This window comes from Balaenoptera physalus, assembly GCF_965194825.1.
Source record: "Balaenoptera physalus genome assembly, chromosome: 14".
NCBI lineage: Eukaryota > Metazoa > Chordata > Mammalia > Artiodactyla > Balaenopteridae > Balaenoptera > Balaenoptera physalus.
In genome coordinates, this window is record NC_138893.1 from 20954832 (window position 1) to 21243189 (window position 288358).

General features: G+C 45.8%; 2 protein-coding genes, 5 long non-coding RNA genes and 2 pseudogenes across 10 annotated transcripts; 4 read left to right on the forward strand and 5 right to left on the reverse strand.

Moving 5' to 3' along the window:
* Window positions 1-35525: 35525 nt before the first annotated feature.
* Window positions 35526-36234, forward strand: LOC309642452. The gene is made up of 3 exons (XR_014253218.1): window positions 35526-35602; window positions 35744-35863; window positions 35942-36234. It is a non-coding gene; the product is annotated as an uncharacterized lncRNA (long non-coding RNA).
* A 12272-nt stretch (window positions 36235-48506) lies between these two features.
* On the forward strand, window positions 48507-208247 carry LOC309642227. 2 transcript variants are annotated; one of them, XR_014253057.1, is made up of 6 exons: window positions 48507-48633; window positions 184343-184547; window positions 186810-186913; window positions 202677-202747; window positions 204670-205392; window positions 208133-208247. It is a non-coding gene; the product is annotated as an uncharacterized lncRNA (long non-coding RNA). The 2 variants fall into 2 exon arrangements; XR_014253058.1 differs by lacking the exons at window positions 202677-202747; window positions 208133-208247 and having other exon boundaries at window positions 204670-205206.
* Window positions 54467-61634, reverse strand: LOC309642226 (myosin-13-like). The gene is made up of 4 exons (XM_082423442.1): window positions 61544-61634; window positions 56926-57069; window positions 56684-56840; window positions 54467-54859 (listed from the first exon to the last, which is right to left on the reverse strand). Exons 1-4 carry the CDS (start codon window positions 61595-61597, stop codon window positions 54828-54830), a joined length of 387 nt encoding a protein of 128 aa, XP_082279568.1. The 5' UTR covers window positions 61598-61634; the 3' UTR covers window positions 54467-54827.
* LOC309642223 (UBX domain-containing protein 4 pseudogene) lies at window positions 58257-60403 on the forward strand (annotated as a pseudogene). Its single transcript has one exon. The product of its transcript is annotated as a UBX domain-containing protein 4 pseudogene (transcript).
* LOC309642884 (myosin-13-like) lies at window positions 100313-106671 on the reverse strand. Its single transcript, XM_082424957.1, has 9 exons — window positions 106468-106671; window positions 106170-106294; window positions 105084-105392; window positions 104800-105003; window positions 102988-103193; window positions 102585-102801; window positions 102296-102400; window positions 101640-101735; window positions 100313-100638 (listed from the first exon to the last, which is right to left on the reverse strand). Exons 2-9 carry the CDS (start codon window positions 106272-106274, stop codon window positions 100489-100491), a joined length of 1392 nt encoding a protein of 463 aa, XP_082281083.1. The 5' UTR covers window positions 106275-106294; window positions 106468-106671; the 3' UTR covers window positions 100313-100488.
* LOC309642236 lies at window positions 146667-147871 on the reverse strand. Its single transcript, XR_014253068.1, has 3 exons — window positions 147573-147871; window positions 147290-147363; window positions 146667-147194 (listed from the first exon to the last, which is right to left on the reverse strand). It is a non-coding gene; the product is annotated as an uncharacterized lncRNA (long non-coding RNA).
* On the reverse strand, window positions 153954-165332 carry LOC309642234. The gene is made up of 3 exons (XR_014253066.1): window positions 165206-165332; window positions 161314-161435; window positions 153954-154929 (listed from the first exon to the last, which is right to left on the reverse strand). It is a non-coding gene; the product is annotated as an uncharacterized lncRNA (long non-coding RNA).
* On the reverse strand, window positions 172423-199593 carry LOC309642224 (myosin-8-like; annotated as a pseudogene). The gene is made up of 38 exons (XR_014268601.1): window positions 199380-199593; window positions 198553-198690; window positions 198309-198465; window positions 195922-195949; window positions 195713-195821; window positions 195537-195629; window positions 195339-195402; window positions 193944-194042; window positions 193749-193852; window positions 193455-193593; window positions 192245-192363; window positions 192018-192167; window positions 190727-190897; window positions 189515-189824; window positions 189339-189406; window positions 187617-187703; window positions 187414-187531; window positions 186931-187054; window positions 186703-186839; window positions 184994-185249; window positions 182728-182974; window positions 182459-182635; window positions 182236-182381; window positions 182061-182151; window positions 181585-181974; window positions 181025-181151; window positions 180572-180690; window positions 180248-180444; window positions 178928-179111; window positions 178678-178843; window positions 178458-178582; window positions 177213-177521; window positions 176046-176249; window positions 174945-175070; window positions 174691-174861; window positions 174402-174506; window positions 173750-173845; window positions 172423-172748 (listed from the first exon to the last, which is right to left on the reverse strand). The product of XR_014268601.1 is annotated as a myosin-8-like (transcript).
* A 2888-nt stretch (window positions 208248-211135) lies between the features above and the next one.
* On the forward strand, window positions 211136-217741 carry LOC309642171. Its single transcript, XR_014253024.1, has 3 exons — window positions 211136-211179; window positions 211746-211888; window positions 217654-217741. It is a non-coding gene; the product is annotated as an uncharacterized lncRNA (long non-coding RNA).
* Window positions 217742-288358: the final 70617 nt, after the last annotated feature.

The following is a 288358-nucleotide window of genomic DNA, read 5'->3' on the forward strand; positions in this document are numbered from 1 at the left end:
ACGGTCAAGGATCATTGCGATAACAAGAATTCTGGAGCATTGTGATTAAAGGGCATGGAGCATTGTGATTAAAGGTGACAAGGAGCATTGTGATGATATGGGCAGAGAACTTTGTGATGACAGGGGTCATGGAGCATTGTGATGACAGCGGCCATGGAACATTGTGATGACAAAGGCCATGGAGCATTGTGATGACAAGTGTCATGGGGAATTTTGATGACATTGGCATGGAGCATTATGATGACAAGAGTTCTGGAGCATTTTAATGACAAGGGCATGGAGCATTGTGATGACAGGGCCCATGGAGCATTGTGATGAAAAGGGCAGGGAACATTGTGATTACTGGGTTCATGGAGCATTGTGATGAAAGGGGCTATGGAGCATTGAGATGACAGGCGTCATGAGGCATGGTGATGACAGTGGTCATGGAGTATTGTGATGAAAGAGATCATGGAGCAATATGATAACAGGGGCCATGGAGCATTGTGATAACAAGTGACTTGGAGAAGAGTGATGACAGGTGACAGAGAGCATTGTGATGACAAGTGCCATTCAGCATTTTGATGACAGGTGTCATCAGGCATTGTGTTGACAGGGGTCATGGAGCATTGTGATGACAAAGGCCATAGAGCATTGTGAAGACAAGATTCATGGAGCATTGTGATGACACGGGGCATGAAGCATGGTGATGACAACATACCTGGAGCATTGTGATGACATGGGCATGGAGCATTGTGATTACAGGAGACATGGAACATTGTGATGACATTGGCAGGGATCATTTTGATTACAGGGATCATGGAGCATTGTGATGACAAGTGTCATGAAATATTGTGCTGACACAGATCATGGAGCAATGCGATTATCGGGACAATGGAGCATTGTGAATACAAAGGCCATGGAACATTGAGATAAGAGAGTTCATGGAGCATTGTGATGACAAGGGTCCTGGAACCTAGTGATGACACGGTTCATACAGCATTGAGATGACAAGGGCCAAGGCGAATTGTGATGACACGTGTCATGGGGCATTGTGATGAGATTGGTCATCTTGCATTGTGATGACAGTGGTCATGTAGAATTTTGATTAAATGTATCATGGAGCACTGTGATGACAAAGGCCAAGGAACATTTTGATGACAAGTGTAATTGAGCAATGGGATGACACGGGAATCGAGCATTATGATGCCAAGAGTTCTGGAGCATTGTGATGACGAGGGCATGGAGCATTGTGATTACAGGGGCCATGGAGCATTGTGATGACCACGGCATGGAGCATTGTGATGAGAGGTGTCATTGAGCATTATGATTAAAAAGACCATGAGGCATTGTGATGACACGGGCCTTGGAGCATTGTGATGACAGTGGTCATCAAGCATTGTGATGACAGGGGTCATAGAGCATTGTGATGAGAAAGACCATGCATCATGGTGATGACAGAGGCCATGGAGCATTGTAATGACAAGGCCTTGTACCATTGTGATTACAAGCGTCATGGAGCATTGTGATGACAAGGGCAGGGAACCTTGTGGTGACCGGGGTCATGGAGCATTTTGATGACAATTTTCATGGAACGTTGTGATGAGAGGGGTCATGAACCATTGTGTTGAAAGGGAACAAGCAGCAGTGTGATTATAGCGTCCATGGTGCCTTTTGAATACATAGGCCATGGAAAAATGTGATGACAGGAGTCATGCAGCATTGTGATGACAGGGTCATGGAGCATTGTGATTACAGCGGTTATGGGGCACTGTGATGACAGGGGCCATGGAGCATTGTGATGAAAATTGTCCAGGAGCATTGTGATGACAGCGGTCACAGAGAATTGGGATGAAAGGTATCATCAAAATACTCCACGATTTGTTTCATCACAATGCTCCATGGCCCTTGTCATTACAAATCCACATGATCCCTTTCATGACAATTCTCCATGGCAACTTACATAAAAATGCTCCATGCCCCTGTCATCACAATACCCAATGATACCTGTTTTTACAATGAACCATGTCCCTTGTCATCACAAGGCTCCATGTCCCTTGTATTCACAATGCCCCATGACCCCTGTCATCACAATGCTCCATGGCCCTTGTCATCACAATGCTCCATAAAACATTTCCTCACAATGCTCCAGTACGCCTTTCATCCCAATTCCCCATGGCCACTGTCATCACCAATCTCCATGACCCCTTTCATCGTAATGGTCCATGACCCGCTTCATCTCAATGCTCCATGACACCTGTCATCACAAAGCTCCATGCCCTTGTCATCACAAGGCTCCAGAACTCTTGTCATTATAATGCTCCATGTCCGTTTCATCACCATGCTCCATGACACTTGTCATCACAATGCTCCATGGCCCCTCTCATTACTGTGCTCCATAATAACTTTAATCACATTTCTAGATGACCACTGCCATCACAATGCCCCATGACATTGTCATCACAATTCGCCAGGACCACTGTCATCACAATGCTCCATGAACCATGTCATCAGAGGGTCCCAGGACACTTATCATCACGATGATCCATTACCATTTTCATCACAATGCTCCATGACCACTGTCATCTCAATGCTCCAAGGCCTTTGTATTCAAAATGCTCCATGGCCCCTGTAATCACAGTGCTCCATAACACATTTCATCATAATGCTCCATGACCACTGCCATCTCAATGCCTCATGATGCCTGTCATCACAATACTCCAAGGCCCCTTTCATCACAATGCTCCATGACACTTGTCATCACATTGCTCCATAACACCTGTCATCACAGAGCTCCCGGCCCATATCATCACAATGCTCCATGTCCCCTATAATCACAATGCTCCATGCCTTTTTCGTCACAATGCTCCAGAATTCTAGTCATCACAATGTTCCATGACCGTGTCATCACAATGCTACATGACCCTGGTCTTCACAGTTCTCCATGACTTTTGTCATCACAATGCTCTATGTCGCTTTTCATGACAATTCTCAATGACCACTTTAATCACTATGATCGCTGATCATTTTCATGACATTTCTCTATTGTCATTACAATTCTCCACGGCCCCTTTCTTCACAATTCTCCATGATGCCTGTCATAAAAATGCTCCATGGCTTTTGTTATCACAATGCTCCAGGAGCAGTTTCATCACAATACTCCATCCCCCTTGTCATCACAGTGCACAATGAAACCTTTCATTACAATGTTCCATGACACTTGTCATCACAATGCTCCATGGCCTTTATCGTCACAATGCTCCCAGGCACTTTTCATCACGATGAACCATGAAAACTTTCATCACATGACTCCATGACAATTGTCAACAAAATAGTCCATACCCTTGTCAACACAATGCTGCATAATCCCTGTCATCACAATTCTCCATGACTGCTGTCATCACAATAATCCAGGACAAGTTTCATAACAATGCTTCATGCCCCCAGTCATCACAGTGCTCAATGATACCTTTCATCACAATTCCTAGATGATCAAGGTCATCACATTGCCCCATGACACCTGTCATCACAATTCGCTATGACCCTTGTCATCACAATACTCGATGAACCGTGTCATCACAGTGTTCCAGGACACATGTCATCACAATGATCCATGACTACTTTCATCACAATGCTCCAATACACCTGTCATCACAATGCTCCATGGCCCCTGTTATCATATTGCTCCATGATCTCTTTCATCACAATGCTCCATGACCACTGTCATCACCATGCCTCATGACGCCTGTCATCTCAATGCTCCATGGCCCCTTTCATCACAATGCTCCATGAACCCAGTCATCACAATGTTCCCTGCCCTTTTCATCACAATGCTCCATGGGCCCTGTCATCACAATGCTCCATGCCCTTGTCATCAAAATGCACCAGAACTCTTGTCATCATAATGCTCCATGCCAATGTCATCAAAATGCCCCATGACACTTGTCATCACAATGCTCCATGGCCTTTGTCATCACAATGTTCCATGGCCCCTGTCATCACAGTGCTCCCTGATACCTTTCATCACAATTCTAGATGACCACTGTCATCACAATGCCCCATGACGCCTGCCATCACAAATCTCCAAGGCCTCTCTTACCAGAAAGCTCCATGATCCCTGTCAGCACAATGTTCCATGACACTTTTCATCACAATGCTCCATGACCCCTGTCATCACAAAGTTCTCTGCCCATATCATCACAATGCTCCTTGTCACCTTTAATCACAATGCTCCATGCCCTTTCATCACAATGCTCCAGAATTCTTGTTATCGCAATGATCCTTGACCGTGTCATTACAATGCTCCATGACCCTTGTCATCACAAAGCTCCATGACCCCTGTCATCACAATGATCCATGACTCCTTTCCTCACAGTGCTCCAGTACCCTTTTCATCATAATGCTCCATGCCATTGTCAGCACAATGCTCCTTGGACCCTGTCATCAAAATGCTGCATCCCCTTTTCATCACAATGCTCCAGATGTCCTATCATTACAATGCTCCATGCCCGTGTCAACACAATGCTCCATGACCCCTGTCATCAAAATGCTTTATGAACCTTGTTATCAGAATATTCCATGACCCCTGTCATCAAAATGCTTTATGAACCTTGTTATCAGAATATTCCATGACCCCTGTCATCAAAATGATCCATGACCCTTGTCCCAGGTATTTTGTTCTTTTTGATGCAGTTGTAAATAGGGTTGCTTTCTTTCTCTTTCTGATGGTTCATGATTAGTGTTTAGAAATGCAACTGATTTCTGTGTATTGATTTTGCAACTTTACTGAATTTATTTATTAGTTCTAATAGTGTTTTTGTGGCATGAAGTGGAAAATTGGAATTCAAAAATCCCACTGTTTCTACCATATCCAGGTCGTCCACAACACGGAGGACAACGGCTCCTAATATAACCTTCCCACGGTGCCTCTAAATGACATGTGGACTTTGGGTGAACTGGATCTGGGAAAGGCTTGGCTTCTATCTGGAAGTTTGATGTTTTCTCTGCTTTTCTGGCATGCTGTTGACATACATGATGTTTTGAAAAGTAATTGACTTTCCAGTAATTTCAAACATACAACTTTACATACATAAAAACAAGTCTTGTACCTTGATTAAATATACTCCTAAATATTGATGTTGACATTATTACAAATGGAATTGTTCTCATAAATTCTTTTTCAGATGATTTTTTGTCAGCCTATGCATATAAGATAGATTTTCATGAATTGATATTTTGTTCTATAACTTTGCTTATTAATTAGTTGATTAGCTCAAATAATTTCTTTGCTGATTATAGGTAGTTTCATATATAAGATGATGTGACCTATGTTCTGTGAAGAGACACGGTTTTCATTTTTCCATTCACCCATGGATACCTTTTATTTCTTTCCTCAAGATTCTGGGTAGAACTTCCAGTACACTATTGAGTAACGGTGATGAAGGCCAGCTTCCTGGCCTTGTTCCTGATTTCAGGAGTAAATCTTTCAGTCTTTAACATTGAGCATGATGTTTGCTGTGGCTCTTTGTACTACTCTTTTCCATATTGAACCAATTTCCTTTTATTCCTGCTTTCTTGAGTGTTTTTCATGAAATAACACTGGATTTTCATTGTAGATTTTTTGCATGAATTGATATGGTTATCTGTTTTTGCTTCACACCATTATTGTGGTTGAATACATTGCTTACTTTTAATATGTTGAGCAACCTGAAATTCCTGGTGTAGAGATACTTGCTTATGGCATTATCCATTTAAAGTTCTGTTGGTTTCATGTTGCTATTATTGTGTGATAGATTTTTACATTCATATTTGTAAGTTGTACTGGGGTAGTTTTCTTGTTTTTTTCCTTTATTTTTAAAATCTTTTTTAAAATAGTGGTTTTATTTCATTCTAATTATTTATTTATTTTGGCCACGTCCCATGGCTTGTGGGATCTTAGTTCCCCAGTCAGGGATCGAACCCGAGCCCTTGGCAGTGAAAGCACAGAGTCCTAACCACTGGGCCACCAGAGAATTCCCCAGTTTTCTTTGTCAAGATGTATTTGTATAATCTGATTAGACTTGGCTTTGTGTAAGTGGTTTGGAGGGTTAGCATTAGGGCTGGGGCTGGTGTTAGGGTTGGGGCTGTGTATGGTTTATGGTTGCTGTGATGGTTTAAGTTTTATGGTTAATGAGTTATTTATGGGTATGGTTAATGAATATATTTTATGGTTTTCTTATGGTTATGGTTTGGCTTATTGGTTAAGGTTTATGGTTTTGGTCTCAGGGTGTTAGGGTTCTGTGTTAGAGTGGGTGTTAGGGTATGGGTGAGAATTGGGGTACAGGTAGGATGCGGGTAGAGCATGGGTTAGGGTAAGGTACAGGTTTAGCGTACGGGTTAGGCTAAGGTTAGGTCAGGGCTTAGGGTCAGGATCAGAGTTTAGGGTTAGGGTCCATGTCAGGATTAGCGTCAAGGTTGAGCGAGGCCATTGTTTTCTCCTCCTCCAGTGCTGGATTCTCATTGATAGATGAATGAAATGTCTGCTCTGGTCACCCACTGTTTCAAATTGAGCTCAGCCCTAGTCAAGGGTTCTTAGGGCCTCAGAGGTCATGCAGGGTTTCCCTCCACCCTCCCTCCTGGGAAGGGTGATGCAGGCCCCACTCTGTGTGGGCAGCCCCAGGTCCAGCATGTCCCTGACATGCAGGATACTAAGTAGACGTGCTGTAAGACTTGGTGCATCAGTGTGCCAGCCCCCAGGTGCTGCCATTTTTTTTTCTTAATTAATTAATTAATTAATTTGGGGCTGTGTTGGGTCTGCATTGCTGCACGGAGGCTTTCTCTAGTTGCGGCGAGTGGGGGCTTCTCATGGCGGTGGCTTCTCTTGTTGCAGAGCACAGGCTCTAAGCGCGTGGGCTTCAGCAGTTGTGGCTCGCGGGTTCTAGAGCGCAGGCTCAGTAGTTGTGGTGCACGGGCTTAGTTGCTCCACAGCATGTGGGATCTTCCCGGACCATGTCTCAAACCCGTGTCCCCTGCATTGGCAGGTGGATTCTTAACCACTGCACCACCAGGGAAGTCTGGTGTTGCGTTCGTGAGGGCTGGTGGGGCCCTCTTGGGACTGGACGGATCCTTTGTTCCATCTGCACGGGTGTCCAAGCAGGTCTCAGAACAGCCCTTGGCCTCTGAGCATCCAGGCAGGCACCCACGTTCCTCCAGCTCAGGTTAGCCTTGGCCCCTCCATCCCCGTGGCCAATTACTGAGCTGACTGTGTCTTTACTCTTTAAAATTAAATCACTCTCTCCAGGTGTTCGAGAAGTTTACTTGTGAACTTGGTTAGGGTTAGGGGTTAGGGATTAAGGGTTAGGGGTTAGGGTCAGGGTTAGGGCTAGGGCTAGGGGTTAGGGTTAGGCTTAGGGTTGGGTTAGGGTTAGGGGTTAGGGTTAGGGTTTAGGTTTAGGGTTAGGGATACTGTTGGGTTAGGGTTAGGGTTAAGGAAGGGTTAGGGTTGGGTTAGGATTAGGGTGTAGGGTTAGGGTGTCCAGCCTTACGTCCCATTCAGCTGTGAGTGTAGATGTGGTCAGTCCAGTTGCATCACAGCCCCTGATTGAATTTTGTAAGAATTCCTCTCTCTCTCACTGTCTTTCTTTTTTTATAATTAATTTTTATAGTGGGGTGTAGCTGATTTGCAATGTTGTGTTTCTTGGTGCTGTACATCCACCTGAGTCACTTACAGAGAGACATCAATAAATTCTTTTCTAGTTTCTAGTAGTCAGATAGATGTTTTTTTCTGTGAATAGAGTGTGCTGAGTCCAGTTCCTTGAACAATGAGTATGTCTTGGCGATTACATTATTGGCGTATGGAACGGTATCTGTGCCAATTTCAACCTCCTGGTTTTTGCATCACCGCACCACACTTTTCCCCTTAAGCAGCCATAAGTGTGTTTTGTAAATGTGTGATGGTGTTCGGTTTGTAATTCAGTTCATGGTTGGCGATTTTTAGATTCCCTTTATAAGTGATATCTTATGATAAGTTTCTCTTGCTGTCTAACTTATTTCACTCTCAATGACCATATATAAGTCCCCCTGAGTTGCTGCAACTGGCCTCATTTCATTGATTTCAGGGCTGAGTAATATTCCGTTGTGCTTAAGTACCAAATTTTCTTTCACCATTTTTTCCTTCCAAGGACTATTAAGTTGTACCCAAGTCGAGGCTGTTGTAAACATAGCAGCAGTAAACGGGCTGCCTGCGTCCTGTGGATTTTTGGTTTTTCCAACATATAAGCCCATGAGTGGAAGCGCCCTATGCTTTGTAGCTCTGTTTTTTAGATGTTTTAGGAAACACAGCACACTTCTCCAGAGTGGCCGTTGGCAATTTACATTCCCCCCTTCAGCTTAACAAGGCTCCCTTTTCTCCTCTCCTTGTCCTGCATATCTGGTTTTTACCCTTTGTGAGGATGGTCCTTTTTTCTGATTCGAAGTGATACCTCTTTGTAGTGTTGATTTGCATTGCCCGCTTCTTTGGTTGGCCAAAAAGGGCGTATGTGTTTTTCCTGAATATATTCTGGAAGTTAAATTTGAGAGACAGCTTTTTTTGTTTAATTGATTAATTAATTAATTTATTTTTGGCTGTGTTGGGTCTTCGTTTCTGTGTGAAGGCTTTCTCTAGTTGTGGCAAGCGGGGGCCACTCTTCATTGCGGTGCACGGGCCTCTCACTATCGCGACCTCTTTTGTTGCAGAGCACAGGCTCCAGACGTGCAGGCTCAATAGTTGTGGCTCACGGGCCTAGTTGCTCCGCGACATGTGGGATCTTCCCAGGTCAGGGCTCGAACCCGTGTCCCCTGCATTAGCAGGCAGATTCTCAACCACTGCGCCACCAGGGAAGCCCCTTGAATAGTTTTGTATTTAAAATTTGTCTGTGGGGACTTCCCTGGTGACGCAGTGGTTAAGAGTCCGCCTGCCAATGCAGGGGACACGGGCTCGAGCCCTGGTCCGGGAAGATCCCACATGCCGCAGAGCACCCAAGCCTGCGCGGCACAACTACTGAAGCCTGCGCGCCTAGAGCCCATGCTCGCCCACAAGAGAAGCCACCGCAATGAGAAGCCCGTGCACCACAACGAAGAGTAGCCCCGCTCGACGCAACTAGAGAAAGCCCACATGCAGCAACGAAGACCCAACGCAGCCAAACATAAATTAGAAACTACAATAAAATTTGCCTCTGAATAACTTTGAGTGAATTTGGTATAAGTTGTAAAGTTTGCATCTACATTCACTTCATTCCAATTGGTTTCCCATTAATTGTTCCTTAACTACTTTTAGAAACTTTTGGTATAGAGACTCCATTTTAGTTTGAATGTCCAGTTTAATGGATTCAGCAGTCCTGTCAGTAGGGCACGCTGCCTCCAGTGACCTGTGAGGGAGGCGCGGCCTGCACTTCCTGCACTGACCACAGGGTGGCGCCGAGTTCGCCTCTCTGACCCACAGCGCATGCTTGTTCCCTGGGAACTCGATTGTGAGGTCAGCAGAGAGGAGTTGAGCCTCCTCAGGCGCGGTGGCTGGGGCGGAGGCCTTTCGGTAGGACGCCCAGCTCAGTGTCTCTGCTGAGAGGAGCTCGGTCTCCGTCTCCTTAGGATTCGCTGGGGTTTCGGCTTCAGGACAAAGTGGGGCTGCATCCACGCTGACTAGGGAACTAGGTTTCCTGAGGACCCAGGTGATGCCTGAGGAAAAGGTGAAGAGAGCGTGAGGAAAAGTGGGGAGAAGCTTCCTGTGGGCGACTGACCGTTGAGGGGGTCCGTCTTCGTGTGAGCAAGGGAGGGCTTGGCGTGGAAAGCTGGGGTTTTGTTCAGGTTTGTGTGCAGGGCAGCCAGCATGAGTTATGGGGCGTCCAGTTTTCCCAGCACCATTTATCGTGGGGAGTGTCGTGCTCCTTGGTGTGTCCTTGGTCCCTGTGTCATAAATTCACTGACCCCGTCCGTGGGGGTTGAATTCTGGTCTCTCTGTCCTGTTCCTCTGGTCCCTTTGCCCGTTTTGAGCCAGTTCCACACTGTTTTGGTGACTGTAGCTTCTCAGCAGAGTGTGACGTCAGGGAGGGAGATGCCTCCAGCCCGTTCTCTTTTTTCAGGGTTTCTTTGGCTATTTGGGGTCCTTTGTGGTTCCCCACAGATATTAGGAGGATTTGCTCTATTTGGGGGGAAAATACCATGGAATTTTGGGAGGGATTGCATTCACTGTGTCCACTGCTTTGGGTAGCATGGATATTTTAACAACATTAATTGTTCCATTCCATGAGAACAGGATATCTTTCCATTTATTGGTGTGTTTTTCAATGTCTTCATCAATGTCTTAAAGTTTTCAGTGTGCAGGTCTTTCACCTCCTTTGTTGACTTTATTCCCAGGTATTTTGTTCTTTTTGATGCAGTTGTAAATAAGGTTGCTTTCTTTCTCTTTCTGATGGTTCATTATTAGTGTTTAGAAATGCAACTGATTTCTGTGTATTGATTTTGCAACTTTACTGAATTTATTTATTAGTTCTAATAGTGTTTTTGTGGCATGAAGTGGAAAATTGGAATTCAAAAATCCCACTGTTTCTACCATATCCAGGTCGTCCACAACACGGAGGACAGCGGCTCCTAATATAACCTTCCCACGGTGCCTCTAAATGACATGTGGACTTTGGGTGAACTGGATCTGGGAAAGGCTTGGCTTCTATCTGGAAGTTTGATGTTTTCTCTGCTTTTCTGGCATGCTATTGACATACATGATGTTTTGAAAAGTAATTGACTTTCCAGTAATTTCAAACATACAACTTTACATACATAAAAACAAGTCTTGTACCTTGATTAAATATACTCCTAAATATTGATGTTGACATTATTACAAATGGAATTGTTCTCATAAATTCTTTTTCAGATGATTTTTTGTCAGCGTATGCATATAAGATAGATTTTCATGAATTGATATTTTTTTCTATAACTTTGCTTATTAATTAGTTGATTAGCTCAAATAATTTCTTTGCTGATTATAGGTAGTTTCATATATAAGATGATGTGACCTATGTTCTGTGAAGAGACACGGTTTTCATTTTTCCATTCACCCATGGATGCCTTTTATTTCTTTCCTCAAGATTCTGGGTAGAACTTCCAGTACACTATTGAGTAACGGTGATGAAGGCCAGCTTCCTGGCCTTGTTCCTGATTTCAGGAGTAAATCTTTCAGTCTTTAACATTGAGCATGATGTTTGCTGTGGCTCTTTGTACTACTCTTTTCCATATTGAACCAATTTCCTTTTATTCCTGCTTTCTTGAGTGTTTTTCATGAAATAACACTGGATTTTCATTGTAGATTTTTTGCATGAATTGATATGGTTATGTGTTTATACTTCACACCATTATTGTGGTTGAATACATTGCTTAGTTTTAATATGTTGAGCAACCTGAAATTCCTGGTGTAGAGATACTTGCTTATGGCATTATCCATTTAAAGTTCTGTTGGTTTCATGTTGCTATTATTGTGTGATAGATTTTTACATTCATATTTGTAAGTTGTACTGGGGTAGTTTTCTTGTTTTTTTCCTTTATTTTTAAAATCTTTTTTAAAATAGTGGTTTTATTTCATTCTAATTATTTATTTATTTTGGCCACGTCCCATGGCTTGTGGGATCTTAGTTCCCCAGTCAGGGATCGAACCCGAGCCCTTGGCAGTGAAAGCACAGAGTCCTAACCACTGGGCCACCAGAGAATTCCCCAGTTTTCTTTGTCAAGATGTATTTGTATAATCTGATTAGACTTGGCTTTGTGTAAGTGGTTTGGAGGGTTAGCATTAGGGCTGGGGCTGGTGTGAGGGTTGGGGCTGTGTATGGTTTATGGTTGCTGTGATGGTTTAAGTTTTATGGTTAATGAGTTATTTATGGGTATGGTTAATGAATATATTTTATGGTTTTCTTATGGTTATGGTTTTGCTTATTGGTTAAGGTTTATGGTTTTGGTCTCAGGGTGTTAGGGTTCTGTGTTAGAGTGGGTGTTAGGGTATGGGTGAGAATTGGGGTACAGGTAGGATGCGGGTAGAGCATGGGTTAGGGTAAGGTACAGGTTTAGCGTACGGGTTAGGCTAAGGTTAGGTCAGGGCTTAGGGTCAGGATCAGAGTTTAGGGTTAGGGTCCATGTCAGGATTAGCGTCAAGGTTGAGCGAGGCCATTGTTTTCTGCTCCTCCAGTTCTGGATTCTCATTGATAGATGAATGAAATGTTTGCTCTGGTCACCCACTGTTTCAAATTGAGCTCAGCCTTAGTCAAGGGTTCTTAGGGCCTCAGAGGTCATGCAGGGTTTCCCTCCACCCTCCCTCCTGGGAAGGGTGATGCAGGCCCCACTCTGTGTGGGCAGCCCCAGGTCCAGCATGGCCCTGACATGCAGGATACTAAGTAGACGTGATGTAAGACTTGGTGCATCAGTCTGCCAGCCCCCAGGGGCTGCCTTTTTTTTTTTTTCTTAATTAATTAATTAATTAATTTGGGGCTGTGTTGGGTCTGCATTGCTGCACGGAGGCTTTCTCTAGTTGCGGCGAGTGGGGGCTTCTCATTGCGGTGGCTTCTCTTGTTGCAGAGCACAGGCTCTTAGCGCGTGGGCTTCAGCAGTTGTGGCTCGCGGGTTCTAGAGCGCAGGCTCAGTAGTTGTGGTGCACGGTCTTAGTTGCTCCACAGCATGTGGGATGTTCCCGGACCAGGGCTCAAACCCGTGTCCCCTGCATTGGCAGGTGGATTCTTAACCACTGCGCCACCAGGGAAGTCTGGTGTTGCGTTCGTGAAGGCTGGTGGGGCCCTCTTGGGACTGGACGGATCCTTTGTTCCATCTGCACGGGTGTCCAAGCAGGTCTCAGAACAGCCCTTGGCGTCTGAGCATCCAGGCAGGCACCCACGTTCCTCCAGCTCAGGTTAGCCTTGGCCCCTCCATCCCCGTGGCCAATTACTGAGCTGATTGTGTCTTTACTCTTTAAAATTAAATCACTCTCTCCAGGTGGGCGAGAAGTTTACTTGTGAACTTAGTTCCCTCTTCTCCATTATTTGGCCACTGAATAAAGCCTGTGCTCTGTCGGTCTCAGCTTTGGTTTCGTTATTCGCCTGTTTGAACCAGAATGGAAAAAGGAAACGTTCCCTGTCGAGACAGTGATTCTCAGCCAGGCTAGGGCCCGAGTAGGGTTCATATGACTTGATTTGGTAACAGTGTGTAAGGGGACGGTGGTCTCTGCCCGTGGGGTGGTGGAGGGCACACCTATAGCCCCAACACTGCTTCCGTGGACAGCATGGTCCCTTGTGGGCCTGGACCGTGTGCTCTCGTCCCCCCACGCCCGACACCACCTGACGGTCATGACGTGGTGACACTGTCTGCTGGGCGTCCGATCAGGAGGGAACCAGAGGCAGCTCCTGGTGCCAGACCAGACGTGTCTTTTCACGGGCCATGGACATACTGGGTCTGAGGACTTTGCTTTTTGTCTAGAGAACAGACTGAGCCGCTAGAAGCTGATCTGTGCTGTGGATTTGAAACTCATGGGCAGGGCAAGAGCTCCCACTGGACACTGGCTCGGAAGCTTCCGCACGGGTGATGACCACACCAGTGCTTCCTGCCTGAGCCCTCCAGGCTTCCCGCCTGCCTCCTGGGGCCCCAGATACTGGGCTGATAGGGCTCAGCGGCTGCTGGGACTTGAGGTCCAGATGCTCCCAGGTATGGGGTAAACATGCCACTACCCACTGGAGTCTCCCTTCTCTGAGGTTCAGGAAACAGGAGGACCCACCAAACTGAGCCCATCCCTGGGCTCTGCTGCAAGTCTGCTCAGATTTGCTCTCCTGATCCTGAAGACAGACCTGCGGGAAACAGGGTCTGCGATTCCCATTCTGATGGTGTTCTGTGGAATTTCCATGGGACCCCTTTCTACCCTGTTCTTAGCAAATTACTAGTCAATCCATGCTACTGTCACCCGATGAACAGACTGGGAAGTTGAGACTCCAAGAAGCCAAGTAACCTACGCAGAAGCACAGATGTGGGAGCAGGAAGTGGGGTCTGTGCCCATCGCCCGCCCAGGGTGAACGATTGTTCCCAGCAGGTTCCATGTCCCCCCTCTGAGGGGACTGGCTCACAGGGCCTCCTCTTAGGCGGATTCACTTTGTAAGCCTTCCCTTCAGCAAGATTCCTCTTACAAAACCTTCCTTTCATGGGATTCATCTCACAATGCTGTTTTTGGGGTCACCCAGGAAGTTTATATCACCCTGAAGCGTGTTCAGCCTCACGTCACCAGAGCAGCTTTCCTGGGTTACACTCACCACCTGCCCGTCCACTCCCAGCTGAGACCCAGAAGTGCCCCCTTGGGCCCCAAGCCCCACGGCTCTGCCTGGGTGCCCACTCCCCTCCTGCCTGGCCCGTCCCACTCACGTCCCCTGCAGGGTCACCAGGAGCTCCCACTCATCCTGTGCAGGCTGTCCGCTCTGTCCTGGGGAGGCCTCCGTGGTGTCAGGTAGAAGAAACAAGAGGTACTGGTGGGGCCTCCCTCACGCAGCACAGCAGCCAGCAACCGCCTACTGACCTCGTCACTGTGGCTGGACCTAGATGGGTGTTCAGGGGGCCCGCAGTAGCTCCTGGTTCTCATCTCACCCCAGCATTGCCCACAGGGAAGTGGCTAAGCAACTCTGTGCTGGCTGCATAGAGAGGACGCTCATTCACATGCTCCTCCCAGCCCCCGGGGCTCTCGTGGGCAGAACCCTCCCAGGATATGGAGCTCAGCTGGGCAGGCACCCAGCAGCCCCCGGGGCTCTCGTGGTCAGGACCCTCCCAGGATATGGAGCTCACCTGGGCAGGCACCCAGCAGCCCCCGGGGCTCTCGTGGTCAGGCCCCTCCCAGGATACGAAGCTCACCTGGGCAGGCACCCAGCAGCCCCCGGGGCTCTCGTGGTCAGGCCCCTCCCAGGATATGGAGCTCCCCTGGGCAGGCACCCGGCAGGGCTGGGCACACAGGAACTGTGCACGTGGCCCTCGTTGCAGAGCACCCCAGCCCACCTGTTGGTCAGAGCTGACCCTGAGCACCTCAGAGCAGGACCTGAACTAACGAACAGCAGCTCTGACAGGTCTGTGACCCTGGGCTTCACTCTGTGCGGCCTCCCTCCGCCTGGTCTTCCGGGGGCTTCCACTGCAGCCGGGGCACCAGGCCTCTGTCTCCACTCACCACCCCTCCTCTTCCTGACTCCTGGGTTCCTCTCGTGTGGAGAGGGTCTTCTTGAAGTTGTTTCCTACTCATGAGCCAGTTAAAATGATTAGAAAATCAGCCAGAGTTGTAGCCCCATGTCAATCCTGACCCTCAGGACCCTACACCTGTTCCTTGGGCCTGGCCGGCACAACAAGGCCCGTTTTCTGCAGTTATGAGCCCCTGAGGGGCGTGGATTGGCTGACCTGGGCAGCCTGACCCGGCCGGCCGGCCCTCCCCAGGTGTGCCTGGGCTGAGGTCAATATAAACACCCCTCCCAGCAGCAAGAGCCCCTGCAGCTGTGCCTGACGCCATATTCTCTGCCCCGTCAGCAGTCTCGGGGCCGGGCTGGTGGGAGGGAGGGAGAGGTCACGGCCGTGAGGGTGTCCCGGTCTGAGCAGGCCGCTGCTGGAACTTCTCCCTGGGCAGAGGTGAGGAAGCGAGAAAAGGGCAGTGGGGACCAGGACAGGAGGGGTAACTCGGGTAGGGAATGGAACGCTTCCAGAAGAGCAGCCGGGGCCAGGACCGTCCTGTGTGACATGCAGGAGCCCACGTAGCACGTGTGCTGTCGTGGGGTGGCTCCAAGCCCTTTCCTCCAGCCTGTGAGGTCCTTGCACATATTCAGGCGGCTTCCCTGGGAAGGGTGGGTAAAGTTTTTTTTGCCATTTTGAAAGCTCCATTCATGCTGCCTTGAAGCTACTTGAAATTGACTGCTGTTGACAGGCCACTAGCCACTGTAGGCATGGCCCTGGGTAGAAAATGAGTTTTCTCTAGCTATGCCGGCTGCTTCGATGGCCGGGGTGGAGCTCATCCTGCCACGCTCTAGAGCTAAAGGGAAACTCAAAGTGAGTACTGGCCTCGAGGTAAGTCCCTGAGTAGCCGCGCAGAAAGGGAGGCATGCAGCTGTTTCCATTAGGTCTTAGTCGCTGTTCTGCTTGATTGTATTTTATTTTTTTTATTTTTTATTTTTTTTTAAGATTTAGTTTTTGATTGATTGATTGCTATGTTGGGTCTTCGTTTCTGTGCTAGGGCTCTCTCCAGTTGCGGCAAATGGGGCCACTCTTAATCGCGGTGCGCGGGCCTCTCACTATCGCGGCCTCTCTTGTTGCGGAGCACAGGCTCCAGACGCGCAGTTTCAGTCATTGTGGCCCACGGGCCTAGTTTCTCCGCGGCATGTGTGATCGTCTCAGACCAGTGCTCGAACGCGTGTCCCCTGCATTGGCAGGCATATTCTCAACCACTGCCCCACCAGGGAAGCCCCTGTTCTGCTTTATTTTAAAGGAAGTACCCTTCTCAGGACTCGTAGGCCACTCGGGTGTGCATCATTTTCCCTCCAAGAAACCTGAGTACCTCCAGACTCCTGTGGGCCTGCTGAGCAACATCGAGGCCCAAAGGTCGGTCCCTCGGAGGCCCTCTGTGTATGCCGAGTGATGGGCAACACACTGCACGTTCCTTAAGGACAGCTACATTTCCAGAGCACTGGAACAACCTCAGGACCACATTTCTAGCCAGTGGGACGTGCCCTGGAAGTGTTCGTCACGGCCCCCGTCTGAGCTGCCATGAGAAAACACTCTGCTTAGAATTCTTCGAGGGCCTCGTACCTGAAGTCACTCTGCTCGAGGAGAAAGTCAGCATCCTACCATGCTGTGGCGCTAACGGGACACTCAGCGTGAGCACTTGCCACAAGGTAAGGCCCTGAATTGCCGTGCAGAAGCGGAGGCGTGCAGCAGTTTTCAGGAGGCCGTAGCCACTGCTCTGCATTAGTTTATTTATTTATTTATTTGTTTATCTATCTATCTATTTATTTATTTATTTAATATATCATTTTTCTTTTACTGTGTGGGGTCGTCGTTGCTGCATGTGAGGTTTCTCTAGTTGCAGCGAGCGGGGGCTACTCTTCGTTGCGGTGCGCGGGCTTCTCATTGCGGTGACTCCTCTTGTTGTGGAGCACAGGCTCTAAGCACGTGGACTTCATTAGTTCTGGCATGCGGGGTCAGTCGTTGTGGCTCCCGGGCTCTAGAGCGCAGGCTCAGTCATTGTGGTTCACGGGCTTAAGTACTCCGCAGCATGTGAGATATTGGTGGACCAGGGCTCGAACCCATGTCCGCTGCATCGGCAGGTGGATTCCCAAACATTGCACCACAAGGGAAGCCCCTGCTCTGCATTATTTTAATGTCAGTACGCTTTGCAGTTCATCTAGGAGCCTCGCGTGGGCACCCTATTTCCTGCAAGAACACTGAGTACCCCGAGGCCCCCATGGGCACGCTAAGCCACATCCAGGCCCATAGCCCTTCGGAGCCACTCTGTGTATGCCGAGTGTAGGGCAACACACTGCACTCCTTCTTGGGACAGCTTGAATTCCCCAGCACTCGAACAGGTCCACGAACACCGTTCTAGCAGGTCCAACGTGCCATGCAAGTCTGGCTCATTGCCCAAGTCTGAGCTGCACTGAGAAAAACCCTCGGCTTCGTATTCCATCTGGGTGTCCCTGCCTGAAGTCTCCCTGCCTCCATGAGAAAGTCGGCTTGCGTTCCGCCTGCAACTAAAGCCCAGTTCCTCTGGTAACACTGCAGGCTTTTGAAGAGCCACGGGCACGGAGGCCTAGCTGGGGCGTTCCTTCGTTGAGGCAGTTCGCTATCTGCAGAACACCCTGCTTCGAGGAGTTGATTCAGGGAAGGAACCACTGGGTAACCTGTGTCTCTTTGGACTTCTTAGAAAGCACCGGGATATATGCTGCGTGTGCCCTTGCAAATGGGGGCCTGATGGAACTCGCCTTGCTTTGCCATTTTGAAAGCTCCATTCATGCTGCCTTGAAGCTACTTGAAATTGACTGCTCTTGACAGACCACTAGCCACTGTAGGCATGGCTCTGGGTAGAAAATGAGTTCTCTCTAGCTATGCCGGCTGCTTCGATGGCCGGGGTGGAGCTCATCCTGCCACGCTCTAGAGCTAAAGGGAAACTCAACGTGAGTACTGGCCTCGAGGTAAGTCCCTGAGTAGCCGCGCAGAAAGGGAGGCATGCAGCTGTTTCCATGAGGTCTTAGTCGCTGTTCTGCTTGATTTTATTTTATTTTTTATTTTTTTTAAGATTTATTTTTTGATTGATTGATCGCTATGTTGGGTCTTCGTTTCTGTGCTAGGGCTCTCTCCAGTTGCGGCAAATGGGGCCACTCTTAATCGCGGTGCGCCGGCCTCTCACTATCGCGGCCTCTCTTGTTGCGGACCACAGGCCCCAGACGCGCAGTTTCAGTCACTGTGGCCCACGGGCCTAGTTTCTCCGCGGCATGTGTGATCGTCTCAGACCAGTGCTCGAACGCGTGTCCCCTGCATTGGCAGGAATATTCTCAAACACTGCGCCACCATGGAAGCCCCTGTTCTGCTTTATTTTAAAGGAAGTACCCTTCTCAGGACTCGTAGGCCCGTCGGGTGTGCATCATTTTCCCTCCAAGAACCCTGAGTACCTCCAGACTCCTGTGGGCCTGCTGAGCAACATCGAGGCCCAAAGGTCGGTCCCTCGGAGGCCCTCTGTGTATGCCGAGTGATGGGCAACACACTGCACGTTCCTTAAGGACAGCTACATTTCCAGAGCACTGGAACAACCTCAGGACCACATTTCTAGCCAGTGGGACGTGCCCTGGAAGTGTTCGTCACGGCCCCCGTCTGAGCTGCCATGAGAAAACACTCTGCTTAGAATTCTTCGAGGGCCTCGTACCTGAAGTCACTCTGCTCGAGGAGAAAGTCAGCATCCTACCATGCTGTGGCGCTAACGGGACACTCAGCGTGAGCACTTGCCACAAGGTAAGGCCCTGAATTGCCGTGCAGAAGCGGAGGCGTGCAGCAGTTTTCAGGAGGCCGTAGCCACTGCTCTGCATTAGTTTATTAATTTATTTATTTGTTTATCTATCTATCTATTTATTTATTTATTTAATATATCATTTTTCTTTTACTGTGTGGGGTCGTCGTTGCTGCATGTGAGGTTTCTCTAGTTGCAGCGAGCGGGGGCTACTCTTCGTTGCGGTGCGCGGGCTTCTCATTGCGGTGACTCCTCTTGTTGTGGAGCACAGGCTCTAGGCACGTGGACTTCATTAGTTCTGGCATGCGGGCTCAGTCGTTGTGGCTCCCGGGCTCTAGAGCGCAGGCTCAGTCGTTGTGGTTCACGGGCTTAAGTACTCCGCAGCATGTGAGATCTTGGTGGACCAGGGCTCGAACCCATGTCCGCTGCATCGGCAGGTGGATTCCCAAACATTGCACCACAAGGGAAGCCCCTGCTCTGCATTATTTTAATGTCAGTACGCTTTGCAGTTCATCTAGGAGCCTCGCGTGGGCACCCTATTTCCTGCAAGAACACTGAGTACCCCGAGGCCCCCATGGGCACGCTAAGCCACATCCAGGCCCATAGCCCTTCGGAGCCACTCTGTGTATGCCGAGTGTAGGGCAACACACTGCACTCCTTCTTGGGACAGCTTGAATTCCCCAGCACTCGAACAGGTCCACGAACACCGTTCTAGCAGGTCCAATGGGCCATGCAAGTCTGGCTCATTGCCCAAGTCTGACCTGCACTGAGAAAAACCCTCGGCTTCATATTCCATCTGGGTGTCCCTGCCTGAAGACTCCCTGCCTCCATGAGAAAGTCGGCTTGCGTTCCGCCTGCAACTAAAGCCCAGTTCCTCTGGTAACACTGCAGGCTTTTGAAGAGCCACGGGCACGGAGGCCTAGCTGGGGCGTTCCTTCGTTGAGGCAGTTCGCTATCTGCAGAACACCCTGCTTCGAGGAGTTGATTCACGGAAGGAACCACTGGGTAACCTGTGTCTCTTTGGACTTCTTAGAAAGCACCGGGATATATGCTGCGTGTGCCCTTGGAAATGGGGGCCTGATGGAACTATACTTGCTTTTCCATTTTGAAAGCTCCATTCATGCTGCCTTGAAGCTACTTGAAATTGACTGCTCTTGACAGACCACTAGCCACTGTAGGCATGGCTCTGGGTAGAAAATGAGTTCTCTCTAGCTATGCCGGCTGCTTCGATGGCCGGGGTGGAGCTCATCCTGCCACGCTCTAGAGCTAAAGGGAAACTCAACGTGAGTACTGTCCTCGAGGTAAGTCCCTGAGTAGCCGCGCAGAAAGGGAGGCATGCAGCTGTTTCCATGAGGTCGTAGTCGCTGTTCTGCTTGATTTTATTTTATTTTTTTATTTTTTATTTTTTTTTAAGATTTATTTTTTGATTGATTGATCGCAATGTTGGGTCTTCGTTTCTGTGCTAGGGCTCTCTCCAGTTGCGGCAAATGGGGCCACTCTTCATCGCGGTGCGCGGGCCTCTCACTATCGCGGCCTCTCTTGTTGCGGAGCACAGGCTCCAGACGCGCAGGTTCAGTCATTGTGGCCCACGGGCCCAGTTTCTCCGCGGCATGTGTGATCGTCTCAGACCAGGGCTCGATCCCGTGTCCCCTGCATTGGCAGGCATATTCTCAACCACTGCGCCACCAGGGAAGCCCCTGTTCTGCTTTATTTTAAAGAAAGTACCCTTTTCAGGACTCGTAGGCCCCTCGGGTGTGCATCATTTTCCATCCAAGAACCCTGAGTACCTCCAGACTCCTGTGGGCCTGCTGAGCAACATCGAGGCCCAAAGGTCGGTCCTTCGGAGGCCCTCTGTGTATGCCGAATGATGGGCAACACACTGCATAATCCTTAAGGAGAGCTACATTTCCAGAGCACTGGAACAGCCCCAGGACCACATTTGTAGCCAGTGCGACGTGCACTGGAAGTGTTCGTCATGGCCCCCGTCTGAGCTGCCATGAGAAAACACTCTGCGTAGAATTCTTCGAGGGCCTCGTACCTGAAGTCACTCTGCTCGAGGAGAAAGTCAGCATCCTACTATGCTGTGGCGCTAACGGGACACTCAACGTGAGCACTTGCCTCAAGGTAAGGCCCTGAATTGCCGTGCAGAAGCGGAGGCGTGCAGCAGTTTTCAGGAGGCCGTAGCCACTGCTCTGCATTAGTTTATTTATTTATTTATTTGTTTATCTATCTATTTATTTATTTATTTAATATATCATTTTTCTTTTACTGTGTGGGGTCGTCGTTGCTGCATGTGAGGTTTCTCTAGTTGCAGCGAGCGGGGGCTACTGTTCGTTGCGGTGCGCCGGCTTCTCATTGCGGTGACTCCTCTTGTTGTGGAGCACAGGCTCTAGGCACGTGGACTTCATTAGTTCTGGCATGCGGGCTCAGTCGTTGTGGCTCCCGGGCTCTAGAGCGCAGGCTCAGTCGTTGTGGTTCACGGGCTTAAGTACTCCGCAGCATGTGAGATCTTGGTGGACCAGGGCTCGAACCCATGTCCGCTGCATCGGCAGGTGGATTCCCAAACATTGCACCACAAGGGAAGCCCCTGCTCTGCATTATTTTAATGTCAGTACGCTTTGCAGTTCATCTAGGAGCCTCGCGTGGGCACCCTATTTCCTGCAAGAACACTGAGTACCCCGAGGCCCCCATGGGCACGCTAAGCCACATCCAGGCCCATAGCCCTTCGGAGCCACTCTGTGTATGCCGAGTGTAGGGCAACACACTGCACTCCTTCTTGGGACAGCTTGAATTCCCCAGCACTCGAACAGGTCCACGAACACCGTTCTAGCAGGTCCAATGGGCCATGCAAGTCTGGCTCATTGCCGAAGTCTGAGATGCACTGAGAAAAACCCTCGGCTTCGTATTCCATTTGGGTGTCCCTGCCTGAAGTCTCCCTGCCTCCATGAGAAAGTCGGCTTGCGTTCCGCCTGCAACTAAAGCCCAGTTCCTCTGGTAACACTGCAGGCTTTTGAAGAGCCACGGGCATGGAGGCCTAGCTGGGGCGTTCCTTCGTTGAGGCAGTTCGCTATCTGCAGAACACCCTGCTTCGAGGAGTTGATTCAGGGAAGGAACCACTGGGTAACCTGTGTCTCTTTGGACTTCTTAGAAAGCACCGGGATATATGCTGCGTGTGCCCTTGCAAATGGGGGCCTGATGGAACTAGACTTGCTTTGCCATTTTGAAAGCTCCATTCATGCTGCCTTGAAGCTACTTGAAATTGACTGCTGTTGACAGACCACTAGCCACTGTAGGCATGGCTCTGGGTAGAAAATGAGTTCTCTCTAGCTATGCCGGCTGCTTCGATGGCCGGGGTGGAGCTCATCCTGCCACGCTCTAGAGCTAAAGGGAAACTCAACGTGAGTACTGGCCTCGAGGTAAGTCCCTGAGTAGCCGCGCAGAAAGGGAGGCATGCAGCTGTTTCCATGAGGTCTTAGTCGCTGTTCTGCTTGATTTTATTTAATTTTTTTTATTTTTTATTTTTTTTAAGATTTATTTTTTGATTGATTGATCGCTATGTTGGGTCTTCGTTTCTGTGCTAGGGCTCTCTCCCGTTGCGGCAAATGGGGCCACTCTTAATCGCGGTGCGCGGGCCTCTCTCTATCGCGGCCTCTCTTGTTGCGGAGCACAGGATCCAGACGCGCAGGTTCACTCATTGTGGCCCACGGGCCTAGTTTCTCCGCGGCATGTGTGATCGTCTCAGACCAGTGCTCGAACCCGTGTCCCCTGCATTGGCAGGCATATTCTCAACCACTGCGCCACCAGGGAAGCCCCTGTTCTGCTTTATTTTAAAGGAAGTACCCTTTTCAGGACTCGTAGGCCCCTCGGGTGTGCATCATTTTCCCTCCAAGAACCCTGAGTACCTCCAGACTCCTGTGGGCCTGCTGAGCAACATCGAGGCCCAAAGGTCGGTCCCTCGGAGGCCCTCTGTGTATGCCGAGTGATGGGCAACACACTGCACGTTCCTTAAGGACAGCTACATTTCCAGAGCACTGGAACAACCTCAGGACCACATTTCTATCCAGTGCGACGTGCCCTGGAACTGTTCGTCATGGCCCCCGTCTGAGCTGCCATGAGAAAACACTCTGCGTAGAATTCTTCGAGGGCCTCGTACCTGAAGTCACTCTGCTCGAGGAGAAAGTCAGCATCCTACCATGCTGTGGCGCTAACGGGACACTCAGCGTGAGCACTTGCCTCAAGGTAAGGCCCTGAATTGCCGTGCAGAAGCGGAGGCGTGCAGCAGTTTTCAGGAGGCCGTAGCCACTGCTCTGCATTAGTTTATTTATTTATTTATTTGTTTATCTATCTATTTATTTATTTATTTAATATATCATTTTTTTTTACTGTGTTGGGTCGTCGTTGCTGCATGTGAGCTTTCTCTAGTTGCAGCGAGCGGGGGCTACTCTTCGTTGCGGTGCGCGGGCTTCTCATTGCGGTGACTCCTCTTGTTGTGGAGCATAGGCTCTAGGCACGTGGACTTCATTAGTTCTGGCATGCGAGCTCAGTCATTGTGGCTCCCGGGCTCTAGAGCGCAGGCTCAGTTGTTGTAGTTCACGGGCTTAAGTGCTCCACAGCATGTGAGATCTTGGTGGACCAGGGCTCGAACCCATGTCCGCTGCATCGGCAGGTGGATTCCCAAACATTGCACCACAAGGGAAGCGCTTGCTCTGCATTATTTTAATGTCAGTATGCTTTGCAGGACATCTAGGAGCCTCACGTGGGCACCCTATTTCCTGCAAGAACACTGAGTACCCCGAGGCCCCCATGGGCCCGCTAAGCCACATCCAGGCCCATAGCCCTTCGGAGCCACTCTGTGTATGCCAAGTGTAGGGCAACACACTGCACTCCTTCTTGGGACAGCTTGAATTCCCCAGCACTCGAACAGGTCCACGAACACCGTTCTAGCAGGTCCAAAGTGCCGTGCAAGTCTGGCTCATTGCCCAAGTCTGAGCTGCACTGAGAAAAACCCTCGGCTTCGTATTCCATCTGGAAGTCCCTGCCTGAAGTCTCCCTGCCTCCTAGAGAAAGTCGGCTTGCGTTCCGCCTGCAACTAAAGCCCAGTTCCTCTGGTAACACTGCAGGCTTTTGAAGAGCCACGGGCCCGGAGGCCTAGCTGGGGCGTTCCTTCGTTGAGGCAGTTCGCTATTTGCAGAACACCCTGCTTCGAGGAGTTGATTCAGGGAAGGAACCACTGGGTAACCTGTGTCCCTTTGCACTTCTTAGAATGCAACGGGATATATGCTGCGTTAGCCCTTGGAAATGGGGGCCTGATGGAACTAGCCTTGCTTTGCCATTTTGAAAGCTCCATTCATGCTGCCTTGAAGCTACTTGAAATTGACTGCTGTTGACAGGCCACTAACCACTGTAGGCATGGCTCTGGGTAGAAAATGAGTTTTCTCTAGCTATGCTGGCTGCTTCGATGGCCGGGGTGGAGCTCATCCTGCCACGCTCTAGAGCTAAAGGGAAACTCAACGTGAGTACTGTCCTCGAGGTAAGTCCCTGAGTAGCCGCGCAGAAAGGGAGGCATGCAGCTGTTTCCATGAGGTCTTAGTCGCTGTTCTGCTTGATTTGATTTTATTTTTTTTATTTTTTATTTTTTTTTAAGATTTATTTTTTGATTGATTGATCGCTATGTTGGGTCTTCGTTTCTGTGGTAGGGCTCTCTCCAGTTGCGGCAAATGGGGCCACTCTTCATCGCGGTGCGCGGGCCTCTCACTATCGCGGCCTCTCTTGTTGCGGAGCACAGGCTCCAGACGCGCAGGTTCAGTCATTGTGGCCCATGGGCCCAGTTTCTCCGCGGCATGTGTGATCCTCTCAGACCAGGGCTCGAACCCGTGTCCCTTGCATTGGCAGGCATATTCTCAACCACTGCGCCACCAGGGAAGCCCCTGTTCTGCTTTATTTTAAAGGAAGTACCCTTTTCAGGACTCGTAGGCCCCTCGGGTGTGCATCATTTTCCCTCCAAGAACCCTGAGTACCTCCAGACTCCTGTGGGCCTGCTGAGCAACATCGAGGCCCAAAGGTCGGTCCCTCGGAGGCCCGCTGTGTATGCCGAGTGATGGGCAACACACTGCCTGTTCCTTAAGGAGAGCTACATTTCCAGAGCACTGGAACAGCCCCAGGACCACATTTCTAGCCAGTGCGACGTGCCCTGGAACTTTTCGTCACAGCCCCCGTCTGAGCTGCCATGAGAAAACACTCTGCGTAGAATCCTTCGAGGGCCTCGTACCTGAAGTCACTCTGCTCGAGGAGAAAGTCAGCATCCTACCATACTGTGGCGCTAACGGGACACTCACCGTGAGCACTTGCCTCAAGGTAAGGCCCTGAATTGCCGTGCAGAAGCGGAGGCGTGCAGCAGTTTTCAGGAGGCCGTAACCACTGCTCTGCATTAGTTTATTTATTTATTTATTTGTTTATCTATCTATTTATTTATTTATTTATTTAATATATCATTTTTTTTTTACTGTGTTGGGTCGTCATTGCTGCATGTGAGCTTTCTCTACTTGCAGCGAGCGGGGGCTACTCTTCGTTGTGGTGCGCGGGCTTCTAATTGCGGTGACTCCTCTTGTTGTGGAGCACAGGCTCTAGGCACGTGGACTTCATTAGTTCTGGCATGCAGGCTCAGTCGTTGTGGCTCCCGGGCTCTACAGTGCAGGCTCAGTCGTTGTGGTTCACGGGCTTAAGTACTCCGCACCATGTGAGATCTTGGTGGACCAGGGCTCGAACCCATGTCCGCTTCATCGGCAGGTGGATTCCCAAACATTGCACCACAAGGGGAGCCCCTGCTCTGCATTATTTTAATGTCAGTATGCTTTGCAGGACATCTAGGAGCCTCGCGTGGGCACCCTATTTCCTGCAAGAACACTGAGTACCCCGAGGCCCCCATGGGCCCGCTAAGCCACATCCAGGCCCATAGCCCTTCGGAGCCACTCTGTGTATGCCGAGTGTAGGGCAACACACTGCACTTCTTCTTGGGACAGCTTGAATTCCCCAGCACTCGAACAGGTCCACGAACACCGTTCTAGCAGGTCCAACGTGCCGTGCAAGTCTGGCTCATTGCCCAAGTCTGAGCTGCACTGAGAAAAACCCTCGGCTTCGTATTCCATCTGGGAGTCCCTGCCTGAAGTCTCCCTGCCTCCATGAGAAAGTCGGCTTGCGTTCCGCCTGCAACTAAAGCCCAGTTCTTCTGGTAACACTGCAGGTTTTGAAAAGCCACGGGCCCGGAGGCCTAGCTGGGGCGTTCCTTCATTGAGGCAGTTCGCTATCTGCAGAACACCCTGCTTCGAGGAGTTGATTCAGGGAAGGAACCACTGGGTAACCTGTGTCTCTTTGGACTTCTTAGAAAGCACCGGGATATATGCTGCGTGTGCCCTTGCAAATGGGGGCCTGATGGAACTAGCCTTGCTTTGCCATTTTGAAAGCTCCATTCATGCTGCCTTGAAGCTACTTGAAATTGACTGCTGTTGACAGGCCACTAGCCACTGTAGGCATGGCTCTGGGTAGAAAATGAGTTTTCTCTAGCTATGCCGGCTGCTTCGATGGCCGGGGTGGAGCTCATCCTGCCACGCTCTAGAGCTAAAGGGAAACTCAACGTGAGTACTGGCCTCGAGGTAAGTCCCTGAGTAGCCGCGCAGAAAGGGAGGCATGCAGCTGTTTCCATGAGGTCTTAGTCGCTGTTCTGCTTGATTTTATTTTATTTTTTTATTTTTTATTTTTTTTTAAGATTTATTTTTTGATTGATTGATCGCTATGTTGGGTATTCGTTTCTGTGCTAGGGCTCTCTCCAGTTGTGGCAAATGGGGCCACTCTTCATCGCGGTGCGCGGGCCTCTCACTATCGCGGCCTCTCTTGTTGCGGAGCACAGGCTCCAGAAGCGCAGGTTCAATCATTGTGGCCCACGGGCCCAGTTTCTCCGCGGCATGTGTGATCCTCTCAGACCAAGGCTCGAACCCGTGTCCCTTGCATTGGCAGGCATATTCTCAACCACTGCGCCACCAGGGAAGCCCCTGTTCTGCTTTATTTTAAAGGAAGTACCCTTTTCAGGACTCGTAGGCCCCTCGGGTGTGCATCATTTTCCCTCCAAGAACCCTGAGTACCTCCAGACTCCTGTGGGCCTGCTGAGCAACATCGAGGCCCAAAGATCGGTCCCTCGGAGGCCCGCTGTGTATGCCGAGTGATGGGCAACACACTGCCTGTTCCTTAAGGAGAGCTACATTTCCAGAGCACTGGAACAGCCCCAGGACCACATTTCTAGCCAGTGCGACGTGCCCTGGAACTTTTCGTCACAGCCCCCGTCTGAGCTGCCATGAGAAAACACTCTGCGTAGAATCCTTCGAGGGCCTCGTACCTGAAGTCACTCTGCTCGAGGAGAAAGTCAGCATCCTACCATACTGTGGCGCTAACGGGACACTCAGCGTGAGCACTTGCCTCAAGGTAAGGCCCTGAATTGCCGTGCAGAAGCGGAGGCGTGCAGCAGTTTTCAGGAGGCCGTAACCACTGCTCTGCATTAGTTTATTTATTTATTTATTTGTTTATCTATCTATTTATTTATTTATTTATTTAATATATCATTTTTTTTTTACTGTGTTGGGTCGTCATTGCTGCATGTGAGCTTTTTCTACTTGCAGCGAGCGGGGGCTACTCTTCGTTGCGGTGCGCGGGCTTCTAATTGCGGTGACTCCTCTTGTTGTGGAGCACAGGCTCTAGGCACGTGGACTTCATTAGTTCTGGCATGCAGGCTCAGTCGTTGTGGCTCCCGGGCTCTACAGTGCAGGCTCAGTCGTTGTGGTTCACGGGCTTAAGTACTCCGCACCATGTGAGATCTTGGTGGACCAGGGCTCGAACCCATGTCCGCTTCATCGGCAGGTGGATTCCCAAACATTGCACCACAAGGGGAGCCCCTGCTCTGCATTATTTTAATGTCAGTATGCTTTGCAGGACATCTAGGAGCCTCGCGTGGGCACCCTATTTCCTGCAAGAACACTGAGTACCCCGAGGCCCCCATGGGCCCGCTAAGCCACATCCAGGCCCATAGCCCTTCGGAGCCACTCTGTGTATGCCGAGTGTAGGGCAACACACTGCACTTCTTCTTGGGACAGCTTGAATTCCCCAGCACTCGAACAGGTCCACGAACACCGTTCTAGCAGGTCCAAAGTGCCGTGCAAGTCTGGCTCATTGCCCAAGTCTGAGCTGCACTGAGAAAAACCCTCGGCTTCGTATTCCATCTGGGAGTCCCTGCCTGAAGTCACCCTGCCTCCAAGAGAAAGTTGGCTTGCGTTCCGACTGCAACTAAAGCCCAGTTCCTCGGGTAACACTTCCGGCTTTTGAAGAGCCACGGGCCCGGAGGCCTAGCTGGGGCGTTCCTTCGTTGAGGCAGTTCGCTATTTGCAGAACACCCTGCTTCGAGGAGTTGATTCAGGGAAGGAACCACTGGGTAACCTGTGTCTCTTTGGACTTGTTAGAAAGCACCGGGATATATGCTGCGTGTGCCCTTGGAAATGGTGGACTGATGGAACTCGCCTTGCTTTGCCATTTTGAAAGCTCCATTCATGCTGCCTTGAAGCTACTTGAAATTGACTGCTGTTGACAGGCCTCTAGCCACTGTAGGCATGGCTCTGGGTAGAAAATGAGTTTTCTCTAGCTATGCCGACTGCTTCGATGGCCGGGGTGGAGCTCATCCTGCCACGCTCTAGAGCTAAAGGGAAACTCAACGTGAGTACTGGCCTCGAGGTAAGTCCCTGAGTAGCCGCCCAGAAAGGGAGGCATGCAGCTGTTTCCATGAGGTCTTAGTCGCTGTTCTGCTTGATTGTATTTTATTTTTTTATTTTTTATTTTTTTTTAACATTTTTTTTTGATTGATTGATCGCTATGTTGGGTCTTCGTTTCTGTGCTAGGGCTCTCTCCAGTTGCGGCAAATGGGGCCACTCTTCATCGCGGTGCGCGGGCCTCTCACTATCGCGGTCTCTCTTGTTGCGGAGCACAGGCTCCAGATGCGCAGCTTCAGTCATTGTGGCCCACGGGCCCAGTTCCTCCGCGGCATGTGTGATCCTCTCAGACCAGGGCTCGAACCCGTGTCCCCTGCATTGGCAGGCATATTCTCAACCACTGCGCCACCAGGGAAGCCTCTGTTCTGCTTTATTTTAAAGGAAGTACCCTTTCCAGGACTCGTAGGCCCCTCGGGTGTGCATCATTTTCCCTCCAAGAACCCTGAGTACCTCCAGACTCCTGTGGGCCTGCTGAGCAACATCGAGGCCCAAAGGTCGGTCCCTCGGAGGCCCTCTGTGTATGCCGAGTGATGGGCAACACACTGCACGTTCCTTAAGGACAGCTACATTTCCAGAGCACTGGAACAGCCCCAGGACCACATTTCTAGCCAGTGCGATGTGCCCTGGAAGTGTTTGTCACGGCCCCCGTCTGAGCTGCCATGAGAAAACACTCTGCGTAGAATTCTTCGAGGGCCTCGTACCTGAAGTCACTCTGCTCGAGGAGAAAGTCAGCATCCTACCATGCTGTGTCACCAACGGGGCACTCAGCTTGAGCACTTGCCTCGAGGTAAGGCCCTGAATTGCCATGCAGAAGCGGAGGTGTGCAGCACTTTCCATGAGGTCGTAGCCAAAGCTCTGCATTATTTTAACGTCAGTAAGCTTTGCAGGACATCTAGGAGCCTCGCTTGGGCACCCAATCCCTGCAACAACACTGAGTACCCCCAGTCCCCCATGGGCCTGCTAATCCACATCCAGGACCGTAGCCCTGCGGAGCCACTCTGTGTATGCCGATTGTAGGGCAACATACTGCACTCTTTCTTGGGACAGCTTGATTTCCCCAGCACTCCCACAGGTCCATGAACACCGGTCTAGCAGGTCCAACGTGCCGAGCAATTTTGACTCATTGCCGTATTCTGAGCTGCACTGAGAAACACCCTCGGCTTCGCATTCCATCTAGGACCTCCTGCTTCCAGGAGAAAGTCGGCTTCCGTTCCGACTGCAACTAAAGCCCAGTTCCTCGGGTAACACTGCAGGCTTTGGAAGAGCCACGGTCCCGGAGGCCTAGCTGGGGCGTTCCTTCGTTGAGGCCGTTTGCTAGATGCAGAACACCCTGCCTCGTGCAGTTTATTCAGGGAAGGAACTACTGGGTATCCTCTGTCTCTTTGGACTTGTTAGAAGCCATAGGGATATATGCTGCGTGTGCCCATATTAATAGGGCCTGATGGAACTAGCCTTGCTTTCCCATTTTGAAAGCTCCATTCATGCTGCCTTGAAGCTACTTGAAATTGACTGCTGTTGACAGGCCACTAGCCACTGTAGGCATGGCTCTGGGAAGAAAATTAGTTTTCTGTAGCTAATCCGTGTGCTTCCATGGCCGGGGTGGAGCTCATCCTGCCACGCTCTAGAGCTCAAGGGAAACTCAACGTGAGTACTGGCCTCGAGGTAATGCCCTTAGTAGCCGTGCAGAAAGGAGTCGTGCAGCTGCTTCCATGATGTCTTCGTCACTCTTCTGCTTTATTTTCGAGGAAGTACCCTTTTCAGGACTCCTAAGCCCCCTCGTTGGCACCCTTTTCCCTACAGATCACTGAGTACCGCCAGACCCCTCTATGTTTGCTGAGCAACAGCTAGGTCAGTTCGCCCTTCAGATGCCCTCAGTGTATGCCGAGCAAAGGGCAATATGCTAAACTCTTCCTTGAGAGAACTAGATTTTCTCAGCACTCCAACAGCTTTAGGAAAACTTTTCTACCCCGTGTAATATGCCATGGAATTGTGCCTCATTGCCCTATTGTGAGCTGCACTGATAAAACACTCTGCTAAGCATTCCTTCTAGGACCTCCTGCCTGAAGTCACCCTGCCTCCAGGATAAAGTCAGCTGGCATTCCAACTGTGAGTAAAGCACATTTCTTCGTGTTACAGTGCAGGCTTTTGGAGGAAGCACAGGCCCGAAGGCCTACCTCAGGCATTCCTTAGTTGAGGCTGTTCACTACACACAGAACACCCCGTGTAGAAATGCTGATTCAGGGAAGTGCCCAGTGTGTAGCTCGTGTGTCTTTTCACTTGTTAGGAACCACGTGCAAGTGTGCTACGTGTCCGCCGGGAAATGGGGGCCTGATAGCAGAAGCCATCTCATCAGAGGTGTTGGGAGTGTGTAGAGGCCTTATATTCCTGTTGTGTGTCCTGCAGGCTTCCCATGAAAGACCAGAATCTAGGTCAACTTGTGCAAGCCACTTAAGTGAGCCTCAGCTTTCTTTATTTGTAAGGTGGGCACCACAGCGCTCCCTCCCATATTCATGGCGATAACCTGGCAACAAACGTACACCATGTGGCCCCACTTTGAAATCTTTAAAGAGGTCTGCCAATAAAAGTGTCTGTAGGTTGTACCTTCCCTGCAATGAGACACCTGGTCCAAGGTGGAGAGGTTCAGGAGTGAGCAGTTTGCCCTTCACATGAATGGACAGAGCTCAGCCAGCGGCGTCCCTTCACTGAGATCCTGGCTGCCGAGGTCCACACTTTCCATGTATCCAGGCTAGCTTCAGATGGAGACTGAGAGGGAAGATAGGCAGGTGTAAGGATGCAATCCTCAAATCTTTGGCTTCAAATAATCCATCCCAAACTGCTACCCGAGCCCCCCAGTATCAAAAAGGAAACATGTTATAGACCCAGAAAAATGTGTTTCCCAAAAGGCCTAGGTTTGCCCTCATAGTCATCAGTATCTAAAATAGAAGTAGCAGTACACTTAAAATCTTAAACGTCTATGTATTTAGGGACCAAAGGCATTTTCATCAGAAAGAAAAGGGATTTAATAATGAAACCACAGAGAGATGAATTGTTTTCAAGCCCCTGATAAGAGAGGGGAGAAATGTCAACCTCATGGGAGTTGCAGAATCAGCAGTTAGGATTTTCGGATGCCAACTCTGGGGGAGAAGAGACTCCAGCCTGTACCCTCCCCACCCCCCTCCGCGGTGTGCCTGGTTAGCAGGTGAGTCCTGCAGGCGCGGTGGCCCCTGGGCTGGCCGGAGCGGCAGGATGAGTGCAAGGGTCCCTGGACAGAACAGTTTACCCTCCCTCCCCAGAGACACCTAGCAACGTCTGGAGGGTGGGCTAGCGGCAGGTGGCCAGGGACGCTGCTAAACACACTGAAATGCCCAGGACAAAGCCCACCACAGGGAGCGATTCAGCCCAGAATGTCAGCAGTGCTGAGGATGAGAAACCTATGCATGTGGCAATGCTGGCCTCCAGGAGAAGCTCAGGAGACAGCCCAACCCCCTTCCTGCCCACAAGGGGGCGATGGTCCTCTCCTGTAGCTCGCTCCAATTTAAGGGCCTTTTGCTGTCCGCTGCTGGTGAGTGACCCGGCGCCCTGGCTTTAGGAGTCGGGGCCTGAGGGCCTCGTTAGCTCCCCGAATTCTGTGCACTCACAGTGCGCTTTACCCCCGCGCTCCCCGCTGTTGTAGAGCAGGGTCTGCAAAGCCAGGAGGGGGGATTGCTGGATTTGGCGCTAGCAGGCTTGGTCTTGGCGTCCCTGGTAATGCACAGGGTGGTATCTGGGGTAGAAAGAGACGAATCAGGCCGATTAGCAGCGAGGTGGCGGCTGCGGTGCGGAGCGCCCCTGAGTTGCGAGGCTCCGCACCCGCTGGTCAGCAGCAGAGGTGTGACGACGACGCAGCCTCACACCGTGCCCCGCGGCCTGGGCCTTTCGGAGCTGCCCTTTTCAGAGGGCTCTCCCAGGCGCAGACCACCCCATCCCCAAGCCCAGCACGCTGGCCACTCCGCACTGGACATCGAGGGGTCGTGCGGGGCGTGGTGTCCACGCCAGACTGACGTCCAGGTCAGAGGGGCTCAGCCTGAGGCTGAAAGGAGATGGATGGATCAGTAGGTTAGTGGCGGTATCTCTTGCGAGGGAATCACAGGGAATTTTTATTTCTCAGTTATCTTCTGCATTTTAAAAACTTCTGCCATGAGTATGCATTTCTGTAACCAAAACCTTTTTAGAGTGGAAGCTTAGTGAGGCAGCTTTGCAAAAGGACCCTGCCTGACTCTTGACCCGCCTGTGTGCCTAAATGCGCATGCAGCTGGGGCTTGGTCAGCAGTGGTGACCTCCTGAAGCTATTTACAACCTGTAAGCGGTGTGTGCTCCTCCATGGGATACCTCATTTCTCTGACTCTCAGGTTCTTCTTCTGTGGAGAAAAAGGGCAGATATGTTCCACAAATGTCCACAGTTCCCCATGAAGAATGTACCTCTGGGCATGAACATGTGCTGGAGTGGCATGATGCTAGGGTCTGCCCCTCGCAGCTCAATCTCAAAGACTCCAAGCAGAGCTACCTACTTTATATTTTTCTTCCCTTCTGAAGACATTGGCTGGCACTTGGCCTTGGTCCAAGGTGTACGCCTTCTTCAACCTGTCGACTGCAGGGTCCTCACATTGCTTTGGGCTCGGTCCAAGTCTGTGCTTGAGTGGAGGACGGGGCTTTGAGAGGGTCCACACGCCCCTCCTTCCCAGCCACGCACCTTCTTTTCCTTGCCAAGCTCTCCCTTCTCCTACTGTGCCAACGAAGCAGCTGCTTCAAGCTCTTCTGTAACCTGGGCTCTCCCATCTGTCTTCAGTTTTTCCCGTGCTCATAGCTGGTTAGAAACCTGCCGGGGGGTGTTTGTCAGACGATCTTGAGTAAATTGCCCTCGTAGATTAGTTAAGAGCCTGTAGGTGTTGAAGGGATTTGTGGAAAAGACCCAGCAGAGTCTGCGAGAACCCGAGGCGGCTGTGGCTGGAGCCAGGTGAGCCACAGGTTAGGGGCGCCTGGGCCTCATCCTGTGTGAGGGTGGATGCGCTACTGCTGTCCTCTGCCTCGGGCCCTCATCTGTGAAATGGGGGAACAGTGAGGACTGCCCTCCCGAGGTCGTCATGAGGCTTAATGTGTGAACGCACCGACCACTCAGAGCAGCCCTCACCGCATGGAGCTGTGTGTGTGTGTGTGTGTGTGTGTGTGTGTGTGTGTGTGTGTGTGTGTGTGTGTGTGTGTGTGTGTGTCATTGTAGCCGCCGGGCTTCGCTTTTCTCCACCAGCTCCTTCTTCACGGGGAAGCAAGGAGAGGCATGGGAGGGAGGGAGGGAGAAGACTAGGAAAAGGAGGCAGAGGGAGGTCCCTGGGGAAGGGTTTCTGCCACTCATGCATGGGTGGCCTGGGGTCCAAACTTGGGGTTTTACACCAGGGCGTGTGAACAAGGGGCGGCGGCCAGGGGCAGAGCATTTGCAGACCGCGCGTAGGTCTGGACAGAGCAGGAAGACGCCAAGGCTCTGCCTCCTCCCAGCTGTCAAGGCCCGAGGCAACAGGTCACCCCTTCTGAGTCCCTGAGAAATTGGGAGGTGCTAGTCCAAGGGCACAAAGTTTCAGTTATGCCAGATGAACAAGTTCTGGAGCTCTGCTGTATAATATGGTGCCTGTAGTTAACAATACTGTATTGTGTGCTTAAAATTTACTGAGGATGGCTCCTACCTTAAGTGTTCTTACCATACACACAAAGAATGATGATAATAGGAATAATAATAAATAAAGGAATGAATAGGTCGGGAGGACACCTTTGGAGCGACACATATGTTTACGGTGTAGATTGTGGTGATGGTTTCATGGGTGTAATCTGTCTCCATACTCACAAAGTTGCATGTATTAATCATGTACAGCTTTCTGTATGTCAATGATACCTTCATAAAGTGGTTTAAAACAATAAAATGAGGGGGAATATAGTCACTCCAAGTACTGAGCACGTTGCCTGTCACAGTAAATAAGTAAATAAATGTAATTATGGTTTAACCTTAGCTCAGGACTGAGAGTGGGTCCCACAGGTACTTGGCAGGTGGTGTCTGTGGCCAGCTCCTCTACCCTGGCTCAGCACTGCTTCTGTGAAGCACAAGGGCTCCCCAAACACAGAGACCAGCTCCAGGTGCACACTCGTGACAGAGAAGATGGGCTGGTCGCAGACACCTTGTTTTGGTTACTTGCTATTCCTTCCCCCACACGCCCTTTCATTGTCCTGGTCCTTAACCTTTTACTCCTGTAAGAAGCTGGGTTTGCAGATTTCTGAAGACATTTTGCAGTGTGCAGACCTGTTTCACCTTTGTTCCCCATCCTTGGGTCTGGAGATAAAGGCGGAAGACAGTACTCCATGAAAGCAACAATCACAAACCTCAGGTATGCTCACCCGCAGGTGCCTCAGACTTCAAAGAAGTGGCAAACTAGGCATCTCATTTTATACATGGCCCTCTTTAAGTACACTTGTATGTACATAAAATGAAATTGTACTGAAATAAATCTTATTGCTGAACGTTTGCTTTCCGGAAGACACTTTGGTGTAAAAGTTCCTAAGAAAATTTGTTTTTTTAAAGGACCAAAAGTGGGGTGAATGTTTCATGGGTAAAGACCTTTTTCGTAACAAGTGAAGGTGAAATGAGCAGACTGTGCGACTCAGATTCCAGCTGCGTCCCCATCACTACCCTCGGGAGTGTGCCGGAAGGACCCCAGAGAGCTGGCCTGCTGGGATGAGCTTACAGCCTTGGGGCCCCAAACTGCAAGGATGGTCAGCATTCCTGGTGCTCTGGGTTCAGCAAGACCTGACTGAGGTGGGTGGGAGGTGAGTGGGAACACAGCTTTGCCCAGAGCTATCTCGTTGGCCTGTGCTAGAGGGGGAACAGAAGGTCAGAGCAGGCCTGGGTGAACCCAAGGTGCTGGCTGAATGTAATTTTTTTTTTTTTTTAATAAAGGGACTCTCTTTTCTGGTTGTTGGCTGAGTATGTAATGTCCACTCTGGGTCATCTAAGGGCCGAGACCAAGTACTCTGTTCCTGCTGTGACCCGTGCTTCTGCTACCACGTGCTGCACAAGGTAAGTACCTCAGAGTCCTAGCTGAACAGCTCATAGAGAGACAGGTCTCACCCTTTCTTCTCCACCTGCATCTTACAGAGGTGGAAAGTAGGAACTGCAGCCCGGCAAGCCACGGACCCAGGCAATCCTAAAACTGCAGTCACCTGTGTTGATTCCAGCCAGCTTTTAGTAAGTAAATCCGTGACTCTTGTAAGAAGAGATTTCAGAAGATGTGTACCTTCTACAGAATTCACATTTAGTGAGGGGCGTGTGAAAATGTGTACACAATTTTAATCTTTTTATTTTACTAATAGTGTATCTTAATGATTGAAAAATAGTAATTCCTGTAAATATAAAGAAAACCAGAAAGTACTCATACTTTACACACCTAGTGTTCACGATCTTATGGGCCTGCTTCGCCTTCCCCTCTCTCTTCTATCTGAGCCTCCACGATGGACAGGACTCACCTGGTACAAGTGACGCGGGGTCGAGCTGGACTGTTGGTTTTCTGCTCCGCCTCTGCTTCCTCTCCGCATCCTGGACTCTAAAGAAGATGAATGAAATGTCTGCTCTGGTTGCTGGCTGTTTCATCTCCAACTTAACCTCAGTCTGTGGTTGTGGAGGGCCTCAGAAGTCAGGAAGGTCCCCCGCCGCCAACATGGGGAGGGTGGGGCTGGACCCAGGTTCCAGCCCAGCCCTGACACGCAGTGCGCTCAGTGGGACATGTTGGCATGCATGCAAGGCTGTAGTGCTGCCAGCCCCCATATGCTGCTTTCTTGAGGGCTGGCGGTGCCCTTCAGGACTGGCTGCATCCTTTGTCCCATTTGAGTGGGCAGTAGTAGATAATAAAATCTCAGAATATCCCTTGACCCCTGACCACCCAGGCAGGCATCTGTGGTCCTCCAGCTCAGACCTGCCTGGGCCCTGTCAAGCCCCTGTGGCCAATCACTAAGCTGACCTTGCTGCTGTGCAATTGAACAGCTACCTGGGCAGCGTAGACGGCCCCTTGGGATGTTTCAGTTCCCTACATCCATGTGATTGAGAAAAGGGCCTCCTCCCTCATAGCCTCTCAGCCTTCCGAGAGGACGTAACCCTCCAGACATTGAGTGTGGACCTGGCCACAACCAGCATACAGCAGACCTTGGCCCTGCAATCCTCTGGCCTTCGGGTTGTTGCAAACCTTTGACATTCATACTCATTAAAAATCAAAGGTATGGGAGCAAGTGGCTTCCCAGCTGGTGTTTTCACTCTGAGGCCACGTGGTCTCCAGGAGCCACGTGCATCCGGGCCCAGTCCCTGCGGCCTCTGGAAAGCCAGCCAACTGTGGATTCCACGGTATAGAATCATCCTTGAGACACTGCTCCGCTAAGTAACAGTTTCCTTACCACCTACCATTTGGTTTCTGTTCTCTGTAAAGGAGAGAGCAGAGACTGGGAAATGAGCAAATGTGTTCTGTGGAGATGGGTGATTAATATAGTCAGAGGGCAGGTGTGACTCCTGGGCTCCCACCTCCCAGGGACACAAATGAAGTCTGTGTGCCTTTTGAGGTACACTGGCAATCAGGGCCAGCCTCTGATGTGAGGCCCCGATGCCCAAAGCAAGAGTCTTGAGTTTACCACCAACAGCAAAGTTGCTATTTTAGCTAGTGGAAGAGCTTCCTGCCATCAAGGGAGGACAGCAAGAGCCCTGGATGGGTGACCACAGTCACTGACCTTAACTGAACCTCTTCTTTTCTGTTAAAATGGACATTGAGTGGGTGTCGCCTGCAGTTTCTGGAAGCCCTGGATGCAGTGAGAGAGAGTGTTCCTGTGCATGGGGCCACCCAAAGGCATTTAGCAGGACAAAGGATTGGAGGGAGACCAGATCACACTGCAAGAGAGTGAGCCACCAGAACTGCCAGGTCCAAATCCACTCTTAAACCTGTCTCTTGCAGTTATTAATTTATTTCTATCGTTTAAAAATAATGTTTTATTTTACTTTAGTAAGTGTGCCCAGTCCATTGGAATCAAAAAAGTCATAGCTGATACCTCAGAACGAATAATCCCTGAGACTCCCTTGGGTGCCCTACTGGATGGGGCATGGCTGGGAGAGATGAAGACACTGAGTAGGGTCCGAATTTAGGGGAACTGCCAGACTGCTGTGTCTCTGTTCCTTCCCTGTCCCAGGAGAGCGAAATCCCGGAACAATGAAAGGACAAGCAAAATGGGGAAGAGGTCTTTTGGTGGCTTAACTCTTGTGTTTGTATTTTCCTTTGTTATGTTCTGTTTTGTTAATGTGTGTTTTTACTAGGAAGTTACCCATTTCCTCTAGATTTCTAGTGTGATGCAATAGGTTTCTCATTCTAGTTTTCATCTGAATTGTCACTTATTAACTGACATCCATATTTCATTTGGGTTTCCTTCATTCTAAGTTTTTCTCTTCCAGGATGCCATCCAGTGTATCATGTGACATTTAGTCATCATGTCTGTTTAGGCTCTTCTGGGCTTTCACAGTTTCTCAGACTGTCCTTGTTTCTATGACCTTGACATTGGTGAGGAGTACTGGTCAGATACTTTGTTGACTGTCCCGCATTGGAATTTACTTGGTGTTTTTCTCAGGATTAGGCTTGAGTTATGCGTTTTGAGTAAGCAGATCACAGAGGTAAAGTGCTTTCTCATCACTTTATATCAAGGGAACAGGCTCTCAAGGCAACTTATCACTGTTACTATTAACTTTGGTCACCTGGCTGAGGTAGTTTGTCAGATTTCCCCACAATGAAGTTAAGTTTTTCCCATTTCCGTGCTGTGTGTCTTCTTCAGGAGGAAGCTACTTTGGGAAGCAGCACTTATGGAGACAGGAGTTATCTCCACCTCCACAATCCATGGATGGCTGAGTGTCCACATCAATTATTTGGACTTCCACATAGGAGATTTCTATTCAGCCTTATTGATTAAAACAAACCAACCAACAAAGAAAACCCTATGCAGTTACTTATTTTTACCAGCATGGACACCTGTGGACAGTTTTGTTTGTTTGTTTTTTTAACTTTTTGTTATAATCCAGCAGTCCAGATTTTGTTGCTAAGTTCATTCCTACTTTGGCTATTGAGAGCTCTTTCCATTGGCTCCTGTTTTCCTTTGACATCATTCCACTCTGTGGATTTTTTTTCTTGATACTTCCTTATTTTCTGATATAAGATTCAAGATTGTCCTGGCTCATATGTTTACTGTGTCAGTCCTAGTGCCAGCCATTATTTCAAAGAGCTCTGGTTCCTTTTACTAGAGAATGTTATGAAAAAGTTGCATATAGGAGCTGAAAGTGCTCAGCTGACAATGCAAGGAAATATATGCATGTATTCCCACCTCTGTGTATTGCTGGGTCTCAGGGAGGGGTGCTCCACAGTGGCATATCAATTATTTTGAATTACAGTTCCTTAATAAATGGCTGATGCAAGAGCGACACTCTGACTCTCTATCTCCTTGAAAGCAGGAAATAAGTCTCTCATGTGAAAGGTGCAGAAGCCTATATGAACAACCCTTGGTACTTCTTTAATTTACTACCCCAAACCCAAAGTCTGTTTAGATTCTTCACTAATTGAGTATCCCAAACCTAAGTTTCTTTGGCCTGTAAATTCCTCATAACTTTATTCTATGATGAAAGTAAGCCTCACTTTCTGTTACAGTTGGGGAAGGATCTGTAAAGCACCTTGGTTTTTAAAGTAAAGGTTTGTTACTGGAACAAAGTGTCCCCCCAAAATAGTCTGATGCTCAAGATGTCTGTGTTCCGTTCATGTGATAGTTCAGGGCAGGTGGGGGTCGGGGCCCAGGCTCTGTCCTCCTTGTTTCTCTTCCCTGCTTTCAGGTGGAGGGCTCCAACCAGCAGGGGATGGGGTGACCACATGGCACCGTGCCCTCCATCCTAGGACACAGGCTGGCCAAGGCCCTCACCACGTCCAGCACTTCCATTTGGAGCTGCAATGGGTGGGAAGGCTGGGAGGTGCAGGCTGGCTGTGAACAGGAGAAAGGGACGAGGGTTCTGGTGGACAGCTGGGCGGCTCTGCTGTGGCAGGGTCACCCGGAAGCTGGCGCACAGCCTCTGGTCCTGTGAAACATGATTACACAGCAGCATGCAGTCTCTGATGCTTTGTGGTTCTGGAAATCCTATAGGAGTTGGTTCAGAGCAGATTAAGGTAATGCTCTCAGTGGAGGTGGTGAAGACAAAGGTCTGCCCTTGAGACTGAAGGTGCTAATGTGGGTGTATATACAGGACAAAACCATCTCGTGTGAATGTAGATCAGGCTCGTTTAAGATCAGTGCAGTCATGGGGCTTCCCTGGTGGTGTAGTGGTTGATAATCTGCCTGCTGATGCAGGGGACACGGGTTCGAGACCTGGTCCGGGAAAATCCCACATGCCGCAGAGCAGCTATGCCCGTGTGCCACAACTACTGAGCCCCCAGGCCTAGAGCCCGTGCTCCGCAACAAGAGAAGCCACCGCAATGAGAAGCCCGCGCACCGCAGTGAAGAGAAGCCCCCCTCGCCGCAACTAGAGAAATCCCGTGTGCAACAATGAAGACCTAACGCACCCAAAGATAAATTAAATAAATAAAGATTTTAAAAATCTTTAAAAAAGGAAAAAAAAATATCAGTGCAGTCGCGTTATGCCTAAAATCTCATATCTTGTGCCTTTCCTCGGGCACACCTTCCTCAGTTCCTGAGGCCACTGTAACTCACATACGGGGGAATGGAGAGTGGGCTATCTAGTGTGAGACCTTCTTTACCCTGTGTGTGAGTCTGCTCGGGGCTGCCATAACAAACACCACAGACCGGGGAGCTTGAACAACAGACCTACCTCCTAGTCCTGGATGCTGTCTGAGATGAAGGTGTCTGCAGGCTGGTTTTTCCTTGAGGCTTCTCTTCTTGGTGTGTAGACAGCCATCTTCTCACATGATCTTCTGTGTCCTAATCTCTTCTGGTAGGACATCAGTCTTATTGGATTAGGATCCACCCTAGTGACCTCATTTTACCTTGATCACCTCTTTAAAAACCCCATCTCCAAATAACAGTCATATCCTGCGGTCCTGGGGGTTAGGGATTCAGCATGTGAATTTTGGGGGGCACAACTGAGCCCACAGCATCCTGCTTAGGAACTAACATGTGCCTGGGTCCTTCCTTCCCTCAAGTCCCATGGGGATCATGCGATAGCTAAGGGAGAGGCCACTCGTGCAGAGTTTGTGTCCCAGTTGGGGAACCCGTCTCTGCTCTCTTTGATCAGGCAGTGGCAGTGCCAGCCCCATCCTGAGGTGAGCAGTTCTGGGGTTTCCTGCCGTGTCTCCTGGCCTGCTGAGGTGCTCAGTATCAGGGAACCAAGAGCCACCAGCCTAGTAGGGATGCCGGGGACTCTCAGGGCCTTGGCAGATGTTTCTCCCAGCAGATACTCTAGCGAAAGTGGGGAAACATTTGGGGATTACATGTGGGAGAGAGTCACAGTCTCGTTTATGCTTCAGAAAGACCACGTTGGGGTGGGATGTGAGACGCACCGTGGGGGCAGGGAGCTTTGTCAGGGCCTGATGGAGGAACCAGGCAGTAGATCGGGCTTGGGCCAGGGCTGTGGGTGTAGAGGGGAATTAGTGTGAATTTGGAGGAGGGGGTCGCAGGGTATGAGATCAGCTGGTGCACAATTCTCTGGTTGGTTGATGGTGAGGTAACAGGGTGGTGAACAGTATCAATCCTTAGGTGCCAGTAGGTCTGGGGGCTCTTGATCATCAAGTACAGTAGTTAATGTCTTCCATCTGGTAGAAGTCTGTAAAACAACTCAGGAAGCGTGCATCAGATGCTGTTATCCAGGTACTTCAGAGAGGAGCTACAGCAGAGGATATGGGGGGGGGGTGGGTCTGTCCTGGGAAGGCCCCGTAGGGTCCTGTTCGGTTACACCCGGTGTCTGGGCTCAGCAACCAGGGAAGGTGGGGCTGCTCCTGGGTGTGGGGAGCTGCAGGATCCCGGTCCCCTGAGGGCCCTGTTAGCCCCCAAGGTGAGATGGGGGTTCAGTGACTGGACAGAGGCGTCTGGCCTGGGAGAGGGGTCCGGGCTGGAAATGTCACGGGACTCATCGCAGGGAGGGAGAGGAAAGACCAGGCTGGGGAAGGTGGGTTACAGCAGACTCCACGGATGTGTCTGTGGGCCTGACAGAAGCAACTCAGAGCCAGAAGAAGTGGCCGTCAGGAGCTCAGCTTCATTCTCCTGTTCCTTTGTAAAACTGCTGTGTCAGTTTGAAACACCACCAGGAGACTTCTGGGCCCATTGCTGCCATGGTTTCATCAAAGGGGCCCAGGGGGAGCACAGAACCACTGCAGACCCCGCCCATGTCCGCACTGGGAATGAATCCCATCGGGGCTCCTGGGCTCACAGACTTGAGGGAACCTCTGTCCTCAGGACTGGTCCTCCTCCTTCCTCTCACCTGCTGGTCAGGAGCCCAGGCACCCCCATCCTGGCTCCATCCCCAGGGCCTGGATTCTGGGACAGGTTAGAGGTAATGCAAGACCCTCACGCTCCTCTATGTGCCTGGGGGCAAGAATGTCTAAAAAGGTGCAACTGGCTGATTACAGAGGGCTGAGTGTTTGCAGCAGGTATGGGTGGAAAGATGGGGTGTGAGTTTCCAATGTCTTCACAGCCTTCCCAGTGTAAAGATCTGTGCATGTCCTATGGCCAGTGAACTCCCCACACCATCCTCCCAGGAAGTTCAGCCAAGTATTCTGAGGGCAGAGGCTCTCCCCTTGCTTATCTGTAACTTCCCACTCCCACAGTGAGGAGCTTGGTGCCCACTATCTGCCATTTACCTATGCGTTGCTCCTTTCCAGATTACATGTGCAGAGGTTTCAGAATTGTTAGCTGCTACACCCTGGAAAGAACTCCATAAAATAAAGTCCACTGTTTGTGTACATTTTGCATTTAGTTTAGAGATTGCGTTCATTTCCACAGTTAACTTAGGTCAGCACCTTTTATCCCATCCCCTACAGTGAGATTTTTCCATGCATTTCTAATACAGTTAGATTAGATTCGGTCACCTTGAGTATTCCATCCTGTAATACCCCTACACTGTAAATAACGAAATTTGAATAGAGTTTGACTGACCCCTTGGGCTATACACATCTGTGAGTTTAGACAAATGCATAGTGACAGGTATCCATCCTAGAGTGTCACATGGAATACTTCAAACCCCCACCCCATGATCTGCTTATCATCTGTGTAGCTTTGCCTTTCCCAGACTGTCACGAATGGGGTCATACTGTGTGCAGCCCCCTCAGCCTGGATGCTTTCACGTAGCAGTATATACTGAGGATTTATCCATGTCTTTCCATGGGTTGATGGTGCATTCCTTTCTGCTGCTCAGTAGTATTCCACTGCATGTGTATGGAAGGAAAAACAATTTTCACTCTGTCCTTCTAGGTTCTTGGTTGAGCCCCACCCCCGCCGTCTAATAAAAGCCAGATTAACAGTAGAAAAAAGAAGTTTAACAGCATGTATACCTCCTGTATACAGGGGAGCTACCCAGAAAAATTGAGTCAGTCCCTGAAATGGCCAAAGCCATCAGCTTAAATACCAAATACCATCTTCAGATAAAAACAACAGACCTTGGGGAAGGGGGGAAGCCAATAGTGGCAGGTTATCATGCAAAGCACAGTAAACAAAGGTATTGTATGCAGATTTAAGTCAGGACTTCTCCGTTGATAAGAGTAACTTGAGATTTAATCATCCTTCTATTTCTGGTGCAAAGAGGGACACTCCATTACAAGTGGAGATTTCCTTATAAATGTCCTTCATAAAAGGTCAGTCTCTACTCAGTTTTTTCTATCTTTCTTTTTTTGAATGAGACTGAAATAATCCTTATGCCAGAGAGACATATATTGGCGTGGTGTATTCTGCTCGCCTTGACATGGATGTCCTCCACTTTGCTTATGCAGTCATCTAGTGAAGGATATCCTGATTTCTTCAGGTTTTTAGCCATTATGAATAGTGCTGCTGTGCATAATTGCATCCTTGTCTGCTTTTGGACATAGATTTTCAAAGCAGTTGCCTATATACTGGACGCATAATTGTTGGACCCCGAGGGGATGCTTGATTAGTTGTGGAAAAAAGCTGCGGAACTGTCTTGCCAGGTGGCTGTGCCTGCACCCCAGCCATGAGGAGGGGTTGCTCCTCACCCTCCAGCAGTCGGTGTTGCCATGGTTTTGTTGGAGTTTAGCCATCCTAGTAGGTGTGCTGTGATGGCTCACGATTTTAATTTGGAAATCCCTAATAGTATATGATTTTTTGTATAATTTTTGTATGATTTTTATTAGCTGTATATCTTTTTTGGCCAGGTGTGTGTTCAAATCCTTACCCATTTTTAAAATGGGGCTGTTCTAGAGGTCTTTGTCCACTTTGAGTCCAAGTCGTTTACTGGATATGTGGTTTACAAGTATTTTTCTCCCAGTTTGTGGCTTGTCTTTTTTATCTTGGAGAGGCAGCAGTGAGTGGTGGCATGAAGCGAGATCTTCATTCCCTGCGCAGGAATTGAACCTGGGTAGCCTGGATGAAAACCAGGAATCCTAGCCACCACCCCCGCTAGCTCTTGCCCCCAGTGAAAAATGCATTTCTCATAGAGGTAAAAACTGTAAAAACAAGTACAAAGTTTATTATTAGAGACATAGCACAGCAACAAGTGGGAGAGCACACAGAGAAACAGTTTGTTTAGTTCAGACAGAAGCAAGGCAGAGATGCACACCCGGAGAGAAAGGGTGTGGACACCCTGCCTAATGAGGAGGAGTGCAGTAGAGAGGCGGTTAAGTCACTTATATAGGGCAGTTCTTCCGGGTCTCTGTTCACCTCTTGCCAATTATCTGCTTTCTTTTTCCACACCTGCCCTGCCCTGGGACCCTCCCCAACATGCGTGCGCAACTTTTTTTCAACATGGATTACCACCCAGAGGCCTGTGGGACGACCTTAGCATCACCTATTTTGGGGTGGTGCCCCTTCCTTTTTGACCCCCAAGGAACCTTTCTGCACATGTGCAATGTTTCCCTTGCCCCAAGGATGAGAAATGTATGACCTCTTGATCTTTTAACAGGGTTTAGTCCCACTCTGTCCCTCCCATAAAAATGTCCAATGTCTGGGTATTTACCCTATTTCTGTTGCTGGTTTTCATATCGAGGTGCAGACCCCGAAATATAGACAGGAGTCCGGTCATAAATATGTAGTCCTAGAGCTCGTTTGTCTCTTGCTTCGGGAAATGTAAACAGGGGGTTGGTAATGAATGTCCAGCCTGGAGCCCATTTTTTTCTCACCCCAGGAAGTGTGAACCCGAGGCCAGTTGTAAATGCGTAGGCTGGAGACCATTTATCTCCTGCCTCATTTTGACTTTGTGAATAAAGTCTTTGAGAGTAGAAATCGTTAATTTTATAAAGTCCACCATATTTTTTTCTTTTGTGATTGGCCTTGTATGTTAAAACTCAAAGCTCGTGATCTATAGAGGAAACCCAAGGTCATGTAGATTTTCTTCTATGTTTCTCTGTAATTTTCATAGCCTTGCATTTGAAATGTCTGTGAATAAATTTGTGTGAATTTGGCATAAGTTTTAAAGTTGGTGTCTAGGGACTTCCCTGGTTGTCCTGTGGCTAAGGCTCTGTGCTCCCAGTGCAGGGGGCCTGGGATCCATCCCTGGTCAGGGAACTAGATCCCACGTGCCTCAACTAAGAGTTCGCATGCTGCAACTTAAAAAAAAAAAAGGTCCCGTGTGACACAGCTAAGACCCAGCGAAGCTAAATAAATAAATATTAAAAAAGAATAAGTAAAGTCTGTGTCTATGATCATTTCATTTCTTACGGTTTCTAGTTAATTGCTCCTTAACTATTTTGGAGAATTCATGGGTTCATTTGGCTCTATTTCAATTTGAATTTCCACAGCAGAACGGATGTAGCAGAAGCCGGGTTTCCTCAGGACTCACTGGGGCTTTGGGACACTGTGGGGTCCAGTTCACGCTGACAGGAGCCAGGTGTCCTCTGGACCTGCTGGGAGGTGACGCTGCTAAAGGAAAAGGTGAGGAAAAGTGGGGGAGAAGCTTCTTGTGTCTAGTTGAGTGCTGAGGGTGTCTGTCCTCAGAGGACCCAGGAGAGGAAGGGCTTCATGTGGAACACTGGGTTTTTAGCCAGTTTTTGTGTGGTGTAGACAGACTGCAGTGTTCTTTGGTGTGTGGTGTCCAGTTTTGCCAGCACCATTTATTGAGGGGACTGTTGTTTCCCCAGTGTATGTTCTTGGCTCTTTTCTTGTGAATTAACTTACCGCATAACCGTAGGTTTATTTCTTGGGTCTCTGTCCTGTTCCTCTGGTCTGCGTGCCTGTTTTTGTGCCAATTGCACAAAACACTGTAGCTTCGTAATGTAGTGTGAAGTCAGGGAGGGAGATGCCTCCAACCTGTTCTCCTTTCTCAGACTCCCTTTGGCTATTCAGGGGCCTTTGTGTTTCCACACAAATGATAGGAACGATTGCTATATTTCTGTGAAGAATGCCATTGGAGTTCTGACCAGGCTTGCTTTGCATTTGAACATTGCTTTTGGTAGAATGGACATTTTAACAGTGTTCTTTGCATCCATGAACATGGGATAGCTTTCCATTCATTTGTGTCTGTTCAGTTTATTTTATCAGTGTTTTACAGTTTTCAGTGTGCTTTCACATCCTTGGTTCAATTTATTCCTAGGTATTTTTTAGATGCAATTGTAAATGGGATTGTTTTCTTCATTTCTCTTTCTGATGGCACATTATTAGTGTATAGAAAGACAAGTGATTTTTAGGGCTTCCTTTGTGGCTCAGTGGTTAAGAATCTGCCTGCCAATACAGGGAACACGGGTTCGAGCCCTGGCCTGGGAAGATCCCACATGCTTCGGAACAACTAAGCCCGTGCGCCACAACTACTGAGCCTGTGCTCTGGAGCCCGCGAGCGACAACTGCTGAGGTTGTGTGCCACAACTACTGAAGCCTGCTGTCTTACAGCCCGTGCTCCACAACAAGAGAAGCCACCACAATGAGAAGCCCGTGCACCGCAACGAAGAGTAGCCCCTGCTTGCCGCAGCTAGAGAAAGTCCGTGCACAGCAACAAAGACCAAATGCAGCCAAAGATAAATAAAGAAATAAATATTTTTTAAAAAATTTATTAAAAAAAAAAGAAAGAGAAGTGATTTTTGTGTACTGATTTTTTACACTGCAGCTTTACTGAATTCGTTTATTAGTTCTAACAGGGTTTTTGGTGGTTTGATGTGGGAAACTAGAATTCAGAAATCCCACTGTTTCTACTACAGCCAGGTCATCCACAGCACGCAAGACACAGTGGCTCCTAATATAACCTTCCCATGGTGCCTGTTAATAACGTGTGGACCCTACAAGAATGATGAGCGTCACCACTTTAGGTGAACCGCATCTGGTTAAGGCTTGGCCTCTATTATGAAGTTTGATGTCTTCTCTGCTTTTTTTGGGCATTGTTTTGACCCGGTTCTTTTGAAAAGTAATGTACTCCCCAGTAATTTCAAGTTTATAAAAAAACTACAGGTAGCAGTACAAAACACACCACCTCACATAAACTACTCCAGTGTGTTTTATGCAATACTGGGGTCCACTCCCAGGGAACCAGCACATAAAGACCCAAAGACGAAATTTTATGGTTCCACCTTATAATCCTATCCACGGGACCACTTCAACATTCACCATCTCCGCAACTCTATGGAAATGTCTTTTCCCATTCTGATCCAGTTTTCTATTTCTGAAACCATTATTGAGACTTTCCCTCATTTTCAAAACCTTTATGGATTTAAAACACACGAGCTAAGTATGATCTGGGTGACCTTTTCTGCATGAGCTCTTTGACTTAGAATGTTTTCAGTGTTCATCCGTGTTCTAACACGTATCATCAGTGCTTCATTCATTTTTTTCATTGTGATTAAAACTAACATTTAACATTTAAACCATTTTGAGTATACAGTTCTGTGGCATTAACTACATTCACATTGTTGTACAAATATTCTCACCATCCATCTCCTGGACCGATTCATTTTCTCCATGGGAAACTCTGTATCAATGTCTCTACATTTTTGCCAAAATTTGTTATTTTTAATTCTCTTGATTATAGGCCTTCTAGTGTTTGTGGAGGGGTATGGCGCTGTGGTTATTAATGTGCATTTCCATCGTGACTAACGATGTTTAACATCTTTTCAGGTGTTTGTTGACCATTTGTATGTCTTATCTGGAGAAGGGTCTTTTCAAGTCCTTTTTCCATTTAAAAAACTGGGTTGTTTGCGGGGGCCTGCAGCTCCGCCGCCCGAGCCGGGTCCCGGCAAGCGATCGTCCTGGCGGCCTTGGCCTCGCTGAGACCAGCCTGGAGCGGTCTCCGCGCCGCAGGGGCCCGCGCGCCGGGGCATCGCTAGCGGCCTCGCAGGGGCGCCGCTTCCTGCCTCGCGCTCGCAGGAGGGGGGACGCCCGGCCCCAGGCGCCCGTGCCCGGAGTGTCGAGACCGTGCTGTGCCGCGCGGACGCGGCGCCGGCGGGGCGGGTCTCGCTCGGCATTGGCTGCGGCTCACCTGAGCGCGCCGGCGGTCTGCGCGCCTCTCCCGGAAGTGGGCGTCCTGGCCGGAGCGCACCTGGCGCGGGGCGTCCTGGGGTTCCTCGCCGTCGGCCCCCGGCGACCCGGCGCGGGTCCGGGGAGCCAGCGCGCGGCGGCCGGGAACGACCCCTCCCGTGGGTCCCTGGCACCCCAGCGGCATCCGAGCGCGGAGCGGAGGGCCGCAGGCCGCAGGTAAGGGGACGGGGGCTCGTGGGGGTGGGTGGAGGAGGGAACCACAACTCACACCAGAGCTGTTCGGCACAGTCGCGGAGCCCCCTAACCTGGCGGCCGCAGGAAGGGCTCGCCTTTGAGTAGAGGCTTTGAGGACAGGCCCGAGCCTACCCCGTTCAATTTTACAAAACATCTGCTGGTGTAAAGCTCGCTCCCGCGCGGTTTTCCCAAGTAGCCAAGTGCCCCACGCGAGGTATCTGCAAGGAGAACCTGAGAGGGCCCGTAGCCCTGAGAGACTTGCCCTTGGCTTATGGCAAGGCCAAGGGATTTATCCTGCATGGTGATTTCTCCTGCTGAGAACCCCCAAACCCTACTCTGGCCAGCTGGCCCAGCTCTGCTTCCTGCATGTCTCCAGCCCGGGCCGGCCCTTGGCCACCTGCTGGGATGGGAAAGGGAAGGGTCTCAGAATTGCACCTTAGAAACTTGCCAGGGGGCATGGATTGAAAAACATGGGGGCCATCCAGGCAGCAGAGAAGGGAGAAGGGCACCTTGCTGCCCTTTCATTGTGGAATCGGTGGCGCTTCTGCTGAGAGGGGCCTTTCCATGGGGACCGCATGCAGTGTGTTTGGTGTCTTGGAACTGAAGAATTAGAACCTGTAAAATTTTCAATTTATGTGGTCCTTTAATTTAAAAACAAACCCCTAGAACCTTTGCTTTATAAATTGAGGTCTGAAAATTGGTCTGTTTTGCTTCCACTGTGACACTATATTAAGAAATGTGGATTTATTGAGAAAAGAGTCAGAATAGAGAAGGAAACAGAGAACTCAGAGGTACCAGTGTAGTTTGGCAAAGGCTGGGGGGAGTTCATTTGTCAATGCTGCTGGCTTTCAGTAGCCTGCAGCCATTCTCCTCCTGCGGCTGAGGGGGTATAAAGCTGTACTGGGTTGCTCTACTCTTCTTTTGTAGAATTCCAGCTCAGAGCCATCTCTTGATGTATAAGTATTTCATAGACTAGGTTCCCAGGCAACCCCTGGAGGGCCAGAGGGGTTCCTTCCTTCATTATACCTGTCTGTTTCAATGAAAACCAGCAATGACATATTTTTCTTTAAATCTGGTTTATGGTCTATCATCCAAAAACCAGATTAGCTATTTCCTCACTCTCTCAATAGGCTCGAGTTCCTGGAAACTGAAACCTAGAGAGGGTGGAAGAGTGGCCGAGGGAGAACGGGAGAGCCTGCCGGGAACCGTGACTCCTGGGTTTTTAATGCGCTTCCTAAACAGCATGGTCATTAATTGGCAAGTGATGACCTTAAGTAGAAACTACTGGTGAAAATGTAAAAGTCTTTTGTTAACAATGTGCCCACCAGGTGCGCATCTTATGGAGTATTTTCATTGCATTTCCAACACCTGGGAGGGTGTTGGGCAGAGGGCAGGTGTTTAATAGATTTATTGAATAAGTTCAATTACATACAATTATATCAATGGAAGGGTCAGCAACACTATGAGGTTAGGGTTAGGGTTAGGGTTAGGGCCAGGGCCAGGGTCAGGGTCAGGGTCAGGGTCTTAGGGTTAGGGTTAAAAATGTAAGTTCTGGGGTTGGGCAGATCTGGGTTCAGACCGTCGTTTACAAACTGTCTTCATGCAAATCGTGTGTTTTTTTCCTAAGACTCAGCTTCTACCTTTATGAAACGGGGGTAGCAGTGGTGCTGATCCCAGAGGTTTTGTTGAGGCAAAGCTCTTTTCTCAGTTCCTAGCATGCGTGAGTGCTCAATGCACTCAGTTAATTTTATGGTTATTGACCCTGGAGATACTCCCCAAAGCTAAAGGCCAGAGGCCTGACTGGTGTGTTGAGGAGGTGGGTGCCTACTGTGAGCCCCAGGTGGCAGGTAGCCAGAGGAATGGAACAGCTGCTGCAGAGCGGGACTGTTTTCTCCTGCTTTAGACTATTCTGTATTTTCTAGATTTTCTTAAAAGAACCATGTAGATGGTTTTGTACCCTGGAAACTTCCAACAAAAACTTTAAAGACCTTATCCATGCAAACATTTACTCTAAAAAGCTGGAGAATGGAACTGAAGGCCTTATTTGGAGAACTTTCTGTATTCCCATTTCCTGGAATCTTCTGAAATGGAACCAAGTGGGGGAGGGGTGTGATCTGTACTAATTCTCTGAGCTCTTGGGTCTAATCACTGAGCATCCCTGCATCCCAGCTTCCTCCTGAGATCATGGGTACCTCTCAGTTCATAAATTCAAAAATTCCTTACTTAAGTAAATAAACACACAAAATACTTACATCAGTGGCCAACAATTCCTCACTGTCATCAATACTGGCCACGGTGACCTCTCCTTGGCTCACAAAGGGGAAGTCAAAGGGGTTGGTTGAAATGAGAAGCAGGTCTGTGAAGCAGAAGGATCCCTTTAGCATCTTATGCACAACTGACTCTGAGTTTTTTTCCAATGTGATCGATTTGGAAGATGAGAATGATAACCAAGGAACTTACCCATAAGTTCCGGCTTCTTGTTTGACATGATTTGGTAAAAAATATGATAGCCTCTCTCACGGGATAACTGAAATGCCACCCTGGATTTTTCTAAGAGATCTAAGATAACAAAAAACGATGTGATTTTAGGGTCCCCAGGAGATGCCTCTGTGGCCAAAGCCAAGGTGCCAGATAGAGTGTTTGGACTCACAGGTTTCAATGTCCGCTGACACCAGCTTTCCTGTGGCTCCAAAGTGAATGCGAATGAACGTCCCCTGTCCAAAGACAGATTGAAAAACACAGTTATTTTCTTTCTATGGTACTGTAGCCAGCTTCTGTTAGGTACTACTGAGGATGGGTGGGCTGTGTAGGCTCACGGAGGAGGTGATGCCAGAAGCATGAGGACCTTCCTCCTCTCTGTTTGCTTGGCATCTGGTCCCCACGCTGGCTCAGCCAAGACTCAGGTAGCTCTGCCCAAAGCACCTGGCCCTGTTCCCACAGCTCTGGGGATGCCTGCAGGCTCCCTCTCAAGTCTCTGTTTGGGACCACCTCACATCTGACTGTCTCCTTGGTCTTTATCCTGCTCAAACTCTTTGTAACACCTTTGAACTGATAACCTGGTTGGACTACCTGACTTCTTTTTTGCCTCTGGATGTTACTTCTGAGATTTCTTGCCTCAGTTTTCCTTACTACTTACTACATGCAAACCTAGCTCCCAGGTCAGGCCTCCTGGCTCCCCAAAGACCCACCCAGCACTTGGGTTCCCCCAATCTTGGGGAGTGAGGGGTGAAATTATATATAGTATATATGTGTGTGTGTATACTCCCTTCTTACATCATCTGCTTAATTGGTCGCTACCACTCTGTGAGCCAATTGGAGGGCAAAAATATTGCCTTGCTTGTTCACCCACAGACCCTGGAATGTAGTACATCCTCAGTAGTATTCTCAGTATTCTCTGAATGAAGCCTAAGAAGAGTTAATGAAGGACCAGTGTAGGTTTATGTGAATTATGTGTTCGCTCTTCAGGAGTTCTAGCTGCTGAATGCAAGTGCCTCTGGGTACTTGCTCTACTGGCCAGTGAAATTAGATAGGAGACTGGATACTTGTTTATTTGCCAGTGTCAGAAGTAAATGCCTCTTTGGTTGAGCTAATCCTAAGTGAAACATTGAAGGATGGGACATATCCTTCAGTATCTTCAGTTTCAACTTCTTCCCAATTTTTGAGCTCTGCTGCCTCCAACAGGTTTTCCCTCCTCCCAGCACCTCCTGACTTGGAGAAGGTCAGATCTGCTAACTAACGTCACACTAAGGTTTTCATGGCTAATAAGTCAGTGGATACTGTTCAATGGACTTATGTATTTTAAAATGCTTCCACCTGAAGAGACCAATTTTAGCACAGAGAAGTCATTTTGTACTTGTGGAATTTGAATCTTGAATCCTTGTGACTTCAGGAGGCTCTGAGGTGATGCTGATTAGTTAGGGAAGGACAGCTAAATCTTCCTTCGGCTGGGAATAAGACAAAATGTTCTTTGAAGGGTTATCAGAATATCCCGGTTGGGCAGCTTGATCTGAAGCGCTTGGGGGTAGACTAAGGCCAGGTATATCCTAGTTTATGTGGCCAATTTTCATATTCAGCATTGGAGGAGAGGGTTTTCTTTCTGGGGGTCATTGACAATTGGACTGAGTCTTAACGAATCTCAAGGAGTTGTCATTCCTCACGGTCTTGGCATTTCCAAAGGCCTCCAGGAGGGGGTTGGCCTGGATGATCTGGTCTTCCAGGGTTCCCTAATAATATGTGAGAAGAGGAAAAGAGAGGACGTTGGACGTCTTCCAAAGTAACTTCCCAGTGACTCAAAAGTGTGGATGCTCTGGGAAGGTCCCAGGGAGAGATGTCGCCCAGCTCAGGCTGGTGGCAGGTACAGTTGTGCTGAGTACCCACAGGCCCATCTCCACCCCACCCAAGGAGGCTTCAAGGTCCCTCGTAGAAGGAGTCTTAGCACAGCATCAAAGTGGCTTCTGGCCACACCAGATTCCAGGTTGGAGCCCTACCCGCTACCTCTCAATCTCCCAGATGGCCTTTCTTCTCTGATAACATTTTATTATAAATTATGGATTTGTAAAATATAGACCTCTGTTCCTGCATGCACCAGGACCCATTTGTACAGATATTCGGGTTCAGAAGTAGAAACAGACTGAGCAATGAAAGTGACCCACATGACAGAAACAGTGGTTCTCAAAACAATGTTTAAGTTGCATAAAATATTTTGTGAGAATTATTACGTAGAAATCCACTTATAGAAAGCAGAGTTTTCACCTTTCCCCCTTCCCCACATGATTGCTTGCCTTTCTGACTTCAGAGCTGTTTGGAAACTACTGTCCAGCCCAGTGGTTCTCAAAGTGTGATCCCTGGACAGGGCATGAACAATGGGAACATGACAGAAATGCAACATGCCAGGATTTTGAATGTGAGACAGGAATTTCAGTCAGAAATTCTGGGCCTGGGGACCAGCAATCCGTTGTTAACAAACCCTCCTGGTGATTCTGACGTGCACTCCAGTTTGAGAACCACTGGCCTAAACCATTCCTTCGCCAAAGGAGGATGTGGAGTTGTTCAAGGTCACTCGGCTGTTGCTGATGGAGCTGGTGCTAGAGCCCGAGTCCACAAGGTGAAGCCATTTCCTGCCTTGCCCCGTAAACACCCCCTGGGGCAGGACCTCGTGCTGTGCATCTCTGCTGAGCACAAAGCCCTGCGGACACTTGGGGCTCACCTGGGGTTTCAGTTATACTCATTCCAGCAAGCCTTCCAGGTGCAGGAAGCTGCTCACCTGCATCTTGCCCGGCCACTGCGCCTTCCTCTTCTCCCCAGTGACCGCAATTGCTGCAAAGTACTGTATCACACGCTTGGTGTTCACTGTCTTCCCAGCCCCGGATTCTCCACTGTTGATTTAAAAGTAAGTGAGAGGGACTTCCCTGGTGGTCCAGTGGTAAAGAACCCACCTTGCAATGCAAGGGACGCGGGTTCAATCCCTGGTCAGGGAACTAAGATCCCACATGCCGTGGGGCAACCGAGCCTGCACACCATAACTACTGAGCTTGCGCGCCTCAATTAGAGCCCACGTGCCACAAACTACAGAGCCCACGTGCTCTGGTGCCCGCGTGCCACAACTACAGAGCCCACGCACTCTGGAGCCTGTGTGCCACAACTAGAGAAGAGAAAACCCGCCTGCCACAACTAGAGAGAAGCCTGTACACCACAGCGAAGAGCCCACACGCCCCAACAAAAGATCCCGAGTGCTGCAACTAAGACCCGACGCACCCAAAAATAAATAAAATATAATAAAGTAAAATAAAATAAAATAAAGTGAGATACACAGACATAGAGAACAGACTTGTAATTGCCAAGGGGACCAAGGAAAGGGGGAATGGAGGACAAATGGATTGAGAGTTTGGGATGAGTAGATGCAAACTATTAGATATAGAATGCATAACCAACAAGGTCCTACTGCATTGCACAGGGAACTATATTCAATACCTTGTGATAAAACAAAATGGAAAAGAATATGAAAAGGAATATATGTGTATAACTGAATCACTTTGCTGTACAGCAGACATTAATACAACATTGTAAATCAAGTATACTTCAATAAAATAATTTTTTTTTAAAAAGTAAGTGAGCTAAAGGAGAGCAGAAGGAATGGACAGCCCCTTCCAAGTCATCATGGCAACAACACAGGTTACTCACGCGATGAGGACGGACTGGTTTTCTCGATCTAGAAATGCAGAAGGAAGCAGGACAGAATAAATAAACAACATACAGGCAGGATATACAAATCAGGCAACATTGGGGGTAGACAGAGCCCATGAGTTCTAGTTCTGGCTTTGCCATTAACTAGTGGTGTGATGATTTGGGCATGTCGAATCTTCTTGGAGACAATTTGTGCAGATTTCCCAAATGCTGGATGTGTAACGTGGGCAGCATGGGAAGTGAACGGTGAGTCCCACAGTGTGGAAGTTATTCGTGTTCACAGATCTTTACCTCCTCAATAGCACTTTCTTATCTCCCTTTTCAACAAAGAAAGCAAGTCTCAGACTTAGAACTTGTAAGAAGCCACAGCTTCTAATTAGAATTTATGGACACTGATTTGTTGTCATTGCCTTTTTCTTTCACCTTTACTTTCTACTTGTGGACAGTGACCGTGATTTTCCATTTACAAGAGTGTTATAGGTTGAATTGTGTTCCCCCCAACAAACTAATATGTTGAGGCCCTAACTAACCCCCAGTACCTCAAAATGTGACCTTATTTGGAAATAGAGTCATTGCAGATGTAATTAGTGAAGATGAGGTCATACTGGAGTAGGTGGGCCCCTAATCCAATATGACTGGTGTCCTTATAAAAAGAGAAATTTGGAGACAGATGAGAACACAATGTGAAGATGAAAGTGCAGATCAAGGTGATGAGTCTATAAGCCAAGGGATGGCAAGGATGGCCAGCAAACCACCGGAAGCTGGGAGAGTGGCCTGGACCACATTCTCCCTCTCGGCCCTCAGAGGGAACCAACCCTGCTGACACCTTGATCTCAGACTTCCAGGCTCCAGAGCTGTGACACAAAGCATTTCTGTTGCTTAGGCCACCCAGTGTGTAGTACTTGGTTACGGCAGTCCTAAGAAACTAATACTAATAGTGATATTATTCTTCCTTTTTTTAAAAAATAGTTTTCCTCCAGATCAAAGGGCAGATTTGTTCGGTTCCTATTTTATTTTTATTTTTGGCCACGCCACGTGGCATGTGGGATCTTAGTTCCCTGACCAGGTATCGAATCCGTGTCCCCTGCAGTGGAAGCACAGAGTCTTAACCATTGGACCGCCAGGGAATTCCCTATTCTTCCTTTTTGAAATGCATGGAACTTCAGTCACTATAAGAAAAGATTTTAAATATGCAGAAATGGCCAGGATTGCGAATGTGACATTGGAATGGCTGAAGTTTGGGCAACATTGTCCTGGATGACTTTTAAGCATCTTCAGATCTCAGATGCTTGCTTCTACTTCTTCTCTCTGCACCAAGTCAAATCAAGTGAAAGTTGAACAGACCGAAGTGATGTTAGGCATGACAAGGGTGACAGTATTACCACATCTCTGCTATTTCATCTGCTATTCTGGAAATTTAAGGAGGAGAAAGAGGGAGCCTGAGAAAACAGGTGAAGGGAAGTTGCTGTGCCCATTTCTCCAACTTTGCATTCCTAAGTGGCTACTAATATAGTCTCTCTTCCAAGTGTGTTCCTGTTGAGGGTTTCTTTGGAGGTGGGGGCAGCGCATCTCCTTGTGCTTCACATCCACCCCCAGAGAAGCATGTACTTAGTGTGGCTTCAGTCCCAAGCTCTGGCTTAAGAACCGTGACTGGTAATGGAAGATACTGCGCCCTGGCTTTCCATCCTGACATCCTCTGAATCTACTGAGGTCACTTTGGTCACTGCACCGTTTGGATGACCAAAGCCTGTGAAGGGCTCGAGTAATTACCTAAGAACCAGTGCAGTTAAAGGACTTGAATACTTCACTAAAAATATTTTTTAAAATATGGATTAAAGAAATTACTCACCAGTCAACATGAACTGATAGGCGTTGTCAGAGATGGAGAAGATGTGGGGCGGGGCCTCCTGGTGCTTTTTGCCTCTGTAGGCCGTCACCACCTCAGGGTTGTACACCGGCAGCCACTGGTAGGTGTTGACGGTGACACAGAAGAGGCCTGAGTAGGTCTGAGAAAATCAGAAAATTCAACCTATGGATCTTGACTTTACTAAGAGAAGGAAATGGAATAAAGAGAGGTTGAAGGGTACTCACGTAGATCATCCAGGCTGTGTAACGCTCTTTGAGGTTGTACAGCACTCCTGGCTCGTGTAGGTGGGTCATCATGGCCATGTCCTCGATCTTGTCAAATTTGGGAGGGTTCATGGGGAAGACTTGGTCACTGTTCGGAGTGAGTGTCTGGATATTGAGAGGAAAAATCACATGATGAGTGGGATAGCCGATGTGGTGACCTACCAGTGGGGTGAAAATGGTGAGATACTGTGGTGAGATTACCCCATTACCGTGGTTAACTTTATGGATCATTTCTGTGCCCAGAGATGATCCGTAAATAACTGTTCTTGATAAATCTAAGACTGGTCAAACTGTATAACCAGTTCTGGTCTGATGCCCCCAAGTCAGCATGCCATTCTGTGTGCCAGAAGAGGGTTACAGGTGTGCAAAGTTATAGAGCCCTTCAGCCTCAGGGTGGCCAGGTGGAACTCAGGATGGCCAAGGCCACAGCAGCTTTCCTCTGTTTACCCCATTTGCTATGAGTGCTGAAATGAGATCAAGCTTGGAAGATTGGAAAAAAACTCTTCCAGTGTATTCTGTAAATCTCCACCTCAATACCTCTGCTCATGTGGGTCCCTTTGTCTGGAATATATCTACATTGAAATTACATCTAGCAACCTTCAAAGCTCTTCTGAAGTGTCACCTCTTCCATGACCTGTTTCTGCTCTCCCCTGTCTTTTCAAGGCTTCCAGAATTCCTTGCACCGCTGCCCTAATAGTTAAAACATTTGGACTTGAAGCATGGTCCATGCCTGAACAGTATTTTGAGACTATTACCTAATTTTCCCCTCTCTGTTTTCCCTCCCCTTTAAGCATACAACTGGCACTCCATTACTCAGGAAAGGTAGAAAATAGGGCATAAAAGCGAGAGAGCCTGTAAGCCTTTCTATCATTTGTTTTCCAAAAGCCCGAATCCTCAGAAGAGCTTTGAGGGTTTTACCGAAAAGATAAAAGGGAGGAGATTTGTTGATATAGACCAGATCTCTTGAGGAAAGGAAGCCCTTCTGCCCCACCACCCTAAACTAGAGATAGAGGGACATACAAAATAGCAAAAGGAAGATGGAAAAATCTGTGTGTCCTGAAGGTTCAGAAACTGGGGCGCTCCTTCCACTTCCGGGACTGCAGGGCCTGCAGTCCCCCGGGCTCCCGCACGCACCGACTTGCCAACGAGACAAAGGACGGGGGCGCGCTGGCAACGGCGACCCGTGGCGTCATGCGTCGCGGGGCGCGCCTCGGCCTGAGCATTTGCATGCGTCCTGGGAGCCGCTGACGGGCCTGCGCGCCGGTACGGAGCTGGAGGCAGTCCGCGGGGGCCCAAAGACGGAGAGGGCGGGGCCGGCTCCGGGACCGAGGCGGCAACACGCCGAGCGAGCGCCTGTGCCCGAGGGCAGCGATGCTGTGGTTCCAGGGCGCCATTCCGGCCGCCATCGCGTCGGCCAAGAGGAGCGGCGCGGTCTTCGTGGTGTTCGTGGCAGGTGATGATGAACAGGCTACACAGATGGCTGCAAGTTGGGAAGATGAGAAAGTGACAGAAGCATCTTCAAACAGTTTTGTTGCTGTGAAAATCGATACCAAAAGTGAAGCCTGCCTACAGTTTTCACAGATCTATCCTGTAGTGTGTGTTCCATCCAGTTTCTTTATTGGAGACAGTGGAATTCCCTTGGAAGTAATAGCAGGAAGTGTTCCTGCAGATGAACTTGTTACCAGAATCCACAAAGTCCGGCAGATGCACTCGTTAAAAGGTGAAATATCAGTGGCAAATAGTGGCCAGTGAGAAAGTTCAGTCTCTACTCCATCCACCTCATTTGATCAGAACAACACTTCTGAAAACTGTCAGTCCAGAAATGTAGAGCTCTGTGAGACACCACCCACTTCTGATACAAAGTCAGATTCTGCAACAGGAGGAGAAATTTCAGGCCAGGCCACTGTGTCTCCAGAGCCTGGTGGATGTTCAAATCAGAGACCTACAGAGGAGCTCACCGTCAGAGTGGAAAGACTAACCAAAAATCTTGAAGAAAAGAGAGAAGAGAAAAGGAAAGAGGAAGAACAGAGAGAGATTAAGGAGGAAATTGAGAGGAGGAAAACTGGAAAAGAAATGTTGGATTATAAAAGAAAGCAAGAAGAAGAATTAACAAAAAGAGTGTTAGAGGAAAGGAACAGAGAAAAGGCAGAAGATAGGGCAGCTCGAGAGCGTATAAAACAGAAGATTGCACTGGACCACGCAGAGAGAGCTGCTCGTTTTGCAAAGACAAAGGAAGAAGTAGAAGCTGCTAAAGTTGCTGCCCTGCTGGCCAAACAGGCAGAAATGGAAGTCAAGAGAGACTCTTCCACAACAGAAAGAAGCAGTGTTGAGAGAATTCAATTCCGTCTTCCTGATGGTTCTTCCTTCACAAATCAGTTCCCTTCTGATGCTCCTCTAGAAGAAGCAAGGCAGTTTGCTGCACAGACTGTTGGCAACACTTACGGTAATTTTTCATTAGCAACAATGTTTCCCAGGAGGGAATTTACCAAAGAAGATTATAAAAAGAAATTACTGGATTTGGAACTTGCCCCAAGTGCTTCAGTGGTACTGTTGCCAGCAGGAAGACCAACTACATCCATGGTACATTCTTCCAGTGGCGACTTTTGGACATTCTTGGGGACAGTACTTTACCCATTCCTTGCCATCTGGAGATTGATTAGCAACTTCTTATTTGGTAATCCTCCTCCTGCACAGACCTCGGTGAGAGCAGCATCATTGGAATCCTCAAACCTTGCATCCTCTAGCAACTCAGAAAAAAGGGAACCAGTCAGAAAAAGAGTGCTGGAGAAATGGGGGGAAGACTTTAAAAAGGAGGGCAAGATATACAGATTGAGGACTCAAGACGATGGTGAAGATGAAAACAACACTTGGAATGGAAATTCTACTCAACAGATGCAGTGTGACAAGGACAATATGTGCAGTAATCATTGTTTCTCTTATGATTTAATTCAACTGAAATTCTACTGGAGAAGTGGGACTGCTTTATGTTTTCCAACTCATCTACAAAGTGTCTCTTTATTCCTGCTTAGTGGGTTAAAGTTGTTTAACCTCAGATAAGTCAAGAGATAAAATAACTGGCTGCTAGGTCCTTGTATATGGTAACCAACTGCTAGAAGCCTAAAATAGCAAAAGGTCTGCGACAGCCTCCCTTTATCAGCTTTCTTGTTTAGTATTTCATATGCCCATTAGCCCTGTGCTCTCAGATGATATGTTTTGTTTAGGGCTGTTTTGCTCCAGAACTCCTCAGCCCACACAAAGTAACTGGTGTGTCACTGAATAATTTGATCTTGAGTCAGAGCGTTTTAACTAGCCAATCAGATGATAATTTGGGTTTAACTTTTCTCTTCTTGCTCATCAGCTGCAAGCAAAATCTTGTAGTTTTTAATCTTACTTAAACACTGGATAAAAAAATATTTTCCAAAAAAAAAAAAGAAAGAAACTGGGGCTTGTTTCTTAGCAATCCTTCAGGGGGGCAGTGACACCCCATGTGGTATTACTGAAAATGTGGCATGGCTCTGGGGAGGGGACCCCAATAGTAACTCCAGAAAATTTATTTCCTTCCCTGTGAAAAGAGGCTGACACCAGAGGTTAAGTTTAATAATAACAATCATCATCATCATCATCGTCATCATCATCTGTCTTGTATGCTTGAATTTGTGAACTGCGATTCATACCTACCATGTACTCTTTTATTAAAAAATTATTTTATTTATTTATTTTTGGCTGCGTTGGGTCTTCCTTACTGCACACGGGCTTTTCTCTAGTTGTGGCGAGTGGGGGCTACTCTTCGTTGCAGTGCACGGTCTTCTCATTGTCATGGCTTCTCTTGTTGCAGAGCACAGGCTCTAGGCACACGGGCTTCAGTAGTTGTGGCGCACGGGCTGAGTAGTTGTGGCTCGCGGGCTCTAGAGTGCAGGCTCAGTAGTTGTGGAACATGGGCTTAGTTGCTCCGCGGCATGTGGGATCTTCTGGGACCGGGGATTGACCCCGTGTCCCCTGCATCGGCAGGCGGATTCTTAACCTCTGTGCCACCAGGGAAGTCCCCATACCCACCATGTACTCTTGATTCCTACAATAGATGATAAACTTTGGGGAAGCGGGACTGAGATTTGCTCATATTTGCAGAGTGATAGACACTGTGACCTAGACATGGTGCGTGTCCAGTAAGGATTGAATTGAATGGTGCTCTGTAATTCTCTGCATTAAATTAGGCATTGCCTCTGGAGCTCCCTCTGTAAGTCACTCTGCAGCCTAGAGAGTTCTATTTGGTATATTCGCCCATCCAGCAGCAATCTGTATCAATCTCTCCCTTAAACAGTCCAAACTCTTCCACCACCACCTTCCCCTTTCTCCAAAGCAAACATCATAAAAACTCTCAAAGCACAAGTCCTCGAAGGAAAGAGCCAGAGGAAAGGTATGTGCCATGGCAGTTTTTACCTGTGACTTCACTCAGAGTAGATCAATGTGAGTCTTGTTCTATCTTCAGATTCCTATGGGCCAGCATGCAATTTCTACTATTCTACTCCAAAGGCAAAGGGGGATGCCCATGTTAGCAAGGACATCTGAGATCAACACTTACCCGGTTGTCGAGGGTCTCGACTGTGACTTTGTCATTTTCCTTGCTCTGGATCATACCTTTCACATAAAATTCCTTATCATCCACTGCAAAGCAAGCTTTATTAGAATCAAATGGGCGATTTTGAGCCTCGATTCTCTCCTTCTCTGATTTCCACAGGTAGGGAGCTGCTTCTCCAAAAATGGCCATCTCTGCATCAGAGCTCATGACTGCAGGGGCTGGGAAGACCAGGGCTGCTGAGTCTGGAGCTTTGGGGAGCCCCATCCTGTTATTTCCATTCAGACAGGGGGCCAGATTCAAAAGTTCCTGGGATTAACCTACGTTCTGAGGAATCCAGGACCTGGTATAGGGGCCTAGATTGGGCAAGTGGGGGTGAGCTAAAGGAGATATTTTACTCCAAGAAAAAAGTTTGAGGGGACATCTCTTAGTCCAGCTCCAGGTGTGGAAGTCTAAGCCAATTAGAGGAAACCAAGCTGAGCCTAATAAAGGAGGCCTCAGAAAATACTTCCTTAATTACACATCACATTTGAGCCTCATGATCTCGGTGTCATTCCCAAATCTTAAGGGTGTCTGAAAAGAATTACTGGAATGTTGATAATTCCTAGAAGAAAGTTCAGATAGCCCAGTGAAAAGTAATGACTTGAATATAAAGTACTGCCACACTTGTTTAGCCAATTACAGGCAACAAGGTGATAGGAGACATTATGGCCTAGTGCAATGGTTCCAAACTTTAATATGCACCAGAATTACCTGGAGAGCTTGTTAAAACACAGATTTCTGGGCCTCAGCCCCAGAGCCTCTGATTCAGTAGGTATGGGATGGGGCCTGAGAATATGCATTTCTAGCAAGTTCTTAGGCAATGCTGGTGGTGCATTCATCAGCTGATGGTGAATTCATCATTGTGGTCCAGGGACCACACTCTGAGAACTGCTGGTGTAGGGCCTTCTGACTCCAAGAGTGGTCCTTGAACACGTTGCATCAGCATCACCGAGGAGTTGTTAGACATTCAGAATCTCAGAACCACCCCGCATTACAAAACCAGAATCTGCACTTTAACAAGATCTCCAGGTGATTTCTAGGCATAGTAGAGTTGAGAAGTACTGGGCTTAAGGCAGGGGTCTCCAAACTTTAGTTATGTGTAGCAGTGTCGGGGTGTGACAAACAGTGTTTAATTAAATACCTGCTTTAGAACTCACTGCTTAGCGTGTGTGTGTGTGTGCATGTGCGTGTATGGTGTGTCTATGTATCTTTCTGCCTCTCTCTCTCTGTCCACCCTCCCGCTCATCCCTCCCGTCACTTCTTTCCAAACCATCCCCTTTCACAGACCTTCTCTTTATGTGTTTTCCTTGCTTAGAAGCTAGAAAAATTTGGCTTAAAGTCCTGGCACTGAACTTGGTCAAACCACTTAACTTCTTTGGGCCACTAATTTCACTTAAAATGAAGAAGCAAGCCTAGCTCATTTCTAAGGCCCCTGCAGGTTGTGTAACTTTTCTGGTTCCTTTTCCTCATCTGCATTTGCTTTTCCTGTTCCCTCTGGACCTCTTCCCGTATCCTTCCTGACCCTCTACTTCTTTTCCCCACAACTCTTCCCCTTCTCCCTTTCTTTCTCTGCTTTTTCCTTTCCATACATTCTTCTGTAAGTGACCATAAAATGGAGTTTAATTACACACATGTATCCCCATATCTCTCTTAAGAAATAGTTCATATGTTTTGAATAAAGCCTTTTATGTTTCCTATTAAAAGTGGGAAAATTGAACATTTTATGGTTGTCTCTTGGAACTTCCCCCGCCCTCAATCTTACACTTTATGAAATTACTCTTCATTGGTAACTGACTGTTGTTGCAATATCCCTCCTTGAGATTCTGGGGGGATCTAGTCCTACAGAAAGAGGAGCAACTGCTTCCCTCTGGATCTCATTCAGGATAAGTTGCATTTCGATGTTATTTTGGCCAGCGGCTCTGCTGAACCATCTGTGTGCTCGTGGTTAAGTTTTCATAGTTAAGAGATTGGAACTCAATATAGCACCGCAAAGAGGACCTCTGGCTTGCAGGCTTCATGCGGTTTAAATTTTCTCAGTTACTGCTTGGTGGAGAGGAAGAATTCATCCATATTGTTTCCTCATCTGTGAAGATAGTCCCTACTTTTGTGGCTTAAGTGAGTTTTACGACAGCAGCAGTTCTCAAGCTTTGTTTTCTCAGAACCCCTTCACACTTCTAAAAACCATTGAGAACCCAGTGAGTTTGGTTTATGCAGGTCATATCTACCAATATTTATGGTATTAGAAGTCAAAATTGAGAAAATCTAATTCATTTAAAGTTCCTATCAAATTCATTGCATGTTAACATTAATGACATATTTTTATGAAAATGACTATATTTTCCAAAACAAAAAAATTAGTGGCAAGAGTACCATTGTTTTTCATTTTTGCAACTCACTTTAATGTCTGCTGAGTAGAAGATGGATGGATTTTCATGCCTGCTTCTGTATTCTGTCTGTTGCTGTATGGTTTTTTTGTTTTTTTGTTTTTTATTTTTTGGTTAAAGTAGATATAGAAAATCTTTCACAGATATATAATTTGGAAAAGGAAAGAGTATTTTAATTGCCCTTTCACATAATTGTGGAAATTCTTTTTAGATACTATACCAAAACTTGACACGTGGTAGTTTCTGTGGTAGTTCCTTAAAGGCTAGTTGCAATGTGGAATCTGAAACCATATCAACAAACATTATGATCTGTTGGTCTGTGTTGAACTTTGAATGAAACTTTTACCCATGTGTAAACATCATACATTGATCATTTGGAAAATATTGTTCACTGAATTATACAGAACTTCCAAATATTGGCACGTTTCATTATACAGTATAAAAAATCACAATCATTAATATCAGTACTGATCTCATTAGAAAATTCAAATATTAGGACGTTGTCAAGCTAATGATAGTAGATACAAGTCTTCCAAAATTTTAATTTTTGCTTGAAAACTCAACTATATCATTAGTAAAAAATACTGTCAGTAGTTCTCCTTGAAAGTATAAACACACTTCACTGCTTTTTGAGAAACTGTGTGCCCGATATATAAGTCTGAGAAACAATAGTTTGTCCACTAGTCATTCTTTCAAGTAAAAATGGTGCTTCATGAATCAAGTGGCTGGTTCATCTTGCAACTCAGACAACTGCACATATGTTTTTCCTTGAGAAAAATGTCAAAGTCCAGTGTGCAAAAGGAGTGCTTTTCATGAACTTCCTGTTTGATCATGTAGAATATTATAAAGATGTGGATAAATTTGAGATGTAGTCAAATTAATACTTTCCATTGCTGCAAATTTTAGGTCATTTTTCAATTAAGCTGGCTTTTTAAAACATTTATTTATTTATTTATATTTATTTTTGGCTGCGTTGGGTCTTTGTTGCGCGTGCAGGCTTTCTCTAGTTGAGGCGAGTGCTACTCTTCGTTGCGGAGCGCGGGCTTCTAATTGCGGTGGCTTCTCTTGTTGCGGAGCATGGGCTCTAGGCACGCAGGCTTCGGTAGTTGTGGCACACGGGCTCAGTGGTTGTGGCTCACGGGCTTAGTTGCTCCGCAGCATGTGGGATCTTCCCAGACCAGGGCTCGAACCCGTGTCCCCTGCATTGGCAGGCAGATTCTTAGCCACTGTGCCGCCAGGGAAGTCCTGAAGCTGGCTTTTTAAATTAAAAAAAAATTCTTTTTCACTGTCAGTGTATGGCTGTGAAGAATACTATGACTATTAGTACAGCTTGGTTCCATGTCTTGATTTGTAATAAAGTGTCAGATCGTCTATCCATCCTTGCTTTTGCATCATTAAGTCAACACAGTGAAGAAAGCACATGGCATCTGGGTATTATGAAAATTGTTTTGACCTCATGTACCTCTTGAAAAGTTCTTAGGAATCTCCAAGGATCCATGGGCCACAGTTGGAGAATGGTTGCACTATAGTGTGAGGGAATCTCATCAGGCTACAAGTTTATGATCTGATGTCATTTAGCTTGACTTAGTGTTCAGCCTGCTACCCAAAGTGGTGAAAGTTGATCCACATCAAAATCATCTGCAACAGAATCTCTGTGGTTGGGACTGAGGAAACTGAATTGTTCTCAAGGGCCTCAAACACAGTGATGTTTGGGAGCATTATTTTGCTTTTATAAAGCCACTCTTTCCAAAACCATGGCATAGTCCCAATGGTCAAATACAAAATGATTTTAGGCAACTATTTCTTAATTTTAATAGTTATATTAAAGTCTATTACCTTATTTTAGCAAAATGTAAGATGCCATCGATTGTAAGATAACCTATTTTGTGTCCCACTAATAAAGGAAAACACCCTGCTAATTACAGTACTCCTTTCATTGATTATAAGATGAATCCCAAGTTTAGAGATAATATTTTGTGAAAATGTGAAGAAAGTTAGAATAAAGTAGAATAATATGTGCTAACGACTTAGAGACAGTGAAATATCTGTTTATAGTAGTGATATAAAGCAGTGTTTCTCAAACTTTGGTGGGCATAGGAATCCAACTGGGAATCTTGTTGAAATAGATATTCTGATTCAGCAGAGCTGGAGTAGAGTTTGAGATTCTGAATATCTAAATGTCTCAGCTGATGCTGAGATAGACGGTCCAGACTTTCATAGCAAGCATATAGGGTAACTTTGAAAAACACATCTAAGAAGAAAAAGGAATCAAGGTAAATCAAAATATTAAGTGAATTAGCAGTACTGGTCTTAAATGGGTATTGCAAAATTTGTGATAGTAGTATAAGAATGAAGTCTGAAGTTGGGGAAAGACTACAATGACTCATGGTCAAACTATACCTTTAGGTCTCTTAGAAAAACAAGACTTTCCGTCTGGGATTCAAGTCACTGCGTGTGTTGAGGTGAAGATTTTTCTTCTTCCACCCACAGCTCTAACCATGACTCAGAATCCACTATCTCCTACTTTTACTGCCTAGATGATGCATGAGTTGTCTCAGCGATATTCTTGCAAATGTGTTGTCCAGCCTACTCAAATGCCTTCAAGATGACTTTTTTCCCTTTTGAAAATTTTGGAAAATCATTTGGGGTAGTTTCTGCAGGCCAAAGATACTTCTTGCTTTAAACTGAAATCTGGCTCTCTTTGACTTCAGGATGTTTGATCCTCCTTTCGGCTCTTGGTAACAACAGAAAGAGTTCAAACCTTCTCCCCACAAGACAACTCTTCACCCACTTGATGGCTTCTCTGGGTTCTCCTTGGCTTTTTTTTTTTTTTTTTTTTTTAATGTGGACCATTTTTCAAGTGTTTATTGAATTTGTTACAGTATTGCTTCTGTTTTATGTTTTGGTTTTTTGGCTGCAAGGCATGTAGGATCTTAGCTCCCAGACCAGGGATTGAGCCTGGAAGGCGAAGTCTTAACCACTGGACCTCCAGGGAAGTCCCTCCTTAGCTTTCTCTTTTCCAGGCTAAGTAGCCCCAGTGCTGTCTTCATCTGTTTCTTCCGTGATGTGCTTCTAAATCTCCTTTACCATCACAGTGAGCTCACTCCTGTTAATCTCTTAAGTGTGACATCCAGACCACATGTTGTCCTCCATCAGCATGTGCCCTCACCTCTCCTGACCTAGGTGTCATGCCCTCTGGCAGCCTCCTCACACCGATGGCTCACCACTCACTGTCAAGCAAAGCCCCTCAACGCAAGCTGTGTGCGTCCGGTTGCTAAGTCAGATCTTGTCCCCATATTTATACAACTGTACTCTGGGACCCAGGGCTAAAACCATGTATTCTTGGCTGATAAAACTTTCCCTTGTTATGTCTCATCCAACTCTCTTGGCATGACTCATGGTGTCCCTGGAAACTCTACCCCCAGAAAGTCCCCTAATTATCTGCTTCTTGGTTTTGAGAGCTTGACCTGCTTCCAGCCCTACACAGCTGTGTCCCTCCAACCATCCCCTCTGTTCCTGTCTTTAGGGGTCTTCCAATGGGGATGGCCATCCCAGTCTCCCTGACCTCCAGCACCACCTTCTGAGTGCTCCCCAACCCCTCTTACTGATGTCAGTGTGCTATGACACTGCTCTCAACTTTCAGCCCTCTCCTGGGAACTTCTCAGCTACTGCATCTTGTCAGCAATGGTGTGGTCATGACTTAATTATACTTTGGTTTCCTTGGTCCTAATTCATCTAGAATTACTTCCAATAAACACAAATCTTGAGGTGGGGGAGTAATTTTTTTTTTATTACTACAGTGGACATAGGTTTGAATCCATTTCTCCTTATTCTCTCAGCATCATTTGTGAGTAAAGACACAGCTGAGGGGATTCATGGGTGCGGCCTCTGCTCAAAAAACAGCAAAGTTAGACTTGTGTGAAGACTGAATCTTGAGCCTACGAACATCATGTTTGGGGCCAACCTAAGTATATTGACCTGGAGCTTGTGTGTCAAAGTTCTGCAGTGTGTTTTATTCCTGTTAGTGTGATGAGCAAATTTGGGAAGACCTGCTTCCGTAGCTGCATATTTTGTAATCTGCCTTTAGAAATACTTAAGTAATGGATTTTAATTTCATCAGTTTCAGATTCCTGTGAGTGTGGCAAGAATGAGAATGTGTAAAACACTGTTTGCTAATTTCAATTATTGTATTCCCAATCAAGATGAAAGTGACTCTTACCTTCTTGGTTTCCAAAGCAATGGTTAGTGTCCTTCAGGAATGAAGTGGCTTCTGAGAGAGTGATTCCAGAAATCAAAACTAAACAAAACAAAGAACAAATGAACTATGAAGAGTTTAAATAAATCTAGAAATTGTACTTTTCTAAGTTTAGCTACATTTAAATAGTACACAGTGGATGGTGTGGGATGGAAATACATTTTCCATTTTTCCCTTCGGTTAGGTCATCATTCTTTAAATAATTGGGTAATTACAGCACTGATTAACAATTTTTTTGAGTATCTTCTGTGTGTGCAAAGTACCATGTCAGCTCCTTAAGGGGGTATAAAAAAGGATAAAGACAGTCTCTACCCTAAAGGAATGCAAAATTTAGGAACAGTTAAGAGAAATGCTCAAATAAATCTTTGAACAAGGAAGAATAATGCAAATTCTGTAAGCGTCTAAATGAAGTGTTATGGGGACTTAGAGAGATGATGCTTCTGGCTGAGGGTAAGGGGCCGTGAGGGGTCAAAAAAGAAAGGAAGGAGGGAGGGGAATGATCCGGATTGTAACTTGGATGCTTTTAGACCAGAAGTTGAATTCTTTGGCAATGAGAGAGAAGTTGTGAATTATGGGCAAGACTTCTTTAAGAGGTCTAGGAAGGGCACTCTCTTAAATATCCTATATTCTCTTGGAGAAGATGAAGGTAGGGTAGCTGATAACTTATTTGGGACTAAGGCATCTCAGTCCAGAAGTTTATAACCTACATGAAGATCTCAGGATACCATAAGAGTCTGAATAATTTTCAATATCAAATTTAACTTAAACTTCCCATCTACCACACAGTACTTTCATGGAACCTGGGGAACATGTCGTGAAATACCATTTAGGCAGGAAGAGACATTTCAACACTTGCTTTCCTACTTTGGTCACGTACTCTTGGTCTCTTCCTTTTATGAGTCTCTAATAATCTCCAGCTATATCCTAAAATTCTCACAACTTTCTCAGGAAAAGATTAAATGATTAAGTATCATATTCTGAATCCTTGGTTCAAACGAAATCACACTTGGAGGCAGAACCTCGGTTTTCTAATGCCAGCTCTGTAAAGTAGCTGGTGTAATTTCCTTGAGCTTTGGTTTCCTTCTGTAAATGAGACAGATGGACCAGAAAATCCCCAAGATTTCTCTTAACCCTGTGAATGTATGACAGAAGGTATTCTGGTGAAGATGGTGGCCAGAAATCAAAGCATCGCAAGCTCCTAAAGCTATAGAATCCCTCTGAGGGATGCTCCTGCAGTGTCAGACATGACCCAGCCCAAAGTCCACAAGGCATGCCATGCATGAGCAGTCTGGAAACTGGTCATTAATAAGCAAACTAGGATGCATTCTGAGATGGATAAAATGCATGGGAGAATTTCTTCCCGCAATCATCTCCCAGAAATCCTGACATAAGAAAAAAATTTACATAACCAACCACAAAAATTTCAAATAATACTTCAAGGCAATCACAGAAGAGATATCACAAATTAGCATGTTTATTTGTTAACTGCAATTATAATACTGACCTAAACAATTAGAGGGGTAAGTACGTATTATATTCAGCTTTATATCCTGCAGGTTAGTTTTTTTTTTGGTGTCATAATTGCTTATATTCTTGTCTTTTTACTCTTTGTAGAAGCTTCTTGAAAGGCCTCGCCATCTTGTCTCCCATATTGCCCTTAACACAGTTCCTTACGCTTAGTAGGCCCTCAGCAAAGGCTGCTGTGTTGCCTTCTCTCCTCTCCAGGTAACCTGATCAGGTATAATCACAGCTACATGGAGCAAAAAAGCGGGCACTTGTGAGCACTTACCTTGCGATGCTGTGGTCGAAGCAGTTTCGAAAGTGTGGCCCCCCAGCTCCCTTTATACTCCCAAATGCGCAAGCCCAGCACTCTAACGTGGCTGTATTGGGGGATCACCATTTACTGCTTAGATGTAAATGCATCGTAGCCCTGATCTTTCATTCTTGTTAAGTTACTTGGATAAATGACCAGCGGAGGCTGTATAATGCCAAGTCAGCTGCGTAGGGATTTTGACGTTGGACACAGATCTTTGAGACTTAGAGAGTCCTAGAGGCCGAGCAGAACTGGGGCAGAGTGTGCTAAGAAGGTCAGTGAAGGGCAGAGCCACAGGGTGAATTGTCAAGCGATGGATGATCAGTAGCATGGATACTAAGTACGTCTCCTTTACCCAGCATCGTAAACATGAGGTGGTGTGCGCCTCTTCTCAGAAATCTCCGGAAAACATAAGACTGGCCATTTAACACATCCATTCTTTTTTTTTTTTAACATTATTTTTTAATTGAAGTATATTTGATTTACAATGTTGTGTTAGTTTCAGGTGTACAGCAAAGAGATTCATGTATACACACACACACACACACACACACACACACACATATATCTATATATTCTTTTTCAGATTCATTTCCCTTATAGGTTATTACAAAATACTGAGTATATAGCTCCCTGTGCTATACAGTAGGTCCTTGTTGTTTTTCTATTTTATATATAGTAGTGTGTATGTGTTAATCCCAAACTCCTAATTTATCCCCCACCTCCCTTTCCCCTTAGGTAACCATAAATTTGTTTTCTATATGTGTAGGTCTACTTCTGTTATGTAAATAAGTTCATTTGTATCATTTTTTTTTTTAGATTCCACATATAAGCGATATCGTATATTTGTCTTTGTCTGGCTTACTTCACTTAGTGTGATAATCTCTAGGTCCATCTAACCCATCTATTCTTTTTTTTTTTTTTTTATTAAAGAGGTCTGGAGATCTTGTGAATCAATGATGTCTGAAAAGTAAGAAAGTGCTTGCGAGTGTATTTCTATCATTAATGTGTCGGAAATGATATAAGGCGTTGATTGGTTTAATGAGAATTAATGTGAATAAACTTGAAATATAGAACATGGCATTTTGAAGAGGCATGAAGAATGATCAAGAGCAGACACTCAAAAAAAAAAAAAAAAAAAAAAAAAAAGAGCAGACACTCAAAGAAGAAATGAATCTATAAAAAAACCAGAACAGTGACCCTAACCCAAGCTACAACTGGTCTATATGTTCATTAATTTCCCAGTATATAAAGCATGAAGTTAACATGGTTTTGATATGCTTTTCTTTAATGACTAATAATGTTGAGCATCTTTTCAGAGGCTTTTAACCATCTGTATATTTTCTTTGAATAGCTATCATTCAGATCTTCTGTCCACTTTTTTTTTTTCACACACACACCCTGTATTTTATTTTTACAAGACATAAATAGACTGACACCAAGCATTGTACATGGATGACCACAAGAAAAGCAACAATGATTGCAATTACCAAACATGAAACACACTCATACTATGTCATAATATTGACATTCAGTCCAGTAATCCTCCACTGCAACAGCTCCTTTACTTTGCAGTGAAAATTGATTTGTATATTCTTTGCCTCTGAGTCCTTGTGGGATTTTTTTTTTTAATTCAGACAGAAAGTCACAAAAATCATACTCATCCTCATCAGTTCACGCAGTCCCATGTAATTAATTTTTTTTTCATCTTGATCTTTTGTTAGCACTTTTATGAGTTCATCAGTTTTTCATTAGAGTTCTGAAAATGCTTATTCATTTAGTTCAGCAGTAGTCAGTTACCAGAAACCTGTACTTGTCAGAGTCTTTTCCATGACTTTCTTGAAGATGAAACCCTTGTATAGGAACATATTTGCAAAATCATCAGAGTACACCCAGTACTGTCTGTAAATGACAAAAGACTTAAAAATGACCATGGTTAAAGATTTGATGAAAGTTCATAATAATGCAGTTGACAAGAAAATTAGTTATTTCTGAGATATACATTTTAAAGTAATAACTAGGATTATTACTTATAACATTATACCAGAACATATAAGATTTTTAGAAATTTCATGTAATGTCTGAAACATTTATATTAACATATTTCCATACATATTTCCATACAATTATAAATATAAGATTTTTAGAAATTTCATGTAATGTCTGAAACATTTATATTAACATATTTCCATACAAATAACCCAATGAAAGTTTAGTATTAGTTGTTTTGTTTGTTTGTTTTTTTATACTGCAGCTTCTTATTAGGCATCAATTTTATACACATCAGTGTATACATGTCAATCCCAATCGCCCAATTCAGCACACCACCATCCCCACCCCACTGTAGTTTTCCCCCCTTGGTGTCCATATGTCCATTCTCTACATCTGTGTCTCAACTTCTGCCCTGCAAACTGGCTCATCTGTACCATTTTCCTAGGTTCCACATACATGCATTAATATACGATATTTGTTTTTCTCTTTCTGACTTACTTCACTCTGTATGACAGTCTCTAGATCCATCCACGTCTCAACCAATGACCCAATTTAGTTCCTTTTTATGGCTGAGTAATACTCCATTGTATATATGTACCACAACTTCTTTATCCATTCGTCTGTTGATGGGCATTTAGGTTGCTTCCATGACCTGGCTATTGTAAATAGTGCTGCAATGAACATTCAGGTGCATGTGTCTTTTTGAATTACAGTTTTCTCTGGGTATATGCCCAGTAGTGGGATTGCTGGGTCATATGGTAATTCTATTTTTAGTTTTTTAAGGAACCTCCATACTATCCTCCATAGTGGCTGTATCAATTTACATTCCCACCAACAGTGCAAGAGGGTTCCCTTTTCTCCACACCCTCTCCAGCATTTGTTGTTTGTAGATTTTCTGATGATGCCCATTCTAACAGGAGTGAGGTGATACCTCATTGTAGTTTTGATTTGCATTTCTCTAATAATTAGTGATGTTGAGCATCTTTTCATGTGCTTCATGGCCGTCTGTATGTCTTCTTTGGAGAAATGTCTATTTAGATCTTCTGCCCATTTTTGGATTGGGGTGTTTGTTTCTTTAATATTGAGCTGAATGAGCTGTTTATATATTTTGGAGATTAATCCTTTGTCCGTTGATTCATTTGCAAATATTTTCTCCCATTCTGAGGGTTGTCTTTTCGTCTTGTTTATGGTTTCCTTTGCTGTGCAAAAGCTTTGAAGTTTCATTAGGTCCCACTTGTTTATTTTTGTTTTTATTTCCATTACTCTAGGAGGTGGATCAAAAAAGATCTTGCTGTGATTTATGTCAAAGAGTGTTCTTCCTATGTTTTCCTCTAAGAGTTTTATAGTGTCCAGTCTTATATTTAGGTCTCTAATCCATTTTGAGTTTATTTTTGTGTATGGTGTTAGGGAGTATTCTAATTTCATTCTTTTACATGTAGCTGTCCAGTTTTCCCAGCACCACTTATTGAAGAGACTGTCTTTTCTCCATTGTATATGTTTGCCTCCTTTGTCATAGATTAGTTGACCATAGGTGCGTGGGTTAATCTCTGGGCTTTCTATCTTGTTCCATTGATCTATGTTTCGGTTTTTGTGCCAGTACCATATTGTCTTGATTACTATAGCTTTGCAGTATCGTCTGAAGTCAGGGAGTCTGATTCCTCCAGCTCCATTTTTTTGCCTCAAGACTGCTTTGGCTATTTGGGGTCTTTTGTGTCTCCATACAAATTTTAAGATGATTTGTTCTAGCTCCGTAAAAAATGCCATTGGTAATTTGATAGGGATTGCATTGAATCTGTAGATTGCTTTGGGTAGTATACTCATTTTCACAATGTTGATTCTTCCAATCCAAGAACATGGTATATCTCTCCATCTGTTGGTATCATCTTTAATTTCTTTCATCAGTGTCTTATAGTTTTCTGCATACAGGTCTTTTGTCTCCCTAGGTAGGTTTATTCCTAGGTATTTTATTCTTTTTGTTGCAATGGTAAATGGGAGTGTTTCCATAATTTCTCTTTCAGATTTTTCATCATTAGTGTATAGGAATGCAAGAGATTTCTGTGCATTAATTTTGTATCCTGCAACTTTACCATATTCATTAATTAGCTCTAGCAGTTTTCTGGTGGCAGTTTTAGGATTCTCTATGTATAGTATCATGTCATCCGCAAACAGTGACAGTTTTACTTCTTCTTTTCCAATTTGTATTCCTTTTATTTCTTTTTATTCTCTGATTGCCGTGGCTAGGACTTCCAGAACTATGTTGAATTATAGTGGTGAGAGTGGACATCCTTGTCTCATTCCTGATCTTAGAGGAAATGCTTTCACTTTTTCACCATTGAGAATGATGTTTGCTGTGGGTTTGTCATATATGGCCTTTATTATGTTGAGGTAGGTTCCCTCTATGCCCACTTTCTGGAGAGTTTTTATCAGAAATGGTGTTGAATTTTGTCAAAAGCTTTTTCTGCATCTATTGAGATGATCATATGGTTTTTATTCTTCAATTTGTTAATATGGTGTATCACATTGATTGATTTGCGTATATTGAAGAATCCTTGCATCCCTGGGATAAATCCCACTTGATCGTGGTGTATGATCCTTTTAATGTGTTGTTGGATTCTGTTTGCTAGTATTTTGTTGAGGATTTTTGCATCTATATTCATGAGTGATATTGGTCTGTAATTTTCTTTTTTTGTAGTGTCTTTGTCTGGTTTTGGTATCAGGGTGATGGTGGCCTCATAGAATAAGTTTGGGAGTGTTCCTTCCTCTGCAATTTTTTGGAAGACTTTGAGAAGGATGGGTGTTAGCTCTTCTCTAAATGTTTGATAGAATTCACCTGTGAAGCCATCTGGTCCTGGACTTTTGTTTGTTGGAAGATTTTTAATCACAGTTTCAATTTCATTACTTGTGATTGGTCTGTTCATATTTTCTGTTTCTTCCTGGTTCAGTCTTGGAAGGTTATACCTTTCTAAGAATTTGTCCATTTCTTCCAGGTTGTCCATTTTATTGGCATAAAGTTGCTTGTAGTAGTCTCTTAGGATGCTTGTATTTCTGCAGTGTCTGTTGTAACTTCTCCTTTTTCATTTCTGATTTTATTGATTTGAGTCCTCTCCCTCTTTTTCTTGATGAGTCTGGCTAATGGCTTATCAATTTTGTTTATCTTCTCAAAGAACCAACTTTTAGTTTTATTGATCTTTGCTATTGTTTTCTTTGTTTCTATTTCATTTATTTCTGCTCTGATCTTTATGATTTCTTTCCTTCTACTAACTTTGGGTTTTGTTTGTTCTTCTTTCTCTAGTTTCTTTAGGTGTAAGGTTAGATTGTTTACTTGAGATTTTTCTTGTTTCTTTAGGTAGGCTTGTATAGCTATAAACTTCCCTCTTAGAACTGCTTTTGCTGCATCCCATAGGTTTTGGGTTGTCGTGTTTTCATTGTCATTTGTCTCTAGGTATTTTTTTATTTCCTCTTTGATTTCTTCAGTGATCTCTTGGTTATTTAGTAACGTATTGTTTACCCTCCATGTGTTTGTCTTTTTTACGCTTTTTTCCCTGTAATTCATTTCTAATCTCATAGCGTTGTGGTCAGAAAAGATGCTTGATATGATTTCAATTTTCTTAAATTTAATGAGGCTTGATTTGTGACCCAAGATGTGATCTATCCTGGAGAATGTTCCGTGCGCACTTGAGAAGAACGTGTAATCTGCTGTTTTTGGATGGAATGTCCTATATATATCAATTAAATCTATCTGGTCTATTGTGTCATTTAAAGCTTCTGTTTCCTTATTTATTTTCATTTTGGATGATCTGTCCATTGGTGTAAGTGAGTTGTTAAAGTCCCCCACTATTATTGTGTTACTGTCGATTTCCTCTTTTACAGCTGTTAGCAGTTGCCTTATGTATTGAGGTGCTCCTATGTTGGGTGCATGTATATTTATATATGTTATATCTTCTTTATGGATTGATCCCTGGATCATTATGTAGTGTCCTTCCTTGTCTCTTGTAACATTCTTTATTTTAAAGTCTATTTTATCTGATATGAGTATAGCTACTCCAGCTTTCTTTTGATTTCCATTTGCATGGAATATCTTTTTCCATCCCCTCACTTTCAGTCTGTATGTGTCCCTAGGTCTAAAGTGGGTCTCTTGTAGACAGCATATATATGGGTCTTGTTTTTGTATCCATTCAGCCAGTCTATGTCTTTTGGTTGGGGCATTTAATCCATTCACGTTTAAGGTAATTATCGATATGTATGTTCCTATGACCATTTTCTTAATTGTTTTGGGTTTGTTTTTGTAGGTCCTTTTCTTCTCTTGTGTTTCCCACTTAGAGAAGTTCCTTTAGCATTTGTTGTAGAGCTGGTTTGGTGGTGCTGAATTCTCTTAGCTTTTGCTTGTCTGTAAAGCTTTTGATTTCTCCATCAAATCTAAATGAGATCCTTGCCGGGTAGAGTAATCTTGGTTGTAGGTTCTTCCCTTTCATCACTTTAAGTATATCATGCCACTCCCTTCTGGCTTGCAGAGTTGCTGCTGAGAAATCAGCTGTTAACCTTATGGGAGTTCCCTTGTATGTTATTTGTCGTTTTTCCCTTGCTGCTTTCAATAATTTTTCTTTGTCTTTAATTTTTGCCACTTTGATTACTATGTGTCTCGGCATGTTTCTCCTTGGGTTTAATCTGTATGGGACTCTCTGCGCTTCCTGGACTTGGGTGGCTATTTCCTTTCCCATGTTAGGGAAGTTTTCGACTATAATCTCTTCAAATATTTTCTCTGGTCCTTTCTCTCTCTCTTCTCCTTCTGGGACCCCTATAATGAGAATGTTGTTGCGTTTAATGTTGTCCCAGAGGTCTCTTAGGCTGTCTTCATTTCTTTTCATTCTTTTTTCTTTAGTCTGTTCCGCAGCAGTGAATTCCACCATTCTGTCTTCCAGGTCACTTATCCGTTCTTCTGCCTCAGTTATTCTGCTATTGATTCCTTATAGTGTAGTTTTCATTTCAGTTATTGTATTGGTCATCTCTGTTTGTTTGTTCTTTAATTCTTCTAGGTCTTTGTTAATCATTTCTTGCATCTTCTCAATCTTTGCCTCCATTCTTATTCCGAGGTCCTGGATCATCTTCACTATCTTCACTATCATTATTCTGAATTCTTTTTCTGGAAGGTTGCCTATCTCCACTTCATTTAGTTGTTTTTCTGGGGTTTTTTCTTGTTCCTTCATCTGGTACATAACCCTCTGCCTTTTCATCTTCTCTATCTTTCTGTAACTGTGGTTTTTTTTTCTAACCCATCTATTCATATCCATTAATTTATTTTGTTAAAAAATCCATTGTAGGTGGAAAACTTTCTAAAATGTATTATCTTGATTTATTTAATCTAGTATCTTGAATAGACTTCAACTTTTCCTTGATCACTCAGGGGCCTGGGAGGTGATGTAATAAAGTCGTCAGGGATATTATAGTTTCTTCGCGGATTTTACCCTGCACTAATTGTTCCTAGGTTGCAATGAAATTTTGTGTCACCTTTCTAGTTTTTATATCTACACCTTCATGGCAAGGTACTCAGCTGTATTCTGTCTGCGGTTAGTGTGTTTGCCTCTGTGAGCCCGATCTTCCTTTTTCTAATCTGCTATAGAATGGGAAACAGATGAGCAAGCTAAAGGAAAAAACAAACAAACAAATGGAGTCATAAGTTCCATGGGAAGTTCTAGAAGTCCTAATGAAAATACATGGTCTTTGTGACAACTCTTATGGTTGCTCGGGGTTGTTTTTTGGCTGAAACATAAGTAATGTTTGACTATGTAGGAATTACCATACATTTTAGAAGTTAGAGCCATTTACAGCAATACAGTCTGACTTGTTTATGTTGTATATGATCAATGTGTACTGAATTATACTCAATAATTTGTAATAACCTATAATGGAATATAATCTGAAAACAATAAAACTGAGTCACTTTTCCGTACACCTGAAACTAACACAATATTGTAAATCAACTATACTTCAATTAAAAAGAAAAAAAGATTCTCCAGTCTTCCAGTGGATAGTCTCATATAGGTAAGGCATTTCCAAGGACAGTTTGCATTAGTCAAAATGAAATTGTGGACAAAGGAGAAACAGATAGGAATAGGACTTCCACGTAGCATTTTCCAAAGTAGATTTGACAGAATGCTGATTCTGAGAGAAACTGTGAAATAAAAGGTCCCGTGGCTAAATGAGTTCAGGAAATGTGGCCAACTCTATTCCCTGTTGTTGGAGATTCACCATAAATACTAGCATGTTAAGGGGCCTGAGAAGCCTTTCAGTAAAAAAATATGAAGAACTTTTTTGTACCAGGTGATCTGATGTTGGAACACCATCTTACTCCCTGCTTGAGAAAACAAGAGGAGAAGGCTGAAGGCTGCAATCCACAGAGAACTCGTCTCATTCTTAGTACCATTTGGCCCAGGAGAAAGCAACAGAGAGTGATCAGGCATAAACACAGCTGCTTTTATCCAAGGGACAGTCTTTTGTATGTAACAGATGCTCAGTAGATTTTGTTCCTGTGTATAAATGAATAAGGACGATTCATGGGGAATCTGTATTGAAAGAGGGCTGAAGTGATAAGGCAGAAAAGAATGGAATCAGACTCAGTCTCACTTAATAGTAATAGTTTATATTTATTAAGAACTCACTACGTGCCAGGCTTTATCCATATTGGCTCACTTAAGCATCATAATAGTTTTGTGGGGTAGGTGCTAACATCATTCCCATTTTATGGCTGAAGAAATTTGGGCCACTGAGAGTTTAAATAAACTGCCTAAGGCCACACAACTAGTAAGTGGCAGAAATTGGATTAAAATCCTCTCTGGCTCTAGAGCCAATGCCTATAACCTTTCACTTTTGCAAGCCCATCACTTTTGAGTGCTGGCAATGGGGAAAGGAGATATGAAATAGGGACATTGCTCCAAAGGAGGTGATAATGGACATGGGAAGAGAGTACATAGACACGGAAAGAAAAATTACTTTTCCAAGGTTAAGTGCCAAGATGAGTGAGATGCACAGTGGACTAGATGTATGGACAAGGTATTTAAAACCCGTAAGGTATGTTGTTTATGTAAAATATTCACAGAATTGTTATTAATGATAATGATACTGCTTTGGAGGAGAGAAGAGATCTGAAGGGGATGGTGACTGTGGAGATAATAATAATAATAAAAAAAATAATGCTTTTTGTAGTTCTTTCCAGTTTACATAGCACTTTTGTATATTTTATTATGTTTATTTTTCTCTGCAAGCCTTAGGGGGTTATACTGTTTATATTCTTATTATTCCCATTGTCCATATGGGGAACTGAGGCCTAACGGAATTAAGTGATTGACCAAAAGGCCCCACAGCTAGTAGGCAATGGAGCCAGAATTGGAATCCCAGGTTGCTGATTCCAAAGCCTCGCCTTTTCCTCTATCCTCTACTCTCTCTTAAAGGAGGCAGATTTTAAGAGTACAGGGAGGAGGTTCCAGGCTTAGGGAACATAGGGATTGTGGTTAGAAACAAGACTTCCCAGGGTGTGTTTCAGGAAGGTGGAATGGGCAAGCCTGGATGGAAGGGTTGGGGGTAACACGGAGGTGAGGCTGGAGAAGTGGGCTGGGCTTGTCTGTGATGGGCTCCCAGTGCCCATGGAAGGAGTCAGGACATTATTCCGAGATCATTGGGGAACCTTTCAAGGTTTTAAGCAGAAAAGTGAATGTGTGTGTGTGTGTGTGTGTAGACACACACATATATCTGAAGATTAGTATAGAACTGATGGTGGGATATAATGGAGAGCGAGAACCTGAGGTCCTAGAACCACTTAGCAACTATTTAGAAAATCTTGGTGTACAACTTGCCAAGATGATTATACAGGCTCTGATATGATTTATGGGAGTAGGTGGGCAGTTAGAATTAACCCCTGGATGACCCTATAAATTCAGATGTGTGTTAAAATTCTCCATAGCACCAGAGGGCTGGCTTTCCCAGTGATTGTCCCCTGGTATCTCCGGGTCCATCCCGTAGGTTCAAGAAGAGTATTGTGTGGGCTTGAAGTTGTCTGCCTCACTGTCCCATTTAGGCCTGGCAAAAAGAGAACCCCAGGAGGTGAAAGGAATATGTTTCTCTCATTTAAGGCCTCTCTGATCTCTAGACTTATTATTATTATTTTTAACATTTATTTATTTATTTAGGCTGCTCCAGGTCTTAGTTGCGGCATGTGAGATCCACTTTGTGGCATGCGGGATCTTTAGTTGTGGCATGCACGTGGGATCTAGTTCCCCGACCAGGGATCGACCCCGGGCCCCCTGCATTGGGAGCGTGGAGTCTTACCCACTGGACCACTGGGAAGTCCTCTAGACTTATTTTTCGAGGCCCTATCCCACATTAATATATTACAATCCTATCAACATAATATTAAACATGCAAGTGATATCTATTTGCATTGAATATAAAAATAATCATGGTGTAAAATGAAGAGGGCCTTGATTAAGCAGTACAGAAATGAGATGTAAAAGGAAAGAGAAAACCCAAGGGATACCCTGAAGGCAGGATCCACAAGACTTTGATGATGCCGAGTTTGAGGAGGAAAAAGGAATCAGAGGATCCTACCTTTCATCCAGCCCTCATTGCAGCCTAGAAATCTAGGGGCATGATACCTGCCCAGGAGAAATAGTGAAGGGGGTGGAATAGGAATTTCGATTTTGGACAGATCGAGATTGAGGTGATGGTGATATCCAGCTATGTAGGTAGAGATAAGGATTCAAAGTTTACATACAGGAGACATTAAGACTGAAGATGTAGGTCTGTGAGTATGAGGGTGTCACCTGTATGCAGTTGACAGTTGAACTTATTAAGGAAGCTGGATTCACAGAGAAAGGCTGCATGTTGAGGAGGTGAGATGCGGAAATGAAGACAAAAAGAGTGGGAAAAAAAAGGTTACTCTTCAGGTAAACAAATACCTGAGTGAGATCTTGCTGGAGTCAAAAGAGCCACGTGGATCCATATTTTACTTCTGTCATTTACTGCCATAAATGGCAAGTGCCATCACCTCTCTTTGCAGCTGTGATGTTTCCTCCTTCCGCTGCAAAATCAGAAACATAATTCTGTTTCTGTCCAAGTCATGAGGATAGTGTGGGGATCAAAGGAGATACTGTCAAGATGTGTCTGTCTCCGCAGGCAGTCTCTTTCCAGCCAGTGCCTAACAGTATGCTTCAATCTGTATCAACCTTGACACAGACCTTGGCTAATAATCCACTAGCACAAAAAACATAAGTGAGCAATGCAGGCTTTACTGAAGATTTTGTAGAGCAGACTAGAAGAGGATTATATTACATCCCCTAAAGTATTCAATTTCCATCAGCAATGACTTCCACGAAGTCCATTTTCCGTCACACTGATGCAGGTGGTTGATTTCCTTTCTTCCCCTGAGTTGTCTGCCCGACCCCTACGGGTACTCAGTTGTTCCTGTGTTACATGGGGCTGTTTAGCTCTGCCATTGACCTGCATGCCTACTCATCTGGTTACTCAACAAAATAAAAGTCCTCAAGTAAAGAACACCACTTTTATCCTTAGCAAGTTTGGTGATCACCTATTTTTACTCACATATTCCCTTTGGGAGTTTCATCTTTATCCCACCACTATGCCCTGTAGTCCCCAGGTCACACCCCACACCATCATTCCATCTCTCCCAACCCTGAGAGGAGTTCTGTCAATGAGGGTTTTCTCCAGTCTTGTTACAAAATCATTTTGTCAACTCTAAAGTGATGGGAACTTCATTATTAGTGTCAGAAGAAGTCAAGGGAGGTGGTATCTTCGAGAGGGTGGTATTTTCAAGAGAGAGGATATAGTAAACAGCTCTACAGAGAAGATGGAGAAAAGGAGGACCATGAAAAGGGCATTGGGTCAGTCAGAGAGGTGATCCTGACATTAATGTCAGCAGGATGGTGGGGGTGGAAGCTTTGAAGGCAAGGATTAAGGAGTGAGCAGGTGTTAAGGAGGAGGAAAAAGGTTTCCTGATTTCCCTGGGAGCAAATCTCTCCACCAATCACTATATAAGGCGCATTCAGAGGAAATGCAGATTTGGATGGAGAAAGCAGCAGCAGGGCCAAATAGAGAGGCCCAGGAAACAAGTGTAATCAAGTTCATTCCGCAGAGGGCTACTTGAGAAGAAAGGGCAGTTAATTGTGCTGATAGGAGGATCATCCCTTACCCGTTACAACTATCTAAGAGCTATGTAACAGATGAAATTTCCAAAAGCAGCAAGAAGTTCCCCAGCCAGAAACAGAAATTTCTGGGCAAAAGTCACAGGACAGATATATTAGTGAATGATACAAATTTATATTTAATCGCCTAATTAAAAATATTGAGTGAGAATATTAGATCCAGAACTAGAGGGGAACCTTGAATATTACCTAATCTAACCCTGATGTTACAGAATCAGAAACTGAGGTTCTGGACAGGTTACCTAATTAATGCTAATTAATTAGACAGACCCCCTTCCCATTCTACTCTCAGATCCAAGAGCGCTAGTTCAGAACTCTTTCAAGTGCAATACATAAACTTCCATACTGCTGGCATTTCTACACTACAGTTTTGCAAAGCAAAAAGTTGATGGGGGATTATCCAGAGAAGTATTTAAACTGATTTTCCTTCAATCAGTGAGGACATAGATTTATCAGTTTCACAGGTTGGAAAACTGAGGCTTGGCAAGATTAAGTGACTAGTCATACAGCTAGTAAGTGGTAGAATGGGAGCTAGAACAAGTCTGGTTTGAATCCAAGTCCAGTTTGTGTTTTCACTACAAGACAGCTGTTTCTGGCTTTGCAAGATCCTGTTAAGACACTAACGCTCTCAGAATTATACATGCTTCTCAGAATTACACGCAAACGAGGCATCCTTCTCTGAAAATATCATGGAGAGAGTGTGTGCATGGCCTGGGAACATTGTGTTCAGAGAAGAACTTCTACCAGTTAGGTCTGTCCAGTAAACTGGAGACTTTCTTATCTGGCCTCATAATCTTGACTGATGCCTGTGAGACTTAGGGTCCATGTCATTTGCCCTTTTTTGTCTAGTAGTTGTATTTTTTTTGTTCGTTTCTTCAGTGCTTAAAGCCTCATTAGAACTAAGAGACGAGTGATCAATTACTTTTTTTTTTTAACATCTTTATTGAAGTATAATTGCCTTACAATGTTGTGTTAGCTTCTGCTTTATAACAAAGTGAATCAGTTATACACATACCATATGTTCCCATATCTCTTCCCTATTGCATCTCCCTCCCTCCCACCCTCCCCATCCCACCCCTCTAGGTGGTCACAAAGCACCGAGCTGATCTCCCTGTGCTATGTGGCTGCTTCCCACTAGCTATCTATTTTACATTTGGTAGTGTATATATGTCCATGACACTCTCTTACCCTGTCACATCTCACCCCACCCCCTCCCCATATCCTCAAGTCCATTCTCTAGTAGGTCTGTGTCTTTATTCCCGTCTTGCCACAAGGTTCTTCATGGCTTTTTTTTTTTTTTTCCTTAGATTCCGTATATATGTGTTAGCATACTGTATTCGCTTTTCTCTTTCTGACTTCACTCTGTATGACAGACTCTAACTCCATCCACCTCATTACAAATACCTCCATTTCATTTCTTTTTATGGCTGAGTAATATTCCATTGTATATATGTGCCACATCTTCTTTATCCATTCATCTGTCGATGGACATTTAGGTTGCTTCCATGTCCTGGCTATTGTAAATAGAGCTGCAATGAACATTTTGGTAAATGACTCTTTTTGAACTATGGTTTTCTCAGGGTATATGCCCAGTAGTGGGATTGCTGGGTCGTATGGTAGTTCTATTTGTAGTTTTTTAAGGAACCTCCATACTGTTCTCCATAGTGGCTGTATCAATTTACATTCCCACCAACAGTGCAAGAGTGTTCCCTTTCCTCCACACCCTCTCCAGCATTTATTGTTTCTAGATATTTTGATGATGGCCATTCTGATCGGTGTGAGATGATATCTCATTGTAGTTTTGATTTGCATTTCTCTAATGATTAATGATGTTGAGCATTCTCTCATGTGTCTGTTGGCAATCTGTATATCTTCTGTGGAGAAATGTCTATTTAGGTCTTCTGCCCATTTTTGGATTGGGTTGTTCTTTTTTTGTTATTGAGCTGCATGAGCTGCTTGTAAATCTTGGAGAGTAATCCTTTGTCAGTTCCTTCATTTGCAAATATTTTCTCCCATTCTGAGGGTTGTCTTTTGGTCTTGTTTGTGGTTTCCTTTGCTGTGCAAAAGCTTTGAAGTTTCATTAGGTCCCATTTGTTTATTTGTGTTATTTCCATTTCTCTGGGAGCTGGGTCAAAAAGAATCTTGCTGTGATGTATGTCATAGAGTGTTCTGCCTATGTTTTCCTCTAAGAGTTTGATAGTGTCTGGCCTTACACTTAGGTCTTTAATCAATTTTGAGTTTATTTTTGTGTGTGGTGTCAGGGAGTGTTCTAATTGCATACTTTTACATGTATCTGTCCAATTTTCCCAGCACCATTTATTGAAGAGGCTGTCTTTTCTCCACTGTATATTCTTGCCTCCTTTATCAAAGATAAGGTGACCATATGTGTGTGGGTTTATCTCTGGGCTTTCTATCCTGTTCCATTGATCTATATTTCTGTTTTTGTGCCAGTACCAAACTGTCTTGATTACTGAAGCTTTGTAATATAGTCTGAAGTCAGGGAGCCTGATACTCCCAGCTCCATTTTTCGTTCTCAAGATTGCTTTGGCTATTCGGGGTCTTTTGTGTTTCCATACAAATTGTGAAATTTTTTGTTCTAGTTCTGTGAAAAATGCCAGTGGTAGTTTGATAGGGATTGCATTGAATCTGTAGATTGCTTTGGGTAGTAGAGTCATTTTCACAATGTTGATTCTTCCAATCCAGGAACATGGTATATCTCTCCATCTATTTGTATCATCTTTAATTTCTTTCATCAGTGTCTTATAATTTTCTGCATACAGGTCTTTTGTCTCCTTAGGTAGGTTTATTCCTAGATATTTTATTCTTTTTGTTGCAATGGTAAATGGGAGTGTTTTCTTAATTTCACTTTCAGATTTTTCGTCATTAGTGTATAGAAATGCAAGAGATTTCTGTGCATTAATTTTGTATCCTGCTACTTTACCAAATTCATTGATTAGCTCTAGGAGTTTTCTGGTAGCATCTTTAGGATTCTCTATGTATAGTATCATGTCATCTGCAAATAGTGACAGCTTTACTTCTTTTCCGATTTGGATTCCGTTTATTTCTTTGTCTTCTCTGATTGCTGTGGCTAACACTTCCAAAACTATATTGAATAACAGGGGTGAGAGTGGGCAACCTTGTCTTGTTCCTGATTTTAGTGGAAATGGTTTCAGTTTTTCACCATTGAGGACAATGTTGGCTGTGGGTTTGTCATATATGGCCTTTATTATGTTGAGGAAAGTTTCCTCTATTCCTACTTTCTGCAGGGCTTTTATCAAAAATGGGTGTTGAATTTTGTCGAAAGCTTTGTCTGCATCTATTGAGATGATCATATGGTTTTTCTCCTTCAATTTGTTAATATGGTGTATTACATTGATTGATTTGCGTATATTGAAGAATCCTTGCATTCCTGGGATAAACCCCACTTGATCATGGTGTATGATCCTTTTAATGTGCTGTTGGATTCTGTTTGCTAGTATTCTGTTGAGGATTTTTGCATCTATGTTCATCAGTGATATTGGCCTGTAGTTTTCTTTCTTTGTGACATCTTTGTCTGGTTTGGTATCAGGGTTATGGTGGCCTCGTAGAATGAGTTTGGGAGTGTTCCTCCCTCTGCAATATTTTGGAAGAGTTTGAGAAGGATAGGTGTTAGCTCTTCTCTAAATGTTTGATAGAATTCACCTGTGAAACCATCTGGTCCTGGGCTTTTGTTTGTTGGAAGGTTTTTAATCACAGTTTCAATTTCAGTGCTTGTGATTGGTCTGTTCATATTTTCTATTTCTTCCTGGTTCAGTCTTGGCAGTTTGTGCATTTCTAAGAATCTGTCCATTTCTTCCAGGTTGTCCATTTTATTGGCATAGAGTTGCTTGTAGTAATCTCTCATGATCTTTTGTATTTCTGCAGTGTCAGTGGTTACTTCTCCTTTTTCATTTCTAATTCTATTGATTTGAGTCTTCTCCCTTTTTCTCTTGATGAGTCTGGCTAATGGTTTATCAATTTTGTTTATCTTCTCAAAGAACCAGCTTTTAGTGTCATTGATTTTTGCTATTGTTTCCTTCATTTCTTTTTCATTTATTTCTGACCTGATCTTTATAATTTCTTTCCTTCTGCTGGCTTTGGGGTTTTTTTGTTCTTCTTTCTCTAATTGCTTTAGGTGCAAGTTTAGGTTGTTTATTCGAGATGTTTCCTGTTTCTTGAGGTAGGCTTGTATTGCTATAAACTTCCCTCTTAGCACTGCTTTTGCTGCGTCCCATAGGTTTTGGGTCGTCGTATCTCCATTGTCATTTGTTTCTAGGTATTTTTTGATTTCCCCTTTGATTTCTTCAGTGATCACTTCGTTATTAAGCAGTGTATTGTGTAGCCTCCATGTGTTTGTATTTTTTACAGATCTTTTCCTGTAATTGATATCTAGTCTCATAGTGTTGTGGTCGGAAAAGATACTTGATACGATTTCAATTTTCTTAAATTTACCAAGGCTTGATTTGTGACCCAAGATATGATCTATCCTGGAGAATGTTCCATGAGCACTTGAGAAAAATGTGTATTCTGTTGTTTTTGGGTGGAATGTCCTATAAATATCAATTAAGTCCATCTTGTTTAATGTATCATTTAAAGCTTGTGTTTCCTTATTTATTTTCATTTTGGATGATCTGTCCATTGGTGAAAGTGGGGTGTTAAAGTCCCCTACTATGATTGTGTTGCTGTCGATTTCCCCTTTTATGGCTGTTAGTATTTGCCTTATGTATTGAGGTGCTCCTATGTTGGGTGCATAAATATTTACAATTGTTATACCTTCCTCTTGGATCGATGCCTTGATCATTATATAGTGTCCTTCTTTGTCTCTTGTAATAGTCTTTATTTTAAAGTCTATTTTGTCTGATATGAGAATTGCTACTTCAGCTTTCTTTTGATTTCCATTTGCATGGAATATCTTTTTCCATCCCCTCACTTTCAGTCTATATGTGTCTCTAGGTCTGAAGTGGGTCTCTTGTAGACAGCATATATATGGGTCTTGTTTTTGTATCCATTCAGCCAGCCTATGTCTTTCGGTGGGAGCATTTAATCCATTTACATTCAAGGTAATTATTGATATGTATGTTCCTATTCCCATTTTCTTAAATGTTTTGGGTTTGTTATTGTAGGTGTTTTCCTTCTCTTGTGTTTCTTGCCTAGAGAAGTTCCTTTAGCATTTGTTGTAAAGCTGGTTTGGTGGTGCTGAACTCTCTCAGCTTTTGCTTGTCTGTAAAGGTTTTAATTTCTCCATCAAATCTGAATGAGATCCTTGCTGGGTAGAGTAATCTTGGTTGTAGGTTTTTCTCCTTCATCACTTTAAGTATATCCTGCCACTCCCTTCTGGCTTGCAGAGTTTCTGCTGAAAGATCAGATGTTAACCTTATGGGGATTCCCTTGTGTGTTATTTGCTGTTTTTCCCTTGCTGCCTTTAATATGTTTTCCTTATATTTAATTCTTGACAGTTCGATTAATATGTGTCTTGGTGTGTTTCTCCTTGGGTTTGTCCTGTATGGGACTCTCTGTGCTTCCAGGACTTGATTAACTATTTCCTTTCCCATATTAGGGAAGTTTTCAACTATAATCTCTTCAAATATTTTCTCAGTCCCTTTCTTTTTCTCTTCTTCTTCTGGGACCCCTATAATTCGAATGTTGTTGCGTTTAATGTTGTCCCAGAGGTCTCTGAGACTGTCCTCAGTTCTTTTCATTCTTTTTTCTTTATCCTGCTCTGCAGTAGTTATTTCCACCATTTTATCTTCCAGGTCACTTATCCTTTCTTCTGCCTCAGTTATTCTGCTATTGATCCCATCTAGAGTATTTTTAATTTCATTTATTGTGTTTTTCATCATTGCTTGGTTCCTCTTTAGTTCTTCTACGTCCTTGTTAAATGTTTCTTGCATTTTGTCTATTCTATTTCCAAGATTTTGGATCATCCTTACTATCATTATTCTGAATTCTTTTTCAGGTAGACTACCTATTTCCTCTTCATTTGTTAAGTCTGGTGTGTTTTGACCCTGCTCCTTCATCTGCTGTGTGTTTTTCTGTCATCTCATTTTGCTTTTCTTACTGTGTTTGGGGTCTCCTTTTCACAGGCTGCAGGTTCGTAGTTCCCGTTGTTTTTGATATCTGTCCCCAGTGGCTAAGGTTGGTTCAGTGGGTTGTGTAGGCTTCCTGGTGGAGGGAACTAGTGCCTGAGTTCTGGTGGATGAGGCTGGATCTTGTCTTCTGGTGGGCACGTCCACGTCTGGTGGTGTATTTTGGGGTGTCTGTGGCCTTATTATGATTTTAGGCAGCCTCTCTGCTAATGGATGGGGCTGTGTTCCTGTCTTGCTAGTTGTTTGGCATAGGGTGTCCAGCACTGTAGCTTGCTGGTCATTGAGTGAAGCTGGGTCTTGATGTTGAGATGGAGATCTCTGAGAGATTTTCGCCGTTTGGTATTACGTGGAGCTGGGAGGTCTCTTGTGGACCAGTGTCCTGAAGTTGGCTCTCCCACCTCAGAGGCACGGCCCTGATGCCTGGCTGGAGCACCAAGAGCCTTTCGTCCACATGGCTCATAGTAAAAGGGAGAAAAAATAGAAAGAAAGAAAGAAAGAGGCTATAATATAGTGAAGTAAAATAAAGCTATTATAAAGCAGAGCTATACAGACAAAATCTCACCCAGAAGCATATACATATACACTCACAAAAAAAAGGAAAAGGGGAAAAATTAATATATCCTGCTCCGAAAGTCCACCTCCTGAATTTGGGATGATTCGTTGTCTATTCAGGTATTCAACAGATGCAGGCACATCAAGTTGATTGTGGAGCTTTAATCCGCTGCTTCTGAGGCTGCTGGGAGAGATTTCCCCTTCTCTTCTCTGTTCGCACAGCTCCTGGGGATCAGCTTTGGATTTGGACCCGCCTCTGCGTGTAGGTCACCTGAGGGCGTCTGTTCCCCGCCCAGACAGGACGGGGTTAAAGGAGCAGCTGCTTCGGGGGCTCTGGCTCACCCAGGCCGGGGGGAGGGAGGGGTACAGAGGAGGCGGGGCGAGCCTGCGGCGTCAGAGGCGTCGTGACGTTGCAGCAGCCCGAGGCGCGCCGTGCGTTCTCCCGGGGAAGTTGTCCCCGGATCACGGGAGCCTGGCAGTGGCGGGCTGCACCTGCTCCCGGGAGGGGCGGTGTGGAGAGTGACCTGTGCTCACACACAGGATTTTTGGAGGCGGCAGCAGCAGCCCCAGCGTCTCACGCCCGTCTCTGGGGCCCACGCTGATCGCTGCGGCTCGCGCCCGTCTGTGGAGCTTGTTTAGGCGGCGCTCTGAATCCCCTCTCCTTGCGCGCCGTGAAACAAAGAGGCAAGAAAAAGTCTCTTGCCTCTTCGGCAGCTGCAGACTTTTTCCTGGACTCCCTACCAGCCAGCTGTGGTGCGCTAACCCCTTCAGGCTGTGTTCACGCCGCCAGCCCCAGTCCTCTCCCTGCGATCTGACCGAAGCTGAGCCTCAGCTCCCAGCCCCGCCCACCCCGGCGGGGGAGCAGACAAGCCTCTCAGGCTGGTGAGTGCTGCTCGGCGCCGAGCCTCTGTGCGGGAGTCTCTCCGTTTTTCCCTCTGCACCCCTGTTGCTGTGGGATCCGCGCTGTTAGCCGCGGCTCGCGCCCGTCTGTGGAGCTTGTTTAGGCGGCGCTCTGAATCCCCTCTCCTTGCGCGCCGTGAAACAAAGAGGCAAGAAAAAGTCTCTTGCCTCTTCGGCAGCTGCAGACTTTTTCCTGGACTCCCTACCAGCCAGCTGTGGTGCGCTAACCCCTTCAGGCTGTGTTCACGCTGCCAGCCCCAGTCCTCTCCCTGCGATCCGACCGAAGCTGAGCCTCAGCTCCCAGCCCCGCCCGCCCCGGCGGGGGAGCAGACAAGCCTCTCGGGCTGGTGAGTGCTGCTCGGCGCCGAGCCTCTGTGCGGGAGTCTCTCCGTTTTTCCCTCTGCACCCCTGTTGCTGTGGGATCCGCGCTGTTAGCCGCGGCTCGCGCCCGTCTCTGGAGTTCGTTTAGGCGGCGCTCTGAATCCCCTCTCCGCGCACACCAGGAAACAAAGAGGGAAGAAAAAGTCTCTTGCCTCTTCGGCAGCTGCAGACTTTTCCCCAGACTCCCTCCCGGCTAGCTGTGGTGCACTAACGCCTTCAGGCTGTGTTCACGCCCCCAACCCCAGTCCTCTCCCTGCGATCCGACCGAAGCCCGAGCCTCAGTTCCCAGCCCCGCCCACCCCGGCGGGGGAGCAGACGAGCCTCTCGGGCTGGTGAGTGCTGCTCGACGCCGCTCCTCCGTGCGGGAATCTCTCCGCTTTGCCCTCCGCACCCCTGTGGCTGCGCTCTCCTCCGTGGCTCCGAAGCTTCCCCCCTCTGCCACCCGCAGTCTCTGCCCACGAAGGGGCTTCCTAGTGCGTGGAAATCTTTCCTCCTTCACAGCTCCCTCCCACTGGTGCAGGTGCCGTCCCTATTCTTTTGTCTCTGTTATTTCTTTTTTCTTTTGCCCTACCCAAGTACGGGGGGAGTTTCTTGCCTGTTTGGAGGTCAGACGTTTTCTGTCAGCGCTCAGTGGGTGTTCTGTAGGAGCAGTTCCACGTGTAGATGTATTTCTACTGTATCTGTGGGAAGGAAGGTGATCTCCACGTCTTACTCTTCCGCCATCTTCTCCGGTGTCCCCAATTACTTTTAATTTCAACTGTTGGGGTATGAAACAACATAGCCTAAAAAAAAAAAAAAAGATTTTATGCCCTTGGCTAGGCATAGCCCAAATGCATATTTACATTGTTAAGAGCTGCATGATAATGTAGTGACTAAGAGTGGACTTTGAGAGTCAGAATACTGAGGTTCAAATCCTGACTTCACTATTTAAACTATTTGAATTTGCGCAACTTATTCTACTTTTCTGAGCCTCAGTTTCTTCATCTGTAAAATGTAAAAAAAAAATAAAAAATAAAAATAACAATAAAAGTTAGTGCCTAATAACAATACCTAACTCATGGGGTTCTTGTGACAACTGAGTTAATAAATGCATGATAGGCTACTTTTTGAAAGTGACATGGAGTGGGTAAGGCCATGTCAACAGCAGAGCCTGAGACTTAGAAGCCAGGACCTTTCTCTAGAGAATGTACCAACCATTGCCTGTGCCAGAGGGCTCTGGAAACCAGGACAGCATCTTCTATGTTGTTCTTTCATCTCTTTTTTGTGGCTGTTTGGTAAGGCCCATCAGCTGACCACAGCCTAACTACTGGCCATCCAGCCCTCCCATTCTACCCACTACATATAGCCAATTTCCTCTCCAGATGGCCCAGAACACTCTTAAGTCACCGCCACCCCGCACCCCCTCATTCCACACACTCACAACAATAAAACAAGACGAAGAAGATGGAGCCTAGATACCTCAAAGCAGGGTGACCAACCTTCCTAATTTGCTTGGAATTGAAGAGATTCCTGAGACTTCAGTTTTAAAATCAGGACAGTCCTGGGCAAACCCAGATAAATTTATCACCCTACCCAAAAGGTGGTTGGGGGTATGATGGCAAAATCCTCAAACTTGACCAAGATGGGGCTAGATGCAACCAGCTTGAGATCTCTCACAAAACCAGGATGGTGATGAAATTCACATATGGGATTGCTAATTTTGAAGCTGTAATGCACAGAGCCGGTAACAGGGAGCATGCACGTATTCAATTGTTTATTCATCAAACATTCATTGAGGGCTTACTACAAGCTGGGAAGATTTTAAGCACTAGGGAACAGAACAGGCAAAGTCTCTGCCCTCATGGAAACTCTATTCTAGTGTGTGTGTATGTGGGGACAGACAACAAACAAACAGATATCAAATGTCAATGAGTGATAAATTCTCTGAAGGAAAGGAAAATTAGGATAAGGAAACAGTGGCTGTGTGGGTTTGAAATGGATCAATCAGGATAAGTTTCTCTAAAGAGATGGTATTTGAGCACTTAGAGGAAGAGCAAGCCAGGGGAATATCAACGGGGCACAGTATTCCAGGCAGAGGAAACAAATGCAAAGGCTCTGGGAGGGGAACTTGCCTGCACAGGAACATAATAAAGGCCAGTAGGGCAGGGATGAAAGGAGCCAGGGAAACAGTAGCAAGGAATGAAGTGGCAGAAGCGGCTAGGGGCCAGATGCTTAGAGCCTTGCAAACAAAGGTAAGGATTTAGGGTTTTAAATGCCAGCTGTTATTATAAAGGTAACACTATTCTTCCATATTCTCTGCTGAGCGTTGGCTCTGTTATCTGCTGTTTTTCTACTCAGCTTTGCTTCACTCTGTCAAACAAAACGTTTAGCTGCTCTTCATTTAGCAAATGGCTTATAAAGACACCGTTCCAGGCATTGGGGATTAGAAGTTGGTTCTGTCCAACAGCTTACCATCTAGTTCGGGGAGGGTGGGTGGATCACAGTATTGAAAACACGTGAAAAAAATCAGCAGCTGTGGATTTCCAAGGAAACAGCCGGTAACTACCGAGAAGAAAGGCGGTTTCAATTTCCCAGATAGGTGAGGAGTTGCTTCCGGTGCGCCCCGGGGCATCATGGGAGGGGTGCGCCCCGGGGCATCATGGGAGGAGTGCGCCACCGGGGAAGGAAAGGCTGGAAGTGATTCCGCCAGGGTTGGGACCAGCCTGGAGACGCTGAGGGGCCCTGGCCAGTGAGTGTATGTTTGGAGTTTGTGAGAGAGGCAGGCGTTTCTCGTCAGCTCCGTGATTCCAGAGCTTAACTGTGCGTGTGGTGGGAGGGTGTGAAGCCGGAAGTGGCGAGGGAATTCGAACCCCCGGCTCTTGACGTGACTGGGCCGCAAGGAAATTTCTGAAAAGTCTCAAGTCGCCAAATTCCATTTGAAGTTTTTCAGTACGTTTGTAGGCGTTTTATTACTTTGCATATACATGTACTTATGTAATATATAGGGCTAAATCCATTTTTGGGTACTAAAAACTGTGGATATCAATAGAATTATTTTTCAGAATATACCGGAAAAAAATATGATTCTGTTGCTCCAAAGATACCACCTTTCCCATCCATCCTCTTAACAACATTTTTCATAATTTGAGGGCTCCGCCTGTGTTGTACCTCAGTTTCCCCGAGAGAGAGCCATAAGCCGTTGTTTCTGTGAGGAGCTGAGAATATAGCCCGCCCTCTTGGGAAGGTCAGGCTACTATAATATAAGAAAAGCCCTGTTTTGGATGTGTTCCCCAAGGGGAATATTTTTCTCCTTCATCAGCGAAGAGGCTTTCTTTTTCTCTCGTGGGCTCCGGAAGCAGCATCTTGGTGGCGCTTGGAGCCAGGAGGGAGGAATCGGGCTGGTAAATTCCATCCTTAAGGAAGCAAGGTTCTTTGCATCTGCCCACAGCTGATTCTTCAGCTTCCCACTTAGGAAAATGGGACCCACTAAGTCTGCAGTGAAGGTGCCTGGGGACACTGGTGTCAATGTAACATGTGCCCAAACCTCTGTCACAGCCAGGAGGCAGAATTTAAGTTTGCTCACCGACAGCTGCTGTGTTAGCCCTGGAATGGTAATGCTTACGTAAAACTTGGCTGAAAGGCAATAGCTTTTAGTAGTTGTGCTAATGGTCTTGTCCATCAAATGACCCTCTCCTCTGCACCTTTCTCTTGTCAGTTATACCCATGTCTTTGATGAGAATTGGATATGAAGTCCTCTTAAGAAGCACGTTCCTTTTAGTTATTGTATTTAAAAAATACGAGCCTTTAAAAAAATTCCCAAAGTGAGGTACACATTGTAGAAAGATTGAAAAACATAATCAAACATACTGAAGGAAAAATTTAAATCACTCCTAATATTTTAGCGTAGAAGTAATCTCTACCGGAATTTGGATTAAGTCCTTTTACACTTTTTTATGTTTGTAAACACACACACAGTTTTGTTTTTTTTTTTAAACACATGCTTTAAACAAATACACAATTAGGGTATCAGCCTGTAAGCATGGTTTTGTATTCTGCCTTTGCAATTTAACAGATTATGGGAAATTTTACCATGATATTAACTCTTCTTCTACATCATGATTTTTAATAGTTACATATCGTTCCATCCTATGACTGTACTCAGTTTTCTATTTTGGGGCACTTAGCGTGCGCTAATTTTTTTTTTCTTTTAAATATTCCTGTAAACATATGTGTGCATATGTTTATGCATATCTTGATGATATTTATAGAATAGACTTTCTGGGCAAAGAGTATGACTGTTTTAAGGTTTGCAGTAGTACAATGCCTGTTATTAGAGTCTCCACAGTAGTGATGTGGCATAAGAAAACAATAAGTATTCTCTAATGATCGTTACGGAGCCCAAGCTCATATTGCTTGCCGCACAACAGGTCAACAAATCGAGAGACGAGTGGTTGGGGCAAGGAATAGTGACTTTATTCGGAAAGCCAGCAGACCGAGAAGATGGTGGGCTAGGGTCCTCAGGTAAGATGGGCTAGAACTATCTTCCCCGAGGTAGAATTCAGGCTTTTTTTATACTAAAAGGGGAGGGAGTGTTGTTAGCTGTTGCAAACTTGGTGTCGGAATCCTCTGTTCTTGTAGCTGTCCACTTAGGTCAGGTCATGGTGTTCCTGTAAACCTCCAACAAGACAAACGTTATTCTCTGTTCTGCAACTTTTTATCTCTCTATGAATGGAAAAGTGTTACACCTGTAAAGGCCAGAGCCTTGAGAATTGGCTATCCTGTATATTTCAGGCTATAGGCAACATTAAGTTGTGGCAAAAACAAAGTACAAAGGTTAAAGTAAAAGAAACAGATCTGATATGGAGTCAGTTTTGTTATTCCCTAGTACATGAGCATACTGATTATCAGGTGTTGTAAATATGCAATAGTCAGTGCAACATGACTGCAAAATAAAATGACAAATACTGCAAAATTTTCAGAATTTAATGAAGTTGATGAAAGTGGTATTAGAAACCTGCTTGAATTTTGCAAAGCCACTGGCCAGGGTGATGCAGCAGCACTGAACTAGTTAATAATTATAAAATTCTGAACATGGACAATGATGATCCAATAAGTGCTTCAAGGGGGTGAGTTTAGGATTAAAGGATTAGGAAGACCATTAAAATATCAATGAAGACATCATACAGTTTTTGCAAAAAAGGACATTCTTTATGATTGCATTGCAAAAGTTAAACATAAAGGGTGCCACATCATACAAGATTGTGAGAAGGATGTTCCTTTCCTCCCAACTCCAACATTGATTCATTCTTTGTTCTAAGAATTAACAGAGATGCAGTTATAACGTAAATCTTGTGAAGTATAAGAGAAAATAAATTTATTTCAGTAGTTCTGGCTTGATTTTTATGATAAAATCCCAATCAGACTTTTTCCCCACAATTTACTGTGTAATTTTGGACTTCATTTTAATTAATTTAGATTCACCTTAAGTGGTTGTTTTCTGAGGTACATGATTGTTGATGTAGAAAATCCCAAAGAATTTCCCCCCAAACTCAGAACTATGAAGTGAGTTCAGTAGGGTTTCAGGGTATAACATAAACATACAAAAATCAGTTGTATTTCTTTAGGCTGTATGCTAGCAGTGAACATGTGGACACCAAAATTAGAAATACAGGGACTTCCCTGGTGGCGCAGTGGTTAAAAATCTGCCGGCCAGTGCAGGGGACACAGGTTTGATCCCTGGTCCGGGAAGATCCCACATGCCATGGAGCAACTCAGGTCATGCACCACAACAACTGAGCCTATGCTCTAGAGCCCGAGAGCCACAAGTACTGAAGCCCGTGTGCCTAGAGCCCGTGTTCCACAACAAGAGAAGCCACCGCAGTGAGAAGCCTGCGCATCGCAATGAAGAGTAGCCCCCACTCGCTGCAACTAGAGAAAGCCTGCATGCAGCAACAAAGGCCCAATGCAGCCAAAAAAACAAAAACAAAAACAAGAAGTACAATACAATTTACAATTACTTAAAAACAAAAAGAAAGAAAAAGAAGAATTTAGGTGTAAATCTAACAAAACATGTACAGGACTTGTATGCTGGAAACTGTAAAACAAGGAAGACAGAATTTGAAGAGGATCTGAATAAATGGAAAAACATACTTTATTCACGAATTGGAAGAATCAACATAGTAAGTAAGCTAATTTTCCCCAAACTGGTAAATAGATTTAATGTAATTCCTATCAAAAATTATAACTCTGGCTTTAAAGTTGAACATACAGTATCCTAATTATTATTTTCCCAAAGCACTGTAATTGTAGTATTTCCCCCAATGAAAAATTTTAACAGCTTTATGGGGATATAATTGATGTATAACGAACTGTACATATTTAAAGAGTCTCGACATATGTAGACACTGTGACACCATCATCTGAATCAAGATAATGAACATGTCCATCACCCTCAAAGTTTCCTCCTGGTCCTTTGTAATACATCCTACTGTCCTTCTGTGCCTCCCATAAATCCTGCCTCTCTGTCCCTAGGCAACCACTAGTCAGCTTTCAGTCACTATAGATTCATTTTTTTCCCCTAGAATTTTATATAAATGGAATAATAGAGTCTACACTTTTTTGGTCTGGCTACATTCCATCAGCATTATTATTTTGAGATCCATCTATGTTTTTGTGTGTGTTAATAGTTTATTTTCATCACTTTTGAAAAAAAAATTATTTTATTATTTTATTTATTTATTGTTTCTGGCTGCGTTGGGTCTTCGTTGCCGCGGGAGGGCTTTTCTCTGGTTGTGGCGAGCGGAGGCTACTCTTCGTTGCGGTGTGCGGGCTTCTCATTGCGGTGGCTTCTCTTGTTGTGGAGCACGGGCTCTAGGTGCGTGTGCTTCAGTAGTTGTGGCTCTCGGGCTCTAGAGCACAGGGTCAGTAGTTGTGGTGCATGGATTTAGTTGCTCCACGGCATGTGGGATCTTCCTGGACCAGGGCTCGAACCCGTGTCCACTACATTGGCAGGCGGATTCTTTTTTTTTGTTTTTGTGTTTTTAAATGTAGATTTGTCAGATTCTTCTGGCAGGTCTAACAATTTTTTTTTTTTTTAAAGACTGTTTTTTTTTTTTTAATTAACCCATTAACTTTAATTAATTAATTAATTAATTTTATTTTTGGCTCTGTTGGGTCTTCGTTTTTTCTGTGTGAGGGCTTTCTCCAGTTGTGGCAAGCGGGGGCCACTCTTCATCGCGGTGCGCGGGCCTCCCACTGTCGCGGCCTCTCTTGTTGCGGAGCAGAAGCTCCAGACGCGCAGGCTCAGTAATTGTGGCTCACGGGCCCAGTTGCTCCGCGGCATGTGGGATCTTCCCAGACCAGGGGTCGAACCCGTGTCCCCTGCATTAGCAGGCAGACTCTCAACCACTGCGCCACCAGGGAAGCCCTGCAGGCGGATTCTTAACCACTGCGCCACCAGGGAAGCCAAATAGTTTATTTTTTATCATTTTGTAGTATTACATTATATGGATTTACCACAATGTGTTTATCCATTCACCTGTTAATGGCCATTTGGGTGGTTTTCAGTTTGGGGCTATTACAGATAAATATGCTGTGAATATTTGTGTGGACATACGTTTTCATTTCTCTTGAGTAAATACCTAGAAGTGGAACGACTGGAACAAATGGGTAATTTCTTAACTTTTTAAGAGGCTGCCAAACTATTTTCCAAAATGGTTATGCTGTTTTACATGACCACTAGCTGGTGTGAGAGGTCCAGTACCTCCACCTCTTGGCCAACACTTGGACTTTTAGTCATTGTAATAGGTGTGTTGTGATATCTCATTATGTTTTAATTATTAGTCCCCTAATGATTCATGATGAGCATTTTTCATGTGCTCTGTGTATATCTTCTTTGGTGAAATGTTTGTTTAAATCTTTTGGCTCTTTAAAAATTGGGTGATTTGTTTTCTTTTTAGTGAAGATATAGATTCCTGTATGTATTCTAGACACAAGTCCTTTATCAGGGGTATAATTTGCAAATACTTTTTCTCAGTCGGTGGCTTGTCCTTTCATTCTGTTTAACAGTGTTTTTCAAAGTGCAGAAACTGAATTTTGATGAAATCCAGTTTATCAATTTTTTCTCTCATGGCTTGTGCTTTAGGTGTTGGCATCTAAGAAATCTTTGTGTAAACCAAGGTCACAAAGATTTACTCTTATGTTTACTTCTAGAAATTTTTGTGATTCTACTTTTGGTTTCCTCTTTGATCTAAACTTTAATTTAGGAGAGTATTTTGAATTTTTTTGTTTAAAACTGTTATTAATTTTAGACATTTTTGCGATTGAGGCCTGTGCAGTTTATACTGTAAAGGAGTGAGGCTGATAGGGGTTGGGAGGCAAGGGAGTGTGGATGATAGAAAGTGGAAGAGGGACAGGAGTGCATAAAGTACAATTTTTGTCTAGATTGCATTTTTGTTCTACTGCTTCCTCTCTTTCTAGATACCAAACTCCTCATGTTTATACTGCACTAAATCTTTCTTGTTTTATTCTTCCTCTTTTCATAAGTCCTTTCTCTCTCTCGCTCTCTCTCTCTCTCTCTCTCTCTCTCACACACTCATCCATCCAATCTGTCAGAAAACCCTATGTGCGCTACCTTCACAGTACATCTGGAATCCATCTGCTTCTCGTCATCTCCCAGTGCCTATCTCTCTGGTCTAAGCCACTGTCATTTTTTATCTTTTATTTTGCAGTAGGCTCCTAACTGGTCTCACAGTTTCTACCTCTGCCTTCTTCAGTGTATTCTCAATGCAGCAGAGTGATTCTTTTTTTTTATTTTAAAGACTTATTTATTTATTCATTTTGGCTATGTTGGGTCTTCTTTGCTGCGCATGGGCTTTCTCTAGTTGCGGCAAGAGGGGGCTACTCTCCCTTGCGGTGCAGAGGCTTCTCATTGCGGTGGCTTCTCTTGTTGCGGAGCACGGGCTCTAGGTGTGAGGGCTTCAGTAGTTGCAGCATGCGGGCTCAGTAGTTGTGGCTTGCGGGCTCTAGAGCACAGGCTTAGTAGTTGTGGTGCATGGGCTTAGTTGCTCGACGGCGTGTGGGATCTTCCAGGACCAGGGCTCGAACCCGTGTCCCCTGCATTGGCAGGCAGATTCTCAACCACTGCGCCACCAGGGAAGTCCCCAGAGTGATTCTTTTAAAATGTGTGTTAATATCACTCCTCTGCTCAAAACACTCCAAAGATTTCCCATCTCACTCTGAGTGAAGAAAGAAGTCCTCAGGTGGCCCTGAAGCCCTACATGATCCCTGGGGTCCCAGGTTCCTCTCTTATGCCGTAACTATCTTGCTCATTCTCCTCTAGCCCTGCTGGCCTCCTTCCTGTCCCTGGGACATGCCAAACTGCCCCTGCCTCAGAGCCTTTGCATTTTCTTTTGTTCCCTTTGCCTGGAATACTCTTGCCTCCTTCAGGTCTCAGCTCAAATGTGTTTTTCTTAGAGAGGCCTTGCTTGACTCCTCTCTACATAGTACTAACTGCCTCCCTCTTCCTTTTTTTTATTTCTCATGAGCACTTACCTGACGCAATACACAGCTTCTTATTTTTTTTGTAGATCTTTTTACAAAAATTTTATGTTGGAGTGTAGTTGATTAACAATGATGTGTTAGTTACAGGTGAACAGCAGAGTGATTCACTTATACCCATACAAGTATCCATTCTTCTTCAAATTCTTTTCCCGTTTAGGTTATTACAGAATACTGAGCCGAGTTCCCTGTGCTATACACTAGGTTCTTGTTGATTATGTATTTTAAATATAGTAGACACAGCTTCTTATTTGTTGACTGCCTTTCTTTCCTTGCAGAATATAAGTTCCCAGAGGGAGGGAACTATGCTTTGTTCACTGCTATTCCCATAGTACTGAGAGCAGTGCCCGGCGCATAGTAGATGCTCAGTAACCACCTGTGGAGTGGGTGCATGAGTGTGTCCTGTCTGAAGGGGTAACCTCAGTGAGTGGTTTCCTTAGTAATTTGTAACAATCTAGAGAGACTTAATAAAATTAAGTCCAGTAAAAGATAATTGTGTGTGTGTGTGTGGTGGAGCTGGAGATGGGAAAGGGGATGCGGGGTGGTGAGGGAGGTACAGATATTGAATGTTCCACAAAGCCATGTTAGAATAATAATAGCTAGGTGAGAACTGTGTTTGAGAGTAAATAATTTTGGAAGTAAATGAGTCTGGTTCAGTTTATCAGTTCACTGTAGTTTTTATTTATTCAACATGAAGAGAAAAACATTACAAAGCAAGTGACCCAAAATAGCACATGTTGTGCATTTCTTCAGCCCCTTGGCAGCATCAGGCAGATGTGTTCACTCTGCACTGACTTGTGTGTGAATCTCCCGGCTCTTCACCCGCAGCTTGTTGACCTGGGACTCGGCAATGTCAGCCCGTTCCTCGGCCTCCTCCAGCTCGTGCTGGAGCTTGCGGAATTTGGCAAGATTAGCATTGGATTGTTCCTCCTAAGAATAAAGATGTGAGAGTTAGACTTGGTGGTTCTCATTGCACTTGTCACAAACAGGATTATTTCCTCAACTCAGATATTTCCTTCTTACGGTTTGTCATATCTGATTTCAAATCCAGACAGAACTTGTAACTTCAATTACATTTTTTACTCTAAAGAATGAAAGAAGAAATAGTTTTGAAATGGAAGAGACGAGCTCATTATGTCAAACCCATGTATACGTGAAGTCTATTTACGATGTATGGACTGAGTGGAAAGGAGGAAGAGACCCATGTGCGCTCGCTCACAGAGGTTAGACAGTAAATGTAAGGTCAAATTCTAACTTCGGGAAAATCCCAGTTGAAGTGTTTTTGCCATATATTTTGACTCTGGTATACAGAGACGCTGCGGGTGGGGGGATGGGGATAGGAAGAAAGTATGCCCTTTGTTGGTTGCACTTACTACCATTCTTGCCTCTCCCTTTCGTGTTCCCTTTTCTTACCTCTTACCCACTACATTGTGTCTGGAAGAGTGGGGAACAACCAGGAAAAGTGAAGCTGGAGAATCTTCCAACACATCCTAATTTGCTACAGCGAATGTGCAGGGATAAGTCCCTGCTGATGACAGTGGTAGTGAGGGAAGGAGTCAGCTGGGGTAAAAGATTTCTGTTTGGCTTTTGGGAACAATTGATTTTGTGCATTTCTAGAGGGAGAGGAATATTTATCATGGTGTTAGATTTTCTGCTGCATATTCTTTGCAGCTATCAAGTAAGGTGGGTTATTTGGAATTTTCTTTTTTTCCCCCAACCCCTACAAATTGCTTAATAATAAAAATATCTCATCTTGAGGTCTTATTCTATAATTAGGATTTGGGGGTAAATTCATATTTATATCATCCCTCTTAAAATAAGAATGACATATTCTTACTTGGTCTCTTTCTTTCTCATTAACACATTCTCTTAATATATTTTCTACCCCCAAAGAAGTTTTCTTCTTCCCTCAAGGGCTTAAAGATACTTACAGCCTCCTCAGCTTGTCTCTTGTATGATTTCACCTTTGCCTGTAATTTATCTACCAGGTCTTGAAGCCTGAGAACATTCTTGCGGTCTTCCTCAGTCTGGAAGTTTGAAAAAAATGGTCTGCATTGAATCCAACAAAATCAACCCACTACAGGTGGTGAAGTAAATCACTTTGATATGATGGCAGGTGGGCCTGGGGTAAATGTGGTCAACTCTGAGGCTTCCTTCATCGTATTAACAGTAGCCACTCTTGTTAAATGTCCACTGTGTGCAGGCACTATATTGGAGAGTTATACACGTCTCTAATCCTTACCTCCCTACTCTGGTGAGTAGATGTTTTTATTCTATTTTACAGGTGATGAATTAAGGTTGAGAGTGTTAGGTAACCTATCCGAGTTTAAAAAGTAAGAGGCCAAAGTAGGACTAATAACAGTTTATCTGTCTTTGAAACCTGTATTCTTTCCTCACTTACACGATTTTCTAAAGGCCTTCCTTATTTTCCTAGCTTAGGAAAGGGTCTGTGATAGGTGATTGTGTCATTTGCCCCTTATGTATATCGAGTTAACATGTAGCTATTTGTGAGTACCACATAGTCACCAGGTTTTCAATTTCCCTTTGTGCAGGAAGTCTGGATATTCTAGAAAGCTCTTCCCCTTACCTGGTAGGTGAGTTCCTTTACTCTTCTCTCGTGTTTCCGCAAACGTTTAACAGCCTCAGCATTACGTTTCTGCTCACTTTCAACCTCTCCTTCAAGCTCACGTACCTACAATCAAGAAAGATACTTATATAGTCAGTCTTGGGGGATGTTAATTAACTCAGGACCTACTGACGATATTGGGTGGCTGTCCCCAGCCACAGGATAAGGATGGGAGTCAATATACAAGAAGAGAGAAGGATCGGGGAGTGCCATTTTCACCTTCCGGATTCAGAGAGATTGAGAGACCCACCCTGGCCTCCAGCTTCTGGATGTGCTTCTTGCCACCCTTCAAGGCCAGCTGCTCAGCCTCGTCCAGGCGGTGCTGCAGGTCCTTCACCGTCTGCTCCATGTGCTTCCTCATCCATTCCAGGTGGGCGCTGGTGTCCTGCTCCTTCTCTGTCAGCTCCTCGGCCATCATGGCCGCCTGGTTAAGTTCACAAGAGGCATCAGTGGGCCACCCACCCCTCCTATGCGGGCACACAGAGGGTGCTGTGAGGCTGGTACTAGGCATGCTGATGCTTTCTTCCTTGCCGCAGCCACCGCTGATGCTGCATGGTTCCCCTCCCACTTTGCCTCTGCTGAGGCTCCGTCTCCTTCCGTCTCTCAGGGAAGCCACCACTGACTGAATGCAGGGGTGAGGAGAGGAAACCTACTTGCAGGTCCCAAAGGGGCCGCGTAGAAGCCCCTTTCTTATCCCCAGACAGCATCTCTGATAAGAAAGAATGGAGCGCACATCCGTGACATCCTTCTTGGCCTTCTCCTCTGCATTTTTGGACTCCTGGATAGACTTCTCCACCTCTGCCTGGCATTGGGCTATGTCAGCTTCCAGTTTTTTCTTGGTATTTATCAGGCACGTGTTCTACAAGAAAAATTAGATAAGAGGTTCGGGCTACATTTGGACACTTACAACGATTGGAAGGGAGAGGGTTGGGTGGGGAAAGAAGTCAAGCTCGAGAACGTTCCATTTCTTATTTTTCACACAGGTGAAAGAAAATTTAAAAGACTTTCATTTTTGATAGGACAGATATCCCAAAACAGGCCCGAGAATTGTACATAAAAGAATTGAGTAAATTATAAATGTGGACATTCAAATATTTGAGGAAGGATAAATTATTTAGTTAAAGGTGCTGGAACAAAGAAATGGTTGACATAACTATGTGAAATGAAAAATAATTCTCATGATCAAAACATTGTACAGAGTTGTTAGGATGATGACAAACGAGGAAACATTTGCAATGTGCATTACTGAAAAAATATTTCCTTCCTTAATATGTAAAAAAGACAAATCATTAAGAAAAAAGGGCAAAAGTACAAATAGCTAAGACACACCAGAAGAAATACAAATAGCCAACAAATACGACAAAATGTTCCACCTCATTAGTAATCAAAGAAATAAGAATTTTTAAAATGAGGCATTTTCAACCATAAAATCGGTGAAGATTAAAAAAAATAATAGCTAAGCACTCTCACTTATTTTCCCCATGGGAGTAAAAATTGGGACAACTTTGTAAAGACCAATTTACAACATATCATAAATGTCTTTGCTGTTTTGACCATGAATATATACTTCCAGGAATTTACTTACTTTTAGGAATATTAAGGAAATAGTAATCATGGATATATGTGAAAATTTAGTTATGAAGAAGTTAGTCATACAATCTTCTAATCCTAAAAATTTTTATTGGGAACAGTCTAAAAATATCCAACCGTAGAAGACTGATTAAATAAATGTGCCATAATACACAACTAAAATGGACTGCTTTTCTGCCATTAAAAAACTGTATCATAGAAAACTATTTTAAAATATAGAAATATGTTCAGAACACGTTAAATGAAAAAAAGGTGCAAAAGGATTGATCACGTTTACAAAAAATATCATATTTATGTATAGAAACAAGAGCCTAGAATAGGCGATCCCAAAATGCTAACAATATGGTTGGTATTTTTCTAGTTTTTTGGCTAATTCAAAAAATAGTTTTTAAAGCAAGGAATTTTGGGGGAATTCCCTGGCAGTCCAGTGATCAGGGCTTTGTGTTTCCACCACGCAGGGCGCGGGTTCGATCTCTGTTTGGGGAACTAAGATCCCGTATGCCATGTGGTGTGGTCCAAAAAAATAAGAAATGAAACAAGGAATTCTTTAACTTTCCTAAAAGTAATTATTTCAAAAGACAATCCTAATTTTCTAAGCTTGCAGCTTAAATGTTGCTGCCTCTGTGAAGCCTTTTCCAGCCCTTTTATGCAATAATTTGTCATGCCTTGCTCTGATTTCCCCATGATCTTTTATCTTCAGATAAAAGAAAGCTCAGCAATCTGTCCATCTAGAGACCAAGTTATTCCGAGAAGTAGGCCTAATGAAAGTTTGTCTTGACCACTAGCCTGGAAGGAGCGGTGGGAACTCCTCTCCGTCAAGCCTGGGTCCTGCCTGCCTCCAGGGTGGACCAAGAGTGGAGTGAGGACGGACACACGTGGGAGTGAAGGAGCTGCACGCGGTCGCTGGCCTCCAGCAGCTCGTGCGCCGCCAGCTTGCGGGTGTGCTCCGTCCGCGCCAGGGCCACCTCCCTCTCCTCCGGCTCCTCCAGCAAGAGGCCATTCCTGCGCTCCACGAGGGCCAGCTGCTCCTTGAGGTCCTCGCTGCTCCTCAGGGCGTCATCCAGATGCAGCTGGGAGTCCTTCACGAGAAACCAGGGGTGAGACCGGAGCCCAGGGCAGGCTGAGGTCCCGCCAGGTCCTCCAGGGGCCATGCACTCACCTTGAGCTGGCTCTGGACTGAGCACAGGTGTTTCTGGGTCTCTGCCACCTGGCGGTTGGAGTGGCCCAGCTGAATCTCCATCTCACTGAGGTCTCTCTCCATCTTCTTCTTCAGCCTCAGAGCAACATTCCGGCTCCAGATCTCAGCATCCAGCACGCTTTGCATGGCCTTTGCTGCCCGCTGGCTGTTTCTTTTCAGCTGCTCGATTTCTTCTTCCTTCTCAGTGATCTTGTGGTCAAGCTCAGATTTCAGCTGGTTCAACTCTAGCTGGACACGCAAAATCTTGCCCTCTTCATGCTTCAAGGAACCCTGATAAAAGTAAAGGAGTGATTGGTATTGCCGGGGGCAGCCACCTTCTTGAATGAGGTTTTTCATCCCCATTAGGATAAAAAGGGTATTATTAGGCTCATTTTACAAATAAATAGAACAGTACTCAAAAAGGTCAAACAGTTTGCTCCCAAATTGTTACTAGTAATGAAACTAGAACTGAAGCTTTGTTGTTAACAATCTTATGTCTTGAGAAGGACAGTGCATCGTTTTCAATTAGTAAAAATTTTGATTACTGTGTCTTTTTAAATAGTGACCATAAGTCAGGAGCCAACCTCTGCTCAAAAAAGACAGAGAAAGACAGAGGAATTGCTCTCCTGTTATCCTGCATAGTGCAAATTTCCCTAGACCCTCTTAAGCATCCGCCCCTCTCTGGCCACAGCTGGTGATAGCATCAGGATCCTGCACTCTTTGGACCACACAGAATTCCCAGCAGCCAAAGATGACCGTGTATAACTCTCTGTTAAAACTAAGGGATTCTGAGCTGGCTCTCAGGATGTTTGGTGATTGAGTTCTTGCTTTCTGAGAGGAAGACGTTGAGGACATAATGAACAAGTTTATTTATTCAATAGGAGAAATACGATGGACTAGAGAACAACCATGAGGCTAGGCAGCAGAGAGCAGCTGGTCCCCCCCAGGGCGGGGTTGGGGCTGGATTCTTCCCATTGGAGACACAGAGCCTACTGCAGGAAGGGCCACTGGGGGTGGTCTAGTCCCCTTCCTCAGCGCCCCACCCTCCTTCACATCTCAGACACGTGCCTCCACCTCTTCCAGGGCAGCCTGGAGGTCTGACTTTTCTTGCTGCACTTGCTTCCTGGTCTTCTCCAATTCCTGAAGATTCTTGCTCATTTCCTCAATCTGCATGGTTAAGTCGGAAATCTCTTCTGCAAAGCACAGGCTTGATTTAGGCTGTTTTCACAGGCTCTGTCTGATAGCACCGGCATTTGCCAGGGAATTTGGGGATTGGTGATTCATTCATGACCTTCATATAGGAGAGGAAAAAGACAGGGAAACCTTTCGGGGGAGGTGTCGACAAGACACAGGTGTGTGGCCTCACCTGAAGATGCAGAGGGAGGAACAACAGAACACCTGTATGATCCTGAACCTTCACACGGTACACAAAAGGGTCACAGAGAGGACCGGGGGAGACTACTGTGGAGAAAACACATAGAATCATGGTATCAGAAATAGAAGAGGCTTTAGAGGGCATTGGGTCTGGTCTAGTTTTGTAGGACAGCGGTCTGAGATCCTAAGGGATCTAGTGACAGAATCAAGGACACAAAGCCATGTAGAGACAGAATCCATGGAAGATATGTTCTGTAGAAGAGCACGGAGCTTAGCAGCCCAGCGAGCCCTCTGTTGGCGAGAACAAGGCTTGGCTGTGACTAGGCCTTACATTGGGGAAGTTTGGGTCCCAGGGTAAAGTGAATAGATGTGAGGATTTTGTGGGGCATCGGGAAGGAGGAGGCTGTGGACAAATGGGGGAGTGGTGGCCAGAAGAGAAGGGGGGCTGTCACACACCTGTGATAGGGAGAGAGCTGTGGGCGGTCACACCCCTGTGACGGGAAGACAGCTGGGGTCTGTCACATACCTGTGATGCGGAGACAGTTGGGGCAGTCACATACCTGTTATGTGGAGACGGCTGGGGGCTGACACATACCTGTGATGGGGAGATAGCTGGGGTCTGTGACTCACTGGTGATGGGGAGAGAGGTGGGGGCTGTGACTCACCTGTGATGGGGAGAGAGCTGGGGGCTGTCACGCACCTGTGATGTGGAGACAGCTTGGGGTTGTCACATACCAGTGATAGGTAGAGAGCTGAGGGCTGTCACCCAAATGAGAAGGGGAGAGGGCTGGGGGCTGTCACACACCTGTGATATGGAGACAACATGGGACGGTCACACACCTGTGATGGGGAGACAGCTGGGGGCTGTTACATACCTATAATGGGGAGACAGATGGGGGCTGTCACATACCTGTGATGTGGAGAGAGTTGGGGGTTGTCAGGCACCTGTAATGCGGAGAGAGCTGGAGGCTGTCAGATATCTGTGATGTGGAGACAGCTGGGGGCTGTAACATACCTGTGATGGGGAGAGAGCTGGGGGCTGTCACTCCCCTATCATGGGGAGAGACCTGGGGGATGTCACACACCTGTGATGGGGAGAGAGCAGGGGGCTGTCACTCACCTGTAATGGGGAGAGAGCTGCGGGCTGCCACACACCTGTGATAGGGAAAGAGATGGAGAATGTCAAACACCTGTGATGGGGAGAGACCTGGGGGCTATCACATACCTATGATGCAGAGACAGCTGGTGTCTTTCAGTTACCTGTGAAGTGGAGACAGTTGGGGGCTGACACATACCTGTGATGGGGAGAAAGGTAGGGGCTGTCAGGCACCTGTGACGAGGAGAGACCTGGGGGCTGTCAGATACCTGAGATGGGAGAGAGTTGGGGGCTGTCACTCACTTGTGATGTGGAGAGAGCTGGGGGCTGGCACACACCTGGGATGGGGAGAGAGATGGGGGCTCTCACTCACCTGGGATGGGGAGAGAGCTGGGTGCTGTCACCCACCTGTGAAGGGAAGAGAGCTGGGCGTTGTCACACACCTGTGATATGGAGACAGCTGGGGAAGGTCACACACCAGTGATGGGGAGATAGCTTGGGGTTGTCACCTATAATGGGGAGAGAGCTGGGGCCTGTCATATATCTGTGATGTGGAGACAGCTGGGGCCTGTCATATACCTGTGATGGGGAGAGAGTTGGGGGCTGTCACGCACCTGTGACGAGGAGAGACCTGGGGGCTGTCACATACCTGTGATGGGAAGAGAGCTGGGGGCTGTCACTCACCTGTGATGTGGAGAGAGCTGGGGGCTGTCACACACCTGTGATGGGGAGAGAGATGGGGACTTTCACATATCTGTGTCACAGAGACAGAAGGGGTTGTCACATACCTGTGATGGGGAGAGAGCTGGAGGCTGCCACTCACCTGTGATGGGGAGAGAGCTGGGGGCTGTCACTCACCTGTAATAGGGAGAGAGCTGGGTGCTGTCACTCACCTGGGATGGGGAGAGAGCTGGGTGCTGTCACCCACCTGTGAAGGCAAGAGAGCTGGGCGTTGTCACGCACCTGTGATATGGAGACAGCTGGGGAATGTCATACACCTGTGATGGGCAGAGAGCGTGGGGTTGTCACATAACTGTTATGTGGAGACAGCTGTGGGCTGTCACCTCTAATGGGGAGACAGCTGGGGGCTGTCATATACCTATTATGTGGAGACAGCTGTGGCCTGTCATATACCTGTGGTGGGGAGAGACCTTGGGCTTGTCACATACCTGTGATGTGGAGACAGCTGGGGTCTCTCACATACCTATAATGGGGAGACAGTTGGGGGCTGTCACATACCTGTGATGTGGAAAAAGCTGGGGGATGTCACATACCTGTGATGGGGAGAGAGCTGGTGGCTGTCAGTCACCTGTGATGGGCAGAGAGTTGAGGGCTGTCACACACCTCTGAAGGGGAGCCTGATGGGGCCTGTCAAACACCTGTGATGGGGAGTGAGCTGGGGCTCACACATATTTGTGATGCGGTGAAAAGTCGTGGCTGTCACATATCTGTGATGTGGAGATACTGGGGTCTGTCACATACCTGTGATGGGGAGAGAGTTGGGGGCTGTCAGGCACCTGTGATGCGGAGACAGCTGGGGGCTGTCACATACCTGTGATGCAGAGAGAGTTGGGGGCTGTCGGGCATCTATGATGTGGGGAAACCTTTGGGATGTCACATACCTGTGATGGGGAGAGATCTAGGGGCTTAAAATCACCTGTGATGGGGAGAGACCTGGGGGCTGTCACTCACCTGTAATGGCGAGAGAGCTGGGGGCTGTCACACACCTGTGATGGGGAAGGAGATGGGGATTGTCAAACACCTGTGATGGGGAGAGACCTGGGGGCTGTCACATACCTGTGATGTGGAGACAGGTGGGGGCTGTCACATACCTGTTATGGGGAGAAAGCTAGAAGTTGTCACATACCTGTGATGGGGAGAGAGTTGGGGGCTGTCAGGCTCCTGTGATGTGGAGACAGCTGGGGGCTGTCAGACACCTGTGATGGGGAGAGAGATAGGGGCTGTCTCACCTGTGAAGGGGAGAGAGTTGGGCGTTGTCACGCACCTGTGATACGGAGACAGCTGGGGACGGCACACACCTGTGATGGGGAGAGACCTTGGGCTTGTCACATACATGTGATGTGGAGACAGCTGGGGTCTATCACATACCTATAATGGGGAGACAGTTGGGGGCTGTCACATACCTGTAATGGGGAGAGAGTTGGGGGCTGTCACACACTTGTGAGGCGGAGAGAGATGGGGACTGTCAAAAACCTAAGATATGGAGAGAGCTGGGGGCTGTCACATACCTGTGATGGGAATAGAGCTGGGGGCTTTTACGCACCTGTGATGGGAGGAGAGATAGTGGCTGTCTATCACCTGTGATGGGGAGAGAGCTGGGGGCTGTCACATACCTGTGATGGGGAGAGAGCTGGGGGCTGTCACACACCTGTGATGTGGAGACAGCTGGGGGCTGTCACATACCTGTGATGGGGAGAGAGCTAGGGGCTGTCACTCACCTGTGATGGGGAGAGAGCTGGAGGCTGTGACTCACCTGTGATCGGGCGAGACATGGGGGCTGTCACACACCTTTGAGGGGACATAGCTGTGGGCTGTCACTCACCTGTGATGGGGAGAGCGATGGGGGCTGTTTAATACCTGTGATGGGGAGAGAGCTGGGTACTTTCACAAACCTGTGTTGGAGAGAGTGATGGGGACTGTCAAACACCTGTGATGGGGAGAGTGCTTGGGGCTTACACACAAAAGTGATGTGGAGAAGGCATGGGGCTGTAACTTACCTGTGATGGGGAGAGAGCTGGGTACTTTCACATACCTGTGATGGGGAGAGAGCTGGGGTGTGTCACCCACCTGTGAAGGGGAGAGAGCTGGGCATTGTCACGCACCTGTGATATGGAGACACCAGGGGACGGTCACTCACCTGTGATGGGGAGAGAGCTGGGGGCTGTTACACACCTGGGATGGGGAGAGAGATGGGAACTCTCACATATCTGTGTCGCTGAGACAGCTGGGGGTTGTCACATAACTGTGATGGGGAGAGAGCTGGGGGCTGTCACTCACCTGTAATGGGGAGAGAGATGGGGGCTCTCACTCACCTGGGATGGGGAGAGAGCTGGGTGCTGTCACCCACCTGTGAAGGGAAGAGAGCTCGGCGTTGTCAAGCACCTGTGATATGCAGACACCTGGGGAATGTCACACACCTGTGATGGGCTGAGAGCTTGGGTTTGTCATATGACTGTTATGTGGAGACAGGTGGGGGTTGTCACATACCTATAATGGGGAGACAGCTGGGGGCTGTCATATACCTGTGATGTGGCGACAGCTGTGGCCTGTCATATACCTGTGATGGGGAGAGACCTTGGGCTTGTCACATACCTGTGATGTGGAGACAGCTGGGGTCTCTCACATACCTATAATGGGGAGACAGTTGGGGGCTGTCACATACCTGTGACGGGGAGAGAGTTGGGGGCTGTCATGCACGTGTGATGCGGAAAAAGCTGGGGGCTGTCACATACCTGTGATGGGGAGAGAGCTGGGGGCTCTCAGTCACCTGTGATGGGCAGAGAGTTGGGGGCTGTCACACACCTGTGAAGGGGAGACGGATGGGGACTGTCAGGCACCTGTGATGGCGAGTGAGCTGGTGCTCACACATATTTGTGATGCGGAGACAAGTCGTGTCTGTCACATACCTGTGATGTGGAGATACTGGAGTCTGTTCACATACCTGTGATGGGGAGAGAGGTGGGGGCTGTCAGGCACCTGTGATGCGGAGACAGATCGGGGTTGTCACATACCTGTGATGGGGAGAGAGTTAGGAGCTGTCGGGCACCTATGATGTGGAGACACCTGGGGGCTGTCACATACCTGTGACGGGGAGAGAGCTGGGGGCTTAAAATCACCTGTGATGGGGAGAGACCTGGGGGCTGTTACTCACGTGTAATGGGGAGAAAGCTGGCGGCTGTCACTCACCTGTAATGGGGAGAGAGATGGGGGCTGTCTCTCACCTGTGATGGGGAGAGAGCTCGGGGCTCTCACCCACCTGTGAAGGGGAGAGACTTGGGTGTTGTCACGCACCTGTGATATGGAGACAGCTGGGGACGGCACACACCTGTGATGGGGAGAGACCTTGGGCTGGCCACAAACGTGTGATGTGGAGACAGCTGGGGTCTATAACATACCTATAATGGGGAGACAGTTCGGGGCTGTCACATACCTGTGATGGGGAGAGAGTTGGGGGCTGTCACGCACCAGTGAGGCGGAGAGAGATGGGGACTGTCAAACACCTATGATATGGAGAGAGCTGGGGGCTGTCACACACCTGTGATGGGGAGAGAGCTGGGGTCTGTCACCCACCTGTGAAGGGGAGAGAGCTGGGCATTGTCACGCACCTGTGATATGGAGACACCTGGGGACGGTCACACACCTGTGATGGGGAGAGAGCTTGGGGTTGTCACATACCTGTGATGTGGAGACTGCTGGGGGCTGTCACATAGCTGTAATGGGGAGACAGATGGGGGCTGTCACATACCTGTGATGTGGAGACACCAGGGGTCTATCATATTCCTGTGATGGGGAGAGAGTTGGGTGCTGTTGGGCACCTGAGATGGGGAGAGAGTTGGGGGCTGTCACTCACCTGTGATGGGGAGAGAGCTGGGGACTGTCAAACACCTATGATGGGGAGAGAGCTGGGGGCTGTCACTCACCTGTGATGAGGAGAGAGCTGGGGGCTGTCAAACACCTATGATGGGGAGAGAGCTGGGGTCTGTCACATACCTGTGATAGGGAGAGAGTTGGGGACTGTGAGGCACCTGTGATGCGGAGACAGCTGGCGGCTGTGACATACCTATGATGGGGAGAGAGCTGGGGGCTGTCACTCCCCTGTCATGGGGAGAGACCTGGGGGCTGTCATACACCTGTGATGGGGAGAGAGGTGGGGGCTGTCACTCACCTGTAATGGGGAGAGAGCTGGGGCCTGTCACACACCTGTGATGGGGAAAGAGATGGGGACTGTCAAACACCTGTGATGGGGAGAGACCTGGGGGCTGTCACATACCTGTGATGCGGAGACAGCTTGTGTCTTTCAGATCCCTGTGAAGTGGAGACAGTCGGGGGCTGACACATACGTGTGATGGGGAGATAGGTGGGTGCGGTCACATACCTGTGATGGGGAGAGAGCTGGGGGCTGTCACTCACCTGTGATGGTCAGAGAGCTGGGGGCTGTCACACAGCTGTGAAGGGGAGATGGATGGGGACTCTCAAACACCTGTGATGGGGAGTGAGCTGGGGCTCACACATATTTGTGATGCGGAGACAAGTCGTGGCTTCCACATACCTGTGATGTGGCGATACTGGGGTCTGTCACATACCTGTGATGGAGAGAGAGTTGGGTGCTGTCAGGCATCTGTGATGCGGAGACAGCTGGGGGCTGTCACATACCTGTGATGGGGAGAGAGCTGGGGGCTTAAAATCACCTGTGATGGGGAGAGACCTAGGGGCTGTTACTCACCTGTAACGGGGAGAGAGCTGGGGGCTGTCACACACCTGTGATGGGGAAGGAGATGGGGATTGTCAAACACCTGTGATGGGGAGAGACCTGGGGGCTGTCACATACCTGTGATGTGGAGACAGGTGGGGGCTGTCACATAACTGTTATGGGGAGAAAGCTAGGGGTTGTCACATACCTGTGATGTGGAGACAATGGGGGCTGTCACATACCTGTGATGGGGAGAGAGTTGGGGGCTGTCAGGCTCCTGTGATGCGGAGAGAGCGGGGGGGCTGTCAGATACCTGTGATGGGGAGAGAGCTGGAGGCTGCCACTCACCTGTGATGGGGAGAGAGCTTGGGGCTGACACTCACATGTAATGGGGAGAGAAATGGGGTCTCTCACTCACATGTGATGGGGAGAGAGCTGGGTTCTGTCACCCACCTGTAAAAGGAAGAGAGCTGGGCGTTGTCACGCACCTGTGATATGGAGACAGCTGGGGAAGGTCACACAGCTGTGATAGGGAGAGAGCTTGGTGTTGTCACATAACTGTTATTTGGAGACAGCTGGGTGCTGTCACCTATAATGGGGAGACAGCTGTGGGCTCTCACATACCTGTGATGTGGAGACAGCTGGGGCCTATCATATACCTGTGATGGGGAGAGAGTTGGGTCCTGTCGGGCACCTGTGATGGGGAGACAGCTGGGGGCTGTCACTCACCTGTGAAGGGGAGACAGCTGGAGGCTGTCACACAGCTCTGATGGGGAGAGAGCTGGGGACTGTCAAACACCTATGATGTTGAGAGAGCTGGGGGCTGTCACATACCTGTGATGCCGAGAGAGCTGGTGGCTCTTTCATACCAGTGATGTGGAGACAGCTGGGGGCTGTAACATACCTGTGATGGGGAGAGAGTTGGGGGATGTCAGGCACCTGTGATGCGGAGACAGCTGGCGGCTGTCACATACCTATGATGGGGAGAGAGCTGGGAGCTGTCATTCACCTGTGATGGGGAGAGCACTGGGGGCTGTCACACACCTGTGATGGGGAAAGAGATGGGGACTGTCAAACACCTGTGATGGGGATAGACCTGGGGGCTGTCACATACCAGTGATGCGGAGACAGCTGGTGTCTTTCAGATACCTGTGATGGGGAGAAAGGTGGGGATTGTCAGGCACCTGTGACGAGGAGACAGCTGGGGGCTGTCACATACCTGTGATGGGGAGAAAGCAGGGGGCTGTCACTCACTTTTGATAGGGAGAGAGCTGGCGGTAGTCACACACCTGCGATGGGAGAGAGGTGGGGGCTGTCACTCACCTGTAATGGGGAGAGAGCTGGGGGCTGTCACACACCTCTGATGGTGAGAGAGATGGGGACTGTCAAACACCTGTGATGGGAGGAGAGCTAGGGGCTGTCACATACCTGTGATGTGGAGACAATGGGAGCTGTCACATACCTGTGATGCGGAGGGAGTTGGGGGCTGTCAGGCTCCTGTGATGCGGAGACTGCTGGGGGCCGTCAGATACCTGAGATGGGGAGAGAGCTGGGGGATGTCACTCACCTGTTATGTGGAGAGAGCTGGGGGTTCTCCCACACGTGTGATGGGGTGAGAGATGGGGACTGTCACATACCTGTGTCGATGAGACAGCTGGGGGTTGTCACATAACTGTGATGGGGAGAGAGCTGGAGGCTGCCACTCACCTGTGATGGGGAGAGAGCTGGGGGCTGTCACTCACCTGTAATGGGGAGAGAGCTATGTGCTGTCACCCACCTGTGAAGGCAAGAGAGCTGGGCGTTGTCACGCACCTGTGATATGGATACAGCTGGGGAAGGTCACACACCTATGATGGGGAGAGTGCTTGGGGTTGTCACATAACTGTTATGTGCAGACAGCTGGGGGCTGTCACCTATAATGGGGAGACAGCTGGGGGCTGTCACATACCTGTGATGTGGAGACAGCTGGGGTCTGTCACATACCTGTGATGGGGAGAGAGCTGGGGGCTGTCACTCACCTGTGATGGGGAGAGAGATGGGGATTGTCACATACCTGTGATGGGGAGAGAGCTGGGGCTGTCACTCACCTGTGATGGGGAGAGAGATGGGGGCTGTCACTCCCCTGTCATGGGGAGAGACCTGGGGGCTGTCACACACCTGTGATGGGGAGAGAGGTGGGGGCTGTCACTCACCTGTAATGGGGAGAGAGCTGGGGGCTGTCACACACCTCTGATGGGGAAAGAGATGGGGACTGTCAAACACCTGTGATGGGGAGAGACCTGGGGGCTGTCACATACCTGTGATGCGGAGACAGCTTGTGTCTTTCACATCCCTGTGAAGTGGGGACAGTCGGGGGCTGACACATACGTGTGATGGGGAGATAGGTGGGGGCGGTCACATACCTGTGATGGGGAGAGAGCTGGGGGCTGTCACTCACCTGTGATGGTCAGAGAGCTGGGGGCTGTCACACACCTGTGAAGGGAGATGGATGGGGACTCTCAAACACCTGTGATGTGGAGTGAGCTGGGACTCACACATATTTGTGATGCGGAGACAAGTCGTGGCTGCCACATACCTGTGATGTGGCGATACTGGGGTCTGTCACATACCTGTGATGTAGAGAGAGTTGGGGGCTGTCAGGCACCTGTGATGCGGAGACAGCTAGGGGCTGTCACATACCTTTGATGGGGAGAGAGTTGGGAGCTGTCTGGCACCTATGATGTGGAGACACCTGGGGGCTGTCACATACCTGTGATGGGGAGAGAGCTGGGGGCTTAAAATCACCTGTGATGGGGAGAGACCTAGGGGCTGTTACTCACCTGTAACGGGGAGAGAGCTGGGGGCTGTCACACACCTGTGATGGGGAAGGAGATGGGGATTGTCAAACACCTGTGATGGGGAGAGACCTGGGGGCTGTCACATACCTGTGATGTGGAGACAGGTGGGGGCTGTCACATAACTGTTATGGGGAGAAAGCTAGGGGTTTTCACATACCTGTGATGTGGAGACAATGGGGGCTGTCACATACCTGTGATGGGGAGAGAGTTGGGGGCTCTCAGGCTCCTGTGATGTGGAGAGAGCGGGGGGGCTGTCAGATACCTGTGATGGGGAGAAAGCTGGAGGCTGCCACTCACCTGTGATGGGGAGAGAGCTTGGGGCTGTCACTCACCTGTAATGGGGAGAGAGATGGGGTCTCTCACTCACCAGTAGATGGGGAGAGAGCTGGGTTCTGTCACCCACCTGTGAAAGGAAGAGAGCTGGGCGTTGTCACGCACCTGTGATATGGAGACAGCTGGGGAAGGTCACACAGCTGTGATGGGGAGAGAGCTTGGGGTTGTCACATAACTGTTATTTGGAGACAGCTGGGTGCTGTCACCTATAATGGGGAGACAGCTGTGGGCTCTCACATACCTGTGATGTGGAGACAGCTGGGGCCTATCATATACCTGTGATGGGGAGAGAGTTGGGTCCTGTTGGGCACCTGTGATGGGGAGACAGCTGGGGGCTGTCACTCACCTGTGAAGGGGAGACAGCTGGAGGCTGTCACACAGCTCTGATGGGGAGAGAGCTGGGGACTGTCAAACACCTATGATGGGGAGAGAGCTGGGGGCTGTCACATACCTGTGATGCCGAGAGAGCTGGTGGCTCTTTCATACCAGTGATGTGGAGACAGCTGGGGGCTGTAACATACCTGTGATGGGGAGAGAGTTGGGGGCTGTCAGGCACCTGTGATGCGGAGACAGCTGGCGGCTGTCACATACCTATGATGGGGAGAGAGCTGGGAGCTGTCATTCACCTGTGATGGGGAGAGCACTGGGGGCTGTCACACACCTGTGATGGGGAAAGAGATGGGGCCTGTCAAACACCTGTGATGGGGATAGACCTGGGGGCTGTCACATACCAGTGATGCGGAGACAGCTGGTGACTTTCAGATACCTGTGATGGGGAGAAAGGTGGGGATTGTCAGGCACCTGTGATGAGGAGACAGCTGGGGGCTGTCACATACCTGTGATGGGGAGAAAGCAGGGGGCTGTCACTCACTTTTGATAGGGAGAGAGCTGGGGGTAGTCACACACCTGCGATGGGAGAGAGGTGCGGGCTGTCACTCACCTGTAATGGGGAGAGAGCTGGGGGCTGTCACACACCTCTGATGGTGAGAGAGATGGGGACTGTCAAACACCTGTGATGGGAGGAGAGCTAGTGGCTGTCACATACCTGTGATGTGGAGACAATGGGAGCTGTCACATACCTGTGATGCGGAGGGAGTTGGGGGCTGTCAGGCTCCTGTGATGCGGAGACAGCTGGGGGCCGTCAGATACCTGAGATGGGGAGAGAGCTGGGGGATGTCACTCACCTGTTATGTGGAGAGAGCTGGGGGTTCTCCCACACCTGTGATGGGGTGAGAGATGGGGACTGTCACATACCTGTGTCGATGAGACAGCTGGGGGTTGTCACATACCTGTGATTGGGAGAGAGCTGGAGGCTGCCACTCACCTGTGATGGGGAGAGAGCTAGGTGCTCTCACCCACCTGTGAAGGCAAGAGAGCTGGGCGTTCTCACGCACCTGTGATATGGAGACAGCTGGGGAAGGTCACACACCTGTGATGGGGAGAGAGCTTGGGGTTGTCACATAACTGTTATTTGGAGATAGCTGGGTGCTGTCACCTATAATGGGGAGACAGCTGTGGGCTCTCACATACCTGTGATGTGGAGACAGCTGGGGCCTATCATATACCTGTGATGGGGAGAGAGTTGGGTCCTGTCGGGCACCTGTAATGGGGAGACAGCTGGGGGCTGTCACTCACCTGTGAAGGGGAGACAGCTGGAGGCTGTCACACAGCTCTGATGGGGAGAGAGCTGGGGGCTGTCAAACACCTGTGATGGGGAGAGAGCTGGGGGCTGTCACATACCTGTAATGCGGAGACAGCTGGTGTTTGTCACATACCTGTTATGTGCAGACATCTGGAGGCTGTGACATAGTCATGATGGGGTCAGAGTTGGGGGCTGTCAGGCACCTGTGATGCGGAGACAGCTGGCGGCTGTCACATACCTATGATGGGGAGAGAGCTGGGAGCTGTCATTCACCTGTGATGGGGAGAGCACTGGGGGCTGTCACACACCTGTGATGGGGAAAGAGATGGGGACTGTCAAACACCTGTGATGGGGATAGACCTGGGGGCTGTCACATACCAGTGATGCGGAGACAGCTGGTGTCTTTCAGATACCTGTGATGGGGAGAAAGGTGGAGATTGTCAGGCACCTGTGACGAGGAGACAGCTGGGGGCTGTCACATACCTGTGATGGGGAGAAAGCAGGGAGCTGTCACTCACTTTTGATAGGGAGAGAGCTGGGGGTAGTCACACACCTGCGATGGGAGAGAGGTGGGGGCTGTCACTCACCTGTAATGGGGAGAGAGCTGGGGGCTGTCACACACCTCTGATGGTGAGAGAGATGGGGACTGTCAAACACCTGTGATGGGAGGAGAGCTAGTGGCTGTCACATACCTGTGATGTGGAGACAATGGGAGCTGTCACATACCTGTGATGCGGAGGGAGTTGGGGGCTGTCAGGCTCCTGTGATGTGGAGACAGCTGGGGGCCGTCAGATACCTGAGATGGGGAGAGAGCTGAGGGATGTCACTCACCTGTTATGTGGAGAGAGCTGGGGGTTCTCCCACACGTGTGATGGGGTGAGAGATGGGGACTGTCACATACCTGTGTCGATGAGACAGCTGGGGGTTGTCACATAACTGTGATGGGGAGAGAGCTGGAGGCTGCCACTCACCTGTGATGGGGAGAGAGCTGGGGGCTGTCACTCACCTGTAATGGGGAGAGAGCTAGGTGCTGTCACCCACCTGTGAAGGCAAGAGAGCTGGGCGTTGTCACGCACCTGTGATATGGATACAGCTGGGGAAGGTCACACACCTGTGATGGGGAGAGAGCTTGGGGTTGTCACATAACTGTTATGTGCAGACAGCTGGGGGCTGTCACCTATAATGGGGAGACAGCTGGGGGCTGTCACATACCTGTGATGTGGAGACAGCTGGGGTCTGTCACATACCTGTGATGGGGAGAGAGCTGGGGGCTGTCACTCACCTGTGATGGGGAGAGAGATGGGGGTTGTCACATACCTGTGATGGGGAGAGACCTGGGGCTGTCACTCACCTGTGATGGGGAGAGAGCTGGGGGCTGTCACACACCTGTGATGGGGAAAGAGATGGGGACTGTCAAACACCTGTGATGGGGAGAGACCTGGGGGCTGTCACATACCTGTGATGCGGAGACAGCTTGTGTCTTTCAGATCCCTGTGAAGTGGAGACAGTCGGGGGCTGACACATACGTGTGATGGGGAGATAGGTGGGGGCGGTCACATACCTGTGATGGGGAGAGAGCTGGGGGCTGTCACTCACCTGTCATGGTCAGAGAGCTGGGGGCTGTCACACACCTGTGAAGGGGAGATGGATGGGGACTCTCAAACACCTGTGATGGGGAGTGAGCTGGGGCTCACACATATTTGTGATGCGGAGACAAGTCGTGGTTGCCACATACCTGTGATGTGGCGATACTGGGGTCTGTCACATACCTGTGATGGAGAGAGAGTTGGGGGCTGTCAGGCACCTGTGATGCGGAGACAGCTGGGGGCTGTCACATACCTTTGATGGGGAGAGAGTTGGCAGCTGTCTGGCACCTATGATGTGGAGACACCTGGGGGCTGTCACATACCTGTGATGGGGAGAGAGCTGGGGGCTTAAAATCACCTGTGATGGGGAGAGACCTAGGGGCTGTTACTCACCTGTAACGGGGAGAGAGCTGGGGGCTGTCACACACCTGTGATGGGGAAGGAGATGGGGATTGTCAAACACCTGTGATGGGGAGAGACCTGGGGGCTGTCACATACCTGTGATGTGGAGACAGGTGGGGGCTGTCACATAACTGTTATGGGGAGAAAGCTAGGGGTTGTCACATACCTGTGATGTGGAGACAATGGGGGCTGTCACATACCTGTGATGGGGAGAGAGTTGGGGGCTGTCAGGCTCCTGTGATGCGGAGAGAGCGGGGGGGGCTGTCAGATACCTGTGATGGGGAGAGAGCTGGAGGCTGCCACTCACCTGTGATGGGGAGAGAGCTTGGGGCTGACACTCACCTGTAATGGGGAGAGAGATGGGGTCTCTCACTCACATGTGATGGGGAGAGAGCTGGGTTCTGTCAACCACCTGTGAAAGGAAGAGAGCTGGGCGTTGTCACGCACCTGTGATATGGAGACAGCTGTGGAAGGTCACAGAGCTGTGATGGGGAGAGAGCTGGGTTCTGTCAAACACCTGTGAAAGGACAGCTGGGCGTTGTCACGCACCTGTGATATGGAGACAGCTGGGGAAGGTCACACAGCTGTGATGGGGAGAGAGCTTGGGGTTGTCACATAACTGTTATTTGGAGACAGCTGGGTGCTGTCACCTATAATGGGGAGACAGCTGTGGGCTCTCACATACCTGTGATGTGGAGACAGCTGGGGCCTATCATATACCTGTGATGGGGAGCGAGTTGGGTCCTATCGGGCACCTGTGATGGGGAGACAGCTGGGGGCTGTCACTCACCTGTGAAGGGGAGACAGCTGGAGGCTGTCACACAGCTCTGATGGGGAGAGAGCTGGGGACTGTCAAACACCTATGATGGGGAGAGAGCTGGGGGCTGTCACATACCTGTGATGCCGGGAGAGCTGGTGGCTGTTTCATACCAGTGATGTGGAGACAGCTGGGGGCTGTAACATACCTGTGATGGGGAGAGAGTTGGGGGCTGTCAGGCACCTGTGATGCGGAGACAGCTGGCGGCTGTCACATACCTATGATGGGGAGAGAGCTAGGAGCTGTCATTCACCTGTGATGGGGAGAGCACTGGGGGCTGTCACACACCTGTGATGGGGAAAGAGATGGGGACTGTCAAACACCTGTGATGGGGATAGACCTGGGGGCTGTCACATACCAGTGATGCAGAGACAGCTGGTGTCTTTCAGATACCTGTGATGGGGAGAAAGGTGGGGATTGTCAGGCACCTGTGATGAGGAGACAGCTGGGGGCTGTCACATACCTGTGATGGGGAGAAAGCAGGGGGCTGTCACTCACTTTTGATAGGGAGAGAGCTGGCGGTAGTCACACACCTGCGATGGGAGAGAGGTGGGGGCTGTCACTCACCTGTAATGGGGAGAGAGCTGGGGGCTGTCACACACCTCTGATGGTGAGAGAGATGGGGACTGTCAAACACCTGTGATGGGAGGAGAGCTAGTGGCTGTCACATACCTGTGATGTGGAGACAATGGGAGCTGTCACATACCTGTGATGCGGAGGGAGTTGGGGGCTGTCAGGCTCCTGTGATGCGGAGACAGCTGGGGGCCGTCAGATACCTGAGATGGGGAGAGAGCTGGGGGATGTCACTCACCTGTTATGTGGAGAGAGCTGGGGTTTCTCCCACACCTGTGATGGGGTGAGAGATGGGGACTGTCACATACCTGTGTCGATGAGACAGCTGGGGGTTGTCACATACCTGTGATGGGGAGAGAGCTGGAGGCTGCCACTCACCTGTGATGGGGAGAGAGCTGGGGGCTGTCACTCACCTGTAATGGGGAGAGAGCTAGGTGCTGTCACCCACCTGTGAAGGCAAGCGAGCTGGGCGTTGTCACGCACCTGTGATATGGAGACAGCTGGGGAAGGTCACACACCTGTGATGGGGAGAGAGCTTGGGGTTGTCACATAACTGTTATGTGCAGACAGCTGGGGGCTGTCACCTATAATGGGGAGACAGCTGGGGGCTGTCACATACCTGTGATGTGGAGACAGCTGGGGTCTGTCACATACCTGTGATGGGGAGAGAGCTGGGGGCTGTCACTCACCTGTGATGGGGAGAGAGATGGGGGTTGTCACATACCTGTGATGGGGAGAGAGCTGGGGCTGTCACTCACCTGTGATGGGGAGAGAGATGGGGGCTGTCACTCACCTGTGATGGGGAGAGAGATGGGGGCTGTCACTCACCTGTGATGGGGAGAGAGCTGGGGGCTGTCAAACACCTATGATGGGGAGAGAGCTGGGGTCTGTCACATACCTGTTATGCGGAGAGAGCTGGTGTCTGTTTCATACCTGTGATGTGGAGACAGCTGGGGGCTGTAAGTTATCTGTAATGGGGAGAGAGTTGGGGGCTGTGAGGCACCTGTGATGCGGAGACAGCTGGGGGCTGTCACATACCTGTGATGGGGAGATCGCAGGGGGTTATTACTCACCTGTAATGGGAAGAGAGTTGGGGGCTGTCAATCACCTGTGATGCGGAGAGAGCTGGGGGCGGTCACTCACCTGTAATGGGGAGAGAGCTGGGGGCTGTCACACACCTGTTATGAGTAAAGAGATGGGGTCTGTCAAACATCTGTGATGGGGAGAGACCTTGGGTTTGTCACATACCTGTGAGGCAGAGACAGCTGGTGTCTTTCAGATTCCTGTGATGTGGAGACAGTTGGGCTCGGACACATACCTGTGATGGGGAGAAAGCAGGGTGCTGTCACTCACTTGTGATAGGGAGAGAGCTGGGGGCAGTCTTACGCCTGTGATGGGAGAGAGCTGGGGGCTGTCACACACCTCTGATGGTGAGAGAGATGGGAACTGTTAAACTCCCGTGATGCGAAAAGAGGTAGTGGTTGTCACATACATGTGATATGGAGACAATGGGGGCTCTCACCTACCTGTGATGCGGAGACAGCTGGGGGCTGTCACACACTTGTGGTCGTGAGAGAGATGGGGACTGTTAAACACCTGTGATGGGGACAGAGCTGGGGCTGTCACACACCTGTGATGGGCACAGTTTTGGGAAATGTCAAACACCTGTGATGGGGAGAGTGCTGGGGCTGTCACATACCTGTGATGTGGAGAAAGCTGGAGGCTGTCACATACCTGTGATAGGGAGAGAGTTGTGGGCTGCCAGGAACCTGTGATGCGGAGACAGCTGTGGCCTGTCACATACCTGTGATGGGGAGAGTGCTGGGGGCTGTCACTCACCTGTGATGGGGAGAGAGCTGGTGGCTATCTCACACCTGTGATGGGGAGAGAAATGGGGACTGTCAAACACCAGTGGTGGGGAGAGTCATGGGGGCTGTCACATACTTGTGATGCGAAGACAGTTGGTGTCTTTCACATAACTGTGATGTGGTGAAAGCAGAGGGCTGACACATACATATGATGCAGAGAAAGTTGGGGGCTGTCAGGCACCTGTGACACGGAGACAAATGCGGGCTGTCACATACATGTGATGGGGAAACAGCTGGGGGCCGTCACTCACCTGTGATGGGGAGAGAGCTGGGGGCTGTCAGACACCTGTGAAGGGCAGAGAGCTGGGCATTGTCACGCACCTGTGATATGGAGATACCTGGTGATGGTCACACACCTGTGATGCGTAGAGAGCTTGGGGTTGTCACAAACCTGTGATGTGGAGACTTATGGGGGCTGTCACATACCTATAATGGGGAGACAGCTGGGGGCTGTCACATACCTGTGATGTGGAGACAGCTGGGGACTGTCAAATACCTGTGATGGGGAGAGACCTGGGGCTGTCACATACCTGTGATGCGGAGACAGCTGGTGTATTTCAGATACCTGTGATGTGGAGACAGTTGGGGCCTGACACCTACCTGTGATGGGAAGAAAGGTGGGGGCTGTCAGGCACCTGTGACGAGGAGATAGCTGGCGGCTGGCACATACCTGTGATGGGGAGAAAGCAGGGGGCTGTCACTCACTTGTGATAGGGAGAGAGCTGGGGGCAGTCACACACCTGTGATATGGAGATACCTGGGGATGGTCACACACCTGTGATGGGTAGAGAGCTTGGGGTTGTCACAAACCTGTGATGTGGAGATTTCTGGGGGCTGTCACATACCTATAATGGGGAGACAGCTGGGGACTGTCACATACCTGTGACGTGGAGACAGCTGGGGCGTATAATATACCTGTGATGGGGAGAGAGTTGGGGGATGTCGGGCACCTGTGATGGGGAGAGAGCTTGGGGCTGTCACTCACCCGTGATGGGCAGAGCGATGGGGGATGTCACACAGCTGTGATGGGGAGAGAGCTGGGGACTGTCAAACACCTATGATGTGGAGAGAGCTGGGGGCTGTCACATACCTGTGAAATATAGACAGCCGGGGGCTATAACATACTTGTGATGGGGTGAGAGTTGGAGGCTCTCAGGCACCTGTAATCCGGAGACAGCTGGCGACTGTCACATACCTATGATGGGGACAGAGCTGGGTGCTGTCACTCCCCTGACATGGGGAGAGACCTGGGGGTGTCACACACCTGTGATGGGGAGAGGGCTGGGGGCTGTCACACACCTGTGATGGGGAAAGAGATGGGGACTGTCAAACACCTGTGATGGGGAGAGACCTGCGGCTGTCACATACCTGTGATGCGGAGACAGCTGGTGTCTTTCAGATACCTGTGATGTGGAGACAGTTGGGGCTTGACACCTACCTGTGATGGGAAGAAAGGTGGGGGCTCTCAGGCACCTGTGACGAGGAGATAGCTGGCGGCTGGCACATACCTGTGATGGGGAGAAAGCAGGCGACTGTCAGTCACTTGTGATAGGGAGAGAGCTGGGGGCAGTCACACACCTGTGACGGGAGAGAGCTGGGGGCTGTCACACACCACTGATGGTGAGAGAGATGGGGACTGTGAAACACCTGTGATGGGAAGAGAGCTAGTGGTTGTCACATACCTGTGATGTCGAGGCAATGGGGGCTGTCACATAACTGTGATGTGGAGAGAGCTGGGGGCTGTCACACACATGTGATGGGGGAAGAGATCGGGACTGTCACATATCTGCGTCGCTGAGACACCTGGGGGTTGTCACATACCTGTGATGGGGAGAGAGCTGGAGGATGTCACTCACCTGGGATGGGGAGAGAGCTTGGGGTTGTCACATAGCTGTTATGTGGAGAGAGCTGGCTGCTGTCACCTATAATGGGGAGACAGCTGGCGGCTGTCATATACCTGTGATGTGGAGACAGTTGGGACCTGTCTTATACCTGAGATGGGGAGAGCGTTGGGGGCTCTCACGCACCTGTGAGACGGAGACAGCTGGGGGTTGTCACATACCTGTGATGGGGAGAGTGCTGCGGGTTGTTACACACCTGTAATGAGAAGAGAGATGGGGGCTGTCAATCACCTGTGATGGGGAGAGAGCTGGTGGCTGTCACTCACCTGTGATGGGGAGAGAGATGTCGGCTGTCACATACCTGTGATGGGGAGGGAGCTTGGGCTGTCACGCACCTGTGATATGGAGACAGTTGGGGACGGTCACACACCTGTGATGGGGAGATAGCTGTGGGCTGTCACGTACCTGTGATGGGGAGAGAGATGGGGGCTGTCTCTCACCTGTGAAGGGGAGAGAGTTGGGCGTTGTCACGCACCTGTGATATGGAGACAGCGGGGGACAGCACACACCTGTGATGTGGAGAGACTTTGAGCTTGTCACTTACATGTGATGTGGAGGCAGCTGTGGTCTATCACATTCCTATAATGGGGAGACAGTTGGGGGCTGTCACATACCTGTGATGGGGAGAGAGTTGGGGGCTGTCACGCACCTGTGAGGCGGAGAGAGATGGGGACTGTCAAACACCTGTGATGGGGAGAGACCTGGGGGCTGTCACATACCTATGGTGCGGAGACAGCTGGTGTCTTTCAGTTACCTGTGAAGTGGAGACAGTTGGGGGCTGACACATACCTGTGATGGGGAGAAAGGTAGGGGCTGTCAGGCACCTGTGACGAGGAGAGACCTGGGGGCTGTCAGATACCTGAGATGGGGAGAGAGATGGGGACTGTCACATACCTGTGTCGCTGAGACTGCTGGGGGTTGTCACATACCTGTGATGGGGAGAGAGCTGGAGGCTGCCACTCACATGTGATGGGGAGAGAGCTGGGGGCTGTCACTCACCTGTGATGGGGAGAGAGCTGGGGGCTGTCACATACCTGTGATGGGGAGAGAGCTGGGGGCTGTCACACACCTGTCATGAGGAGACAGCTGGGGGCTGTCACATACCAGTGATGGGGAGAGAGATAGGGGCTGTCACTCACCTCTGATGGGGAGAGAGCTGGGGGCTGTGACTCACCTGTGATCAGGCGAGAGATGGGGGCACTCACACACCTGTGATGGGAAGATAGCTGTGGGCTGTCACTCACCTGTGATGGGGAGAGAGATGGGGGCTGTTTAATACCTGTCGTGGGGAGAGAGCTGGGTACTTTCACAAACCTGTGTTGGGGAGAGTGATGGGGACTGTCAAACACCTCTGATGGGGAGAGTGCTTGGGACTGTCACACAAAAGTCATGTGGAGAGAGCTTGGGGTTGTCACTTACCTGTGATGGGGAGAGAGCTGGGTACTTTCACATACCTGTGATGGGGAGAGAGTTGGGGTCTGTCACCCACCTGTGAAGGGGAGAGAACTGGGCATTGTCACGCACCTATGATATGGAGACACCAGGGGAAGGTCACTCACCTGTGATGGGGAGAGAGCTGAGGGCTGTGACTCACCTGTGATGGGGCGAGAGATGGGGCTGTCCCTCACCTGTGATGGAGAGAGAAATGGGGTCTGTTAAATACCTGTGATGGGGAGAGAGTTGGGTACTTTCACATACCTGTGTTGGGGAGAGAGATGGGGACTGTCAAACACCTGTGATGGGGAGAGTGCTGGAGGCTGTCACACAAAAGTGATGTGGAGAGAGCTTGGGGCTGTCACTCACCTGTGAAGGGGAGAGAGCTCGGCATTGTCACGCACCTGTGATATGGAGACACCAGGGGACGGTCACACACCTGTGATTGGGAGAGAGCTTGGGGTTGTCACATACCTGTGGTGTGGAGACTGCTGGGGGATGTCACATACCTATAAAGGCGAGACAGTTGGGGGCTGTCACATACCTGTGATGTGGAGACAGCTGGGGCCTATCATATATCTGTGATGGGGAGAGAGTTGGGGGCTGTCACACAGCTGTGATGGGGAGAGAGCTGGGGACTGTCAAACACCTTTGATGGGGAGAGAGCTGGGGGCTGTCACATACCTGTGATGCGGAGAGAGCTGGTGGCAATTTCATACCTGTGATGTGGAGACAGCTGGGGGCTCTAACATACCTGTGATGGGGAGAGAGTTGGGGGCTGTCAGGCACCTGTCATGCGGAGACAGCTGGCGGCTGTCACATACATATGATGGGGAGAGAGCTGGGGGCTGTCCCTCCCCTGTCATGGAGGGAGACCTGGGGGCTGTCACACAACTGTGATGGGGAGAGAGCTGAGGGCTGTCACTCACCTGTAATGGGGAGAGAGCTGGGGGCTGTCACACACTTGTGATAGGGAAAGAGATGGGGAATGTCAAACACCTGTGATGGCGAGAGACCTGGGGCTGTCACATACCTATGATTGGGAGACAGCTGGTGTCTTTCAGTTACCTGTGAAGTGGAGACAGTTGGGGGCTGACACATACCTGTGATGGGGAGAAAGGTAGGGGCTGTCAGGCACCTGTGACGAGGAGAGACCTGGGGGCTGTCAGATACATGAGATGGGGAGAGAGTTGGGGGCTGTCACTCACCTGTGATGTGGAGAGAGCTGGGGGCTCTCACACACCTGGGATGGGGAGAGAGATGGGGACTCTCACATACCTGTGTCGCTGAGACAGCTGGGGGTTGTCACATACCTGTGATGGGGAGAGAGCTGGAGGCTGCCACTCACATGTGATGGGGAGAGAGCTGGGGGCTGTCACTCACCTGTAATGGGGAGATAGATGGGGGCTCTCACTCACCTGGGATGGGGAGAGAGCTGGGTGCTGTCACCCACCTGTGAAGGGAAGAGAGCTGGGCGTTGTCACGCACCTGTGATATGGAGAGAGCTGGGGAATGTCACACACCTGTGATGGGCAGAGAGCTTGGGGTTGTCACATAACTGTTATGTGGAGACAGCTGGGGTCTGTCACCTCTAATGGGGAGACAGCTGGGGGCTGTCATATACCTGTGATGTGGAGACAGCTGTGGCCTGTCATATACCTGTGATGGGGAGAGACCTTGGGCTTTTCACATACCTGTGATGTGGAGACAGCTGGGGTCTCTCACATACCTATAATGGGGAGACAGTTGGGGGCTGTCACATACCTGTGACGGGGAGATAGTTGGGGGCTGTCACACACCTGTGATGCGGAAAAAGCTGGGGGCTGTCACATACCTGTGATGGTGAGAGAGCTGGGTGCTGTCAGTCACCTGTGATGGGCAGAGAGTTGAGGGCTGTCACACACCTGTGAAGGGGAGACGGATGGGGCCTGTCAAACACCTGTGATGGGGAGTGAGCTGGGGCTCACACATATTTGTGATGCGGTGACAAGTCGTGGCTGTCACATACCTGTGATGTGGAGATACTGGGGTCTGTCACATACCTGTGATGGGGAGAAAGTTGGGGGCTGTCAGGCACCTGTGATGCGGAGACAGATGGGGGCTGTCACATACTTGTGATGGGGAGAGAGTTGGGGGCTGTCGGGCATCTATGATGTGGAGAAACCTGGGGGCTGTCACATACCTGTGATGGGGATAGATCTAGGGGCTAAAAATCACCTGTGATGGGGAGAGACCAGGGGCTGTCACTCACCTGTAATGTGGAGAGAGCTGGGGGCTGTCACACACCTGTGATGGGGAAGGAAATGGGGATTGTCAAGCACCTGTGATGGGGAGAGACCTGAGGGCTGTCACATACCTGTGATGTGGAGACAGGTGGGGGCTGTCACATACCTGTTATGGGGACAAAGCTAGGGGTTGTCACATAGCTGTGATGGGGAGAGAGTTGGGGGCTGTCAGGCTCTTGTAATGCGGAGACAGCTGGGTGCTGTCAGATACCTGTGATGGGGAGAGAGATGGGGGCTGTCTCTCACCTGTGAAGGGGAGAGAGTTGGGCGTTGTCACGCACCTGTGATATGGAGACAGCTGGGGTCTATCACATACCTATAATGGGGAGACAGTTGGGGGCTGTCACGCACCTGTGAGGCGGAGAGAGATGGGGACTGTCAAACACCTATGATATGGAGAGAGCTGGGGGCTGTCACATACCTGTGATGGAGAGAGAGCTGGGGGCTGTCACACACCTGTGATGCGGAGACACCTGGGGGCTGTCACATACCAGTGATGGGGAGAGAGCTAGGGGCTGTCACTCACCTGTGATGGGGAGAGAGCTGGGGGCTGTGACTCACCTGTGATCGGGCCAGAGATGGGGGCTGTCACACACCTGTGATGGGGAGATAGCTGTGGGCTGTCACTCACCTGTGATGGGAAGAGAGATGGGGGCTGTTTAATACCTGTGATGGGGAGAGAGCTGGGTAGTTTTACAAACCTGTGTTGCGGAGAGAGCTGGGGGCTGTCACACACCTGTGATGGGGAGAGAGCTGGGGGCGGTCACACACCTGTGATGTGGAGACAGCTGGGGCCTGTCATATACCTGAGATGGGGAGGGAGTTGGGGGCTGTCACACACTTGTGATGCGGAGAGAGCTGGGGGCTGTCACACACCTGTGATGGTGAGAGAGATGGGGAATGTTAAACTCCTGTGAAGGGTACAGAGCTGGGGGCTGTCACACACCTGTGATGTGCAGAGATTTGGGAACTGTCAAACACCTGTGATGTCGAGAGTGCTGGGGCTGTCACATACCTGTGATGTGGAGAAAGCTGGAGGCTGTCACATACCTGTGATGGGGAGAGAGTTGGGGGCTGACAGCCACCTGTGATGCGGAGAGAGCTGGGGGCTGTCACATACCTGTGATGGGGAGAGTGCTGGTGGCTGTCATTCTCCTGTGATTGGGAGAGAGCTGGGGAGTGTCACACACCTCTAATGGTGAGAGAGATGGGAATTTTCAAACACCTGTGATGCGAAAAGTGCTAGTGGTTGTCACATACCTGTAATGTGGAGACAATGGGGGCTGTCACATACCTGTGATGGGGAGAGAGTTAGTGGCTGTCAGGCACCTGTGATGTGGTGACAGCTGGGGGCTGTCAAATACCTCTGATGGGGAGAGAGCTGGTGGCTGTCACTCACCTGTAATGGCGAGAGAGCTGGGGGCTCTCACATACATGTGATGTGGAGATAGATGGGTATTCTCAAACACCTGTGATGGGGAGAGAGCTGGGAGCTGTCACATACCTTTGATGGGGAGAGTGCTGTTGGTTATCACACAAATGTGATGCGGAGAGATATTGGGGTTGTCACATACCTGTGATGGGGAGAGAGATGGGGCCTGTCAATCATCTGTGATGGGGAGAGAGCTGGGGGCTGTCACATACATGTGATTGGGTAGGGTGCTGGGGGTGTCACTCTCCTGTGATGCGGACAAAGCTGGTGGCTGTCACATACCTGTGATGGGGAGCGAGTTGGGGGCTGTCAAGCACTTGTGATGTGGACACACCAGGGGGCTGTCACATACCTGTGATGGGGAGAGAGCTTTGGTCTCTCATCCACCTGTGAAGGGGAGAGAGCTGGGCACTGTCACGCACCTGTGATATGGAGACACCTGGGGATGGTCACACACCTGTGATGGGGAGAGAGTTTGGGGTTTTCACATACCTGTGATGTGGAGACTGCTGGGAGCTGTCACATATTTATAATGGGGAGACAGCTGGGGTCTGTCACATACCTGTGATGTGGAGACACCTGGGGCCTATCATATACCTGTGACGGGGAGAGAGTTGGGGGCTGTCGGGCACCTGTGATGGGGAGACAGCTGGGGGCTGTCACTCTCCTGTGATGCGGAGAGCGTTGGGGGCTGTCACACAGCTGTGATGGGGAGAGAGCTGGGGACTGTTAAACACCTATGATGGGGAGAGAGCTGGGGTCTGTCACAAACCTGTGATGCAGAGAGAGCTGGTGGCTGTTTCATATCTGTGGTATGGAGATAGCTGGGGGCTGTACCATACCTGTGATGGGGAGAGAGTTGGGGGTTGTCAGGCAGCTGTGATGCAGAGACAGCTGGTGGCTGTCACATACCTATGATGGGGAGAGAGCTGAGGGCTGTCACTCCCTTGTCATGGGGAGAAAGCTGGGGGCTGTCACACACCTGTGGTGGGGAAAGAGATGGGGAATGTCAAACACCTGTGATGGGGAGAGACCTGGGGACTGTCACATACCTTCTATGAGGAGACAGCATGTGTCTTTCAGATAACTGTGATGTGGAGACTGTTGGGGGCTGACACCTACCTGTGATGAAGAGAAAGGTGGGGTCCGTCAGTCACCTGTGACGAGGAGACAGCTGGGGGCTGTCACATACCTGTGATGGGAGAGAGCTGGGGGCTATCACTCACCTGTGATGGGGAGAGAGCTCGGGGCTGTCTCACACCTCTGATGGTGAGAGAGATGGGAACTGTCAAACACCTGTGATGTGAAAAGGGCTAGTGGTTGTCACATACCTGTGATGAGGAGACAATGGGGGCTGTCACATACCTGTGATGGGGAGAGAGTTAAGGTCTGTCAGGCTCCTGTGATGCGGAGAGAGCGGGGGTTGTCAGGTATCTGTGATGGGGAGAGAGCTGGGGGCTGTCACTCACCTGTGATGTGTAGAGAGCTGGGGGCTGTCACACACCTGTGATGGGGATAGAGAAGAGGACTGTCACATACCTGTGTCGCTGCTACAGCTGGGGTCTGTCACATACCAGTGGTGGGGAGAGAGCTGGAGGCTGCCACTCACCTGTGATGGGGAGAGACCTGGGTTCTGTCACCCACCTGTGAAGGGAAGAGAGGTGGGCGTTGTCACGCACCTGTCGTATGGAGACAGCTGGGGAAGGTTACACACCGATGATGGGGAGAGAGCTTGGGGTTGTCACATAACCGTTATGTGTAGACAGCTGGGGGCTGTCGTCTATAATGGGGAGACAGCTGTGGGCTGTCACCTACCTGTGATGTGGAGACAGCTAGGGCCTGTCATATACCTGTGATGGGGAGAGAGTTGGGGGCTGTCACGCACCTGTGATGCGGAGACACCTGGGGGCTGTCACACACCTGTGATGGTGAGAGAGATGGGGACTGTTAAACACCTGTGAAGGGGACAGAGCTGGGGGCTGTCACACACGTGTGATGGGCAGAGATTTGGGAACTGTCAAACACCTGTGATGGCGAGAGTGCTGGGGCTGTCACATACCTGTGATGTGGAGAAAGCTGGAGGCTGTCACATACCTGTGATGGGGAGAGAGTTGGGGGCTGCCAGGCACCTGTGATGCGGAGACAGCTGGGGGCTGTCACATACCTGTGATGGGAGAGAGCTGGGGGTTGTCAATCACCTGTGATGTGGAGAGAGCTGGGGGCTGCCACTCACCTGTGATGGGGAGAGAGTTGGGTGCTGTCAGGCAAATGTGATGTGACAGCTGGGTGCTGTCAAATACCTCTGATGGGGAGAGACCTGGGGTCTGTCACTCACCTGTAATGGGGAGAGGGCTGGGGGCTCTCACATACGTGTGATGGGGAGATATATGGGGACTCTCAAACACCTGTGATGGGGAGAGAGCTGGGTGCTGTCACATACCTGTGATGGGGAGAGTGCTGTTGGTTATCACACAAAAGTGATGTGGAGAGATATTGGGGTTGTCACATACCTGTGATGGGGAGAGAGATGGGGAATGTCAAACACCTGTGATGGGAAGAGACCTTGGGACTGTCACATACCTGTGATGAGGAGACAGCTGGTGTCTTTCAGATACCTGTGATGTGGAGACAGTTGGGGGCTGACACCTACCTGTGATGGGGAGAGAGTTGGGGGCTGTCAGGCACCTGTGACGGGGAGACAGCTGGGGTCTGTCCCATACCTGTGATGGGACAGATCTGGGGGCTGTCACTCACCTGTGATGGGGACAGAGCTCGCGGCAGTCGCACACCTCTGATGGTGAGAGAGATGGGAACTGTCAAACACCTGTGATGCGAAAAGAGCTAATGGTTGTCACACACCTGTGATGTGTTGACAATGGGGGCTGTCACTTACCTGTGATGAGGAGAGAGTTAGGGGCTGTCAGGCTCCTGTGATGCGGAGAGAGAGGGGGGCTGTCAGATATCTGTGATGGGGAGAGAGCTGGGGGCTGTCACTCACCTGTGATGTGGAGAGAGCTGGAGTGTGTCACACACCTGTGACGGGGAGAGAGATGGGGACTGTCACATACCTGTGTCGCTGCTACACCTGGGGTCTGTCACATACCTGTGGTGGAGAGAGAGCTGGAGGCTGCCACTCACCTGTGATGGGGAGAGAGCTGGGTTCTGTCACCCACCTGTGAAGGGAAGAGAGGTGGGCGTTGTCACGCACCTGTGATATGGAGACAGCTGGGGAAGGTTACACACTGGTGATGGGGAGAGAGCTTGGGGTTGTCACATAACAGTTATGTGTAGACAGCTGGGGGCTGTCACCTATAATGGGGAGACAGCTGTGGGCTGTCACATACCTGTGATGTAGATACAGCTGGGGCCTGTCATATACCTGTGATGGGGAGAGAGTTGGGGGCTGTCACACACCTGTGTTGCGGAGACAGCTGGGGGCTGTCACACACCTGGGGTTGGGAGAGAGATGGGGACTGTTAAACACCTGTGAAGGGGACAGAGCTGGGGGTGTCACACACCTGTGATGGGCAGAGATTTGGGAACTGTCAAACACCTGTGATGGGGAGAGAGATGGGGGCTGTCACTCACCTGTGATGTGGAGAAAGCTGGAGGCTGTCACATACCTGTGATAGGGAGAGTGCTGGTGGCTGTCACTCACCTGTGATTGGGACAGAGCTGGGGACTGTCACTCACCTGTGATTGCAAGAGAGCTGGTGGCTATCTCACAGCTGTGATGGGGAGAGAGAGGGGAATGTCAAATACCTGTGATGGGGAGAGACCTGGGTGCTGTCACATACCTGAGATGCGGAGACAGCTGGTGTCTTCCAGATACCTGTGAATTGGAGACAGTTGGGGGCTGACACATACCTATGATGGGGAGAAAGTTGGGGGCTGTCAGGCACTTGTGACGAGGAGACAGCTGGGGGCTGACACATACCTGTGATCGAGAGAAAGCAGGTGGCTGTCACTCACTTGTGATAGGAAGAGAGCTGGGGGCTGTCACACACCTGTGATGGGGAGAGAGATGGGGTATGTGAAACACCTGTGATGGGAAGAGAGCTAGTGGTTGTCACATACCTGTGGTGTGGAGACAGTGGGGGCTGTCACATACCTGTGATGGGGAGAGAGTTGGGGGCTGTCAGGCTTCTGTGATGCGGAGACCGCTGTGGGCTGTTAGATACCTGTGATGTGGAGAGAGCTGGGGGCTGTCACACACCTGTGATGGGGTGAGAGCTGGAGGCTGCCACTCACCTGTGATGGGGAGAAAGCTGGGGGCGGTCCCTCACCTATAATGGGGAGAGAGATGGTGGCTCTCACTCACCTGGGATGGGGAGAGAGCTGGGTACTGTCACCCACCTGTGAAGGGAAGAGAGCTGGGCGGTGTCACGCACTTGTGATATGGAGAGAGCTGGGGAAGGTCACACACCTGTGATGGGGATAGAGCTTGGGGTTGTCACATAGCTCTCATGTGGAGACAGCTGGGTGCTGTCACCTATAATGGAGAGAGAGCTGGGGGCTGTCATATACCTGTGATGTGGAGACAGCTGGGACCTGTCTTATACCTGTGATGGGGAGAGAGTTAGGGGCTCTCACGCACCTGTGTGGCGGAGACAGCTGGGGGTTGTCACATACCTGTGATGGGGAGAGCGCTGGGGGTTGTTACTCACCTGTAATGGGAAGAGAGATGGGGGCTGTCAATCACCTGTGATGGGGAGAGAGATGGGGGCTGTCACATACCTGTGATGGGGAGACAGCTGGGGGCTGTCTCTCACCTGTAATGGGGAGAGAGCTCGGGGCTCTCACATACGTGTGATGGGGAGATAGATGGGGACTCTCAAACACCTGTGATGGGGAGAGAGCTGGGTGCTGTCACATACCTGTGATGGGGAGAGTGCTGTTGGTTATCACACAAAAGTGATGTGGAGAGATTTTGGGGTTGTCACATACCTGTGATGGGGAGAGAGATGGGGGCTATCACTCACCTGTGATGCGGAGAAAGCTGGTGGCTGTCACATACCTGTAATGGGGAGCGAGTTGGGGGCTGTCAAGCACTTGTGATGCGGAGACACCAGGGGGCTGTCACATACCTGTGATGGGGAGAGAGCTGGGGTCTGTCATCCACCTGTGAAGGGGAGAGAGCTGGGCACTGTCACGCACCTGTGATATGGAGACACCTGGGGACGGTCACACACCTGTGATGGGGAGAGAGTTTGGGGTTGTCACATACCTGTGATGTGGAGACTGCTGGGGGCTGTCACACACCTATAATGGGGAGACAGCTGGGGTCTGTCACATACCTGTGATGTGGAGACAGCTGAGGCCTATCATATACCTGTGATGGGGAGACAGCTGGGGGCTGTCACTCTCCTGTGATGCAGAGAGCGTTGGGGGCTGTCACACAGCTGTGATGGGGAGAGAGCTGGGGACTGTTAAACACCTATGATGGGGAGAGAGCTGGGGTCTGTCACAAACCTGTGATGCAGAGAGAGCTGGTGGCTGTTTCATATCTGTGGTATGGAGATAGCTGGGGGCTGTACCATACCTGTGATGGGGAGAGAGTTGGGGGTTGTCAGGCAGCTGTGATGCAGAGACAGCTGGTGGCTGTCACATACCTATGATGGGGAGAGAGCTGAGGGCTGTCACTCCCTTGTCATGGGGAGAAAGCTGCGGGCTGTCACACACCTGTGGTGGGGAAAGAGATGGGGAATGTCAAACACCTGTGATGGGGAGAGACCTGGGGACTGTCACATACCTTCTATGAGGAGACAGCATGTGTCTTTCAGATAACTGTGATGTGGAGACTGTTGGGGGCTGACACCTACCTGTGATGAAGAGAAAGGTGGGGTCCGTCAGTCACCTGTGACGAGGAGACAGCTGGGGGCTGTCACATACCTGTGATGGGAGAGAGCTGGGGGCTATCACTCACCTGTGATGGGGAGAGAGCTCGGGGCTGTCTCACACCTCTGATGGTGAGAGAGATGGGAACTGTCAAACACCTGTGATGTGAAAAGGGCTAGTGGTTGTCACATACCTGTGATGAGGAGACAATGGGGGCTGTCACATACCTGTGATGGGGAGAGAGTTAAGGTCTGTCAGGCTCCTGTGATGCGGAGAGAGCGGGGGGTTGTCAGGTATCTGTGATGGGGAGAGAGCTGGGGGCTGTCACTCACCTGTGATGTGTAGAGAGCTGGGGGCTGTCACACACCTGTGATGGGGATAGAGAAGAGGACTGTCACATACCTGTGTCGCTGCTACAGCTGGGGTCTGTCACATACCAGTGGTGGGGAGAGAGCTGGAGGCTGCCACTCACCTGTGATGGGGAGAGACCTGGGTTCTGTCACCCACCTGTGAAGGGAAGAGAGGTGGGCGTTGTCACGCACCTGTCGTATGGAGATAGCTGGGGAAGGTTACACACCGATGATGGGGAGAGAGCTTGGGGTTGTCAAATAACCGTTATGTGTAGACAGCTGGGGGCTGTCGTCTATAATGGGGAGACAGCTGTGGGCTGTCACCTACCTGTGATGTGGAGACAGCTAGGGCCTGTCATATACCTGTGATGGGGAGAGAGTTGGGGGCTGTCACGCACCTGTGATGCGGAGACACCTGGGGGCTGTCACACACCTGTGATGGTGAGAGAGATGGGGACTGTTAAACACCTGTGAAGGGGACAGAGCTGGGGGCTGTCACACACGTGTGATGGGCAGAGATTTGGGAACTGTCAAACACCTGTGATGGCGAGAGTGCTGGGGCTGTCACATACCTGTGATGTGGAGAAAGCTGGAGGCTGTCACATACCTGTGATGGGGAGAGAGTTGGGGGCTGCCAGGCACCTGTGATGCGGAGACAGCTGGGGGCTGTCACATACCTGTGATGGGAGAGAGCTGGGGGTTGTCAATCACCTGTGATGTGGAGAGAGCTGGGGGCTGTCACTCACCTGTGATGGGGAGAGAGCTGGGGGCTGTCACACACCTCTGATGGTGAGAGATATGGGAACTGTCAAACACCTGTGATGCGAAAAGAGATAGTGGTTGTCACATACCTGTGATGCGGAGACAGCTGGTGTCTTCCAGATAGCTGTGAATTGGAGACAGTTGGGGGCTGGCACATACCTGTGATGGGGAGAAAGCAGGTGGCTGTCAGTCACTTGTGATAGGAAGAGAGCTGGGTGCTGTCACACACCTGTGATCGGGAGAGAATTGGGACTGTCACGCACCTTTGATATGGAGACAGCTGGGGACGGTCACACACCTGTGATGGGGAGAGAGTTGGGTGCTGTCAGGCAAATGTGATGTGACAGCTGGGTGCTGTCAAATACCTCTGATGGGGAGAGACCTGGGGTCTGTCACTCACCTGTAATGGGGAGAGGGCTGGGGGCTCTCACATACGTGTGATGGGGAGATAGATGGGGACTCTCAAACACCTGTGATGGGGAGAGAGCTGGGTGCTGTCACATACCTGTGATGGGGAGAGTGCTGTTGGTTATCACACAAAAGTGATGTGGAGAGATATTGGGGTTGTCACATACCTGTGATGGGGAGAGAGATGGGGAATGTCAAACACCTGTGATGGGAAGAGACCTTGGGACTGTCACATACCTGTGATGAGGAGACAGCTGGTGTCTTTCAGATACCTGTGATGTGGAGACAGTTGGGGGCTGACACCTACCTGTGATGGGGAGAGAGTTGGGGGCTGTCAGGCACCTGTGACGGGGAGACAGCTGGGGTCTGTCCCATACCTGTGATGGGACAGATCTGGGGGCTGTCACTCACCTGTGATGGGGACAGAGCTCGCGGCAGTCACACACCTCTGATGGTGAGAGAGATGGGAACTGTCAAACACCTGTGATGCGAAAAGAGCTAATGGTTGTCACACACCTGTGATGTGTTGACAATGGGGGCTGTCACTTACCTGTGATGAGGAGAGAGTTAGGGGCTGTCAGGCTCCTGTGATGCGGAGAGAGAGGGGGGCTGTCAGATATCTGTGATGGGGAGAGAGCTGGGGGCTGTCACTCACCTGTGATGTGGAGAGAGCTGGAGTGTGTCACACACCTGTGACGGGGAGAGAGATGGGGACTGTCACATACCTGTGTCGCTGCTACACCTGGGGTCTGTCACATACCTGTGGTGGAGAGAGAGCTGGAGGCTGCCACTCACCTGTGATGGGGAGAGAGCTGGGTTCTGTCACCCACCTGTGAAGGGAAGAGAGGTGGGCGTTGTCACGCACCTGTGATATGGAGACAGCTGGGGAAGGTTACACACTGGTGATGGGGAGAGAGCTTGGGGTTGTCACATAACAGTTATGTGTAGACAGCTGGGGGCTGTCACCTATAATGGGGAGACAGCTGTGGGCTGTCACATACCTGTGATGTAGATACAGCTGGGGCCTGTCATATACCTGTGATGGGGAGAGAGTTGGGGGCTGTCACACACCTGTGTTGCGGAGACAGCTGGGGGCTGTCACACACCTGGGGTTGGGAGAGAGATGGGGACTGTTAAACACCTGTGAAGGGGACAGAGCTGGGGGTGTCACACACCTGTGATGGGCAGAGATTTGGGAACTGTCAAACACCTGTGATGGCGAGAGTGCTGGGGTTGTCACATACCTGTGATGTGGAGAAAGCTGGAGGCTGTCACATACCTGTGATAGGGAGAGTGCTGGTGGCTGTCACTCACCTGTGATTGGGACAGAGCTGGGGACTGTCACTCACCTGTGATTGCAAGAGAGCTGGTGGCTATCTCACAGCTGTGATGGGGAGAGAGAGGGGAATGTCAAATACCTGTGATGGGGAGAGACCTGGGTGCTGTCACATACCTGAGATGCGGAGACAGCTGGTGTCTTCCAGATACCTGTGAATTGGAGACAGTTGGGGGCTGACACATACCTATGATGGGGAGAAAGTTGGGGGCTGTCAGGCACTTGTGACGAGGAGACAGCTGGGGGCTGACACATACCTGTGATCGAGAGAAAGCAGGTGGCTGTCACTCACTTGTGATAGGAAGAGAGCTGGGGGCTGTCACACACCTGTGATGGGGAGAGAGATGGGGTATGTGAAACACCTGTGATGGGAAGAGAGCTAGTGGTTGTCACATACCTGTGGTGTGGAGACAGTGGGGGCTGTCACATACCTGTGATGGGGAGAGAGTTGGGGGCTGTCAGGCTTCTGTGATGCGGAGACCGCTGTGGGCTGTTAGATACCTGTGATGTGGAGAGAGCTGGGGGCTGTCACACACCTGTGATGGGGTGAGAGCTGGAGGCTGCCACTCACCTGTGATGGGGAGAAAGCTGGGGGCGGTCCCTCACCTATAATGGGGAGAGAGATGGTGGCTCTCACTCACCTGGGATGGGGAGAGAGCTGGGTACTGTCACCCACCTGTGAAGGGAAGAGAGCTGGGCGGTGTCACGCACTTGTGATATGGAGAGAGCTGGGGAAGGTCACACACCTGTGATGGGGATAGAGCTTGGGGTTGTCACATAGCTCTCATGTGGAGACAGCTGGGTGCTGTCACCTATAATGGAGAGAGAGCTGGGGGCTGTCATATACCTGTGATGTGGAGACAGCTGGGACCTGTCTTATACCTGTGATGGGGAGAGAGTTAGGGGCTCTCACGCACCTGTGTGGCGGAGACAGCTGGGGGTTGTCACATACCTGTGATGGGGAGAGCGCTGGGGGTTGTTACTCACCTGTAATGGGAAGAGAGATGGGGGCTGTCAATCACCTGTGATGGGGAGAGAGATGGGGGCTGTCACATACCTGTGATGGGGAGACAGCTGGGGGCTGTCTCTCACCTGTAATGGGGAGAGAGCTCGGGGCTCTCACATACGTGTGATGGGGAGATAGATGGGGACTCTCAAACACCTGTGATGGGGAGAGAGCTGGGTGCTGTCACATACCTGTGATGGGGAGAGTGCTGTTGGTTATCACACAAAAGTGATGTGGAGAGATTTTGGGGTTGTCACATACCTGTGATGGGGAGAGAGATGGGGGCTGTCACTCACCTGTGATGCGGAGAAAGCTGGTGGCTGTCACATACCTGTAATGGGGAGCGAGTTGGGGGCTGTCAAGCACTTGTGATGCGGAGACACCAGGGGGCTGTCACATACCTGTGATGGGGAGAGAGCTGGGGTCTGTCATCCACCTGTGAAGGGGAGAGAGCTGGGCACTGTCACGCACCTGTGATATGGAGACACCTGGGGACGGTCACACACCTGTGATGGGGAGAGAGTTTGGGGTTGTCACATACCTGTGATGTGGAGACTGCTGGGGGCTGTCACACACCTATAATGGGGAGACAGCTGGGGTCTGTCACATACCTGTGATGTGGAGACAGCTGAGGCCTATCATATACCTGTGATGGGGAGAGAGTTGGGGGCTGTCGGGCACCTTTGATGGGGAGACAGCTGTGGGCTGTCACACAGCTGTGATGGGGAGAGAGCTGGTGGCTGTTGCATACCTGTGATGTGGAGATAGCTGGGGGCTGTAACATACCTGTGATGGGGAGAGAGTTGGGGGCTGTCACTCACCTGTGATGGGGAGAGAGCTGGGGGCTGTCTCACACCTGTGATGGGGAGAGAAATGGGGACTGTCAAACACCTGTGATGGGGAGAGTGCTGGGGGCTGTCACATACCTGTGATGCGGAGACAGCAGGTGTCTGTCACATACCTGTTATGTGCAGACAGCTGGGGTCTGTGACATAGCCATAATGGGGTCAGAGTTGGTGGCTGTCAGGCACCTGAGATGCGGAGAGAGCTGGGACCTGTCACATACCTGTGATGGGGAGACAGCTGGGGGACGTCACCCACCTATGATGGGGATAGAGCTGGGGGCTGTCACTCACTTTTAATGGGGAGAAAGATGGGGGCTGTCAATCACCTGTGATGGGCAGAGAACTGGTGGCTGTCACATACCTGTGATGTGGATACAGGTGGTGTCTGTAACATACCTGTGATGGGGAGACAGCTGGGGGTTGTCACATACTTGAGATGAGGAGAGAGCTGGGGTCTTCACACACCTGTGATGGGGAGAGTGATGGGGACTGTCAAACACCTCTGATGGGGAGAGAGCTGGGGGCTGTCACATACCTGTGATGTGGAGACAGCTGGTGGCTGTCACATACCTCTAATGCTGAGACAGCAGGGGTCTGTCAAATACTTGTGATGAGGAGAGAGCTGGCGGCTCACACATACCGGTGATGCGGAGACACATGGGGGCTGTCACATACCTGTGATGGGGAGAGAGCTGTAGGCTGTCACTCTCCTGTAATGGGGAGAGAGCTCGGTGCTGTCACACACCTGTGATGGGGAAAGAGATGGGGACTGTCAAACACCTGCGATGGGGATAGACCAGGGGGCTTTCACATACCTGTGATGTGGAGACAGCTGGGTGCTGACACATACCTGTGATGGGGAGAAAGTTGGGGGCTGTCAGGCACCTCTGATGTGGAGACTGCTGGGGGCTGTGACATACCTGTGACCGGGAGAGAGCTGGGGGCTGTCGCACACCTGTAATGGGGAAAGAGCTGGGGGCTGTCATTCACCTGTGATGGGGAGAGAGCTGGGGGCTGTCACACACCTGTGATGGGGAGAGAGATGGGGTCTGTCAAACACCTGTGATTGGGAGAGAGCTGGGGCTCACACATACGTGTGATGCGTAGACAGCTAGTGGTGGTCACATACCTGTGATGTGGAGACAGCTGGGGGCTGTCACACACCTGTGATCGGGAGAGAGATGGGGGCTGTCAATCACCTGTGATGGGGAGAGAGCTGGGTGCTCACACATACCTGTGATGTGGAGACAGCTGGGGTCTCTTACATACCTGTGATGCGGAGAGAGCTGGTGGATGTAACATACCTGTGATGTGGAGACAGCTCGGGGCTGTCACATAGCTGTGATGGGGAGAGAGTTGGGGGCTGTCAGGCACCTGTGATGCTGAGACACGTGTGGGCTGTCACATTCCTGTGATGGGGAGACAGCTGGGGGCTGTCACTCACCTGTGATGGGGAGAGAGCTGGGAGCTTTCACACACCTGTGACGGGGAGAGAGATGGGGACTGTCAAACACCTGTGATGGGGTGAGAGCTGGCAGCTGTCACATACCTGGGATGCGCAGATAGCTTGTGGCTATCACATACCTGTGATAGCGAGACAGCTGGGGGCTGTCACATACATGTGATGGTTAGAGAGTTGGGGGCTGTCAGGCATCTGTAATGCGGAGACAGCTGGGAGCTGTCACATAACTGAGATGGGAAGATTGCTGGGTGCTTCACACACCTGTGAAGGGTAGAGAGCTGCGGGCTGTCACTCACCTGTGATGGGTAGAGAGCTCGGGGCTGTCACACATCTGTGATGGGGGGAGAACTGGGGGCTGTCACATACCTGTTATGGGGACAGAGTTGGGGGCTCTCACTCACCTGTGATGGGGAGAGAGCTGGGGGCTTCACACACCTGTGATGTGTAGAGAGCTGGGGGCTGTCACTTACCTGTGTTGGGGAGAGAGCTGGGGTCTCTCACACACCTGTGATGGGTAGTGAGCTGGGGGCTGTCACTTAACTGTGATGGGTAGAGAGATGGGGACAGTCAAGCACCTCTGATGGGGAGAGGGCTGGGGGCTGTCACATACCTTTGATGTGGAGACTACTGGTGGCTGTCACATGCCTGTGATGTGGAGACAACTGGGGGCTCTCACATACCTGTGATGGGGAGAGAGTTGGGGACTGTCACTCACCTGTGATTGGGAGAGAGCTGGGGGCCTCACCCACCTGTGATGAGTAGAGAGCTGGGGGCTGTCACTCACCTGTCATGGGGAGAGAGCTGGCGGCTGTCACACACCTCTGATGGGGAGACAGATGGGGACCGTCAAACACCTTTGATGGGGAGAGAGCTGGGGGCTGTCACATACCTTTGATGCCGAAACTACTGGTGGCTGTCACATTCCTGTGCTGCACAGACAGCTGCTGGCTGTCACATACCTGTAATGCGGAGACAGCTGGGGGCTATCATATACCTGTGATGGGGAGAGAGTTCGGGGCTGTCGGGCACCTGTGATGCGCAGGCAGCTGGGGGTTGTCATATACTTGAGATGGGGAGAGAGCTGGGGGCTGTCACTCACCTGTGATGGGGGTTCAGATGGGGAATGTCACATACCTGTAATAGCCATAGCAGTCTTGAGGGAAAAAAACGGAGCTGGAGGAATCAGACTCCGTGACTTCAGACTATACTACAAAGCTACAGTAATCAAGACAATATGGTTCTGCCACAAAAACAGAAACATAGATCAATGGAACAAGATAGAAAGCCCAGAGATAAACCCACGCACCTATGGTCAACTAATCTATGACAAAGGAGGCAAAGATATACAATGGAGAAAAGACAGTCTCTTCAATAAGTGGTGCTGGGAAAACTGGACAGCTACATGTAAAAGAATGAAATTAGAATACTCCCTAACACCATACACAAAAATAAACTCCAAATGGATTCGAGACCTAAATTTGAGAATGGACACTATAAAACTCTTAGAGGAAAATATAGGAAGAACTCTCTTTGACATAAATCACAGCAAGATCTTTTTTGATCCACCTCCTAGAGTAATGGAAATAAAAACAAAAATAAACAAATGGGACCTAATGAAACTTCAAAGCTTTTGCACAGCAAAGGAAACCATAAACAAGACGAAAAGACAACCCTCAGAATGGGAGAAAATATTTGCAAACGAATCAACGGACAAAGGATTAATCTCCAAAATATATAAACAGCTCATTCAGCTCAATATTAAAGAAACAAACACCCCAATCCAAAAATGGGTAGAAGACCTAAATAGACATTTCTCCAAGGAAGACATACAGACGGCCACGAAGCACATGAAAAGATGCTCAACATCACTAATTATTAGAGAAATGCAAATCAAAACTACAATGAGGTATCACCTCACTCCTGTTAGAATGGGCATCATCAGAAAATCTACAAACAACAAATGCTGGAGAGGGTGTGGAGAAAAGGGAACCCTCTTGCACTGTTGGTGGGAATGTAAATTGATACAGCCACTATGGAGGATAGTATGGAGGTTCCTTAAAAAACTAAAAATAGAATTACCATATGACCCAGCAATCCCACTACTGGGCATATACCCAGAGAAAACCGTAATTCAAAAAGACACATGCACCCGAATGTTCACTGCAACACTATTTACAATAGCCAGGTCATGGAAGCAACCTAAATGCCCATCAACAGACGAATGGATAAAGAAGTTGTGGTACATATATACAATGGAATATTACTCAGCCATAAAAAGGAAAGAAATTGGGTCATTGGTTGAGACGTGGATGGATCTAGAGACTGTCATACAGAGTGAAGTAAGTCAGAAAGAGAAAAACAAATATCATATATTAACGCATGTATGTGGAACCTAGAAAAATGGTACAGATGAGCCGGTTTGCAGGGCAGAAGTTGAGACATAGATGTAGAGAACGGACATATGGACACCAAGGGGGGAAAACTGCAGTGGGGTGGGGATGGTGGTGTGCTGAATTGGGCGATTGGGATTGACATGTATACACTGATGTGTATAAAATTGATGCCTAATAAGAACCTGCAGTATAAACAAACAAACAAACAAAACAACTAATACTAAACTTTCATTGGGTTATTTGTATGGAAATATGTTAATATAAATGTTTCAGACATTACATGAAATTTCTAAAAATCTTATATGTTCTGGTATAATGTTATAAGTCATAATCCTAGTTATTACTTTAAAATGTATATCTCAGAAATAACTAATTTTCTTGTCAACTGCATTATTATGAACTTTCATCAGATCTTTAACTGTGGTCATTTTTTTTTTTAATTTTTATTTATTATTTATTTATTATGTTTATTTTTGGCTGTGTTGGGTCTTCGTTTCTGTGTGAGGGCTTTCTCCAGTTGCGGCGAGCGGGGGAGCACTCTTCATCGCGGTGCGCGGGCCTCTCACTATCGCGGCCTCTCTTGTTGCGGAGCAGAGGCTCCAGACGCTCAGGCTCAGTAGTTGTGGCTCACGGGCCCAGTTGCTCCGCGGCATGTGGGATCTTCCCAGACCAGGGCTCGAACCCGTGTCCCCTTCATTGGCAGGCAGATTCTCAACCACTGCGCCACCAGGGAAGCCCGTGTGGTCATTTTTAAGTCTTTTGTCATTTACAGACAGTTCTGGGTGTACTCTGATGCTTTTGCAAATATGTTCCTATAAAAGGGTTTCATCTTCAAGAAATTCATGGAAAAGACTCTGACAAGTACAGGTTTCTGGTAACTGACTGTACAGCTGAACTGAATGAATAAGCATTTTCAGAACTCTAATGAAAAACTGATGAACTCATAAAAGTGCTAACAAAAGATCAAGATGAAAAAAAAAATTAATTACATGGGACTGAGTGAACTGATGAGGATGAGTATAATTTTTGTGACTTTCTGTCTGAATTAAAAAAAAAAATCCCACAAGGACTCAGAGGCAAAGAATATACAAATCAATTTTCACTGCAAAGTAAAGGAGCTGTTACAGTGGACGATTACTGGACTGAATGTCAATATTATGACATAGTATGAGTGTGTTTCATGTTTGGTAATTGTAATCATTGTTGCTTTTGTTGTGGTCATCCATGTACGATGCTTGGTGTCAGTCTATTTATCTCTTGTAAAAATAAAATACAGTGTGTGTGTGTGGAAAAAAAAACTGAGGTGTAATTGGCATATAACATTTTACTAGTTTCAGGTGTACACATATTGATTCGATATTTGTATATATTTTGAGATGATCACCACAATAAGTCTGATAACCTCCGTCAACATACATAGTTACAATTTTTTTGTTCTTGTGATGGGACCTATTTCAAATGCTTTACGTGTACTGGCTTATTTAATTCTCACAACAGCCCTCTAAGGCGGGTTAAATGAGTTAATATTTACAAAATGAGTCAACACTTTATGAGCGCTCACTCAATAAATAAATGAATTAATAACTAAGTGAATGCATAAAGAAAATGCCATTTTAATCCTCCTTTTATAGACCAGAAAGCTAAAGGACTCAGCTGCGGTCCCTTGGGCAGTAATAGGTGGAGCTGGGATCTTTTCCTTGATCATCTAATTCCTCTGCTCTCCTGTAACATTGCTGAAGCAGGACCTTGATGCCAGAAGCCCAGCCTTTGGGATTCAACAGCTTGGCTGGTGAGAGAGCTGCCTCATAGCCACAGTCTGTGTGATGGTTTGTTCTTTCCTTTGTGACAAATGGCCCTGAAACTCAGCCATATTTGTGAATCCAGGATTGGTGATGGTTAAACTTCTACTGTACCACATGGTGTTCTATGTCTATATACCTGGTCTCTGACTCTCAGTTTTCTCATTTATAAAATGGAGATGATTATGCTTATCTTGCAGTGAAGTGTTGTAAACAGTAGAGATAACATAATAATGGGACTGCATTAGGCTCAGAAAACAGTTGTTATTGATGCTGTTTTTATTATGGAACACCTAAGCTGATTATTTGCCAAATATAGTGGCTCTTCACTTTGGGGGGAAAGGTTTTTAAGAATTTTATGAAAGGTATGGATTTAATGTACCTATATATGTACATAATATTTTGGATATAATTTCATAGTAGGGATGCCAGATAAAATATGCCCAGGATGCCCAGTTGAATTTGAATTTCAGAGAAACAGTAAATCCTTTTTTTTTTTTTTTTAGTATAAGTATATCCCAAATATTGCATGGGTCATATTTATACTAAGAAATTTTTCATTGTCTCATCTGAAATTCGAATTTAATGAGGCATCTCATGGTTTTAATTTGCCAAATCTGGCAGCCCTATTTCATAGACTGAGAAGTGATAAAGGCTATCATGAGCCTGTCCTCAGGGAAACACACATGCACGTGCACACAGACACATGTACATACTCACGTGTGCACCCACACCCACACCCACAGAATTTTGCATACGTTTCAGGGAGTCCTGTTCTGATGGATTCTTACTCACCAGGAGTCTTGGTCTCATTGGGAATCAGACATCGCACAAAGTGAGGATGAGTGCTCCTTAAATTGGCCATCAATTTGTTTAAATTTTCCTGAGACACAAACCAGAAGAAGCACATTAACCTTAGCAAACGCCGTTGCACTGGGCAGAAATACAACCGAATGTGGAAGTTGCCAAAAAACAAACCCTGAACACAGCGGACACGGTCTGGAAAGAGGAGCCCTTCTTCTTCCCGCCCTTCTTGCTCACCCCGGCATCGCCTGGAGACAGACACAAGAGGATGTGTCCAGTGAGTCCTGAGGACACAGTGGTGGCCTTTCCTACCCACCTGCCCCACCAGTTTTATTGAGATGTAAGTGACATATAACACTGTATATGTTTAAGGTGTACAACATAATGATTTGATATATGTATATATTGCAAAATGATCACAGCATTAGGTCTACTTAACATCTATCCCTTCACTTACAGTTTCTTTTTCTTGTGATGAGATTTTTTTTTTTTTATGGCTGTGTTGGGTCTTCGTTTCTGTGCGAGGGCTTTCTCTAGTTGCGGCAAGTGGGGGCCACTCTTCATCGCGGCACGTGGGTCTCTCATTATCGCGGCCTCTCTTGTTGTGGAGCACAGGCTCCAGACACGCAGACTCAGGAGTTGTGGCTCACGGGCCCAGTTGCTCCGCGGCATGTGGGATCCTCCCAGACCAGGGCTCGAACCCGTGTCCCCTGCATTGGCAGGCAGACTCTCAACCACTGCGCCACCAGGGAAGCCCTTGTGATGAGAGCTTTTAAGCTCTACTCTCTTAGCAACTTTCAAATATACAACACAGTGTAATTAACTACAGTTACCATGCTGTACTTAACAACCACGGAACTTATTTATGTCATAATTGGAAGTTTGTACCTTTTAACCCCTTTCACCCAGTTCTTCCACCTCTCACCCGCCACCTCTGGCAACCACAGATCTGATCTCTGTTGCTATGAGTTTGGTTTTTTAAGATTCCACATATACGTGAGATTATACAGGATCTGTCTTTCTGTGTCTGACTTATTTCACATAGCATAACGCCCTCAAGGTCCACTGTTGCCAATGGCAAGGTTTCATTCTTTTCTATGGCTGAATAATATTCCATTATATATGACCTTTTCTTTATCCATTTATCCATCAGTGGACACTTACATCGTTTCCATGTCTTGGCTATTCTAAATAATGCCACAATGAACGTGGGAGTATCTCTTTGAGATAGTAATTTCATTTCCTTTGGGTATGTACCCAGAAGTGGAATTGCTGGATCATATGGTAGTTCTATTTTTAATTTTTAAAGGAATCTCTATACTGTTTTCTGTAGTGGCTGCACAAATTTACATCTCCACTAACAGTGCACCGTTTTGTCAGTGGTGGCCTTTCTAAACCGCTTCCTCCAAACCCTGAAGTGAAAGTTTGGTTTTCTTTTGACATAGGAGAGCTGAGGTTTTTTGGTTTGTTCATTTCCGTATCCTGATTCTTAAAATTCCTCTAAACTACTCAGATTTGGGAACACTGATTTTTATCACTGTGGGAACGGAGTGGGGTAGGATATGGGTGGCATTTAACTGGGAGTATAATTTAGACTCTCTGTATCCAAGGAGAATCTTTTCCTTTAGACATCAGACATGAAATCCAAATGAATAGTTGGCAAGATTGAGATGTTCCTCTTGGTGAGTGTTGATAATTCCTAGTAGAAAGTTCAGATAGCCCAGTGAAAAGTAATGACTTGAACATAAAGTACTGCCACACTTGTTTAGCCAATTACAGGCAACAAGGTGATAGGAGACATTATGGCCTAGTGCAATGGTTCCAAACTTTAACATGCACCAGAATTACCTGGAGAGCTTGTTAAAACACAGATTTCTGGGCCTCACCCCCAGAGCTTCTGATTCAGTAGGTATGTGATGGGGCCTCAGAATATGCATTTCTAGCAAGTTCTTAGGCAATGCTGGTGGTGCATTCATCAGCTGATGGTGAATTCATCATTGTGGTCCAGGGACCACACTCTGAGAACTGCTGGTGTAGGGCCTTCTGACTTCAAGAGTGGTCCTTGAACACGTTGCATCAGCATCACCGAGGAGTTGTTAGACATTCAGAATCTCAGAACCACCCCGCATTACAAAACCAGAATCTGCACTTTAACAAGATCTCCAGGTGATTTCTAGGCATAGTAGAGTTGAGAAGTACTGGGCTTAAGGCAGGGGTCTCCAAACTTTAGTTATGTGTAGCAGTGTTGGGGTGTGACAAACAGTGTTTAATTAAATACCTGCTTTAGAACTCACTGCTTAGCGTGTGTGTGTGTGTGTGCATGTGCGTGTATGGTGTGTTTATGTATCTTTCTGCCTCTCTCTCTCTGTCCACCCTCCCGCTCATACTCCCCGTCACTTCTTTCCAAACCATCCCCTTTCACAGACCTTCTCTTTATGTGTTTTCCTTGCTTAGAAGCTAGAAAATTTGGCTTAAAGTCCCGGCACTGAACTTGGTCAAACCACTTAACTTCTTTGGGCCACTAATTTCACTTAAAATGAAGAAGCAAGCCTAGCTCATTTCTAAGGCCCCTGCAGGTTGTGTGACTTTTCTGGTTCCTTTTCCTCATCTGCATTTGCTTTTCCTGTTCCCTCTGGACCTCTTCCCGTATCCTTCCTGACCCTCTACTTCTTTTCCCCACAACTCTTCCCCTTCTCCCTTTCTTTCTCTGCTTTTTCTTTTCCATACATTCTTCTGTAAGTGACCATAAAATGGAGTTCAATTACACACATGTATCCCCATATCTCTCTTAAGAAATAGGTCATATGTTTTGAATAAAGCCTTTTATGTTTCCTATTAAAAGTGGGAAAATTGAACATTTTATGGTTGTCTCTTGGAACTTCCCCCGCCCTCAATCTTACACTTTATGAAATTACTCTTCATTGGTAACTGACTGTTGTTTCAATATCCCTCCTTGAGATTCTGGGGGGATCTAGTCCTACAGAAAGAGGAGCAACTGCTTCCCTCTGGATCTTATTCAGGATAAGTTGCATTTCGATGTTTCTTTGGCCAGCGGCTCTGCTGAACCATCTGTGTGCTCGTGGTTAAGTTTTCATAGTTAAGAGATTGGAACTCAATATAGCACCGCAAAGAGGACCTCTGGCTTGCAGGTTTCATGCGGTTTAAATTTTCTCAGTTACTGCCTGGTGGAGAGGAAGAATTCATCCATATTGTTTTCTCATCTGTGAAGATAGTCCCTACTTTTGTGGCTTAAGTGAGTTTTACGACAGCAGCAGTTCTCAAGCTTTGTTTTCTCAGAACCCCTTCACACTTCTAAAAACCATTGAGAACCCAGTGAGTTTGGTTTATGCAGGTCATATCTACCAATATTTATGGTATTAGAAGTCAAAATTGAGAAAATCTAATTCATTTAAAGTTCCTATCAAATTCATTGCATGTTAACATTAATGACATATTTTTATGAAAATGACTATATTTTCCAAAACAAAAAAATTAGTGGCAAGAGTACCATTGTTTTTCATTTTTGCAACTCACTTTAATGTCTGCTGAGTAGAAGATGGATGGATTTTCATGCCTGCTTCTGTATTCTGTCTGTTGCTGTATGGTTTTTGTTTTTTGTTTTTTGGTTAAAGTAGATATAGAAAATCTTTCACAGATATATAATTTCGAAAAGGAAAGAGTATTTTAATTACCCTTTCAAATAATTGCGGATATTCTTTTTAGATACTATACCAAAACTTGACACGTGGTAGTTTCTGTGGTAGTTCCTTAAAGGCTAGTTGCAATGTGGAATCTGAAACCATATCAACAAACATTATGATCTGTTGGTCTGTGTTGAACTTTGAATGAAACTTTTACCCATGTGTAAACATCATACATTGATCATTTGGAAAATATTGTTCACTGAATTATACAGAACTTCCAAATATTGGCATGTTTCATTATACAGTATAAAAATCACAATCATTAATATCAGTACTGATCTCATTAGAAAATTCAAATATTAGGACGTTGTCAAGCTAATGATAGTAGATACAAGTCTTCCAAAGTTTTAATTTTTGCTTGAAAACTCAACTATATCATTAGTAAAAAATACTGTCAGTAGTTCTCCTTGAAAGGATAAACACACTTCACTGCTTTTTGAGAAACTGTGTGCCCGATATATAAGTCTGAGAAACAATAGTTTGTCCTCTAGTCATTCTTTCAAGTAAAAATGGTGCTTCATGAATCAAGTGGCTGGTTCATCTTGCAACTCAGACAATTGCACATGTGTTTTTCCTTGAGACAAATGTCAAAGTCCAGTGTGCAAAAGGAGTGCTTTTCATGAACTTCCTGTTTGATCATGTAGAATATTACAAAGATGTGGATAAAATTGAGATGTAATCAAATTAATACTCTCCACTGCTGCAAATTTTAGGTCATTTTTCAATGAAGCTGGCTTTTTAAAAAAATTATTTATTTATTTATTTATATTTATTTTTGGCTGCGTTGGGTCTTTGTTGCTGCGTGCAGGCTTTCTCTAGTTGCGGCGAGCGCTACTCTTCGTTGTGGTGCGCAGGCTTCTAATTGCGGTGGCTTCTCTTGTTGCGGAGCATGGGCTCTAGGCACGCGGGCTTCGGTAGTTGTGGCACACGGGCTCAGTGGTTGTGGCTCACGGGCTTAGTTGCTCCGCAGCATGTGGGATCTTCCCGGACCAGGGCTCGAACCCGTGTCCCCTGCATTGGCAGGCAGATTCTTAGCCACTGTGCCGCCAGGGAAGTCCTGAAGCTGGCTTTTTAAATTAAAAAAAATTCTTTTTCACTGTCAGTGTATGGCTGTGAAGAATACTATGACTATTAGTACAGCTTGGTGCCATGTCTTGATTTGTAATAAAGTGTCAGATCGTCTATCCATCCTTGCTTTTGCATCATTAAGTCAACACAGTGAAGAAAGCACATGGCATCTGGGTATTATGAAAATTGTTTTCACCTCATGTACCTCTTGAAAAGTTCTTAGGAATCTCCAAGGATCCATGGGCCACAGTTTGAGAATGGTTGCACTATAGTGTGAGGGAATCTCATCAGGCTACAAGTTTATGATCTGATGTCATTTAGCTTGACTTAGTGTTCAGCCTGCTACCCAAAGTGTTGAAAGTTGATCCACATCAAAATCATCTGCAACAGAATCTCTGTGGTTGGGACTGAGGAAACTGAATTGTTCTCAAGGGCCTCAAACACAGTGATGTTTGGGAGCATTATTTTGCTTTTATAAAGCCACTCTTTCCAAAACCATGGCATAGTCCCAATGGTCAAATACAAAATGATTTTAGGCAACTATTTCTTAATTTTAATAGTTATATTAAAGTCTATTACCTTATTTTAGCAAAATGTAAGATGCCATCGATTGTAAGATAACCTATTTTGTGTCCCACTAATAAAGGAAAACACCCTGCTAATTACAGTACTCCTTTCATTGATTATAAGATGAATCCCAAGTTTAGAGATAATATTTTGTGAAAATGTGAAGAAAGTTAGAATAAAGTAGAATAATATGTGCTAACGACTTAGAGACAGTGAAATATCTGTTTATAGTAGTGATATAAAGCAGTGTTTCTCAAACTTTGGTGGGCATAGGAATCCAACTGGGAATCTTGTTGAAATAGATATTCTGATTCAGCAGAGCTGGAGTAGAGTTTGAGATTCTGAATATCTAAATGTCTCAGCTGATGCTGAGATAGACGGTCCAGACTTTCATAGCAAGCATATAGGGTAACTTTGAAAAACACATCTAAGAAGAAAAAGGAATCAAGGTAAATCAAAATATTAAGTGAATTAGCAGTACTGGTCTTAAATGGGTATTGCAAAATTTGTGATAGTAGTATAAGAATGAAGTCTGAAGTTGGGGAAAGACTACAATGACTCATGGTCAAACTATACCTTTAGGTCTCTTAGAAAAACAAGACTTTCCGTCTGGGATTCAAGTCACTGCGTGTGTTGAGGTGAAGATTTTTCTTCTTCCACCCACAGCTCTAACCATGACTCAGAATCCACTATCTCCTACTTTTACTGCCTAGATGATGCATGAGTTGTCTCAGCGATATTCTTGCAAATGTGTTGTCCAGCCTACTCAAATGCCTTCAAGATGACTTTTTTCCCTTTTGAAAATTTTGGAAAATCATTTGGGGTAGTTTCTGCAGGCCAAAGATACTTCTTGCTTTAAACTGAAATCTGGCTCTCTTTGACTTCAGGATGTTTGATCCTCCTTTCGGCTCTTGGTAACAACAGAAAGAGTTCAAACCTTCTCCCCACAAGACAACTCTTCACCCACTTGATGGCTTCTCTGGGTTCTCCTTGGCTTTTTTTTTTTTTTTTTTTTTTTTAATGTGGACCATTTTTCAAGTGTTTATTGAATTTGTTACAGTATTGCTTCTGTTTTATGTTTTGGTTTTTTGGCTGCAAGGCATGTAGGATCTTAGCTCCCAGACCAGGGATTGAGCCTGGAAGGCGAAGTCTTAACCACTGGACCTCCAGGGAAGTCCCTCCTTAGCTTTCTCTTTTCCAGGCTAAGTAGCCCCAGTGCTGTCTTCATCTGTTTCTTCCGTGATGTGCTTCTAAATCTCCTTTACCATCACAGTGAGCTCACTCCTGTTAATCTCTTAAGTGTGACATCCAGACCACATGTTGTCCTCCATCAGCATGTGCCCTCACCTCTCCTGACCTAGGTGTCATGCCCTCTGGCAGCCTCCTCACACCGATGGCTCACCACTCACTGTCAAGCAAAGCCCCTCAACGCAAGCTGTGTGCGTCCGGTTGCTAAGTCAGATCTTGTCCCCATATTTATACAACTGTACTCTGGGACCCAGGGCTAAAACCATGTATTCTTGGCTGATAAAACTTTCCCTTGTTATGTCTCATCCAACTCTCTTGGCATGACTCATGGTGTCCCTGGAAACTCTACCCCCAGAAAGTCCCCTAATTATCTGCTTCTTGGTTTTGAGAGCTTGACCTGCTTCCAGCCCTACACAGCTGTGTCCCTCCAACCATCCCCTCTGTTCCTGTCTTTAGGGGTCTTCCAATGGGGATGGCCATCCCAGTCTCCCTGACCTCCAGCACCACCTTCTGAGTGCTCCCCAACCCCTCTTACTGATGTCAGTGTGCTATGACACTGCTCTCAACTTTCAGCCCTCTCCTGGGAACTTCTCAGCTACTGCATCTTGTCAGCAATGGTGTGGTCATGACTTAATTATACTTTGGTTTCCTTGGTCCTAATTCATCTAGAATTACTTCCAATAAACACAAATCTTGAGGTGGGGGAGTAATTTTTTTTTTATTACTACAGTGGACATAGGTTTGAATCCATTTCTCCTTATTCTCTCAGCATCATTTGTGAGTAAAGACACAGCTGAGGGGATTCATGGGTGCGGCCTCTGCTCAAAAAACAGCAAAGTTAGACTTGTGTGAAGACTGAATCTTGAGCCTATGAACATCATGTTTGGGGCCAACCTAAGTATATTGACCTGGAGCTTGTGTGTCAAAGTTCTGCAGTGTGTTTTATTCCTGTTAGTGTGATGAGCAAATTTGGGAAGACCTGCTTCCGTAGCTGCATATTTTGTAATCTGCCTTTAGAAATACTTAAGTAATGGATTTTAATTTCATCAGTTTCAGATTCCTGTGAGTGTGGCAAGAATGAGAATGTGTAAAACACTGTTTGCTAATTTCAATTATTGTATTCCCAATCAAGATGAAAGTGACTCTTACCTTCTTGGTTTCCAAAGCAATGGTTAGTGTCCTTCAGGAATGAAGTGGCTTCTGAGAGAGTGATTCCAGAAATCAAAACTAAACAAAACAAAGAACAAATGAACTATGAAGAGTTTAAATAAATCTAGAAATTGTACTTTTCTAAGTTTAGCTACATTTAAATAGTACACAGTGGATGGTGTGGGATGGAAATACATTTTCCATTTTTCCCTTCGGTTAGGTCATCATTCTTTAAATAATTGGGTAATTACAGCACTGATTAACAATTTTTTTGAGTATCTTCTGTGTGTGCAAAGTACCATGTCAGCTCCTTAAGGGGGTATAAAAAAGGATAAAGACAGTCTCTACCCTAAAGGAATGCAAAATTTAGGAACAGTTAAGAGAAATGCTCAAATAAATCTTTGAACAAGGAAGAATAATGCAAATTCTGTAAGCGTCTAAATGAAGTGTTATGGGGACTTAGAGAGATGATGCTTCTGGCTGAGGGTAAGGGGCCGTGAGGGGTCAAAAAAGAAAGGAAGGAGGGAGGGGAATGATCCGGATTGTAACTTGGATGCTTTTAGACCAGAAGTTGAATTCTTTGGCAATGAGAGAGAAGTTGTGAATTATGGGCAAGACTTCTTTAAGAGGTCTAGGAAGGGCACTCTCTTAAATATCCTATATTCTCTTGGAGAAGATGAAGGTAGGGTAGCTGATAACTTATTTGGGACTAAGGCATCTCAGTCCAGAAGTTTATAACCTACATGAAGATCTCAGGATACCATAAGAGTCTGAATAATTTTCAATATCAAATTTAACTTAAACTTCCCATCTACCACACAGTACTTTCATGGAACCTGGGGAACATGTCGTGAAATACCATTTAGGCAGGAAGAGACATTTCAACACTTGCTTTCCTACTTTGGTCACGTACTCTTGGTCTCTTCCTTTTATGAGTCTCTAATAATCTCCAGCTATATCCTAAAATTCTCACAACTTTCTCAGGAAAAGATTAAATGATTAAGTATCATATTCTGAATCCTTGGTTCAAACGAAATCACACTTGGAGGCAGAACCTCGGTTTTCTAATGCCAGCTCTGTAAAGTAGCTGGTGTAATTTCCTTGAGCTTTGGTTTCCTTCTGTAAATGAGACAGATGGACCAGAAAATCCCCAAGATTTCTCTTAACCCTGTGAATGTATGACAGAAGGTATTCTGGTGAAGATGGTGGCCAGAAATCAAAGCATCGCAAGCTCCTAAAGCTATAGAATCCCTCTGAGGGATGCTCCTGCAGTGTCAGACATGACCCAGCCCAAAGTCCACAAGGCATGCCATGCATGAGCAGTCTGGAAACTGGTCATTAATAAGCAAACTAGGATGCATTCTGAGATGGATAAAATGCATGGGAGAATTTCTTCCCGCAATCATCTCCCAGAAATCCTGACATAAGAAAAAAATTTACATAACCAACCACAAAAATTTCAAATAATACTTCAAGGCAATCACAGAAGAGATATCACAAATTAGCATGTTTATTTGTTAACTGCAATTATAATACTGACCTAAACAATTAGAGGGGTAAGTACGTATTATATTCAGCTTTATATCCTGCAGGTTAGTTTTTTTTTTGGTGTCATAATTGCTTATATTCTTGTCTTTTTACTCTTTGTAGAAGCTTCTTGAAAGGCCTCGCCATCTTGTCTCCCATATTGCCCTTAACACAGTTCCTTACGCTTAGTAGGCCCTCAGCAAAGGCTGCTGTGTTGCCTTCTCTCCTCTCCAGGTAACCTGATCAGGTATAATCACAGCTACATGGAGCAAAAAAGCGGGCACTTGTGAGCACTTACCTTGCGATGCTGTGGTCGAAGCAGTTTCGAAAGTGTGGCCCCCCAGCTCCCTTTATACTCCCAAATGCGCAAGCCCAGCACTCTAACGTGGCTGTATTGGGGGATCACCATTTACTGCTTAGATGTAAATGCATCGTAGCCCTGATCTTTCATTCTTGTTAAGTTACTTGGATAAATGACCAGCGGAGGCTGTATAATGCCAAGTCAGCTGCGTAGGGATTTTGACGTTGGACACAGATCTTTGAGACTTAGAGAGTCCTAGAGGCCGAGCAGAACTGGGGCAGAGTGTGCTAAGAAGGTCAGTGAAGGGCAGAGCCACAGGGTGAATTGTCAAGCGATGGATGATCAGTAGCATGGATACTAAGTACGTCTCCTTTACCCAGCATCGTAAACATGAGGTGGTGTGCGCCTCTTCTCAGAAATCTCCGGAAAACATAAGATTGGCCATTTAACACATCAATTCTTTTTTTTTTAACATTATTTTTTAATTGAAGTATATTTGATTTACAATGTTGTGTTAGTTTCAGGTGTACAGCAAAGAGATTCATGTATACACACACACACACACACACACACACACACACACATATATCTATATATTCTTTTTCAGATTCATTTCCCTTATAGGTTATTACAAAATACTGAGTATATAGTTCCCTGTGCTATACAGTAGGTCCTTGTTGTTTTTCTATTTTATATATAGTAGTGTGTATGTGTTAATCCCAAACTCCTAATTTATCCCCCACCTCCCTTTCCCCTTAGGTAACCATAAATTTGTTTTCTATATATGTAGATCTACTTCTGTTTTGTAAATAAGTTCATTTCTATCATTTTTTTTTTTAGATTCCACATATAAGTGATATCGTATATTTGTCTTTGTCTGGCTTACTTCACTTAGTGTGATAATCTCTAGGTCCATCTAACCCATCTATTCTTATCCATTAATTTATTTTGTTAAAAAATCCATTGTAGATGGAAAACTTTCTAAAATGTATTATATATTATCTTGATTTATTTAATCTAGTATCTTGAATAGACTTCAACTTTTCCTTGATCACTCAGGGGCCTGGGAGGTGATGTAATAAAGTTGTCAGGGATATTATAGTTTCTTCGTGGATTTTACCCTGCACTAATTGTTCCTAGGTTGCAATGAATTTTTGTGTCACCTTTCTAGTTTTTATATCTACACCTTCACGGCAAGGTACCCAGCTGTATTCTGTCTGTGGTTAGTGTGTTTGCCTCTGTGAGCCCAATCTTCCTTTTTCTAATCTGCTATAGAATGAGAAACAGATGAGCAAGCTAAAGGAAAAAACAAACAAAAAAGGAGGAGTCATAAGTTCCATGGGAAGTTCTAGAAGTTCTAATGGAAATACATGGTCTTTGTGACAACTCTTATGGTTGCTCAGGGTTGTTTTTTGGCTGAAACATAAGTAATGTTTGACTATGTAGGAATTACCATACATTTTAGAAGTTAGAGCCATTTATAGCAATACAGTCTGACTTGTTTATGTTGTATATGATCAATGTGTACTGAATTATACTCAATATTTTGTAATAACCTATAATGGAATATAATCTGAAAACAATATAACTGAGTCACTTTTCCGTACACCTGAAACTAACACAATATTGTAAATCAACTATACTTTAATTAAAAAGAAAAAAGGATTCTCTAGTCTTCCAGTGGGTAGTCTCATATAGGTGAGGCATTTCCAAGGACAGTTTGCATTAGTCAAAATGAAATTGTGGACAAAGGAGAAACAGATAGGAATAGGACTTCCACGTAGCATTTTCCAAAGTAGATTTGACAGAATGCTGATTCTGAGAGAAACTGTGAAATAAAAGGTCCCGTGGCTAAATGAGTTCAGGAAATGTGGCCAACTCTATTCCCTGTTGTTGGAGATTCACCATAAATACTAGCATGTTAAGGGGCCTGAGAAGCCTTTCAGTAAAAAAATATGAAGAACTTTTTTGTACCTGGTGATCTGATGTTAGAACACCATCTTACTCCCTGTTTGAGAAAACAAGAGGAGAAGGCTGAAGGCTGCAATCCACAGAGAACTTGTCTCATTTTTACTACCATTTGGCCCAGAAGAAAGCAACGGAAAGTGATCAGGCATAAACACAGCTGCTTTTATCCAAGGGACAGTCTTTTGTATGTAACAGATGCTCAGTAGATTTTGTTCCTGTGTATAAATGAATAAGGACGATTCATGGGGAATCTGTGTTGAAAGAGGGCTGAAGTGATAAGGCAGAAAAGAATGGAATCAGACTCAGTCTCACTTAATAGTAATAGTTTATATTTATTAAGAACTCACTACGTGCCAGGCTTTATCCATATTGGCTCACTTAAGCATCATAATAGTTTTGTGGGGTAGGTGCTAACATCATTCCCATTTTATGGCTGAAGAAATTTGGGCCACTGAGAGTTTAAATAAACTGCCTAAGGCCACACAACTAGTAAGTGGCAGAAATGGGATTCAAATCCTCTCTTGCTCTAGAGCCAATGCCTATAACCTTTCACTTTGCAAGCCCATCACTTTTGAGTGCTGGCAATGGGGAAAGGAGATATGAAATAGGGACATTGCTCCAAAGGAGGAGATAATGGACATGGGAAGAGAGTACATAGACACGAAAAGATAAATTACTTTTCCAAGGTTAAGTGCCAAGATGAGTGAGATGCACAGTGGACTAGATGTATGGACAAGGTATTTAAAACCCGTAAGGTATGTTGTATATGTAAAATATTCTCAGAATTGTTATTAATGATAATGATACTGCTTTGGAGGAGAGAAGAGATCTGAAGGGGATGGTGACTGTGGAGATAATAATAATAATAAATAATAATAATAATAATGCTTTTTGTAGTTCTTTCCAGTTTACATAGCACTTTTGTATATTTTATTATGTTTATTTTTCTCTGTAAGCCTTAGGGGGTTATACTGTTTATATTCTTATTATTCCCATTGTCCATATGGGGAACTGAGGCCTAAGGGAGTTAAGTGATTGACCAAAAGGCCCCACAGCTAGTAGGCAATGGAGCCAGAATTGGAATCCCAGGTTGATGATTCCAAAGCCTCACCTTTTCCTCTATCCTCTACTCTCTCTTAAAGGAGGCAGATTTTAAGAGTACAGGGAGGAGGTTCCAGGCTTAGGGAACATAGGGATTGTGGTTAGAAACAAGACTTCCCAGGGTGTGTTTCAGGAAGGTGGAATGGGCAAGCCTGGATGGAAGGGTTGGGGGTAACACGGAGGTGAGGCTGGAGAAGTGGGCTGGGCTTGTCTGTGATGGGCTCCCAATGCCCATGGAAGGAGTCAGGACATTATTCTGAGATCATTGGGGAACCTTTCAAGGTTTTAAGCAGAAAAGTGAACGTGTGTTTGTGTGTGTGTGTAGACACACACATATATCTGAAGATTAGTATAGAACTGACGGTAGGATATAATGGAGACGGAGAACCTGAGGTCCTAGAACCACTTAGCAACTATTTAGAAAATCTTGGTGTACAACTTGCCAAGATGATTATACAGGCTCTGATATGATTTATGGGAGTAGGTGGGCAGTTAGAATTAACCCCTGGATGACCCTATAAATTCAGATGTGTGTTAAAATTCTCCATAGCACCAGAGGGCTGGCTTTCCCAGTGATTGTCCCCTGGTATCTCCGGGTCCATCCCGTAGGTTCAAAAAGAGTATTGTGTGGGCTTGAAGTTGTCTGCCTCACTGTCCCGTTTAGGCCTGGCAAAAAGAGAACCCCAGGAGGTGAAAGGAATATGTTTCTCTCATTTAAGACCTCTCTGATCTCTAGACTTATTATTATTATTTTTAACATTTATTTATTTATTTAGGCTGCTCCAGGTCTTAGTTGCGGCATGTGAGATCTTCGTTGTGGCATGTGAGATCTTCATTGTGGCATGCGGGATCTTTAGTTGTGTCATGCACGTGGGATCTAGCTCCCCGACCAGGGATCGAACCCGGGCCCCCTGCATTGGGAGCGTGGAGTGTTACCCACTGGACAACTGGGAAGTCCTCTAGACTTATTTTTCGAGGCCCTATCCCACATTAATATATTACAATCCTCTCAACATAATATTAAACATGCAAGTGATATCTATTTGCATTGAATATAAAAATAATCATGGTGTAAAATGAAGAGGGCCTTGATTAAGCAGTACAGAAATGAGATGTAAAAGGAAAGAGAAAACCCAAGGAATACCCTGAAGGCAGGATCCACAAGACTTTGATGATGCTGAGTTTGAGGAGGAAAAAGGAATCAGAGGATCCTAACTTTCATCCAGCCCTCATTGCAGCCTAGAAATCTAGGGGCATGATACCTGCCCAGGAGAAAGAGTGAAGGGGGGGGAATAGGAATTTCGATTTTGGACAGATTGAGATTGAGATGATGGTGATATCCAGCTAAGTAGGTAGAGATAAGGATTCAAAGTTTACATACAGGAGACATTAAGACTGAAGATGTAGGTCTGTGAGTATGAGGGTGTCACCTGTATGCAGTTGATAGTTGAACTTATTAAGGAAGCTGGATTCTCAGAGAAAGGCTGCATGTTGAGGAGGTGAGAGGCGGAAATGAAGACAAAAAGAGTGGAAAAAAAAAGGTTATTCTTCAGGTAAACAAATACCTGAGTGAGATCTTGCTGGAGTCAAAAGAGCCACGTGGATCCATATTTTACTTCTGTCATTTACTGCCATAAATGGCAAGTCCCATCACCTCTCTTCGCAGCTGTGATGTTTTCTCCTTCCACTGCAAAATCAGAAACATAATTCTGTTTCTGCCCAAGTCATGAGGATAGTGTGGGGATCAAAGGAGATACTGTCAAGATGTGTCTGTCTCCGCAGGCAGTCTCTTTCCAGCCAGTGCCAAACAGTATGCTTCAATCTGTATCAACCTTGGCACAGACCTTGGCAAATAATCCACTAGCACAAAAAACATAAGTGAGCAATGCAGGCTTTACTGAAGATTTTGTAGAGCAGACTAGAAGAGGATTATATTACATCCCCGAAAGTATTCAGTTTCCATCAGCAATGACTTCCACGAAGTCCATTTTCCGTCACACTGATGCAGGTGGTTGATTTCCTTTCTTCCCCTGAGTTGTCTGCCCGACCCCTATGGGTACTCAGTTGTTCCTGTGTTACATGGGGCCGTTTAGCTCTGCCATTGACCTGCATGCCTACTCATCTGGTTACTCAACAAAATAAAAGTCCTCAAGTAAAGAACACCACTTTTATCCTTAGCAAGTTAGGTGATCACCTATTTTTACTCACATATTCCCTTTGGGAGCTTCATCTTTATCCCACCACTATGCCCTGTAGTCCCCAGGTCACACCCCACACCATCATTCCATCTCCCCCAACCCTGAGAGGAGTTCTGTCTATGAGGGTTTTCTCCAGTCTTGTTACAAAATCATTTTGTCAACTCTAAAGTGATGGGAACTTCATTATTAGTGTCAGAAGAAGTCAAGGGAGGTGGTATCTTCGAGAGGGTGGTATTTTCAAGAGAGAGGATATAGTAAACAGCTCTACAGAGAAGATGGAGTAAAGGAGGACCATGAAAAGGGCATTGGGTCAGTCAGAGAGGTGATCCTGACATTAATGTCAGCAGGATGGTGGGGGTGGAAGCTTTGAAGGCAAGGATTAAGGAGTGAGCAGGTGTTAAGGAGGAGGAAAAAGGTTTCCTGATTTCCCTGGGAGCAAATCTCTCCACCAATCACTATATAAGGCGCATTCAGAGGAAATGCAGATTTGGATGGAGAAAGCAGCAGCAGGGCCAAATAGAGAGGCCCAGGAAACAAGTGTAATCAAGTTCATTCCGCAGAGGGCTACTTGAGAAGAAAGGGCAGTTAATTGTGCTGATAGGAGGATCATCCCTTACCTGTTACAACTATCTAAGAGCTATGTAACAGATGAAATTTCCAAAAGCAGCAAGAAGTTCCCCAACCAGAAACAGAAATTTCTGGGCAAAAGTCACAGGACAGGTATATTAGTGAATGATACAAATTTATATTTAATTGCCTAATTAAAAATATTGAGTGAGAATATTAGATCCAGAACTAGAGGGGAACCTTGAATATTACCTAATCTAACCCTGATGTTACAGAATCAGAAACTGAGGTTCTGGACAGGTTACCTAATTAATGCTAATTAATTAGACAGACCCCCTTCCCATTCTACTCTCAGATCCATGAGCACTAGTTCAGAACTCTTTCAAGTGCAATACAAAAACTTCCATACTGCTGGCATTTCTACACTACAGTTTTGCAAAGCAAAAAGTTGATGGGGGATTATCCAGAGAAATATTTAAACTGATTTTCCTTCAATCAGTGAGGACATAGATTTATCAGTTTTACAGGTTGGAAAACTGAGGCTTGGCAAGATTAAGTGACTAGTCATACAGCTAGTAAGTGGCAGAATGGGAGCTAGAACAAGTCTGGTTTGAATCCAAGTCCAGTTTGTGTTTTCACTACAAGACAGCTGTTTCTGGCTTTGCAAGATCCTGTTAAGACACTAACGCTCTCAGAATTATACATGCTTCTCAGAATTACACGCAAACGAGGCATACTTCTTTGAAAATATCATGGAGAGAGTGTGTGCATGCCCTGGGAACATTGTGTTCAGAGAAGAAATTCTACCAGTTAGGTCTGTCCAGTAAACTGGCGACTTTCTTATCTGGCCTCATAATCTTGACTGATGCCTGTGAGACTTAGGGTCTATGTCATTTGCCCTTTTTTGTCTAGTAGTTGTATTTTTTTGGTTGGTTTCCTCAGTGCTTAAAGCCTCATTAGAACTAAGAAATGCGTGATCAATTACTTTTAATTTCAACTGTTGGGATATGAAACAACATAGCCTAAAAAAAAAAAAAAAGATTTTATGCCCTTGGCTAGGCATAGCCCAAATGCATATTTACATTGTTAAGAGCTGCATGATAATGTAGTGACTAAGAGTGGACTTTGAGAGTCAGAATACTGAGGTTCAAATCCTGACTTCACTATTTAAACTATTTGAATTTGCGCAACTTATTCTACTTTTCTGAGCCTCAGTTTCTTCATCTGTAAAATGTAAAAAAAAAAATAAAAAATAAAAATAACAATAAAAGTTAGCGCCTAATAACAATACCTAACTCATGGGGTTCTTGTGACAACCGAGTTAATAAATGCATGATAGGCTACTTTTTCAAAGTGACATGGACTGGGTAAGGCCATGTCAACAGCAGAGCCTGAGACTTAGAAGCCAGGACCTTTCTCTAGAGAATGTACCAACCATTGCCTGTGCCAGAGGGCTCTGGAAGCCAGGACAGCATCTTCTATGTTGTTCTTTCATCTCTTTTTTGTGGCTGTTTGGTAAGGCCCATCAGCTGACCACAGCCTCACTACTGGCCATCCAGCCCTCCCATTCTACCCACTACATATAGCCAATTTCCTCTCCAGATGGCCCAGAACACTCTTAAGTCACCGCCACCCCCCACCCCCTCATTCCACACACTCACAACAATAAAATAAGACGAGGAAGATGGAGCCTAGATACCTCAGAGCAGGGTGACCAACCTTCCTAATTTGCTTGGAATTGAAGAGATTCCTGAGACTTCAGTTTTAAAATCAGGACAATCCTGGGCAAACCCAGATAAATTTATCACCCTACCCAAAAGGTGGTTGGGGGTATGATGGCAAAATCCTCAAACTTGACCAAGATGGGGCTAGATGGAACCAGCTTGAGATCTCTCACAAAACCAGGATGGTGATGAAATTCACATATGGGATTGCTAATTTTGAAGCTGTAATGCACAGAGCCGGTAACAGGGAGCATGCACGTATTCAATTGTTTATTCATCAAACATTCATTGAGGGCTTACTACAAGCTGGGAAGATTTTAAGCACTAGGGAACAGAACAGGCAAAGTCTCTGCCCTCATGGAAACTCTATTCTAGTGTGTGTGTATGTGGGGACAGACAACAAACAAACAGATATCAAATGTCAATGAGTGATAAATTCTCTGAAGGAAAGGAAAATTAGGATAAGGAAACAGTGGCTGTGTGGGTTTGAAATGGATCAATCAGGATAAGTTTCTCTAAAGAGATGGTATTTGAGCACTTAGAGGAAGAGCAAGCCAGGGGAATATCAACGGGGCACAGTATTCCAGGCAGAGGAAACAAATGCAAAGGCTCTGGGAGGGGAACTTGCCTGCACAGGAACAGAATAAAGGCCAGTAGGGCAGGGATGAAAGGAGCCAGGGATACAGTAGCAAGGAATGAAGTGGCAGAAGTGGCTAGGGACCAGATGCTTAGAGCCTTGCAAACTAAGGTAAGGATTTAGGGTTTTAAATGCCAGCTGTTATTATAAAGGTAACGGTATTCTTCCATATTCTCTGCTGAGCGTTGGCTCTGTAATCTGCTGTTTTTCTACTCAGCTTTGCTTCACTCTGTCAAACAAAAAGTTTAGCTGCTCTTCATTTAACAAATGGCTTATAAAGACACCGTTCCAGGCATTGGGGATTAGAAGTTGGTTCTCTCAAACAGCTTACCATCTAGTTCGGGGAGGGTGGGTGGATCACAGTATTGAAAACACGTGAAAAAAATCAGCAGCCGTGGACTACCAAGGAAACAGCCGGTAACTACCGAGAAGAAAGGCGGTTTCAATTTCCCAGAGAGGTGAGGAGTTGCTTCCGGTGCGCCCCATGGCATCATGGGAGGGGTGCGTCCCGGGGCATCATGGGAGGAGTGCGCCACCGGGGAAGGAAAGGCTGGAAGTGATTCCGCCAGGGTTGGGACCAGCCTGGAGACGCTGATTGGCCCTGGCCGGTGAGTGTATGTTTGGAGTTTGTGAGAGAGGCAGGCGTTTCTCGTCAGCTCCGCGATTCCAGAGCTTAACTGTGCGTGTGGTGGGAGGGTGTGAAGCCGGAAGTGGCGAGGGAATTCGAACCCCCGGCTCTTGACGTGACTGGGCCGCAAGGAAATTTCTGAAAAGTCTCAAGTCGCCAAATTCCATTTGAAGTTTTTCAGTACGTTTGTAGGCGTTTTATGACTTTGCATATACATGTACTTATGTAATATATAGGGCTAAATCCATTTTTGGGTACTAAAAACTCTGGGTATCAATAGAATTATTTTTCAGAATATACCGGAAAAAAATATGATTCTGTTGCTCCAAAGATACCACCTTTCCCATCCATCCGCTTAACAACATTTTTCATACTTTGAGGGCTCCCCCTGTGTTGTACCTCAGTTTCCCCGAGAGAGAGCCATAAGCCATTGTTTCTGTGAGGAGCTGAGAAAATAGCCCGCCCTCTTGGGAAGGTCAGGCTACTATAATATAAGAAAAGCCCTGTTTTGGGTGTTTTCCCCAAGGGGAATGTTTTTCTCCTTCATCAGCGAAGAGGCTTTCTTTTTCTCTCGTGGGCTCCGGAAGCAGCATCTTGGTGGCGCTTGGAGGCAGGAGGGAGGAATCAGGCTGGTAAATTCCATCCTTAAGGAAGTAAGGTTCTTTGCATCTGCCCACAGCTGATTATTCAGCCTCCCACTTAGGAAAATGGGACCGACTAAATCCGCAGTGAAGGTGCCTGGGGACACTGGTGTCAATGTAACATGTGCCCAAACCTCTGTCACAGCCAGGAGGCAGAATTTAAGTTTGCTCACCGACAGCTGCTGTGTTAGCCCTGGAATGGTAATGCTTATGGAAAACTTGGCTGAAAGGCAACAGCTTTTAGTAGTTGTGCTAATGGTCTCATCCATCAAATGACCCTCTCCTCTGCACCTTTCTCTTGTCAGTTATACCCATGTCTTTGATGAGAATTAGGTATGAAGTCCTCTTAAGAAGCATATTCCTTTTAGTTATTGTATTTAAAAAATACGAGCCTTTAAAAAAATTTCCAAAGTGAGGTACACATTGTAGAAAGATTGAAAAACATAATCAAACATACTGAAGGAAAAATTTAAATCACTCCTAAGATTTTAGCATAGAAGTAATCTATGCCGGAATTTGGATTAAGTCCTTTTACACTTTTTTTTATGTTTGTAAACACATACACAGTTTTGTTTTTTTTTTAAACACGTGCTTTAAACAAATACACAATTAGGGTATCAGCCTGTAAGCATGGTTTTGTATTCTGCCTTTGCAACTTAACAGATTATGGGAAATTTTACCATGATATTAACTCTTCTTCTACATCATGATTTTTAATAGTTACATATCGTTCCATCCTATGACTGTACTCAGTTTTCTATTTTGGGGCACTTAGGGTGCACTAATTTTTTTTTCTTTTAAATATTCCTGTAAACATATGTGTGCATATGTTTATGCATATCTTGACGATATTTATAGAATAGACTTTCTGGGCAAAGGGTATGACTGTTTTAAGGTTTGCAGTAGTACAATGCCTGTTATTAGAGTCTCCACAGTAGTGATGTGGCATAAGAAAACAATAAGTATTCTCTAATGATCGTTACGGAGCCCAAGCTCATATTGCTTGCCGCACAACAGGTCAACAAATCGAGAGACGAGTGGTTGGGGCAAGGAATAGTGACTTTATTCGGAAAGCCAGCAGACCGAGAAGATGGTGGGCTAGGGTCCTCAGGTAAGATGGGCTAGAACCATCTTCCCCGAGGTAGAATTCAGGCTTTTTTTATACTAAAAGGGGAGGGAGTGTTGTTAGCTGTTGCAAACTTGGTGTCGGAATCCGCTGTTCTTGTAGCTGTCCACTTAGGTCAGGTCATGGTGTTCCTGTAAACCTCCAACAAGACAAACGTTATTCTCTGTTCTGCAACTTTTTATCTCTCTATGAATGGAAAAGTGTTACACCTGTAAAGGCCAGAGCCTTGAGAATTGGCTATCCTGTATATTTTAGGCTATAGGCAACATTAAGTTGTAGCAAAAACAAAGTACAAAGGTTAAAGTAAAAGAAACAGATCTGATGTGGAGTCAGTTTTGTTATTCCCTAGTACATGAGCATACTGATTATCAGGTTTTGTAAATATGCAATAGTCAGTGCAACATGACTGCAAAATAAAATGGCAAATACTGCAAAATTTTCAGAATTTAATGAAGTTGATGAAAGTGGTATTAGAAACCTGCTTGAATTTTGCAAAGCCACTGGCCAGGGTGATGCAGCAGCACTGAACTAGTTAATAATTATAAAACTCTGAACATGGACAATGATGATCCAATAAGTGCTTCAAGGGAGTGAGTTTAGGATCAAAGGATTAGGAAGACCCTTAAAATATCAATGAAGACATCATACAGTTTTTGCAAAACAGGACATTCTTTATGATTGCATTGCAAAAGCTAAACATAAAGGGTGCCACATCATACAAGATTGTGAGAAGGATGTTCCTTTTCTCCCAACTCCAACATTGATTCATTCTTTGTTCTAAGAATTAACAGAGATGCAGTTATAACGTAAATCTTGTGAAGTATAAGAGAAAATAAATTTATTTCAGTAGTTCTGGCTTGATTTTTATGATAAAATCCCAATCAGACTTTTTCCCCACAATTTACTGTGTAATTTTGAACTTCATTTTAATTAATTTAGATTCACCTTAAGTGGTTGTTTTCTGAGGTACATGATTGTTGATGTAGAAAATCCCAAAGAATTTCCCCCCAAACTCAGAACTATGAAGTGAGTTCAGTAGGGTTTTAGGGTATAACATAAACATACAAAAATCAGTTGTATTTCTTTAGGCTGTATGCTAGCAGTGAACATGTGGACACCAAAATTAGAAATACAGGGACTTCCCTGGTGGCGCAGTGGTTAAAAATCTGCCGGCCAGTGCAGGGGACACAGGTTTGATCCCTGGTCCGGGAAGATCCCACATGCCATGGAGCAACTCAGGTCGTGCACCACAACAACTGAGCCTATGCTCTAGAGCCCGAGAGCCACAAGTACTGAAGCCCGTGTGCCTAGAGCCCGTGTTCCACAACAAGAGAAGCCACCGCAGTGAGAAGCCTGTGCATTGCAATGAAGAGTAGCCCCCGCTCGCTGCAACTAGAGAAAGCCTGCATGCAGCAACAAAGGCCCAATGCAGCCAAAAAAAAAAAAAAATACAATACAATATACAATTACTTAAAAACAAAAAGAAAGAAAAAGAAGAATTTAGGTGTAAATCTAACAAAACATGTACAGGACTTGTATGCTGGAAACTGTAAAACAAGGAAGACAGAAATTGAAGAGGATCTGAATAAATGGAAAAACATACTTTATTCACGAATTGGAAGAATCGACATATTAAGTAAGCTAATTTTCCCCAAACTGGTAAATAGATTTAATGTAGTTCCTATCAAAAATTATAACTCTGGCTTTAAAGTTGGACATACAGTATCCTAATTATTATTTTCCCAAAGCACTATAATTGTAGTATTTCCCCCAATGAAAAATTTTAACAGCTTTATGGGGATATAATTGATGTATAACGAACTGTACATATTTAAAGAGTCTCGACATATGTAGACACTGTGACACCATCATCTGAATCAAGATAATGAACATGTCCATCACCCTCAAAGTTTCCTCCTGGTCCTTTGTAATACATCCTACTGTCCTTCTGTGCTCCCATAAATCCTGCCTCTCTGTCCCTAGGCAACCACTAGTCAGCTTTCAGTCACTATAGATTCATTTTTTTTCCCTAGAATTTTATATAAATGGAATAATAGAGTCTACACATTTTTGGTCTGGCTACTTTCCATCAGCATTATTATTTTGAGATCCATCCATGTTTTTGTGTGTGTTAATAGTTTATTTTCATCATTTTTTAAAAAAAAATTATTTATTTTATTATTTTATTTATTTATTGTTTCTGGCTGCGTTGGGTCTTCGTTGCCGCGGGAGGGCTTTTCTCTGGTTGCGGCGAGCGGAGGCTACTCTTCGTTGCGGTGTGTGGGCTTCTCATTGCGGTGGCTTCTCTTGTTGTGGAGCACGGGCTCTAGGTGCGTGTGCTTCAGTAGTTGTGGCTCTCGGGCTCTAGAGCACAGGCTCAGTAGTTGTGGTGCATGGACTTAGTTGCTCCACGGAATGTGGGATCTTCCTGGACCAGGGCTCGAACCCGTGTCCCCTACATTGGCAGGCGGATTCTTAACCACTGCGCCACCAGGGAAGCCCAATAGTTTATTTTTATCATTTTGTAGTATTACATTATATGGATTTACCACAATGTGTTTATCCATTCACCTGTTAATGGCCATTTGGGTGGTTTTCAGTTTGGGGCTATTACAGATAAATATGCTGTGAATATTTGTGTGGACATACGTTTTCATTTCTCTTGAATAAATACCTAGAAGTGGAACGACTGGAACAAATGGGTAATTTCTTAACTTTTTAAGAGGCTGCCAAACTATTTTCCAAAATGGTTATGCTGTTTTACATGACCACTAGCCAGTGTGAGAGGTCCAGTACCTCCACCTCTTGGCCAACACTTGGACTTTTAGTCATTGTAATAGGTGTGTTGTGATATCTCATTATGTTTTAATTTTTAGTCCCCTAATGATTCATGATGAGCATTTTTCATGTGCTCTGTGTATATCTTCTTTGGTGAAATGTTTGTTTAAATCTTTTGGCTCTTTAAAAATTAGGTGATTTGTTTTCTTTTTAGTGAAGATATAGATTTCTGTATGTATTCTGGACACAAGTCCTTTATCAGGGGTATAATTTGCAAATACTTTTTCTCAGTCGGTGGCTTGTCCTTTCATTCTGTTTAACAGTGTTTTTCAAAGTGCGGAAACTGAATTTTGATGAAATCCAGTTTATCAATTTTTTCTCTCATGGCTTGTGCTTTAGGTGTTGGCATCTAAGAAATCTGTGTGTAAACCAAGGTCACAAAGATTTACTCTTATGTTTACTTCTAGAAGTTTTTGTGATTCTACTTTTGGTTTCCTCTTTGATCCAAACTTTAATTTAGGAGAGTATTTTGAATTTTTTTGTTTAAAACTGTTATTAATTTTAGACATTTTTGCGATTGAGGCCTGTGCAGTTTATACTGTAAAGGAGTGAGGCTGATAGGGGTTGGGAGGCAAGGGAGTGTGGATGGTAGAAGGTGGAAGAGGGACAGGAGTGCATAAAGTACAATTTTTGTCTAGATTTCACTTTTATTCTACTGCTTCCTCTCTTTCTAGATACCAAACTCCTCATGTTTATACTGCACTAAATCTTTCTTGTTTTATTCTTCCTCTTTTCATAAGTCCTTTCTCTCTCTCTCTCACCCACTCATCCATCCAATCTGTCCGAAAACCCTATGTGCGCTACCTTCACAGTACATCTAGAATCCATCTGCTTCTCGTCATCTCCCAGTGCCTATCTCTCTGGTCTAAGCCACTGTCACTCTTTATCTTTTATTTTGCAGTAGGCTCCTAACTGGTCTCACAGTTTCTACCTCTGCCTCCTTCAGTGTATTCTCAATGCAGCAGAGTGATTATTATTTTTTTTAAAGACTTATTTATTTATTCATTTTGGCTATGTTGGGTCTTCTTTGCTGCGCACGGGCTTTCTCTAGTTGCGGCAAGAGGGGGCTACTCTCCCTTGCGGTGCAGAGGCTTCTCATTGCGGTGGCTTCTCTTGTTGCGGAGAATGGGCTCTAGGTGTGAGGGCTTCAGTAGTTGTGGCTTGCGGGCTCTAGAGCACAGGCTTAGTAGTTGTGGTGCATGGGCTTAGTTGCTCCGCGGCATGTGGGATCTTCCAGGACCAAGGCTCGAACCCGTGTCCCCTGCATTGGCAGGCAGATTCTCAACCACTGCGCCACCAGGGAAGTCCCCAGAGTGATTCTTTTAAAATGTGTGTTAATATCACTCCTCTGCTCAAAACACTCCAAAGATTTCCCATCTCACTCTGAGTGAAGAAAGAAGTCCTCAGGTGGCCCTGAAGCCCTACATGATCCCTGGGGTCCCAGGTTCCTCTCTTATGCCGTAACTATCTTGCTCATTCTCCTCTAGCCCTGCTGGCCTCCTTCCTGTCCCTGGGACATGCCAAACTGCCCCTGCCTCAGGGCCTTTGCATTTTCTTTTGTTCCCTCTGCCTGGAATACTCTTGCTTCCTTCAGGTCTCAGCTCAAATGTGTTTTTCTTAGAGAGGCCTTGCTTGACTCCTCTCTACAAAGTACTAACTGCCTCCCTCTTACTTTTTTTATTTCTCATGAGCACTTACGTGACGCATTACACAGCTTCTTATTTTTTTTGTAGATCTTTTTACAAAAATTTTATGTTGGAGTGTAGTTGATTAACAATGATGTGTTAGTTACAGGTGAAGAGCAGAGTGATTCACTTATACCCATACAAGTATCCATTCTTCTTCAAATTCTTTTCCCGTTTAGGTTATTACAGAATACTGAGCCGAGTTCCCTGTGCTATACACTAGGTTCTTGTTGATTATGTATTTTAAATATAGTAGACACAGCTTCTTATTTGTTGACTGCCTTTCTTTCCTTGCAGAATATAAGTTCCCAGAGGGAGGGAACTATGCTTTGTTCACTGCTATTCCCATAGTACTGAGAGCAGTGCCCGGCGCATAGTAGATGCTCAGTAACCACCTGTGGAGTGGGTGCATGAGTGTGTCCTGTCTGAAGGAGTAACCTCAGTGAGTGGTTTCCTTAGTAATTTGTAACAATCTAGAGAGACTTAATAAAATTAAGTCCAGTGAAAGATAATTGTGTGTGTGTGTTTGGTGGAGCTGGAGATGGGAAAGGGGATGCGGGGTGGTGAGGGAGGTACAGATATTGAATGTTCCACAAAGCCATATATAATGTTAGAATAATAATAGCTAGGTGAGAACTGTGTTTGAGAGTAAATAATTTTGGAAGTAAATGAGTCTGGTTCAGTTTATCAGTTCACTGTAGTTTTTATTTATTCAACATGAAGAGAAAAACATCACAAAGCAAGTGACCCAAAATAGCACATTTTGTGCATTTCTTCAGCCCCTTGGCAGCATCAGGCAGATGTGTTCGCTCTGCACTGACTTGTGTGTGAATCTCCCGGCTCTTCACCCGCAGCTTGTTGACCTGGGACTCGGCAATGTCAGCCCGTTCCTCGGCCTCCTCCAGCTCGTGCTGGAGCTTGCGGAATTTGGCAAGATTAGCATTGGATTGTTCCTCCTAAGAATAAAGATGTGAGAGTTAGACTTGGTGGTTCTCATTGCACTTGTCACAAACAAGATTATTTCCTCAACTCAGATATTTCCTTCTTACGGTTTGTCATATCTGATTTCAAATCCAGACAGAACTTGTAACTTCAATTACATTTTTTACTCTAAAGAATGAAAGAAGAAATAGTTTTGAAATGGAAGAGACGAGCTCATTATGTCAAACCCATGTATACGTGAAGTCTATTTACGATGTATGGACTGAGTGGAAAGGAGGAAGAGACCCATGTGCGCTCGCTCACAGAGGTTAGACAGTAAATGTAAGGTCAAATTCTAACTTCGGGAAAATCCCAGTTGAAGTGTTTTTGCCATATATTTTGACTCTGGTATACAGAGACGCTGCGGGTGGGGGGATGGGGATAGGAAGAAAGTATGCCCTTTGTTGGTTGCACTTACTACCATTCTTGCCTCTCCCTTTCGTGTTCCCTTTTCTTACCTCTTACCCACTACATTGTGTCTGGAAGAGTGGGGAACAACCAGGAAAAGTGAAGCTGGAGAATCTTCCAACACATCCTAATTTGCTACAGCGAATGTGCAGGGATAAGTCCCTGCTGATGACAGTGGTAGTGAGGGAAGGAGTCAGCTGGGGTAAAAGATTTCTGTTTGGCTTTTGGGAACAATTGATTTTGTGCATTTCTAGAGGGAGAGGAATATTTATCATGGTGTTAGATTTTCTGCTGGATATTCTTTGCAGCTATCAAGTAAGGTGGGTTATTTGGAATTTTCTTTTTTCCCCCCAACCCCTACAAATTGCTTAATAATAAAAATATCTCGTCCTGTGGTCTTATTCTATAATTAGGATTTGGGGGTAAATTCATATTTATATCATCTCTCTTAAAATAAGAATGACATATTCTTACTTGGTCTCTTTCTTTCTCATTAACACATTCTCTTAATATACTTTCTACCCCCAATGAAGTTTCCTTCTTCCCTCAAGGGCTTAAAGATACTTACAGCCTCCTCAGCTTGTCTCTTGTATCATTTCACCTTTGCCTGTAATTTATTTACGAGGTCTTGCAGCCTGAGAACATTCTTGTGGTCTTCCTCAGTCTGGAAGTTTGAAAAAAATGGTCTGCATTGAATCCAACAAAATCAACCCACTACAGGTGGTGAAGTAAATCACTTTGATATGATGGCAGGTGGGCCTGTGGTAAATGTGGTCAACTCTGAGGCTTCCTTCATAGTATTAACAGTAGCCACTCTTGTTAAATGTCCACTGTGTGCAGGCACTATATTGGAGAGTTATACACTTCTCTAATCCTTACCTCCCTACTCTGGTGAGTAGATGTTTTTATTCTATTTTACAGGTGATGAATTAAGGTTGAGCGTGTTAGGTAACCTATCTGAGTTTAAAAAGAAACCAAAGTAGGACTAACACCAGTTTATCTGTCTTTGAAACCTGTATTCTTTCCTCACTTACACGATTTTCTAAAGGCCTTCCTGATTTTCCTAGCTTAGGAAAGGGTCTGTGATAGGTGATTGTGTCATTTGCCCCTTATATATATCAAGTTAACATGTAGCTATTTGTGAGTACCACATAGTCACCAGGTTTTCAATTTCCCTTTGTGCAGGAAGTCTGGATATTCTAGAAAGCTCTTCCCCTTACCTGGTAGGTGAGTTCCTTTACTCTTCTCTCGTGTTTCCGCAGACCTTTAACAGCCTCAGCATTACGTTTCTGCTCACTTTCAACCTCTCCTTCAAGCTCACGTACCTACAATCAAGAAAGATACTTATATAGTCAGTTTTGGGGGATGTTAATTAACTCAGGACCTACTGACGATATTGGGTGGCTGTCCCCAGCCACAGGATAAGGATGGGAGTCAATATACAAGAAGAGAGAAGGATGGGGGAGTGCCGTTTTCACTTCCCGGATTCAGAGAGATTGAGAGACCCACCCTGGCCTCCAGCTTCTGGATGTGCTTCTTGCCGCCCTTCAGGGCCAGCTGCTCAGCCTTGTCCAAGCGGTGCTGCAAGTCCTTCACCGTCTGCTCCAGGTTCTTCTTCATCCGCTCCAGGTGGGCACTGGTGTCCTGCTCCTTCTTCAGCTCCTCGGCCATCATGGCCGTCTAATTAGTAAATAAACCAGTATAATAAACCTGGTAATGGCAGGTAACACACAGTGTCGTTAAACAAATGCTCATTTGCTCACATCAGTGATGGCCTTCTCGGCCTTCTCTTCTGCATTGCGCGATTCTTGAATTACTTCTTCCACTTCACTCTGGAGTTGTGAAACATCATTTTCCAATTTTTTCTTGGTGTTGATCAGGCTGGTGTTCTGTTAAAAGGAGTGGAAATTTACAAGACCTGCAGTTTGCACACTTGGGATTTTACAAATGTCTTACTCGTTGGCTTATGCAGGGGACTAATGGCAACATTTCACTGAACTTTAAATATTTGTTCAGTGCAAAATGTTAATCATTTGCAAGGTTGGTTACCCCGCCCCGCCACTGCCCCAATGTCCATCTGATTTATGCATAAGGACATGGAGGTTCAAGAATGTCTATATTAGTTAATTGCTCTTTCAATTATATGTCAACCAGACATCGCTAGTGTTCTGTCCTTAAAAGGTTGGAAATATTAGAAAAGAGTCGATTCTTTTTGTGAGAGCCTGGCACTGAGAGTTTCTCAGTTAGAAGGAATCTATTCTCTGTTAGCTTGAATGGTTTGCTCCCTTGGGGAATACTGAATTACTCTTACGAAACATTTTCTTAAAATTTCAACCCAGTGGTTCTCTAAGGGAAGCAATATCACCTCAGTGGGTATTTGGAAATGTATGGGGGTGGATATTTGTGGTTGTCAGAATAACTAGGGTGTGCTACTGCATTTAACGCCCGGGCTGGTCAGCGATGCTGAGTGTCCTGCAAGGCACAGGGACTGTGAACATAGCAGTGCTGAACGCTGAAGCGCTCCTGATGGGAAACGCTACGCGGAACATTTTCAGATTTTGGAGTCAACAGATATCTTTATTCAAGTTTATTCCACACCATGGTTTTCAAAATAATCTAGTCAAATCTTTTTAAATAAAAAAAGTAATACCCCTGCCCCGTTTTGGTAGAAAATCTTAAAAAGAACACACAGCAAAAAATCATCTATAATCGCATCACTTCTAGGTAATTGCAATTAATATTTTAAAGCATCTCCCCCATCCTTTTAAATATACACATATTTATAAAAATAGAGTACTTCCATATTATAATTCTGATTCATCACTTTACAGTACACCAGCATTTGTTTGATGTGAGGGTCCCACCTGGGTGTGCAGGAGCTGGACGCGCTCGCTGGTGTCCAGGAGCTCCTGCTCTGCCATCTTCCTGCTCCACTCCGTCTGCTCCAGGGTGGCCGGCAGCTCCTCGATCTCGGCCTGCAGCAGGTTGGCTCTGCGCTCCACGATCGCCAGCTGCTCCTTCAGGTCCTCTTGGCCCCGGAGAGCATCATCAACGTGGAGCTGGGTATCCTGTTAAGTTAATAAAAAGGCTTAGACACTCTGAAGAGGATGTGAACATCCCAGGAGATGAACTGGAAGAATGGGTTGGTGCCAGGAACGGGAAATGACAGGCCTGTCATTTGAAGGAGCATGAAAATGGGGATGTCACCTGCTTAGGTGAGAGAGGATTATCAGGAGACTGATTCTTGTTGTGTTTTATGCCATCAACTTGTTATTTTTCATGTGTGAGTCACCAGTATCTATAATTTATGGAGCATTTTCCATATGCTGTACCCAGCACTTGACATCTGTCTTCTCACTTCATCCTCACAAGTAACCCTATGAGGTGGGTAGTTTCATTCTTAATTAGTAGAAGAAACAGAGGTTCTGAGAGGTTATAATAACTTGCCTAAAATCAGGCAGCTAGTAAGTGACAAAACTAAGACTTGACCTCAGGCCTATTGGTGCCAAAGTCTTTTAATTTCTCTCATATCATAGCTTATCTCTGGGCTTCTGTTTGTTCTTTTATGGAATGTTTCTTTAAAAATAATATATTCGGACTTCCCTGGTGGCGCAGTGGTTAAGAATCTGCCTACCAATGCAGGACACATGGGTTCGAGTCCTGGTCCGGGAAGATCCCACATGCCACGGAGCAACTAAGCCCGTGTGCCACAACTACTGAGCCTGCGCTCTAGAGCCCATGCTCCGCGACAAGAGAAGCCACCGCAATGAGAAGCCCACACACCGCAAGGAAGAGTAGACCCTGCTCGACGCAACTAGAGAAAGCCTGCGTGCAGCAGCAAAGACCCAATGCAGCCAAAAATAAATAAATATATATTCTATGTGTATTTATTTTTAGCTACCTCCATACTATGAACTGTATAATTTGTTAAAAGAAAAAAAAAAAGGATGGTGTAACAAGAAGGTGTTGTGATGAATGGGAGATGGGTCACTTCCCTGACTTGTCTGGGCTGTTAATGTGGACCCATCTACCTTCAGGATCCCTTGGGTGTTCCTGTAGTTCCTCAAGCTCTCTGCTGCCAAGCGGTTGGTGTGGTTCAGCTGGATTTCCATTTCATTCAGATCTCCTTCCATCTTCTTCTTGACTCTCAGGGCATCATTCCTGCTCCTGATCTCAGCACCCAGTGTGCTCTGCATGGTCTCCACGACTCTAATGTGGTTCCTCTTCAGCTGGTCAATATCCTCATCTTTTTCAGCAATTTTCTTATCAACTTCAGACTTGACTTGGTTCAACTCCAGCTGGATATGCAGGATCTTTCCCTCTTCATGTTCAAGAGGTGCCTTAACAAAACAGTGATCAATTAATTAATAATCAATTGATAATGGAAAATGAATATTTGGAGGGTATTCCCTTGTGAGCCAAACTCTTACTAATATCAGTTTGTCTAATATTACAAAGTACAATAAAACAGCTCTAGGACCCTACTAGGTAAATCATCCTTTAATTTATTCAGTCATAGACTTTATTGGGCAACTCTGTAATAAGGGTGCTTTGTAAAGTATAAAGTGCTATACAAATATTATTCATATGAGTAGTAACAAAAATTATATGATTAAACTTATGTGTAGTAAACAGGATTTCTCTCCCGTTCTATAAATTAAAATGTTCATGTGATTCCTGTTGTAGAAATTCTCAGTTTTAAAACATATCTATATTTTTGATTACAAAATATGTGTCCATTGTGGAATGTGGGGTAATTTATAAAAACAAAACCTTCCTATTTTGCCTCCACTTAGAGGCACAATTTTAATGTGGTACATTTTTTTCTAGTTTTTTTCCTATTTATATATATTTATACATGATAAAGTTCTATTGTATATGCAAATGTGTGTCTTGCTTTAAAAATTATCCTCTACCATAAATATTTCCCCATATTAACTACATTTAATGGCTGTAGAAAATTGCATCATATGGATGTTCTATAGTTTGCTTTACCTTGTTTTTGGATTGGACATCTTGTGTGTAAGCTTTGCCTACATTTAGGATAATTTTCTTGGGATAGATTCTTAGAAATAGAACTGATAAGTCATATTATTACATTTTTAAGACTTTTGATAACTATTGCCAAATTGCCCTTCATAAAGGTTATATGAGTTCAGATTCTCACCTGCTCTGTAATAATGGATCCATCTCATAGTACCATTGCCCAATGAAAACAGTGGTGTTTCCACCAATGTTTATCTTTGATTTTCCCCCCACAACGTCAAAATACATACCTCTACTTCCTCTAAGGCAGCCTGAATTTCACATTTCTCTTGTTCCACTTGTTTCTTTATTTTCTCCAGTGCATGGATTTGCTTCCCTCCCTCACCAATCTGCCCAGTGAGGTCCGAAATCTCCTCTGTGGGTGAACAGAAGGGAGAAGTGGTCAGACTGATATAACATGGAAAGGTCTTTCCAGGGCCATATAGGGTAGGGAAGTTCAAGAGCACTCATGCTGCAAGTTCTTATTTTCTCTCTTTAGCATTTCAAGTTGTTCCAGGGATTCCTCGTAGGCATTCTTGACCTTGAACAGCTCAGTACTGAGAGAACGGGACTCCCTCTGGGAGGCCTCAAGTTCAGCCTGGGTTTCCTCATACTTCTGTTTCCATTCTGATAGGACCTGAAAAGCGGTAAACTGTCAGCTAATGGAAGGAGAAAGGGAGACTAAGTAAAACATCGGTGGAGTTTGAGCAGGTTGGGCCACCTTGTCAAAGTTCCTTTGCTTCTTATCGAGAGCCACGCAGGCAGCATTAGACCGCTCCACATTAAGCATGAGGTCCTCCGCTTCATTCTGGAGTCGCTGCTTGGTCTTCTCAAGGGAAGCGCATTTGGTGTTCACGGCTTCTACGTGTTCCTCGGCTTCCTGCAGACGCTGGGCCAGCTTCTTCCTGAAAAGTTAGCCAGGCAGTTAAGGAGAGAGGTCAGGAACAGGGGCAAGTGCTAAACTCCTCAGCCCCCTTTCATAGTCCTTTTTCTACAATGTCAAGTAGCATGGTTTTCAAAACTGTGGTAGCCAGAACTGCTTTCCAGATGGATTAAACTGTGAAAAGGTCCAAAGTGGTGAACAACTGGACTCAAGTCCTTTTTGTTTTTGAATTGTTAGAGGCCATTGTTGGAGCTGACATTGTATGTATCTTACAGCATATGATTTCAGGATTTTCAGGGCTTCTGATTGAGTATGGTATGGAGAATGATTAGCCAGGGCAGTTCTATTGATTGATTTATATCTCATCTCATTCCAAAAAGGATTTGAGACTAACTAGATATTTTATTGGTCACAGATATACTGGGCATATTCTTTTGCTTTCTCAGACTTTACATTTTATTTTATATATTTTTCTTCCTAGAGAAAAATAACCAGTTTCTTCTAATAATATATATTTGGTCAGTCTCACCTGAGAGAGGAATGGATAAATAAATCAGGATAATTCATGTAGTCTAAGCAAAGGCAGGGTTTTTCTTTTTATTCCTTCTGAATTGTCTACATTCTTGCTTTACTCCCAATTGTGTGCCAACTATACATGCCTAAGGTACACAAAAACCTTTAGCCGTAATGCTCTAGAAGATCTACCTGAAGGTCTCCTTTGGTCTGTACCCAGACTAAGGCTTTACTTTATTCAGACTAACCCTGAACATTATGCACAGTTCAGATGGCCTCCAACATGAGTTTTAAGAGATCTGTCTTTGTACTACAATACTTAAGAAGGTGGTCTCTGGAATCAGAATGTCTGGTTCTAATCCCAGCTGCACTATTTATTAATCATATGCTCTTGTGTTAGTTGGTTAACCTCTCACAGTCTCAATTTCCTCATCTGTAAAACAGGGATACGAATAATAATGCAATGTAATGTTGCTATGAAAACTAAATGAGTTAATAATAGGATAGTATTTGACACAGTATGCACTTAGGGTAGCTTCTGCTTTTGTTATGTTATCATCATCATCACAGCTGTTTCTGGGAGTTGCTGAGTTGGGCAGCTGGGAAACCATGTCATGGCCCTCCTCTAGAGTTCACAGTACACACTTGGCCTCCTCCAGCTCCTCTGTGCGCTGGATGGCGTCCGTCTCGTATTTGGTTCTCCACTGGGCCACCTCGCTGTTGGCCTTGGACAGCACCCTCTGCAGCTCGGCCTTGGCTTCCTGCTCCTCCTCATACTGTCCCCGCAGCAGGTCACAGTCGTGGCGGGAGGACTGCAGGGCGTGGGCCAGGGCGTTCTTGGCCTGTGGAAGTATGAGTTCAGTGACTTAAATTCATTTCTTCAGTGATATTTAATTTATACACTTAAAGGAGAACCTAACTGAATATGTTTAGATTTGATCAGTCGAGAATACTTTTGGTAAAACTTACTTTAGTTTCTTCCTCTAGCTGACATTTCAGCTCCTCAATCTGCTGCGTAAATGCTTGTTTGGTCCTTGAAAGCTGAGAGACCAAAGCATCTTTCTCATCCAATTGTCGGGAATATTCACCTAAGAATTACCGAAGTAAAGGAATTTGTTCATAGCATAAACAAACAAGCCTAAAGTTTGTATATATAATTATATGTATATGACAAATATATACTTTATCTAATTATAAATATTGTTAGAGAATTGGCTAGATTAAAAAGCAGCATTGCTATTGTAGTGTAACAAATAAACTAGTCTGCTGATTCTTTCTTGCTTTTTTTTATTTCTTCTAACCCGCTCAGCAAATTCCTATAGTTGATTACTCCCCTCTAATATGGGAGTATTGCTGTTAATTCAGAACCCCCGGGATTGCTTTTGTCTAGTACATAATTGCGGGACTGAGGGAAATCTCTACCCGCTTCTATCTGCAGGCGTGCTCTCTGAGCCGTCAGGTCATTGATCAGCCGCTGCTGCTCTTCTTCCTTTGTCTTAGGTTCACTCACTTGATCTTCTAGAGCGCGGCACATCTTTTCAAGGTTTCCCTACAGCACATTGTACCCGTGAAAGATGAGACATTGAATACAATGAAAAAAAAAAAAAAGTTACCACTGGATTCTTAAAATATTTTTAGAGTGAATAAATTTATGTCAAGTGTGAGTAGAAACTTATGGCACCAACTCTATGGAACATGCTAGGATTCAAGTAAGACGGGTGCATAATCTCCCTAAAGTGCTCATTGTTGGAACTCATTCATTTATCCCAGTGATACTTGACACTGATACTTAAAGTAGATTTGGAAATAATCTTAACAAATTATATCCAGTATTTTAAAAAAATGAAATAAAATGGAATAGATTAGAATACAAAATTTTAGATCAGTGCTATAAACTGCCTACAAACAGTGTTTAATGCCAGAGAACAATGAGGGTTCTTACAGGTTATTAACTATGCTCATTTAAAGACAGTATTGGGTACCTTGGCTTTGGAAATGGTCTCTGAATTACTGCTAAGGTCGTCAGTCTCCATCTTCAGCTCACTCTTCTCCTTCTCCAGCTTCTGCTTGACCCTCTGCAGGTTGTCAATCTGCTCCCCCAGCTCGGCCACACGGTCCGCGTGCTTCTTCCTCAGCGTGGCCGCCGTTGCCTTGTGCTGCAGGGCAGCCTCCTCCAGGTCCCTGCGCATTTTCTGGAGCTCGGCCTCCCGCTTCTTGTTCATCTCAGTCTGGGCCGAAGTGGCCCCGCCGGCCTCTTCCAGCCGCTCGCTGATCTCCTCCAGCTCCCGGGAGAGGTCCGAGCGCTGCTTCTCTGCTTTGGCGCGGGAGGCCCGCTCCGCCTCGATCTCCTCCTCCAGCTCCTCGATGCGGGCCTGGCAGTGACACAGCACATTAACATGAACTCATCTCAATTTCAGTTTTTTTGGGTGCAGAAACAAATGGAGGTGAGATGACTCACCTGCAACTCTTTGATTTTCTTCTGCAGTTGAATTTCTACTGCCTGCTCATCTTCAATTTTGCTTAGCAGATTGCTGATTTCAAATTCTTTCCTTTAGACAGAAGAACAAAGCGTATTAGTACCCATACGAATTGAAAGATGATGTTGCATAGAATCTTTTTTCTGGAGTTCCTACTTTTTAAGTTTCTCATCAAGTTGCTGTTTGTCATTTTCTATATCTACTATGGATTCTTGGGCCAATTTTAGGTCACCCTCCACTTTCCTCTTGGCTCTTTCTAGATCCGTTCGAAGTTTCTTTTCTTGTTCTAGAGACCCTTCAAGCTAATGAGAAAATAAACTTTGTTAAAAATTGAAAGTATATTTAAAAAAAAACTTTCAAATGGGTATTAAAAACACACATCATCCACTTGCTGCTCTAGCTTGGCTTTAGCTTTGTTCAGGGTGTTCACTTTGTCCTCTTCTGCCTGCAGGTCATCCAGGGTCCGCTGATGGGCCTCCTGGAGGGCCTTCTTCTCCTTGGTCAGCTTAGCTATGACTTCGTCCAGGCCTGCCATCTCTTCTGTGAGGTTTTTCACCTAGAAAGGTTAAGGAAGAGATTATCTCTGCTCTAAAGCAGCTTAGTTAGATGGCAGAGTCTCTATATGCTGTATACAAATATATTTCATACCTTGTTCTCTGTGGCATGTTTCTCCTTCTCAACCTTGGCCAGTGTCAGCTCAAGGTCATCTATGTCTTTCTTCAATTCTGAACATTCGTCCTCCAATTTCCTCTTCTTGGCCGTCAGCTCAGCATTGATCTATCTCTTCCTCATCCTCAGCTCTCTCAGTCACTTCCTTGATCTTTGCCACCAGCTGGATTTTGTTTTTAATCAGTTGCTCACACCTCTCCTCTGCATCAGCCAAGGCAGCAGCTTCCTGTGGAGAGATTTGCTGAGCTGTTTAGAGAATTGTTACTTATTTTGAACTTGTTCTTTACACAAAGTAGTAGTGTTTACTGAATGCTAATGAATTTTTCAGTATGAATATAAATTAATTGAACATCATTCCATTGTCTGGAGAAATGTAGCTAATTAGATATGGCACTATAGATTTAGAAGCAAATTAGGCTGAAAAATGACTGGATTGAAGCAATTGACTATTTTAAAAAGTATTGTGTAGAAGAGTGGAAGGACCAAAGGAAGCCAGGGTTCTTGTCCCAAATTTGCCTCCATATATATGACCTTGTGCAAATTGATTTACTCCTCTTACCCTCAATTATCTCATGTAATTAAGAGGATTGGAATAAATGATTGCTAAGAGCATTTCAACTATAATATTCAAAGATTTTTGACTTAGTCAAATTGGTTAGTTTTGGTTTTGATCATTCCCTACTTGCCTCAAACAACTAGTTGCTACATTAAATTTTAAAAAGGAAAACTACGTAAGATTATGCCTATAAATACATTTCCATGAAGCATTTTTCATGTACTCAAAACCTCCCTGATAGACCATAACAGTGCTGTATAATTGTCCAAGGTTTCCATTTCCATTTTAAGAATTATCTATTAGTCTCAAAATGAATATTAGACTATATAAGAACTTGTAATTTTGAGAAACTACATAACTCAATGAGGTTGTTATAAATGATTAAAGGACTCATAAAAATCAGTTCAGCCACGACCTTATTACTCTGGGCTGGGGAATTTCTTTAACTTCTCAGTGTTTGTTTATATCTTAAGTTTTTTAAAATGCTTAAACTTTTGATAATGAGGCCTTCCAGGGTTCCTTTGCTTTTATTTTTTTATTTTATTTATTTTATTTTTATTTTTTTAATTTTTATTTATTTTTATGGCTGTGTTGGGTCTTCGTTTCTGTGCGAGGGATTTCTCTAGTTGCGGCAAGCGGGGGCCACTCTTCATCGCGGTGCACGGGCCTCTCACTATCGCGGCCTCTCTTGTTGCGGAGCACAGGCTCCAGACGCGCAGGCTCAGTAATTGTGGCTCACGGGCCCAGTTGCTCCACGGCATGTGGGATCTTCCCAGACCCCGGGCTCGAACCTGTGTCCCCTGCAATTGGCAGCCGGATTCTCAACCACTGTGCCACCAGGGAAGCCCCGCTTTTATTTTTAATAGTCATACACTCAGTATATATTTACTCACTGACTAATGATAATACCTATGAAAAGAGGTTAAGATGAAGAGGCTGTGATTGGGAAAATGTAACCTTCATATAAGTGAACTTGTCAGAAGGAAAAGTTGAAAATAGCTTAAACATTTTAAGAAAACTATCCTTTTTTTTTTACAGATTTCTTCATGACATTGTTGGGCTTGTTGGACCAAGAAAATGGGAGGTTGTATTTGGCCAGAGTGCTGATGCCAAGCCTACCCCCACTCTGATTACAACTTCTTCTTTAACCAATAAACAGAGGCCTTGAGAACTCAGGATTAGTATCAAAGGAAGAATCACAGCGGTCACTAGCTCTGTCTTCCACCGTGGTAGTTCAGTTTAAGTAACTGCAAATGAATTTATTGAGCTAAATCCTGGGGGTTGAGGAAAAGAGATACAGAGAGAAATAAGAATAACTGTCTTTTATGAGTTTAAATACAATCTCATACACTTGTATTCAGGAAATAGGGCTCTTAAGACTGGGATGAAGCAGGCAAGGCAGATGAGTAAAATGACTGAGATTTGGGGGCTTGCCTTTAAACTGCTTCCTTCATGCCTATTAAATTTGTGATATTGTTAAATAAATTCTTCAATCTCCCATTTTCCATTTGCAATTTGGAAGTAGTTGGTGCCTTACTTCTTCACAGGAATATTGAAAGTTAAGTGAAATACTGATAAAAGCAACTAGAAATTTTCTTTTTCAAGAAAAGGCCATTTGTAAATCCAGAGTGTATGTGAATTCCAGAAAAGCTTCCATGACATGGTGCATTCAGCACACAGAGTACTCACAGATTGAACCTGGAGCTGCAGCTCATTTTTCTCTTTCAAGAGAGTCACCATTTTTTCCTCCAGTTCCTTTCTTTTTGCCTCTGACTTGGCAAGTTCATCTTTGGTTTTCTGGAACTCTTCCTTCATGGTGGCCATCTCCTTCTCTGTCTTCGCACTCTTCAGCAGGGGCTTGATCTTGAAGAAGAGTTTCATCCAGGGACAGTGCTTGACGTTCATGAAGGCACGTACATTATACTGGATGCAGAAAAGGACTTCTCTGAAATGACCGAAAAGTATCAGTGTAGATTGATCCATTAGAGACAATGTTATTGTTAGTATTATTTTTTTTACATACAAACTCCCCTTTTAATGACCCCCCCCCACATGTAAATGATGTGTCAAATTCTGTATATTTTATATGCAGGACACACACACACACACGCCCTCACACTCAGAGCGGTCCTCAGTATGACCACTTTGCTAATGTGCACTGCTCATACTGAACGATTGTGTGTTCTCAAGTCCCTGTCACATTAGCAAAGAAGCTGACTTTAGAGGAAGAATACTTTGTATATATGAGCAACACGTACCATTTTAAGAACATTTGAGAAATCACAATATTAGTGACTTGGGAGTGGGTGTGGCAGGTGTAAGTTAATTGTGCTGCTTGGCCTTGAAAGGGCATGGCTTGCTTTCCTAACTGCCCACCTAAATTGAGCTTATGGTTTATCCTGTTTTCCTTGAAACCTCTCCTCTTATTTTAATTGCTGCCGAATTATCTACTCCATAAACAACTTTTGTTAGTTTCTTCACATAATAGACTGGCTTTTCTCAAGTCCTTTCAAATGCCTACTTCTTACCTGCTCAGTTAGATTGTTAATGTCTGAAGAGCATTTAGCTACAAAATTTGTTTTATTTAAATAACATTTTAAAATAGTAATAAAAGATATTCCTGCACACTGTAGCAATAGACTGGCAAGGGTTACCTGCCTTATAACAATGTGTGTGCCTCTTCAAGCTTGTTAAAATGGAGATTCTATTTCTGTAGGTCCAATTTATAAGAACCATATCTCTGAGAAGGCCGATATCATGACATAAACCATAATGTTGACACATGGAAAAGACTTGGGAACACTTATACCACAGAAGTAAATAAGTACAGATGAGCAAAATGAATGCAAAACGTGTGTGTAAGGACAGGGAATGCAGTAGTGCTGGGTGGATGGGTTGGATGAGGTTAATTAGAGGAAGCGGAAATGGAAGTCTTGAATTGGTAAAGAGATAAATTAGGCTGAGAGGGGAGGGCTTGTACAAACAGGAGAGAAGGAGATAAGCAAATTGTTTAGCCTGGCTGGAAAAGGCTGTGTGGTGGGAGATGATAGATGAGGTAGGGAATAGAGAGTGGCCTTGACAGACACACAGGCAACTTGGATTTGATGTGGGAGACCGTGGGGAACTGCAAACAGATACGGCATGATGAAAATAGTGCTTACTGCAAATGATTCCTGCTGCTGTATGTGAGATGAGTGAAAGGGAGAAACTGAGGGAGGAGAGAAGTTTTGAAGGGAATCTCAGTGTGAGGGGTTAAGCAGAGGCTGATGTGTTGTAAGAGTGAGTTCCAAACTGGGTGAGAAGTGCATGTTAACCACAAAATGAAAGAGTTACTGAGTAAGGAAGACCGATGTAAAGTCTCTAAGAGACCTTACAGTCCTTATTCTCTGCATGGTTACCTCCTTTGCAACATCTTCTGATATTCTACCCTCATTAGGAATCCCCTACAGATGGCTTGAGTTCTTGTTATAATCTGGACCAACTTTTCATCTCTCATTTCTTCCAGAAGACCCAGCAGGCCAGCTTTGAAGAAAACCTGGAGAGAGGGAAAGTTCCAAATCATCCCCAGACTACAGGAGATCCAGCCATGGCAGAGGACTTGGATCAGGTGTAAGTGATAGCCATACCTTTGTATGTCCAAATTTGTACTGGGTGTGATCAATATCAATAGAGGCAAGAAGCTTCTCAGAAGCCTTCTTGCTGTCAATGAACTGTCCATCTGGAATAGCACTTGCATTTAAAGCTCTGTATCTGTTCAGCCGAAGAAAAGAAGAATGATTAGGAAGGTGTGATCATATATGAAAACCAAACGACACTAAAAAAAGTCAGTAAAAAGAGAAAAAGCAAAAGTAGAAAATCCAGCTGTCCTTTTAGGTTCAGGTAGTGAAACAATATGATTTTTCCACAAGCTAATGCATGCTTCCGTCCTATTTTTAAGAAATGCCACCTTCTCTAGCCTGTATTCTGTTCTTGCACCACAAGACTATATTATTTGACTTAATTTCGTAGTATTGATGAAGCAGGATACATAAAAACAATGAACAGAGGACAACAGTGAAAATGATTAATTAGTCACAGCATTCAGTGAAATATGACAGAGGGAGACTGGCCTTTGTTTAAAATCCCCATATAAGATTCGGCTTGGGAACCCCTTCCTGCCGATGCGGATGGCCTCCAGCACACCGTTGCACCTCAGCTGGTGCAGGACAAGATCATGCTCCATGGCGCCTAAAAATAAATCAGAGTACTTACTACTGGGCACTGAATTTTCAAACTTGTGCCTGTTTGATTATTTCATGCTCTTAGATCTTACCAGGAGTTTGGTTTCGTTGGGAATGATACACCGTACGAAGTGAGGGTGTGTGCTCCTCAGGTTGTTCATCAGTTTATTTAAATATTCCTAGAAAACCAGGTAGAAGGGACTTGATGAGAAAGTTCTATTTCAGATTGCCTTTTTTGGTAATTATATGGAACGAACCTAGGCACTTTCTTAACTATATTAGGTAAAAGTCTATGAGGCTTCAGTTGCTCTGTGTTTTAAAGGTCTCAAGAGTTCTAGCCTGCCAAATAACTGAAAGGCTAAAGTGCTGGGAAGAAATGCAGCTCTCCCTGGTATTCATTTATGACACCTAGGATCTATCCTGTAAACAAACTGCAAATTCAGTAGCCTTGACACACAGCAAGTATTCTTGACCGGGAATCAGAAGACAAAAGACTACAGTCTCGCTTTGCCACTAATGAGCTCCTTGACTCTATAAAATCCCTTTTCTCTTTCTGGGCCTCATCTGAAAATAGTTGAGATTACCTCTAAGGCCTCTTTCATCTCTCTCTGCGCTAATATGTTTCACAGTAGTAGTTTACAGTGGTAACCTAGGTTAGCCACTGTCCAATGTTTGCCATTCCTTCCTTGAGTGTATTATTCCCTGGGACCTGTAACCTCTTGTTTTTTGGTTTTTGTTTTTGGAAGAGTCTAAAATCATAAGACTACATGACCTTGTGTGAGTGGATCTTGGGTACCTGAGAATGATCACAGTCTGAAGCATATGGGGGGAGTTATTCCAGAAATAGAGTAACTGATTATGACAGACAGTGGTGTTTTACTCCACCACAGAAAACTAGCAAGTAGCTATTTCTCAGTATTTCTTAGGTATATTCGTTGAGAAGGCAGAGGTGCTTTATTTTTCATATCTCAGTTAACTATTAGGAAATAAAGTGAGTAATGTGAGTTTCTAATCTTGCAATTATGTACAAGGATAAGTTGATGAAACAAGGGCATATTTGGTGAAATAATGCAAATTGGTAGTGAGAAAAAAAGAACAGGGCTGTTTTCTTGTTTAGGTCATACATAGTATCTGCATTTTAGTTTTAAAAAGAACGAGACTTAGCCATAGAAATCCTGACAAAGCAACCATTAGACCAGATGCTCCATATGTTCCCCTTTAGAAGAGCCAGTTTTTAAGCCATCTAAGAGAATCACATTATTTGTAGTAATGTTATTATTACTGTTATTCTTAAGAGAGATTTTTCTATCTTAATCATCAATCTAAATCACTAGGTTTGGCTTTAGATAATTTTCAGCTATTACAAAAAATTAAATCCACCTCAGAGGACAAAGATGTGATTTGGTGGAAGGATGTCCTAAAGGGTGTGTCTCAGGCTCAATTCTCAAAGGGGAACTCAGGAACATTCTCAAAGGGCAACATTAGTGGAATAAAGATAAGGCTTTCCACAGGGAGACCTTTGAAGTTCAGCTGTGCTTCCTTAAAAATCGGCCTTATTATATAGCGAGAAAGCTTCGAAGGGCATTTTGGAATTCCTGAATACATTAGATGAGCATAATAAGGAATAAGAAGTAAAACATTCAGCCCTACAGGAGGAGTATTGCTTTGGCTGTACCCTGACAAGAAGGAATATTTGAAGTAATTCCTGTTAACATTCCATTCCCTCCTAATTTATTCTAAATCCTTTATTCTTATCCTAATTATGATAAGTCATAGAAACTGAACAGATTTTTCGAATGAAATTTGTACTTCACCCTGAAAAGGGCTAACACAGTCTGGAAAGAAGAGCCCTTCTTCTTAGCACCTTTCTTTGCGCCGCTGTCTAAGATAAAAAGAAAACCCATCAACGAAAGTAGAGTCCTAGAGGCTGGAACGGTATGTGAAAGTTCTGTGGGGAGAGGTTAATTTAGATCAGGGGCACAGAAAGTACCAGCTTCAGCACTAGCATATGTGGAAAAGAGACTGGCCAGAGTCTTCACTGCAGACGTCTGGTACAGCCCAACCACACTGCCGTTCAGGGGGTCCTTGTTCTTGTCCAGCCAGCCGGCGATGTTGTAATCCACGGTGCCCGCGTAGTGAACCAGCGAGAAGTGGGTCTCGGCCCTGCCCTTGACCACTTTGGGCTTCTGGAAGTTGGCACACTTGCCCAGGTGCTGGTCATACAGCTTGTTCTTGAAGGAGGTGTCTGTGGCCTTGGGGAACATGCACTCCTCTTCCAGGATGGAGAAGATACCCAGTGGCTGAATTCAGAAAAGTAGACATTGGTGTCAACCTATCTGGTCTCAAAAGATATAGACATAGTGGCTGTCGTTTGATTGAATTATGAGCACTCCTAATTAAATATATTTATAAAGTAAACCAGGGTCATAGCTCAAAGAGGTCCTTTTGTTATCACTAGAATGACTTTTCCACCATTCTTTCTCACATTCAATCCATAGCATTATTTTCAATTTAAAGAATAGCTGGATATAAACTCCAAATGTCAGCACTGCATAAGTGGGGGCGACTTATTAATATGTTCTGTGATTATGTGATTACCACATTTTCCCCTGTTTGGTGAATTAATCTATTGTCAGAGTTTCATTTTTCTATGAAAAGGACTTACTGACTTAGAATGATGTTTACTTTATATGCAATAACTTAACGGTATAAATAATGCAAACCTTATTTAAGACATTTTGTGCATTTAATCCCTTAGAGATAGATTATGAAGAAGCATAGCAATTTGACTCTTGACTTCCAAACAGGTTACCTTTGATATAAGCCCTAGCTGTGTGACCTGTGCATTAATTTTGATTTAGAAAATAGTTATTTCCATTGTTGACATCTTGGATCATAGTGGAGATAGATTTAGAACAAATGAGGTAGTTCTTCTAGTGAAGCAGACCATCTCAATAGAGATGCTGCTTTAAACTTGGATCTGAGTCAGTGTTAGAACAGAACTTGTTATGACAAAATGAAGCTAAACACTCTCTGATTCTTCTTACGTAAAAGTTGAAAAGAGAAAGTCATTTCTAAAGTAATTTTCTAACTTGTTCTGATATCAGTCTATTTAAGATTACAGTAATATATTCTGGAGTTGCTTAAGGCACTTGGGAAAGTTATCCTTTCAGTTCGGGTTTCCTTTAGAAGTCAAACAGACCTTCTCGATGAGCTCAATGCAGGCGGCCAGGTCCATCCCGAAGTCGATGAACTCCCACTCGATTCCCTCCTTCTTGTACTCCTCCTGCTCCAGCACGAACATGTGGTGGTTGAAACACTGTTGCAGTTTCTCGTTGGTGAAGTTGATGCACAGCTGCTCCAGGGTGTTGAACTGCACAAAACCAAATTTCCAACATTAAGTGGATTTTTATAGCAGTAGAATTCATTACTGAAAAATCTTTTATTGAAAATATGTGGAATACAATAACGAAATAAAGTTTAAACTGACTGTTGTCTCTTCAGAAATCCCAGGGAAAAAATAATCATTTTTGACATGAACCCTTTTCATGATTTCTGAGCATTATTTAAAGGCACAGCTGTCAATCACACAGCAAGAGTTCTGGTAGAATCTACCTCTTTCCACCTCTGAAGACTGCATGGGCAAAAATGTGCATTAAAAGTATAACCATGATCCTATGAGTTATGGTTCAGATTTAAGGGTGAAAGTAATTCATTACAAAGCCTCACTTCTTTTACCCCCCCCATTCAAGATAAAGGTCACATTTTCACTTTTGGCGTCACCTTATTAAGGGAAGCTTTTCTTAAGACCTTTAGTTGATGTGCAGAGTGAAATTAATAGGCTAATTGCTCTTCTATTCATATCAAAAATTTGGTAAATCCTCATTGTCAGGTCTGTGAAAGTGGGGACCTGATGTGGTATAGAAATTGAAGATCTGATGGAGTCTTTATAATAATTGACACCCTCATTTTATAGATGGTAAAGCTGATGCCCCAGAGGGGAAATGGTGTGTGTCAGATGAATCTGGAAGAGGGAAGACTATGAACTGTCACTACGCTTCTACCTCTAGGCCGTTTCTCCTCCATGGGCGGTACCTTGTGTATGGACCAAACGTTACATAGCCAGGTTCCTGTCGTGGCTTTGCCTTATATGGCTGGAGGATCTTTAGCAAGTGTTTTGATTTTCTTGCATCTGTTTCTCCACATGTAATTAGAAGTAATATTAGTTACTCCTTCATGGGTTGTTGTGAAGATTAAATGAGGTAAGATTTTGAAGTGCTTAGTAGAGAAGCCAGAAATACAGGCTTCGTGATAAATGTTAGCTATTATTATTACTTCTGTTATTATCCAGTTACCTCCTAGCTGTTTCGTTCTAGGTGCCATGCTGGAGAGAGCAATGTAGACACTACAAGTGTAAATGAATAATAATACTCAGTATATCAAAACCCAAATTGCCTTTCTCCCACTTTTTATTAATATGAAGATAAACTCACATCAAAGATCTCAAAGCCAGCAATGTCCAAGACCCCGATGAAAAACTGCCTGGGCTGCTTGGTGTCCAGCTGCTGGTTGATGCAGGTGACCATCCACAGGAACATCTTCTCGTAGATGGCTTTGGCCAGAGCGCCCACTGCATTGTACACCTTCATAGACAGAGTAATGTTTGTTGGCACTATGAAAGGCCTGGGATGTGTGTGATTCATTGAGGTTGTGCGCTTACCTGCTGCACAGTCTGGCCTTTGGTGACGTATTCATTGCCGACCTTGACCCTGGGATAGCAAAGGGCTTTGAGTAGATCAGCAGAGTTCAGACCCTGGAGATAGGCAGCTTTGTCAGCAACTGCAGAGACACAATTCAAGGAATGTTGTTTAACAGCAGATACTTCTTCAAGGTAGTCTTTCCATTTTCCTCCATCCATTTCCGTTATTATATAAATAAAAAGCTTTAAATAATTCTATAGAAGATCAGGTGAGGCTCTCTGTATATTAGAGCATGTACTTGCTAATAAATGGTCAGTCAGTTACACTGGCCTTTGGTGATTTGTTGCAAGCAACTCCTGAGAAATTTAACAACAATAAAAATATGTCCAGTGTTTATGGAAATAATTTATGTAACACAAAGGCCAGAGTCCCTGCTCTTAAGACACAGTAGGTGGGGGTGGAAGGTAAGATAAATACACCTTATCTCAATTTAGCTCCTCCCAATTTAACCTCAACGAATTAGTTTCTTTATCTGAAAATGTGAGGATTAAATTTTAGTGCGTGATTCCTACAGAGTCCCCTTCAAAAATTTTGTCAGTGACTATGATGTAAATGAGGGAGAGAGAATGTCGAGCCAGGGTGGTCAGGAAAGGCTTAAAGGAGCAGATAACTTTAGCTTCCGTGGTAGATCCTGTAAGTTCCATGTTCTTTCCATACATAGAGTATATGATTTTTCTTTCTCAGTTTCTTTTTTATCTTACTTGTTACCTAGATTGTCTGAGGGTTAAATGTAGACAACACACACACACGTGCACAGATGTCCTCCAACCCCAGCTCTGTGTTTGGGCGAGACCCTGTATCCCTCCACTAGGTTTACCCAGCTGGTGCTGAAATAGACCAATATGCCAAGTTATCCTATATACCTTCTCGCCATTGCTAAGGCAAAGCAAGCTCATGGTTCTGTCTCATTCCCTCTCTAATGATCTGGCCCCAGGTTGTGCTTTTTAGATGTATCCTTGCAAGTGGCTATTAGGGTTCATTTGGGCTGCATAGAAAGATGGAGATATGGAGATGTGAGGAGGGAAAGGGGGTGAGGAAAGCATGCAGTGTGTGTAAATGTGTACCTGCCCCTCAGAAGTCCAGCTACAAAGGAAATGTGAGTTTAGAATAACCTTTTTTTTTTCTTGCCATATTCTCTAATTTAAACCCAGATGGAGGTTCATTTGGTACCTTCAGTGCCATCTGGCTCCGCTTGCTCCTCACGCTGCTTTTGCTTGAATTTCATGTTTCCATAATGCATCACAGCCCCTGTGAGCTTGTAGATGGACACTTTCTCCTCAGGAGTAAAGCCCAGGATGTCAATGGCACTCTGCCAGGAGAAATGACAGGACAAAGTTAGGGCAGAAGAGACTTAACATATTTTGGAGAATTTACTCTATATTCTAAGGTAACCACACTTATAGTGTGGTTGCTATTGTCATTTCCATACATAATGGATTTTTAAAAAGTGAGTGTGTGTCTTACATCAGTGGCCGTTAGCTCTTCTTGGTCATCAATGCTAGTGACTGTGATCTCCCCTTGACTGACGAAGGCATAGTCATATGGGTTGGTGGTGATCAGGTGCATTTCTGGATACATAGAATTCAGGGTGTATGTTTTACATTAGAAGTTGTTAACAAAAATATTAACTTTTGTCTGTGAACTTAAGTTCATCCTTACCAATCAGATCTGCCTTCTTATTGGAAGTGATCTGATAAAAAATATGGTAGCTTCTTTCTGCCTTTAACTGGAAAGTAACTCTAGACTTTTCTAGAAGATCTGGAAAGAGAGGGAAATAGACATTGAATTAGAAAAAAATATCAATGCTGCTGAGATATTAAATGAACTGCAGTGTCTTTGGCTAAAATTGGGGACATGACGTTCGGCTCCATTGAGATTTCAACGTGATGATGGATCCTGTTGGTACTACATGTAAGAATTCCAAATACGTATGGCAATTCCCCAAGGTTCTCACCATCTAAGAGCAGAGAGTGAAGTATGCATGCTCTAGTAAAAATCAACTTTGCATATGGATGACCTGCGACCTCTGTATTATAGTTGATCCTTAATATCCCCTCCTTCCTCAGATCACCTTAGATTCTTTGGTGAGGGACTTACCTTGGAAACACCTACCAAAGCTCAGATTGGGCTTCCCTGGTGGTGCAGTGGTTGAGAATCCGCCTGCCAATGCAGGGGACACGGGTTCGAGCCCTGGTCTGGGAAGATCCCACATGCCGTGGAGCAACTGGGCCCGTGAGCCACAACTACTGAGCCTGCGCGTCTGGAGCCTGTGCTCCGCAACAAGAGAGGCCGCGACAGTGAGAGGCCTGCGCACCACGATGAAGAGTGGCCCCCGCTCGCCGCAACTAGAGAAAGCCCTTGCACAGAAACGAAGGCCCAACACAGCCAAAAATAAATAAATAAATAAATAAATTTATTTAAAAAAAAAAAAAAAAGTTCAGATCAAGAGCAAATCACAGGGGGCTTCCCTGGTGGTGCAGTGGTTAAGAATCCGCCCGCCAGTGCAGGAGACACGGGTTCGAGCCCTGGTCTGGGAAGATCCCACATGCCGCGGAGGAACTAGGCCCTTGAGCCACAATTACTGAGCCTGCGCATCTGGAGCCTGTGCTCCGCAACAAGAGAGGCCGCGATAGTGAGAGGCCCGCGCACCGCGATGAAGAGTGGCCCCCACTTGCCGCAACTAGAGAAAGCCCTCGCACGGAAACGAAGACCCAACACAGCCATAAATAAATAAATAAATAAATTAAAAAAAAAGAGCAAATCACAGAAATGTATTGTAAGCCTATAGATAACTCATAGGAGTCCATAGATAGTCCTACTGTTTTTCCTGGAGAAAATGTCATAGTTGCTTCTGAGGCAGGAATTGCAGAATGTGTTATAGAGCCATCAGTCTGAGACTGAGGTAAATAGAGCACGCAGCGATTATGGATAAGTTTGGCATTAGCTCACGGGCAACACCGCCAGCAGGCTCAGTGCTCAACAAGTGTTGCAAAATATCCCTGCAAATGACATCACTTGTTTCTCTGTTTGATTTTCAATGGTCCTGTTACTCACATGTTTCAATATCAGCAGAAGCCAGTTTCCCTGTGGTACCGAAGTGGATCCTGATGAATTTACCCTTGCAAGTGAAAAAGATGATGTTATATACAAAACTGTTAGCACACGAGTAACAAGAGGTTGAGTTAATAACTCAGACATGCCTTTTTGGGCATTTAAGACCTGAGAACACCCTTCTGTGACCCAGAGACTCACAAAGCGAGAGGAGTTGTCATTCCTCACAGTCTTGGCGTTGCCAAAAGCCTCCAGCAGGGGGTTGGCACTGATGATTTGATCTTCCAGAGTCCCCTGCAGAGGCAAGAACAGTCCTCACATCTGGGGCTTCCTGCACGCCCTGCCAGTCTTGATTCTGACACGCCAGTCAGACCCACTTGCATTTTGCCAGTTTCCTCCTTCTTCTTCTCTCCAGTAACTGCAATTGTTGCAAAGTACTGGATCACACGCTTCGTGTTCACAGTCTTTCCTGCCCCAGATTCTCCACTGTCAAAGAGAAACCAGAGAAGAGATCAGAACTACAGCTCACATTGTCGACATCTAAGACGATCATCACAAACCAGAGAAGAAGAAAAAAATCACATACGTGATCAGGATGGACTGGTTCTCACGTTCTGTAAAAAAGAAATCAAGACCATCAGTTTTTAAAGATAGTACACATTCAGTACAAAGATTATTGACTCTGTAAAGATTAATCAGTTTATCCTTTTTAACATTTTGAAGATGTTGCCTGTGATCTTGGTTTTGTGTGTAGCTCCCAGATAGTACTTGCCTCTTGGAATAAAACTTATGAAAATGAGAGGCAAAGAATCATCTGTTTCTTCTTAAAATATTATTAATTTTAAAACCTATGGGAAGTTTCAAACGTATACAGAGGTAGAGGCAATAATGTATAAAGAGCTCCTATGTACCCATCATACAGTTTCAACAGTTATTATTTGGCCAACTTTGTATAACCTGTACACCCATCCTAAACTCACTTGGTTATTTTAAAGAAAATTCCAGGCATCATATAATTTCATCTGTAACTACTTCAGTAAGAATCCTACAATTCTGAAGTTTCATTTAACAGATGAAGAAACAAACCCAGAGAGAAATAAGTGACTTTTCCAATAGTTACATAGCTTATCAAGATGTTTAGGTCTATTTGACTTCCAGTTTATATATTTTTCTGCTACCTGGCCTCCTCCTGGTTTTTCATATGAATTTGACAGCTGGTAATACTAAAAAAAGAAGGGATCTGGAACTGTAAATGTTGGTGTTCATTTACTTTTATTTTCCTTTTTATTTTATACACGTTTCTAAGTAATAAAAATAAAAATTGTCACTAGTTATATGACTGATATGTTGGATATATACCAATTTTCTGATTTGTTAAATCTTTAATTCTATACTGACACAGATTTTAGAGCATTCTCAAATCTAAAAAAATCTATTCAGAGAAATAGATGCTAATTTGGGTGCCATTTAGATGTGGATATAGACTTTAGAGAACTTCAAAGCTCTATTCAGGGAAGTAGAGACAGATTTTGGAACATATTCAGCTTGATTTCTTTTTCCAATAGAAGAAAATACAGGAAAGATCATATCACATCTAGTGGGAGCATAGATAAGAAAACAATGTTCTAGTCTCTAACCTCATCAAATGCCACAGTTTGGGGTGGTTTTTATATAAAAATCATGTTTGGAGATAACTAATCTTGAATTTGGAGCAGCCCCAAAACTTGGGGGAGTGGGGACCTCTGTAGGGGTGGTGGTGTACAGAGCAGTGTAAATGCAACTGCTAAGTGTTAAAACCTCTGGAATGAGCCCACATTTGGATAATTTCTGGAAGGTAGCTAGCTTCTGCTGACAACTAAACAACAGTTTCCTGGCATGATATCCTTGTAGAACTGCTGGCCAATTTGTAATGGAAGATTCCTATTTTATCCCTTTCTCTTCCCTCTTCTCCTTTAAAAGACAATTTAAAAACAGTGCAAAAAAACAAACAATCAAATAAAAAAAACAAGAAGGAACAAAATCTTCTCCAGTTTCTAATATCTCATGGAAGAACAGGAAACTCAGGAATTTAGAATATTTCCAAAGGCAACACATTTGGTGTGTGCCGATAAAAGGTTTCCATGCTGTATTTGGGCCTACAGTTCGCATCAAAGCCATTTGTTTATGCTTTGATAAGACAGGAATAACAGACTTTGATATAATTTTTAAAAAATATTTTCGGGACTTCCCTGGTGGTCCAGTAGTTAAGACTTTGCCTTCCAACGCAGGGGTTGCAGATTTGATCCCTGGTCAGGGAGCTAAGATCCCATGTGCCTCGCAGCCAAAAAACCAAAACAGAAAACAGAAGCAATATTGTGACAAATTCAATAAAGACTTAAAAAAAAATGGTCCACGTCAAAAAAAAAATCTTAAAAAAAAGTATTTTCAAAGAAAGAGGGATTTCTATTTTCTTCTATTCTTGTAGGAAAATGCTTCAAAATCTTTGAGAGGAAAGTCATAGCTCTTTCTTTACTCCTGTTCTACCCCAAAGGCTAGTGATATTAGCTGTGTCTTTTAAAGATAAAGAATTCACAAAGCTTTCCCGCTAGGGCTGGTAACTATTTTCCTTGATTGCTGTGGATGTGGATATTTTTTAAAAATCTACTTGAACTTTTTTTCTGTCCAAATCAGAAAGTAAAAAATGTGAGAAAGCAACAACAAATATGTTTACAGAGGTCTACTAATTATTTCAACTAGGTTTCTGGCTACCAGCTGGGTTAGCTTGGGTAGGTCAATGAATTCAGTGAGCTTCACTTTACTCATCTATAGAATGGCTGCAGGGAAGAATATGTGATATTACAGCTCTGAAAGTTTCTTGAAAGCAGTGAAGCCCCATGTGGCTGCAATGTATTATTGTAATCAAAGCCCAAAGTCTGTTTGTTCGTTAAAGATTCTATTTCCACATTTCTGTAAATAGATGCATCACTCACTCACCAGTCATCATGAACTGATAGGCGTTGTCAGAGACGGAGAAGATGCGGGGCGGGGCCTCCTGGCGCTTTTTGCCTCGGTAGGCAGCCCCCACCTCGGGGTTGTACACCAGCAGCCACTTGTAGGGGTTGACGGTGACACAGAAGAGGCCCGAGCAGGTCTGAGAAAATCAGAATATTCAACGTGTGGGATTTGTTTTTACTTGGAGAGATAGGTGGAATAAAGAGAGGTTGAAGGGCGCTCGCACAGATCATCCAGGCTGCATAACGCTCTTTGAGGTTGTACAGCACTGCTGGCTCATGCAGGTGGGTCATCACGACCATGTCCTCAACCTTGTCGTATTTGGGAGGGTTCATGGGGAAGACTTGGTCTTCTCTGACAGAGTCTGGCAAGTAAAGTAAGAGACAAGTTTGTATTAATGGTTGGAGGTAGGATTTATGTTTATCTGCTTTAATTATAAGACTACAGTTGTGGACACTTTCCATTATATTATTCGGTGTCTTTTAAATAAAGGCATGAAAATACATTCATCTTAGCGTTTGATGGTTAAGAAAATCTGTTTCCTCTGATGAGCTAGAATACGTACTACTCTTTAAAAAGTACTTTTTTCCTCCCACATTTCCTTGTCCCAGGTTTATTTATCAGTTTATTTCATTTTACTTAAATGGGTTTAATTTTTCATTTTCCTGGCCATTTATTACAAGAAACTTCAATTTGGGGGACAGTAATGGGGATATTAATACATTGTTTATCTAAGTAGATAGTAATTGTTTTGATAGGAGAAGCTAGTTTTTGTTTCTCCCAAGTTTGGGGATTTAGACTGGGAAGTGAGAAATTGAAGGGAAATGCTGGAGGCCAAGCCTAGTGGCTTTAAAGTCCTTTGGGTAGTTGGGAAAGGGAGAAATGAGGTTACTGCTGAGAATTTCTTCTACCTTCCAAATCTGATGTCTGTTAATGGACCAGAAGGGTGTCTGTATTGGCAGTAGGCTTAGAGATTCTGAGCAACGAAGGCTTCAACTTGAAGCGAGGAGGTGGAGGAATAAAGCAGGGAGTATTTTCTCCTTATGTTTTTACTTACTGCTCCACGTTCTGTCTTTACAGTTACTTTCCCTCCTTCTTTGCTTTGTATGATGCTCTTCACATAGGATTCCTTGGGCTCCGCCACAAAGACTGATGATTTAGCATTGAAGGGCCTGTTTTGGGCTTCAATCCGCTCCTTTTCCGATTTTCGAAGGTAGGGAGCAGCTTCGCCAAAAGCAGCCATCTCACCGTCCAAACTCGCACTCATGGCTGTGATTTATTTAGAGAGAATTTTGCCTTGGGGAAAAAATGAAGGAGAGGAGAAATAGAAACCGGAAGTTATGCATGTGAGCTAGGATTTGAAATGAAAGAAATGTTGAGGCTCCATCGCCTGCCTGGGCTGTAACTATTCTTCCAAGCTGTTGCTGACCAGTGTTCTCATACAGTAACCCTAGCACAGGGCTGGTTTGGCATAAGACTGCAGTTTGAGGCTTCATTTTTAGGGCTTTGAAAATTTCCTTCCCAGATGGTGTATCTTGATCTTCAGGGCTAGGGCATCTACAACTGAGTGAGAACGGAATCCTTGCATGTTTTATTCTCTAAACTGTAACAATATCTATAGCTAAGACTGTTGTTGATGGATTGTTTTATAGCAACTGTCATTCTTTAATCCCCACTTTTCCTTCTGCATAATGTTTGCATCTGCCATTTGCTAGGACAGTCATAGAGTTAGGAGGGAAGGTTTGTTTTGTGCAAATGGAGATTGATATCTTCCAAGCTATCGAAAACATCTTTGCCTTTTAGATGGCCATTTTTTCTCTCACAAGCCAAATAATTATTTTTAATGTCTACTTAATGTTAATATTTGGTGTTATATCTCTTGGTGGGTCATTAAAAAAACCCATAATAAATTCTTATCATTCTAGGTTTTTTGGGTTTTTTTGTCATTTGGCTTGTTACCAAGAGACTTAGCATTGCCTTAATTCCAAAATCTCTTTTAACATTCTCCTTTTGGCATGAGAGATTTCAACTGTCAGTTAACAGATCTAACCACAGAGAAATGAGAGCTTCAGCACGAAGAAGTTTCTTCATCCCACATAAATTCCACAGGCTTCTTTTCTTTCCATCCAGAAAAAGAAAGGAGACAAAAATTTAAGAGTTCATCGCATGTATGTGAGCCATTGTCCTCCGTCGATAGGTATGTCTCTCAGTGTTGGTGTGTTACTTCGGTTGGGTCTTCCCTTTGCTCTCAGGCAGTGAATTACTTGGGGGGAGGGCCAGGATCTCTTCTAAATTAGGTATGATATTTAGCCCTCTGTGTGTGTAATACTTGTGATTTTTTAAACGAACAATAACAAACCTTTCTAAAAACTACAGTGAATCATGAAAAGGTATCTAAAATACTATGATTTTAACAAGATGTTTGTTTTTGTTTACATTTTTAGATTAAGAATTTTTCTGGGTATTTAAAAATTATTGGTAAAATGTATAAGTATTCAATGCTTGTCAGGAGGGGGAGGTTGGCATGGAATAGTCCATTGCCCCTGGACAGTTCTAAGTGCAGCTGAGAACTCACTGTCAAAATTCATTCTTTCCTAAATGGTCCTTTAATCCTGGAATTCAGGTGAGGGTGGTCTCTGAGAATAAGACATTCTGAAAAAATGATTTCCCAGCATTTATAAGCAGACGTTTAGAAGCACAATCTATTTACATAACTGCAAAAATATGGAAATGGTGTACAGTGAAGAGCTGCCCCCAGCTTCGTTAGCCTAAATGAATCCCCTCTGTCATCAATGAATGAATAAAGCAGAGTCTTACCTCTGGCTTCCAAATGAAGATGCAGGTTCAGAAGCATCTAACACTGTAAAACAACAAGTTTCTTATTAGTGAAGCTCTGAAATTCCAGAGCTTAAGGTAGTTACAGAATTAAAGTATTTCCCTGGTCTGAAACTTGGCTGTATGAAAATAAAAGTCAAAGTTGGGAGGAACAGTCTCATGCTCAGAGATGGGCCACGGGGTAAGCTGTTTCTGCCCCCGGAGTCCTTCAGGTCCCAAGGCCCCTATCACTTACCTTTGGGTTCTTGGTGGAGACGAAGCAGGAGGGGTCCTTCGTGCTTATATAGGGGCTGATGTGCTGATGCTGCAGCTACCTCCTCTTTGTTAGAGCAAGACATTCGGCAGCATGAACCCTCAGAATAACTTGTACTGACGTTTGTCATATTTGGATATAATTAGAAGTATTCATATCACATTGAGTATGTGAACCAATCTCCTATAAATAATTTGACAGTGACCAATTTGCTGGCAGAGATTGCTTTCTAGTGTGCTGGGAAGGTAATCTTTGACAGTGCCTGGTGGGGCCTCCTAAGAGCTATATTCATTTTGGCAAACTCTCTCGCACATGCCTGTGGTGACCCAGTGAGCACATACTCAGCGACACATTGCTTTCAGGACCCTATAACCACTTTTCCTTCTTTGGTACCACAGGAACCCCCACCTCCTCCACACCCTTGGGCTGCTGCCAAGGCTCCCCCTTGGAATCTGGGCTCGGGCAGCAGGGCCAAGGTGAGAGGAGATGCTATCCTGAGTCTCTACCGTCGGGTCAGTGCCCATCCACCCAACACTGAAAAAAATGATTATTTATTACAAAATTATATGTATTCATTGTAGGAAAAAACACAGATAAGCAAAGAGAAAAAAGCTCTATAATCCCAATATGCAGAGATAAGATATAGACATATAAGTACATATATGTCTTACAGCCTACTTTAAAAATTATATCACAGGTAATTTTCATACCACTAATGAAATTTACACCCTTATTCTTTCTTTTTTAAATTAATTAATTAATTAATTAATTTTGGCTGCGTTGGGTCTTCGTTGCTGCGCGCAGGCTTTCTCTAGTTGCGGCGAGTGGGGGCTACTCTTCGTTGCGGAGCACGGGCTCTAGGTGCACGGGCCTCACTAGCTGTGGCATGTGGGCTCAGTAGCTGTGGCTCGCGGGCTGTAGAGCGCAGGCTCTGTAGCTGTGGTGCACAGGCTTAGCTGCTCCGTGGCTTGTGGGATCTTCCCGGACCAGGGTTCGAGCCTGTGTGCCCTGCATTAGCAGGCGTACTCTTAACCACTGCGCCACCAGGGAAGTCCCTACACCCTTATTCTTTAGACAAGTTATATTATGATCATTCTTTTAAAATTAGAATCTTTTCTTTTTTTAATGGCTAGGGATATTGAGGTATAATTTATATACAGCAAAATTGACTCTTTTTAGCTGACGATTATATGAAAGTTTTTCTGCTGCTATTTAAAAAATTTTTTTAATTTACAATAAAATTCACTTCTTTTGTTTTATAGTTCTATGAGTTTTTGCATGTGCACTCTTTCTTGTAACCACTGGCATAGACAGGATGCAGAACTTCATTTCTGTGAGTTTCGATAAACATGTGCTGTTGTGCAACCTCTTACATTCTATTTATACGAAAAATTAAAGCCTTGTAGATTAGACTAAAATTAATTGGATTGCATCTAATGTCTCATCAAATATGATATTTGATGTATACTTTATATCTGGTTTTCTAATCATTGTAATCATAAATGTGAATTAAACTGTTCCATTTGTAGATATAAGGCCAAGAGAATTGAAAGCATACGCTTATACAAAGACTTGCACATAAATGTTCATAACAGCATTATCCATAATAGCTAAGTGGAAACAACCCACATGTCCATCAACAGACAAATGGATAAATAAATGTGGTATATCCATACAGTGGTATATTATTCAGCCATGAAAAGGAATGAAGTACTGATACATGATACAACATGGATGAACCTTGAAAACACTAATGCTAAGTAAACGAAGCTGGATGCAATGTGTTCATATTTGAATAACAAGAACAGGCAAATCCATAGAGACAAAAAGTAGTTTAGTGGTTGCCAGACAATGGTCTGGAGAGGAGAGATTGGGGAATGACCGCTAATGGGGTTTCTTTTTGAGGTGATGAAAATGTTCTGGAATTAGATAGTGGTTATGGTTGCATAACATTGTGAATCTACTAAAACCACTGAATTGTTCATTCAAATGGTGAATTTTATAGTATGTGAATTATATCTAAAAAAATGCATTGGATTTTACCAGTGTTTTTTCTGTATCTATTGAAATTATATTTTTTTCTCCTCTCACTTGTTAATATAATGAACTGTGTTAGATTTCCTCACTTTTACTGTTCTGCAATTCATGAAATAAAACCTATTGATTTAATGTTTAATTTCCTGCTGCTTTAAGTTTACGCATTTTTTTTTTAAATGTGGGATTTCTGCATCTGAGTTCATGTGGGACTAGGCCATAGTTGTCTTTTCTTGTGCTATCCTTTTCTGGTTTTGATATAGGATCGTGCTAGTTTTGTAAAATGAGTGCCTCCCATTTGTTTCTATTTTCTTCAGCAGTGTGTTTAGGATGTGAATAATCTGTTCTATGAAGGCTTGGAACAGTTCCTTCAGGAAACTCTTTCTGCCTGTAGCCTCTTTGGAGGAGAAATCTTTCACTCTAATTTAAGGTTTTTCATGACCATTGATTAGTTTGTTCAGAGTTTCTACCTTTTTTTTTTTTTTTTTTTTGCCCATTTGGAGAATTTATATTTTCCTAGAAAATTGCCCATTTCATGTGGGTTTTTAGATTTTTTTGTGCCTATCTTTTTATAGTTAAAAAAACTCCTGTGTAGGCATCTATTCCTTTTAATTTTTTTAACATATTTTAATTTTGTTCTTTTTATTTTAAACCGTATTTGCCAAAGTTTTGTCTTTTGTGTTGGTCTTTTTAATTTAGATTTAGCAAATAAGGTTTTTTCTATTTTATTATTTTCTGCTTTTAATCTTATTCATTCCTTTATTTCTTAGGTTTATTATATCGGTCTTTAATCTAGCATCTTGAACTGAAAGCTAACTTCATTTATTTTCATTCTTTCTTATGATCGTGCATGTTTATTTATGGTTATAAATTTTTCTTTGGTTACTACTTTGGCTAAATCCCATGGGTTGATATGTAGTACCCTTGTATGATTGTCCTTCAGTTATAATTATTTTAAAGCTTCTATTTCCATTCCAACTCCCAAATTATCTAAAGTTTTTTTTTTTTTTTTTTTTTAATTTCCAGATGTATAAATTTGGGCTTTGGGGAGAGGATTCTCTTTTAGCTGATAGTTCTTTTTATCGTATGTGTGTGTGTGTGTGTGTTAGATTCTTCTATTGATATTTGCCTTTTAATATGTCATTTTATTGTACATTAGTCATTTCCAATTCTGTTTGCAGTTAATTTTGAAAACATTGATTCAAGTTTATCTATCCACAGAGGATCTGATTGATTGAAGATGATGAAGGATGGTTTTGGGATGCAGAATTTTCTAAATCCTCCTGGAAGTCTGGCAACGTCTCCCTCCAGCCACAAGGCCCTGCCCCACACCCTGCAACAACCAATCTGGAAAACCAGACTTCAACCTCTGCAACAATAGGCCCCAAGGGTCAGGACTTGGTCAGTGACTCACAGCTTCGTCATTTTCAGTCTTTTCCATGTAGAACCAAATGCGGGGAAAGCCAAATATATTCCCCTAAGTAATCACTTAGGACGCCCCTCTTCCTATCAGCTTGTCTCCAGCCTCCCCCATCACAAGCTCTGGGCAGGACATGCCTTCCTTTTTTTGCCACCAGAAAGTGTCCCCACTCTTATGTGTGCCTGAGTCTCAGCCTGATGTGAGTGGTGGTGGCTGACTCCCGTGCTCTATAGACAAGTTCTGAGTAAATAGTGTCTGTTCTCATTTGGGGGGGTGTCTTTTTTCATATACACAGAGCTTAGTATGACAGGAAGCAAATAAAACTCATGATAATGTTTTCCATATTATTTAAAAAACACATTTATTAATCACCATTTTTTAAGTTGAGACATAATTCACATACAATAAAATTCACCCTTTGAAAAGTGTAGAATTTAGTGCTTTATAGTCTATTCACAAAATTGTGCAACCATCGGCACTAATACCAGAACATTTCATCACCTCAGAAAGTCTGAAAACTCTAGGTAGGATTCAAGTCTCATGGTTTTCTTCTCTTTCCTTCGATTTGCCTGCTTAGAGTAAACAGTGTCTCTGAGAGAGAATACTAGCAGCTGAGTTCTTGGCAATTTGTCCCCAAGTGAGTGGGGACTTGCTTTTTCTCCTGAAACGGTAGCTCTGTTTCCACCACTTGAAGTGAGTGCTCTAAGTGTATCCAGGAGGGAGTCAAGGCTCTGAGTACTAGTCCTGTCATCTGGCATCTCTGTGAGGATCGTGGAGTAGGGCAAGCGCTAATACAGCAACCTTCTCCTTTCCAACATTTACACCCACGTGCTCCAGACTCCATGAAGGCAGTGATGGTAAAGAGGGCACATGAGAGGTTATATTTCTCTCCCCTCAGCCATGGTCTTGATGAGGCTGTGACTCACTCCATAAGCGAGTCTGCGATGCCGTGAGCTCTGTCATGTGATGGACACAAGTGGAGGGATGAGCAAGGGCAGAAGTTCAAGGCCTGGTAGGGGAGGAGGTGTGTGGACGGGTAAGTTCAATACGTCCAGGGTCAGAGGTGCTGGCTAGAGGGCTGTGCAGGGCTGAGGGGGCAGGAGAAAGAGAAGAAACCCTTCAGCAGGACTGGCCCAGAGGGCAGAGTGGAGCCAATTTTGCTTTTTTTTTTTTTTAATCCAATTTTTAATCTGTTTTCTCAGAATACAATTGACAATTTTGAAAACTCTAAAAAGTCAAAACAAAATAATCCCCTTCATTCGTGTTCCAAACCAGCCATTTTCCCCCTGTATAGGTAACTTTGTTCAGAAACTGGAAGCACTTTACAGAAAGCATTTTTCCCTTAATTGGTGCATTGAGGAGGATATAGTAGGTAGAGGAAAACTTAGGATACTATGGCCATATTTGAAGCTCTGGAGAGTCCTGAACCATCGAGAGTCTCCTATTAGTCTGTGAGCAGGGAAGACAGGAGGAAGCTACAGGAGACACAATGATAGTCAAAGTGGTGAGGTCCCAGGAAACGAGGAGGGAAAGAGGGACCTCAACCCACAGGAAAGGTCAGTCGGGGATCATCTTATCATTTGGTAGCCCCGAGACCACTGGCTTGTGAAGTTGAGCCCGTCTGTCCTCATATCTGGTCATGAATGCATGGTATGTGTCGAGGTTAGGGAGGCAGCAACTGCGGACCCCAAGTTTGATATACACTCTGTTCACACACACAAAATGGTGGACATTGCATCAAGGCTCTCTGACTTTTTAATGACTAATTCACCTGTAGCTTTTATTTATTGGGTTTTGTTATGTTCAGACATGTCATGTCAACTCATTTAATCACTCAACTCTCTTGAGAGGTTATTAAAGTATTTTCCACATGAGAACAGGGAGTTTTTTATTGGGGAATACTTTGCCTGTAGTCACTGCTGATAAGTGGAGGAACATGTATATTGCCTGCCTTGTGCTAAGTCTGTAGATTTAACTGAAAGCATTGGGGAGAAGGGATATTTATGAATTCCCAAGTACACATTTTTGAATTGCCAGTCAGCTCACAATTAACATTCTGTTGTGGACTGTGCAGGTTATTTCACACCACCCTGCATGTGATGCTCCTTTATCATGAAAGTCACTCTGTATTCAGAGTGTGCCCAGTTCTGTGATGCATCTGAAAAACATACGCCAAGTCAGCCCAGAGGAACATTGGACTTGACATCAAACAGGGTTTGAGCTTTCGATACACACAGCTGCCTTTTCTCAGTACTGTCGCCCTCGACCATCACCTCTGGACATTTGGGGACATGGGTCAGCCTGAACCAGAATGTCCAGTATGTTTTTAGGAATCAGTGACTTTCAAGTCAGGTGACTGTGAACTTCATCCAGAATTGGGGTAATGTCAATTGCAGGTTTCTTTGAGTGAAATGTCTCTGGAATCTTGTTGAAGTCAATGTAGAACAATCCCTCCAATAGTGCCACAATTCTGTGAACGTATCAATCTTATTAATCTAACCTTCTGCATATTCCTTGGCCTTAGAGGAAACGATGGCTCTGTTGTTACTGGTGCTAAACTTCAACACAGCACCCACTGTTTCAGTCCCTCCCTTTCGGCGCTTTTCCTCATCTTGATCTCGCCAACATCCCACCCATTTTATTTTTCGTTTGTTTTACCCTTAAAGATATATTCTAATTGTCAATATCCTATAATATGTTTCCAATTACTGGTATATTCCTCCATTTCATACCTTTTCTCTGTGTTAAAGATCAATATTTTAAACATGTTCACAGACGGTAGCTTCAAGAAGAACCCATTTAGCTGAAGGTCAACAGTAAGTTTATGGGGATGAACCCCGCTGTCCACATTAGAGACATGATCTTAGGGTAAGAGGAATTCAGCACAACCACCTGACTGAAAGTGGACTTAAACGCTGGCCCCACAGAGGTTTTTGAATACTTTGCATTTGGAACCATATTGTCCCAAAGGCAAACTGTACCTTGAGTTTCAAAAGGGCAGTTGCTTAAATGTAACTCATGTATATAGTGTTTGAAAAACAAAGAAGACCTAAAAGTTAATCAGAAAACAATGGCAGTGAGAGGCTACGAAATAGAAAAATCTATGTGAATTCAGCAAAGTGAGACTCTGTGAATGTAAGTAACATGGGGGTAGTTAGTGGAGACCATCACTGAGGGAGCATCCTAGAATTCATGTGTAGAGAACTAAAGAAATGAATTTTATGTGAGCAAACTTTTAACAGTCTTTCCTTTCCTTATCAGTAGCAGAGACTTCACACTGGAGAAGAGCCCACTGAATGTAACAAATATGAGGCGATTCACATAGAACTGAACTTTCACGCCACATGAGTGGCTTCTCACAGGACAGAAACCCTATGCTTGCAATCAATTCGGAAGAGCCTTCAGCCTTTATTCATCATTGAATTCACACAAGCTAATTTATACTGGAGTGAAACCATGCAGGTCTCATCAATGTGGAAGGCGTTCAGGCAATGCTGTAACCTTAGATGACATGAGAAAACTCACCCTGAAGTGAACCCCTATATAGGTTATAAATGTGGAAGATAGTTTAGCTGGAGCCTCACATTTAAATACACCGGAAACTCACACTGGAGAGAAACCTTAATGTGATAAATGTGGGACACACTTCAGCAGAGCCTTAACTTTTATTCACACTGATGAACTCACAAGGTGAGAAGCCCTCTCTCTCGAAACACTGTAAAATCTGGGGCTTCAATTATTTTATTCCTTTTATGTTTTCACTTAATGTGCCCCTCATAACTTAAAATTGAATTATAAATAAATTTAATTGTTCACAAGAGTCCTAGTCCTGGAGAATTTGTGGACCCTGCCATGAAAATCCCAAGAACTCAATCAGGCCGGGGTTTATTCCTTCATCAGTATTTTTTAGCCAAAATGTTTTTTTCCCTGCCAAGAACAGATAGATATGTCAGGACCAAGAAGTTGGAAGATCATTCCATAAACACAAAAATGTAAAACAACTATACCCCAATAAATAAAATAAGGTAAGATAAAATAAAATAAATCATTGCAGACATGGAGCGTTCCATTTTCAGATTTGGAGAGGGTAGGGGCTGCATGATACGGTCTGGCTCCTCTTCAGATAAATTGCTTTTACTTTGTTGGCCTAAAAACATTCATTATAACCCTAAAGTCCACTGACGTCTAATGGGTGAAAGCATGGTATTGTAGGGGTCTCTAAAGCATGGGATGTTGCCTGCAACCTTTGTGTGTCTGTGTTCCTGTCTGTGTACATGCACACGCACACACACAAACATGCAAGCAAGGGAGAGAGCATATAGCATCCATCTGATCCTAAAGAGAAAATATGAGTCTGGAATCAATGGCATAAATGTGTCATCAGGAGAAAGAGCATCTAAGTTACCTTATTCATTAATGTATCAAATTTTCAATTACTAACAAATATTTACTGAAAGCTTCCAGGATTTCAGAACTTGGCTTGTTATGAGGACTAAGTTGTAAATATTACAATGTTCCTATCTTCATAGAACTCTACATAATAACGCAGTCAATTCAAATATACTGAAAAATAAAATTTCTGATATTAAAAATCAATTATACATAAGGGTTTACAAATCGTGTAAGTACAAAAATGTTTGCTACTAATTTACAAAGAAAAGTTGCCACTTTATAAAATAAAATTGAGATTTATAACAGTGTCATTATAGAACTTTGGAAGGCCAAAAATTGTCAAAAAGACTGGGTTATTAAAAAAATATTTTACAAAATTCTGAACCTTTGAAAAGCTATTCTGCAAGATTTGGGAAGAATAAAGATAGATTTCCATTTCTAACAGCCAAGATAATTGTTCAAAATATTATGAAATGAGTATTTTTAAATTAATTGTTCAATTACAAAATACACTTTTGAAAATCAATAATGGTTTTTATTAGAATACAAAAACTGCTGCACATGCCTATTAAAATACATTTAGCATCCATTTTATTCGAGATTCAGTGGGGCAACATTTTATTTATTCATTTATCTTCTTCCAGTTTTACTGAGATATAACTGACATAGAGCACAGTGTAACTTTACAGTGTATAATGATTTGACTTACATATGTTATGAAATGATTATCACACTAAATTTAGCGAACATTCAACATCTCATATAGACACAAAATTAGAGAAATAGAAAAAGGTGTTTTTCTTGTGATGGGAACACTTAGAATTTATTCTCTTAACCACTTTTATGTATAGGAGACAGCAGTGTTAATTATCTTTATCATGTGCTATGTTGCATCCCTAGTACTTCATCTCTCTTATGGCTGGACGCTTGCAGTTTGGGCCACCTTTATCCAGTCCCACCTCTTCCCACGCCCTGCCTCTGGCGACCACAAATCAGACTGTTATTGGATGAGTTTGTTTGCTTGTTGGTTGGCTGTTGAAATACAACTGATCTACAACACTATGTTATTTCTTGTTACACAACAGAGTAATTTGGAATTTCTATACATTTCAAAAGGAGCACCGGGTCCTCTGCATGGGGAGGGGCCAGGGCACTGGCGCCTCTGAGGCCCTGGGCCCCGCCGCCAAGCTCAGGGACAGGCCCCTGTCTGCGGCGGAAGAGGTAGCCTCCAGGGGCCAGAGGAGATGCTGGAATCGCGCCCCTTCTCTCCGTCCTCCGACCCCAAGTTCCCGCGGCGGCGGCTGAGACCCCGGGCCGGGGTGTGCGCCGAGGGAGGGAAGCGGGTGCGGTTCCGGCCCCGCTGGGCTGAGCCCGGCCGGCGGGAAGCCCTCTGCCGGGCCGAGGAGCCGCTGTACCGCCCGTGGTGCTCCCATGACTGCCGCTTCCCCTGAGCCCGGAGGAGCGGGACCGTCTCCTGGGCCTGTAGGCCGCCCCGCTCCTCTCCTCGCCGCCTCCAGGGCTCCCGCCACGCATCCAGCACCTGCGACGTCAGCGAGTGGGCCAGGAGCGCGTGCGGGGATGGGCCCAGCCGCGATCGCCGCCCCACCCAGGAGCCCTGCCGTGTGCTCCGCCCACCCCGCGGTCGCTCCTTCCTGGACCTGCCGGCCGAGCTGCAGGCGGAGGCAGGGAGACAAGGAAGCCAGAGGCGCCGTTGGGGGTCTCCCGGCCGGTCCGGGGACACCGGGCCGCTTCCATTTCTGGCTCCAGCGGCTTCCCGGTCTGTAGCCTCTGAGCCGGAGGACGCAGCGCTGGGCCGCTTCGCTGTCTGCACGCTGCGCGCAGGGCTGGCACTGGAACAACAACGCGGGGGTCAACTACACACTGCACCCCGCGTGCTACTTCTTTGATCTTTGTCTCTGGTGTGAAAGGGCCCAGATTTCCCATCCTGGGTGAAAGAAATGTTCTTTATAAATATTTTGTAGAAGGTGTTCTGTCCCCTGCCAAAATAAGATGTTAGGTGACTTGAAGTGTCAGAGTCATCCGCTGGTGTTGGCCGTGAGGCTGAAGAACAGGTCATGGCCCCAACCCCCTTTGGGTGCACAGAACCCACAACAGCTGCCAGACTCCGCTGGCCATTAGCCCTCAGAGAAGCTGGACCCTTAGCGGCTGGACTCCAAGCCAGGGGTGGGGCTGGAAAGGCGGCTTTCTGTCCTTCTGGGAGCCACAGAAGTTAGTGGTGAATTGATGGATGAGGAACTGTGCCCAGCGAGTAACTATTGCTCAGAACTCTTTGGGCCCCTACACGCGGCCGGACAGGGAGCACAGGGACAGGACAGTGTCACTCACTGCTGGTGGCTGGGGACGCCAGCACGAGGGGACCATACATGAGCACAGGCGGGCACCCTGGGGGAGGAAATTATCCCCTCACATCTTGGGCAGATTTTGGTAATTTGTTTTTTGTTTTGATTTTAATTTTCTGGCGCAGGGCTAGTACAATCAATTCGTTTTGGAATGCTGGTCTCTAAGGAGGGATGTTTGCACTGTAACTCGAGAGAACAGGCCATTGCCTCCTACATCCCATCGACCAAATTCCACACCCAGCTTGTGCTGGTAGGAACTGCAAGCTAAGTATGGTTTTTATATTTTTAAATGGTTGAAAATAATTCATAAAAAGACTAGTTGCAACACACGAAAATTATATAGCATTCAAATTTCCTTGTCTATAAATAATGTTTTATTGAATCACAGTTATACTCCTTTATTTACATTTTACTGTAGCTGCTTTTTGGCTACAATGACTGAGCTGAGTAGAAACGACAGACATCATATGGCGAATTTAAAATATTTACTCTCTGGTCCTTTACACAAGTTTGCCAACCCCTGTTCTAGAAAAGTGGGGAAAAAAATTTTTTTTGAAACATGTATGCTGGGATTTATACTTTTAAAACAGTTAAACTTTTAGCGAATTTTGTCCCTGGAAACAAACTTAGGTAGAAGTAAATATGTTACATTACTCTCAGTAATCTCAGTTATAACAAACACTAATTCACAATTATTCCTGCACTGAGGAAGGGAATCCGCCTGCAGATTTTTTCATTTTCATCTAAGAAATAATCACAAATTAGTGTAACTAAAACCTAGCACCCATCTGAATTAGCATCAACTGCAAAAACTGCTAGATATTTCTGAGCCTCAAAATAGGACATTGTAAGCCATAAAAGTATTTACTTTACATTTTGCTTTGGTGACATCTCTTGACTGTGGCAGTGTTGTTTACTAAAGTTAATTGATCATGGAGAATTTCATCAAGAATCATTTTCTAGTAGAAAACTATCAAGAGTTAATGCACTATAATTCACACTAGAGTAAAATAAACTAGAAAACAATCACACTGATGAAGCAATGAATATGTAATTTACATAAGAATATAAAAATATGTAACAACAAAAAAATCACTTATTACCTTATTTTCTGTTATTAAATATAAAAACATATTATGCATCTTCCAGGTATTCTTGCATGTGGTAAGACATTTCTTTCTTAAAAGGGCATTATTGCATAATGAAACACATAGGTAAATGCATTTTTAGATTTTTATTTTGTATTTAGGAAAACACTTAAGTTCAAATTTACCAATAGTGTATATAATCGCATTGACACTATATACACTACAGAACACACTGGGAAATTCTGGATTTTATGATAATAATGTGTTATTCTGGATTGTTTTAGATTATCAAAAAAAAAATAGAAAGAAATTAAGAGTCCAATATAAAGAGCAAGATAGCAATCCTCTTGTCTGTTATCCTTTAAAATGGTAACCGGTTGAATTTTGAATAAAATGGATGATGGAAGGAATTTTAAGAGGCACGTGCAGCAGAATTTTTATCATTGTAAGAATCGTTACTGATTTTCAAACATATAGTTTTGAATTCTAACAATTTTAAAAGTACTTATTTTGGAATATAGAGAACAGCAAACCTGGATCTTAAGACAGGAAATCTAGCTTTGCTCTCCTCAATTCATGCAGACTAGCTTTTCCAAAATTGAGAATTTTGTAAAATATTTTTACTAACCAGTCTTTCTAAAAATATATAACCTTTCAAAGTTCCGGAATTGAGACTGTTTTAAATGTCAATTTTATTTTATGAAGTGCCAACTTTTTATTGTAGACTGGTACAATAAAAAGCCTTGGAACTTTTTTTATACAATGTATGAACATGTCTTTTTTTTAAATGTCAGAAATTTTATTTTGCAATTTATTCTTATTGCCTGCATTAGAATACAGAGTTCTAGGAAGAGAAATGTGTTGTGTTATTTATAGTTTAATCATCATAACAATCCAAGTTCTGAAATGTTGGAAGTTCTCATTAAATATTTAATAACGGTAAAGTTGATAAATGAATGAACAAGGTGATTTAGCTTATTTCTCTCCTGCATGAATCCTTTATGCCAATAATTCCTGAGTCGCATTTTCCCTTTATGATCAGATAGTGGCTACAGTGTCCCTCCCTTGCATGGGTGTGTGTGTGTGTGCATTCAGATGCACGTACACACAGTAATGTTGCAGCTATCATCTTGGGCTTTAAAAAATTTTTGTTTTTAAAGATTTTTTTTTTTTTTGATGTGGACCATTTTTAAAGTATTTTATTGAATTTGTTACAATATTGTTACTGTTTTATATTTTGGTTTTTGAGCTGCGAGCCATGTGAGATCTTAGCTCCCCGACCAGGGATCGAACCCGCACTCCCTGCATTGGAAGGTGAAGTCTTAACCTCTGGAATGCGAGGAAAGTCCCCATGATGGGCTTTATAGGCCCTAGAATACCATTTCTCAACCCATTAGACTTCAATGGACCTCAGGGCTATAACGAATGTTTTGGCCAACAAAGAAAGAGAAATTTAACTGAAAAAGGGCCAGAACTCATCATGCAGCCTGTATGCTCTCCCTAGCTAGCCTTCTTGAAGGTTTAATTGACAAAATAGACATTGTCTCTATGCTGATCTTTCTCCCGGAATTTTTTTTTTTTTTTAATCATCACCTTTTGTGACCAGGATTCTTTATTTATTTATTTATGGCTGTGTTGGGTCTTCGTTTCTGTGCGAAGGCTTTCTCTAGTTGCGGCAAGTGGGGGCCACTCTTCATCGCGGTGCGCGGGCCTCTCATTTTCGCGGCCTCTCTTGTTGCGGAGCACAGGCTCCAGACGTGCAGGCTCAGTAATTGTGGCTTACAGGCCTAGCTGCTCTGCGGCATGTGGCATCTTCCCAGACCAGGGCTCGAACCCGTGTCCCCTGCATTGGCAGGCGGATTCTCAACCACTGCGCCACCAGGGAAGCCTCGGAACTTATTTTAGTACCATTTTTCTAGATGAAAGAGTAAAGCTTTAAACGTAGACTTACCAATGGCTCTCTGAGGGATCTCCTTTGTGTTTAAATGATTTAGTATATGCACCCCTTATTGTTTGAATACATTCTTAAAGTACAACTCTTTTTATGTCTGCAAAGATCATTCACCTTCTCAGTCCTGAAGATATCTATCTGTTCTTCTTGGACAAAACAAACAAAGAAACCCTTGGCTACAAAATGCTAAGTAGGGATTAAACCACCGTCTGACTCTGAATTCTTGAGTTCTTCCTGTCCGTGTACCCACAATTATTCACCTTTGTTTAAATATAATTAATATATAATTCTTTTTTAAAGTCATGTGGGAAATAGTAAATGAAAGTTAAGTAATAGAATTAATTGAAACAGCAGAGGTTAATCACAAAGTATGTGTGTATTTATCCTTGAAGCCATTCATCCTGAACGTGTATACACATATTTGGACGCTAATGTAAGAGTTAACACACATCATACTATGTTTTACATTTTCAGTTAACATTCAACGTTGTTTCCTGATTGATCCCAGTCTTTGTAATTATGATTATAATTTTATAAAGACAGAAAGTGTCTAACTGATCAACAGTGACAGAGTATTAACAGAAAATGGGCCCATTCTTACTCATCCCAATATTTCATGATTTTGAATGACACATACCCACTCAGTAGTGCTTACATATTTGCAAATACTGATCTACTGAAGCAGGTTTGCTTCGTTTCTTCTTACTTGATACTGAATATTGCTTTCAGCACTTCTCAAAACCCTTCACCATCTACATCTTTATATTGTATATTTAATAAAAAGACAATTGCTGAAGGACTTAATTATTGTCTCAATTGCATGCTAACACATTCTTTATACACTATTTCCCCAGTATGAGTTTTCTGATGTGACTAGCAAGTGAAAGATTTTCCACATTGTCTTTAGAATTGGCATCTCCTCAGTGTGAGCACTTTCTTGTTCACTCAGGAATAAGGAATCAGTGAAGAATGTCCTTCCTTCATTACACTGAGACTATTTTTTCAGTGTGAACCCTCTCATGTCCAATGACGAATGTGACTCTAGCATTCATTTCATCAGATTTCTTCTACAGCAGTGATTAGATGGTTTACCCCTAGAGGGCTCTCCTTGTAGTAAACCTTGGGCTGTCTTCTCTACTGTGTCAGGGATGAAGCCCACTCTGAGTTCTCTGTGCATTCTGAGGCTGGAGCTCCACCTGAAGGCTCTTCCACCACGATTCCAGGGTCAGGGTTTCTCTCCACATGACTTTCCTGGTGGTTTAAAAGGGATCATTTCTGGCTGAAGGCTCCATATCATTGATTACAGACACAGGGTTTCTACTCTGTATAAATTCTCTGGTGTTTATAAAAGTGGGAGCTCTGGGTAAAGGCTGCACCACATGGATTCCAGACATAGGGTGTCTCTCCTGTCAGTTTTCTAGTGCGTGTAAACGTGAGAGCTGCGTTTAAAGGCTCTTCCATATTCATCGCATTTGTAGGGTTTCTCATCAGTGTGAATTCTCCCCGATGACTAAGGTTATGGCTTTGACTAAATGCTTTCTCACATAAATGATATTCATTGTGGTTTCTCTCCTGTGTGAATCTGCTCATGACATCGAAGTGTTGGATGGTCACTGAGAGCTCTTCCACAGTCATTCGAAACATAGGGCTTCTCTCCCGCATGAGTTTATTGGTGTGAATAAAAGTCAGCTCTCTGCTGTATTACCTTTATAAGGTTCGTCTTCTCCAGTGTGAGCTGTTGGTGTATAAATGCGAGGCTTCAGATGAATTATTTCCCACGTTCAGGACATTTGCAAGAGTGACTCCAGGGTGCACTCTCTCATGTTGTCTAAGGTTGGAGGGTGACTAAAAACCTTCCACATTCTGAGATCTGTATGGTTTCTCTCTAGTATAATTAGCTTATGCCAATTCAGTGATGAATAATGGCTGAAGTCTCTCCCATTTGGGCTGAAAGTATAACACATGTGGATTTAAGGTTGTTGTATGTGAAATGTCCTCATATTCATTGCATTCAGTGGGCTCTTCTCCAGCATGAAATCCCTGCTATTGACAAGGAAAAGGAGGCTGTTAAAAATTACTCACATAATATTTATTCAGTCATTTCTCTACATGTGAATTCTAGGCGTCTCCCTCAGTGATGGTCTTCATTGAAAATCTGCCCATGTTACTTACATTCACAGGTCGTGTTACTTTGCTGAATTCACACAGATTTTCTATCTGGTAAACCCTCACTGGTCATAGCTTTCTGATTAAGTTTTAGGTCTTCTTTATGTTTCAAACACTATATCCATGAGCTATGTTTAATCACTTACCTTTTCACTGAAGCCCAGGTTAGAGTTTGACACGTAATGTCAGATGACATGGGTCCTCAGGTTGCTCCATCCTCCGTTACATGGATAGAAAACCTCCTGGCCACATGTCCAAAGCCACGGAGGGCGGAGCTAGGGTTGAGGCTCTGATGTCGCTGATTCCCACATGGGGAGGAGCCAAGGTGACTGAGGGCAAGGGCATCTGGTGGGGCAGGGGGTGCAACAGGGAAGGTGGGGTGCTAAAGGCCTGGAATGGGTGTTGGAGAACAAATATTGGTGCCTTTCACCAAGTATTATTAAATGAGAATTTTGCGAGAGGTGTCCTTGCTGTGGAGACAAGACTCTCCAGGAGACCATGGTAAGGGTTACCTGAGAATTAGTGTTAATCCTAGGAACTGAATATTAATAAAATAATAACTTTGAACAGTAAGTCAAGTCAAAGTATAACACCCCATAATTTGCATTGTTTTCTGCAAAATGGGTATATTATATCCTCCTTACATGCCGAGTAGCCAATGCAGCCTTGTTTTTGACCATGGGAGGAAAAAGTGTTCCTTCTGTCTGCACATGACTGTGGGTTAGGTGGGAGGGGTCACTCCCAGCTGAGTGGTTGGGGATTCATGCCTGGTGTATCTAACAATACTTTGAAAGGCTGGGTTCTGAAGGCTGCTTTCTTTTTCCTCAGATTTATCTGCTTGATTTTCGGATTGTCCCTGCATAAGGGTGCAGAGGAGGGCAGGTGGTGGCAGAGTTCCTGATAATGAAACAACAGGTGAGAAAACAAACTTACTTTGATTCCTGAATTGATCCATCTTTTGCCAAATGGTCAGGTTTCTACTTTGGGTCCGGATTTTCTAAGTGCACCCAGGAAATATTAATGCCAGTTATGTTCACCACCCTGTTAGGGATATGGCAGGTCAGGGACCAATGAAGAAATACTCTCTTTCCCAACATTTACTTTCACTTGTTCCAGCCTCCATTAAGCTGTGACCTCACAGAAGACGGGAGAGGTTTTTTCCTTCTCTTTTTTTAAAGGTCATCCCTTGGGCACAGCGACGTCCTTCATCATGTTACTGGCTGCAGTGGACTTAGGAATGTGGTGAACACAGGGGCTAGAGAATGACTCAGAGCAGAAATCTCTAGGCCAGTGGGGAGCAGGCGTTTCATCAGGTGAGTCCTGTGTCATAGGTGCTGGTGTGAGTGGGGGTTTGGTGAGAGATAGCAATAAAGAATCATTTATTTTTCCTAATTTTAAAAAGATTAACTTTCTACAGAGTACTCATAAACATTTTGATAGCTTCAAAAAGATAAACGTAAGCTCCTTAACAAAGTTGTTCACATAACCCTTTTCCTTTGTGTTCTTAACCTTCATTCAAATTAGAAAGTTGAATGCAATGTCTGCAGATTCTTATTTTCTTAATTTGGACTGTGTGTGGAGGAGAAGGGGCACAGTACAGAGAACAAAATGTAGAGCACTGGACAGCAAATGACAGTCTGGGGAGCTCCAAGACCTCACTTCGCCAGAGTGACATGAATAAAACAACCAGGATCTGCCTGAATGAGCTGGGGTTCTAGCCCAGGGAACCCCAGAAGTGGCAATAATGGGCTTTCTGATCCCACCATTGCCAGCCCTGGTAAGTGTTCTTATTAGACCCGGGGGATGTGTGTGTATGTGCTGTGTGTGTGTCTTTCTTCTCCTGGCACCCCTGGACTTGCCGAGTGTGCATCAGTGTTTCATGAAAGCCATGGCCATGTGGTGCTAAAGTTATAAGACCCTCTCAGTCTTGTATCTTCCTGCGTTGGATATATAAAATTTCTCTAATAGGTCCAGATGCAAATGTTCAGCTGTCTCCTTGGCTCCTACCTGCAATGGCATGGGGATGTCTTTTCCTTGGGAAAGCAGCTCTAGGCTCATGGAGAGAAGAGCGGCACACGTGTAGGGTGGGCAGAGATAATTGGAGCAAGCAAGTGAATTGCTAAGGTCTCCTGATAAGGAGGTAAGAGGCTGGGCACTAAGGGAACCCAGGTCTGCAGAGTCAGGGTTCCGACTGCAGAATTCTCCACATTAGCGTGAGGAGCGCGTCTCCTTCGCGGCAGCCTCCTGCCCAAATCTTCCCAGCCTTGTCGGCTGCTGGGGTCCCGTCGTGCCGTGCCGAGCCGAACCGGCAGGTAGCTACGAGGCGGACGCCCCGAGACGAACTCGAGCGTTTGGGCGGTCGGAGCTGATCCCTCGCCGCCCAGCGATCAGAATCCATCCCGCTGACGTTCGAGCCCGTTGTCGGGAGCCACCAGGCGGCCGCTTTTATATTGTCCCTTCCCTCCTGAGCTTCAGTGACCTTCGCGAGGGATGTGACTCGCCCGCCAGGCGCGGGGCAGAGTTCCGGGAGGCCGCTGACGTTGGCGGCGACCATCCCGGTGATGCGGAGTGGTGAGCGCGTCCTGCTCTCACCGGAGACTGAATGTGGAGAGCAGTGTGTTGTGGGGCCGGCGCTGAGCTCCCTCGGATGGTTGTGGGGAGGTCTGCGCCGGTCGACCAGCACTCCCTGGTGCCCCTTGGCCCGCTGAGACTTCCCGTCCTGCTATGCGTGACCAGGAGAGGATGTCCGTGCACGACGTCGTCCTCCGTGTGTCACGATCCGTCGGTGCGTCCTCGCCAGCTTGGGGACCCGGGTCCATCCCGGTGCAGTCGAGGCGGTGGGGCTGCTCACCGTGGGCCACTTCAGTTTCTCCGTGTTCCACGTGAGGCGGTCACGGGGGCGAATCTTGCCCCGAGGCAGGGGCACGGGATGCTTGTCAAGAGACGTGATCCACCCGGCAGATTGAACCGGCGTCTACGCGGGGAGCTCCCGTCCCCACTCCTTGGTCACCTCGTCAGCGTGGCGCTTGCGTTTGTGCAGGTCTCCTCGCCGCGGACTGTCGTGGGCAAGCGGGAAGGGTGCTCGTGGAGGGCCGGCAGTCCCTCCTAGGCTTCAGTGGTCGTAGGTCGTAGTCGTTTCTCTTTGGGAAACAGGGACCGCCCGGGGCCTCCGGTGATGGTCGTGAGCAGACACGAGCCTGGCCGCGGTCCTGGGTGGGCGTGGTTGTCGATAGCTTCTCTGAAGAAGCTCTGCAGACAGGGAAAGGCGTACAGATGCACGGGTGGACGGGAGGATCCCCCAGGGCGAGAAATGGGACCGATGGTGGCATGGGTCGAGGACGGGTGTCAGGGGCGTGGCGGTGCGCCTTCGCCGGTGTGCGATCTGGATCCTTCCTGTTGAGGTTCACACCAGTTACACGTGACTTGGAGTCTGCAGCGCAAGGTCGACCAGATGGCCGGATTTCGGTATTGGGGTAAGAAGAAAATTTAATGAATTAAATTTTTTTTTGTTGTGAGATTCACTACAATGTGAACATTAGTGAAATGAGAAATCCTGATGTTTACAGTAAATCGACATTACTGTAATAACTACTATCATTTGCAATTTTTTCACAAAATGCTGATTTATGAAATTTAAAATATATTTAGTACAATTTTTTGTGATACAAGTCTGCTAATGAGAAAACTGGAATTCTTTTGCAAGGGGGATGCCATTTAGCTTATTAGAGATTCCTATCATCAAAATTTAAGTTGTTAATCCTGACTTATAAGGAGATTTTGCATGGTTTACATATTTCATATTTGAAAATTCTTTTCACACATATATATACTACCAAATACTGCAGTTCATGAGCATATGATTTTAATTGAGCATATTCATTGCTTGGAAGGAATTTATAAAATTCCGTTAGATTCTTCTATTGATATTTGCCTTTTAATATGTTATTATATTGTACATTAGTCATTTCTAATTCTGTTTGCAGTTAATTTTGAAAACATTGATTCAAGTTTATCTATCCACAGAGGATCTGATTGATTGAAGATGGTGAAGGAGCGTTTTGGGATGCAGAATTTTCTAAATCCACCTGAAAGTCTGGGAACCTCTCCCTCCAGCCACAAGGCCCTGCCCCACACCCTGCAACAACCAATCTGGAAAACCAGACTTCAACCTCTGCAACAATAGGCCCCAAGGGTCAGGACTTGGTCAGTGACTCACAGCTTCGTCATTTTCAGTCTTTTCCATGTAGAACCAAATGCGGGGAAAGCCAAATATATTCCCCTAAGTAATCACTTAGGACGCCCCTCTTCCTATCAGCTTGTCTCCAGCCTCCCCCATCACAAGCTCTGGGCAGGACATGCCTTCCTTTTTTTGCCACCAGAAAGTGTCCCCACTCTTATGTGTGCCTGAGTCTCAGCCTGATGTGAGGGGTGTTGGCTGACTCCCATGCTCTATAGACAAGTTCTGAGTAAATAGTGATTGTTCTCATTTGGGGGGGGGGCGCTGTGTGTTTCTTTTTTCATATCCCAGAGCTTAGTAGGGCAGGAAGCAAATAAAACTCATGATAATGATCCCCATGTTATTTTAAAAATCACATTTATTAATCACTATTTTTTAAGTTGAGACACAATTCACGTACCATAAAATTCACCCTTTGAAAAGTGTAGAATTTAGTGATTTATAATCTATTCACAAAGTTGTGCAACCATCGGCACTAATACCAGAACATTTCATCACCTCAAAAAGAAACCCCATCCCCATTAGTCCATTCTATTCCACCTATGCTCAGGCCGTGGCTACCACAAATCTGCTTTCTGTCTCTACAGATATGCCTACTCTCAATATTTCATGTGACTGGAATCATAAAATATGTGCCCTTTATGTCTGGCTTCTTATACTGAATATCATGCTTTTGAGGCTCATGTTTTAGAATGTATCAGTAATGTACTCCTTCGTTTGGCCTAAGAATTTTTCTTTTTAAGTGATAAGATTTTACGTACATTCACATGCCATCTGGATTTGTTTTTCTAAAAAATATATTTTCAATTTTAACCATTTAAAGTCTACAGTTGACTAACATTAAGTACCACTTCCCTGCCTGACCCCAACTTACCCGACTCACCTGGAGCTGTCAGTAGGCCCAGAGGACACAAGCCCAGCCATGCTGCCCTTCCTTGGAACTCCCAACGTCATCCAAACTGACCATGATCCCACTATTAGTGTCCCTCATTGTAGCAAAGAGAACTCCGGACACGGAGAGACTCTAGTGAAGAGGGCAGCTGCCCCCAGGCAAGTTGTTGTGCTTGGGACAAGGAAGCAGTGCCCTGGGACCTGTAGTCACCCAGGGGCCCAATTAGGTACAGTGCTGGTCTCCTGAGGGCGTATTATGCTGAGGTCCCCGCCAGGCCCCTATGGAGGAGAACCAGTGAACATTTGGGGACATCTCTTGTCATTCTTTTCTCCCTTCCTTCCTTTCTTTCTCTTTTTCTCTTTCCACCTGGAAGAGGTAAAGCTTGACAAGAAAAAACTAAATGACTCTCTAGACCATACATATTTCAGGGTTGCCTCATGCACCTGTCCTTATTTTCTCCATAAAAACCCTCTAAGGAACTAAGATGTGCTACGTGTTCCATGCACGCTCACCTGTGTTCCTGCCCCACACAGTCCTCCATCTTCCCTTCCCTCTTCCAACACTTCACTCCCCTGTAGGGGCTTAGGCAAGGGCAAAGATTGCTGTGAGTTCCAGCATGATGTCTGCCTCACCCCCTTCATGACTGTCTTGCTGACTCAATAGCCTGTGTTCTGGCTGCTCGGGAATCCCTCGTCTGTCCTCTGCTCAGGGACACTGCTCATCTTTAGCAACACCCACCTGTATTCCTCACTGTTCAGGCCCTGGGAAATCGGCTGTCCTGACCTGGGACAGCTTGAAATATAAGAAACTGCTACCTTCTACCGCTGGGGTCAGAAGGCTGGGTGTGTGGTCCAAGGCTCTCGGAGGTGTTTTGCATCCTCCCAGAATCTCCTCTCACCTCCCTAAGAAAGTCAACTACCAGGACAGCTCCAACCAACACCCTCCATTAGATGCTGAGCTGTCAATATTTCCAGCCCAGAAAGTCCACAGCCTGTGCTTTGCAACAGTGAAAACCCTCCCCTCTACCTCCAGTCCATCCAAGTCGTCCCCTGTTCCTCAGCTCGCACAGCTCACAGACGGTTTCTGAGTGTGTTCAGCAGGCGAGGTCCCATAGGTGTCAGGTCCCGAGTCTCTTCCAGCCACCATGTTCCACCCAACGCTACATGATGAGTCCACGGTCCGCTGGGAGTGCAGGGGCCCCTCCCATGTACCTCTTCTGGCACTGTTGCTGCATCTCCTTCCTCCTTATATCAGGGCAAGGAGCTTGGTTTCTCTGGGCCTGTGAGTGGGGAAGGGTAGGAGCGGACGAGTGGCCTAGAGAGTCCAGTCCATTCTGCATCCTGTGGGCCCATGACCCTGGTGGGTGGAAGCAGAGGGTGTAATGAGACAGCGAGGCTCTTGGCCTGCTTGGTGGCTCGGGATTTAGGGCACATTCAAGTGGAGGATGAACCTACTGGAGAATGTTGGTCAACAAACAGTTTCTGCATGTGTAGGAGCTGAACCAGTTCACCAAGCTCTCTCAAAACTAACATCCATTTATAAACACTCTTCTGGCAACAGGGGAAGGGCAGACGATGTTCCAGGAAACTCCTCCCTAACCTCCTGGGAACATTCTGACAGGGTCTTTGAATATGCAACAAATGTGTGCTTTGGTTAAGAAGACATTGGATGATTTGAAGGTACATTTTGGAAATGTAGAAAACTAAAGTACTTCAAAATTAAAATCCTATTTTATGATTTAGAATCTACTGTACTTAGATGACTGATAAATTGTTTAATGAAACCATTGGTAAAAATAAAAGCTGAGAGTTGAACAGTGTTAACATTACTTTCTATTTTCATAATTTTTACATGATAGTCTAAAACTGTGGCATGCTTAACTATTTGTCCACCTATCTCTCCTTCTCCCTCTCTCCATAGTTTTAAGATGTTTGTCACTATTTGGTAGGTGCCAATGCTTCTGTAACATGCACACTTCATTGTGTAGGAGAAGTGGTAACGTTTGTTCAGAGGAGTGTAAGTGAGGAGGTGATGCGCGGGCGGGCTGGGCCACTGTAATGTGGTGAAAGAAGGGCAGGCATTGTCCAGGGGAGCTGGGCCCTGGCCCCTAGGCTCCTGCTTTTATCCAGACATCTGGGGCGCCCTGATTCACTCTTGACCCAGTAAACAGGAGGCCTAGAAAAGCTCTGTGAGCAGCCCTGGCCAGGATCCCTTCACGTACTTCTCTCCATTTACATCGTGGGCATGGAGTTCCCTCAAAGATCTTCTAAGTTCTCAGTTCTTCTGATTTGTATAATCTTCGCTTTTCTTCTTGCCAAGGATGTCACTAACTAAATCAGCCTATGTATGATTAATATGAACATATATTATTGATATATTAATCAATATTATTATATCAAAATAATATTTAACATTTTATTTACATTGTATGTACATATATTTATGTAGTATTCTTTTATTATAATAAATTAAATTAATAAATATAAATAAACTATTAATATGAATATATATTACACCTGCGAGTCAGGATTTACCGCCTGGGTGCTCAACTCTGCCCACTGAGCCACACTGTGTGCCTGAAAAAATGAAGACTTCAGGGCAAAGTGAAATGTGAGGGGGAGGCAGGCAGAGAAGACCCAACCTGCAGTCACAGTGAAGAATGAGGTGTGTTCTCAAGACCAGCTTGAAGCGCACACTCTTAGTGAGGGGAGTGGATGCAAACACCTTTTCCTGCCCCGTGCACCCCGTCTGGAGTGGGGGTGGGGAGGAAGTGTCCTCCAGGCATTTCTTCTCCGGCTCCTTCCACCGGACCCACTCTCCTCCCCAGTCTCTGCTGTGACACTTGTGTTTTGCCACATGGAGGTGAATTTACCCCTCTGCCACTGTTCTCCTCCCTCCTGTCTCTGTTTTCTTTCCCCTCCTTGAGCCTCTCAGGCCTGCTATCAGCCAGGCTGGGGCCCTTCATTGCAACCAGCGTGCTGTCCTTGCCCCATCTTCCTCCTTTCAGAGCTGGGATAACTGGGTACCTGCTGTCACTGGAGACTTTCCCTGCTGTTAGTCTCCCCCCGCCAGGTGTTCGGATGTGCAGGACAACTAAAGACCCCTCTGACTTTCCCCGGGTGTGCATGCTAGCACCGACTGGAGGTTGCTAAGGCTTGCCACCTAAGCACAGGCTGTGCGTTGGTTTAAGACATAACCCAAAAATGCAATAAGAAAAAAATCTCCCCTGATAAGATTGGCATGACTAAATATATTAAGAACTTCATTGAGCCTATTCTCATACACTCAATTTATTACAGCTTTAGAGGTTTCTAACTTCTACTCAGATTTGTAAAGATTGGTCACTGGGAAATTTATTAGCTGTCATTGTTTTCCAGATGGCAGAGTAAACAGGGACTAAAGGTAGAAACACCTGCAAAATACCTAACATGGTCAAAATTGTCCGACTACTTTTACAATGTTATTGTTTAACCATCCAGACAAATGAGAAATGCCAGAGAAAAGTCAAATATAGATGTGTTTTTGTTCAGTCAAAAAGATGACAGTGAGAGGTGAGGTGAGGAAGCTGGCCCAGTGTGGGTGGTAGGACCAGGAAGTTGAGACCTTATGCAGGCAGCTGTGGCGGCAGCTCTACCACGTTCTCCATGGGGCTGGTCTCTGAGCCCCCTAGACGGGCAGCTTTTCTTGGTAAACTCAGTGTCATGATATCAGCCATTCATCAGGCACTTCTTTGGCTTCACACGTGAGCAGGACCCTTGTAGCTGCAAGGTTTACAAATTAGAGCCTCTGCAGTCACTAGTCTGTGCTCTGTGCTCTCCTCAACTGAGGCTTCTTCTGGTGTCTATCACAGCACCTATACCACGTCCTGAGTGTCCAGGCTTACAGTGGCTCTGCTTGAGACTGGGCTGTGACATTTCTGTGTCTAGCATGTAGCAGGCAGTGCATGAACATTTATTGGGGACAAGGAGGCTAAGCTACACAAGCTTCTACTCCTAAGCTGATTCACACAGCTTGTGACTGCAGCTGAGCTCCAGAGACCTCACTGCCTGTGATGGGCGCTAAAGCTCTCACAGCTTGTTTCATCTGCGTGTTCTTTTCCCCCTGATAATATGACCCTTTTAGCTTCTCCTCCTAGAGGTTTGCATAGACCGAGTGGGAAGGACCAAAGTTGTTCCAGTCTTGTGTCAGGCTGTTAAAGCTCAACTACACTGAAAGCTCATGAGAGGTACAGTATCACGTGGGGGTGACTTTCAACAAGAGTTGTCACAGTGCCACTAACCTCAACAAGCTTATTCACTTTTTGTATAAAGGTTTTAGTCCAATACTCTGCTCAAAAAGTGCAGAATGCACATTGTGTGATGTTTAAGCCCGTTGCTCTTGCTCTAGGGCAAGATTTCTCAACCTGGGGATTACAGACATTCTGAGCTGGATGACTTTTTGCTGTGGGAGCTGTCCTGTGTGTTCTGGGATGTTGAGCAGCACCCCTGGCCTCTACCCACTAGCATCTCCTCAGGCGTGACAACCCAAAGTGTCCCCGGATGTAGCCACTTGTCCTCTGGGGATGGGGGATTGGGGAAAAATTGCCCCAGCTGAAAATTTTTTCTCAAGTGGCACCAGTAGATTGCAAGGAAAACCAAAACAACAGTTACAAAAGCAACAACAACAAATGACTCACCAAGACTTGCCCAGTGATGGAATTATGACAAACTAAAGAATAGGCTTTCATTGTGTAGTAGCTTCAGGCTATTTTTGGATCCTTCTGTGCAGATCGGACTCAAAGTCCTCCATTCCTTAGTGGTATTTGGCGCAAGGCCCCAAGATGCCTTTACCTCAAGTGTGTTTAATGCTACGTTTGTTTAATATATTAGCCCAGATCTGCCCCTCTGTGTGCCTGCATCAACAGCGTGTATCTACTTAGATTATACAATGTGAGAAAACAGAATCCTCATTATTTCAATAGCCCTCAAGGTAACAACTCACAATGAACCTAAACTAATTTTACTGATAATAGTGAGACTTTGCTCCAGAATATGTAGTAAATATTAGGAAACAATCTATTTTACAGGAATAATTCAAAATGCAGTTAAAGAAACTTAATCATCATGACTGTTTACCACCAGAATCAGGTAGTGTAGCATGTTAGGTGGTGCAGCAAGGTGAAGATGACAAGCCAAATATCTCTAACATGTTCCCCACTTACTCATCTCTAAAATATGGGGCACCACTCAGGGTGCACACGGATGTGCCACCCACACCTCTGGCCCAGAAAACACTCACTACTCAACTGCTGGAGTGCCATCAACAGGTATCTTCCAGCCAAGATCCCCTCAGGCAGCCTCACCCATGCACGGGTCCCTCTCAGGGCTGCCACGCCCAATGGTCAAGTGCAGAGGGGCACTTACAACACCTGTGATGGCCACATATGCTTCAGAGCCCGAATGGGTTGAGCCAAGGCTTCCTCAGGGCTGGACACCTGAAACTATGTCATCTGCCCATACCTGCTCCCTCTGTGCCCTGTCACAGAGGTTGACACCTAACTTGCACCCTGCTTGCCAAAATCGATCTTAACATTCCCTTCCAGAGAAACTGACTTGTGACGGGGGGAAAGCAATGACGAGAAGTATTTGGGAGCTAGACTGCTCCGCATTGAGGCAGTCACAAGGACCCTCCACGGGCTAGGTGGAGCACCCATAGTGTCTGAAAGAGCTGACGGTCCGGGTGTGCAAACTCTCACAGGGGAGAGGGTGGTAATTGCTAGTCACCATCGAAGCCAGCAGAGGAGCTTCCGGGTAGAAAGAAAGCAGAGAAAGCTGAACCCCCCACCCAGACCCAGGATTTCGATAAAAGATATTTTCACATATTGAGATATGGGGAAGTCGTCTGGCTTATACATGAGTTAACTTGAATGTTACGCAAACTAGAACAACCTGCGTGTGGCCTATCAAACATACATTGTGTTTCTGCTTTAATTGTTAAAGAAAAGAGTGCATTGACCAGAAGTAAAGAATGTGCATGTTAAAAATAAAGATGAAATGCCTCCCTTCCTGGGACGCCAGTGCTGAAGCTCCTTCAATAATAAGCCTCACTTCCCAGGTGCCAAGGCCATGCTGATTTGCTGTGTATGGGCTGATCTGTGTTTTGTTTGTTTGTTTTGTTTTTGTTTTTGTTTTCTCCCCTGAAGCCTTAAAGGAAAGTTTCCCTGAGTTGTTTAATGTTCTTTGCTCTGACAATATATAAAACTGTAGTGAAAACCATGCTTCCATGGGACAGTTCCTCAGAGCTATCTGCGGGGTTGTCTTCCAGGCTATAGTCCACAGTTTGGCTCAAATAAGATGCTTCTCTGTTCCTATTGTAGATTGTTTATTGATTATTTTCATCAACAACTTATCAGTTACTCACCTGTGATGGGAAGAGAGATGGGGGCTGTCACATACATGAGATGGGGAGAGTGATGGGGGCTGACACGCAACTGTGATGGGGAGACAGCTGGGGGCTGTCACTCACCTGTGATGGGGAGAGAGATGGGGACTGTCAAACACCTGTGATGGGGAGAGAGGTGGGTGCTGTCACATACCTGTCATGTGGAGAGTGCTGGGGGCTGTCACGCACCTGTGATGGGGAGAGAGCTGGGGGCTGTCACACACCTGTGTTTGGGAGAGAGATGGGGACTTTCAAGCACCTGTGATGGGGAGAGAGCTGTGGGCTGTCACATACCTGGGATGCGCAGACAGCTAGTGGCTGTTACATACCTGTGATAGCGAGACAGCTGGGGGCTGTCACGTGCCTGTGATGGGGAGAGAGTTGGGGGCTGTCAGACACCTGTGATGCGGAGACAGCTGGGGGCTGTCACATACCTGAGATGGGGAGAGAGCTGGGGGCTGTCACTCATCTGTGATGCGGAGAGAGCTGGGGGCTGTCACACAAAAGTGATGTGGAGAGAGCTTGGGGCTGTCACTCACCTGTGATGGGGAGAGAGTTGGGGGCTGTCAAGCACTTGTGATGCGGAGACAGGTGTGGGCTGTCACATACCTGTGATGGGGAGTCAGCTGGGGGCTGTCATTCACCTGTGATGGGGAGAGAGCTGGGGGCTTTCACACACTTGTGATGGGGATAGAGATGGGGACTGTCAAACACCTGTGATGGGGAGAGAGCTGGCGGCTGTCACATACCTGGGATGCGCAGATAGCTAGTGGCTTTCACATACCTGTGAAAGCGAGACAGCTGGGGGTGTCACACACCTGTGATGGGGAGAAAGCTGAGGGCTGTCACTCACCTGTGATGAGGGGAGAGCTGGGGGCTGTCACAAACCTGTGATTGGGAGAGAGATGGGGACTTTCAAACACCTGTGATGGGGAGAGCGCTGGGGGCTATCACATACCTATAATGCGGAGAGAGCTGGTGGCTGTCACATACCTGTGATGTGGAGACAGCTGGGGGCTGTCACTCACCTGTGATGGGGAGAGAGCTGGGGGCTTCACACACCTGTGATGGGTAGTGAGCTGCGGGCTGTCAAACACCTGTGATGGGGAGAGAGCTGGGGCTCACACATACCTGTGATGTGGAGACAGATGGGGGCTGTCACATACCTGTTATGGGGAGAGAGTTGGGGGCTCTCAGGCACCTGTGATGTGGAGACAGCTGAAGGCTGTGACATACCTGTGATGGGGAGAGTGCTGGGGGCTGTCACTCACCTGTGATGGGGAGAGAGCTGGTGGCTGTCACACATCTGTGATTGGGAGAGAGATGGGGACTCTCAAACATCTGTGATGGGGAGAGAGCTGGGGACTCACAGTTACGTGTGATGCGGAGACATCTAGTGGCTGTCACATACCTGTGATGTGGAGACAGCTGGGGGCTGTCACATACCTGTGATGGGGAGAGAGTTGGGGGCTGTCACTCACCTGTGATGGGGAGAGATATGGGAACTGTCACATACCTGTGATGCGGAGACAGCTAGTGGCTGTCAAATACCTGTGATGTGGAGACTGCTGGGGGATGTCACATACCTGTGATGGGGAGAGAGCAGAGGGCGGTTACTCACCTGTGATGGGGGGAGAGCTGGGGGCTGTCACCCACCTGTGATTGGGAGAGAGATGGGGACTTTCAAACACCTGTGATGGGGAGAGAGCTGGGGCCTGTCACATACCTATGATGCGGAGACAGGTTTGGGCTGTCACATACCTGTGATGGGGAGACAGCTGGGGGCTGTCACTTACTTGTGATGGGGAGAGACTTGGGGGCTTTAAGGCACCTGTGACCCGGAGACGGCTGGGGGCTGTCACATACCTGTGATGGGGAGAGAGTTGGGGGCTGTCACACAACTGTGAAGGGGAGAGAGATGGGGACTGTCACATACCTCTAATGCTGAGACAGCTAGGGGCTCTCACACACCTGTGATGGGGATAGAGCTGGGGGCTGTCACATACCTGAGATGGGGAGAGAGTTGGGGGCTGTCACTCACCTGTGATGGGGAGAGAGCTGGGGGCTTCACACACCTGTGATGGGTAGAGAGCTGGGGTCTGTCACTTACTTGTGATGGGGAGAGAGCTGGGGCCTGTCAAACACGTGTGATGGGGGGAGAGTTTGGGGCTGTCACACACCTGTATTTGGGAGAGAGATGGGGACTTTCACACACCTGTGATGGGGAGAGAGCTGTGGGCTGTCACATACCGGGGATGCGCAGACAGCTAGTGGCTGTCACATACCTGTGATAGCGAGACACCTGGGGGCTGTCACGTACCTGAGATGGGGAGAGAGCTCGGGGCTGTCACTCACCTGTGATGGGGAGAGAGCTGGGGGCTGTCACACAACTGTGATGGGGAGAGTGCTGGGGGCTGTCACACAAAAGTGATGTGGAGAGAGCTTGGGGCTGTCACTCACCTGTGATGGGGAGAGAGTTGGGGGCTGTTAAGCACTTGTGATGCGGAGACAGCTGGGGGCTGTCACATACCTGTGATGGGGAGAGTGCTGGGGGCTGTCACTCACCTGTGATGGGGAGAGAGCTGGTGGCTGTCACACACCTGTGATGGGGAGAGTGCTGGGGGCTGTCACACACCTGTGATGGGGAGAGAGCTGGGGCTGTCACTCATCTGTGATTGGGAGAGAGCTGGGGGCTGTCACACACCTGTGAAGGGGAGAGAGATGAGGACTGTAAAACACCTGTGATGGGGAGAGAGCTGGGGCTCACACATACTTGTGATGCGGAGACAACTAGTGGCTGTCACATACCTGTGATGTGGAGACAGCTGGGGGCTGTCACATACCTGTGATGGGGAGAGAGATGGGGACTGTCACATACCGGTGATGCGGAGACAGCTAGTGGCTGTCAAATACCTGTGATGTGGAGACTGCTGGGGGCTGTCACATACCTGTGATGGGGAGAGAGCAGACGGCGGTTACTCACCTGTGATGGGGGGAGAGCTGGGGGCTGTCACATACCTGTGATGGGGAGAGAGTTGGGGGCTGTCAGGCATCTATGATGCGGCGACAGGTGTGGGCTGTCACATACCTGTGATGGGGAGAAAGCTGGGGGCTGTCACTTACTTGTGATGGGGAGAGACTTGGGGGTTTTCACACACCTGTGATGGGGAGACAAATTGGGACTGTCAAACACCTGTGATTGGGAGAGAACTGGCGCCTGTCACATACCTGGAATGCGGAAACACCTAGTGGCTGTCACATACCTGTGATAGCGAGACAGCTGGGGTTAGGGTTAGGGTTTAGGTTTAGGGTTAGGGTTACTGTTGGGTTAGGGTTAGGGTTAAGGTAGGGTTAGGGTTGGGTTAGGTTTAGGGTTACGGTTAGGGTTTAGGGTTAGGGTGTCCAGCCTTACGTCCCATTCAGCTGTGAGTGTAGATGTTGTCAGTCCAGTTGCATCACAGCCCCTGATTGAATTTTGTAAGAATTCCTCTCTCTCTCACTGTCTTTCTTTTTTTATAATTAATTTTTATAGTGGGGTGTAGCTGATTTGCAATGTTGTGTTTCTTGGTGCTGTACATCCACCTGAGTCACTTACAGAGAGACATCAATAAATTCTTTTCTAGTTTCTAGTAGTCAGATAGATGTTTTTTCTGTGAATAGAGTGTGCTGAGTCCACTTCCTTGAACAATGAGTATGTCTTGGCGATTACATTATTGGCGTATGGAACGGTATCTGTGCCAATTTCAACCTCCTGGTTTATGCATCACCGCACCACACTTTTCCCCTTAAGCAGCCATCAGTGTGTTTTGTAAATGTGTGATGGTGTTCGGTTTGTAATTCAGTTCATGGTTGGCGATTTTTAGATTCCCTTTATAAGTGATATCTTATGATAAGTTTCTCTTGCTGTCTAACTTATTTCACTCTCAATGACCAAACATAAGTCCCCCTGAGTTGCTGCAACTGGCCTCATTTCATTGATTTCAGGGCTGAGTAATATTCCGTTGTGCTTAAGTACCAAATTTTCTTTCACCATTTTTTCCTTCCAAGGACTATTAAGTTGTACCCAAGTCGAGGCTGTTGTAAACATAGCAGCAGTAAACGAGGTGCCTGCGTCCTGTGGATTTTTGGTTTTTCCAACATATAGGCCCATGAGTGGAAGCGCCCTATGCTTTGTAGCTCTGTTTTTTAGATGTTTTAGGAAACACAGCACACTTCTCCAGAGTGGCCGTTGGCAATTTACATTCCCCCCTTCAGCGTAACAAGGCTCCCTTTTCTCCTCTCCTTGTCCTGCATATCTGGTTTTTACCCTTTGTGAGGATGGTCCTTTTTTCTGATTCGAAGTGATACCTCTTTGTAGTGTTGATTTGCATTGCCCGCTTCTTTGGTTGGCCAAAAAGGGCGTATGCGTTTTTCCTGAATATATTCTGGAAGTTAAAATTGAGAGACAGCTTTTTTTGTTTAATTGATTAATTAATTAATTTATTTTTGGCTGTGTTGGGTCTTCGTTTCTGTGTGAAGGCTTTCTCGAGTTGTGGCAAGCGGGGGCCACTCTTCATCGCGGTGCGCGGGCCTCTCACTATCGCGGCCTCTCTTGTTGCGGAGCACAGGCTCCAGACGTGCAGGCTCAATAGTTGTGGCTCACGGGCCTAGTTGCTCCGCGGCATGTGGGATCTTCCCAGGTCAGGGCTCGAACCCGTGTCCCCTGCATTAGCAGGCAGATTCTCAACCACTGCGCCACCAGGGAAGCCCCTTGAATAGTTTTGTATTTAAAATTTGTCTGTGGGGACTTCCCTGGTGACGCAGTGGTTAAGAGTCCGCCTGCCAATGCAGGGGACACGGGCTCGAGCCCTGGTCCGGGAAGATCCCACATGCCGCAGAGCACCCAAGCCTGCGCGGCACAACTACTGAAGCCTGCGCGCCTAGAGCCCATGCTCGCCCACAAGAGAAGCCACCGCAATGAGAAGCCCGTGCACCGCAACGAAGAGTAGCCCCGCTCGACGCAACTAGAGAAAGCCCACATGCAGCAACGAAGACCCAACGCAGCCAAACATAAATTATAAACTACAATAAAATTTGCCTCTGAATAACTTTGAGTGAATTTGGTATAAGTTGTAAAGTTTGCATCTACATTCACTTCATTCCAAATGGTTTCCAATTAATTGTTCCTTAACTACTTTTAGAAAGCTTTTGGGATAGAGACTCCATTTTAGTTTGAATGTCCAGTTTAATGGATTCAGCAGTCCTGTCAGTAGGGCACGCTGCCTCCAGTGACCTGTGAGGGAGGCGCGGCCTGCACTTCCTGCACTGACCACAGGGTGGCGCCGAGTTCGCCTCTCTGACCCACAGCGCATGCTCCTTCCCTGCGAACTCGATTGTGAGGTCAGCTGAGAGCAGTTGAGCCTCCTCAGGCGCGGGGGCGGGGGCGGAGGCCTTCCGGTAGGACGCCCGGCTCAGTGTCTCTGCTGAGAGGAGCTCGGTCTCCGTCTCCTTAGGACTCGCTGGGGTTTCGGCTTCAGGACAAAGTGGGGCTGCGTCCACGCTGACTAGGGAACTAGGTTTCCTGAGGACCCAGGTGATGCCTGAGGAAAAGGTGAAGAGACGGTGAGGAAAAGTGGGGAGAAGCTTCCTGTGGGCGACTGACCGTTGAGGGGGTCCGTCTTCGTGTGAGCGAGGGAGGGCTTGGCGTGGAAAGCTGGGTTTTTGTTCAGGTTTGTGTGCAGGGTAGCCAGCATGAGTTATGGGGCGTACAGTTTTCCCAGCACCCATTTATGGTGGGGAGTGTCGTGCTCCTTGGTGTGTCCTTGGTCCCTGTGTCATAAATTCACCGACCCCATCCGTGGGGGTTGAATTCTGGTCTCTCTGTCCTGTTCCTCGGGTCCCTGTGCCCGTTTTGAGCCAGTTCCACACTGTTTTGGTGACTGTAGCTTCTCAGCAGAGTGTGACGTCAGGGAGGGAGATGCCTCCAGCCCGTTCTCTTTTTTCAGGGTTTCTTTGGCTATTTGGGGTCCTTTGTGGTTCCCCACAGATATTAGGAGGATTTGCTCTATTTGGGGGGAAAATACCATGGAATTTTGGGAGGGATTGCATTCACTGTGTCCACTGCTTTGGGTAGCATGGATATTTTAACAACATTAATTGTTCCATTCCATGAGAACAGGATATCTTTCCAGTTATTGGTGTGTTTTTCAATGTCTTCATCAATGTCTTAAATTTTCAGTGTGCAGGTCTTTCACCTCCTTGGTTGACTTTATTCCCAGGTATTTTGTTCTTTTTGATGCAGTTGTAAATAGGGTTGCTTTCTTTCTCTTTCTGATGGTTCATTATTAGTGTTTAGAAATGCAACTGATTTCTGTGTATTGATTTTGCAACTTTACTGAATTTATTTATTAGTTCTAATAGTGTTTTTGTGGCATGAAGTGGAAAATTGGAATTCAAAAATCCCACTGTTTCTACCATATCCAGGTCGTCCACAACACGGAGGACAGCGGCTCCTAATATAACCTTCCCACGGTGCCTCTAAATGACATGTGGACTTTGGGTGAACTGGATCTGGGTAAGGCTTGGCTTCTATCTGGAAGTTTGATGTTTTCTCTCCTTTTCTGGCATGCTATTGACATACATGATGTTTTGAAAAGTAATTGACTTTCCAGTAATTTCAAACATACAACTTCACATACATAAAAACAAGTCTTGTACCTTGATTAAATATACTCCTAAATATTGATGTTGACATTATTACAAATGGAATTGTTCTCATAAATTCTTTTTCAGATTATTTTTTGCCAGCGTATGCATATAAGATAGATTTTCATGAATTGATATTTTGTTCTATAACTTTGCTTATTAATTAGTTGATTAGCTCAAATAATTTCTTTGCTGATTATAGGTAGTTTTATATATAAGATGATGTGACCTATGTTCTGTGAAGAGACACGGTTTTAATTTTTCCATTCACCCATGGATGCCTTTTATTTCTTTCCTCAAGATTCTGGGTAGAACTTCCAGTACACTATTGAGTAACGGTGATGAAGGCCAGCTTCCTGGCCTTGTTCCTGATTTCAGGAGTAAATCTTTCAGTCTTTAACATTGAGCACGATGTTTGCTGTGGCTTTTTGTACTACTCTTTTCCCTATTGAACAAATTTCCTTTTATTCCTGCTTTCTTGAGTGTTTTTCATGAAATAACACTGGATTTTCATTGTAGATTTTTTGCCTTAATTGATATGGTTATGTGTTTTTACTTCACACCATTATTGTGGTTGAATACATTGCTTACTTTTAATATGTTGAGCAACCTGAAATTCCTGGTGTAGAGATACTTGCTTATGGCATTATCCATTTAAAGTTCTGTTGGTTTCATGTTGCTATTATTGTGTGATAGATTTTTACATTCATATTTGTAAGTTGTACTGGGGTAGTTTTCTTGTTTTTTTCCTCTATTTTTAAAATCTTTTTTAAAATAGTGGTTTTATTTCATTCTAATTATTTATTTATTTTGGCCACGTCCCATGGCTTGTGGGATCTTAGTTCCCCAGTCAGGGATCGAACCCGAGCCCTTGGCAGTGAAAGCACAGAGTCCTAACCACTGGGCCACCAGAGAATTCCCCAGTTTTCTTTTTCAAGATGTATTTGTATAATCTGATTAGACTTGGCTTGGTGTAAGTGGTTTGGAGGGTTAGCATTAGGGCTGGGGCTGGTGTGAGGGTTGGGGCTGTGTATGGTGTATGGTTGCTGTTATGGTTTACGTTTTATGCTTAATGAGTTATTTATGGGTATGGTTAATGAATATATTTTATGGTTTGCTTATGGTTATGGTTTGGCTTATTGGTTAAGGTTTATGGTTTTGGTCTCAGGGTGTTAGGGTTCTGTGTTAGAGTGGGTGTTAGGGTATGGGTGAGAATTGGGGTACAGGTAGGATGCGGGTAGAGCATGGGTTAGGGTAAGGTACAGGTTTAGGGTACGGGTTAGGCTAAGGTTAGGTCAGGGCTTAGGGTCAGGATCAGAGTTTAGGGTTAGGGTCCATGTCAGGATTAGCGTCAAGGTTGAGCGAGGCCATTGTTTTCTGCTCCTCCAGTTCTGGATTCTCATTGATAGATGAATGAAATGTCTGCTCTGGTCACCCACTGTTTCAAATTGAGCTCAGCCTTAGTCAAGGGTTCTTAGGGCCTCAGAGGTCATGCAGGGTTTCCCTCCACCCTCCCTCCTGGGAAGGGTGATGCAGGCCCCACTCTGTGTGGGCAGCCCCAGGTCCAGCATGGCCCTGACGTGCAGGGTACTAAGTAGACGTGATGTAAGACTTGGTGCATCAGTCTGCCAGCCCCCAGGTGGTGCCTTTTTTTTTTTTCTTAATTAATTAATTAATTAATTTGGGGCTGTGTTGGGTCTGCATTGCTGCACGGAGGCTTTCTCTAGTTGCGGCGCGTGGGGGTTTCTCATTGCGGTGGCTTCTCTTGTTGCAGAGCACAGGCTCTAAGCGCGTGGGCTTCAGCAGTTGTGGCTCGCGGGTTCTAGAGCGCAGGCTCAGTAGTTGTGGTGCACGGGCTTAGTTGCTCCACAGCATGTGGGATCTTCCCGGACCAGGGCTCAAACCCGTGTCCCCTGCATTGGCAGGTGGATTCTTAACCACTGCGCCACCAGGGAAGTCTGGTGTTGCGTTCGTGAGGGCTGGTGGGGCCCTCTTGGGACTGGACGGATCCTTTGTTCCATCTGCACGGGTGTCCAAGCAGGTCTCAGAACAGCCCTTGGCCTCTGAGCATCCAGGCAGGCACCCACGTTCCTCCAGCTCAGGTTAGCCTTGGCCCCTCCATCCCCGTGGCCAATTACTGAGCTGATTGTGTCTTTACTCTTTAAAATTAAATCACTCTCTCCAGGTGGGCGAGAAGTTTACTTGTGAACTTGGTTAGGGTTAGGGGTTAGGGGTTAAGGGTTAGGGGTTAGGGTCAGGGTTAGGGCTAGGGCTAGGGCTAGGGGTTAGGGTTAGGCTTAGGGTTGGGTTAGGGTTAGGGGTTAGGTTTAGGGTTAGGGTTAGTGTTGGGGTAGGGTTAGGGTTAAGGTAGGGTTAGGGTTGGGTTAGGGTTAGGGTTTAGGGTTAGGGTGTCCAGCCTTACGTCCCATTCAGCTGTGAGTGTAGATGTGGTCAGTCCAGTTGCATCACAGCCCCTGATTGAATTTTGTAAGAATTCCTCTCTCTCTCACTGTCTTTCTTTTTTTATAATTAATTTTTATAGTGGGGTGTAGCTGATTTGCAATGTTGTGTTTCTTGGTGCTGTACATCCACCTGAGTCACTTACAGAGAGACATCAATAAATTCTTTTCTAGTTTCTAGTAGTCAGATAGATGTTTTTTCTGTGAATAGAGTGTGCTGAGTCCACTTCCTTGAACAATGAGTATGTCTTGGCGATTACATTATTGGCGTATGGAACGGTATCTGTGCCAATTTCAACCTCCTGGTTTATGCATCACCGCACCACACTTTTCCCCTTAAGCAGCCATCAGTGTGTTTTGTAAATGTGTGATGGTGTTCGGTTTGTAATTCAGTTCATGGTTGGCGATTTTTAGATTCCCTTTATAAGTGATATCTTATGATAAGTTTCTCTTGCTGTCTAACTTATTTCACTCTCAATGACCAAACATAAGTCCCCCTGAGTTGCTGCAACTGGCCTCATTTCATTGATTTCAGGGCTGAGTAATATTCCGTTGTGCTTAAGTACCAAATTTTCTTTCACCATTTTTTCCTTCCAAGGACTATTAAGTTGTACCCAAGTCGAGGCTGTTGTAAACATAGCAGCAGTAAACGAGGTGCCTGCGTCCTGTGGATTTTTGGTTTTTCCAACATATAGGCCCATGAGTGGAAGCGCCCTATGCTTTGTAGCTCTGTTTTTTAGATGTTTTAGGAAACACAGCACACTTCTCCAGAGTGGCCGTTGGCAATTTACATTCCCCCCTTCAGCGTAACAAGGCTCCCTTTTCTCCTCTCCTTGTCCTGCATATCTGGTTTTTACCCTTTGTGAGGATGGTCCTTTTTACTGATTCGAAGTGATACCTCGTTGTAGTGTTGATTTGCATTGCCCGCTTCTTTGGTTGGCCAAAAAGGGCGTATGCGTTTTTCCTGAATATATTCTGGAAGTTAAATTTGAGAGACAGCTTTTTTTGTTTAATTGATTAATTAATTAATTTATTTTTGGCTGTGTTGGGTCTTCGTTTCTGTGTGAAGGCTTTCTCGAGTTGTGGCAAGCGGGGGCCACTCTTCATCGCGGTGCGCGGGCCTCTCACTATCGCGGCCTCTCTTGTTGCGGAGCACAGGCTCCAGACGTGCAGGCTCAATAGTTGTGGCTCACGGGCCTAGTTGCTCCGCGGCATGTGGGATCTTCACAGGTCAGGGCTCGAACCCGTGTCCCCTGCATTAGCAGGCAGATTCTCAACCACTGCGCCACCAGGGAAGCCCCTTGAATAGTTTTGTATTTAAAATTTGTCTGTGGGGACTTCCCTAGTGACGCAGTGGTTAAGAGTCCGCCTGCCAATGCAGGGGACACGGGCTCGAGCCCTGGTCCGGGAAGATCCCACATGCCGCAGAGCACCCAAGCCTGCGCGGCACAACTACTGAAGCCTGCGCGCCTAGAGCCCATGCTCGCCCACAAGAGAAGCCACCGCAATGAGAAGCCCGTGCACCGCAACGAAGAGTAGCCCCGCTCGACGCAACTAGAGAAAGCCCACATGCAGCAACGAAGACCCAACGCAGCCAAACATAAATTAGAAACTACAATAAAATTTGCCTCTGAATAACTTTGAGTGAATTTGGTATAAGTTGTAAAGTTTGCATCTACATTCACTTCATTCCAAATGGTTTCCAATTAATTGTTCCTTAACTACTTTTAGAAAGCTTTTGTGATAGAGACTCCATTTTAGTTTGAATGTCCAGTTTAATGGATTCAGCAGTCCTGTCAGTAGGGCACGCTGCCTCCAGTGACCTGTGAGGGAGGCGCGGCCTGCACTTCCTGCACTGACCACAGGGTGGCGCCGAGTTCGCCTCTCTGACCCACAGCACATGCTCCTTCCCTGCGAACTCGATTGTGAGGTCAGCTGAGAGCAGTTGAGCCTCCTCAGGCGCGGGGGCGGGGTCGGAGGCCTTCCGGTAGGACGCCCGGCTCAGTGTCTCTGCTGAGAGGAGCTCGGTCTCCGTCTCCTTAGGACTCGCTGGGGTTTCGGCTTCAGGACAAAGTGGGGCTGCGTCCACGCTGACTAGGGAACTAGGTTTCCTGAGGACCCAGGTGATGCCTGAGGAAAAGGTGAAGAGACGGTGAGGAAAAGTGGGGAGAAGCTTCCTGTGGGCGACTGACCGTTGAGGGGGTCCGTCTTCGTGTGAGCGAGGGAGGGCTTGGCGTGGAAAGCTGGGTTTTTGTTCAGGTTTGTGTGCAGGGTAGCCAGCATGAGTTATGGGGCGTACAGTTTTCCCAGCACCCATTTATGGTGGGGAGTGTCGTGAACCTTGGTGTGTCCTTGGTCCCTGTGTCATAAATTCACCGACCCCGTCCGTGGGGGTTGAATTCTGGTCTCTCTGTCCTGTTCCTCTGGTCCCTGTGCCCGTTTTGAGCCAGTTCCACACTGTTTTGGTGACTGTAGCTTCTCAGCAGAGTGTGACGTCAGGGAGGGAGATGCCTCCAGCCCGTTCTCTTTTTTCAGGGTTTCTTTGGCTATTTGGGGTCCTTTGTGGTTCCCCACAGATATTAGGAGGATTTGCTCTATTTGGGGGGAAAATACCATGGAATTTTGGGAGGGATTGCATTCACTGTGTCCACTGCTTTGGGTAGCATGGATATTTTAACAACATTAATTGTTCCATTCCATGAGAACAGGATATCTTTCCAGTTATTGGTGTGTTTTTCAATGTCTTCATCAATGTCTTAAATTTTCAGTGTGCAGGTCTTTCACCTCCTTGGTTGACTTTATTCCCAGGTATTTTGTTCTTTTTGATGCAGTTGTAAATAGGGTTGCTTTCTTTCTCTTTCTGATGGTTCATTATTAGTGTTTAGAAATGCAACTGATTTCTGTGTATTGATTTTGCAACTTTACTGAATTTATTTATTAGTTCTAATAGTGTTTTTGTGGCATGAAGTGGAAAATTGGAATTCAAAAATCCCACTGTTTCTACCATATCCAGGTCGTCCACAACACGGAGGACAGCGGCTCCTAATATAACCTTCCCACGGTGCCTCTAAATGACATGTGGACTTTGGGTGAACTGGATCTGGGTAAGGCTTGGCTTCTATCTGGAAGTTTGATGTTTTCTCTCCTTTTCTGGCATGCTATTGACATACATGATGTTTTGAAAAGTAATTGACTTTCCAGTAATTTCAAACATACAACTTCACATACATAAAAACAAGTCTTGTACCTTGATTAAATATACTCCTAAATATTGATGTTGACATTATTACAAATGGAATTGTTCTCATAAATTCTTTTTCAGATTATTTTTTGCCAGCGTATGCATATAAGATAGATTTTCATGAATTGATATTTTGTTCTATAACTTTGCTTATTAATTAGTTGATTAGCTCAAATAATTTCTTTGCTGATTATAGGTAGTTTTATATATAAGATGATGTGACCTATGTTCTGTGAAGAGACACGGTTTTAATTTTTCCATTCACCCATGGATGCCTTTTATTTCTTTCCTCAAGATTCTGGGTAGAACTTCCAGTACACTATTGAGTAACGGTGATGAAGGCCAGCTTCCTGGCCTTGTTCCTGATTTCAGGAGTAAATCTTTCAGTCTTTAACATTGAGCACGATGTTTGCTGTGGCTTTTTGTACTACTCTTTTCCCTATTGAACAAATTTCCTTTTATTCCTGCTTTCTTGAGTGTTTTTCATGAAATAACACTGGATTTTCATTGTAGATTTTTTGCCTTAATTGATATGGTTATGTGTTTTTACTTCACACCATTATTGTGGTTGAATACATTGCTTACTTTTAATATGTTGAGCAACCTGAAATTCCTGGTGTAGAGATACTTGCTTATGGCATTATCCATTTAAAGTTCTGTTGGTTTCATGTTGCTATTATTGTGTGATAGATTTTTACATTCATATTTGTAAGTTGTACTGGGGTAGTTTTCTTGTTTTTTTCCTCTATTTTTAAAATCTTTTTTAAAATAGTGGTTTTATTTCATTCTAATTATTTATTTATTTTGGCCACGTCCCATGGCTTGTGGGATCTTAGTTCCCCAGTCAGGGATCGAACCCGAGCCCTTGGCAGTGAAAGCACAGAGTCCTAACCACTGGGCCACCAGAGAATTCCCCAGTTTTCTTTTTCAAGATGTATTTGTATAATCTGATTAGACTTGGCTTGGTGTAAGTGGTTTGGAGGGTTAGCATTAGGGCTGGGGCTGGTGTGAGGGTTGGGGCTGTGTATGGTGTATGGTTGCTGTTATGGTTTACGTTTTATGCTTAATGAGTTATTTATGGGTATGGTTAATGAATATATTTTATGGTTTGCTTATGGTTATGGTTTGGCTTATTGGTTAAGGTTTATGGTTTTGGTCTCAGGGTGTTAGGGTTCTGTGTTAGAGTGGGTGTTAGGGTATGGGTGAGAATTGGGGTACAGGTAGGATGCGGGTAGAGCATGGGTTAGGGTAAGGTACAGGTTTAGGGTACGGGTTAGGCTAAGGTTAGGTCAGGGCTTAGGGTCAGGATCAGAGTTTAGGGTTAGGGTCCATGTCAGGATTAGCGTCAAGGTTGAGCGAGGCCATTGTTTTCTGCTCCTCCAGTTCTGGATTCTCATTGATAGATGAATGAAATGTCTGCTCTGGTCACCCACTGTTTCAAATTGAGCTCAGCCTTAGTCAAGGGTTCTTAGGGCCTCAGAGGTCATGCAGGGTTTCCCTCCACCCTCCCTCCTGGGAAGGGTGATGCAGGCCCCACTCTGTGTGGGCAGCCCCAGGTCCAGCATGGCCCTGACGTGCAGGGTACTAAGTAGACGTGATGTAAGACTTGGTGCATCAGTCTGCCAGCCCCCAGGTGGTGCCTTTTTTTTTTTTTCTTAATTAATTAATTAATTAATTTGGGGCTGTGTTGGGTCTGCATTGCTGCACGGAGGCTTTCTCTAGTTGCGGCGCGTGTGGTTTTCTCATTGCGGTGGCTTCTCTTGTTGCAGAGCACAGGCTCTAAGCGCGTGGGCTTCAGCAGTTGTGGCTCGCGGGTTCTAGAGCGCAGGCTCAGTAGTTGTGGTGCACGGGCTTAGTTGCTCCACAGCATGTGGGATCTTCCCGGACCAGGGCTCAAACCCGTGTCCCCTGCATTGGCAGGTGGATTCTTAACCACTGCGCCACCAGGGAAGTCTGGTGTTGCGTTCGTGAGGGCTGGTGGGGCCCTCTTGGGACTGGACGGATCCTTTGTTCCATCTGCACGGGTGTCCAAGCAGGTCTCAGAACAGCCCTTGGCCTCTGAGCATCCAGGCAGGCACCCACGTTCCTCCAGCTCAGGTTAGCCTTGGCCCCTCCATCCCCGTGGCCAATTACTGAGCTGATTGTGTCTTTACTCTTTAAAATTAAATCACTCTCTCCAGGTGGGCGAGAAGTTTACTTGTGAACTTGGTTAGGGTTAGGGGTTAGGGGTTAAGGGTTAGGGGTTAGGGTCAGGGTTAGGGCTAGGGCTAGGGCTAGGGGTTAGGGTTAGGCTTAGGGTTGGGTTAGGGTTAGGGGTTAGGTTTAGGGTTAGGGTTAGTGTTGGGGTAGGGTTAGGGTTAAGGTTGGGTTAGGGTTAGGGTTTAGGGTTAGGGTGTCCAGCCTTACGTCCCATTCAGCTGTGAGTGTAGATGTGGTCAGTCCAGTTGCATCACAGCCCCTGATTGAATTTTGTAAGAATTCCTCTCTCTCTCACTGTCTTTCTTTTTTTATAATTAATTTTTATAGTGGGGTGTAGCTGATTTGCAATGTTGTGTTTCTTGGTGCTGTACATCCACCTGAGTCACTTACAGAGAGACATCAATAAATTCTTTTCTAGTTTCTAGTAGTCAGATAGATGTTTTTTCTGTGAATAGAGTGTGCTGAGTCCACTTCCTTGAACAATGAGTATGTCTTGGCGATTACATTATTGGCGTATGGAACGGTATCTGTGCCAATTTCAACCTCCTGGTTTATGCATCACCGCACCACACTTTTCCCCTTAAGCAGCCATCAGTGTGTTTTGTAAATGTGTGATGGTGTTCGGTTTGTAATTCAGTTCATGGTTGGCGATTTTTAGATTCCCTTTATAAGTGATATCTTATGATAAGTTTCTCTTGCTGTCTAACTTATTTCACTCTCAATGACCAAACATAAGTCCCCCTGAGTTGCTGCAACTGGCCTCATTTCATTGATTTCAGGGCTGAGTAATATTCCATTGTGCTTAAGTACCAAATTTTCTTTCACCATTTTTTCCTTCCAAGGACTATTAAGTTGTACCCAAGTCGAGGCTGTTGTAAACATAGCAGCAGTAAACGAGGTGCCTGCGTCCTGTGGATTTTTGGTTTTTCCAACATATAGGCCCATGAGTGGAAGCGCCCTATGCTTTGTAGCTCTGTTTTTTAGATGTTTTAGGAAACACAGCACACTTCTCCAGAGTGGCCGTTGGCAATTTACATTCCCCCCTTCAGCGTAACAAGGCTCCCTTTTCTCCTCTCCTTGTCCTGCATATCTGGTTTTTACCCTTTGTGAGGATGGTCCTTTTTTCTGATTGGAAGTGATACCTCTTTGTAGTGTTGATTTGCATTGCCCGCTTCTTTGGTTGGCCAAAAAGGGCGTATGCGTTTTTCCTGAATATATTCTGGAAGTTAAATTTGAGAGACAGCTTTTTTTGTTTAATTGATTAATTAATTAATTTATTTTTGGCTGTGTTGGGTCTTCGTTTCTGTGTGAAGGCTTTCTTGAGTTGTGGCAAGCGGGGGCCACTCTTCATCGCGGTGCGCGGGCCTCTCACTATCGCGGCCTCTCTTGTTGCGGAGCACAGGCTCCAGACGTGCAGGCTCAATAGTTGTGGCTCACGGGCCTAGTTGCTCCGCGGCATGTGGGATCTTCCCAGGTCAGGGCTCGAACCCGTGTCCCCTGCATTAGCAGGCAGATTCTCAACCACTGCGCCACCAGGGAAGCCCCTTGAATAGTTTTGTATTTAAAATTTGTCTGTGGGGACTTCCCTGGTGACGCAGTGGTTAAGAGTCCGCCTGCCAATGCAGGGGACACGGGCTCGAGCCCTGGTCCGGGAAGATCCCACATGCCGCAGAGCACCCAAGCCAGCGCGGCACAACTACTGAAGCCTGCGCGCCTAGAGCCCATGCTCGCCCACAAGAGAAGCCACCGCAATGAGAAGCCCGTGCACCGCAACGAAGAGTAGCCCCGCTCGACGCAACTAGAGAAAGCCCACATGCAGCAACGAAGACCCAACGCAGCCAAACATAAATTAGAAACTACAATCAAATTTGCCTCTGAATAACTTTGAGTGAATTTGGTATAAGTTGTAAAGTTTGCATCTACATTCACTTCATTCCAAATGGTTTCCAATTAATTGTTCCTTAACTACTTTTAGAAAGCTTTTGGGATAGAGACTCCATTTTAGTTTGAATGTCCAGTTTAATGGATTCAGCAGTCCTGTCAGTAGGGCACGCTGCCTCCAGTGACCTGTGAGGGAGGCGCGGCCTGCACTTCCTGCACTGACCACAGGGTGGCGCCGAGTTCGCCTCTCTGACCCACAGCGCATGCTCCTTCCCTGCGAACTCGATTGTGAGGTCAGCTGAGAGCAGTTGAGCCTCCTCAGGCGCGGGGGCGGGGGCGGAGGCCTTCCGGTAGGACGCCCGGCTCAGTGTCTCTGCTGAGAGGAGCTCGGTCTCCGTCTCCTTAGGACTCGCTGGGGTTTCGGCTTCAGGACAAAGTGGGGCTGCGTCCACGCTGACTAGGGAACTAGGTTTCCTGAGGACCCAGGTGATGCCTGAGGAAAAGGTGAAGAGACGGTGAGGAAAAGTGGGGAGAAGCTTCCTGTGGGCGACTGACCGTTGAGGGGGTCCGTCTTCGTGTGAGCGAGGGAGGGCTTGGCGTGGAAAGCTGGGTTTTTGTTCAGGTTTGTGTGCAGGGTAGCCAGCATGAGTTATGGGGCGTACAGTTTTCCCAGCACCCATTTATGGCGGGGAGTGTCGTGCTCCTTGGTGTGTCCTTGGTCCCTGTGTCATAAATTCACCGACCCCGTCCGTGGGGGTTGAATTCTGGTCTCTCTGTCCTGTTCCTCGGGTCCCTGTGCCCGTTTTGAGCCAGTTCCACACTGTTTTGGTGACTGTAGCTTCTCAGCAGAGTGTGACGTCAGGGAGGGAGATGCCTCCAGCCCGTTCTCTTTTTTCAGGGTTTCTTTGGCTATTTGGGGTCCTTTGTGGTTCCCCACAGATATTAGGAGGATTTGCTCTATTTGGGGGGAAAATACCATGGAATTTTGGGAGGGATTGCATTCACTGTGTCCACTGCTTTGGGTAGCATGGATATTTTAACAACATTAATTGTTCCATTCCATGAGAACAGGATATCTTTCCAGTTATTGGTGTGTTTTTCAATGTCTTCATCAATGTCTTAAATTTTCAGTGTGCAGGTCTTTCACCTCCTTGGTTGACTTTATTCCCAGGTGTTTTGTTCTTTTTGATGCAGTTGTAAATAGGGTTGCTTTCTTTCTCTTTCTGATGGTTCATTATTAGTGTTTAGAAATGCAACTGATTTCTGTGTATTGATTTTGCAACTTTACTGAATTTATTTATTAATTCTAATAGTGTTTTTGTGGCATGAAGTGGAAAATTGGAATTCAAAAATCCCACTGTTTCTACCATATCCAGGTCGTCCACAACACGGAGGACAGCGGCTCCTAATATAACCTTCCCACGGTGCCTCTAAATGACATGTGGACTTTGGGTGAACTGGATCTGGGTAAGGCTTGGCTTCTATCTGGAAGTTTGATGTTTTCTCTCCTTTTCTGGCATGCTATTGACATACATGATGTTTTGAAAAGTAATTGACTTTCCAGTAATTTCAAACATACAACTTCACATACATAAAAACAAGTCTTGTACCTTGATTAAATATACTCCTAAATATTGATGTTGACATTATTACAAATGGAATTGTTCTCATAAATTCTTTTTCAGATTATTTTTTGCCAGCGTATGCATATAAGATAGATTTTCATGAATTGATATTTTGTTCTATAACTTTGCTTATTAATTAGTTGATTAGCTCAAATAATTTCTTTGCTGATTATAGGTAGTTTTATATATAAGATGATGTGACCTATGTTCTGTGAAGAGACACGGTTTTAATTTTTCCATTCACCCATGGATGCCTTTTATTTCTTTCCTCAAGATTCTGGGTAGAACTTCCAGTACACTATTGAGTAACGGTGATGAAGGCCAGCTTCCTGGCCTTGTTCCTGATTTCAGGAGTAAATCTTTCAGTCTTTAACATTGAGCACGATGTTTGCTGTGGCTTTTTGTACTACTCTTTTCCCTATTGAACAAATTTCCTTTTATTCCTGCTTTCTTGAGTGTTTTTCATGAAATAACACTGGATTTTCATTGTAGATTTTTTGCCTTAATTGATATGGTTATGTGTTTTTACTTCACACCATTATTGTGGTTGAATACATTGCTTACTTTTAATATGTTGAGCAACCTGAAATTCCTGGTGTAGAGATACTTGCTTATGGCATTATCCAATTAAAGTTCTGTTGGTTTCATGTTGCTATTATTGTGTGATAGATTTTTACATTCATATTTGTAAGTTGTACTGGGGTAGTTTTCTTGTTTTTTTCCTCTATTTTTAAAATCTTTTTTAAAATAGTGGTTTTATTTCATTCTAATTATTTATTTATTTTGGCCACGTCCCATGGCTTGTGGGATCTTAGTTCCCCAGTCAGGGATCGAACCCGAGCCCTTGGCAGTGAAAGCACAGAGTCCTAACCACTGGGCCACCAGAGAATTCCCCAGTTTTCTTTTTCAAGATGTATTTGTATAATCTGATTAGACTTGGCTTGGTGTAAGTGGTTTGGAGGGTTAGCATTAGGGCTGGGGCTGGTGTGAGGGTTGGGGCTGTGTATGGTGTATGGTTGCTGTTATGGTTTACGTTTTATGCTTAATGAGTTATTTATGGGTATGGTTAATGAATATATTTTATGGTTTGCTTATGGTTATGGTTTGGCTTATTGGTTAAGGTTTATGGTTTTGGTCTCAGGGTGTTAGGGTTCTGTGTTAGAGTGGGTGTTAGGGTATGGGTGAGAATTGGGGTACAGGTAGGATGCGGGTAGAGCATGGGTTAGGGTAAGGTACAGGTTTAGGGTACGGGTTAGGCTAAGGTTAGGTCAGGGCTTAGGGTCAGGATCAGAGTTTAGGGTTAGGGTCCATGTCAGGATTAGCGTCAAGGTTGAGCGAGGCCATTGTTTTCTGCTCCTCCAGTTCTGGATTCTCAGTGATAGATGAATGAAATGTCTGCTCTGGTCACCCACTGTTTCAAATTGAGCTCAGCCTTAGTCAAGGGTTCTTAGGGCCTCAGAGGTCATGCAGGTTTTCCCTCCACCCTCCCTCCTGGGAAGGGTGATGCAGGCCCCACTCTGTGTGGGCAGCCCCAGGTCCAGCATGGCCCTGACGTGCAGGGTACTAAGTAGACGTGATGTAAGACTTGGTGCATCAGTCTGCCAGCCCCCAGGTGGTGCCTTTTTTTTTTTTTTCTTAATTAATTAATTAATTAATTTGTGGCTGTGTTGGGTCTGCATTGCTGCACGGAGGCTTTCTCTAGTTGCGGCGCGTGGGGGTTTCTCATTGCGGTGGCTTCTCTTGTTGCAGAGCACAGGCTCTAAGCGCGTGGGCTTCAGCAGTTGTGGCTCGCGGGTTCTAGAGCGCAGGCTCAGTAGTTGTGGTGCACGGGCTTAGTTGCTCCACAGCATGTGGGATCTTCCCGGACCAGGGCTCAAACCCGTGTCCCCTGCATTGGCAGGTGGATTCTTAACCACTGCGCCACCAGGGAAGTCTGGTGTTGCGTTCGTGAGGGCTGGTGGGGCCCTCTTGGGACTGGACGGATCCTTTGTTCCATCTGCACGGGTGTCCAAGCAGGTCTCAGAACAGCCCTTGGCCTCTGAGCATCCAGGCAGGCACCCACGTTCCTCCAGCTCAGGTTAGCCTTGGCCCCTCCATCCCCGTGGCCAATTACTGAGCTGATTGTGTCTTTACTCTTTAAAATTAAATCACTCTCTCCAGGTGGGCGAGAAGTTTACTTGTGAACTTGGTTAGGGTTAGGGGTTAGGGGTTAAGGGTTAGGGGTTAGGGTCAGGGTTAGGGCTAGGGCTAGGGCTAGGGGTTAGGGTTAGGCTTAGGGTTGGGTTAGGGTTAGGGGTTAGGTTTAGGGTTAGGGTTAGTGTTGGGGTAGGGTTAGGGTTAAGGTTGGGTTAGGGTTAGGGTTTAGGGTTAGGGTGTCCAGCCTTACGTCCCATTCAGCTGTGAGTGTAGATGTGGTCAGTCCAGTTGCATCACAGCCCCTGATTGAATTTTGTAAGAATTCCTCTCTCTCTCACTGTCTTTCTTTTTTTATAATTAATTTTTATAGTGGGGTGTAGCTGATTTGCAATGTTGTGTTTCTTGGTGCTGTACATCCACCTGAGTCACTTACAGAGAGACATCAATAAATTCTTTTCTAGTTTCTAGTAGTCAGATAGATGTTTTTTCTGTGAATAGAGTGTGCTGAGTCCACTTCCTTGAACAATGAGTATGTCTTGGCGATTACATTATTGGCGTATGGAACGGTATCTGTGCCAATTTCAACCTCCTGGTTTATGCATCACCGCACCACACTTTTCCCCTTAAGCAGCCATCAGTGTGTTTTGTAAATGTGTGATGGTGTTCGGTTTGTAATTCAGTTCATGGTTGGCGATTTTTAGATTCCCTTTATAAGTGATATCTTATGATAAGTTTCTCTTGCTGTCTAACTTATTTCACTCTCAATGACCAAACATAAGTCCCCCTGAGTTGCTGCAACTGGCCTCATTTCATTGATTTCAGGGCTGAGTAATATTCCGTTGTGCTTAAGTACCAAATTTTCTTTCACCATTTTTTCCTTCCAAGGACTATTAAGTTGTACCCAAGTCGAGGCTGTTGTAAACATAGCAGCAGTAAACGAGGTGCCTGCGTCCTGTGGATTTTTGGTTTTTCCAACATATAGGCCCATGAGTGGAAGCGCCCTATGCTTTGTAGCTCTGTTTTTTAGATGTTTTAGGAAACACAGCACACTTCTCCAGAGTGGCCGTTGGCAATTTACATTCCCCCCTTCAGCGTAACAAGGCTCCCTTTTCTCCTCTCCTTGTCCTGCATATCTGGTTTTTACCCTTTGTGAGGATGGTCCTTTTTTCTGATTGGAAGTGATACCTCTTTGTAGTGTTGATTTGCATTGCCCGCTTCTTTGGTTGGCCAAAAAGGGCGTATGCGTTTTTCCTGAATATATTCTGGAAGTTAAATTTGAGAGACAGCTTTTTTTGTTTAATTGATTAATTAATTAATTTATTTTTGGCTGTGTTGGGTCTTCGTTTCTGTGTGAAGGCTTTCTTGAGTTGTGGCAAGCGGGGGCCACTCTTCATCGCGGTGCGCGGGCCTCTCACTATCGCGGCCTCTCTTGTTGCGGAGCACAGGCTCCAGACGTGCAGGCTCAATAGTTGTGGCTCACGGGCCTAGTTGCTCCGCGGCATGTGGGATCTTCCCAGGTCAGGGCTCGAACCCGTGTCCCCTGCATTAGCAGGCAGATTCTCAACCACTGCGCCACCAGGGAAGCCCCTTGAATAGTTTTGTATTTAAAATTTGTCTGTGGGGACTTCCCTGGTGACGCAGTGGTTAAGAGTCCGCCTGCCAATGCAGGGGACACGGGCTCGAGCCCTGGTCCGGGAAGATCCCACATGCCGCAGAGCACCCAAGCCAGCGCGGCACAACTACTGAAGCCTGCGCGCCTAGAGCCCATGCTCGCCCACAAGAGAAGCCACCGCAATGAGAAGCCCGTGCACCGCAACGAAGAGTAGCCCCGCTCGACGCAACTAGAGAAAGCCCACATGCAGCAACGAAGACCCAACGCAGCCAAACATAAATTAGAAACTACAATAAAATTTGCCTCTGAATAACTTTGAGTGAATTTGGTATAAGTTGTAAAGTTTGCATCTACATTCACTTCATTCCAAATGGTTTCCAATTAATTGTTCCTTAACTACTTTTAGAAAGCTTTTGGGATAGAGACTCCATTTTAGTTTGAATGTCCAGTTTAATGGATTCAGCAGTCCTGTCAGTAGGGCACGCTGCCTCCAGTGACCTGTGAGGGAGGCGCGGCCTGCACTTCCTGCACTGACCACAGGGTGGCGCCGAGTTCGCCTCTCTGACCCACAGCGCATGCTCGTTCCCTGCGAACTCGATTGTGAGGTCAGCTGAGAGCAGTTGAGCCTCCTCAGGCGCGGGGGCGGGGGCGGAGGCCTTCCGGTAGGACGCCCGGCTCAGTGTCTCTGCTGAGAGGAGCTCGGTCTCCGTCTCCTTAGGACTCGCTGGGGTTTCGGCTTCAGGACAAAGTGGGGCTGCGTCCACGCTGACTAGGGAACTAGGTTTCCTGAGGACCCAGGTGATGCCTGAGGAAAAGGTGAAGAGACGGTGAGGAAAAGTGGGGAGAAGCTTCCTGTGGGCGACTGACCGTTGAGGGGGTCCGTCTTCGTGTGAGCGAGGGAGGGCTTGGCGTGGAAAGCTGGGTTTTTGTTCAGGTTTGTGTGCAGGGTAGCCAGCATGAGTTATGGGGCGTACAGTTTTCCCAGCACCCATTTATGGCGGGGAGTGTCGTGCTCCTTGGTGTGTCCTTGGTCCCTGTGTCATAAATTCACCGACCCCGTCCGTGGGGGTTGAATTCTGGTCTCTCTGTCCTGTTCCTCGGGTCCCTGTGCCCGTTTTGAGCCAGTTCCACACTGTTTTGGTGACTGTAGCTTCTCAGCAGAGTGTGACGTCAGGGAGGGAGATGCCTCCAGCCCGTTCTCTTTTTTCAGGGTTTCTTTGGCTATTTGGGGTCCTTTGTGGTTCCCCACAGATATTAGGAGGATTTGCTCTATTTGGGGGGAAAATACCATGGAATTTTGGGAGGGATTGCATTCACTGTGTCCACTGCTTTGGGTAGCATGGATATTTTAACAACATTAATTGTTCCATTCCATGAGAACAGGATATCTTTCCAGTTATTGGTGTGTTTTTCAATGTCTTCATCAATGTCTTAAATTTTCAGTGTGCAGGTCTTTCACCTCCTTGGTTGACTTTATTCCCAGGTATTTTGTTCTTTTTGATGCAGTTGTAAATAGGGTTGCTTTCTTTCTCTTTCTGATGGTTCATTATTAGTGTTTAGAAATGCAACTGATTTCTGTGTATTGATTTTGCAACTTTACTGAATTTATTTATTAGTTCTAATAGTGTTTTTGTGGCATGAAGTGGAAAATTGGAATTCAAAAATCCCACTGTTTCTACCATATCCAGGTCGTCCACAACACGGAGGACAGCGGCTCCTAATATAACCTTCCCACGGTGCCTCTAAATGACATGTGGACTTTGGGTGAACTGGATCTGGGTAAGGCTTGGCTTCTATCTGGAAGTTTGATGTTTTCTCTCCTTTTCTGGCATGCTATTGACATACATGATGTTTTGAAAAGTAATTGACTTTCCAGTAATTTCAAACATACAACTTCACATACATAAAAACAAGTCTTGTACCTTGATTAAATATACTCCTAAATATTGATGTTGACATTATTACAAATGGAATTGTTCTCATAAATTCTTTTTCAGATTATTTTTTGCCAGCGTATGCATATAAGATAGATTTTCATGAATTGATATTTTGTTCTATAACTTTGCTTATTAATTAGTTGATTAGCTCAAATAATTTCTTTGCTGATTATAGGTAGTTTTATATATAAGATGATGTGACCTATGTTCTGTGAAGAGACACGGTTTTAATTTTTCCATTCACCCATGGATGCCTTTTATTTCTTTCCTCAAGATTCTGGGTAGAACTTCCAGTACACTATTGAGTAACGGTGATGAAGGCCAGCTTCCTGGCCTTGTTCCTGATTTCAGGAGTAAATCTTTCAGTCTTTAACATTGAGCACGGTGTTTGCTGTGGCTTTTTGTACTACTCTTTTCCCTATTGAACAAATTTCCTTTTATTCCTGCTTTCTTGAGTGTTTTTCATGAAATAACACTGGATTTTCATTGTAGATTTTTTGCCTTAATTGATATGGTTATGTGTTTTTACTTCACACCATTATTGTGGTTGAATACATTGCTTACTTTTAATATGTTGAGCAACCTGAAATTCCTGGTGTAGAGATACTTGCTTATGGCATTATCCAATTAAAGTTCTGTTGGTTTCATGTTGCTATTATTGTGTGATAGATTTTTACATTCATATTTGTAAGTTGTACTGGGGTAGTTTTCTTGTTTTTTTCCTCTATTTTTAAAATCTTTTTTAAAATAGTGGTTTTATTTCATTCTAATTATTTATTTATTTTGGCCACGTCCCATGGCTTGTGGGATCTTAGTTCCCCAGTCAGGGATCGAACCCGAGCCCTTGGCAGTGAAAGCACAGAGTCCTAACCACTGGGCCACCAGAGAATTCCCCAGTTTTCTTTTTCAAGATGTATTTGTATAATCTGATTAGACTTGGCTTGGTGTAAGTGGTTTGGAGGGTTAGCATTAGGGCTGGGGCTGGTGTGAGGGTTGGGGCTGTGTATGGTGTATGGTTGCTGTTATGGTTTAAGTTTTATGCTTAATGAGTTATTTATGGGTATGGTTAATGAATATATTTTATGGTTTGCTTATGGTTATGGTTTGGCTTATTGGTTAAGGTTTATGGTTTTGGTCTCAGGGTGTTAGGGTTCTGTGTTAGAGTGGGTGTTAGGGTATGGGTGAGAATTGGGGTACAGGTAGGATGCGGGTAGAGCATGGGTTAGGGTAAGGTACAGGTTTAGGGTACGGGTTAGGCTAAGGTTAGGTAAGGGCTTAGGGTCAGGATCAGAGTTTAGGGTTAGGGTCCATGTCAGGATTAGCGTCAAGGTTGAGCGAGGCCATTGTTTTCTGCTCCTCCAGTTCTGGATTCTCAGTGATAGATGAATGAAATGTCTGCTCTGGTCACCCACTGTTTCAAATTGAGCTCAGCCTTAGTCAAGGGTTCTTAGGGCCTCAGAGGTCATGCAGGGTTTCCCTCCACCCTCCCTCCTGGGAAGGGTGATGCAGGCCCCACTCTGTGTGGGCAGCCCCAGGTCCAGCATGGCCCTGACGTGCAGGGTACTAAGTAGACGTGATGTAAGACTTGGTGCATCAGTCTGCCAGCCCCCAGGTGGTGCCTTTTTTTTTTTTTTCTTAATTAATTAATTAATTAATTTGGGGCTGTGTTGGGTCTGCATTGCTGCACGGAGGCTTTCTCTAGTTGCGGCGCGTGGGGGTTTCTCATTGCGGTGGCTTCTCTTTTTGCAGAGCACAGGCTCTAAGCGCGTGGGCTTCAGCAGTTGTGGCTCGCGGGTTCTAGAGCGCAGGCTCAGTAGTTGTGGTGCACGGGCTTAGTTGCTCCACAGCATGTGGGATCTTCCCGGACCAGGGCTCAAACCCGTGTCTCCTGTATTGGCAGGTGGATTCTTAACCACTGCGCCACCAGGGAAGTCTGGTGTTGCGTTCGTGAGGGCTGGTGGGGCCCTCTTGGGACTGGACGGATCCTTTGTTCCATCTGCACGGGTGTCCAAGCAGGTCTCAGAACAGCCCTTGGCCTCTGAACATCCAGGCAGGCACCCACGTTCCTCCAGCTCAGGTTAGCCTTGGCCCCTCCATCCCCGTGGCCAATTACTGAGCTGATTGTGTCTTTACTCTTTAAAATTAAATCACTCTCTCCAGGTGGGCGAGAAGTTTACTTGTGAACTTGGTTAGGGTTACGGGTTAGGGGTTAAGGGTTAGGGGTTAGGGTCAGGGTTAGGGCTAGGGCTAGGGCTAGGGGTTAGGGTTAGGCTTAGGGTTGGGTTAGGGTTAGGGGTTAGGTTTAGGGTTAGGGTTAGTGTTGGGGTAGGGTTAGGGTTAAGGTAGGGTTAGGGTTGGGTTAGGGTTAGGGTTTAGGGTTAGGGTGTCCAGCTTTACGTCCCATTCAGCTGTGAGTGTAGATGTGGTCAGTCCAGTTGCATCACAGCCCCTGATTGAATTTTGTAAGAATTCCTCTCTCTCTCACTGTCTTTCTTTTTTTATAATTAATTTTTATAGTGGGGTGTAGCTGATTTGCAATGTTGTGTTTCTTGGTGCTGTACATCCACCTGAGTCACTTACAGAGAGACATCAATAAATTCTTTTCTAGTTTCTAGTAGTCAGATAGATGTTTTTTCTGTGAATAGAGTGTGCTGAGTCCACTTCCTTGAACAATGAGTATGTCTTGGCGATTACATTATTGGCGTATGGAACGGTATCTGTGCCAATTTCAACCTCCTGGTTTATGCATCACCGCACCACACTTTTCCCCTTAAGCAGCCATCAGTGTGTTTTGTAAATGTGTGATGGTGTTCGGTTTGTAATTCAGTTCATGGTTGGCGATTTTTAGATTCCCTTTATAAGTGATATCTTATGATAAGTTTCTCTTGCTGTCTAACTTATTTCACTCTCAATGACCAAACATAAGTCCCCCTGAGTTGCTGCAACTGGCCTCATTTCATTGATTTCAGGGCTGAGTAATATTCCGTTGTGCTTAAGTACCAAATTTTCTTTCACCATTTTTTCCTTCCAAGGACTATTAAGTTGTACCCAAGTCGAGGCTGTTGTAAACATAGCAGCAGTAAACGGGGTGCCTGCGTCCTGTGGATTTTTGGTTTTTCCAACATATAGGCCCATGAGTGGAAGCGCCCTATGCTTTGTAGCTCTGTTTTTTAGATGTTTTAGGAAACACAGCACACTTCTCCAGAGTGGCCGTTGGCAATTTACATTCCCCCCTTCAGCGTAACAAGGCTCCCTTTTCTCCTCTCCTTGTCCTGCATATCTGGTTTTTACCCTTTGTGAGGATGGTCCTTTTTTCTGATTCGAAGTGATACCTCTTTGTAGTGTTGATTTGCATTGCCCGCTTCTTTGGTTGGCCAAAAAGGGCGTATGCGTTTTTCCTGAATATATTCTGGAAGTTAAATTTGAGAGACAGCTTTTTTTGTTTAATTGATTAATTAATTAATTTATTTTTGGCTGTGTTGGGTCTTCGTTTCTGTGTGAAGGCTTTCTCGAGTTGTGGCAAGCGGGGGCCACTCTTCATCGCGGTGCGCGGGCCTCTCACTATCGCGGCCTCTCTTGTTGCGGAGCACAGGCTCCAGACGTGCAGGCTCAATAGTTGTGGCTCACGGGCCTAGTTGCTCCGCGGCATGTGGGATCTTCCCAGGTCAGGGCTCGAACCCGTGTCCCCTGCATTAGCAGGCAGATTCTCAACCACTGCGCCACCAGGGAAGCCCCTTGAATAGTTTTGTATTTAAAATTTGTCTGTGGGGACTTCCCTGGTGACGCAGTTGTTAAGAGTCCGCCTGCCAATGCAGGGGACACGGGCTCGAGCCCTGGTCCGGGAAGATCCCACATGCCGCAGAGCACCCAAGCCTGCGCGGCACAACTACTAAAGCCTGCGCGCCTAGAGCCCATGCTCGCCCACAAGAGAAGCCACCGCAATGAGAAGCCCGTGCACCGCAACGAAGAGTAGCCCCGCTCGACGCAACTAGAGAAAGCCCACATGCAGCAACGAAGACCCAACGCAGCCAAACATAAATTAGAAACTACAATAAAATTTGCCTCTGAATAACTTTGAGTGAATTTGGTATAAGTTGTAAAGTTTGCATCTACATTCACTTCATTCCAAATGGTTTCCAATTAAATGTTCCTTAACTACTTTTAGAAAGCTTTTGGGATAGAGACTCCATTTTAGTTTGAATGTCCAGTTTAATGGATTCAGCAGTCCTGTCAGTAGGGCACGCTGCCTCCAGTGACCTGTGAGGGAGGCGCGGCCTGCACTTCCTGCACTGACCACAGGGTGGCGCCGAGTTCGCCTCTCTGACCCACAGCGCATGCTCCTTCCCTGCGAACTCGATTGTGAGGTCAGCTGAGAGCAGTTGATCCTCCTCAGGCGCAGGGGCGGGGGCGGAGGCCTTCCGGTAGGACGCCCGGCTCAGTGTCTCTGCTGAGAGGAGCTCGGTCTCCGTCTCCTTAGGACTCGCTGGGGTTTCGGCTTCAGGACAAAGTGGGGCTGCGTCCACGCTGACTAGGGAACTAGGTTTCCTGAGGACCCAGGTGATGCCTGAGGAAAAGGTGAAGAGACGGTGAGGAAAAGTGGGGAGAAGCTTCCTGTGGGCGACTGACCGTTGAGGGGGTCCGTCTTCGTGTGAGCGAGGGAGGGCTTGGCGTGGAAAGCTGGGTTTTTGTTCAGGTTTGTGTGCAGGGTAGCCAGCATGAGTTATGGGGCGTACAGTTTTCCCAGCACCCATTTATGGCGGGGAGTGTCGTGCTCCTTGGTGTGTCCTTGGTCCCTGTGTCATAAATTCACCGACCCCGTCCGTGGGGGTTGAATTCTGGTCTCTCTGTCCTGTTCCTCGGGTCCCTGTGCCCGTTTTGAGCCAGTTCCACACTGTTTTGGTGACTGTAGCTTCTCAGCAGAGTGTGACGTCAGGGAGGGAGATGCCTCCAGCCCGTTCTCTTTTTTCAGGGTTTCTTTGGCTATTTGGGGTCCTTTGTGGTTCCCCACAGATATTAGGAGGATTTGCTCTATTTGGGGGGAAAATACCATGGAATTTTGGGAGGGATTGCATTCACTGTGTCCACTGCTTTGGGTAGCATGGATATTTTAACAACATTAATTGTTCCATTCCATGAGAACAGGATATCTTTCCAGTTATTGGTGTGTTTTTCAATGTCTTCATCAATGTCTTAAATTTTCAGTGTGCAGGTCTTTCACCTCCTTGGTTGACTTTATTCCCAGGTATTTTGTTCTTTTTGATGCAGTTGTAAATAGGGTTGCTTTCTTTCTCTTTCTGATGGTTCATTATTAGTGTTTAGAAATGCAACTGATTTCTGTGTATTGATTTTGCAACTTTACTGAATTTATTTATTAGTTCTAATAGTGTTTTTGTGGCATGAAGTGGAAAATTGGAATTCAAAAATCCCACTGTTTCTACCATATCCAGGTCGTCCACAACACGGAGGACAGCGGCTCCTAATATTACCTTCCCACGGTGCCTCTAAATGACATGTGGACTTTGGGTGAACTGGATCTGGGTAAGGCTTGGCTTCTATCTGGAAGTTTGATGTTTTCTCTCCTTTTCTGGCATGCTATTGACATACATGATGTTTTGAAAAGTAATTGACTTTCCAGTAATTTCAAACATACAACTTCACATACATAAAAACAAGTCTTGTACCTTGATTAAATATACTCCTAAATATTGATGTTGACATTATTACAAATGGAATTGTTCTCATAAATTCTTTTTCAGATTATTTTTTGCCAGCGTATGCATATAAGATAGATTTTCATGAATTGATATTTTGTTCTATAACTTTGCTTATTAATTAGTTGATTAGCTCAAATAATTTCTTTGCTGATTATAGGTAGTTTTATATATAAGATGATGTGACCTATGTTCTGTGAAGAGACACGGTTTTCATTTTTCCATTCACCCATGGATGCCTTTTATTTCTTTCCTCAAGATTCTGGGTAGAACTTCCAGTACACTATTGAGTAACGGTGATGAAGGCCAGCTTCCTGGCCTTGTTCCTGATTTCAGGAGTAAATCTTTCAGTCTTTAACATTGAGCACGATGTTTGCTGTGGCTTTTTGTACTACTCTTTTCCCTATTGAACAAATTTCCTTTTATTCCTGCTTTCTTGAGTGTTTTTCATGAAATAACACTGGATTTTCATTGTAGATTTTTTGCCTTAATTGATATGGTTATGTGTTTTTACTTCACACCATTATTGTGGTTGAATACATTGCTTACTTTTAATATGTTGAGCAACCTGAAATTCCTGGTGTAGAGATACTTGCTTATGGCATTATCCAATTAAAGTTCTGTTGGTTTCATGTTGCTATTATTGTGTGATAGATTTTTACATTCATATTTGTAAGTTGTACTGGGGTAGTTTTCTTGTTTTTTTCCTCTATTTTTAAAATCTTTTTTAAAATAGTGGTTTTATTTCATTCTAATTATTTATTTATTTTGGCCACGTCCCATGGCTTGTGGGATCTTAGTTCCCCAGTCAGGGATCGAACCCGAGCCCTTGGCAGTGAAAGCACAGAGTCCTAACCACTGGGCCACCAGAGAATTCCCCAGTTTTCTTTTTCAAGATGTATTTGTATAATCTGATTAGACTTGGCTTGGTGTAAGTGGTTTGGAGGGTTAGCATTAGGGCTGGGGCTGGTGTGAGGGTTGGGGCTGTGTATGGTGTATGGTTGCTGTTATGGTTTACGTTTTATGCTTAATGAGTTATTTATGGGTATGGTTAATGAATATATTTTATGGTTTGCTTATGGTTATGGTTTGGCTTATTGGTTAAGGTTTATGGTTTTGGTCTCAGGGTGTTAGGGTTCTGTGTTAGAGTGGGTGTTAGGGTATGGGTGAGAATTGGGGTACAGGTAGGATGCGGGTAGAGCATGGGTTAGGGTAAGGTACAGGTTTAGGGTACGGGTTAGGCTAAGGTTAGGTCAGGGCTTAGGGTCAGGATCAGAGTTTAGGGTTAGGGTCCATGTCAGGATTAGCGTCAAGGTTGAGCGAGGCCATTGTTTTCTGCTCCTCCAGTTCTGGATTCTCATTGATAGATGAATGAAATGTCTGCTCTGGTCACCCACTGTTTCAAATTGAGCTCAGCCTTAGTCAAGGGTTCTTAGGGCCTCAGAGGTCATGCAGGGTTTCCCTCCACCCTCCCTCCTGGGAAGGGTGATGCAGGCCCCACTCTGTCTGGGCAGCCCCAGGTCCAGCATGGCCCTGACGTGCAGGGTACTAAGTAGACGTGATGTAAGACTTGGTGCATCAGTCTGCCAGCCCCCAGGTGGTGCCTTTTTTTTTTTTTTTCTTAATTAATTAATTAATTAATTTGGGGCTGTGTTGGGTCTGCATTGCTGCACGGAGGCTTTCTCTAGTTGCGGCGCGTGGGGTTTTCTCATTGCGGTGGCTTCTCTTTTTGCAGAGCACAGGCTCTAAGCGCGTGGGCTTCAGCAGTTGTGGCTCGCGGGTTCTAGAGCGCAGGCTCAGTAGTTGTGGTGCACGGGCTTAGTTGCTCCACAGCATGTGGGATCTTCCCGGACCAGGGCTCAAACCCGTGTCCCCTGCATTGGCAGGTGGATTCTTAACCACTGCGCCACCAGGGAAGTCTGGTGTTGCGTTCGTGAGGGCTGGTGGGGCCCTCTTGGGACTGGACGGATCCTTTGTTCCATCTGCACGGGTGTCCAAGCAGGTCTCAGAACAGCCCTTGGCCTCTGAGCATCCAGGCAGGCACCCACGTTCCTCCAGCTCAGGTTAGCCTTGGCCCCTCCATCCCCGTGGCCAATTACTGAGCTGATTGTGTCTTTACTCTTTAAAATTAAATCACTCTCTCCAGGTGGGCGAGAAGTTTACTTGTGAACTTGGTTAGGGTTAGGGGTTAGGGGTTAAGGGTTAGGGGTTAGGGTCAGGGTTAGGGCTAGGGCTAGGGCTAGGGGTTAGGGTTAGGCTTAGGGTTGGGTTAGGGTTAGGGGTTAGGTTTAGGGTTAGGGTTAGTGTTGGGGTAGGGTTAGGGTTAAGGTAGGGTTAGGGTTGGGTTAGGGTTAGGGTTTAGGGTTAGGGTGTCCAGCCTTACGTCCCATTCAGCTGTGAGTGTAGATGTGGTCAGTCCAGTTGCATCACAGCCCCTGATTGAATTTTGTAAGAATTCCTCTCTCTCTCACTGTCTTTCTTTTTTTATAATTAATTTTTATAGTGGGGTGTAGCTGATTTGCAATGTTGTGTTTCTTGGTGCTGTACATCCACCTGAGTCACTTACAGAGAGACATCAATAAATTCTTTTCTAGTTTCTAGTAGTCAGATAGATGTTTTTTCTGTGAATAGAGTGTGCTGAGTCCACTTCCTTGAACAATGAGTATGTCTTGGCGATTACATTATTGGCGTATGGAACGGTATCTGTGCCAATTTCAACCTCCTGGTTTATGCATCACCGCACCACACTTTTCCCCTTAAGCAGCCATCAGTGTGTTTTGTAAATGTGTGATGGTGTTCGGTTTGTAATTCAGTTCATGGTTGGCGATTTTTAGATTCCCTTTATAAGTGATATCTTATGATAAGTTTCTCTTGCTGTCTAACTTATTTCACTCTCAATGACCAAACATAAGTCCCCCTGAGTTGCTGCAACTGGCCTCATTTCATTGATTTCAGGGCTGAGTAATATTCCGTTGTGCTTAAGTACCAAATTTTCTTTCACCATTTTTTCCTTCCAAGGACTATTAAGTTGTACCCAAGTCGAGGCTGTTGTAAACATAGCAGCAGTAAACGGGGTGCCTGCGTCCTGTGGATTTTTGGTTTTTCCAACATATAGGCCCATGAGTGGAAGCGCCCTATGCTTTGTAGCTCTGTTTTTTAGATGTTTTAGGAAACACAGCACACTTCTCCAGAGTGGCCGTTGGCAATTTACATTCCCCCCTTCAGCGTAACAAGGCTCCCTTTTCTCCTCTCCTTGTCCTGCATATCTGGTTTTTACCCTTTGTGAGGATGGTCCTTTTTTCTGATTGGAAGTGATACCTCTTTGTAGTGTTGATTTGCATTGCCCGCTTCTTTGGTTGGCCAAAAAGGGCGTATGCGTTTTTCCTGAATATATTCTGGAAGTTAAATTTGAGAGACAGCTTTTTTTGTTTAATTGATTAATTAATTAATTTATTTTTGGCTGTGTTGGGTCTTCGTTTCTGTGTGAAGGCTTTCTCGAGTTGTGGCAAGCGGGGGCCACTCTTCATCGCGGTGCGCGGGCCTCTCACTATCGCGGCCTCTCTTGTTGCGGAGCACAGGCTCCAGACGTGCAGGCTCAATAGTTGTGGCTCACGGGCCTAGTTGCTCCGCGGCATGTGGGATCTTCCCAGGTCAGGGCTCGAACCCGTGTCCCCTGCATTAGCAGGCAGATTCTCAACCACTGCGCCACCAGGGAAGCCCCTTGAATAGTTTTGTATTTAAAATTTGTCTGTGGGGACTTCCCTGGTGACGCAGTGGTTAAGAGTCCGCCTGCCAATGCAGGGGACACGGGCTCGAGCCCTGGTCCGGGAAGATCCCACATGCCGCAGAGCACCCAAGCCTGCGCGGCACAACTACTGAAGCCTGCGCGCCTAGAGCCCATGCTCGCCCACAAGAGAAGCCACCGCAATGAGAAGCCCGTGCACCGCAACGAAGAGTAGCCCCGCTCGACGCAACTAGAGAAAGCCCACATGCAGCAACGAAGACCCAACGCAGCCAAACATAAATTAGAAACTACAATAAAGTTTGCCTCTGAATAACTTTGAGTGAATTTGGTATAAGTTGTAAAGTTTGCATCTACATTCACTTCATTCCAAATGGTTTCCAATTAATTGTTCCTTAACTACTTTTAGAAAGCTTTTGGGATAGAGACTCCATTTTAGTTTGAATGTCCAGTTTAATGGATTCAGCAGTCCTGTCAGTAGGGCACGCTGCCTCCAGTGACCTGTGAGGGAGGCGCGGCCTGCACTTCCTGCACTGACCACAGGGAGGCGCCGAGTTCGCCTCTCTGACCCACAGCGCATGCTCCTTCCCTGCGAACTCGATTGTGAGGTCAGCTGAGAGCAGTTGAGCCTCCTCAGGCGCGGGGGCGGGGGCGGAGGCCTTCCGGTAGGACGCCCGGCTCAGTGTCTCTGCTGAGAGGAGCTCGGTCTCCGTCTCCTTAGGACTCGCTGGGGTTTCGGCTTCAGGACAAAGTGGGGCTGCGTCCACGCTGACTAGGGAACTAGGTTTCCTGAGGACCCAGGTGATGCCTGAGGAAAAGGTGAAGAGACGGTGAGGAAAAGTGGGGAGAAGCTTCCTGTGGGCGACTGACCGTTGAGGGGGTCCGTCTTCGTGTGAGCGAGGGAGGGCTTGGCGTGGAAAGCTGGGTTTTTGTTCAGGTTTGTGTGCAGGGTAGCCAGCATGAGTTATGGGGCGTACAGTTTTCCCAGCACCCATTTATGGCGGGGAGTGTCGTGCTCCTTGGTGTGTCCTTGGTCCCTGTGTCATAAATTCACCGACCCCGTCCGTGGGGGTTGAATTCTGGTCTCTCTGTCCTGTTCCTCTGGTCCCTGTGCCCGTTTTGAGCCAGTTCCACACTGTTTTGGTGACTGTAGCTTCTCAGCAGAGTGTGACGTCAGGGAGGGAGATGCCTCCAGCCCGTTCTCTTTTTTCAGGGTTTCTTTGGCTATTTGGGGTCCTTTGTGGTTCCCCACAGATATTAGGAGGATTTGCTCTATTTGGGGGGAAAATACCATGGAATTTTGGGAGGGATTGCATTCACTGTGTCCACTGCTTTGGGTAGCATGGATATTTTAACAACATTAATTGTTCCATTCCATGAGAACAGGATATCTTTCCAGTTATTGGTGTGTTTTTCAATGTCTTCATCAATGTCTTAAATTTTCAGTGTGCAGGTCTTTCACCTCCTTGGTTGACTTTATTCCCAGGTATTTTGTTCTTTTTGATGCAGTTGTAAATAGGGTTGCTTTCTTTCTCTTTCTGATGGTTCATTATTAGTGTTTAGAAATGCAACTGATTTCTGTGTATTGATTTTGCAACTTTACTGAATTTATTTATTAGTTCTAATAGTGTTTTTGTGGCATGAAGTGGAAAATTGGAATTCAAAAATCCCACTGTTTCTACCATATCCAGGTCGTCCACAACACGGAGGACAGCGGCTCCTAATATTACCTTCCCACGGTGCCTCTAAATGACATGTGGACTTTGGGTGAACTGGATCTGGGTAAGGCTTGGCTTCTATCTGGAAGTTTGATGTTTTCTCTCCTTTTCTGGCATGCTATTGACATACATGATGTTTTGAAAAGTAATTGACTTTCCAGTAATTTCAAACATACAACTTCACATACATAAAAACAAGTCTTGTACCTTGATTAAATATACTCCTAAATATTGATGTTGACATTATTACAAATGGAATTGTTCTCATAAATTCTTTTTCAGATTATTTTTTGCCAGCGTATGCATATAAGATAGATTTTCATGAATTGATATTTTGTTCTATAACTTTGCTTATTAATTAGTTGATTAGCTCAAATAATTTCTTTGCTGATTATAGGTAGTTTTATATATAAGATGATGTGACCTATGTTCTGTGAAGAGACACGGTTTTCATTTTTCCATTCACCCATGGATGCCTTTTATTTCTTTCCTCAAGATTCTGGGTAGAACTTCCAGTACACTATTGAGTAACGGTGATGAAGGCCAGCTTCCTGGCCTTGTTCCTGATTTCAGGAGTAAATCTTTCAGTCTTTAACATTGAGCACGATGTTTGCTGTGGCTTTTTGTACTACTCTTTTCCCTATTGAACAAATTTCCCTTTATTCCTGCTTTCTTGAGTGTTTTTCATGAAATAACACTGGATTTTCATTGTAGATTTTTTGCCTTAATTGATATGGTTATGTGTTTTTACTTCACACCATTATTGTGGTTGAATACATTGCTTACTTTTAATATGTTGAGCAACCTGAAATTCCTGGTGTAGAGATACTTGCTTATGGCATTATCCATTTAAAGTTCTGTTGGTTTCATGTTGCTATTATTGTGTGATAGATTTTTACATTCATGTTTGTAAGTTGTACTGGGGTAGTTTTCTTGTTTTTTTCCTCTATTTTTAAAATCTTTTTTAAAATAGTGGTTTTATTTCATTCTAATTATTTATTTATTTTGGCCACGTCCCATGGCTTGTGGGATCTTAGTTCCCCAGTCAGGGATCGAACCCGAGCCCTTGGCAGTGAAAGCACAGAGTCCTAACCACTGGGCCACCAGAGAATTCCCCAGTTTTCTTTTTCAAGATGTATTTGTATAATCTGATTAGACTTGGCTTGGTGTAAGTGGTTTGGAGGGTTAGCATTAGGGCTGGGGCTGGTGTGAGGGTTGGGGCTGTGTATGGTGTATGGTTGCTGTTATGGTTTACGTTTTATGCTTAATGAGTTATTTATGGGTATGGTTAATGAATATATTTTATGGTTTGCTTATGGTTATGGTTTGGCTTATTGGTTAAGGTTTATGGTTTTGGTCTCAGGGTGTTAGGGTTCTGTGTTAGAGTGGGTGTTAGGGTATGGGTGAGAATTGGGGTACAGGTAGGATGCGGGTAGAGCATGGGTTAGGGTAAGGTACAGGTTTAGGGTACGGGTTAGGCTAAGGTTAGGTCAGGGCTTAGGGTCAGGATCAGAGTTTAGGGTTAGGGTCCATGTCAGGATTAGCGTCAAGGTTGAGCGAGGCCATTGTTTTCTGCTCCTCCAGTTCTGGATTCTCATTGATAGATGAATGAAATGTCTGCTCTGGTCACCCACTGTTTCAAATTGAGCTCAGCCTTAGTCAAGGGTTCTTAGGGCCTCAGAGGTCATGCAGGGTTTCCCTCCACCCTCCCTCCTGGGAAGGGTGATGCAGGCCCCACTCTGTCTGGGCAGCCCCAGGTCCAGCATGGCCCTGACGTGCAGGGTACTAAGTAGACGTGATGTAAGACTTGGTGCATCAGTCTGCCAGCCCCCAGGTGGTGCCTTTTTTTTTTTTTTTTCTTAATTAATTAATTAATTAATTTGGGGCTGTGTTGGGTCTGCATTGCTGCACGGAGGCTTTCTCTAGTTGCGGCGCGTGGGGTTTTCTCATTGCGGTGGCTTCTCTTTTTGCAGAGCACAGGCTCTAAGCGCGTGGGCTTCAGCAGTTGTGGCTCGCGGGTTCTAGAGCGCAGGCTCAGTAGTTGTGGTGCACGGGCTTAGTTGCTCCACAGCATGTGGGATCTTCCCGGACCAGGGCTCAAACCCGTGTCCCCTGCATTGGCAGGTGGATTCTTAACCACTGCGCCACCAGGGAAGTCTGGTGTTGCGTTCGTGAGGGTTGGTGGGGCCCTCTTGGGACTGGACGGATCCTTTGTTCCATCTGCACGGGTGTCCAAGCAGGTCTCAGAACAGCCCTTGGCCTCTGAGCATCCAGGCAGGCACCCACGTTCCTCCAGCTCAGGTTAGCCTTGGCCCCTCCATCCCCGTGGCCAATTACTGAGCTGATTGTGTCTTTACTCTTTAAAATTAAATCACTCTCTCCAGGTGGGCGAGAAGTTTACTTGTGAACTTGGTTAGGGTTAGGGGTTAGGGGTTAAGGGTTAGGGGTTAGGGTCAGGGTTAGGGCTAGGGCTAGGGCTAGGGGTTAGGGTTAGGCTTAGGGTTGGGTTAGGGTTAGGGGTTAGGTTTAGGGTTAGGGTTAGTGTTGGGGTAGGGTTAGGGTTAAGGTAGGGTTAGGGTTGGGTTAGGGTTAGGGTTTAGGGTTAGGGTGTCCAGCCTTACGTCCCATTCAGCTGTGAGTGTAGATGTGGTCAGTCCAGTTGCATCACAGCCCCTGATTGAATTTTGTAAGAATTCCTCTCTCTCTCACTGTCTTTCTTTTTTTATAATTAATTTTTATAGTGGGGTGTAGCTGATTTGCAATGTTGTGTTTCTTGGTGCTGTACATCCACCTGAGTCACTTACAGAGAGACATCAATAAATTCTTTTCTAGTTTCTAGTAGTCAGATAGATGTTTTTTCTGTGAATAGAGTGTGCTGAGTCCACTTCCTTGAACAATGAGTATGTCTTGGCGATTACATTATTGGCGTATGGAACGGTATCTGTGCCAATTTCAACCTCCTGGTTTATGCATCACCGCACCACACTTTTCCCCTTAAGCAGCCATCAGTGTGTTTTGTAAATGTGTGATGGTGTTCGGTTTGTAATTCAGTTCATGGTTGGCGATTTTTAGATTCCCTTTATAAGTGATATCTTATGATAAGTTTCTCTTGCTGTCTAACTTATTTCACTCTCAATGACCAAACATAAGTCCCCCTGAGTTGCTGCAACTGGCCTCATTTCATTGATTTCAGGGCTGAGTAATATTCCGTTGTGCTTAAGTACCAAATTTTCTTTCACCATTTTTTCCTTCCAAGGACTATTAAGTTGTACCCAAGTCGAGGCTGTTGTAAACATAGCAGCAGTAAACGAGGTGCCTGCGTCCTGTGGATTTTTGGTTTTTCCAACATATAGGCCCATGAGTGGAAGCGCCCTATGCTTTGTAGCTCTGTTTTTTAGATGTTTTAGGAAACACAGCACACTTCTCCAGAGTGGCCGTTGGCAATTTACATTCCCCCCTTCAGCGTAACAAGGCTCCCTTTTCTCCTCTCCTTGTCCTGCATATCTGGTTTTTACCCTTTGTGAGGATGGTCCTTTTTTCTGATTCGAAGTGATACCTCTTTGTAGTGTTGATTTGCATTGCCCGCTTCTTTGGTTGGCCAAAAAGGGCGTTTGCGTTTTTCCTGAATATATTCTGGAAGTTAAATTTGAGAGACAGCTTTTTTTGTTTAATTGATTAATTAATTAATTTATTTTTGGCTGTGTTGGGTCTTCGTTTCTGTGTGAAGGCTTTCTCGAGTTGTGGCAAGCGGGGGCCACTCTTCATCACGGTGCGCGGGCCTCTCACTATCGCGGCCTCTCTTGTTGCGGAGCACAGGCTCCAGACGTGCAGGCTCAATAGTTGTGGCTCACGGGCCTAGTTGCTCCGCGGCATGTGGGATCTTCCCAGGTCAGGGCTCGAACCCGTGTCCCCTGCATTAGCAGGCAGATTCTCAACCACTGCGCCACCAGGGAAGCCCCTTGAATAGTTTTGTATTTAAAATTTGTCTGTGGGGACTTCCCTGGTGACGCAGTGGTTAAGAGTCCGCCTGCCAATGCAGGGGACACGGGCTCGAGCCCTGGTCCGGGAAGATCCCACATGCCGCAGAGCACCCAAGCCAGCGCGGCACAAGTACTGAAGCCTGCGCGCCTAGAGCCCGTGCTCGCCCACAAGAGAAGCCACCGCAATGAGAAGCCCGTGCACCGCAACGAAGAGTAGCCCCGCTCGACGCAACTAGAGAAAGCCCACATGCAGCAACGAAGACCCAACGCAGCCAAACATAAATTAGAAACTACAATAAAGTTTGCCTCTGAATAACTTTGAGTGAATTTGGTATAAGTTGTAAAGTTTGCATCTACATTCACTTCATTCCAAATGGTTTCCAATTAATTGTTCCTTAACTACTTTTAGAAAGCTTTTGGGATAGAGACTCCATTTTAGTTTGAATGTCCAGTTTAATGGATTCAGCAGTCCTGTCAGTAGGGCACGCTGCCTCCAGTGACCTGTGAGGGAGGCGCGGCCTGCACTTCCTGCACTGACCACAGGGTGGCGCCGAGTTCGCCTCTCTGACCCACAGCGCATGCTCCTTCCCTGCGAACTCGATTGTGAGGTCAGCTGAGAGCAGTTGAGCCTCCTCAGGCGCGGGGGCGGGGGCGGAGGCCTTCCGGTAGGACGCCCGGCTCAGTGTCTCTGCTGAGAGGAGCTCGGTCTCCGTCTCCTTAGGACTCGCTGGGGTTTCGGCTTCAGGACAAAGTGGGGCTGCGTCCACGCTGACTAGGGAACTAGGTTTCCTGAGGACCCAGGTGATGCCTGAGGAAAAGGTGAAGAGACGGTGAGGAAAAGTGGGGAGAAGCTTCCTGTGGGCGACTGACCGTTGAGGGGGTCCGTCTTCGTGTGAGCGAGGGAGGGCTTGGCGTGGAAAGCTGGGTTTTTGTTCAGGTTTGTGTGCAGGGTAGCCAGCATGAGTTATGGGGCGTACAGTTTTCCCAGCACCCATTTATGGCGGGGAGTGTCGTGCTCCTTGGTGTGTCCTTGGTCCCTGTGTCATAAATTCACCGACCCCGTCCGTGGGGGTTGAATTCTGGTCTCTCTGTCCTGTTCCTCTGGTCCCTGTGCCCGTTTTGAGCCAGTTCCACACTGTTTTGGTGACTGTAGCTTCTCAGCAGAGTGTGACGTCAGGGAGGGAGATGCCTCCAGCCCGTTCTCTTTTTTCAGGGTTTCTTTGGCTATTTGGGGTCCTTTGTGGTTCCCCACAGATATTAGGAGGATTTGCTCTATTTGGGGGGAAAATACCATGGAATTTTGGGAGGGATTGCATTCACTGTGTCCACTGCTTTGGGTAGCATGGATATTTTAACAACATTAATTGTTCCATTCCATGAGAACAGGATATCTTTCCAGTTATTGGTGTGTTTTTCAATGTCTTCATCAATGTCTTAAATTTTCAGTGTGCAGGTCTTTCACCTCCTTGGTTGACTTTATTCCCAGGTATTTTGTTCTTTTTGATGCAGTTGTAAATAGGGTTGCTTTCTTTCTCTTTCTGATGGTTCATTATTAGTGTTTAGAAATGCAACTGATTTCTGTGTATTGATTTTGCAACTTTACTGAATTTATTTATTAGTTCTAATAGTGTTTTTGTGGCATGAAGTGGAAAATTGGAATTCAAAAATCCCACTGTTTCTACCATATCCAGGTCGTCCACAACACGGAGGACAGCGGCTCCTAATATAACCTTCCCACGGTGCCTCTAAATGACATGTGGACTTTGGGTGAACTGGATCTGGGTAAGGCTTGGCTTCTATCTGGAAGTTTGATGTTTTCTCTCCTTTTCTGGCATGCTATTGACATACATGATGTTTTGAAAAGTAATTGACTTTCCAGTAATTTCAAACATACAACTTCACATACATAAAAACAAGTCTTGTACCTTGATTAAATATACTCCTAAATATTGATGTTGACATTATTACAAATGGAATTGTTCTCATAAATTCTTTTTCAGATTATTTTTTGCCAGCGTATGCATATAAGATAGATTTTCATGAATTGATATTTTGTTCTATAACTTTGCTTATTAATTAGTTGATTAGCTCAAATAATTTCTTTGCTGATTATAGGTAGTTTTATATATAAGATGATGTGACCTATGTTCTGTGAAGAGACACAGTTTTCATTTTTCCATTCACCCATGGATGCCTTTTATTTCTTTCCTCAAGATTCTGGGTAGAACTTCCAGTACACTATTGAGTAACGGTGATGAAGGCCAGCTTCCTGGCCTTGTTCCTGATTTCAGGAGTAAATCTTTCAGTCTTTAACATTGAGCACGATGTTTGCTGTGGCTTTTTGTACTACTCTTTTCCCTATTGAACAAATTTCCTTTTATTCCTGCTTTCTTGAGTGTTTTTCATGAAATAACACTGGATTTTCATTGTAGATTTTTTGCCTTAATTGATATGGTTATGTGTTTTTACTTCACACCATTATTGTGGTTGAATACATTGCTTACTTTTAATATGTTGAGCAACCTGAAATTCCTGGTGTAGAGATACTTGCTTATGGCATTATCCATTTAAAGTTCTGTTGGTTTCATGTTGCTATTATTGTGTGATAGATTTTTACATTCATATTTGTAAGTTGTACTGGGGTAGTTTTCTTGTTTTTTTCCTCTATTTTTAAAATCTTTTTTAAAATAGTGGTTTTATTTCATTCTAATTATTTATTTATTTTGGCCACGTCCCATGGCTTGTGGGATCTTAGTTCCCCAGTCAGGGATCGAACCCGAGCCCTTGGCAGTGAAAGCACAGAGTCCTAACCACTGGGCCACCAGAGAATTCCCCAGTTTTCTATTTCAAGATGTATTTGTATAATCTGATTAGACTTGGCTTGGTGTAAGTGGTTTGGAGGGTTAGCATTAGGGCTGGGGCTGGTGTGAGGGTTGGGGCTGTGTATGGTGTATGGTTGCTGTTATGGTTTACGTTTTATGCTTAATGAGTTATTTATGGGTATGGTTAATGAATATATTTTATGGTTTGCTTATGGTTATGGTTTGGCTTATTGGTTAAGGTTTATGGTTTTGGTCTCAGGGTGTTAGGGTTCTGTGTTAGAGTGGGTGTTAGGGTATGGGTGAGAATTGGGGTACAGGTAGGATGCGGGTAGAGCATGGGTTAGGGTAAGGTACAGGTTTAGGGTACGGGTTAGGCTAAGGTTAGGTCAGGGCTTAGGGTCAGGATCAGAGTTTAGGGTTAGGGTCCATGTCAGGATTAGCGTCAAGGTTGAGCGAGGCCATTGTTTTCTGCTCCTCCAGTTCTGGATTCTCATTGATAGATGAATGAAATGTCTGCTCTGGTCACCCACTGTTTCAAATTGAGCTCAGCCTTAGTCAAGGGTTCTTAGGGCCTCAGAGGTCATGCAGGGTTTCCCTCCACCCTCCCTCCTGGGAAGGGTGATGCAGGCCCCACTCTGTCTGGGCAGCCCCAGGTCCAGCATGGCCCTGACGTGCAGGGTACTAAGTAGACGTGATGTAAGACTTGGTGCATCAGTCTGCCAGCCCCCAGGTGGTGCCTTTTATTTTTTTTTCTTAATTAATTAATTAATTAATTTGGGGCTGTGTTGGGTCTGCATTGCTGCACGGAGGCTTTCTCTAGTTGCGGCGCGTGGGGGTTTCTCATTGCGGTGGCTTCTCTTGTTGCAGAGCACAGGCTCTAAGCGCGTGGGATTCAGCAGTTGTGGCTCGCGGGTTCTAGAGCACAGGCTCAGTAGTTGTGGTGCACGGGCTTTGTTGCTCCACAGCATGTGGGATCTTCCCGGACCAGGGCTCAAACCCGTGTCCCCTGCATTGGCAGGTGGATTCTTAACCACTGCGCCACCAGGGAAGTCTGGTGTTGCGTTCGTGAGGGTTGGTGGGGCCCTCTTGGGACTGGACGGATCCTTTGTTCCATCTGCACGGGTGTCCAAGCAGGTCTCAGAACAGCCCTTGGCCTCTGAGCATCCAGGCAGGCACCCACGTTCCTCCAGCTCAGGTTAGCCTTGGCCCCTCCATCCCCGTGGCCAATTACTGAGCTGATTGTGTCTTTACTCTTTAAAATTAAATCACTCTCTCCAGGTGGGCGAGAAGTTTACTTGTGAACTTGGTTAGGGTTAGGGGTTAGGGGTTAAGGGTTAGGGGTTAGGGTCAGGGTTAGGGCTAGGGCTAGGGCTAGGGGTTAGGGTTAGGCTTAGGGTTGGGTTAGGGTTAGGGGTTAGGTTTAGGGTTAGGGTTAGTGTTGGGGTAGGGTTAGGGTTAAGGTAGGGTTAGGGTTGGGTTAGGGTTAGGGTTTAGGGTTAGGGTGTCCAGCCTTACGTCCCATTCAGCTGTGAGTGTAGATGTGGTCAGTCCAGTTGCATCACAGCCCCTGATTGAATTTTGTAAGAATTCCTCTCTCTCTCACTGTCTTTCTTTTTTTATAATTAATTTTTATAGTGGGGTGTAGCTGATTTGCAATGTTGTGTTTCTTGGTGCTGTACATCCACCTGAGTCACTTACAGAGAGACCTCAATAAATTCTTTTTTAGTTTCTAGTAGTCATATGTATGTTTTTTCTGTGAATAGAGTGTGCTGAGTCCAGTTCCTTGAACAATGAGTATGTCTTGGCGATTACATTATTGGCGTATGGAACGGTATCTGTGCCAATTTCAACCTCCTGGTTTATGCATCACCGCACCACACTTTTCTCCTTAAGCAGCCATAAGTGTGTTTTGTAAATGTGTGATGGTGTTCTGTTTGTAATTCAGTTCATGGTTGGCGATTTTTAGATTCCCTTTATAAGTGATATCTTATGATAAGTTTCTCTTGCTGTCTAACTTCTTTCACTCTCAATGACCATACGGAAGACCCCCTGAGTTGCTGCAACTGGCCTCATTTCATTGATTTCAGGGCTGAGGAATATTCCATTGTGCTTAAGTGCCAAATTTTCTTTCACCGTTTTTTCCTTCCAAGGACTCTTAAGTTATACCCAAGTCGAGGCTGTTGTAAACATAGCAGCAGTAAACGGGGTGCCTGCGTCCTGTGGATTTTTGGTTTTTCCAACATATAGGCCCATGAGTGGAAGCGCCCTATGCTTCGTAGCTCTGTTTTTTAGATGTTTCAGGAAACACAGCACACTTCTCCAGAGTGGCCGTTGGCAATTTACATTCCCCCTTCAGCATAACAAGGCTCCCTTTTCTCCTCTCCTTGTCCTGCATATCTGGTTTTTACCCTTTGTGAGGATGGTCCTTTTTTCTGACTCGAAGTGATACCTCTTTGTAGTGTTGATTTGCATTGCCCGCTTCTTTGTTTGGCCAAAAAGGGTGTATGCGTTTTTCCTGAATATATTCTGTTAGTTAAATTTGAGAGACAGCTTTTTTTTTTAAATTGATTAATTAATTAATTTATTTTTGGCTGCGTTGGGTCTTCGTTTCTGTGCGAAGGCTTTCTCTAGTTGTGGCAAGCGGGGGCCACTCTTCATCGCGGTGCGCGGGCCTCTCACTATCGCGGCCTCTCTTGTTGCGGAGCGCAGGCTCAGTAGTTGTGGCTCACGGGCCTAGTTGCTCCGCGGCATCTAGGATCGTCCCAGACCAGGGCTCGAAGCCGTGTCCCCTGCATTAGCCGGCAGATTCTCATCCACTGCGCCACCAGGGAAGCCCCTTGAATAGTTTTGTATTTAAAGTTTTTCTGTGGGGACTTCCCTGGTGACGCAGTGGTTAAGAGTCCGCCTGCCAATGCAGCGGACACGGGCTCGAGCCCTGGTCCGGGAAGCTCCCACATGCCGCAGAGCAACCAAGCCTGCGCGGCACAACTACTGAAGCCTGCGCGCCTAGAGCCCATGCTCGCCCACAAGAGAAGCCACCGCAATGAGAAGCCCGTGCACCGCAACGAAGAGTAGCCCCGCTCGACGCAACTAGAGAAAGCCCACATGCAGCAACGAAGACCCAACGCAGCCAAACATAAATTTTAAACTAAAATAAAATTTGCCTCTGAATAACTTTGAGTGAATTTGGTATAAGTTGTAAAGTTTGCATCTACATTCACTTCATTCCAAATGGTTTCCAATTAATTGTTCCTTAACTACTTTTAGAAAAGTTTTGGGATAGAGACTCCATTTTAGTTTGAATTTCCAGTTTAATGGATTCAGCAGTCCTGTCAGTAGGGCACGCTGCCTCCAGTGACCTGTGAGGGAGGCGCGGCCTGCACTTCCTGCACTGACCACAGGGTGGCGCCGAGTTCGCCTCTCTGACCCACAGCCCATGCTCGTTCCCTGCGAACTCGATTGTGATGGCAGCTGAGAGGAGTTGAGCATCCTCAGGCGCGGGGGCGGGTGTGGGGCGGGGGCCTTCGGGTAGGACGCCAGGCTCAGCGTCTCTGCTGAGAGGAGCTCGGTCTCCGTCTCCTTAGGACTCGCTGGGGTTTCGGCTTCAGGACAAAGTGGGGCTGCGTCCACGCTGACTAGGGAACTAGGTTTCCTGAGGACCCAGGTGATGCCTGAGGAAAAGGTGAAGAGACGGTGAGGAAAAGTGGGGAGAAGCTTCCTGTGGGCGACTGACCGTTGAGGGGGTCCGTCTTCGTGTGAGCGAGGGAGGGCTTGGCGTGGAAAGCTGGGTTTTTGGTCAGGTTTGTGTGCAGGGTAGCCAGCGTGAGTTATGGGGCATCCAGATTTCCCAGCACCATTTATCGTGGGGAGTGTCGTGCTCCTTGGTGTGTCCTTGGTCCCTGTGTCATAAATTCACCGACCCCGTCCGTGTGGGTTGAATTCTGGTCTCTCTGTCCTGTTCCTCTGGTCCCTGTGACCGTTTTGAGGCAGTTCCACGCTCTTTTGGTGACTGTAGCTTCTCAGCAGAGTGTGACGTCAGGGAGGGAGATGCCTCCAGCCCGTTCTCTTTTTTCAGGGTTTCTTTGGCTATTTGGGGTCCTTTGTGGTTCCCCACAGATATTAGGAGGATTTGCTCTATTTGGGGGGAAAATACCATGGAAGTTTGGGAGGGATTGCATTCACTGTGTCCACTGCTTTGGGTAGCATGGATGTTTTAACAATATTAATTGTTCCATTCCATGAGAACAGGATATCTTTCCATTTATTGGTGTGTTTTGCAATGTCTTCATCAATGTCTTCAAGTTTTCAGTGTGCAGGTCTTTCACCTCCTTGGCTGACTTTATTCCCAGGTATTTTGTTCTTTTTGATGCAGTTTTCAATAGGGTTGCTTTCTTTCTCTTCCTGATGGTTCATTATTAGTGTTTAGAAATGCAACTGGTTTCTGTGTATTGATTTTGCAACTTTACTGAATTTATTTCTTAGTTCTAATCGTTTTTTTGTGGAATGAAGTGGAAAATTGGAATTCAAAAATCCCACTGTTTCTACCATATCCAGGTCGTCCACAACACGGAGGACAGCGGCTCCTAATATAACCTTCCCACAGTGCCTCTAAATGACATGTGGACTTTGGGTGAACTGGATCTGGGTAAGGCTTGGCTTCTATATGGAAGTTTGATGTTTTCTCTGCTTTTCTGGCATGCTGTTGACATACATGATGTTTTGAAAAGTAATTGACTTTCCAGTAATTTCAAACATACAACTTTACATACATAAAAACAAGTCTTGTACCTTGATTAAATATACTCCTAAATATTGATGTTGACATTATTACAAATGGAATTGTTCTCAGAAATTCTTTTTCAGATTATTTTTTGCCAGCGTATGCATATAAGATAGATTTTCATGAATTGATATTTTGTTCTATAACTTTGCTTATTACTTAGTTGATTAGCTCAAATAATTTCTTTGCTGATTATAGGTAGTTTCATATATAAGATGATGTGACCTATGTTCTGTGAAGAGACACGGTTTTAATTTTTCCATTCACCCATGGATGCCTTTTATTTCTTTCCTCAAGATTCTGGGTAGAACTTCCAGTACACTATTGAGTAACAGTTACGAAGGGCAGCTTCCTGGCCCTGTTCCTGATTTCAGGAGTAAATCTTTCAGTCTTTAACGTTGAGCATGATGTTTGCTGTGGCTTTTTGTACTACTCTTTTCCCTATTGAACAAATTTACTTTTATTCCTGCTTTCTTGAGTGTTTTTCATGAAATAACACTGGATTTTCATTGTAGATTTTTTGCATTAATTGATATGGTTATGTGTTTTTGCTTCACACCATTATTGTGGTGGAATACATTGCTTACTTTTAATATGTTGAGCAACCCGAAATGCCTGGTGTAGAGATACTTGCTTATGGCATTATCCTTTTAAAGTTCTGTTGGTTTCATGTTGCTATTATTGTGTGATAGATTTTTACATTCATATTTATAAGTTGTACTGGGGTAGTTTTCTTGTTTTTTTCCTGTATTTTTAAAATCGTTTTTAAAATAGTGGTTTTATTTCATTTTAATTATTTATTTATTTTGGCCATGTCCCATGGCTTGTGGGATCTTAGTTCCCCAGTCAGGGATCGAACCCGAGCCCTTGGCAGTGAAAGCACAGAGTCCTAACCACTGGGCCACCAGAGAATTCCCCAGTTTTCTTTGTCAAGATGTATTTGTATAATCTGATTAGACTTGGCTTGGTGTAAGTGGTTTGGAGGGTTAGCATTAGGGCTGGGGCTGGTGTGAGGGTTGGGGCTGTGTATGGTTTATGGTTGCTGTGATGGTTTAAGTTTTATGGTTAATGAGTTATTTATGGGTATGGTTAATGAATATATTTTATGGTTTGCTTATGGTTATGGTTTTGCTTATTGGTTAAGGCTTATGGTTTTGGTCTCAGGGTGTTAGGGTTCTGTGTTAGAGTGGGTGTTAGGGTATGGGTGAGAATTGGGGTACAGATAGGATGCGGGTAGAGCATGGGTTAGGGTAAGGTACAGGTTTAGGGTACGGGTTAGGCTAAGGTTAGGTCAGGGCTTAGGGTCAGGATCAGAGTTTAGGGTTAGGGTCCATGTCAGGATTAGCATCAAGGTTGAGCGAGGCCGTTGTTTTCTGCTCCTCCAGTGCTGGATTCTCATTGATACATGAATGAAATGTCTGCTCTGGTCACCCACTGTTTCAAATTGAGCTCAGCCTTAGTCAAGGGTTCTTAGGGCCTCAGAGGTCATGCAGGGTTTCCCTCCACCCTCCCTCCTGGGAAGGGTGATGCAGGCCCCACTCTGTCTGGGCAGCCCCAGGTCCAGCATGGCCCTGACATGCAGGATACTAAGTAGACGTGATGTAAGACTTGGTGCATCAGTCTGCCAGCCCCCAGGTGCTGCCTTTTTTTTTCTCTTAATTAATTAATTAATTAATTTGGGGCTGTGTTGGGTCTGCATTGCTGCACGGAGGCTTTCTCTAGTTGCGGCAAGAGGGGGCTTCTCATTGCGGTGGCTTCTCTTGATGCAGAGCACAGGCTCTAAGCACGTGGGCTTCAGCAGTTGGGGCTCGCTGGTTCTAGAGCGCAGGCTCAGTAGTTGTGGTACACCGGCTTAGTTGCTCCACAGCATGTGGGATCTTCCCGGACCAGGGCTCAAACCCGTGTCCCCTGCATTGGCAGGTGGATTCTTAACCACTGCGCCACCAGGGAAGTCTGGTGTTGCGTTCGTGAGGGCTGGTGGGGCCCTCTTGGGACTGGACGGGTCCTTTGTTCCATCTGCACGGGTGTCCAAGCAGCTCTCAGAACAGCCCTTGGCCTCTGAGCATCCAGGCAGGCACCCACGTTCCTCCAGCTCAGGTTAGCCTTGGCCCCTCCAGCCCCCGTGGCCAATTACTGAGCTGATTGTGTCTTTACTCTTTAAAATTAAGTCACTCTCTCCAGGTGGGCGAGAAGTTTACTTGTGAACTTCGTTAGGGTTAGGGGTTAGGGGTTAAGGGTTAGGGCTAGGGCTAGGGGTTAGGGTTATGCTTATGGTTGGGTTAGGGTTACGGGTTAGGGTTAGGGTTGAGGTTTAGGGTTAGGGTTAGTGTTGGGTTATGGTTAGGGTTAAGGTAGGGTTAGGGTTGGGTTAGGGTTAGGGTTAGGGTTAGGGTTTAGGGTTAGGGTGTCCAGCCTTACGTCCCATTCAGCTGTGGGTGTAGATGTGGTCAGTCCAGTTGCATCACAGCCCCTGATTGAATTTTGTAAGAATTCCTCTCTCTCTCACTGTCTTTTTTTTTATAATTAATTTTTATAATGGGGTGTAGCTGATTTGCAATGTTGTGTTTCTTGGTGCTGTACATCCACCTGAGTAAATTACAGAGAGACCTCAATAAATTCTTTTTTAGTTTCTAGTAGTCATATGTATGTTTTTTCTGTGAATAGAGTGTGCTGAGTCCAGTTCCTTGAACAATGAGTATGTCTTGGCGATTACATTATTGGCGTATGGAACGGTATCTGTGCCAATTTCAACCTCCTGGTTTATGCATCACCGCACCACACTTTTCTCCTTAAGCAGCCATAAGTGTGTTTTGTAAATGTGTGATGGTGTTCTGTTTGTAATTCAGTTCATGGTTGGCGATTTTTAGATTCCCTTTATAAGTGATATCTTACGATAAGTTTCTCTTGCTGTCTAACTTCTTTCACTCTCAATGACCATACATAAGTCCTCCTGAGTTGCTGCAACTGGCCTCATTTCATTGATTTCAGGGCTGAGGAATATTCCATTGTGCTTAAGTGCCAAATTTTCTTTCACCGTTTTTTCCTTCCAAGGACTCTTAAGTTGTACCCAAGTCGAGGCTGTTGTAAACATAGCAGCAGTAAACGGGGTGCCTGCATCCTCTGGATTTTTGGTTTTTCCAACATATAGGCCCATGAGTGGAAGCGCCCTATGCTTCGTAGCTCTGTTTTTTAGATGTTTCAGGAAACACAGCACACTTCTCCAGAGTGGCCGTTGGCAATTTACATTCCCCCTTCAGCATAACAAGGCTCCCTTTTCTCCTCTCCTTGTCCTGCATATCTGGTTTTTACCCTTTGTGAGGATGGTCCTTTTTTCTGACTCGAAGTGATACCTCTTTGTAGTGTTGATTTGCATTGCCCGCTTCTTTGTTTGGCCAAAAAGGGTGTATGCGTTTTTCCTGAATATATTCTGTTAGTTAAATTTGAGAGACAGCTTTTTTTTTTTAAATTGATTAATTAATTAATTTATTTTTGGCTGCGTTGGGTCTTCGTTTCTGTGTGAAGGCTTTCTCTAGTTGTGGCAAGCGGGGGCCACTCTTCATCGCGGTGCGCGGGCCTCTCACTATTGCGGCCTCTCTTGTTGCGGAGCGCAGGCTCAGTAGTTGTGGCTCACGGGCCTAGTTGCTCCGCGGCATCTAGGATCGTCCCAGACCAGGGCTCGAAGCCGTGTCCCCTGCATTAGCCGGCAGATTCTCATCCACTGCGCCACCAGGGAAGCCCCTTGAATAGTTTTGTATTTAAAGTTTTTCTGTGGGGACTTCCCTGGTGACGCAGTGGTTAAGAGTCCGCCTTCCAATGCAGCGGACACGGGCTCGAGCCCTGGTCCGGGAAGTTCCCACATGCCGCAGAGCAACCAAGCCTGCGCGGCACAACTACTGAAGCCTGCGCGCCTAGAGCCCATGCTCGCCCACAAGAGAAGCCACCGCAATGAGAAGCCCGTGCACCGCAACGAAGAGTAGCCCCGCTCGACGCAACTAGAGAAAGCCCACATGCAGCAACAAAGACCCAACGCAGCCAAACATAAATTTTAAACTAAAATAAAATTTGCCTCTGAATAACTTTGAGTGAATTTGGTATAAGTTGTAAAGTTTGCATCTACATTCACTTCATTCCAAATGGTTTCCAATTAATTGTTCCTTAACTACTTTTAGAAAAGTTTTGGGATAGAGACTCCATTTTAGTTTGAATTTCCAGTTTAATGGATTCAGCAGTCCTGTCAGTAGGGCACGCTGCCTCCAGTGACCTGTGAGGGAGGCGCGGCCTGCACTTCCTGCACTGACCACAGGGTGGCGCCGAGTTCGCCTCTCTGACCCACAGCGCATGCTCGTTCCCTGCGAACTCGATTGTGATGGCAGCTGAGAGGAGTTGAGCATCCTCAGGCGCGGGGGCGGGTGTGGGGGCGGGGGCCTTCGGGTAGGACGCCAGGCTCAGCGTCTCTGCTGAGAGGAGCTCGGTCTCCGTCTCCTTAGGACTCGCTGGGGTTTCGGCTTCAGGACAAAGTGGGGCTGCGTCCACGCTGACTAGGGAACTAGGTTTCCTGAGGACCCAGGTGATGCCTGAGGAAAAGGTGAAGAGACGGTGAGGAAAAGTGGGGAGAAGCTTCCTGTGGGCGACTGACCGTTGAGGGGGTCCGTCTTCGTGTGAGCGAGGGAGGGCTTGGCGTGGAAAGCTGGGTTTTTGGTCAGGTTTGTGTGCAGGGTAGCCAGCGTGAGTTATGGGGCGTCCAGATTTCCCAGCACCATTTATCGTGGGGAGTGTCGTGCTCCTTGGTGTGTCCTTGGTCCCTGTGTCATAAATTCACCGACCCCGTCCGTGTGGGTTGAATTCTGGTCTCTCTGTCCTGTTCCTCTGGTCCCTGTGACCGTTTTGAGCCAGTTCCACGCTCTTTTGGTGACTGTAGCTTCTCAGCAGAGTGTGACGTCAGGGAGGGAGATGCCTCCAGCCCGTTCTCTTTTTTCAGGGTTTCTTTGGCTATTTGGGGTCCTTTGTGGTTCCCCACAGATATTAGGAGGATTTGCTCTATTTGGGGGGAAAATACCATGGAAGTTTGGGAGGGATTGCATTCACTGTGTCCACTGCTTTGGGTAGCATGGATGTTTTAACAATATTAATTGTTCCATTCCATGAGAACAGGATATCTTTCCATTTATTGGTGTGTTTTGCAATGTCTTCATCAATGTCTTCAAGTTTTCAGTGTGCAGGTCTTTCACCTCCTTGGCTGACTTTATTCCCAGGTATTTTGTTCTTTTTGATGCAGTTTTCAATAGGGTTGCTTTCTTTCTCTTCCTGATGGTTCATTATTAGTGTTTAGAAATGCAACTGGTTTCTGTGTATTGATTTTGCAACTTTACTGAATTTATTTATTAGTTCTAATCATTTTTTTGTGGAATGAAGTGGAAAATTGGAATTCAAAAATCCCACTGTTTCTACCATATCCAGGTCGTCCACAACACGGAGGACAGCGGCTCCTAATATAACCTTCCCACAGTGCCTCTAAATGACATGTGGACTTTGGGTGAACTGGATCTGGGTAAGGCTTGGCTTCTATATGGAAGTTTGATGTTTTCTCTGCTTTTCTTGCATGCTGTTGACATACATGATGTTTTGAAAAGTAATTGACTTTCCAGTAATTTCAAACATACAACTTTACATACATAAAAACAAGTCTTGTACCTTGATTAAATATACTCCTAAATATTGATGTTGACATTATTACAAATGGAATTGTTCTCAGAAATTCTTTTTCAGATTATTTTTTGCCAGCGTATGCATATAAGATAGATTTTCATGAATTGATATTTTGTTCTATAACTTTGCTTATTACTTAGTTGATTAGCTCAAATAATTTCTTTGCTGATTATGGGTAGTTTCATATACAAGATGATGTGACCTATGTTCTGTGAAGAGACACGGTTTTAATTTTTCCATTCACCCATGGATGCCTTTTATTTCTTTCCTCAAGATTCTGGGTAGAACTTCCAGTACACTATTGAGTAACGGTGATGAAGGCCAGCTTCCTGGCCCTGTTCCTGATTTCAGGAGTAAATCTTTCAGCCTTTAACGTTGAGCATGATGTTTGCTGTGGCCTTTTGTACTACTCTTTTCCCTATTGAACAAATTTCCTTTTATTCCTGCTTTCTTGAGTGTTTTTCATGAAATAACACTGGATTTTCATTGTAGATTTTTTGCATTAATTGATATGGGTATGTGTTTTTACTTCACACCATTATTGTGGTTGAATACATTCCTTACTTTTAATATGTTGAGCAACCTGAAATTCCTGGTGTAGAGATACTTGCTTATGGCATTATCCATTTAAGGTTCTGTTGGTTTCATGTTGCCATTATTGTGTGATAGATTTTTACATTCATATTTATAAGTTGTACTGGGGTAGTTTTCTTGTTTTTTTCCTGTATTTTTAAAATCGTTTTTAAAATAGTGGTTTTATTTCATTTTAATTATTTATTTATTTTGGCCATGTCCCATGGCTTGTGGGATCTTAGTTCCCCAGTCAGGGATCGAACCCGAGCCCTTGGCAGTGAAAGCACAGAGTCCTAACCACTGGGCCACCAGGGAATTCCCCAGTTTTCTTTGTCAAGATGTATTTGTATAATCTGATTAGACTTGGCTTGGTGTAAGTGGTTTGGAGGGTTAGCATTAGGGCTGGGGCTGGTGTGAGGGTTGGGGCTGTGTATGGTTTATGGTTGCTGTGATGGTTTAAGTTTTATGGTTAATGAGTTATTTATGGGTATGGTTAATGAATATATTTTATGGTTTGCTTATGGTTATGGTTTTGCTTATTGGTTAAGGCTTATGGTTTTGGTCTCAGGGTGTTAGGGTTCTGTGTTAGAGTGGGTGTTAGGGTATGGGTGAGAATTGGGGTACAGGTAGGATGCGGGTAGAGCATGGGTTAGGGTAAGGTACAGGTTTAGGATACGGGTTAGGCTAAGGTTAGGTCAGGGCTTAGGGTCAGGATCAGAGTTTAGGGTTAGGGTCCATGTCAGGATTAGCATCAAGGTTGAGCGAGGCCGTTGTTTTCTGCTCCTCCAGTGCTGGATTCTCATTGATACATGAATGAAATGTCTGCTCTGGTCACCCACTGTTTCAAATTGAGCTCAGCCTTAGTCAAGGGTTCTTAGGGCCTCAGAGGTCATGCAGGGTTTCCCTCCACCCTCCCTCCTGGGAAGGGTGATGCAGGCCCCACTCTGTCTGGGCAGCCCCAGGTCCAGCATGGCCCTGACATGCAGGATACTAAGTAGACGTGATGTAAGACTTGGTGCATCAGTCTGCCAGCCCCCAGGGGCTGCCTTTTTTTTTCTCTTAATTAATTAATTAATTAATTTTGGGCTGTGTTGGGTCTGCATTGCTGCACGGAGGCTTTCTCTAGTTGCGGCAAGAGGGGGCTTCTCATTGCGGTGGCTTCTCTTGATGCAGAACACAGGCTCTAAGCACGTGGGCTTCAGCAGTTGGGACTCGCGGGTTCTAGAGCGCAGGCTCAGTAGTTGTGGTACACCGGCTTAGTTGCTCCACAGCATGTGGGATCTTCCCAGACCAGGGCTCAAACCCGTGTCCCCTGCATTGGCAGGTGGATTCTTAACCACTGCGCCACCAGGGAATTCTGGTGTTGCGTTCGTGAGGGCTGGTGGGGCCCTCTTGGGACTGGACGGATCCTTTGTTCCATCTGCACGGGTGTCCAAGCAGCTCTCAGAACAGCCCTTGGCCTCTGAGCATCCAGGCAGGCACCCACGTTCCTCCAGCTCAGGTTAGCCTTGGCCCCTCCAGCCCCCGTGGCCAATTACTGAGCTGATTGTGTCTTTACTCTTTAAAATTAAATCACTCTCTCCAGGTGGGCGAGAAGTTTACTTGTGAACTTCGTTAGGGTTAGGGGTTAGGGGTTAAGGGTTAGGGCTAGGGCTAGGGGTTAGGGTTATGCTTATGGTTGGGTTAGGGTTACGGGTTAGGGTTAGGGTTGAGGTTTAGGGTTAGGGTTAGTGTTGGGTTATGGTTAGGGTTAAGGTAGGGTTAGGGTTGGGTTAGGGTTAGGGTTAGGGTTTAGGGTTAGGGTGTCCAGCCTTACGTCCCATTCAGCTGTGGGTGTAGATGTGGTCAGTCCAGTTGCATCACAGCCCCTGATTGAATTTTGTAAGAATTCCTCTCTCTCTCACTGTCTTTTTTTTTATAATTAATTTTTATAATGGGGTGTAGCTGATTTGCAATGTTGTGTTTCTTGGTGCTGTACATCCACCTGAGTCACTTACAGAGAGACCTCAATAAATTCTTTTTTAGTTTCTAGTAGTCATATGTATGTTTTTTCTGTGAATAGAGTGTGCTGAGTCCAGTTCCTTGAACAATGAGTATGTCTTGGCGATTACATTATTGGCGTATGGAACGGTATCTGTGCCAATTTCAACCTCCTGGTTTATGCATCACCGCACCACACTTTTCTCCTTAAGCAGCCATAAGTGTGTTTTGTAAATGTGTGATGGTGTTCTGTTTGTAATTCAGTTCATGGTTGGCGATTTTTAGATTCCCTTTATAAGTGATATCTTATGATAAGTTTCTCTTGCTGTCTAACTTCTTTCACTCTCAATGACCATACGTAAGACCCCCTGAGTTGCTGCAACTGGCCTCATTTCATTGATTTCAGGGCTGAGGAATATTCCATTGTGCTTAAGTGCCAAATTTTCTTTCACCGTTTTTTCCTTCCAAGGACTCTTAAGTTATACCCAAGTCGAGGCTGTTGTAAACATAGCAGCAGTAAACGGGGTGCCTGCGTCCTGTGGATTTTTGGTTTTTCCAACATATAGGCCCATGAGTGGAAGCGCCCTATGCTTCGTAGCTCTGTTTTTTAGATGTTTCAGGAAACACAGCACACTTCTCCAGAGTGGCCGTTGGCAATTTACATTCCCCCTTCAGCATAACAAGGCTCCCTTTTCTCCTCTCCTTGTCCTGCATATCTGGTTTTTACCCTTTGTGAGGATGGTCCTTTTTTCTGACTCGAAGTGATACCTCTTTGTAGTGTTGATTTGCATTGCCCGCTTCTTTGTTTGGCCAAAAAGGGTGTATGCGTTTTTCCTGAATATATTCTGTTAGTTAAATTTGAGAGACAGCTTTTTTTTTTAAATTGATTAATTAATTAATTTATTTTTGGCTGCGTTGGGTCTTCGTTTCTGTGCGAAGGCTTTCTCTAGTTGTGGCAAGCGGGGGCCACTCTTCATCGCGGTGCGCGGGCCTCTCACTATCGCGGCCTCTCTTGTTGCGGAGCACAGGCTCCAGACGCGCAGGCTCATTAGTTGTGGCTCACGGGCCTAGTTGCTCCGCGGCATCTGGGATCGTCCCAGACCAGGGCTCGAAGCCGTGTCCCCTGCATTAGCCGGCAGATTCTCAACCACTGCGCCACCAGGGAAGCCCCTTGAATAGTTTTGTATTTAAAGTTTGTCTGTGGGGACTTCCCTGGTGACGCAGTGGTTAAGAGTCCGCCTGCCAATGCAGGGGACATGGGCTCGAGCCCTGGTCCGGGAAGCTCCCACATGCCGCAGAGCAACCAAGCCTGCGCGGCACAACTACTGAAGCCTGCGCGCCTAGAGCCCGTGCTCGCCCACAAGAGAAGCCACCGCAATGAGAAGCCCGTGCACCGCAATGAAGAGTAGCCCTGCTCGACGCAACTAGAGAAAGCCCACATGCAGCAACGAAGACCCAATGCAGCCAAACATAAATTATAAACTAAAATAAAATATGCCTCTGAATAACTTTGAGTGAATTTGGTATAAGTTGTAAAGTTTGCATCTACATTCACTTCATTCCAAATGGTTTCCAATTAATTTTTCCTTAACTACTTTTAGAAAAGTTTTGGGATAGAGACTCCATTTTAGTTTGAATTTCCAGTTTAATGGATTCAGCAGTCCTGTCAGTAGGGCACGCTGCCTCCAGTGACCTGTGAGGGAGGCGCGGCCTGCACTTCCTGCACTGACCACAGGGTGGCGCCGAGTTCGCCTCTCTGACCCACAGCGCATGCTCGTTCCCTGCGAACTCGATTGTGAGGTCAGCTGAGAGCAGTTGAGCCTCCTCAGGCGCGGGGGCGGGGGCGGAGGCCTTCCGGTAGGACGCCAGGCTCAGCGTCTCTGCTGAGAGGAGCTCGGTCTCCGTCTCCTTAGGACTCGCTGGGGTTTCGGCTTCAGGACAAAGTGGGGCTGCGTCCACGCTGACTAGGGAACTAGGTTTCCTGAGGACCCAGGTGATGCCTGAGGAAAAGGTGAAGAGACGGTGAGGAAAAGTGGGGAGAAGCTTCCTGTGGGCGACTGACCGTTGAGGGGGTCCGTCTTCGTGTGAGCGAGGGAGGGCTTGGCGTGGAAAGCTGGGTTTTTGGTCAGGTTTGTGTGCAGGGTAGCCAGCGTGAGTTATGGGGCGTCCAGATTTCCCAGCACCATTTATCGTGGGGAGTGTCGTGCTCCTTGGTGTGTCCTTGGTCCCTGTGTCATAAATTCACCGACCCCGTCCGTGTGGGTTGAATTCTGGTCTCTCTGTCCTGTTCCTCTGGTCCCTGTGCCCGTTTTGAGCCAGTTCCACGCTCTTTTGGTGACTGTAGCTTCTCAGCAGAGTGTGACGTCAGGGAGGGAGATGCCTCCAGCCCGTTCTCTTTTTTCAGGGTTTCTTTGGCTATTTGGGGTCCTTTGTGGTTCCCCACAGATATTAGGAGGATTTGCTCTATTTGGGGGGAAAATACCATGGAAGTTTGGGAGGGATTGCATTCACTGTGTCCACTGCTTTGGGTAGCATGGATGTTTTAACAATATTAATTGTTCCATTCCATGAGAACAGGATATCTTTCCATTTATTGGTGTGTTTTGCAATGTCTTCATCAATGTCTTCAAGTTTTCAGTGTGCAGGTCTTTCACCTCCTTGGTTGACTTTATTCCCAGGTATTTTGTTCTTTTTGATGCAGTTGTAAATAGGGTTGCTTTCTTTCTCTTCCTGATGGTTCATTATTAGTGTTTAGAAATGCCACTGGTTTCTGTGTATTGATTTTGCAACTTTACTGAATTTATTTCTTAGTTCTAATCGTTTTTTTGTGGAATGAAGTGGAAAATTGGAATTCAAAAATCCCACTGTTTCTACCATATCCAGGTCGTCCACAACACGGAGGACAGCGGCTCCTAATATAACCTTCCCACAGTGCCTCTAAATGACATGTGGACTTTGGGTGAACTGGATCTGGGTAAGGCTTGGCTTCTATATGGAAGTTTGATGTTTTCTCTGCTTTTCTGGCATGCTGTTGACATACATGATGTTTTGAAAAGTAATTGACTTTCCAGTAATTTCAAACATACAACTTTACATACATAAAAACAAGTCTTGTACCTTGATTAAATATACTCCTAAATATTGATGTTGACATTATTACAAATGGAATTGTTCTCAGAAATTCTTTTTCAGATTATTTTTTGCCAGCGTATGCATATAAGATAGATTTTCATGAATTGATATTTTGTTCTATAACTTTGCTTATTACTTAGTTGATTAGCTCAAATAATTTCTTTGCTGATTATAGGTAGTTTCATATATAAGATGATGTGACCTATGTTCTGTGAAGAGACACGGTTTTAATTTTTCCATTCACCCATGGATGCCTTTTATTTCTTTCCTCAAGATTCTGGGTAGAACTTCCAGTACACTATTGAGTAACAGTTACGAAGGGCAGCTTCCTGGCCCTGTTCCTGATTTCAGGAGTAAATCTTTCAGTCTTTAACGTTGAGCATGATGTTTGCTGTGGCTTTTTGTACTACTCTTTTCCCTATTGAACAAATTTACTTTTATTCCTGCTTTCTTGAGTGTTTTTCATGAAATAACACTGGATTTTCATTGTAGATTTTTTGCATTAATTGATATGGTTATGTGTTTTTGCTTCACACCATTATTGTGGTGGAATACATTGCTTACTTTTAATATGTTGAGCAACCCGAAATGCCTGGTGTAGAGATACTTGCTTATGGCATTATCCTTTTAAAGTTCTGTTGGTTTCATGTTGCTATTATTGTGTGATAGATTTTTACATTCATATTTATAAGTTGTACTGGGGTAGTTTTCTTGTTTTTTTCCTGTATTTTTAAAATCGTTTTTAAAATAGTGGTTTTATTTCATTTTAATTATTTATTTATTTTGGCCATGTCCCATGGCTTGTGGGATCTTAGTTCCCCAGTCAGGGATCGAACCCGAGCCCTTGGCAGTGAAAGCACAGAGTCCTAACCACTGGGCCACCAGGGAATTCCCCAGTTTTCTTTGTCAAGATGTATTTGTATAATCTGATTAGACTTGGCTTGGTGTAAGTGGTTTGGAGGGTTAGCATTAGGGCTGGGGCTGGTGTGAGGGTTGGGGCTGTGTATGGTTTATGGTTGCTGTGATGGTTTAAGTTTTATGGTTAATGAGTTATTTATGGGTATGGTTAATGAATATATTTTATGGTTTGCTTATGGTTATGGTTTTGCTTATTGGTTAAGGCTTATGGTTTTGGTCTCAGGGTGTTAGGGTTCTGTGTTAGAGTGGGTGTTAGGGTATGGGTGAGAATTGGGGTACAGATAGGATGCGGGTAGAGCATGGGTTAGGGTAAGGTACAGGTTTAGGGTACGGGTTAGGCTAAGGTTAGGTCAGGGCTTAGGGTCAGGATCAGAGTTTAGGGTTAGGGTCCATGTCAGGATTAGCATCAAGGTTGAGCGAGGCCGTTGTTTTCTGCTCCTCCAGTGCTGGATTCTCATTGATACATGAATGAAATGTCTGCTCTGGTCACCCACTGTTTCAAATTGAGCTCAGCCTTAGTCAAGGGTTCTTAGGGCCTCAGAGGTCATGCAGGGTTTCCCTCCACCCTCCCTCCTGGGAAGGGTGATGCAGGCCCCACTCTGTCTGGGCAGCCCCAGGTCCAGCATGGCCCTGACATGCAGGATACTAAGTAGACGTGATGTAAGACTTGGTGCATCAGTCTGCCAGCCCCCAGGTGCTGCCTTTTTTTTTCTCTTAATTAATTAATTAATTAATTTTGGGCTGTGTTGGGTCTGCATTGCTGCACGGAGGCTTTCTCTAGTTGCGGCAAGAGGGGGCTTCTCATTGCGGTGGCTTCTCTTGATGCAGAGCACAGGCTCTAAGCACGTGGGCTTCAGCAGTTGGGGCTCGCTGGTTCTAGAGCGCAGGCTCAGTAGTTGTGGTACACCGGCTTAGTTGCTCCACAGCATGTGGGATCTTCCCGGACCAGGGCTCAAACCCGTGTCCCCTGCATTGGCAGGTGGATTCTTAACCACTGCGCCACCAGGGAAGTCTGGTGTTGCGTTCGTGAGGGCTGGTGGGGCCCTCTTGGGACTGGACGGATCCTTTGTTCCATCTGCACGGGTGTCCAAGCAGCTCTCAGAACAGCCCTTGGCCTCTGAGCATCCAGGCAGGCACCCACGTTCCTC

Coding starts and splice junctions, on each gene's coding strand:
- LOC309642226 (XM_082423442.1), bottom strand. CDS start 61,597: ATGATCCAGAGCAAGGAAAATGACAAAGTCACAGTCGAGACCCTCGAC. Junction 56,841..56,925: donor ACACAGCCTGGATGATCTAC/GTGAGTACCCTT, acceptor TGATTTTCTCAG/ACCTACTCAGGCCTCTTCTG. Junction 54,860..56,683: donor CTATCAGTTCATGTTGACTG/GTGAGTAATTTC, acceptor CTGCATTTCTAG/ATCGAGAAAACCAGTCCGTC.
- LOC309642884 (XM_082424957.1), bottom strand. CDS start 106,274: ATGCAGATTGAGGAAATGAGCAAGAATCTTCAGGAATTGGAGAAGACC. Junction 105,004..105,083: donor CAGTCCAGAGCCAGCTCAAG/GTGAGTGCATGG, acceptor TTTCTCGTGAAG/GACTCCCAGCTGCATCTGGA. Junction 101,736..102,295: donor TAAAGGAACTCACCTACCAG/GTAAGGGGAAGA, acceptor TCAAACTTCCAG/ACTGAGGAAGACCGCAAGAA.